Source organism: Nomascus leucogenys, chromosome 12 (assembly GCF_006542625.1).
Source record: "Nomascus leucogenys isolate Asia chromosome 12, Asia_NLE_v1, whole genome shotgun sequence".
Classification (NCBI taxonomy): domain Eukaryota; kingdom Metazoa; phylum Chordata; class Mammalia; order Primates; family Hylobatidae; genus Nomascus; species Nomascus leucogenys.
Window position 1 is genome coordinate 46069438 of NC_044392.1, and position 258406 is coordinate 46327843.

Here is a 258406-nt window from a genome sequence, read left to right on the forward strand (position 1 = left end):
CAGAGGCAGAAATACTATTTGACTCAGCAATCCCATTACTGGGTATATACCCAAAGGAATATAAATCATTCTGTTATAAAGATACATGCACGTGTATATTCATTGCAGCACTATTCACAATAACAATGACATAGAATCAACCTACATGCCCATCAATGATAGACTGGATAAAGAAAATATACACCATGGAGGTACATATACACCATGGAATACTATGTATATATACGCCATGGAATACTATATACACAATGGTACATATACACCATGGAATACTATGCAGCCTTAAAAAGGAATGAGATCATGTCCTTTGCAGGGACATGGATAGAGTTGGAAGTCATTATCCACAGCAAACTAACACAGGGACAGAAAACCAAACACCACATGTTCTCACTTATAAATGGGAGCGGAACGATGAGAACACATGGACACATGGTGGGAACCACACCACTGGGGCCTTTCAGAGGGATGGGGTATGGGAGAGAGAGCATCAGGAAGAATAGCTGATGGATGCTGGGCTTAGTACCTGGGTGATGGGATGATCTGTGCAGCAAACCACCACGGCACACGTTTACTTTTGTAACAAACCTGCGCATCCTGCACATGTACCCCAAACTTAAAAGTTGAAAAAAAATGTCTTCTGATAATAGGCATACCAGATTCATTGTACTATTCTTTCTACTTGTGTGTGTGTGTGTGTGTGTGTGTGTATATAGCTATTCTCCTGCCTCAGCTTCCCAAAGTGAGCCACCGAACTTGGCCCTCCTTTTGTATATATTTGAAAATTCCATAATAAAAGTTAAATCAATTTTATGGTAAGTTCTTACATTCTGTTCTATCAGAGTAACAGCGTGACTGTAACCACACTTGGAGATAACATCAGAAGTCTAAATTTGAGGCCTTATGTGTCAATAAAGCCTGAGCCAAATGGCCCTCATGGTCTGTGAGGAGCCCTTCTCTGAGAAATCCTCTTTTTTTTTTCTTGAGAAGGAGTCCCCCTCTGTCGCCCAGGCTGCAGTGCAGTGGTGCAATCTCGGCTCGCCGCAACCTCCACCTCCTGAGTTCAAGCAATTCTCCTGCCTCAACCTCCTGAGTAGCTGGAATTACAGGCATGCACCACCACACCTGGCTAATTTTTGTATTTTTAGTAGAGATGGGGTTTTACCATGTTGGCCAGGCTGATCTTGAACTCCTGACCTCAGGTGATCCACGTGCCTTGGCCTCCCAAAGTGCTGGGATTACAGGCGTGAGCCACCGCGCCCAGCTGAGAACTCTTATATCAGGTAAGTTGGGAGACAAGAGCCGGCAAAGGTTACCCTATCCATTTTAGGAAGAGGCTGTACTGTCAGGAGGAACTGGAGGGCAGGATTCCTGTCCATAGAGGCCCAGATCCTACAGAAATAAACCCTTCCACATTCCCCTTTTCTGGGTTAAGAGTTACCATGGGGGCCAGGTGTGGTGGCTCATACCTGTAATCCCAGTACTCTGGGCGGCCGAGGCGGGTGGATCACCTGAGGTCAGGAGTTTGAAACAAGCCTGGCCAACATGGTGAAACCCCATCTCTACCTAAAATACAAAAATTAGCTGGGTGTGTTGGTACATGCCTGTAATCCCAGCTATTCGGGAGGTTGAGGGAGGCGAATGGCTTGAACCCAGGAAGTGGAGGTTGCAGCGAGCCGAGATTGTGCCACTGCACTCCAGCCTGGGCTACAGAGGAAGACTCCGTCTCAAAAAAAAAAGAGTTACCATGCGGCCTCAGGATTTTTCAAGGAAATTACTGAAACCGAGGTATGTGTATATCTGTGTGTGAGGGTACTAGGAGTGACACCCCAGGGAGACCCCTCCTTTCTGTTTTCAGCCTCTGTCCCCAGGGGGAAAGAGCCCACTTCTTGAAATCAGACAGACTTAATTTCTAGTTTTGGCCCTGACACTTACCAGGTGAGGGTCCTTGGGCAAAGTGAGTGATCCCTCTGCACAATAAGTTCCTTAACTGTAAAATGGGGATAATAATACCTACCTCAGTGTGTGGTAATGTGGATTTTAATTAAATAACAGTGCAGAAGAGCCTAGCATTGCACTTGACATACTAGGCATTTGACAAATGTTATTTCTTCCCTTTGTGATGACAACAACCACCTTTAATTGAACATTTACCACTTGCCAGTCACTGTACTCGTGCTTTACAGATATCCTCAATTTTAACCCTTCCACCAACCTCATAAGAGCAATATTCTTACTTCGTGTGATGGTTAATTTTATGTGTCAAGTTGGCTGTCACAGTGCAGTGATAGAATGTAGTCATTCTTTTGGGTGTTTCAGTGACAGTGTTTTGGGATGAGATTAGTATTTAAGGCTGAGTGAGGTGGCTCATGCCTATAATTCCAGCACTTTGGGAGGTGTGGGCGGGTGGATCACCTGAGGTCGGGAGTTTGAGACCAGCCTGGCCAACATGGTGAAACCTCGTCTCTACTAAAAATACAAAAAATTAGCCGGCATGCAGGGCGATGGTATATTAATCCAGCTTTGGGAGGTCGGACGGGGATCCGAGGTCAGGAGATCGAGACCATCCTGGCTAACACGGTGAAACCCCGTCTCTAAAAAAAAAAATTAGCCGGGCGTGGTGGTACACGCCTGTAGTTCCAGCTACTCTGGAGGCTGAGGCAGGAGAATGGCATGAACCTGGGAGGTGGAGCTTGCAATGAACCGAGATCGCGCCACTGCACTCCAGCCTGGGTGACAGAGCAAGACTCCATGTCAAAAAAAAAAAAAAAATTAGCCAGGCATGGTGTCGCAGGCCTGTAATCCTAGCTATTTGGGAGGCTGAGGCAGGAGAATTGCTTGAACCAGGGAGGCAGAGGCAGCGAGCTGACATTGTGCCACTGCACTCCAGCCTGGGCATCAGAGCAAGACTCTGTCTCAAAAAAAAAAGAGAGAGCAAGAGATTAGTATTTAAATATTTAAATTGGTAGGGTTTAGGTAAAGCAGATTGCCCTCCATCCATGATGTGGTTGGGTCTCATCCAGTCAGTTGAAGGTTCAAACAGAACAAACGACTGACCTTCCCTGAGCAAGAGGGAGTTTAGAAGCACATAGCACTGAGACTTGAACTGCACCTTGACTCTTCTCTGGGTCTTCAGTTGGCCCACAACCCTGCAAATCTTGGATTTACCAGCCTCCATAATGGTGTGAAACAATTCCTTTTTTTTGGCAGAGATGGGGTCTCACTCTCACTTAGGTTTGAATGCAGTGGCACTGTTATAGGTCATGCAGCCTCATACTTCTGAGCTCAAGTGATCCTCTCATCTCAGCCTCCTGACTAGCTGAGACTACAGGCAAGCACCACCAGGCCCAGCTAATTTTTTCTTTTTTCTTTTTTTATAGAGACGGAGTCTTGCTATGTTGCCCAGGCTGGTCTCAAACTCCTGGGCTCGAGTGATCCTCCCACCTCGGCCTCCCAAAGTGCTGAGATTACAGGAGTGAGCCACCGTGCCTCTCCCTCTCTTTCTCTTGCCATATACGTATACATGGAAAGAGAGAGAGTTCCTGAGGGGCAGCACCAGGATCACACACACACACACACACACCCTATTGGTTCTGATCATCTGGAGAACCCTTGACTAATACACCCTGTTTCAGTAAAATGAAATGGGGTTAAATGGAAGAAAGGCTAATCTGCTCAAGATTATACACAACTGATAAATGAAGGTGGAATTGGAGTTCACATTCAGATCCATCTGTGCCCACCATGTTGCTTAATGAGCACGACTACAGTGCATGGTTACAACACACCATTTGGCTCCTGCCACCTCTCTGACGTCGCCTCCTTGCTCTCTTCCCCACACTCACTCCATCCTGCCCCCAGACCCTGCATGTCCCCTGTGCCAGGCATGTTTCCACCTCGCGGCCTTTGCACTTGCTATTCCTGTGCCTGAAACACTTTCTCAGCAGGTATCTACACTTATGTCTTCTGTATGTCATTCAGGTCTCTGTGCAAATGTCTCCTCAGACAGGCCTTTCTGATCATGCTATATGACACAGTACAGCCTGTCACCCTCTAGCCCCTTACCTTGCTATACTTTTCTTCATAGTACATTTCACTACTTGGTGAATATGTTTTATTTTTATTTTTAGTAGAGATGAGGTCTATGTTGCCCAGGCTAACCTTGAACTCCGGCCTCAAGTGATCCTCCTGCCTTGGGCTCCCAAAGTGCTGGGATTACAGGTATGAGCCACTGGGCAGGTTTAGTTGGTATATTAAATATTTATTTTTGTCTTGTCTGTCTCCCATCACTAGAGCATAAGGTTCATTGAAGGCAGAGAATTTGTCTATTTTGTCCACTAGAATGCCATTTGGCATACAGTAGGTGTTCAACAAATGTTTATTAAAAGAAGAACCAAGGGCCAGGCGCCTTGGCTCACGCCTGTAATCCCAGCACTTTGGAAGGCTGAGGCGGGCAGATCACCTGAGGTTAGGAGATTGAGACCAGCCTGACCAACACTGAGAAACCCCATCTCTACTAAAAATACAAAATTAGCCGGGTGTGATGGCGCTTGCCTGTAATCCCAGCTACTTGGAGGGCTGAGGCAGGAGAATCACTTGAACCTGGGAGGTGGAGGTTGTGGTGAGCCGAGATCGCGCCATTGCACTCCAGCCTGGGCAACAAGAGCGAAACTCCATCTCAAAAAAAAAAAGAAGAAGAAGAACCAAGAACCCCACTGGCAACACACCACTCTTGTACTTTGAGCTCTTTGTTGAAACTCAACTTCTACCCTGCATCAACTCCAAATTGTTGAATCCTCAGAATGATCCAGATGTTTTTCTCAGCTGCTCAGACCTGTTCCTGAGTCCGTCCACCTTCAGGCTATCATATTTTCCCATCTTCGTCTCTTGTAGCTTACCTTCTCTAGGAAACCCTGACTCGCCCAGCCCCTTCTCCACTACTCCCCTTTTGAAAGTTTGTCTGTGTTTTTGTTAATTGCATGTGCTTTTGTCCTGTTGCCCTATGGAACTGTGGGTGCCCTGAGGGCAGGGATGAAGTCAACACAACCTGACTACCTGAAACCTTCCCCAAGGACCTAGTAATTACCTTGACACCTGTGGACATCCAGAAATCCCTACTGCCTGACAGGCATACAAGGGGGAGCTGCTCACCCCTCTAAGGGGTGGGGCCACTACTCGAGGGACCAACTAGGTTCACGCCATTCTCCTTCCTCAGCCTACCAAGTAGATGGGACTACAGGCGCCTACCACCACGCCCCGCTAATTTTTTATATTTTTAGTAGAGACAGGGTTTCACCATGTTAGCCAGGATGGTCTCAATCTCCTGACCTCGTGATCCGCCCGCTTCAGCCTCCCAAAGTGCTGGGATTACAGGTGTGAGCCACCATGCCTGGCCAGGGTGATGTAAGTGTTTTGAGCATGTTTGAGTTAGGCTAGTCCAAGCTATATGTTTGGTGGTTTAGGCGCACTAAACTCACTTCAACTTACAATATTTCCAACTTACGATGACTTATGGAGGTGTAGCCCCATCAGAAGTCAGTTGAGAAGCATTTGTATAATAAAGTGTCAACATGTTGGAAGACTGGCATCACTCAATGAGTCGATATGAATATCTTCAAATATTATAAAATTATGCGAGTAAAGGATCAATGCAAAGTGCAAGAGAAACCAATGAATTGTAATGTAACAGAGTATGAAAAGTCCATTGATACAGTTTTATTTATTTATTTATTTATTTATTTATTTATTTATACTTATTTAAAATTGTGGCCAGGCACGGTGGCTCATGCCTGTAATCCCAGCACTTTGGGAGGCTGAGGTGGGCAGATCATTTGAGGTCAGGAGTTCAAAACCAGCCTGACCAACATGGTGAAACCCCATCTCTACTAAAAATACAAAAATTAGCTAGACATGGTGGTGGGCACCTGTAATCCCAGCTACTTGGGAGGCTGAGGCAGGAGAACTGCTTGAGCCTGGGAGGCGGAATTTGCAGTGAGCCGAGATGGTGCCACTGCACTCCATCCAGCCTGGGCGACAGAGTGAGACTGTCTCAAAAAAAAATTGTTTTATTTTTAATTTCTGTGGGTACATAGTGGGTGTATATATTTATGAGGTACGTGAGATATTTTGGTGTAGGCATGCAATGCGTAATAATCACATCATGGAAAATTAGGTATCCCTTCCCTCAAACATTTATCCTTTGTGTTACAAACAGTCCAATTATCGTCTTTTAGTTATTTTAAAATGTACAATTAAATTATTATTAACTATAATCCCCCTGTTGTGCTATTAACTACAAGGTCTTACTCATTCTAGCTATTTTTTGTACCCATTAACCATCCCTACACCCCCCTACTATCCTTCCCGCCCTCTGATAACCATCCTTCTATTCTCCATCTCCATGAGTTCAATTGTTTTTATTTTTATTTATTTATTTATTTTTTATTTTATTTTTTTTTATTTTTTTGAGACGGAGTCTCGCTTTGTCGCCCAGGCTGGAGTGCAGTGGCGCAATCTCGGCTCACTGCAAGCTCCGCCTCCCGGGTTCACGCCATTCTCCTGCCTCAGCCTCTCCGAGTAGCTGGGACTACAGGCGCCCGCCACCACGCCCGGCTAATTTTTTTTTTTTTGTATTTTTAGTAGAGACGGGGTTTCACCGTGGTCTCGATCTCCTGACCTCGTGATCCGCCCACCTCGGCCTCCCAAAGTGCTGGGATTACAAGCGTGAGCCACCGCGCCCAGCCTTATTTTTGTTTTTTTACTTATTTTTATTTTATTTTATTTATTTTTTTTTTCTGAGACGGAGTCTCACTGTGTTGCCCTGGCTGGAGTGCAGTGGCGCAATCTCGGCTCACTGCAACCTCCGCCTCCCAGGTTCAAGCGATTCTCCTGCCTCAGCCTCCCGAGTAGTTGGGACTACAGGCGCGTGCCACCATGCCCAGCTAATTTTTTGTATTTTTAGTAGAGATGGGGTTTCACCGTGTTAGCCAGGATGGTCTTGATCTCTTGACCTCGTGATCTGCCCACCTCGGCCTCCCAAAGTGCTGGGATTACAAGCGTGAGCCATCATGCCCAGCCTATTTTTAATTTTTTATTTATTTTTTGAGACAGAGTTTTGCTCTTGTCGTCCAGGCTGGAGTGCAATGGTGTGATCTTGGGCCACTGCAACCTCCGGCTCCTGGGTTAAGTGATTCTCCTGCCTCAGCCTCCTGAGTAGCTGGGATTACAGGCGCCAGCCACCATGCCCAGCTAACGTTTATATTTTTAGTAGAGTTGGGGTTTCACCATGTTGGCCAGGCTGCTCTTGAACTCCTGACCTCAGGTGATCCACCCACCTCAGTCTCCCAAAGTGCTGGGATTACGGGCATGAGCCACTGCCCCCAGTCTATTTTGATTTTTAGAACCCACAAATAAGTGAGAACATGTGATGTTTGTCTTTCTGTGCCTGGCTTATTTCACTTAACATAATAACCTCCAGTTCCATCCATGTTGTTGCAAATGACAGAATTTAATTCCTTTTTATGGCTGAATAGTACTCCATTTTGTTTATGTGCCACATGTTCCTTATCCATTCATCTGCTGATGGACACTCATGTTGCTTCCAAATCTTGACTATTGTGAACAGTGCTGCAACAAACATGGGAGTGCAGATATTTCTTTGATATACTGATTTCCTTTCTCTTTTGGTATACACCCAGCAGTGGGATTGCTGGATCACATGGTAGCTCTATATTTAGATTTTTCGAGGCATCTGTAAACTCTGCTTGCACTAATTTACATTCCCACCAACAGTGTAGGAGGGTTCCCTTTTCTCCACATCCTTGCCAGCATTTATTATTACTTGTCTTTTGGATATAAGCCATTTTAACTGGGGCAAGATGATATCCCATTGTAGTTTTGATGTGCAGTTCTCTGATGATCAATGACGTTGAGCACCTTTCCATATGTCTGTTTGCCATTTGTATGTTTTCTTTTGAGAAATGTCTATTCAAATCTTATGCCCATTTTAAAATCAGATTATTAGATTTTTTTTTCCTAAAGAGTTGTTTAAGCTCCTTATATATTCTGGTTATTAATCCTTTATCAGATTGCAAATATTTTCTTCCATTCTGTGGGTTGTCTCTTCACTTTGTTGTTATTTCCTTTGTTATGCTGTTTAACTTGATGTGATCTCATTTGTCCATTTTTGCTTTAGTTGCCTGTCCTTATGGTATATTACTCAAGAAATTTTTGCCCAGACCAATGTCCTGGAGTTTCCTCAATGTTTTCTTGTAGCAGTTTCATAGTTTGAGGTCTTAGATTTAAGTCTTTAATCCATTTTGATTAGATTTTTGTATATGGCGAGAGACAGGGGTCAAGTTTCATCCATTTTTTTTCCTGTGCAATCTGCCTCCCTTGTTTCATTCTTCTGCAGATGAATATCTAGTTATCCCAGCACCATTTATTAAAGAGAATGTTTTTTTCCCCAATGTATGTTCTTGGCACCTTTGTAAAAAATGAGTTCACTGTAGGTGTGTGAGTTTGTTTCTGGGTTCTCCATTCTGCCATCGGTCTATGTGTTTGTTTTTATGCCAGTTCCATGCTGTTTTGCATACTATAGCTCTGTAGTATAATTTGAAGTCAGGTAATGTGATTCCTCCAGTTTTGTTCTCTTTGCTCAAGATAGCTTTGGCTATCCTGGGTCTTTTGTGATTCCACACAACTTTTAGGATTGTTTTGTCTATTTTCATGAAGAATGTCATTGGTAGTTTGATAGGGATTTCATCAAATCTGTAGATTGCTTTGGGTAGTATAGACATTTTAACAATATTGATTCTTCCAATCCACGAACATGGAATATTTCTATATTTTTGTGTCTTCTTCAATTTCTTTCATCAGTGTTTTGTTTTTCTTCTTTCTTATTTATTTATTTATTTTTGAGATGGAGTCTCACACTGTTGCCCAGGCTGGAGTACAGTGGTGTGATCTCCTCTCACTGCAACCTCTGCCTCCTAGGTTCAAGTGATTCTCCTGCCTCAGCCTCCCGAGTAGCTGGGACTACAGGTGCACACCACCACACCTGGCTCATTTTTGCATTTTTAGTAGAGACAGGATCTCAGCATGTTTGCCTGGCTGGTCTTAAACTCCTGGCCTCAGGTGATCCACCTGCCTCGGCCTCCCAAAGTGCTGGGATTATAGGCATGAGTCACCGTGCCCAGCCTTTCTTTCTTATTTATTTTTGTAGAGATGGGATCTCACTATGTTGCCCAGGCTAGTCTCAAACTCCTAAGCTCAAGCAATCCTCCCACTTTGGCCTCCCAGAGTGCTGGCATTACAGGTATGAGCCACAGCTCCCAGCCTCATCAGTGTTTTATAGTTTTCATTGTAGAGATCTTTCACTTGTTTGGCTAAGTTAATTCTGAGGTATTTAACTTTACTCATGGCTGTTGTAAATGGGATTACTTTCTTGATTTCTCTTTCAGATTGTTAACTGTTGGCATAGAGAAATGCTACTGATTTTTGTATGTTGACTTTGCATCCTGCAACTTTACTGAATTTGTTTATCAGTTCTAATGCTTTTTTCATGAAGTCTAGGTTTTTCCAAATATAAGATCATATCACCTGCAAACAAGGATAATTTGACTTCTTCCTTTCCAGTTTGGGTGCTCTTTTATTATTTTTTTTTTTTTGAGGCAGAGTTTCTCTCTTGTTACCCAGGCTGGACTGCAATGGCGTGATCTCAGCTCACTGCAACCTCCGCCTCCCGGATTCAAGCAATTCTCCTGCCTCAGCCTCCCAAGTGGCTGGGATTACAGGCATGTGCCACCACGCCCGGCTAGTTTTTTATTTTTAGTAGAGACGGGGTTTCTCCATGTTTGGTCAGGCTGGTCTCGAACTCCTGACCTCAGGTGATCCGCCAGCCTCGGCCTCCCAAAGTGCTGGGATTATAGGCATGAGCCACCATGCCCGGTCCTCTTTATTTTTTTCTCTTGTCTGATTGCTCTAGCTAAAACTTTTAGTACTATACTGAATAACAATGGTCAAAGTGGGCATCCTTGTCATGTTCTAGATCTAAGAGGAAAGGCTTTCAGTTTCTTTGCAGTCAGTATTTTACTAGCTATGGGTCTGTCATATATGGCATTTAATATGGTGATGTATGTTCCTTCTATATTCATTTTTTGAGGGTTTTTATCATGAAGTGATGTTGAACTTTATCAAACGTTTTCTTAGCATCAATTGAAATGATTACATGGTTTTTGTCCTTCATTCTGTTGAAAAGATGCATCACATTGATTGATTTGCATAAGTTGAATCATCCTTGCATCCCCAGGATAAATCTCACCTGGTCATGATGAATGATCTTTTTAATGAATTAGTGAATTTTGTTTGCTAGTATTTTGCTAAGAATTTTTGTGTCAATATTTATGAGAGATATTGGTCTGTAGTTTTCTTTTCTTCATCTGTCTTTGTCTGGTTTTGGTATCAGTAATACCGGCCTTGTATAATGAATTTGAAGTATTCCGTCCTCCTCTATATTTTGGAGCAGTTTGAGTAGGACTGGTATTAGTTATTCTTTAAAAATTTTTTCTTTTTTTTTTTTTTTTTGAGACGGAGTCTCACTCTGTCGCCTAGGCTGGAGTGCAGTGGCGCGATCTTGGCTCACTGCGAGCTCCGCCTCCCGGGTTCACGCCATTCTCCTGTCTCAGCCTCCGGAGTAGCTGGGACTACAGGCGCCCGCCACTGCGCCCAGCTAATTTTTTGTATTTTTAGTAGAGACGGGGTTTCACCGTGTTAGCCAGGATGGTCTTGATCTCCTGACCTCGTGATCCACCCTCCTCGGCCTCCCAAAGTGCTAGGATTACAGGCGTGAGCCACTGCGCCCGGCCTAAAATTTTTTTTCTTTTTTGAGACAGAGTCTTAGGCCGGGCATGGTGGCTCATGCCTGTAATCCCAGCACTTTGGAAGGAATCCCAGCCTGGGCAACAGAGTGAGACTCTCTTGTTTTTTTTTTTTTTTTTTTTTTTTTTTTTTGGAGATGGAGTTTTGCTCTTGTTGCCCCCAGGCTGGAGTGCAATGGCCCAATCTCTGCTCACTTGCAACCTCTGCCTCCTGGGTTCAAGCAATTCTCCCACCTCAGCCTCCCGAGTAGCTGGGATTACAGGCATGCACCACCATGCCTGGCTAATTTTGTATTTTTAGTAGAAACGGGGTTTCTCCTTGTTGGTCAGGCTGGTCTCGAACTCCCAACCTCAGGTGATCTGCCCGCCTCGGCCTCCCAAAGTGCTGGGATTACAGGCGTGAGCCATCGTGCTGGGCCTAATTTTTGTACTTTTAGTAGAGATGGGGTTTCAGCATGTTGGCCAGGCTGGTCTCGAACTCCTGACCTCACTGATCCACCTGCCTTGGCCTCCCAAAGTGCTGGGATTACAGGCATGACCCATCACACCTGGCCTCTTTTTTTTTTTTTTTTTTTTTGAGACAGACTCTCACTCTGTCGCTCAGGGTGAAGTGCAGTGGCACGATCTCTACTCACTGCAACCTCCGCCTCTCGGGTTCAAGCGATTCTCCTGCCTCAGCCTCCTGAGTGGCTGTGATTACAGGCGTGCACCACCACGCCCGGCTAATTTTTGTAATTTTAGTAGAGACGGAGTTTTGCCATGGTGGCCAGGCTGCTCTGGAACTCCTGACCTCGAGTGATCTACCACCTTGGCTTGCCAGAGTGTTGGCATTACAGGCGTGAGCCCCTGCACCTGGATTTTTTTTTTTTTAAATAGAGACAGGGTCTCTCTATGTTGTCTAGGTTGGTCTCCAACTCCTAGGCTGTGGCGATCCTCCCACATTGGTCTCCTAAAGTGCTGCGATTATAGGCATAAGCCACCGTGCCCAGCCTACTGGGAGACTGTATTATTACAGCTCTGATCTCATGACTTGTTATTGCTCTATGTGGGTTTTGGGTTTCTTCATGGTTCAATCCCGGTAGGTGAGATGTATCTAGGAATTTATCCATTTCTTCTGGACTTTGCAATTTATTGGCATATAGTTGCTCATAGTAGCCACTAGTGAGCCCTTGAATTTCTGCGGTATTAGATGCACTGTCTCCTTTTTAATCTCTGATTTTATTTATTTGGGTCTTTTCTTTTTCTTTTCTTAGGCTGGCTAAACGTTTGTCAATTTTGTTTATCTTTTTAAAAAAACAACTTTTTGTTTGTTGATCTTTTTTATTTCATTTATTTATTTATTTATTGAGATGGAGTCTCACTCTGTTGCCCAGGCTGGAGTGCAGTGACGCGATCTTGGCTCACTGCAAGCTCTGCCTCCCAGGTTCAAGTGATTTTCCTGACTCAACCTCCCGAGTAGCTGGGATTACAGGCACCCGCCACCACTCCTGGCTAATTTTTTGTATTTTTTGTAGACATGGGGCTTCGCCATCTTGGCCAGACTGGTCTTGAACTCCTGACTTCATGTGATCTGCCTGCCTGGACCTCCCAAAGTGCTGGGATTACAGGTGTGAGCCACTGCGCCTGGCCTGATCTTTTTTATTTTATATTTTTATTTTTATTATATATTTTTGAGATGGAATCTTGCTCTATTGCCTAGGATGGAGTGCAGTGGCATGATCTTGGATCACTGCAAACCCTGCCTCCCAGGTTCAAGTGATTCTCTTGCCTCAGGCTCCGGAGTAGCTGGGATTACAGGCGCATGCCACTACGACCAGCTATTTTTTGTATTTTTAGTAGAGATGGGGTTTTCTTCATTTCAAATTCATTTATTCATTTCTTTCTTTCTTTCCTTTTTTTTTTGGGTGGGGGACAGAGGGGACAGAGTCTTACTCTGTTGCCTGGGCTGGAGTGAAGTTGTGTGATCTCAGCTCACTGCAATCTCTGCCTCCCGGGTTCAAGCAATTCTCCTGCCTCAGCCTGAGTAGCTGGGACTACAGGTGCATGCTGCCACACCCAGCTAATTTTTTGTATTTTAGTAGAGACGGGGCTTCACTGTGTTGCCCAGGCTGGTCCCGAACTCCTGAGCTCAGGCAATCTGCCCTGCTTGGCCTCCCAAAGTGCTAGGATTACAGGTGTGAGCAAATGCACCCGGCCCAAATTCGTTTATTTCTGATCTGAACCTTATTATTTATTGTCTTCTCCTAATTTTGGGTTCAGTTTGCTCTGCCTCAAGTTCTTTAACACGCATCATTAGGTTATTTGGTTGTTTTTCTTCTTCCTTTTTTTTGAGAGGAGGGTCCTGCTCTGTTGCCCAGGCTGGAGTGCAGTGTCGAGAATCATGGCCAACAGCAGCCTCGACCTCCCAGGCTCAAGTCATCCTCCCACCTCAGACTCCCAAGTAGCTGGGACTATAGGCACGCACCACCCCATCTGGCTAATTTTTGCATTTTTGTAGAGGCAAAGTTTTGCCATGTCGCCCAGGCTGTTTTTCCTCTTTTTTTGATGTAGGCATTTATAGCTATAAATTTTCCTCTTAGTACTGCTTTCACTGTATTCCATAGGTGTTAGTACGTTGTGTTTCCATTATCATTTGTTTCAAGAAATTTTTCAACTTCCTTCTTAATTTCTTCATTGACCCCCTGGTCATTCAGGAGCATATTGTTTAATTTCCACGTATTTGAATAGTTTCCAAAATTCCTTTTGTTATTGATTTCTAGTTTTATTCCACTGTGGTCAGAGATGTTTGATTTTATTTCAATTTTTTTGAATTGAATGTTTTAAGACTTGTTTTGGGAGTAACATATGGTCTATCCTTGAGAATGATCCCTATGCTGAGGAGAAGAATGTGTGTTCTGTAGCCATTGGATGAAATGTTCTATAAATATCTATTAGGTCAATTTGTTCTGTAGTGCAGATTAAATCCTGTATTTCTTTGTTGATTTTCTATCTGGGAGTTCTGTCCAATGCTGAAAGTTGGGTGTTGAAGTCTCCAGCTGTTTATTCTTTTTTTTCCCCCAAGCCTAACTGTATCCAGTTTTATTAAAGATACTTTGCATAAAAAATCATGGTATTTCAGGCAGGACATGGGCAGATAACCATTAACAGTATACAACAACTTTCAAACTCCCTTCTTCAATGGACTACCAAAAATCAGAAAGCCACTATAAAACCCAATGAAGTCTTCATCTGATGCTCTGAACAGGGAAAGTTTAGAGTCAGAGTTAACATTTCACATTAAGCATGTTGTTTAACAACTTTTCACAAGCCAACCCTGACCTTCAGGAAGTGAAATTAAAATGGCAGAATTTATCTGAAGATCCACAATCTAGAAACAGAACCACTACTTTTTTGTTTTTTTGAGACGCAGTCTAGCTCTGTCGTGCCCAGGCTGGAGTACGGTGGTGTGATCTCGGCTCACTGCAACATTTGCCTCCCAGGTTCAAGTGATTCTCCTGCCTCAGCCTCCCAAGTAGCTGGGATTACAGGCATCCGCCACCACACCCGGCTAATTTTCTGTATTTTTAGTAGAGAAGGGGGTTTCACCATATTAGCCAGGCTAACCCTCGACCTCAGGTGATCCCCCCTGCCTCGGCCTCCCAGAGTGCTGGGATTACAGGCGTGAGCCACCACACCCTGCACCACTGCTCTTTTGACAGGTGCCATCTCAGTGACATCACTGGAAAGTCCAGATTGCCTGACACACTAGTAACCAATGATTGGAGGTCAGGTTCCAACAGATGTCTGGGCTTAAGGGAGTTAAGTCTATGCTGAAAGATGGAAAGGGAGAAGAGGATATAAAAACAAATTTGTTTTTTCCTTTCACAAGGCTTTTGTGCCAAGGTGGCCATGTGTGTCAAAGTCAGGGAATCCCTTCTCCTGGGAGACAAGAGGAAGTCTCTCAGAACTAGAAGGAAAAGACGATTTCCCCATATCAATCCAGCTTCAGAGACATTCTATTAGTGACATTTGCTCCTTCTCCCAAAAACAACAATGAAGTATTCTGTGTGCTAACAATATAGCTTAAAAAAAAAAATCTGGGCCGGGCGCGGTGGCTCACGCCTGTAATCCCAGCACTTTGGGAGGCCGAGGCGGGAGGATCATGAGGTCAGGAGATTGAGATCATCCTGGCTAACATGGTGAAACCCCGTCTCTACTAAAAATACAAAAATTTAGCCGGGCATGCTGGCGGGCGCCTGTAGTCCCAGCTACTCGGGAGACTGAAGCAGGAGAATAGCGTGAACCTGGGAGGCAGAGATTACAGTGAGCTGAGATCACGCCACTGCACTACAGCCTAGGAGACAGAGCGAGACTCCGTCTCGAAAAAAATAAAAAATAAATTTAAAAAATCTGCATTTTTATAAAACTTGATACAAAATAGTATTTCAAACTGTGCACTCACCAGAAGTACACAGTTATCAAAAATGCACACACTTCCCCTGGCATCTCCAGCACCTTCAGCTTTCTGTTCCTGGTCTGTTTCGGCATCTCCATTTTCTGCAGGGTTATTCCCCCCCTTGCCAGCATCAGCTTCTCCCTTTTTCTCTTTGGGTACCTTCTCCCCCTTCTTTGCAGGGGCGTTTTTAGGCTTGGGCTCTGGCTTTGGAGGAGCAGGTTTAGCAGACAACCTCACGGATCTCCTCTGTGGTTCATCCTTCACCTTGGCTTTATCTCCTTTAGGATCCCCTTCAGCCTTTCCCTTGGACATGGTGGTGGCAACAGAGACGGGACGTAGGCGCTGGGCACGCGGGTCGGTCTGGGGGTCATTCTTGTCTCTTCTTCTTCTATTCTTTAGCTCTAATAATATTTACTTTATATATATGGATGCTCCACTGTTGGCTGCATATATATTTGTAACTGTCATAACCTCTTGCTGAATTGACCCCTTTATCATTACATAATGAGCTTCTTTGTCTCTTCTTACAGTTTTTATCTTGAAATTTATTTTGTCTAATATAAGTATAGCTACTCCTGCTCTGTTTTGGTTTCCACTGGCATGGAATATCTTTTCCCTTTATTTTCAGTCCTATGTGTATCTTTACAGGTGAAGTGCCCAACACAAATACTTTTATTTTATTTTTTTGAGACGGAGTCTTGCTCTGTCACCCAGGCTGGAATGCAGTGGTGCAATCTCGGCTGACTGCAACCTCCATCTCCTGGGTTCAAGCGATTCTCCTGCCTCAGTCTCTCAAGTAGCTGGGATTACAGGTGCCTGCCACTGTGCCCAGCTAATTTTTGTATTTTTAGTAGAGACAGGGTTTCACCATGTTGGCCAGGCTGGTCTCGAACTCCTGAACTCAAGTGATCTGCCCGCCTTGGCCTCCCAAAGTGCTGGGGTTACAGGCATGAGCCACCTTGCCCAGCCCACAAATACTTTTAAGGGGTTTTTAATCACTTGACCCTGGCCAGCTTTTCCAACCTCATCCCTGCCACTGCCCCCATGAAACATTCTTTGTCTCAGACACAGCCACAAAAGATTGCCCACCACGAACTTTCAGGCCTCTCATTCAAGCTGTTCCCTTGGCCTTACACGCCCCCTCCCCTCACCTAAACAACTCTTACTCATCTTTCCAGTATCAACTCAGGCTTCTGGGTCTCTATGAAGCCTTCCCTCCAGACAGTCCCTTCCTTCTCTGTGTTCTGTTTAACTTTGCATATCCTTTTATCTTCAGTACAGAGGCTCTTAGATTTGGAATTTGTCTCTCAAATTGCTTGACTGGGCTCAAGCAATCCTCCTGCCTCAGGCTCTGGAGTAGCTAGAACTATAGGCGTGCTCTACCATGCCAGCTAAAATTTATATATACATGTGTATATATATATATAATATATGTATATATATAATATATGTATATATGTATATATATAATATATGTATATATGTATATATGCGTATATATATAATATATGTATATATGTATATATGTATATATAATATATGTATATATATAATATATGTATATATGTGTATATAATATATGTGTATATATATGTGTATATATGTATATATAATATATGTGTATATATTATATATGTGTATATATGTATATGCATGTATATATACATATATTTAAATATGTATACATTTAATTTATATATATATTTAAATTTGTGTACTTAAAAAAGTATTTAAAACTGTGTACTTCTGGTGAGTGTACAGTTTGAAATACTATTTTGTATCGTTTTATAAAAATGCATATATTTTATAAAAATGTATATATTTAATTTATACATATTTAAATTTGTGCATTTTTGATAACTGTGTACTTCTGGTGAGTGTACAGTTTGAAATACTATTTTGTATCAAGTTTTATAAAAATGCATATATTTTATAAAAATGTATATATTTAATTTATACATATTTAAATATGTATATATTTAATTTATATATACATATTTAAATAAAAAATATATATTTTTAAATTTTTTTTGAGACAGAGTCTTGCTCTGTCGCCCAGGCTGGAGTGCAGTAGCACGATCTTGGCTCACTGCAACCTCTGCCTCCGGGGTTCAAGCAATTCTCCTGCCTCAGCCTCCCCAGTTGCTGGGATTACAGGCGTGCACCACCACACCCAGCTAAATTTTGCATTTTTGGTAGAGATGGGCTTTCACCACGTTGGCCAGGCTGGTCTCGAACTCCTGACCTGGTGATTCGCCCGCCTCAGCCCCCCAAAGTGCTGGGATTATAGGTGTAAGCCACCGTGCCCATCCATTTTTAATATATTTTTTTATAGAGACAAGGTCTCACTATGTTGCCCAGTCTGGTCTCAAACTCCTGGCCTCACACGATTCTCCTCCCAAAATGCTGGGATTACAGGTATGAGCCACCATTCCCAGCAAAAGCTCCAATTAAAAAAAAATTATTATTTTTTTTTAACCATGACACAGCCTCAGGAGGTCCTGATGACATGTTCCCCAAAAGCCCCAATTTTTAACTCCCAAGCTGCTCTGCCTCTCATATCCTATTGTAATCACATGTACTTCATCCTGAGGTGGTAGTGGAAGGGTAATGATCTGCAGAAAGATTGAATAGAAAGGAGTTGGACTGTAAGAATATTATGTCTTTTGTCCAGTGCTATCCAAGGCCAAACATCCTGTGTCTGGCAGACTGGGGTCTCTGGAGTAGTTGTATTTCCTGGGACCAGGAAAGCTAGCTCAGTTTTTCTGGAGACCATCTAATGCCAAACTGTCCTTCTCTCTCTCGCTCGCTCCTCATACATTTATAGAAACCTTCCCACACTGTGATTGATCTTGGGAATACAATGGTCCTAGGGGCAGGACAGGCAGAGAAACAAAACCCCTACGGCTCAACATGGTTATTGCCATCTATAAAAGAAAGTCAGTGAGAGCACGGAGGAGGGAGATGGGGGCCAACCCTGCAGGACAGAATCAAGGCGCAGGAAGGCTGCCTGGGAGACATGATACTTGAGCTGAGCATTAGAGAAACATGCACCACATTTGCTTGCAGCATATTTAGAGTTTCACTTTTTACGTTAAAATTGTTTTGGGCTGGGCACGGTGGCTCACACCTGTAATCCTAGCACTTTGGGAGGCCAAGGTGGGCCATCACAAGGTCAGGAGATCGAGACCATCCTGGCCAACATGATGAAACCCCATCTCTACTAAAAATACATAAATTAGCTGGGCATGGTGGCATGTACCTGTATTCCCAGCTACTCAGGAGGCTGAGGCAGGAGAATCACTTGAACCAGGGAGTCAGAGGTTGCAGTGAGCTGAGATCACGCCACTGCACTCCAGCCTGGCGACAGAGTGAGACTCCATCTCAAAAAAAAAAAAAAAAAAGAAAAAGAAAAAGAAAAAGAAAAAATTGTTTTAATGCTCTGGGTCTTTGTTTTGGTATAAGATGTGAGGTTCAAATCTACCTTAATTTTTTTTCAAATGGTAAGCTAGTTGCAAATGCTTTTCAAACAATCCATCTTTCCTCACTCACTCGAGATGGTGCCTCTATTATATGCTACATTGGTATATATGCCTGATCTATTTTCTCTTTTTATTATGTTCCATCAATCTAGGGAAGGAGGCGCTAGACTGCAGTGGTAAAGTATGCAGGCTCTGGAGGAAGATTGGCTGGGTTGTGCCTCAGTGTCCTCATTTGTGAAACGGAGATAGTAGTACCTATTTCTTTTCCCTTTTTCTTTTTTCTTTTTTTTTTTTGAGATGGAGTCTCACTCTGTTGCCCAGGCTGGAGTCCAGTGGCATGATCTCAGCTCACTGCAACCTCCACCTCCCGGGTTCAAGCAATTCTCCTGCCTCAGCCTCCTGAGTAGCTGGGATTATAGGAGTCTGCCACCACGCCTGGCTAATTTTGTATTTTCGGTGGAGATCTGGTTTTACCACGTCGGCCAGGCTGGTCTCCAACTCCTGACCTCAAGTGATCCACACACCTTGGCCTCCCAAAGTGCTGGGATTACAGGCGTGAGCCACCGCGCCCGGCCAGTAGTACTTATTTCGCATGGTTGCAGTGAAGATTGACTGAGATAATGCACATAAAGCACTCATCACAGTGCCTGACACATAGGAATCATAGTGACATAGAGCTGACACATAGTGAATGTCAGCTGTTGTGATGAACCCTACCTGCCCATTCCTGTAGCAGCAACACAGTAGAATGAAAGTGCTAAGAATATAGTTTTCAGTCCAATGGAACAGCTTTGCTGTTTACTATCTGCACAACCTTGAGCTAGTTACTTACCTTTTGCCCTCTCTGTGTTGTGGTTTCCTCATTCATACATGGGAATAGAAAAGTACCTACTTCGGCCGGGCGCGGTGGCTCAAGCCTGTAATCCCAGCACTTTGGGAGGCCGAGGCGGGCGGATCACGAGGTCAGGAGATCGAGACCACGGTGAAACCCCGTCTCTACTAAAAATACAAAAAAAAACTAGCCGGGCTGGTGGCGGGCGCCTGTAGTCCCAGCTACTCAGGAGGCTGAGGCAGGAGAATGGCGTGAACCCGGGAGGCGGAGCTTGCAGTGAGCCGAGACTGCGCCACTGCACTCCAGCCTGGGCGACAGAGCGAGACTCCAACTCAAAAAAAAAAAAAAAAAAAAAAAGACTCCGTCTCAAAAAAAAAAAAAAAAAAAAAAAAAAAGTACCTACTTCGTTCGACTGGGCGCGGTGGCTAACGCCTGTAATCCCAGCACTTTGGGAGGCCGAGGCGGGCGAATCGCCTGAGGTCAGGAGTTTGAGACCAGCCTGGCCAGCGTGGTGAAACCCCGTCTCTACTAAAAATACAAAAATTAGCTGGGCATGGTGGCAGGCACCTATAATCCCAGCTACTCGGGAAGCTGAGGCAGGAGAATCGCTTGAACCCGGGAGGCAGAGGTTGCAGCGAGCCGAGACTGTTCCACTGCACTCCAGCCTGGGCGACAGAGCGAGGCTCCGTCTCAAAAAAAAAAAAAAAACCCAAACAAAAAAACTCTATAATTTATTATCTATCCTTATATGTGGTGGTGTAAGCCCCTAAAATGTTCTGGGGAGTTTCAGGGCCAAGTCTACTGTGCGTGAATAAAATGGACTTTCTGGATCTGCATCTGCAATGCTCGTGTCCAGCCCCTGTAGTATGCCAATATTTGAAAGTCATTGTGACCAGTGAGTCCTTGATTGAGAAACCAGAAAGATTTGGTGTGGAAATGGAAATGTGGCTAGGGCTTTGAAGGTCGTATAGCAGGTTTTAAAAAATGTATTTTTTTTTGAGACAGTCTCATTCTGTCACCCAGGCTGGAGTGCAGTGGCGCAGTCTCGGCCCACTACAACCTCTGCCTCCTGGGTTCATGCCATTCTCCTGCCTCAGCCTCCTGAGTAGCTGGGACTACAGGCACCCGCCACCACGCCCGGCTAATTTTTTTTTTGTATTTTTAGTAGAGACGGGGTTTCACCATGTTAGCCAGGATGGTCTCAATCTCCTGACCTCGTGATCCACCCGCCTCCGCCTCCCAAAGTGCTGGGATTACAGGCGTGAGCCACCGTGCCCAGCCTAAAAACTGTTTTTGGCCAGGGGCGGTGGCTCATGCCTGTAATCCCAGCACTTTGGGAGGCCAAGGGGGCGAATCACCTGAGGTCTGGAGTTTGAGACCAGCCTGGCCAACATGGTGAAACCCCATCTCTACTAAAAATACAAAAATTAGCCAGGCATGGTGGCGGATGCCTGTAATCCCAGCTACTTGGGAGGCTGAGGCAGGAGAATTGCTTGAATCCGGGAGGTGGAGGTTGCAGTGAGCCGAGACCGTGTCATTTCACTCCAACCTGGGCGACAAGAGCAAAACTCCGGCTCAAAAAAAAAAAAAAAATTTGGGCTAAGCACGGTGGCTCACGCCTGTAATCCCAGCACTTTGGGAGGCCGAGGCAGGAGGATCACAAGCTCAGGAGTTCGAGACCAGCCTGACCAACATAGTGAAACCCTGTCTTTAATAAAAATACAAAGATTTGCTGGGTGTGGTGGTGCGTGCCTGTAGTCCCAGCTACTCGGGACGTTGAGGCAGGCTAATCGCTTGAACCTGGGAGGCAGAGGTTGCAGTGAGCCGAGATCACGCCACTGTATTCCAGCCTGGCCCACAGAACGGGACTCTGTCTAAAAAAAAAAAAGGTTTTTAGTTGTTTAAATTTTTATTTTAACAAAGGAAGTTGTATAGTTTTAAAAGCCAACTAGTTCAACAAATATTTTTCGGAGTGGCCAGGCATTTTCAAGTGAAAACCGGGAAACCTGCTAAACAAATTCTGAAAGCTGTAACTTCGGTGGGCGCAGTGGCTTACGACTGCAATAGCAGCACTGTGGGGGCTGAGGTGAATTGCTTGAGCCCAGGATTTTGAGACCAGCCTGGGCAACATAGGGAGACCCCATCTAGACACACACATACACACACACACACAGACACACATATATACACACTAGCTGGGCGTGGTGGTGGTGGCCCACTTCTGTAGTCCCTGCTACTTCGGAGTCTGAGGTGGGAGGATAGCTTGAGTCCAGGAGGTCGAGGCTGCAGTAAGCCATGTTTGCACCGCTGCTCTCTACCCTGGGCAACAGAGCAAGACCTTGTCTCAAAAAAAGAAAAAGAATAGAAAAAAAAAGAGCTGTAACTCTACAAGGCTTTTAATGAAAAATAACCATTCCCTGCTCTTCTTCTTTAACCCTTACATATACAACCTACATATACAACCATGCTCCAGTTTCTAGGCTACTTCTTCTGGTACTTACCTGTACATTTCTTCAAGCAACCCTCCTGCCTAGGCCACCCAACGTTCTGGGATCACAGCTCCACTGTGCCCAGCTCCAATTTTTAGTTAAATCAATACTTAGTGTTTATATTGTTACGGCTGTGAAAATTTTCTTCACAGCTGAGCCATTTGTGTTTGTGCTAAGACTGTGAATCTGTAAAAACTGCTTTTGTTAATTAACATCAAGGACATAAGGCTGAGAAACTTCATTTTCCAAAATCATAGTCACAAACTTCGCTATTTGAAATCAGTCAGTGCGAATGGAACATCCTACTCTTGCCAGAAGTTCTGAGCCACGTGGATTACTTTGGCCTCCCAAAGTGTTGGGATTACAGGCATGAGCCACTGTGCCCAGCCTAGATAGTGGGTTTTTGGACATTATATTCTACATTTATCTTGACTTTGTAATTTCCAAGTGGTCCCTCAGCTTGGATTTCTTCTTGATCCCTTCACTTAAAGTTATGCTTACCTCGAACCTATCAAAACACTGCTTCATTTAAATTTTAGCTATCCTATAGTATCAGCTACTTGGGAGGCTGAGGCAGGAGGATCACTTGAGCCCAGGAGTTTGAGCTCAGTGTGGGCAACATAGTGAGACTTCAACTCTAAATAAATAAGTAAATAAATTTTAAAATATAAATTTTAAAGTCAAGCCTTTCCCATATCCTGTTGTATTAATTCATTTTCACATTACTGATAAAGACATACCTGAAACTGCAAACAAAAAGAGGTTTAATTGGACTTACAGTTCCACATGGCTGGGGAGGCCTCAGAATCATGGCGGGAGACAAAGGCACTTCTTACATGGCGGTGGCAAGAGAAAAATGAGGAAGAAGCAAAAGCAGAAACCCCTGATAAACTCATCAGATCTCGTGAGACTTATTCACTATCATGAAAATAGCACGGGCAAGTCTGGCCCCCATGATTCAATTACCTCCCCTTGGTTCCCTCCCGCGTGGGAATTCTGGGAGATACATATCAACTTGAAATTTGGGTGGGGACACAGCCAAACCATATCATCTGAATGACCATATTTATTCCTTTTTAATGAGTTGTCCCACAGTTCCTCTAGTGTGTGATCTTTCTGTTGCAGCAAGTTAATAAACCTGTCAAACTACAGATGTGGTCTTTATAAGACAGGCTTATCAATTGTCTTTCCTTTCTTATATAACTCTTTGTTTCCTCTGAAGTTGATAATTGCCTAACCTTTTCTCTTACTTGGTTCTCTCTCTCTCTTTCTCTCTCTATGTAATAAATTCATCCCCAAAACTGTTCTAAAGAATTATACTCTTTCTTTCAATGCCTTCACCACTTCAGGTAATTCTTCTGGTCTTTCTTTTCTGTTTTTTTGAAACACAGCCTCCTGGAGCCCTTCTTCCTCTGGCTCCAAGTTATATTGGTTGTTATCCTTGTAAAAATATGACTACCTCTGTTCTAACAACAATCTCAGGCCTTCATGGTTAGTTGTCAATGCAACCGCTTCACTGACTCCTGCTTTCCCCCTCCACCTGAAAAGGGGTCGAGTCTCTTGACATCTCTGTATCTCCAAAGTCTATCATGGTAATCAAGAAATGTTCTGGCCGGGCGAGGTGGCTCATGCCTGTAATCCCAGCACTTTGGAAGGCTGAGGTGGGCCAATCACTTGAGGTCAGGAGTTTGAGACCAGCCTGGCCAACACAGTGAAATCCCCGTTCTCTACTAAAAATAAAAAAATTAGCCCGGCGTTGGTGGCGCGCGCCTGTAATCCCAGCTGCTTGGAGACAGAGGTTGCAGTGAGCTGAGATCGAGCCACTGTACTCCAGCATGGGCGACAGAGCGAGACTTCGTCTCAAAATAAAAAAGAAAAAAGTTCTGTCCCGCCTAGGCACTATAGAGAGACCCTGTCAAGAACGGAAAGAAAGAAAGAAAAGAAAGAAATGTTCGAATGAATGAACTAGTGAATGAAGGAATGGATTTCAGCGCTGGAGAACTGAGTTTAAGGGGAACGGTATTATATTCCCATCTTGTTGCAACATTTAAGGATGTCCTCAAGCCCCACGCCAGCCTGGAGGGTAGCCCAAGGTGGGAAAGCAGCGCCGAGGCCTCTCCAGACCCGGCCTGCTCCCGGTTTGCGGAGCACAGCCCGCTGGACCCCGCCTAGATTGAGGCGGTGGCCAGGAGTACGCCAGGCGCCGCCAATGTGAACTACAACTCCCAGAAGGCCGCGCGGAAGCGGAATGTGAGCCAGGGAGGACATCCGGACGCCAACATCCGGGCCGCGCGGGGAAGGGGAGACCTGGGGCAGAGGTAAGTGTAGGTTGAAGGCTGAATGGAGAGGGCGAGAGATGGGGAGTGGGTCTCAAATATAGAGGGGGTAGCAAGGTGGAAGGGGCCCTTCCACCTTTTGTGGGCACTCAAGTTCGGACCTCTGGGATCGGCGATTCCCCTCTGGCTAGGGCTGGTTTAAATGCTCTCCATGGGCGGGCTTCGGTTGAGTTTGGTCCGCTTTTCCTTTCTGCTCCTCAGGGGAGCATTCCTTTCTTTTCTCGCAGTGACCATGACGAAATTAGCGCAGTGGCTTTGGGGACTAGCGATCCTGGGCTCCACTTGGGCGGCCCTGACCACGGGAGCCTTGGGCCTGGAGCTGCCCTTGTCCTGCCAGGAAGTCCTGTGGCCACTGCCCGCCTACTTGCTGGTGTCCGCCGGCTGCTATGCCCTGGGCACTGTGGGCTATCGTGTGGCCACTTTTCATGACTGCGAGGACGCCGCACGCGAGCTGCAGAGCCAGATACAGGAGGCCCGAGCCGACTTAGCCCGCAGGGGGCTGCGCTTCTGACAGCCTAACCCCATTCCTGTCCGAACAGCCCTTCCTCCCATTCCCCATTAAAGAGCCAGTTTATTTTCTAACTTCGTTTAGTTTTGAGTATGGAAAATGGGTATTGGGGATTCTATGTACTAAAGGTCGAGAAGTGAATGTGAAAGAACCACCTTCCTGAGGCCATCTCAGCCTTTATCTTTGCATCTTGCTGGTGTTCCCATTTTTGCTCCCAAGGAGGCAAAGATCCCTTCTCAAGATTTCTCAGGATGGAAATGACATTTCACTTTCCTGGTCCTTTCAACCCTGTAGGAAGTACTTCTTCCTTTTTTTTTTTTTCTGAGACGGAGCCTTGCTCTGTCGTCCGGGCTGGAGTGCAGTGGCGTGATCTAGGCTCACTGCAAGCTCCGCCTCCCAGGTTCACGGCATTCTCCTGCCTCAGCCTCCCGAGTAGCTGGGACTACAGGCACCTGCCACCACGCCTGGCTATTTTTTTATATTTTTAGTAGAGTCGGGGTTTCACCGTGTTGGCCAGGATGGTCTGATCTCCTGACCTCCTAATCCGCCCGCCTCGGCCTCCCAAAGTGCTGGAATTACAGGCGTGAGTCACCGCGCCCGGTGTACTACTAATTTTTTTTTTTTTTTTTTTTGAGACAGGGTCTCACTCTGTTGCCCAGGCTGGAGTGCAGTGGTGCAATCATGGCTCACTGCAGCCTCACCCTCCCAGGCTCAAACAGTCCTCCCACCTCAGCCTCCAGAGTAGCTGGGACTATAGGCATATGCCACCACACCACCAGGCTGTTTAATTTTTTGTAGTGACAGGGTCTCGCTGTGTTGCTCAGGCTGTTCTCAAACTCCTGGGCTCAAGTGATACTCCTGCCTGGGCCTCCCAAAGTGCTGTGATTACAGACATAAGCCACCTTACCCGGCCAGAAGTACTTTCTTGAAGCCTAACTTCCATTCTTCATAACATCCAAGTTTTGTTATTTTTAAGGCTTTCCTGGGTCTTTCCAACCTTTTGGTTCTTTGAGATACCTTTTCTGAGCCTACCCTACCAACCTCAGAATAACTGTGGATCTATCCTTCACCAAACCAGGCAGGTTTAGAATCATGAGTAGAGAATGAACCATCGTGGGCAGGGGTGGGGAACACTTTATTTTAAGGCATATTCATATCGGCATATAAGGCATATTCATATCACAATGGCACGATCTCAGCTCACTGCAACCTCCACCTCCTGGGTTCAAGCAATTCTCCTGCCTCAGCCTCCCAAGTAGCTGGGATTACAGGCATGTGCCACCATGCCTGGCTAATTTTGTATTTTTAGTAGAGATGGGGTTTCACCATGTTGGTCAGGTTGGTTTTGAACTCCTGACCTCAGGTGATCCGCCCACCTTGGCCTCCCAAAGTGCTGGGATTACAGGCGTGAGCCACCACGCCCGGCCTTTTAAGGCATAAAGATAGCACCCCAACCTCCAAAATTAAAAATCTCTGAAAAATAAAAAGTGATTTCATCTCCTAGGCCCCAACCAATCATCTAAGTAAAGCTCTTTCTTTGGTCCCTTTATCCTCAAAGTCATCTCCTGTTCCCACAACCCACTGCACCTGGGAAGCTGGACGGCAGGCCCAGCTGAAAACAAGGAGGTCTCTTTGGTTCAGGTTGGCACTAAGGTGCCTAGTGGTCAGGTGAGCAGCCTCAGGTTTGCAGGAGCCAATAGTTCCTGTCTTGCTCCTGGGGGTACTTCCAGAAAAGCCAGAAACGGATAAAGCTGGTGACGATTCCTGGAAAGTTGGACACCTGAAATCACAAGAACTGCTATGAGGAGAGGAGCCAGTTTTCCACCTTGCAGCCCTGTCACCCCATCCCTGTTGTGCTTACCATGATATAGGGATCTCTGAGTCGAAACCCATAGAGGCACCAGGAGGCAGAGGTGAGAAGGGTAGCAATGGTGAGTGGGTAGGAGAGACATTGGGTTGATTTAGTTTGAATGACCTTAGCCTGTGGGAAAGAATGAAAGACTCTCTTGGCCCAAGCACATCGTAAAGCTTCACTTGCCTAAGGATTTCCTCAAGAAAAAGGTCAGACACCCTCCCTGATCTGTCACCCAACCTTTCCTGCCTCCCACTCGCCCACTTCTACTGCCTTGTCTTCTTCCAGGGTTTGGATCTCCCCTTCCTCGGGACTGTAAGCCATAGTATTTGGCTGTGAGAGCCTGACTCTTATCTCTCCTACCTCCTTGGACACCCCCACTCACCAAGTCAGCCAGTGGTGAGAGGTACATGCTGATGGTGAAGACACTGCAGAAGAGGCCCAACTGCTGAAGCCGGGCCTCAAGGTTGGGTACCAGGAGCCAAAAGTAGCTATAACCCAGGAGAAGGACCCCTAGCAGGGTTGCAGTCTGTAGGAGCACAACACGCTGCAGGGGAGAGAGTAGCCTTACTTCCAGATGTGCACTCTGACTTCCCTGCTAGAGTTAATTCATCCTGCCTTCTTCCATGCTCCAATGGGGGAGCCAGACTGTCTAGGCCTCCAGCACTGCACTGTCACAGCTTCTTTCCCACCACCAACTTGATAGGAAAGTCTTATCCACCCACAACACTGGAGACTTCTGGGGGAGATAAAGATGTGTTTTTTTCTGTATGCTTGGCACACACAGTAGGAGCTTCATAAATGCTTGTGTGATTGAGCAGGGAAGCAGAGCTAATCATCTCATTCTCACCCACGGACCCTGGCTCGAAAGAAGTATCAGAGACAAAAGCCCTTTCCCCTTAGCTTATTGGCTGAAGCCCAGGGCGGGCAGCATAGGCATCTCAGGCTAGGCAGAGCTACCAGCCTTGCCTAAATGGGGGCAATGTGTTAATCTCAGAAAGCTGGCTTCATAGAGGAAGGGGACCTGCAAGGCTGGAGAGGCCTTCCTGGAAAGGGTGGCAGTGCCAGCTGTTATAGTCTTCTAGGAAATAGTGTTTGCCCTGCCAGCAAGGCAGGGCGTGCAGCAGATAGGTGGGTCCAAGGGAGGGCCTCTACCTTCCGAGGGCAGTAATGCAGATATGCCAAGATATACAGGGTCTGAAGCGCAGCACCCACTGTGTTGACGACGATGAGGATCCTGTCTCCCTTCAAAGCCCCATAACTCAGCCAGCCCAGGTTGCTGCAGGATGGAGGGGATGGACATGGCTCAAAGGGTTCAGTGTGAGAGAAGGACCCAAAGGTCTTTCACTCTTTTTTTTTTTTTTTTTGAGACGTAGTCTCGCTCTGTCGCCCAGGCTGGAGTGCGTGGCGCGATCTCGGCTCACTGCAAGCTCCGCCTCCCGGGTTCACGCCCTTCTCCTGCCTCAGCCTCCCGAGTAGCTGGGACTACAGGCGCCCGGCACCACGCCCGGCTAATTTTTTGTATTTTACTCAGTAGAGACGGGGTTTCACCGTGTTAGCCAGTATGGTCTGGATCGCCTGACCTCGTGATCCGCCCGTCTCGGCCTCCCAAAGTGCAGGGATTACAGGCGTGAGCCACCGCGCCCGGCCAAGCCTCTTTCACTCTTGCTCCTCCTGCCCCGCCCCCACCTCCCTCTGATAGCCTTTCCCACTACCGCAGCCGTCGCCCCCTCACTTGACTTCCGTGGTGAGAAAGGGCAGGAACTGGACGTTGTCCACACTCCGGGTCATTCGCATGTGCCTGAGGTCCGAGCTGTAATGGGGCCCCGAAGGGAGGGGTGAGGGGTGGGAAGGGAGAAGCAGAGTGCTTGAGGGGGATGCCCAATGCCTGTCATCCTTTCCGGACCAGCGCAGACCCTGCCCCCCCTCCCCCCCGCCAGCTACCCTGCCTTCTCCCTCAGGCCTAGTGACCAGCCTCGCCCTTGTACCCCGGTCCCCTCGACCCGATCCCACTTTGATCCTGGTTCCGGACGAGCCAGGTGCTGTGACCACGTCTCTGCCCGCTCTCTCTCCTTTCCTGACTGCCTAGTCCTCCCCAACCCAGCCCCGCCGCACTCTCACAGGCCGGCGGAGAACATGCCAAGGGTGAAGACCACGCATGCTCCGTAAATGAGCGAGTCCAGAAAGCCGCCCGCTTCCATCACGACTAGAGTCGGATCCCGCGCCCAGCGCCGGCCGCAAGCCTGCGGTTGCCGGGACCTACTGCAGCCCGGACCTGCGGCGCTGGAGCCCCGCTCCGCGCACTCGGCTCCGCCCCCGCGCGCTCGGCCCGTCCCTCCGGAAACTGCGCCGAAGCCCCACCCTCCCTCCGACGCCGAACCGGAACTCGCGCCCCTCTCCTCCGAGCGCCTGCCCAGTGCCCTAGTCCAGACCTCCGCCGTGTCCCGGTCAGTCCCCTTCCTAGGGCTCCGCGGGTGTGTCCCCGATACCTGCCGCTCCTCACACTCTGCCTACGCCTTGGATCATCTAGACCCCCCCCAGTCTCAACGTTCGTGTTCCCACAGGCCCGTGCGCCTTCGGCGGTGGACCTCCAAACAAAAGCTTGCTAGTTTAACCAGACTTCAGCACGCTTTCCATCCAGAGCTCCACATCAGAACCTCAGTTGCGCAGGCTTTGGGAAGTTTTTTTCTGGAGTTTGCTGCCGAAGCCTTTTCTCAAAATAACACATTGCCAGGAATCACCAAGCCTTCCTCTTTTGCCCTCCCTCTCGGGTCAACTTTACATGACGTGGCCAATCCACTGACGCCTCTATCACTGACCCCCCCAGTCCAACCCACTTGTTGCTGGGAACTTTCCCTCCCAGCTTCCCACACGTCTCTGCTAGTGTGGCTGTGGGGCGGGGCCGCATGCCTCAGCTGGCGTTCCCAGCTTCCCTGACTCACCCAAACAGCATGAGTACCTGAATGGTAGTATGCCAAAGCCCTGTGGTGACGGGGTGGGAGTGGGGTAGAGGTTGGATAGGAAGAACTTCCAGAGTGGAGTGCAGCTCAGAACCCGAGAGACTGCTGTCAGGAGCACTCCGGTCCTGGACAACCCTCAGAGGAGGAAACACCCCACCCTTTTGGCCTGGTGAGGGGCACGCATTCTTTGGAGAGAAAGAAATTCAAACCCAGTTGCTACTGTTGTAGCACAGAGAGCCTCGCACTTAGCAGGGACTCAATAGTCATACGTTTTAATATGGAGTGGCAGAAAAGCATGTCCGAAAAAACACATTGCTTTATTTTGAGACAAAGAACGTTGTATAAAAAAACTCCAGTTGTAGAAATCAGGACAGACACACAGCAACTTATATACAGATACTGTACACGTGGGCCCTGCCCTTTAGGCTACACTCTAGGCAGAATGTACACATGGGCACTGCCCTTACAGCTACACTTTAAGAACAGGTTGGCACAGCCCCCCTGCTGGCACAGCTCTGGGGAGTGCTGCCCCAGGATGGGAGAGAATGCAGTACCTGGCTACAAACTTCTCTGTGGCAGCTCCACAGATGAGGTCTTGGTGGGAGATGCTGGGTCAGCCCAAGCATGCTGCCTCTCCTGTACCTGGCTCCCAAGCAAGAAACTGTTTCTTGCTTTTCCTTCAGTCAGTTCATCTGGGCATCCTGGCTATCTCCTGGAGGGGGCGTCTTTGACAAGCTTTGCCCATCCACGTGGCCCCTTCCAGCTCAGCTCCCACTGTGCCTTAAGGGACCATGTCTGCACAGCTTGTTTCTTTGGCTTAAAGGTAGGAATGGTGGGAAAGGACTGTCTCCACTTCTTTCTCCATCCCTCCGAGGTGAAGGTGGGGATGGCACTGCTGGGCTGGTTGGCCTCCTTCCAGTTGAAACCCTTAATACTGACCCGTTTTGAGGCTGCTAGGTGACAGCTTATGCCTGTGGTGGGAGTGGTTCCCAGGGCTGGGGGCTCTGAAAGTGGCCCCAAGACAGGTTTGGAGTGCCTGTCCCTCTCTTCAGTGTGTCCCTCTTTAAGGCCAGGTGTGGCATACACCTTCACGGGGTTTGCAGCAGCAGAAGTGGCAGGAGCAGCACAGTCCAGGCAAGTGGGAAGAGGCGTGGGGCAGCACTGTGACCAATGCTATGTAGAACCCGCACCTCTGGGTCATCTGCAAGGTGAGAGGGCAAAGGCCACCAATGTGAGTGGCTCCACTATTTGCACTGGCCCTCAGCCCAACAGGATTCCCTCAGCCTCTGCCTGGTAAAGGAGCCACCTCCTGTACCCAACCTCTTCAAGCAGACCCCTTCCTGTGCCCCAGGCCCAGTTTGCCCCAGCTACCCACCTGCTGCAAGTCTCTTCTCCTGTGGATTGTCATGGGCCTGAGGACTGTGAGCTGAAAGACAAGAGTGGTAGTAGATGAGGTACTATATCAAAGAGGCAGAGGGCTGTAAGTGTGAGTGGGCTGGGCTGCAAGACTTCTATACCATCCTAGATCACTAGACCGCACCCAGTGTAGAGATGGAGGAAGGAGGCCCACAGGGCTCTGACACTCACTGATTTTGCCACTGACAGTCACCTTCAACCTCAAGCAGCGGTCTTCATGCTGGTGGATGGGTTTGGCTGCAAGATAAGCCCACAGGGGGTTAAATAAGAAACCTTTGCTGGAAGAAAATGTAAGCCCAAATGCCCCTCACCCTGCTTTCTCAGCTCCCTACTCAATTTCATTCTTCTCTTCCCTCTAACCTTGATTCCTACTCTCCTTAGTTTTTGCTAACTTCCTGCCCAGTGTTCAGCCCAGCCTCTCATTCTTTGGAAATAACCCTCAGCTTTGGCAGTGGTGACAAAAAGAACATAGACACTGCCCCTCCCCACATTTCATCCTTCATTCCTCCAAGTCTGAATATGTTCCTCTTGCCTGGGCCACTTAATACCACTCCTGGGCCGGGCGCGATGGCTCACACATGTAATCCCAGCACTTTGGGAGGCCGAGGTGGGCGGATCACGAGGTCAGGAGTTTGAGACCAGCCTGGCCAATATGGTGAAACCCCGTCTCTACTAAAAATACAAAAATTAGCCGGGCATGGTGGCACATGCCTGTAGTCCCAGCTACTCAGGAGGCTGAGGCAGAAGAATCAATTGAATCCAGGAGGTGGACGTTGCAGCAAGTCAAGATCGTGACTCTGCACTCCAGTCTGGGCGACAAAGCGAGACTCTGTCTCAGAAACAAAACAAAACAAAACAAAAAACTACTCCTGCCTAGCCCCCACTCACAGAGTCCTAGATCCATCTTATACAAAGCTGATCTCATAACTTTCTTTTTGAAATGGAGTCTCACTCTGTCACCCAGGCTGGAGTACAATGGTGGGATCTCGGCTCACTGTAACCTCACACCTCCTGGGTTCAAGCGATCCTCCCGCCTCAGCCTATTGAGTAGCCGGGACTACAGAGGTGCGCCACCACACCCGGCTAATTTTCATATTTTTTTAGTAGAGTTGGGGTTTCACCATGTTGGCCAGGCTGGTCTTGAACTCCTGACCCTAGGTGATCTGCCCACCTCGGCCTCCCAAAGTGCTGGATGATCTCATAACTTTTAAAATCCATCAGGCTGTGCACGGTGGTTCACGCCTATAATCCCAGCACTTTGGGAGGCTGAGGCGGGCAGATCACTTGAAGTCAGGAGTTCAAGACCAGTCTGACCAACATGGTGAAACCCTATCTCTACTAAAAATACAAAATTAGCTGGGCGTGGTGGCAGGTGCCTGTAATCCCAGCACTTTGGGAGGCTGAGGCGGGCAGATCACTTGAGGTCAGGAGTTCGAGACCAGTCTGACCAACACGGTGAAACCCCGTCTCTACTAAAAATACAAAATTAGCTGGGCGTGGTGGCAGGTGCCTGTAATCCCAGCACTTTGGGAGGCTGAGGCGGGCAGATCACTTGAGGTCAGGAGTTCGAGACCAGTCTGACCAACACGGTGAAACCCCGTCTCTACTAAAAATACAAAATTAGCTGGGCATGGTGGCAGGTGCCTGTAATCCCAGCTACCTGGGAGGCTGAGGCAGGAGAATTGCTTGAATCCGGGAGGCAGAGGTTGCAGTGAGCAGAGATCACACCACTGCACTCCAGCCTGGGCGACAAGAGTGAAACTCCATCTCAACAATAAAAAAAAAAAACAAAAAACCCATCAGTGGTGAGAGCCCTCAGGATGAAGTCCAAACTCCTTATCAGCTTTTAGTTCCCCCCATGGTCTGTTCTGTCCACCTCTCCAGGCTCACATCTCCTCACTTCCTGTGTCCCTCCCACTCCAGCCAGGCTGAGCCATAGGAAGTTCCCTGAAGATGTCATGCTCCCTTTGTACGTGTGCCTTCATGCCTGGCCAGCTCCTCTGCTTGTCCTAAGCTCTGGGACCATCTTCCCCACTGAGCCTTCTCTGAGCCCCATAGCCTGGCAGGTGCCCAGGTCATTTTCCCAAGGCCCCTGTGTTCATGTCTACCGTAGTACACTGTTCTAAGGGTCTGTTAACCTATGTGTGTTTCTTCCCAGCTTCCTTGAGGACAGGGGCTCTGTAGTGTTTTATTTATCTCTGTGCTCATAGTACTAAGCAGAGTGCCGAGCACATAGTAGAAGCTCACTCACATTGGGATGTAGATGAATGAAAATAGAATTCAAGATCGGAAGGGGCCCTCTGCTGCTGGACTCTGCACCAAGCATGTACCCAAGCATGTACGTGGTGGCAAAAAAAAAACAAAACAAAAACACAGACACTGTCCCCTCACAGGCACTCACAGATGTAGTAGTAGCTGTGTCCTTCTTTGAACTCCTTGCCCAGGGTGAAAGGTGTAAAGCGCTGGAACTTCTCAGACAGCTTCTCAGGGCCATGCTTGGCACTGGGCCGGTTGCACTGCCAGCGGACTTGGTCCTTGGACTGGGGCTGGCACAGCTGGTACTCCTCACGCTCTACCAGGTACAGTATGTACTGCTCCATGGCAGCGTCTGCCACAGAGTGATCCTCATAGTGCGGACAGATGATGTCCACGTAGTCATTCAGCTGCACATGTATGGTGTAATCCTCATTCCGGAACCTGGGGACACACACAGGGGAAAGAAGCAGGTGGTCATTCAGAAGCCAGGCCAGATCCTTGGGCCTCTGAATGTTTACATGACCTCTCACATTTCACACTGGACCCCAAGAGATTTTTCCGAAGCTTCAACTCCCAATATGTACTGATCTTGATGTCTTACATTTCTCTCTGCCATCTCTAAACATTCCCCCGCACCATCACTGTCTCCTGTTGGTCCTTCAAATAGCATCCACTCAGTATCTTTGAGGTACCAAAGCATTTTCCATAACCCCCCTGATATTTACCTGATACTTAGATGGGTTTCTACCTATTTCTGAAGCTCACTTATCATTCTCTTCTACCCATAAATATTTCCCCAAATCTGTTCTACCAGTTGCTCCTTTTAAATGCTGTTAGGCCTCAATCTGAGACCCCATCGGTCCATTCTGTAATCAGAATCCAGGAAACCCTTTCTCTTTACCATGCTAGCCCGGAGCCCCCAACACATCTGTGTCTTCACTTTCCTTACTCCTCTCACATTTCCCCGGACCCATTGAGTAGATCTCACATTTCCCAGCTTCACTTTTCCTCAAAAATGAAGCTAGTATACCCAGGCCCACAGAGAGTGTCCCTAGTTAAATCACTCTCATCAATTCATTCAGCCCCCTCAAATCTTCCCTTTCTAGCTACTCAAACTTATACACTGGTCTCCTTTTCCCCTTCTCAGAGCACCCCAAAACATCCCTATCCTTTTATCTCCAAAAGCCACACTTCTACCTCCCCCTAGATGAAATGCTGTAGCTCTGAGCTTGAGACGACCTCTGGCCTCTCCCCTCTCCCCTCTCCCCTCTCTCACCTCTCTCCTCCTCTCCCCTCCTCCCAAGGTGGAGCCAGCTCCCCTCCCCTAGTTCATTCCCCCTGGCCCCACCGTCTCCAGCCTGACTGCCCACCAGCCCCTCCCCACCAGCTCCAGACACCTGGCTCCAGCCTGGGTGGGGTCCCAGTAGGGGGAAAAGTGCTTCCCCCAACCCTGCAAGCTGGTCAGTTTCTCTAATTCCCCCAGGCACTGCCAGCTAGAGACTCAGCAGAATTAGCGCCAACTTGCTTCGAACTGAAAGCCCTGGCCACGGCTGGGAGGGCGAGGAAGGAGTCAGGCGGAGAGGACTCTGAGGTGGGCACCCACTGCCCAATCAGCATGACCCCTAAGAGGCCAGGCTTTGCAGCAGCGTGCCAGCGCCCAAACTGGGCTTACCAGGCCCCTCCCCCACCCTGGGGAAAAGAGAGAGAGGAGCAGAGAGAGGCTTTTAAAATTCCTCTCTGGAGAGATAAACATAGAAGCCATTTCAGAACAGGTATTTCAGCTCTGGGCCTGGCGTCTTTCCCTCATTCCCGTGACGGGCACTGACTCATTCCTCATCCACCTCTGCTACCCGCCCCAGCACTCATGAGAACCTGTGAAAACTTACCTTGTCAAATGTGGACAGCCCCCAGGACCCCAGGAGGGCACAGCGCCCACTCACCCCCAACACTGTCCTCCAAACAAAGGGAGCCGGCAGGTCAGAATGAGGGGCCTGCCCTCCAGCATGAGGCCTGCCCTCCAGCTGGCGCCCTTCTCAGCATGCTGCCCCCGCCTGAGGCCTGGAGATCCCAGGGCTGCTGCCCACTGGCCTGAGTCACCCATGCCAGCCTCACCTACCCCGTTCATTGTAGCCTCATATTTGCCCCCACGCTGGGCTCAGCTTGGCTGCCTACGGACTCTACTCTGGACTGGCGTCTCTTTAGTCCTGGGTATGATAGGGTGTTTGTGTGTGTGTGTGTGTGGCCACAGGGTCACCCATCAGCCCCCTCTCCTGGGGGTACAGTCTGCTGTACTTAGCCTTCATTTGACTCTTGCTCCCCATCTGGGAAAGGGGGGCAGTGGCGTCAGGGAAGGCGGGGAGGTGGGTAAGGAAGAGGCTCCTTCCTGAAAGAGAGGAAACCTGGGAGCTTGGGAACGGAAAAGGCCAGGGTCCCCCCCTCCCTACTCATGGCTTCCTGTCCCCTCCTCCTCCTTCAGTCAACACCTGGCATGGGCATAAACAGGGACTTTGCTCTCTCCCATACTAGGGCGAGATGCATCGGGTCAAGGAGGCAAAGCACAGGGAGCGGGTGGCGGAGGGCTGGCTGAGCCTCCCCAGCGTCCATGGGCAGGAGGTCATTGCCCTCTGGGGTTGGCAGCTGGCTGTTCTCTCCCCCACCCCAACAAGCCACAGACAACAGACTGCCTCACCAGACGATGCCACAGGGTCAGAGGAAGCTGGCACAACATATTTCTCAAGGGGAGTGGGGGGCAAGCTCGCTAGGGCCGAGAGTGGCTAAGCCGGTGAGATGGCTTTCATGATACCAAGCTGCCCAGTTCTCTCCCTGCTCCTCCCTACCACTCTCTCCTGTATTCCTGCAAATATTGTTCCCATAACTTCAGAAAACTCAAGGGCAAGAACAAAGGAGCCGACAGAGTCTTCCTCCCAGTACCATTTGCCTCACAGCCCTAAACCTGCCCAGGAGAAATTAACTCCTTCCTGCCCAGAGCCTCTGTAACCCCTTTAACCCCTTCTGTTTCTTCTGAAGCTTTCTCATGATCTCCCTCTCCCAGCTCTTCGCTTTTACTACTTGAGAGCCCCATAAACAGGTGATTCCCTCAGCCTACCCATGCACAGCATGTGCCTCACTCATGCCACCCCAAAAGACCCCTAGTGAGGGACTTTCCAGGTTTGCTTTAAATACAGGGTGAATGCATAATGAATGCCTACAGCCCAGCTCTCTCCTGAAAGGTCCTTCCAGGGTTACCTTGAGCATTCTGTGCACTCTTGATGTCACACCAAGTACCTGTCAGTGTGGTCAGATACCCAAAGGACACACAAGGAGCGGCGAGGCTTTCACAGTGGGGGGGCCTAGAACAAGGGCCCTGGCTGCCAGGGGCGAAGTCTATGCTTGAGGCAGGAACTGCCCAGCATGGGTCCCTCACTTTAGAGTAATAGGGGTGCCAGAGAGAAGGAAGGGAAGGGCAGATATAAGCCCATGCAAGTAGACACGAGCAGGTTCCTGCCCCGGGGTGGGGTGCTCCCAGATATGAGGGAGAAGTGAGGGGAGGAAAATCTACAGCCGCCCTTCTACCTCGGTCATCTACGCTAGGCTCAGTTCAGGGGTTGGCCGGGACAGTTATCCCGGTGGGGTAGTGCCAGCCAGGAGCCCAGGCTGCCAGCGGGAGTCTCGAGGCTTACTTGGGATTTGAACTGTTCCAGAAGACGGTGTGGCGATCAGCAGCGGCCAGACTGCAGCACAGACCCAAGAGAGGGGCCCAGAAGAACTCCATAGCGCGGGGCCTGGCCACGCCGAGCGGGGACGCGGGTCTCCTATGGGTCTGGGTTCCCACTGGCTTTCTCCGCGGCGCAGTCAGCGCTGGGCTCACAGATCTGGCCCCTTCGCCTAGCGACTCCGCCTTTTGGGCCGGCGCCGCCCGACACCCCGCCCCGCCCTCGCCCCGCCCGGCGCGCGGCTGCCCCGGGGCTTGAGGGCTGGGGATGTGGAGGAGGGGCGGGCAGGGGAGGCGAGGAGGCTGGGGGTGCAGGAAAGAGCGAAGCGCGCTCCTCTGCCCCCGCAGATCTGCTCAGAGATGTGTGTTCGCTCACTTGTGGGTCTGCGTGGAGCTTTGTGAGCCTGTCCCAGTGGTGGACTTGCGTCCCTGGGCGCAGTCGCGTGCGGGAGAAGGGAAGAACTCGCAAGTGCGAGTCTGCGAAGGCGGGGGTGCGGGACCCGGCTTTGCTGCTAGGCGCGCGGACCTTGCAGGGTGCGAGGTTGCTGACATGCCCCGCACCTTTCCGAGCCTCGCATGCCCAGGCTCGGGCGCCCGCGTTCCCACACTCTCCTCCTCCCCCATCCCCTTCCCGGACTCTGCGCTCGACTGCCCCTCCCCCCACACACGCGGCTGTTTGTTTTTGTTGGGTTTGTCAATGTTGTCTTTGTTCTGGAGATTGTGTCATCGCCTAGATGCCCGGAATAAAGTGCAACGCTGTGTGTGATCGAGGGTGTGCGGCCGGGGCTAAGGGCGCCTCTGTCCATCACATCGGTGCCTGCGCGCAGGAGCGACACGCGGGACCCTGGGCTCGAGAGGGGTCCGTTCTTATTTTAGATAAGTCAAAGGGCACTAATAACCTGAGTATATGTAACAACACACGCGTACACCGTGCGAACGGGCTCTTGAATATGGACTGTGAGAATCTGGGCATGAAGGGTGACAAACTGTAACCACACATGAAATACGTGTGATGGCGCGCTAGCATGAAAGCATTTGTGAGTAGTATCACAGCCGCGTGTGTGGAAGCGTGTGAAACTCTTTGACAGACGTGTGCTAATGTTTGTGAACAGCGTGTGAAGAGGAGGGGAGACGCGTACCTGCGTGCAGCGGGGGTGGGGTGGAACGGAGGGGTGTTTGTGCGCAGTCCTCAGGCTGCACAGCTGGAGCTGGCCCAGTCTGAGCTGGGGCTCCCAGTCAGTCGGGTCCCAGTACCCGGCTCGGCCCCCTCCCCCGCGCTGTGTAAACAAACCCGCTGGAATTTGCCTCTCGGGGCTCTTCTCCCCGCCTGGATCTGCTGCGGTCTGGAGAGGGCTTTGGCGGGCGGGTGTCAGCTCCTGGGGTGGAGAGGGCGGGCAGGTGTTTGATTAGGCTCACGAGTGAGCCTGGAGTGGGAGAGCCAAATGCTGTGTGTCTGCGTGCGTTTGGTGGTTTACGTGTGTTGTTGTGTGGCTGTGTGCGCCCCGGGTTGGTGTTATGAGTGTGTGTGCGCATCCTTAGCCGGCCCTTCCCTGCGGCTGCGCATCGCGGTAAGCCACGGACCCGGGGCCCCTGGCCAGGTCCGGCCCAGCTTCCCCGGTTCCCAAGCCGTTTCATCCTCCTATTTTACGGCCAGGCCTGGCTACAGCCCCTGTAATTACGCGGGGCCCGGACGCCGCAGCAAGTCTGGCGCTGACCCCGCCGGGGAGGAGCCTGGAGCTAGGGAGGGCCCAGCCGGCTCCCCACTGCACCACCACGTGCGCTGAGGCCGCTGGAGGCCCTATTCGCTGCGTTTACAATAAATACAGAGCACCAACGGCCTGTAACCCCGCGGCCGGGTCAGGGCCGGGTTTTGCGCACTGCCAGCGCCACCCCCCTCTCCCTCGGGCACCTGCCCCAGGCGACGTGCCCAGCCAAGCGTTTGTCCGAGGTGCGGCCCGCTCCTCTCGCCCAGGACGAAGTCCACCCGCCGACTGCTCCCAGGGCGGCACCTCACGCGCCTTTTGCTCACCTAGGAGGACACCTGGGTGTCGACCTCCCACGTGGCCCCGGCGAGAGTACTGCCTCCCAGTTCGGGCATTCCATAGAGTCAAAGCTCCACGAGGACATGGGTTTTTGTTTTGTTCATTATCTTACTGCCAGCACCTGGCACAGCATCTAGCACATATAGTAGATGGTCAGCAAATATCTGTGGAGTGAGTGAAATCACTCACTGTTCAGTGAAGGAACTTAACTTCTGCTAGACATAACTGCTCTGAAAAGGATCCAGCAGAGGGTTTGGAGAGGGGAGGGATGCTGGTAGCTCTTTAGAGCGGGTGGCCCTGGTTGCCTCCTGGAGGAGACAGCTTTGGGCCGGATTCCCTGGTTTCTCTGACCACTGGGACTGGGCGGGGACGTGTGAAGTCCCACGCTGCAGCTGCTCGGGCCAGGCAGGTTCGGGCTCGCTAGGCCCAGTCTGGCGGGGCCGCGTCAGCTCTTGCCTGTGTCTAGGTCTGAAGCAAGCTGGGTGCAGAAGCGTGCAGCGAAATTCTGCGCACCGACAGGACCTGGAGCTCTCTTTCCCTGCTTTGGTGCTGTCCCCAGTATTCTCATCTCACTTCTGGCATTGATCCCATCACTCCGCTATCCACTCCCCTATCCATATGGGGGTCGATCATCCACCCTACTAGAGCAGCCCTGGACACTGAGTGTTGTGATGAGCTGGGTGTTGTGATGGGCACCGAGAGTGTAAGGATGGGTCTAAGATAAAATCACTACCTTGGGGAGCCCCCAGGCCGGTAGGGGATATTGACAAGCCACCAGGACAGCAAACTTGCTGAGTGCTCAAGCCCAGACTGCAGCCCTACCACTCACAGTCACACTACCCTGTCCCCTCCCGGAGCCCCTGCAATGCCTGCTGTGCTGAGAGGAGAGTTGCAGGCACTGTGCCATTCAGACAGAGATAATAGTAGGGACTTCTGTTCCTGGAGACTCGATCTGCTGACCAACTCTGGGGCCCCCTCCGAGTCCCTTCCTCATGCCAGCCCCCAGCCTGCCCGGGTGGGTCTGCTCTCCATTCTTGCTTCTTGCTGCCTCTCACCGCAAAGTTGTGTGCTTGTGTTGGCTCCCAGTACGTCACCCACAGGCAAACATCTGCGCTTAGTGATGAGAGCTGCCTGAGGTGTCTGTCTGTCTGTCTGCCTGTCTGCCTGTCTGCACGTCTAGGAAATTCCTCCATGAGTCCTTTCTGGAAATTCCTGGGAGGGCAGGAATTTCCTCAGAGGAAATTCCTCTGAGGCCTTGGGGTAGGCCCTGGCTGCCTGGAGGCAGCATTTCCAGTTGGGAACAGGTGCAGGTACTGGATTGCGACTCCTTTGCTGGGTGCCCTGTGGTTTGGGGTGGGGAAGGCCAGAGCTGCAGGGCCCTGGGGCAAGTGAAACCTGGCTCAGCCCCAGAGGGCATCTCTGGGCAATGGGGTGAGGCAGCAGGGGGAGGAGCAGAACCTGGGCTGAGAGCAATCTCTTGTCGTACTCCCTCAAGGTCATTTTGAAACATAAAGTATACCCTTCCCCACTTTATTAGTAATGTGCACACATTTTTCAGAAGTTGGAAAATAGGCCGGGCACGGTGGCTCACACCTGTAATTCCAGCAATTTGGGAGGCTGAGGTGGGTGGATCACTTGAGGTCAGGAGTTTGAGACCAGCCTGGCCAACATGGTGAAACCCCATCTCTCCTAAAAACACAAAAATTAGCTGGGCGTAGTGGTGGGTGCCTGTAATCCCAGCTACTTGGGAGGCTGAGGCAGGAGAATCACTTGAATCTGGGAGATGGAAGTTGCAATGAGCTGAGATCGCACCACTGCACTCTAGTATGGGCAACAGAGTGAGAATCCATCTCAAAAAAAAAAAAAAAAAAAAAAAAAAGTTGGAAAATAGAGAACAGGAGGATAAGGGGAGGGGAGGACCACCGGCTGCTGTTAACATTGGCCTCCCTGCCCTGCCAGCTTTTTGCTGGGGAAGAGATTTTGCTTGCTTTTAGACAGTGTGATAAGTATGACTCATTTCAATTGTGTGCTTCTTTTTTCCCTTTACAACAGAAGACATTTTCCATGTTATAAACTCTTTGTAAACAATATTTTAAAGGGAGTGTAATGCTTCATTACGTATTTCAGAGTTTGCCATTGCAATGAAAGCAGGACAGAAATAAATATATCCATGCACATTCAAACATCCCTCAGTTGCTGAGCAGTTGGGTGGATTGGCTCTTAGAATTTAAGACTATTGGCCAGGCATGGTGGCTCACGCCTCTAATCCCAGCCATTTGGGAGGCTGAGGCAGACAGATCACGAGGTCAGGAGTTCAAGACCAGCTTGACCAACATGGTGAAACCCCGTCTCTACTAAAAATACAAAAATTAGCCAGGCGTGGTGGCATGCACCTGTAATCCCAGCTACCCAGGAGGCTGAGGCAGGAGAATCACTTGAACCCGGGAGGCAGATGCAGTGACCCGAGATCGTGCCACTGCACTGCACTCCAGCCTGGGTGACAGAGCAAGACTCTCAAAAAAAGAAAAATAAAAAGAACTTAAGACTATTGGGAGGCCGAGCTGGGAGGATCGTGTGAGGCCAGGAGTTAGAAATTAGCCTGGGTGACATTTTGAGAACCTGTCTCTATGCAAAATAATAATAATAAGAAGAAGAAGTTAGCTGAGGTACATAGTGCATGCTACTCTGGAGGCTGAGGCAGGAGGATCACTTGAGTCCGGGAGTTGAGGTTACAGTGAGCTATGACTATGCCTCTACACTGCAGCCTGGGTGACAGAGCTAGACAGTCTCTAAAAAAGAACTTAGAAATAACCTTGCAATTACTGGGTGCAGTGGCTCACGCCTGTAATCCCAGCACTTTGGGAGGCTGAGGCGGGTGGATCACCTGAGGTCAGGAGTTTGAGATCAGCCTGGGCAACAAGGTGAAACCCCGTCTCTACTAAAAATACAAAATTAGCCGGGCATGGTGGCACATGCCTGTAATCCCAGCTACTCAGGAGGCTGAGGCATGAGAATTGCTTGAACCTGGGAAGCAGAGGATACGGTGAGCCGAGATAATGCCATTGCATTCCAGCCTGAGCAACAAGAGCAAATTGTCTCATGAAAAAAAAAAAAAAAAAAAAAAAGAACCCTGCAATTGACTTTAGCAACAAACACTTACGGAGCACCTACTGTGGACCGGCTTATATTTGGGCATACAGATGTATGAAAAAGCTTTTGATATTGCCAAACCAAAGCCAGGTCTTTTGACACTAGTCCAGTTATCTTCTTGAGAATCGAGGTGACTATAACTAAAAGATCTGTTTCTACTTAATCATCTATGGGCTACAGAGTAATTTCAAAATCCTTTAGCGTGGCATTTAAGGCCTTTGGCAACATGGCCCCCACACCACCTCTGTCTCATCTCCTACCACTCCCCTGGACATATTCTATAAAATTTCCTCCCCACATCCCACTTAGAAGGGGGCCAGACTCTGTGGGAGAAGGTGGAATTCTCCCCAGAAGTCCACAGCAGGGAAGAGGAAGTTGGATAGGATGGGAGAGTGGGAGGGAGAGGCAGAAGCTCAGAAGGATGGGACTCAGGTTCCTGAACAGAAAGCAGCAGAAGGTGGTTTATTTTTATTTATTTATTAATTTTTTTGAGACAGAGTCTCACTCTGTCGCCCGGCTGAGTGCAGTGGTGCAATCTAGGCTCACTGCAACCTCTGCCTCCTGGGTTCAAGTGATTCTTGTGCCCCAGCCTCCTGAGTAGCTGGGATTACAGGTGCACGCCACCATGCCCAGCTAGTTTTTGTATTTTTAGTAGAGAAAGGGTTTTGCCATGTTGGCCAGGCTGGTCTCCAACTCCTGACCTCAGGTGATCCACCCGCCTCGGCCTCCCAAAGTGCTGGGATTACAGGCATGAGCCATTGTGCCCGGCCAGAAGGTGCTTTATATTGAGGCCTTTTCCACCAGAAATTTACTAATCATTTAAGCCAAACACTATACTGGGAGGCACTAGGGACTCTGAAATACATCCTTGTCCTAAAGAATGTATAATTCTGGGGCTGGATGCGGTGGCTCATGCCTGTAATCCCAGCACTTTGGGAGGCTGAGGTGGATCATGAGGTCAGGAGTTCAAGACCAGCCTGGCCAACATGGTGAAACCCCCATCTCTACTAAAAATACAAAAATTAGCTGGGCATGGTGGTGCGTGCCTGTTGTCCCAGCTACTCAGGAGGCTGAGGCAGAGAATTGCTTGAACCTGGGAGGAGGAGGTTGCAGTGAGCCAAGATCGCGCCACTGCACTCCAGCCTGGGTGACAGAGCGAGACGCCATCTCAAAAACAAAAAAAAAGAAGGTATAATTCTGGCAAATGTGTAATTAGAATACATGATAAGAAGTATAATAGAGGTATAAGTAGTATAACAAGCTGTGGACTCACAGAGGAAGGAATGTTTATCTGGTGTGGGGAGTGCTTCATAGAAGAGGGTCTATTTGAAATGGGCTTTGGAGAATAAGTAGGCATTCCCATTCAGGGAGGAGGGAACAAACAACACAGGTAGAGAGGTGAGAGCTTGTGCAGTGAATACTCTGGCTCAGCTCTCTGTCCTCTGCTCCCCTGACTGTTGCCACTGGAGGAGATGGGGGGAGCAGAGGAGTGGCAGAGGAGGTGGGGAGCAGAGGACAGAGATAGGTGAGAGCTGAGCCATGAGCATGAGCCTGGGAGAAGTCCGGGGTGGCTAGGTGGGCAGGAATGCTCCTTATTGATAGGAAATGCAGGGGAGGAACAGGCCTAGGAAGGATGAATGGAGAGTTCAGTCTGGGACATTATATAAGTTTCTAGCTGCAAATAACAGAATACCAGCTACTCAAAGTTTAAGTAAAGGGCTTACTTTCCCCCCATAACAAGCAGTTTGGAAGTGAGACAGGAACTCAACAGTGTCACCGAAGGTCCAGTGCTTCCCCACGCCCTGCTGACCTCAGGACCATGGTCACAAGATGGCTGCTTCAGCCAGAGAGCTCCATTCAAGCTACAGGAGCCCCAAGAAGAAGGAGTGGGAGCAAAGCAGTCCTATCCTCTCATGGTGCTCTCCCTTTTTTTTTTTTTTTGAGAGAGTCTTGCCCTGTCGCCAAGGCTGGAGTGCAGTGGCACGATCTCGGCTCACTGCAACCTCCAGCTCCTGGGTTCAAGCGATTCTCCTGCCTCAGCCTCCCGAGTAGCTGGGATTACAGGTGCACGCTACCAAGCCCAGGTAATTCTTTTGTATTTTTAGTAGATACTGGGTTTCACCATGTTGGTCAGGCTGGTCTCGAACTCCTGATCTCGTGATCCGCCCACCTTGGCCTCCCAAAGTGCTGGGATTACAGGCGTGAGCCACCGCGCCCGGAACCCCTCTCTCTTTTTAAAGCCTGGTCAAATGCAGCTGTGAGAAGGGAGAAAAGAGTAGAGCAAGGAGTTCAATCTGTAACTGACTGTGAACGAATGAGATAACTCACTACCTTCTGACCAGCCCAAGGCTCTCTTTTTATCTGGGAAGAAAATCTTTTCTAGCAACTCCCCAGACAAGGAACAGAACCAGTTCGTGTGTCCACATGTCCGTTGCTACACCCATATCTACAAAGGAGAAGGGAGTGCTCTGACCGGGGCTGGGGCAGGGACCTATCCATCCCTGAATCTGTTCTGCTTCCCAAAGACACTGGAGTTCTATCAGCCTAGAAGCAGGGATTACATGGCTTTTGGGTAAGCAGTGAATAGTGTCTGCTGCAGACATGTTGCATTTGAGAAACCAGTGGAAATTCTAGAATGAGGAGTCCCGGGGCAGTTGGAGGTGAGGGTCTGGAGCTCAGGAAGGTGAGAAACTCAGAACAATTGTTGCTTGTGAACTCTGAGGCTCATGGGAAGGGTTTCTCCTAGACTGCAATGCTTCAGGCAGGGGAGAAGAGCAAAGAAGACATATAGGGCCAGGAATCCCTTCCTTGTGATTTTGGCTGGGGAGAAATTCGTCCTTTCCAGCTCCTCCACTTTGGCATCCAGGGTGGGAAAGCTGGATGAGGGACTGGCAGGAGGACATTCACTCTTGGTACAGCCAATAAACCTCTTTTCCACTCCTGGCTAAAATCTTTCACTGTAACACAGTATATAAGACCAGGAGTTAGATACTTTTATTTCAGAAGCATTACTTTTATATAATTTTTTTCTCTTTTTCTTTTTTTTGAGACAGAGTCTCAGTCTATTGCTCAGGCTCGAGTGCAGTGGCATGATCTCGGCTCACTGCAAGCTCTGCCTCCTGTGTTCACACCATTCTCCTGCCTCGGCCTCCTGAGTAGCTGGGACTACAGGTGCCCACCACCATGCCCAGTTAATTTTTTTTGTATTTTTAGTAGAGTCGGGGTTTCACCATGTTAGCCAGGATGGTCTCGACCTCCTGACCTCGTGATCCACCCCCCATCGGCCTCCTAAAGTGCTGATATTACAGGCGTGAGCCACTACTCCTGGCCTCTCTTTTTCTGTTTTCTTTTTTTTTTTTTTTTTCTGAGACAAGGTCTTTCTCCATCACTCAGGCTGGAGTGCAGTAGCCAGATCTTGGGTTCAAGATCTGGGCTCAAGCAATCCTCCCATCTCAGCCTCCAGAATAGCAGGGATTACAGGCATGCACCACCACGCCCTGCTAATTTTTGGATTTTTAGTAGAGACGTGGTCTTACCATGTTGGCCAGGCTGGTCTCGAACTCCTGTCTTAAGTGATCTGCCCACCTTGGCCTCCTAGTGTTGGGATTACAGGCATGAACCACTGTGCTCTGCCTTTTTTTTTTTTTCCTAATTCCAGAAGGAATACATGATTAGTGCAGAAAATGTAGAGAAACACAAATGCAGAGAAAAAAAAAATCACCCATAGAAGTTAAGGCTCAGGAACATGCACATTTCTTTATTCTTTTCCCATGGCTCTGTAAGTTTTATGGTCAATATCTTTGAGAAGTTATAGTTTAATGCCCATGTTACAACCAACTTGGAATCCCTTACATTTGTGTAACATTTTATTACAGTCCAGTGTTTTCAGTTGTACGTTTTATCACATACTATTTCCTCTTTATAGACTCCTACACATTGCGAGGTGGGCAAAGGCAGGAATTATGTCCCCACTGACCAGGTGAAAAAACTAAGGCTCCAAAAGGTGATGGTATTCAGGACTCAGATGGGGGGCCAGGCGCAGTGGCTCACGCCTGCAATCCCAGCACGTTGGGAGGCTGACGTGGGCAAACTTGAGTTCAGGAATTCGAGACCAGCCTGGGTAATGTGGTGAAACCCCATCTCTCTCTCTCTTTTTTTTTTTTTCTTGGAGACTGAGTCTCACTCTCACTCTCAGTGTGCATTTCCCCTCGCATGGTTCCTGCACAGGCCGACGGGGGCAAGCCCAGGAAGTAGAGGCTACAGTGAACCGAGATGGCATCACTGCGCTCCAGCCTGGGCAACAGAGGGAGACCCTCTCTCAAAACTGAAAAAAAAAAAAAAAAAAAAAAAAAAAAAGGCCGGGTGAGGTGGCTCACTCCTGTAATCCTAGCACTTTAGGAGGCCGGGTGGGCAGATCACCTGAGGTCAGGAGTTTGAGACCAACCTGGCTAACATAGTGAAACCCCAGCTCTACTAAAAATACAAAAATTAGTTGGGCGTGGTGGCACGTGTCTGTGGTCCCAGCTACTCGGGAGGCTGAGGCAGGAGAATATGGCTTGAACCCAGGAGGTGGAGGTTGCAGTGAGCCAAGATTGCGCCACTGCACTCCAGCCTGGGCGACAGAGCAAGACTCAGTCTCAAAAAAAAAAAAAAAAAAAGAACAAGGTGGGTACATTTGATGGGGCTTCGGTCTACACCATGCTATTCCTCCTACGCCCCACTTGCCTGGCTCTCCTGGGGATAAAGGAAAGCCTTGGCACCAAGTGCTGTATCTGTATATGCTGGGAGCAAATGGGGGGAGTCAGTAGAGAAGGTAAAGGAAAGAGCTAGAAAGGCGGCTGGGTGTGGGACAGTCTCAGAGGGAACCGGAGGCAGTTTGTGGGACAGGCTCTGAGATGCAGCCCCCAGGGCTTAAGATCACCCTGGCCTGTCCCTGCAGGCAGGTGGGAGATGTCCAGATAATGGACAGCTCATTTGTTTGTTTGTATAACAGGTGCTTTGCCTAAGTGCTGCAAGCCACGTCCCATAAAGGCAGCTGGTGAACAGGAACACAGTGAAGAGAGGGGTGGGGTCTGGGGCCCAGCTGTGGAAACTTGGGAAAGTTACTTAACCTCTCTGAGCCTCACCTTTTCTTCACCATAAAATGGGGTCAAGACTACTTTCTCTATGCAATTATTATTAATTTATTTATTTTGAGATGGAGTTTCACTCTTGGTGCCCAGGCTGGAGTGCAATGGTGCGATCTCAGCTCACCGCAACCTCCGCCTCCTGGGTTCAAGTGATTCTCCTGCCTCAGCCTCCCGAGTAGCTGGGATTACAGGCGCCTGCCACCACGCCCCACTATTTTTTTTTTTTTTTTTTTTTGAGACGGAGTCTCGCTCTGTCACCCAGGCTGGAGTGCAGTGGTGTGATCTCGGCTCGCTGCAAGCTCCGCCTCCTGGGTTCATGCCATTCTCCTGCCTCAGCCTCCCAAGCAGCTGGGACTACAGGCGCCCACCACAATGCCCAGCTAATTTTTTCTTTTGTATTTTTAGTAGAGATGGGGTTTCACTGTGTTAGCCAGGATGGTCTCGATCTCCTGACCTCGTGATCTGCCCTGCTCAGCCTCCCAAAGTGCTGGGATTACAGGCGTGAGCCACCGCGCCCGGCCTCCATGCAATTATTGCAGGGATCGAATGAAATAATAGATGTGCGGGCCTGGTGCTAAGCCTAGGGAGTGGGTTGTGCATAAGCACGGAGTGCATTTCCCCTCACATGGTTCCCCTACAGGCAGATGGGGGCAAATGTGCTGATAGTGAGGGTAAGGATATAGGGAAGTGGGGAGGAGTCTCAGGATCACCAATGGGATGGGTATGTGGTAAATGCCCTAGGATGAGGTGGCTAAGAGTGCTGAGGTTCCGTGAGGGCAGAGTGATGAGTGGGGGAAGTGACTTTTGAGGGTTCTCGGGTGGGGTTGGTGGGCAAGGGCATTCCATGCCCAAAGGAATCCTATGGGCCAACACTGCCCTGCCCCTGCATGGGCGAGGGGAAGGTGACAGGGAAGATCTGTGCCCCAGAGCTCCTTCTTCCCTCCTTCCTGGTCCTTTTTTCCTCTCTTGGCTCCACTGGAGTCTCCCCCACCCTCCCCTGCTCTCCTTCTTCCTCTTGGCTCTGGCATCATCAAGTCCACCAACCTTGGCCGGGCACTGTTTGGTCTGGGGGACCCTGAGCTTCGCCTTAAACAGGAGTAGGACTTGATTAAGTAATGGTGGGGGGAGGGTACAAAAAGCACTGAAGAGACAGAGTTTGGGCAGGGGGAATAGGGAGGAGGCCAGCAACCACCCAGAGAGGTGGGGCAGGAGAAAACAGATAGCTGGAATGCCAGGTGGAATGCAGTAAATTCCTTGGGGGAGGCATACTGCACTGTGGGACTCAAAAAAGAGCTCCTCTCCTGGCACAAATCCCCATGTCTGGGGAGGTGTTGGACATCCTAGGGGAGGTCCTTTGGAATCTGGGCTTATCAGGAAATTGGTTTTAAATGGGCTGAGGGCATACCAGATTGGGCTGGAGAAGAGCCCTTGGGCAAACCCAGGTTGGCTTCAGAAGCAAGCTGAGGGGGTTGTATTTAATTGGGAAGTTGCCCTGGGAATAGTCACAGCATCAGCTCATGTTTATAGAATATGTTCTTTATTCCAGGCTCATTTGAAGCACTGTGTGTACATTAATGCACTTAATCGTCACAGTCACCATAAGAGGTAGGTAGAATTATTATCTTTATTTTATTTTATTTTATTTTATTTGAGTTAGGATCTCACTTTGTCGCACAGGCTGGAGTGCAGTGGCACCATCATAGCTCACTACAGCCTCGTCCTCCTGGTTCAAGTGAGCCTTTCCTTCAGCCTCTTGAGTAGCTTTGACTGCAGGTGCACGCCACCACTGCCCAGCTAATTTTTGTATTTTTAGTAGAGACGGGTTTTCTTCATGTTGGCCAGGCTGGTCTCGAACTCCTGACCTTAAGTGATCCACCTGTCTCGGCCTCCCAGCGTGCTGGGATTACAAGTGTGAGCCACCATGCCTGGCCTATAGAGCTGTTCTCTTTCTTCTGGGATGACTGAGGTGATGAGATGGCAGCTGAAGACTATATTTTGCCTCCCTGACAAATATACTTGGCCTCCCTGCAGGCATTGCATTTGCAAGCCAGTTCTTCATCCTCACGCATGGCAATTAGGGCCTTAAATCCCAATCCTATGTTCTCTCTCCACTTCTCTATCTCAAAGCACTATTCCCAGGCTCTAATTTACAACTTCTCTATCCATTTTTCACCATGTTGGCCAGGCTGGCCTCAAACCCCTGACCTTAAGTGATCTGCCCACCTCAGCCTCCCAAAGTGCTGGGATTACAGGTGTGAGCACTTTAAATTTAACTTGCTGAAATAGAGATCCTTGTCATTTCTTCAAAACACAGGTCTGCTCCTGATTTCCTTGGCTTGTTTATGGTTTGAGTGGATTACCCCATCTCCCAGGTGCAGTAGCGGGCAGTATCCTGAGACTGGCCAGTCCCAGCATAGCAGCCCCAGGCTACAGGGATTGGTTTGGGGAAGGGAATGTAGTCTAAGACAGGATAAAGGGGAGTCTGCAGAAAAATTGAGGGGAATGGAAGCTGAGCAAGCAAACAAGCAGATTTAACTAGAAGAGCTTGGTAGCTTGAGGTTGCAGAAAGGAGGGAAGGATGTTTTTGAGGGATGGGGAAACCCAGGCCCAGTTGTTGATAAAGAGGAAAGAAGTCATGAGAGCCTATGCCCAGATTACCTGCCGCTTCCCCAAGCCTCACCTAGGTGAAAAGCTTAGTACTCAGGAGGCTGAGGTGGGAGGATCCACTAGAGCCCAGGGGTCTGAGGCTGCAGTGCACTCCAGCCTGGGCAACAGAGTGAGGGACCTGTCTTTATTTATTTATTTATTTATTTATTTATTTATTTATTTTTGAGACAGAGTTTCGCTTTTGTTGCTCAGGCTGGAGTGCTGTGGCGGGATCTCGGCTCACTGCAACCTCTACCTCCCGGGTTCAAGTGATTCTCCTACCTCAGCCTCCCAAGTAGGTGGGTTTACAGGCGTCTGCCACCACGCCCATATAATTTTTGTATTTTTAGTAGAGACAGGGTTTCACCATGTTGGCCATGCTGGTCTCGAACACCTGATTTCAAGTGATCCACCCGCCTCAGCCGCCCAAAATGCTAGGATTACAGATGTGAGCCACCGCACCTGGCCCCAAGAGCCTGTCTTTAAAAAGAAAAAAAAAAAGTTTGGGCTTTGGAGAGAGATTGCAAAGATTTGAATCCCAGCTCCATCACTTATTTGGATATGACCCTGGGCCAATCACATCTGTGCCTGTTTCCTCATTTATGAAATGAGGATGATAATAATAGTGCCCACCCTTCGGATCATGATGAGAATGAAATGAGATAATGTATGTAAAGTACTTAGAACAGCTGGCCTGTTTGGCATATAGAAAGACCTCAGGATTAATATTAATATTGTTATTTTTGTTTTCTTTTTTGAAACAGAGTCTTGCTCTGTTGCCCAGGCTGGAGTGCAATACTGCAATCTTGGCTCACTGCAACCTCCACTTCCTGGGTTCAAGTGTTTCTCCTGCCTCAGTCTCATGAGTAGCTGGGATTACAGGCTTGCGCCACCAAGCTCGGCTAATTTTTGTATTTTTAGTAGAGACGGGGTTTCACCATGTTGGTCAGGTCGGTCTTGAACTCCTGACCTTGTGATCCGCCCACCTCAGCCTCCCAAAGTGCTGAAATTACAGGTGTGAGCCACCACGCCCGGCCAGGGTTAGTATTACGATAGCAATTATTAGGATTTTTATTGTAGAAGGTTCACAGTGACAGTAACAAGTTCTAAGCCAACTGGCTCCTGCTTCTGCTTGCTGACATAGGACCTCCAGCGCCTTGCAAAGTCCCTCTGAAATATCACTGATCATCCCCCTAGGGCATTTCACATGGGCTCAGAAACGTGTTTGGGCTGGCTGAGTGCTGCAGCTGTTCTGGAGGGCTCAGTGTTTTCCTGCTGGTGGGGGTTGGGGTACTGGAAATCTCTCCTCTCCCATGTCACCTCTGTTGGGGGTTCCTAAGAAAGGCCTCTTGTGCTTTCATGTGTTACAGATTGGCATGTCTGGTCTTCGATTTTTTTTTTTCTTTTTAAGACGGACTCTCACTGTCACCCAGGCTGGAGTGCAGTGGTGAAATCTTGGCTTGCTGCAACATCGGCCTCCCGGGTTCAAGTGATTCTCTTGCCTCAGCCTCCTGAGTATACGGGATTACAGGCGCACGCCACCATGCCTGGCTAATTTTTGTGTTTTTTGTTGTTGTTGGTTTTGTTTGCTTGTTTTTTTGTTGTTGTTGTTTGTTTTTTGAGATGGAGTCTTGCTGTGTTGCCAGGATGGAGTGCAGTGGCGTGATCTCGGCTCACTGCAACCTCCACCTCTCAGTGTCAAGCGATTCTCCTGCCTCAGCCTCCGGATTAGCTGGGACTATAGCCATGCGCCACCACGCCCGGCTAATTTTTTGTATTTTATTATTTTATTTATTTATTTATTTATTTTTGAGATGGAGTCTCGCTCTGTCGCCCAGGCTAGAGTGCAGTGGTTGGACCTCGGCTCACTGCAAGCTCTGCCTCCTGAGTTCAAGCAGTTCTCCTGCCTCAGCCTCCTGAGTAGCTGGGACAACAGGCGCACACCACCACACCTGGCAAATTTTTTGTATTTTTAGTAGAGACAGGGTTTCGCCATGTTAGCCAGGATGGTCTCGATCTCCTGACCTCGTGATCCGCCTGCCTCAGCCTCCCAAAGTGTTGGGATTACAGGTGTGAGCCACTGTACCCGGCCAATTTTTTGTATTTTAGTAGCGACAGGGTTTCACCATCTTGGCCAGGCTGGTCTCGAACTCCTGACCTCAGGTGATCCACCCACCTCGGCCTCCCAAAGTGCTGGAATTACAGGCATGAGCCACTTCACCTGGCCCAATTTTTTTTTAATCATCTGATTTTTAGATTCGTCTTTAATTTTCATTCACAGTCACCTCTATCCATGTGGCCCTGACAGGCTTCCCTGGGGCTGGACTGAGGATGGATCTGCACACTTGCCGCCATGCTTTGCTGCAGCGGGATTTCTTTTTTTTTCTTTTTTCTTTTTTTTTTGAGACAGTGTCTCCCTCTGTTGCCCAGGCTTGAGTGCAGTGGTGCCATCTCGGCTCACTGCCAGCTCTGCCTCCCAGATTTAGGCCATTCTCCTGCCTCAGCCTCCTGAGTAGCTGGGATTACAGGCGCCCGCCACCACGCCCGGCTAATTTTTTGTATTTTTAGTAGAGACGGGGTTTCACCGTGTTAGCCAGGATGGTCTCGATCCCCTGACCTCGTGATCCACCTGCCTTGGCCTCCCAAAGTGCTGGGATTACAGGCGTGAGCCACCGCGCCCGGCCTGCAGCGGGATTTCTAGTCCTCTCTGAGGATGAGGGCTTTGCCACAGAGCCATCTGGGAGCTTCCTCAGCTCCTCCCGCAGGCAACCACGCTCCTGTGAGGTGTTCCTCCTGGCTGTGGCGATTTCCGACTCCAGTGTGCACACAGCCATCACACTCCCCATAGATGGCCTGCCATGGCCCCTCCTGGGACAGCAGCCCAGGCGAGTCCTTCTGCAGAAAGCTTGGGCCAAGCAAGGGACCACCTGCCCAGGGTGAGGGCAGTCAAGGATAAGGGGGCAGGAGCTGAGGACACAGCCGTCAATTTACCACACCAGGTGGGGCTGGGCCCCTTGCACAGGTTAGGGGCGAGTCCTGTCTCCAATTCTGGGCTGTACTTAGTCACTAAATGTGCAGAGCCAGGCCCCCCAGGCCCCCCAGGCCCCCCAGGCCCCACGGCCATCATCAAATCCATTCATCTGGCTCCTCCCCACACCCTTCCACAGGTGAAGAACACACTCAAGATCTTCCTTCCCTCCACCTCATCCCCATTTTTCTCCTGACAAACCTTTAAAAAAAGAAAAAAAAAAAAAAAAGGCCAGGCGCAGTGGCTCACGCCTGTAATCCCAACACTTTGGGCGGTTGAGGCGAGCGGGTCACTTGAACTCAGGACTTTGAGACTAGCCTGGCCAACATGGTGAAACCCCGTCTCTACTAAAAATACAAAAAATTAGCTGGGTGTGGTGGCATGCGCCTGTAATCCCAGTTACTGGGAAGCTGAGGCACGAGAATCGCTTGAACCCCAGAGGCAGAGGTTGCAGTGAGCTGCGATTGCACCACCGAACTCCAGCCTGGGTGACAGAGAGAAAAAAAAAAAAAAAAGAAGAGAAAAATACAACAAACAAACATCAACAGTGGAAGTTAACTGGAGACCCCGTTTGTGAACCAGTGAGAGGGACAATGGATGAGGAGGCTGGTGTGGTGTCCTGAGGGCATCCTGTCGATAAGGCACCAGGCCAGGGGCTGGGGCCCTGAGGTTTCACTCCTCCCAGGTCTAGAGGGGTCCATCCTAACCCTGCTGCCAGGAGAGGGGCCTTTCCTCTGCCCCACAGTGCCTGGGTCTAGGAACTGTCTGATTCACTGCCAGGAAACCCTCTCCTTGAGATGTTTCTTCATAGGTCATCCCAGAGCCTGCTAAATGCTTTTGTCCTAGGCTGGCTGTTTGGCTGGTGGTCTGTGGAATGAGGAACGTGTCTCGTCTCCACTGGCTACTGGGAGAGCATATAAAATAAACATGATTAAAAAAGCCAGTGCCCACAGAAGACACAGATGAAATATAAAAAAATAAGAAAAATAAAATAAAAATAAACAACCCCCCAGAAACCCCAGGTCCCCAAGCTGGGTGGGATGTGGAGTAAGCCAGTTTGCGGTTACATTTATATAAGGGGCTTGGTTCCTCCCTCAGGCAAGTCAAGCAAGTTGTAAAATTTGAGGGCACATTTTAAAATTGTTTAAAATCCTCCAAATGTGTTTCCTGTCTGGCACGGTGGATGGGGCGTTGGTAATACATGTGCATGTGTGGCCTGGAGGACGTGTTAACGACCAGGTTTAGAGGCAGAGATGCAGAAGAGCAGGCAAGAACCAGGAGCAAGAAAAGGGGTCTGTTGTTGTCATGGTGTGTGTTCCCAGTGTTGGAATGTGTGGAAGGGGCCTCTGGTCCTGTGAGGGTGGTTTAGTCTGGGAAATTAGCATCTTTTTAAAAGCCACTCTATTATAAATCATTAGTTAAAGGCCTTCAGGGCTAATAATACAGGTATATGGTTTTTACTTCTGAAGCAAGCAGGTGTGATAATATTTGACAACACATCATAATTAGAATAGAGCGACATGCAGTTTGATAAATTAGATGGTGATGATTAGACCCCCACACATCGTGGCCTCTACCTTTGCCTAAGCTTTTCCCTCTGCCTGGGACGCCTTTACCAGCTGTCAAATCCTACTCATCCTTCCCAGCCTGGCTCCGTACCATCTCCCCACAGAGCGAATTAATCACTCTCTCTTCTGGGCCCCTGTGACATTTTGTCTTTTACAATGTTTACTTTGTTCTTTCTCTTCTGAAATTTAGCCGAATATGTGTCCCTTCCCCATCACAAGTCCTTTGAGGACCAGAACTGTGTCTTGGCTGTTGTGTTCCCTGCAGTTCTGTGCCCAGTGTGGGATCTTGGTTAATGTTTATTGAATTAAACTTCTTCTTCTTTTTTTAAGGGAATTACTTTGCAGAAAATTTAAAAACCCGTATTGACATGGACCCAACTTGGTAAAAGCCATTACACTTAAGGCTTTTTTTTTTTTTTTTTTTTGAGACAGAGTCTTGCTCTGTCACCCAGGCTGGAGTGCAGTGGCACGATCTCGGCTCACTGCAACCTCTGCCTCCTGGGTTCAAGCAATTCTCCTGCCTCAGCCTCCTGAGTGGCTGGGACAACAGGCGCGCACCACCACACCCAGCTAATTTTTTATTTTTAGTAGAGACGAGGTTTCACAACGTTGGCCAGGCTGGTCTCGAGCTCCTGACCTCAGGTGATCCACCCGCCTCGGGCTCCCAAAGTGCTGGGATTACAGATGTGAGCCACCGTGCCTGGCCTACACTTAAACATTTTAAAATATTTCATGCTCTGAACTTTGCATCATTTGGAGTATAGATGTAGGCTGGTGCAGTGGCTCCAGCCTGTAATCTCAGCACTTTGGGAGAATCGTTTGAGCCCAGAGGTTTAAAACCAGCCTGGGCAACATAGTGATACCACCATCTCTACGGAAAATTTAAAAAATAGCCGGGTGTGGTGGTGCGGGCCTGTAGTCCCAGCTGCTTGGGAGGCTGAGGTAGGGGGATCACTTGAGCCCAGGAGGTTGAGGCTGCAGTGAGCCAAGGTCATGTCACGGCACTCCAGCCTCAGTTACAGAGTGAGACCCTGTCTAAAAACAGACAGACAAACAAACACCAAAATAGAGTACAGAATTAATTGTGTTGAATTTAGAGCTGATGGAATTCAAAATAGAATTTGAAGAAAATGTGGGTTTATTTTGCTGTTATGATACATAATGTCTACCTTGCAAGGAAATCTTTTGTTTGGCGATAGTATTTATGAGGGGTAAGAAAACCTGTGGCAAATTTGTCTTTATTATGAAATTTGCCGGCACTTGATTGATGAAGGATGGTGCCACTCCAGCCACTGGGCACTATTCTCTGCAGTGGCTTCTGGACTGGGTATCATGGAACACAAGACTGAGCATGGAAAGAACACAATTTGTATGAGTAATTCAAAGGCACCCAAAATGCTGCTTCGTTAAGTGGGAATGTTAAAGGGGGTGGCAATCTGTAAATCTAGCTGTTGTGTTCAGCTTTTGAAAATGAGAAAGAAAGAAAAAAAAAAGAAAAGAAAAGAAAAGAGAGAGGCCGGGTGCGGTGGCTCATGCCTGTAATCCCAGCACTTTGGGAGGCCGAGGCAGGTTGATCACCTAAGGTCAGGAGTTCGAGACCAGCCTGACCAACAGGGTGAAACCCTGTCTCTACTAAAAATACAAAATTAGTTGGATGTGGTGGTGGGTGCCTGTAATCCCAGCTACTTGGGAGGCTGAGTCAAGAGAATTGCTTGAATCTGGGAGGTAGAGGTTGCAGTGAGCCGAGGTTGCACCATTGCATTCCAGCCTGGGTGACAGAGCAAGACTCCATCAGAAAAAAAAAAGAAAGAGAGAGAAGGGAGGAAGGGAGGGAGGGAGGGAGGAAGGAAGGAAGGAAGGAAGGAAGGAAGGAAGGAAGGAAGGAAGGAAAGAAGGAAGGGGAGAGAAAGAAAGAGACCTTGTAGAACCTTAGTGTTAAATAGTGAGGCTGTATTGGAACAACACTGAGGCAGGTGCCTGCTGGGCTCTAACATGAAGGTGGGCATTCATGCCCTTTTGCTTTGCTTCCCTGTTGCCCCCAGGATGTGGTACATGGGAAGAAACAGGTGCTTAGGGACCAGGCAGACCTAGGGTTTAAATACTAACTAGCAATGGTCTTGAGTCTCAGTTCCCTCGTCTGTAAAGTGAGAATAATAATAAATACCTCACAGGGATTTGTGACACTTGTAAACTGCCCAGCACAGCACCTGGCAGATGTAAGTGCACAGGCATGTTAGCTCTCTCACTCAGCCTGGCAGACTCCCCTCCAACCTCTCCCCGCAGCCCATCTACGCCACCCTTTCTTTAGATTTAGGCTGGCTTCGCAAATGAAAATATGGGATACCCAGTTAAATTTGAATTGCGGATAAACAAAGAATAGTTTTTTAGTATTAAGTATGTCCAATACAATATTTGGGAGATGTGCTAAGAAAAAATTCATTGTTTACCTGAAATTCAAATTCACCTGGGGGTTCTGTAGTTTACCTGGCAACACTATGCTAAGTTCCACGTCCTCCAGGAAGGACAGCTTGGTGATGGCTCCACCCTCTGAACTCCTGTAGCCTTTCGTGACTTTACACTTTGCTGACACCCAGGAAGCAACACATTTTTACTTATTAGTAATAACAACTACAACTACTTGTCCAGCATCTACAATATACCAGACACGTGGGAGCTTTATACAACCTGTCACATTAACCCTCCAAGGCTGGAAGGAGTGTCACCTTGGGAGCACTGGAGGGTCATTGTCGCCCAGCTGGCACACAGTGGCATTGTGCTTCAGGCTCAAGTCTTCAGGACTGGACTCCAAAGCCCACACTGCAGCTCCTGATGGGCAGTGAGTGAGATGCCCCCAAAGGCCTCTGCCAGTGCCCAGCACACAGTGGCATCTGCTTGGGTTTATGGCTGTAGAGAGTCATGTTCCACAGCAGCAACACCAGCATCATAATTTATTTGGGGAATCTCAGGATTGTGATTTGTCCTAAACCACATTATGGCAAAGACATGGGTTTTCAGACAAGAACAGGAATGTTTCTAAACTTCCAGAAATTTCTAGAGGGCTGGCTGTTTGCTTTCGTGTGTGGATAACTCCAGTATTGCTGCCTGAAGTATTGTGACACCAGCCCCTGAGCAAAGTCCTCCTTGATATGGCTTGTGACATGGTGTGATGTGTGATGTGGCATGCACGTGATGTTTGACACAGGGCAGGGGCTGGTCAGGACTGAAGACATCCATATTCCTATAAGATTTTTCGGTTCAAGTTTGGGAATCAGCTGCGTGCAGCTGTAGTCCTCTTTGGAGGGGATGTTCAGCATAATTAGCAGCCCTTTCTGATACCTGATCCCCGTGGATGTGCTTCACCCGGACACAGAGGACCTGGGCATGAAGATCTCTCACTCCTGGGGTCGGGGGCAGGATAGGTTTATGGCCACCAAATGGAAATGCAGCTCCTTCTGTTGTTCAGACCTCACTTGTCATATTAATGTTACTTCCTTGCTTGGCTTCAAAGTTAGACAAATGCAGGATGGTCAAGCCCATTCAGTTCCCAGGAGAGAAAGAAGTGGCTGTGACAAGCAGGCCTGGGTGCAGCTAGGGATGCACCTGGGGTGGGAGTGGCCTTCCTCCCCATTAGGCTGGCTGTCTCTTCCTCTCAGCCTTCTTTTGTCTCTTTTTATTCCTATTCTAATTTCTTTTTATTTTTACTTTAAAAAATTGCTTTTAGAGGCAAGGTCTCATTCTGTTGCCCAGGCTGGAGTGCAATGGCGTGATCTTGGCTCACTGCAACCTCCGCCTCCCAGGTTCAAGCAATTCTCCTTCACCCTCCCGAGTAGCTAGGATTACCGGTGCACGCCACCATGCCCGGCTAATTTTTGTTTTGTTTTGTTTTGTTTCGCTTTTTGACACAAAGTTTCGCTCTTGTTGCTCAGGCTGGAGTGCAATGGTGCAATCTCAGCTCACTGCAACCTCTGCTTTCCAGGTTCATACAATTCTCCTTCCTCAGCTTCCCAAGTAGCTGGGATTACAGGTGCATGCCACCACGCCCAGCTAACTTTTTTGTATTTTTAGTAGAGACAGGGTTTCACCATGTTGGCCAGGGTGGTCTTGAACTCCTGACCTCAGGTGATCCGCCCACCTTGGCCTCCTAAAGTGCTGGGATTACAGGTGTGAGCCGCCAGCGGTGCCCGGCCCTATCCTATCCTGTCTATCTATCTGTCTGTCTGCCTATCTATCTATCTATCTATCTAATCTTTTCTATTTTGTTTCTCCCCAGCTGCCTATAAGCTTCATAAGGCAGGGACTTTGTTCCATACTGTAGAGGACATATCCAGAAAAAGGTTCTGAGCACAAAGTAGGATCTTAAAAAACAGGAAGGGCATTGCTGATTCTCAGGAACACCAAACAGAGTGGCTTTGAGGAGCAGATACATAAAAATGGCAGCCTGTGTGCTGCTCCCTTTCCCCTAACTGTTTCCTGAGAGCCAGGTTTACACTTCCAGGAATAAGATTAGAGTACTCCTCTGGAAAAATTCCGGAGAATGGTCCCAGGCCAAAGATCGACATTTAGAACAAATGAGAAGCCACTAGATGTCCTTTTATTCTTGCCTTCCACACTTACTCCCTTCTGCACCTACTATTGAACACCTGCTATGCGCTAGAAAACATTCTAGGTGCTGGGGCTCTATCTGTAAACAAAACTGCTGTAGATCCTTGCCTTGAGGAGCTTATGTTCCGAAGAGTGTGCCTTCGAAAGCCAGGTGTACACAGTCACCCAACAGCACTTTGTCCTGCTTCATGCAGAAATGTGAATGGAGAGCCAACAAGGGGAAAAAGAGACCAAAGCACAGAGAAAAAGAAATCAAAGGGAAATAGGAATCATTCAGGGAGTAGAAGAAAACCTTTAAAATGGCAATTAGTATTTTTAGAGAGGTAAGAGATTATTCATAAAATGAGAACCAGGTTATATTAAAAAATAAAATAAGGCCAGGCTCAGTGGCTCATGCCTATAATCCCAGCACTTTGAGAGGCAGAGATGGGTGGATTACTTGAGGCCAGGAGTTCAAGACCAGCCTGGCCAACACAGTGTACTGCCTTCTCTACTAAAAATACAAAAATTAGCTGGGCATGGTGGTGCACTCCTGTAATCCCAGCTGCTCAGGAGGCTGAGGGAGGAGAATTAACTTGAGCCTGGGAGGCAGAGGTTGCAGTGAGCCAAGATAGTGCCACTGCACTCCAGCCTGGGCCACAGAGTGAGACCCTGTCTCAAAAAAACTAAACTACTCAGAAATTAAATATAGGTAAGTAAAAACAATTAACCAAAGTAATGGCAAGTCTGAGGAAATCTCTGAGAAAGCAGAATAATTAGACAAAGAGTTGGGGAACAAAGGAGAAAAATAGAAAAATTAGAGAATCAGCCCAGGAGACTGAACATTCAACTATAAAAGAGAGGAGACGGGAGGAAGTTATCCAAGAAATAATACAAAACACTTTCCTCCTCCATTTCCTCCTTTCATTTCCTCCTTTCCTCCCTCCCCCCCCCCTTTCTCTCTCTGTCTCTCCTCTCTCTCTCGCTCTCTTTCTTTTCTTGATAAGGAGTTTTGCTCTGTTGCCCAGGCGGGAGTGCAGTGGCATGATCTCAGCTCACTGCAACCTCTGCCTCCTGCGTTCAAGCAATTCTCCTGCCTCAGCCTCCCAAGTAGTTGGGACTACAGGCGCCTGCCACCACGCCTGGCTAATTTTTGTATTTTTAGTAGAGATGAGGTTTTGCCATATTGGCCAGGCTGGTCTCGAACTCCTGACCTCAGGTGATCCACCTGCCTTGGCCTCCCAAAGTGCAGGGATTACAGGCGTGAGCCACTGCGCCCGGCCAAGAAACTTTCTAAGAACTGAAAATTTAGAATGAGTGATAAAGATTTGTATTCATACACAGGATCGGGAATCTATTTTGACTTGGATTTCTCAATAGCAGTGCTAGAAATTGGGATAGCTGAATCAGTGACCTTGAACTTCTGAGGGAAAATGTTTTCCAACTTAGAATTCTACCTCCAGCTAATCTAACAATCAAGAATGGGGTTAGTGCCGGGCGCAGTGGCTTATGCCTGTAATCCTAGCACTTTGGGAGGCCGAGGTGAGTGGATCGCCTTAAGACAGGAGTTCCGAGAACAGCCTGGCCAACATGGCGAAAACCCACCTCTACTAAAAATACAAAAATTAGCCGAGCGTGGTGGTGCACGCCTGTAGTCCCAGCTACTCAAGAGGCTGAGGAAGGAGAATTGCTTGAATATGGGAGGTGGAGGTTGCAGTGAACCGAGATCGCACCACTGCATTCCAGCCTGGGCCACAGAGCGAGAGACTCCATCTCAAGAAAAAAACAAAAAGCCGGGCGCAGTGGCTCACGCCTGTAATCCCAACATTTTGGCAGGCCGAGGCGGGTGGATCACAAGGTCAGGAGATTGAGACCATCCTGGCTAACATGGTGAAACCCCGTCTCTACTAAAAATACAAAAAATTAGCCAGGCATGGTGGCGGGCGCCTGTAGTCCCAGCTACTTGGGAGGCTGAGGAAGGAGAATGACGTGAACCTGGGAGGCAGAGCTTGCAGTGAGCCGAGACCGTGCCACTGCACTCCAGCCTGGGCGACAGAGCAAGACTCCATCTCAAAAACAAAACAAAACAAAACAAAAACAAAAAATACATACACCCCGGAGATCTTTCTTGGAGAACTTCCTTACTCCTTTGTCTAGTGGCTTAGTTCCATTGCGTGGATGTACAGTACATTTTATTTAGCCAGTCCTCCATACGACACTTGGGTTTTTTCCAATACTTTACTATTGTCAGTGAATGCCACAATGAGTAACTATATACATACTTCGTTTCAAATGTGCACAGACATAGCTGCCGGACAAATTCCCAGAAAGAGGATTGCTAGGTTAAAGGGTAAATGCATTTGTCATTTTGCTTGGTATCTCCAAATCCCCTTCCATGTGAGTGATACAGCTTTGCCCTCCCACTGGCAATGTATGAAAATGCCTGTTCCCTAAAGCCATGTCAACAGACTGTGTTGAGGCCGGGCGCGGTGGCTCAAGCCTGTAATCCCAGCACTTTGGGAGGCCGAGGCGGGCGGATCACGAGGTCAGTAGATCGAGACGATTCTGGCTAACACGGTGAAACCCCGTCTCTACTAAAAATACAAAAAATTAGCCGGGCGAGGTGGCGGGCGCCTGTAGTCCCAGCTGCTCGAGAGGCTGAGGCAGGAGAATGGCGTGAACCCCGGGGGGCGGAGCCTGCAGTGAGCCGAAATCGCGCCACTGCACTCCAGCCTGGGTGAAAGAGCGAGACTCCGTCTCAAAAAAAAAAAAAAAAAAAAAAAAGACTGTGTTGTAAACCTTTGGATTTTTGCCAAGCTGATAAATGAGAAGTGCTGTCTGGGTGTGGTTTTAATTTTCATTTCTCTTATGTGTGAGATTGAACATCCTTTTAAACATTTAAAAGCCACTTGCATTTCCTTTCAGTAAACTGTTCATGTTCTTTGGTCATTTCTCCTTTTTTTTTTTTTGAAACAGAGTCTCACTCTGTTACGCAGGCTGGAGTGTGCAGTGGCACAATCTCGGCTCACTGCAACCTCTGCCTCCCAGGTTCAAGCAATTCTCCTGCCTCGGCCTCCCAAACAGCTGGGACTACAGGCGTGCCCCACCATGCCTGGCTAACTTTTTTGTATTTTTAGTAGAGACGGGGTTTCATCATATTGGCCAGGCTAGGCTGGTTTCAAATTCCTGACCTTGTGATCTGCCAGTCTCGGCCTCCCAAATTGGTAGGATTACAGGCGTGAGCCACCACTCCTGGCCTCTTTGGCCATTTCTGTATTGGGTTATTGGTCTTTCCAGTTAGTTATTAATTCCAAGGAAAAGAAAAAGTTTTTAAAGAACTAGAATGAATCATAGTATATTATGTGAGTCAGTTGTGAATAATTGTTACAGTTTAATAATGATCTAAATGCTAAATATTGATTTAACCAAAAATTTTGAATTTGACTCTATTTGGAGGGCAGAGGTGAAGTGTGTGTGTCTGTGCATTGAGAGGCAGGACACAGAGAACTGAATCCTCACGTTTCATGAGAGGAAGTCGATAGAGCAGGTCTAACATTGAATAAAGAAAAAGAAAAAAAGAGAAAAACAGCAGTGCAAGCATCTTATTTAGAAATATAAAGGTAAGGCCGGGCGCAGTGGCTCATGCCTGTAATCTCAGCACTTTGGGAGGCCGAGGGGGGCAGATCACGAGGTCAGGAGATCGAGACCACCCTGGCTAACACGGTGAAACCCCATCTCTACTAAAAAATACAAAAAAATTAGCCGGGCGTGGCCAGGCGCGGTGGCTCACGCCTGTAATCCCAGCACTTTAGGAGGCCGAGGCGGGCGGATCATGAGATCAGGAGATCGAGACCATGGTGAAACCCCGTCTCTACTAAAAATACAAAAAATTAGCCCACGCGGTGGTGGGCGCCTGTAGTCCCAGCTACTCGGGAGGCTGAGGCAGGAGAATGGCGTGAACCCGGGAGGCGGAGCTTGCAGTGAGCCGAGATCGCACCACTGCATTCCAGCCTGGGTGACAGAGTGAGACTCCGTCTCAAAAAAAAAAAAAGAAATATAAAGGTAAACTGGGTGTGGCGGTGCACACCTGCAGTCTCAACTACTTGGGAGGCTGGGGGAGAATTGTTTGAGCCCAGGAATTTAAGGGTACAGTGAGCTATGATTGTGCCACTGCATTCCAGCCTGGGCAATAGAGTGAGGCCCTGTCTCTAAAAATAAAACAAAATAAAAATAAATATGGGCCGGCGTGGTGGCTCACGCCTATAATCCCAGCACTTTGGGAGGCCAAAGTGGGCAAATCACCTGAGGTCAAGAGTTTGAGATAAGCCTGGCCAACATGGAGAAACCATATCTCTACTAAAAATACAAAATTAGCCAGGCATAGTGGCACACAACTGTCGTCTCAGCTACTCACTGGGACTACAAAAAATGAAGGTAAATATCAGAAGAAACTAGAAGATTGGAGAGTGGTTGCCTATGTGATGTGAGATTGGGAGCTGGAGAAGGGTGTGGCAGGATGTGCCATTTTTCTTTCTTTCTTTTTTTTTTTTTAGATGGTGTCTTGCTCTGTCGCCCAGGCTGGAGTGCAGTGGCACCATCTCTGCTCATTGCTGCAACCTCCGCCTCCTGGGTTCAAGCGATTCTCCTGCCTCAGCCTCCTGAGTAGCTGGGATTACAAGCACGTGTCACCATGCCCAGCTAATTTTTGTATTTTTAGCAGAGGCAGGGTTTCACCATGTTAGCCAGGCTGGTCTCAAACTCCTGACTTCAAGTGATCCACAAGCCTCAGCTTCCCAAAGTGCTGGGATTACAGGTGTGAGCTGCCACGCCTGGCCTCTGTCATTTTTCATCAAAGCTGTTTGGTCCATTTGACTTTTTTTTTTTTTTTGGAGATAGAGTTTCGCTCTTGTTGCCCAGGCTGAAGTGCAATGGCATGATCTCGGCTCACCACAACCTTTGCCTCCTGGGTTCAAGCGATTCTCCTGCCTCAGACTCCCGAGTAGCTGGGATTACAGCTATGCACCACCATGCCCAGCTAATTTTTTTTTTTTTTTTTTTTGAGACGGAGTTTGACTTTGTTGCCCAGGCTGGAGTGCAGTGGTGCGATCTCGGCTCACTGCGAACTCCGCCTCCCAAGTTCACGCCATTCTCCTGCCTCAGCCTCCCGAGTAGCTGGGACTACAGGCGCCCGCCACCATGCCCGGATAATTTTTTGTATTTTTCAGTAGAGGTGGGGTTTTACCGTGTTAGCCAGGATGGTCTCGATCTCCTGACCTCGTGATCCGCCCGCCTCAGCCTCCCAAAGTGCTGGGATTATAGGCGTGAGCCACCGCGCCTGGCCTAATTTTGTATTTTTAGTAGAGACAGGGTTTTTCCATGTTGGTTAGGCTGGTCTTGAACTCCCAACCTCAGGTGATCTGCCTCCCTCAGCCTCCCAAAGTGCTGAGATTACAGGCGTGAGCCACTGCACCTGGCCCCATTTGACTTTTTTTTAGAGACAGAGTTGGGCTCTGTCACTCAGGCTGGAGTGCAGTGACACAATCACAGCTCACTGCAACCTCAACCTCCTGGGCTCGAGCAATCCTCCCACTCAGCCTCCTGAGTAGCTGGGACTACAGGCGTGTGCCACCACACCCAGCTAATTAAAAAGTTGTTTTTGTAGAGACAGGGTCTTGCTATGTTGCCTAGACTGGTCTGAAACTCTTGGCCTCAAGCAACCCTCCTGCCTCAGCCTTCCAAAGTGCTGGGGTTACAGGTGTAAGGCACTGCACTTGACCCTATTTGACTTTTTAAACTATGTCATGATGTAATGTGTTACTCTGATAAAATAAAATTAATCATATACAATTAAAAGGGATGATGTAGTCTGGGTGTGGTGGTTCATGCCTCTAATCCCAGGACTTTGGGAGGCTGAGGCCAGAGGATGGCTTGAGCTCAGGAGTTTGAGAATAGCCTGGGCAACATGGAGAAACCTGATCTCTATAAAAAATATGAGTTAGCTGGACATGGGGGCATATGCCTGTGGTCACAGCTACTCGGGAGGCTGAGGTGGGTGGATTGCTTGAGCCTGGGAGTTCGAGGATACAGTGAGCCATGATCATGCCATGGCCCTCCAGTCTGGGGAACAGAGCAAGACCCTGTCTTAAAAAAAAAAAAAAAAAAAAAAAGGTGGTGTATACATTACAATATAAAGCCCATCCCCTGCCCTGTGATATACAGGAGTGTTAATGCTAGTTTTGGGGTTTTTGTTTTTATCGTTTTGAGACAAAGTCTTTCTCTATCATCCAGTCTGGAGTACAGTGGCACAATCTCTGCTTACTGCAACCTCCACCTCCTGGGTTCAAGTGATTCTCCTGCCTCAGTCTCCCAAGTAGCTGGGATTACAGGCATGCGCCACCACACCTGGCTAGTTTTTGCATTTTTAGTAGAAACCGGGTTTCGCCATGTTGGCCAGGCTGGTCTCAAACTCCCGGCCTCAGGTGATCCACCCGCCTTGGCCTCCCAAAATGCTGAGATTACAGGCGTGAGCCACTGTGTCCAGCCACAACAAGGTCTTATTTATTTATTTATTTATTTATTTATTTATTTATTTTGGGAGACGGAGTCTTGCTCTGTTGCCAGGCTGGAGTGCAGTGGCACAATCTTGGTTCACTGCATCCTCTGCCTCCTGGGTTCAAGCAATTCTCCTGCCTCAGCCTCTCGAGTAGCTGGGAGTAGATGGCTGCATTTTATAGGGCAGAGTACTGGAAAGGAAAGAGCTGCACAACGATCTGCAGGGTCTCCCTCAAGTCTTCAGCTGCGTGTTGCGTAGTATATGCATACGAGGAAAGGACAGGATTAGGCAAAGAACCACAGGAAAGACACAGGAAGGCCAGGTGTGGTGGCTCATGTCTGTAATCCCAGCACTTTGAGAGGCTGAGGTGGGCGGATCACCTGAGGTTAGGAGTTCAAGACCAGCCTGGCCAACATGGTGAAACCCTGTCTGTACTAAAAATACAAAAATTAGCCAGGCGAGGTAGTGCGAGCCTGTAATCCCAGCTACTCAGGAGGCAGGAGAATTGCTTGAACCCAGGAGGCGGAGGTTGCAGTGAGCGGAGATCGTGTCACTGCACTCTAGCCCGGGCAGGGAGAGCAAAACTCCATCTCAAAAAAAAAAAAAAGCAAAAAATCTGAAGTGCTCACGCAGTGCCAGGAATACGTTGTGTTCCCACAGACCAGAGTGGAAAGACCTCCTCACAGTTATCACTTTGTGCCAGTTATTAATGTATTGCCTCTCAGCTCTAAATTGATTTTTCATTGCCCGCTCTGTGAAAATGTAGCTGGGCCCTTTAATTACTTTTCTTTTGCCAGCCCAGCATGATGTTAAGCTTTGTCAATGCAAAGTGCTAGAGAGACACCGTGGGAGGAAGGAGCTTTTCTTCCTGACTCTGGTGTGCTCCATGAGTCCATAGCACATGCAGCTTCTCAGATGCAGAGAGGGGAGATGGGAAACAAGGACCATCTTCTCATTTGATTTTTTTTTTTTTTTTTTGAGACTGAGTCTTGCTCTATTGCCCAGGCTGGAGTGCAGTGGCAAAATCTCAGCTCACTGCAACCTCTTCCTCCCAGGCAGCTGTGATTCCAGGCATGTGCCACCGTGCCCGGCTAATTTTTGTATTTTTTTAATTTTTTTTTAACTGTTTGTTTATTTTTTGAGACGGAGTCTCACTCTATCACCCAGGCTGGAGTGCAGTGGTGCGATCTTGGCTCACTGCAAACTCCACCTCCCGGGTTCATGCCATTCTCCTGCCTCAGCCTCCCGAGTAGCTGGGACTACAGGCGCCCGCCACCGTGCCTGGCTAATTTTTTGTATTTTTAGTAGAGACAGGGTTTCACCGTGTTAGCCAGTATGGTCTCGATCTCCTGACCTCGTGATCCACCCGCCTCAGCCTCCCAAAGTGCTGGAATTACAGGCGTGAGCTACTGCGCCCGGCCAATTTTTGTATTTTTAGTAGAGATGGGATTTCACCATGTTGGCCAGGCTGGTCTCAAACTCCTGACCTCAAGTGATCCACCCACCTCAGCCTCCCAAAGTTCTGGGATTACAGGCATGAGCCACCGCGCCCGGCCCCACCTGCTTTAAACAACTAAAACACCTGACAGACTATATGAAATAGTGATTCCAGACATAGGACAACAGGCAGAATGGGGAGGGCTGTTCTTGGGTGTTCCACCTTAGCCCCAGGAATAGTGGTCGCTTCTTGTATCTGCTATTCCTGAATTTTTTTTTTTTTTTTTTTTTTTTTTTTTTTTTTTTGAGACAGAGTCTTGCTCTGTCACCCAGGCTGGAGTGCAATGGCAAGATCTCGGCTCAATGCAACCTCTGCCCTCCCCGGTTCAAGCAATTCTCCTGCCTCAGCCTCCTGAGTAGCTGGGATTACAGGCACCTGCCATCATGCCCAGCTAATTTTTGTATTTTTATAGATACAGGGTTTCACTATGTTGCCCAGGCTGGTCTTGAACTCCTGAACTCAGGTGATCCACCCGCCTCAGCCTCCTAAAGTGCTGAGATTACAGGTATGAGCCACTGCACCTGGCCCCCTATTCCTGTATTCATTCAGAGTTCTGTTTATTTCTTACTAGCCAATCTCTTCTAACCTCAATTCCTTGTTAAGTTAATACCTTTTCACATTAGGCTGCGTATGGTGGGTCACACCTGTGATTCCAGCACTTTGGGAAGCTGAGCTGGGAGGATTGCTGAAGTCCAGGAGTTCCAGACCAGCCTGGGCAACATAGGGCGACCCTCTGTCTCTACAAAAGAAATGTAAAAATTAGCCAGGTGTGGTAGTACATGCCTGTGATCCCAGCTACTCAAGAAGCTAAGGCTGGAGAACCACTTCAGCCCAGGAGGTGGAAGCTATGGTGAGCCATGATTGCACCACTGGATACCAGCATGGGTAACAAAGCGAGACCTTGTCTCAAAAAAAAAAAATTTTTTTTTTTTTACATTAAACTTTCCCTGTTCAAATTGCTACGTGGTTTCTGCCTCTTGACTAGATACTGATTGATACATGGGACATCAAGTAGAGTCATCAGATGATACTATCTCAGTGGTGAGAGCAAATTAGCCTTAGACCAAAGGCTATTCTCCTCTTGCCAAATGGTACCTAAATGCAAACCTTAAAAGGATCAATCTGTTTCCAAGTAACTTAACTAAGTCCCTGAACGAGGCTCAAATATATTCAAAGGAATACAAAAAAATCCAGCACCAAACAACATAAAATATAAAATGTCTGGCATCCAATCAATAATTACCAGGCATGCAACAAAGACACAGGCACATAATGACACAAAGCTGACCCAGAAATGTCACAGAATTAGTAGACAAGGACTTTAGCTCCAATAGCTATTATTAAATGCCATCCATATATTCAAGCAGATATGGAAAAATATAAACACGATGTAGAGAGGTGTGAAAGATATAAAATAAGACCTCAATTGAACTTCTAAAGATGAAATGTATAATATCTGAGATGAAAAGTATACTGGATGGAAATAAAAGCAGATTAGACCCTGTAGAAAAAAGGTTTTTGAAGACTTAGCAATAGAAACTATCCAAGATGAAACACAGAGAGGAAAAAAAGACTTAAAAACAAAAAACAAAACAAAAAAAACCCTCCAAAACCAAAATCCAGGAAATTAGTGAGCTGTAGAATAACAAGTAGCCTGTATACCTGTTTGGAGACCAGAAAAGTGGGTCTAACAGATTCACAGGAGAGATGACAGACAAAATATCTGAAGGAACAATAATTTTCAAATTTGATGGAAACTATAAATCCCCATGTCGAAGAAGCTCAATAAACCCTAAGCAGAAGAAATATGAAGACAACTACACAAAGGGTACATCATAATCTGCCACAATCACTGCTGAACACCAGTGATAAAGACACAAATCTTAAGAGCTGCCAGAGGAAAAAAACACATTGTGTAAAAAGGAAAAATAGAAGTGATTTCTCGTCAGAAACAATGCAACCCTGAAGACAGTAGAGTAATGTCTTTAAAGTATGACAAGATAAAAACTGTCAACCTAGAATTCAGTGGAGATATCTTTCAAATAGGAAGATGGAATAAAGATGCATTCAGACATTGAAAAGCTGAAAGAATTCATCACCAGTAGACCTGCACTAGAAGAACGGCTTTAAAAAGTCCTTCAAGCAGAAGAAAAATGATACCAGATGGAAATCTCTGTCTACACAAAGGAATGAAGAGAGCTGGAAATGGTAAATATGTGGGTAGATAGGAAAGATATTTTTCTGATTTTAAAATTCTCTTTAAAAGATACTTGAGGGTTTAGAGCAAATCTAATAATGTATTGTGGGGCTTATAGCATGTGTAGAAATAAATCCATGGTGACAATAGCACAAAGGCGGAGAGGTGGGGAATGGGAGGAAGGTGTTTGCGCTGAGTGGTGTGATATTACTTGATGGAGATAGACTATAAGTTAAAGAAGCATTGTGTAATTCTAAAAGAACCACACACAAAAAAATGTAAGTGTAGTATCATGAACCAATAAAGGAGATAAAATGAAGGTCACAGGGGACGTGCTGGCCACTCCCTTGGCACACAGAACAATTGGGTGGGGTTCCCCAGCCCAGTAGGGTCCCATAGAGCCTCTGTAGGTGTTTGGGATAGAATGAGTACTGTAAGAAAGAAACTTCCTCTCCTGCCACCTTCTGGCAGTAAATCCAGCCCATTTTTAACTCGGGCCTCTGCTTAAGTGCTTTTGGCTAAAAGAGAATTGCTGCTTCTAAGAATCTCAGGCAGCCACAGTGTCCCCGGCTTCTCTGCTCGCTCCAGCCCTAGAAAGCTCAGGGACTGCTCAGATGTCCCGACTTCCCAACCACTTGTCCCAGGAGAGGAATCTCCCTCAACTCTGGGTGCTCACTGTGGGCACCCACAGACAGGCAGCCCTTCAGCAGGGTGCAGGTGTGAGAGGATCTCTAGGGGATGTCATCTCATGGATACTGCGGGGATGGTGCCACGGAGTGGTGCAAGGGCAGCTTGGAGCGAACAGACCGCAGAGTCTTGCTCCAGGAGGGTGCACATGTGCACAAAGGCGCCCTGTGTGAAAAGGGCGTACTCTGTTGTGAGTGTGAATGTTTTTGTGACTGCTTATGCTGTGAAACATAAACACAGCAGCCTCCGTCCTTTTGATCATGCTGCCCCCTCTGCTGGCCTGTCTCCCCTCGTAGTCCCTCCCAGCCAACACCCACACCCTAGCTGGCAAACTGCCAATCATCCCTCAAGCCTCTCATCTCTCCCAAAGTCTTCCCTGACAACCCTGGCCAGAAGCCCAGCCAAATGGCCGCCAGACTCTGGGTTGTATACGCAGGGGTTAGCATGATGCCTGCTGTGTGCTTAGCCTGCAGGGAGGGAGGAAGGCTCTTAAGGCCTCTTTTGGGGGCCATTTTAGGAGGGCACTGAGAATATTCGCTTTTTCCACTGTCAGACCAGGTCCTGCCAGGCCCTGAAGGGCACCCAAGTGACAAGCCTGGGGTCACAGAGGGATGCGAGGGTCACCCTCCATGCCCAGTGTGCTTAATGGTGCAGAGAGGCCAGGCCTGGGGTCTGTGCCCAGAGTGGGCAGTGCTGGTGTCCAGGTAGTCAGATATGGGCATGGCCCCGCGTGGAGTTGGGCAGCCTCTGTTGATTTCTCCTCAGGGCTCTCCCTGGAGGCTCAAGGTCTGGCATCTGTGTGTGTGTACATGTACGTGTGTGTGCAGGCATGTCTGTGGTGTGGGAAGAGGGCTTTCTCCTGTCTCAAGCTTAGCTCTTACTCTTCGCAGCCCCCTCTGCTCCCCGCCACCATTGTCTTCTCCTTCACCAGCAGAAGGCAGGAGTGGGTAGGAGGTTCCCAAGGTCCCTGGGAAGAACGTGGTGGGCACTGCGTGTGATGTTGGGTGTGGGCACGTATCTGTGGGTGCACATATGGGTGTGATTGAGAAGCCCCTGCCTCTCCTTGTGTTTGTGTATGTGTCTGGGTATATTCTTGGGGTCCTAGAGGTTGTTTTTGTGTCTCCTGTGGCTGTTGAAATGACCTGTAGGTTTCCAGAGGGTGTGAATGTGGCTCTGATCTACCCCCTCCCACCTCCTTCCTCCTCTGATTTTCTCGACTCTAGGGTGTGCCTAGTTGGCTTGGCTGGGATTGTCATTGGGTCCGTGTTAGAGAATTGTATAATCTGTTGAATGCCAGCCCTCAAGTGTGTCCCCTATGTGACCCTGGATGCAAGCGCGGCTCAGGGTACCTGGGAGCCCCTTGCCCTGTGTGGGGTCAGGTGCCTGCGTGAGTGTGTTATAGACAGTGGGGCGTTAGTGTGTGCCTAATACCCATGAATGGCTTGAGTGCGATGGCCGCAAAACGGGTCGAATGTGCACACGTGGATGTGTGTGCAAGTGATGGATGAGTGTGTGTGCGTGTTCCCTCCTGTGGGTGCCTGGGCTGGTCCCTCAGCCCCGTGGGGTGCCTCTCCCACTTCAGCTGTGTGAACAAAGCCCCTGCTTTCCTCCCTGCTTTGCCCCCCAGCCCCCTCTCCCTCAGCACTGAGTTTGATTGACTGTGTGCGGTTGCAAGGTTATGAGATTAGATGATTGGTGTGCATTGAAGTGTATGCCATTGAATGTGAAACTCTAGTATCCCTTGGCCAATGCCAGCCTCTCAGGGACAGGCTGTTAGACCCCCAGTCAGTTGAACCTAGCTCTCCCAGGTTCCTAGGCTGGCCCATCCATCCTTTTATAGCCAGGCTTGGCGACAGCCCTGTAATTACCTGGGGCCAGATGCTGTGGTGAAGGCCAAGAGTTTGGTGCTGACACTCTGGGGAGGGGTCATATATGCCCCTCCCCCAGGCCACACCAGAGGAGACTGGAGGAGGCCAGACCTCTTTGGAGTCAGATCACAGGCCAGATCACTGGGTTCAGCCTGAAGCTGCTCTGCTGCTCTGGGCCCAATGTGTCTCTGGCTGACCCAGCCCCAGCACATCTGGGCTATCCCATCCGCGTCACACTTCCCCAGACTGTCGTCCACAGGCTGCAGACACCGAGCCTGTGTTCCCATCACCTCCCACCTGGGCCCCTCTTGCCAGTCCATGCCCCCAACCCAGCTCATGCCCCTCGTTCCCCCCTCCATATCCTCCCACCCCCCTCATCCTAGTCCTTGTCTCCTGGTCCCAGCTTGTGTCCTTCATTCCAATCCTTGGCCCCCCAGCCCCATCACCACCACCTCCAGTCCATGCCTCTGTCCCCCCCACGTACCTCCAGCCCAGTCTGTATCCCTGGTTTGCCAGCTGGACGGAACATGGAGGTTGAGAGAGAATGGCGAGATTTGCGTGCCGAGTAGGTCTGGGCTGGACGGCTGTGGACCCAGCCCAAGTCCACTCCCAACCCCGTGGCATCCACAACTAGAGGAGGAAAAGAACAGAATGGGGATAAGAGAAATGGACGGAGAGTGGGCTGGGTCTTAGCCAACCCTGCCCCAGGCCTGAGAACAGAGGGTCCTATGGCGCAGTTGCTTGAGTCCCCTCAAGGACCAACACCCGCTCCACCGACTACAAACCCTTCCCGAGCTCCCCTCACAGCTCCGGCGAGTCCCAGCCCAGGTGCTGCGCCACCTGGTGGATATCGGCAGACTTGCAGGCCCCGAGTGGCAAACCCACGTGGCAGCGAGGCTTAGACCCCAGCCGGGACTGTAAACAGCTCCTTCCCTCCTACACACAGCGCTGCTGGAGTGACCTCTCACCCAGAAGGGAGGGGCGGGGCAGCTCTGAACTTTACTCTCCAAGCCAAAATCTCTGTTCAGTTCTTTGATGTTGCTGTTGTTTTTCACCCTGGGGAGGACGGGAAGAGGAGGGATGTGTGCGATCTCTACCTGTGTTGGGGACATTAACCTGTGACAGCCTCTGGGAATGCCAGCGTGTCAGGTGGGAGCCCTCTTTGTGACCGCGCTGGAGGGGGCCAACATGAGACAAAACAAGGGTGAAGAAGACCCTGCCCAGGATGAGGCTGCTCTGCCCTCAGGCCATACCACTGTGCCTGGTGACATCTTACCCTGCCTTGGCCAGGACGCCCTGGGCTCCGCAGACCTTGGTGTCACAAAGTAGGGCCCTGTACCAGACAGGCTCAGGGTCACTGGTGTCTGGCCATCTAAGTGCAGACCTCTCTCCCCAGTCTCCCTTACATGCTCTGGGATTGAAAGCCTCGCTGGAGGGGAAAATCCTCAGCAGGGCTCCGCAGCTTTTAAAACTGATTTCATTTATTTATTATTTATTTGGTTATTTATTTTCTTCTTTTTCTTTTTTTTTTTTTGAGACGGAGTCTTGCTCTGTCGCCCAGGCTGGAGTGCAGTGGCAGGATCTCAGCTCACTACAAGCTCCGCCTCCCGGGTTCACGCCATTCTCCTGCCTCAGCCTCCCAAGTAGCTGGGACTACAGGCGCCCGCCACCACACCCGGCTAATTTTTTTTGTACTTTTAGTAGAGACAGGGTTTCACCGTGTTAGCCAGGATTGTCTCGATCTCCTGACCTTGTGATCCACCTGCCTCGGCCTCCCAAAGTGCTGGGATTACAGGCGTGAGCCACCGCTTCTGGCCTAGTTATTTATTTTTGAGAGACAGAGTCTCGTTCTGTCGCCCAGGCTGGAGTGCAGTGGCTCGATCTCGACCCACTGGAAACTCCACCTCCCAGGTTCAAGCGATTCTCCTGCCTCAGCCTCCTGAGTAGTTGGGATTACAGACATGCACCACATGCCTGGCTAATTTTCACATTTTTAGTAGAGACTGGGTTTCGCTGTGTTGTCCAGGATGGTCTGGAACTCCTGACCTCAAATGATCTGCCTGCCTTGGCCTCCCAAGTGCTGGGATTGCAAGTGTGAGCCATAGTGCCTGGCCAATTTGCTTATTTATTTATTTTAAAGACAGGGTCAGCCGGGCACGGTGGTTTATGCCTGTAATCCCAGCACTTTAGGAGGCTGAGGTGGGCAGATCACCTGAGGTTGGGAGTTCGAGACCAGCTTGACCAATATGGAGAAACCCCATCTCTACTAAAAATACAAAATTAGCCAGGTGTGGTGGCTCATGCCTGTAATCCCAGCTACTCGGGAGGCTGAGGCAGGAGAATCACTTGAACCCAGGAGGTGAAGGTTGCGGTGAGATGCGATCACACCATTGCACTCCAGTCTGGGCAACAAGAGCAAAACTCCACCTCAAAAAAAAAAAAGTCAGGGTCTTGCTCTTGCTCTGTCGCCCAGGCTGGAGTGCAGTGGTGTGATCATCGCACATTGCAGCCTTGACCTCCTGGGCTCAAGAAATTCTCCCATCTCAGCCTCCTGAGTAGCTAGAATTACAGGTGCATGCCACCACGCCTAAGTTTTTTTTTTTTTTTTTTTTTTTTTTTTTTGTAGAAACAGGGTCTCACTGTGTTGCCCTGGCTGGTCTTGAACTCCTGGGCTCAAGCGATCCTCTCACCTCAGTCTTCCCAGTAGCTGGGACTAAAGGGTTGTCACCACACCTGGATATTTTTTTATTTTTTGTAGAGATGGAGTCTTCCTATGTTGCCCAGGCTGGTCTCGAGCTCCTGGGCTCAAGTGATCCTCCTACCTCAGCCTCCCAAAGTGCTGAGATTAGAGGCTTGAGCCACTGTACCTGGCCATTTGTTTTGTTTTTGTTTTTCAAAAGATGGGGTTGGCTGGGCACAGTGGCTCATGCCTGTAATGCCAGCACTTCGGGAGGCTGAGGTGGGCAGATCACCTGAGGTTGGAAGTTCAAGAAGAGCCTGGCCAACATGGCGAAACCCCATCTCTACTGAAAATACAAAAATTAGCCAGGCGTGGTGGCATGCACCTGTAATCCCAGCTACTCAGGAGGCTGAGGCAGGAGAATCACTTGAAGCTGGGAGGCGGAGGTTCCAGTGAGCCGAGATGGCGCCACTGCACCCCAGCCTGGGCGACCGAGTGAGACTCTGTCTCGAAAAAAATAAAAATAAAAATAAAAGATGGGATCTTGCTATATTACCTGGGCTGGCATTAAACTCCTGAGGTCAAGCGGTCCTCCCACCTCAGCCTCCTGTTAGACCCACTTTGAATGCCAGCCCTATCATTAGCCAGGCTGTGTGGCCCTAGTCTTAGATCCTCATCTGTGTTATTGGAATAGTGAGGCTTACAAAGGCGCAGCACTCGGCACATAGGAGGTGCTCAGTGAATGGAAGTTGGCTTATTCTAGTTACTGCCCAAAGCGCCTGGCCCTTTCGGTCTTATCATTCCTGAATTTTTGAATCCGCAAGGCCCTCCCCCATCCCATCTGGCCAGTCCCTATCCTGCCTGGCCCAGGGGTTGAAGCAAGCCTGCAGCCTAGGCCCACTGCTATGGGTCCTTGAGATTCTCCCCAACAGGACCCGACCCCAGCTCTGTGTATCTCCTCCTCCCTGAAGCCTCTTCCCTCTGTCCCTAGGCAAGTGTGTGCTTTTTCTTGGCATTCCCACAGCTCCCAGGCATTTACCCACGAAAGAGCTGGTTATGTTGTCAGTTATGTATGTGTGTGTTACCAATTTCTGCTCATACATCAACACATACTAAAGTATGAGCTTATTTTGGGGTAGAGGCTATATCTTGTGTCTCCAATACCCAGGATAGAGCCTGGCACTCGGCAGGTGCTCGATAAATGTGGATTGAATGCATGGACAATTGGATGGATAGGCCCACCTTTTCTGTCTTATCAGTCCATAGAGAGTCTCAGACTGGTCTAGTGGCTGCCCCCAGTTCTTTCCCCACCTGCTCTCCCACCCCACACTCTTCCCTGTTCCGCTATTGGGAAACCCACCCACTCTCCAGAGTCTAGCTGAGATTCCATTTTCCATGTTTTATGGGTAGAGAGGAGGAGAAAACACAGTCCCTACCACCAAGGGCTCACTCTCACAAAGCAGCTGGCAAGACCCGCAGGGGCACACAGGATCTGGCCTGCCCACACAGTGCCAAGTAGAGAGCCTGGGTGGGATGGAGTCCCATGGGTGCACAGCTTGGCAATAAGGTGTCCCCTCCCTGGGCCAGGCACTTGGCTCAGCAAGTGAAGTTGCAGGTACATTTCAGCCCCTATCCGCACTCCCTTATGCTGTGCCGGCCTGTAAACCCTGACCTTCCCTGGGGCCCCTGGGAAGTGGCCATTCTCCTGTCTTTTGCCCTTCTGTCCCCTCTGCCCTCCCGAACGATGCAGGGTGGTGTAGTTATGAGCAGCCCCAGCCCCAGCAAACTCCCAGCACCTTGGGCATAATGTTTGAAATGAGTAAAATTACAAAGGGTTATAAAGGAAGCTAATTATATTGAAAGAGTTATCAAAACATTTACGTTTCTTGATATAGTAATATATATGCTTTCTTATTAACACATTAAAAATGAGGAAGGTCTAACAACTATGATCATTTCAAAGTACTGATGAGTGTAAATGGTATTTTGAGATATCTTCAACAACTATAATGCAGCCTGAAAACATCTGTGATTTCTGGTTACAAAGTCACAGGTACTATTAATACTATTATAGCTTGCTGCCCAAGCACACAAGAGAATGTTAAATTTTAGTTATAGGCAAGTGAAAATAAAGAGTTTTTTTCTGTCTAGGTTCTCAAATCCCCTGAAATCCATAGACTCCAGTCAAGAACCTCAATTACAGAATGGAAGGGGAAGAAAAGGTGGAAACCATAATTGACGGAGCCTTTAACTCCCTGCGTCATTTAATCCCTACACCAACCCTGAGAGAGAGATACCACAACCAGTTTTTCTGGTGGGATACCTGAGAATCAGAGAGGTTAAGTGATTTGACCAAAGTCAACCAGGCCCTGCCTGGAGGCCCCTCTTGCTCTTTCCAAGCAGCGCTGCCTTTGTAATGAAGATGAGCCCCAGAACAAGGTTTGAACACCCTGTTGACTCTTTGGCCCCAGAATTCCCTCCCCTACTCAGGCCCTGTGCCCTGTGAGGTTTAACCAGTGTAACAGAAGGGTGATGGCCCCTTGAAATCACACACACTCAGTTATTTTTATCTCCAGTTTATTTTTTTTAGACTAAGAGCAGAGTATGAAAGTCACAGCCAAAGCACTTGAAAAAGGCCCAGGAGAATGGGTGGGACCACATAGGGTGAGCAGGGCAAGGTCCTGGGAGATGGTTCCCGGCTCAGGGCTGGAAGGGAGGGGGCGCTGTTGTTTTACGGTCTCCAAAAGTGTCTGTGCGTTGCATAGGTCTTGTCTTCACAGAAGACAAAAGAGGGGCCAGGGGGTCCCCCAGGTGTGGGTGGCCTAGCCTGGTGGGGAAGGGGTCTGAAGCTGGAAGGGGAAGTCAAGAAAGGTCAGGGGGTTAAAGAGGGAAGGGACTCTGTCTGTACATTATATATAGAGATATAGAGTCTGTACATGCCTGCCTGGCACCCCAATGCCCACCCCTTGCCATCCTTGTCCACTGCCCGCCCCCCCCAGGGGTGTCTACTTGTAAACTTGGTTTCAATCCAAACCACAATCCTGGAAGTGCGAGTGGGGGAGGAGGACGTGCTTATTGCTGTAAACAGGGGAAGGAGGCAGCAGGCAGTGCTGCCCCTTGCCCATCTAGTCCCCTCCCCATGTTCTGCCCCTGGAGGAGAGCAATGGGAGTGCCTCCCACGCTTCGATCTGCTCTCTCTGGGGGCATATGTCTCTCTGGGGGGACAAAGGGAGAGGGCACCAGGAGTCAGGGAAAGGTACCAGGGGCCAGGGAGTCCTGAGCACTGCCCTTTTTGGCCCCCAAGTTTGGTACCAAACATTACCAGAGCCAAAGGCCACTCGGGACCCATGGCTGTCCCCGTCCTTGGTCCACTACAGTGCCCTACCTGGGGGGAAGGGGTAGAGGGGGCGGACATAGATGTATGGTGCAGGCCCCACTTCTAGCCATGGGAGGAGGGGTCTAGGCCCACTAGGCTTCCCTTGGAGAGGTCAAAGGCTCCCTGCTCCTTCCAAGCCCCGCCCCATCTCTCCCCGCCAGGGGAGGGGGCAGAGCTAGGAGGCCAAGAACGTCATGAGGAAGAAGGCGATGCCCACGGCCAGGGGCAGGTGTTCCCGTTTGGGGCTGGTCCCGCTGATGCTCTTCTCAAGCTTGGGCACCTGAGGGTTCTCTCCCTCAAAGTCTTCTGTGGACAGAGGAACAGACAGACTGGTGAGGGCTGGGTTGCGCGCCAGGACAGGGGCACGCGGCAGCGGCAGCAGCAGTGGAGCCAGGGACGTGACCACCCACGGGGTAGGAAGTATCAGGGCCCCGGGGGACGGCATGCAAGGTGAGCGGGCACCGGGGCGGGGGCTGCGGTTCCAGCAGTGGCCACCAGAGGGCGCTGCGCAGACTCACCCAGCACGTTGATCTTCACATTGGGGCCCATGGTGAACTGGGGGAGAGTGGGGACCGGCTTCTCCCCGGAGTGCGATGCTGCGGGGTGGGGTGCGGGTGGGGAGAGAGGAGGGGAGAGTCAGGGCCAGGATTCCCTCCCCTTGCTACGGCTGGGGAGCAAGACCCCCTCACCTGTGCCCTCCGCCCCCACCCCCAGGAAGCCAGGGGAGCCCCAAAGCAGGGAGCTGAGGATGGGGGCGCGGCTCAGAGCCGATTCTACTCACTGGAGGCGCAGCAGACGAACACTTTCATCCTCAGACACTTCCAGTGCAGGTTGTGAGTGGGCGTGGCTGGGAAGGAGACCGGGCCTGAGTCACTTTGGCCCAATGTGTGCCCTGTGCCCTCCCTCGACGGCTCTATTTCTCACCCCTCCAAACTGTCCCCGTCGGGCGGTCTCCTTCAGGAGCTCCCCTACCCTTGGGACACGGGTCACTGTAGCTTTGCCGTCGGCCCTAAACGCCCCTTTGGTCCCACCCCTCAAGAAACTGGGATCCCTTATGTTCCAACCCCGGAATGTCCCACACAGAAACAGCGATTCTCCGCAGCCCAAACTTGGGACTGTCACCAAACTCCTCTCTTGGCCCCACGACCTCGTCTGAGCTGAACCCCTGAGGCGCCCCGTGCCCACGCCTCCTCCCTGGTCTCTCAGCCGCGAGACCTGGCGCCCGCCGCGCCGGCCCCGCCCCGGAGCCTCGGGGCTCCACCCACCGGCTGTCACTCAGACTCTCGCGTTTAGACCCGCCCGCCCGGCCGCCGTCACTCACAGATGTAGTAGTACTCGTGGCCGGCGTGGAACTCGTAGCCCAGCGAGAAAGCGCTGTAGCGCTGGAACTTCTCCGAGAACTTGATGGGGCTGTGCGGGGCGTGCGGCCGGTTGCACTCCCAGCGCTTGAAGCCCTGGCTGGCGTTGCAGGTGCGGTAGCCGTTGCGGCTCACCATGTACAGCACGTACTGCTCTGCCCCGCCTCCGGGCCCCGGCCCCGCCCCGGGGCCCACCCCCGAGCTGTTGTAGTGCGGGCAGTAAATATCCAGATAGTCGTTCACGTTCACCTGCACGGTGTAGCCCTCTCGCCGCAGGCTGTGGGGAAGAGGAAGCGGCTCAGAGCGAAGAAACCCCAGAGCAAAGCCGCTTTCCATCTGACCGCTCCGCAGCCCCTCCCCAGGGTCCGCGTAGCCTCCCGACTTTTCCTCCGAGCTTCCTCGCTGCTCAGCCCTGTCTCTGCCCCCGGGGCCCTAGTGCCGCCGCTCCACTAAGTCTCCTTCCGTGCCCTCCTTCTTGGTCTGTCCTTCTCCTGTTGGCCACCAGAGGGTAGCAAAGGCGCAGGGAAGCCCGGCCTGCCTCCAAAGAAAAGGAGGCGAGGGAGAGGGGCGGAGGGAAGAAGGGAACGTACGCTGTGGTTGCCACAGAAACGGCGCAGGCCCCAGCGACTCCCAGACCCAGGCCCGGATTTCCTCCGTCCATCCCGCATAATTCAGCAGCCGGGAGGAGGGATGGGAGGGATGGAAGCCAAGGGTGAACGTGGGAGGGATCCCCTCCGAGGGACACACACCCTCCATCGCTTCTCCCACCATGCTTCCCTGCGGCTGCCAGTCCACCCCGGGGGCCTGTCCAGCAGGACCTGCCCTTACAGACGCATGTATGGCGGTTTCATGCATATACATGCATAAGTTCTATGGCACACACACAAATATGTCCACCGCCCACTCATAGGCAGCAGACACACAGAAAAGCTGGGCTGTATGTGTGCTGGCCCGCATGCCAGTATTGGTTGACCCCACCAATCTGGGGTCTCTCCCTGCCCTCCCCATACTACAATATCACTGGCTTCTGTACCTTGAGTCCCGTGACAGAGACCCCACCCTGAGGCCAAGGACAGTTAGGCTCCCAGGAACTTAAAACACATGAGGGCGCTAAGGGACTCAGTACCAAGACTCCACGTGGCATCATGCCAACCAGCCCAAACTTCTGTTTCATTGTGCACCTCCTTCCTCAACCTGGCACAATGGCCCCCCTTAATGATGCTGGGCAGAGCAGTGGGCACAGGGCCTAGACAAGATGGCTGCGCCTCTTATTTCCCTGATCCCTGTTTGGGACAGAGAAGCAGATGCTGGGTCCCTTGTAATCCCCACCTGCCTTGCTAGTCACCATCAAAGTGTTGGTCTTAACACCCTCGATGGCAGTACTGAGCGGTGTGGGGATGGAGAAACCTCTGAATGGAGAAAGAAACTCGGAGAGGGGGCAGGGGTTTTCCCTAATTTCTTTACGGTAAGAACGCACATATCTTGGCAGTGCAAGGAGAGTGGTGGACACAGAAAGGCATGGGGTCCTTGGCAAAACGTCAAACCACGGGGTCCCTAGTCCCTGGGAGCTCCCTGAGGGGAGAGACTGGCTCCCTATGTCACCAGGCACCACCCAGTTCCCCAAACAGTAATTAGATCCATTAAAGAAGTGAGCATGGAGGCTTCTGCACACGGTGGGGCCTTGGGGGTCCCTCCCCCCTGACCCCACTTCCTTGGCTTTGCCTGTGCTGTCCCCTCCACCAGCAACCCATTCCAAGCCTGGCAGTGAGGCAGGCAGAGAGCTGATGTTTGGGTACCCCAGTAAGAATTGGCACAGCCTCCTTTGGTCATCAGGAATGCCACCAGCCCCACTCTGTTCCCATGGGAGTAATGGGTCACTCAGGCCCCTCCCTTGCCCTGGCAGTCAGGTGGGCAGGAGTCTCGGCCTGGGGCACTGGGAGCAGGAAAACGGGTTAGACCAGGCCTGGCTCCAAACTGCCATTCTAGGCTTGCCTGTCCGTCACCAACCCCATAGTCTGTTCCTCCCCTCAGGCCTTGGGGAGGGGGCCGCCAGTGGTGAGGGTGCCAGGTCTGGAGCAGCTGCACAGCCACACTGGGATCTCTGTCTTTGAGCCTCACCCATGTTTCCAGTCCCACTCTGAAGCAGCCCCTCCCTGCTGTGCCGCCCAGTTCCCCCTACAACACACCCCATTCCAGCACGGAGGAAGCCAACACCCAAGGTATTCCTACAGGTAATTCCATTTCCTCAACAGGGCAGGACTAGCCTTATAAAAAAGGTTGCAGGGCGACCACAGGTGAAGAGAAGCCATCTGTTATGTACTCCTGCGCTGGGTGGCAGGAACAGCCCCTGAAATGCCCCCACCCCCAAGGCTGGGCATGTGAGAGAAAGACCTACCGGTGGGGTGGCTGGGCCCAGTTGGTACACAGAGGGCACGGGGACAAACGGGGTGAGAGGCAGGAATTCCCAGCCACAACTCTTTGGAGACCCAACGTGTCTGCTTGGCTTGGGCACCTTAATTGAATCTGTCATCCTCCCTCCCTCTCCCTAGCAGTGCGGAGAGAGAGGTGCCGCTGGGCCCCTGCGAAGCTCCGCAGCTAACCCCGCCTCCAGGGCCGCACCTCCTGCGGAAGGGTGGGGGTGGGCTGGGACCTGGGGACCGGGTTGTGCCCTGCCCCTTCTTACTGTTCTCTCTTCTTGCTCCACTTCATCCCCTATAGCCTCTCGCCTCTCTTGCAGAAAGGCGAATGCCGACACACCCCATTTGGAGGGGGTGTCCCTTCGCCCCGTTATTTCGGTCTCTCCCGACTCTCACCGCCTCTGAGGCGCATCCCGACACCTCTCTCTCGCTTTCAGTGCCCTGCCGGCCCGCGCCTGGCTCCACTTAACCCGGAGTGTCCGCGGAGGGGGCAGGCGGGCGGAGCGGGTAAGGAGCAAACTTCTCCCCCAGCCCGGGGCAATTAGGGCAGGTAAACAGGGTGTCCAACAAGACCAGGGAGTAGGGAAAGGATCCCACGGGGCCCTGAACTTGTCAAATCCTCGCCATCCTCCACCCCCAGCCCCGGTCTTAGACGCCGGGCTGCAGAGTTAAAGGGGTGGAGGAAGAACGTAGACCCGGGTTCCTCTTCCCTCTAGCGCGCGCTCCCGAGGCTGCGCGCCGCCCGCTCCAGCAGGCGAGGCCGCACCACGTGTGCGCAGCGTGGGGTCCGCGCGCCCGGGCTTTGAGGGTGGTGGCGGTGGTGGCGGGAACGCTCGGGGGGCGGCGGTTGCACGCTGACAACCCTGCGCCCCTCAGGCGCCCTGGGCCTCGGCGCCCCGCCCGTCCCAGTCTGGCCAGCCCGGGTCTAAAGGCTTCCCTGGGCCGCGTCGGGTGGGGGAGAATCAGCGCGCCCGACACCTCCGCCCCTCCTCCCTGCGACAGCGGCGGCGGCGGCGAAGGTTTATTGATCTGCAGCGGCGGAGAGGAGCGAGAGACCGGCCGAAAGCGCGACACAGAGACGGAGTGAGGGGGAGACACACACCGAGAAGGGGAGGTTAGCAGAGGCCGGATTCACTGAGAGGGGAAAGGAAGGGAGACACCGTGCGAGAGAGAAGCCAGAAACCCAGAGAGGCAGGGAAGAGAACGAGAACCGAGAGTCTTGGAGAACAGGAGAGACAGGCAGGCCAGAGAGGCCCACAGACGGCGGAGACAGAGACGCAAAGGAGAGAAGTAGGGACAGGGAAGGGTGCAAGGCTGAGTGAGACTCAGAGACTGGGAGAAAACACAGAGAAAGACCATCAGGGACGTAGTAGAGCCTCAATAAATATTTGTTGAATGAATGCATGAATGAAAGAGAGATCAGCAACAGAAGCATTTCAGAGATAGGTCGAGAGACAGCTATATAGAAAGATGTTCTCGAAGCTCCTTGAGACAGGGGCAAATACCAACATCCTTGCTCAGTTCTGCAAAGAAATGAAACACAGGCCAGGGGGCATATATTTGGCCATCGGCCGTCCCAACCCCCCTCACCAAGTTCGATTCCCGGCTTAGGGGACTCCTCGACCTCATACTCTAATGCATCCCTCCAATACAATCCCCCCACCCCTAGTTTCTGGGCCAGATTGGGAACAGGTCTCTCCTATTCCACGGGACTAAATGGAAGTACTGAGTGGGGGGCAGAGAGCTAGGTCGCGGCCGGTGTGCAGGGCACAGTCCCCAGGTCTGTCAAAGGAGGCCGACGCACGTGTCCCACCAGCACCCTCCCACGTGACCCCCCAGGAGGCGGGGTCGCAAGACCCTCCCCACGTGACCCCAAGGGGCAGAGACCCTCCGCACGTGACGGGAGGTGGGAGCCTGGAGCCCACCTCACGTGACTAGGGGGAGGGGGCACGGGAGCCTGTGGCTCGGTCGGCCCCGCCCCCAGCTCCCCGGCCCTCTCCACTCTCGGCTCCGGAGCACGTCGCTCTCACGATTTATGGGGCCGCGGCTGCCGCAGTGAGGGAGCCGGGGAGCCCGGGCGCAGCGGCAACAAAGGCCCGGGAAGCGAGGCGGGGGCGGCGGCAGCCTCCTGGCCCAGTGTGCGCCCCCTCCTACCTCTGCCGGCCCAGGCCCGCACGGAGTAGACAGGACAGAAAGGAGGCTCCCGGAACCCGGGCTCCCCCACCCGCTCCCTGAGCTTTCACCTGCGCCCAGGTGTATGCGGGGGAGGGGAACCTGATCAACACCTCCCCCCACCAAACCTATTCCCGCATCCTCCCCGGCTCTGGCTTCCGCTAAGAACGCTGAGGTGCTCCAAGGGTGGCGGGGAAGCCGGGGCCCCTCACCTGCGAGCTCTCCGTTCCCCGCCAGACTCTAGCGGGGTGGGGGGCGGACGTGTGAGTCTGGGGGAGGGGGCTGAGCTAGATAGAGCTGGAAAGTCAGCCCCCAGCGCCCCCCGGAGTTCTTGGAGTCCCGCTCCGGGGGGGGAGGGGCCAGGTCCCCACCCCCAAGGTTTCCAAGGGAAGCGAGAGGGGGGCGTCGTTGGCTCATCCCCACCCCCAGTCTGACACTCCGGGCGCGAGGAAGGAGAGAGGGGGCGGCGCGGAGCCCCAAACAACAAAGAGCGGAGCGGCGAGCGGCAGCCCCTCCTCCGAGAGGTTGGGGGTCGCGGCCGCCCGACCCTCCCGGTCCCCTCCCCTGGGGTCTGGCCATTTGCTCCCTGGTCAGTCGGTCCCTGGGGTGGGGAGCCAGAGGCAGTGCTGCCGCCACCGCCCGGGCAGGTGTGACAGTGACCCCCGCGTCCCCAGGGATCTCCCCCTACCAACACACAGACACACACTAAGGTGGCCAGGGTGATACACACGGCGGCTTGGCGGGGAGGAGAAGACAAGGGCAGCAAGGACTGAGCAGAATGAGGACCCGGCCCCGCAGCCAGCACCCGGCCACCGCGCCACACACCCCGGGAAACCACACGGCCGCCCTGACACCCGCCTAGACCGCGGCGGCGCCAACAGCCACCCCAGCCCAGACGCAGCCGGCCGCGCGGACAGCGACCGCAGACCCTTCCCCGACCCTCCGCCCGCTCCCACCCCCAGACGATCGCCGACGCAGACACACAAATCACACACTCAGACACACACGCACACTGACAGCCGCTCACGCCCGCTCACACTTGGAGCCATTCGCCGTCCCCAGCCCGGGCGTGTGTGTGCGTGTGTGACACACCGACATCTCTCTGCCTCCTTCCCTCTCGCCGGTACCCCACGTTCCCATCCTAACCAAGCAGCATTCCTAGGGCCCCCCAACTCGGCGACCCAGCCCTACCTCACCCCAGCCGGGCTTATCCACGCAACCAAGACAACCCATTCGCCTTCCTTCTAGGGAGGGGCTCGGTCGGACTCCCTGCCTCAGCTCTGGACCCCACTTTTAAAAGCAGGAGTCCTAGACAGAACCCCTGGAAGCCCTCATGGCCAAAAACAGGTCATCCCTGGGCCGCAAAATGCAGCGGCCTATCCCCAGCACACCGCTACCCCCAAATCCCAGCCCAGCTGGTGGGACTATGGGACAGGGGCATGCTATTCCAGCGGCGGGTGCGGAGAGAAGCCAAGATGGGGTGGGGGGCCCCTCCAGCAGCCTCCTCCGCACGGCCCGAGCGCTCCTTACTACAGCCCCCAACAGCCTCTTCAGACACCCCCGAGTTTCCTAGACGCCCACAGAGTGCGTCCCCCTCTCCGTCCCCTCCCAGACCCCGGCTCTGGTCTCCCAGGACTCCCACCCCGGGATCCCCCAGGACTTCTCGGGCCCACCGGCTCCCCCTCTCACTGACACGCGACGCGCGGACTCCCAGGGTCCCCGACTCACTGCTGGTTGGAGCTGTTCCAGTACACCGCATGCCTGTTTCCCAGCGCCCCTCCGGGCCCTTGGGCCAGCAGCGGCAGCAGCGGCACGGGCACGAGCAGCAGCAGCAGCAGCAGCGGAGCCGCCGCCATCCCCGGAGCCGCCGCCGCCGCCGCCCCCCGACTGAGCCCCGCGCTCCCGGCTTCTCAGCTTCCCAGCTCCCTGCTGCCGCCGCCGCCGGCCCCCAGCCTTAGGCCACGCCCCCAGCCCTTCCCTCCGCCCTCCTGGGCGCGCCCCCGAAGCCCCGCCCCTGTCGCGCCCCCGACAGGCCCCGTCCCGCTCCGGCGGGGAGCGCGCGACGCGTGGGAGGTGGGGGCCGTGCTGCCCCCTCGGGAAAGACCAGCGCGTGCCTCGCCTCTCCCTCTTGGGTTCAGTTTGCTACAACTGGTCCTGGGCCTTTTGCTTCCCAGGCTGAATTTCCCAGAAGGATTTGGGAACCCAAGATAAGGATCTTGATCTCAGGGAAGTCCATTCATCTCTGGGAATGAGGGGAAGGAGCAGACTTGAGAAGAAGCTGGGGATCCAGGACCTCTTAGTAAGTAGGGCTGGACCCCTTCCCTTCTGAACACTGTGGCCCTCTGCTGCGTCCATGCCCCCTTTACCCGTGTGCGTGAGGACTCAGGTGGGCACAGAAGGGTGGTGGAGAAGTCCTCAGCTGGCACCAAGGCTCTGACAGCTGGTGACCTGAAGCCCCCAGCTGAGCATGAGGCTTGTTTTTCTTGGAGGCAGAGTAAAAGAGCTGAACCCCCCAGAATGTCAATACTGGGTGCTGTAAGAGCCTTCAGTGGTCCAGAACCCAAGGTGCAGGAGGGGGTCAAGGAGAGAGTCAGCTGGGGGTAAAGCAGGGTTCCCTGGACACCTACAAAGGATTCCTCACTGGCACTTAGGCAGGGCCCCTCCCGGGGCAGCCAGGGGTGTCCCCAGGCATTCCCACTCCTACTCTCAGAGACGCTGATCCTGAGTCAGAGGGCAGAGCATCTTGTGTTCCAGCTCTCACCACAGTCATTGTCCTCACAGTGACACCCAAGCACACACATCACACACACACATTCAGGAAAAAAGGCACAGTCACCCAAAGGCAGAGAACATAGAGACACAGGCGCCTGACACAGACGTACGAACACACAGGTACACCTTCCAGACACACATAGGAAAGGGCACTATCAGACTGCTAGAGATCAGGCACAGAGACACCCAAGCACACACCTATATCCATCCACACACAACACACACACAAACCCACATGCATCGTGACACACACAGTTCCTTGCTCTCCTCTTCTCTTTTTCTAGGAAGTAGAAGTTCAGGAAAAGCGTTCAGAAACCAGACCTAGGGCTATCCGTCCCTTGTCTCTTCTCTTTTGGAGAGGCCCAGACCAGGCGGAACCAGGCCTGACTGGGTTCTCAGAACGCAAGCCAACCACTTGTGTCCAGGGAGACAGGCATGCCGCTACTTTGCTTCTATGCTTCAGGAGAGGGAACATGCAGGCACCTCCCTATCTGCTTATCTGTGGCAGGACAGGGTCTTGACCACAAGTCAGCCTCAGGTGCTAGGCTGGGGGCAGGGGCGGTGCTATCCAGAATAGGCTCAGTGTCTGACTGCTGCCAGGTGAGAGTAGGCTCTGTCTTCTCTGGGCTCCTCTCCACCCCAGGAGATCTCTTCTTCCTTCTCAGAAGCCAGCAAATAAATTAGGCCCCTTGGGATGGGAGTGGGGGACTTTGCAAACAGCTCTCCCTCCCCACAGGCTCCTCATCCCCAGAGAGATTTGTTTCACCCAAATGATGCTAACCTGCTTACTCCAGGTGCCACAAATCCCAGCCCCCTCCACTCAAATCATATTCCCTGTTCCACAAGCTCAGCTTCTCTTTGTAGGGGCCCACAGTTGGCAGAGACGCTGCCCATATTGATAGTGAACAGGAACTTGCTGGTTTGGTCTAGGACTTTAAATTCCATTTTAGAAAAGATATATCCCTGTTTATCGAATCTAGGTTCTGCTTAAGAATTTGGGCCTTTTTCTATAGGTCCGGGGTACTCTTTAGAATCTGGCACCCCCACACCCACCCTCCAATAATAACTGAGTCCTTCTCTTAGAATCTGGAGCCCTCTCTACAGGATTTAAGCAGCTCTCTCTATGGAGTCGAAGCCTCTGGTTTTGAAGTTGAGATACTCTCTATAGGGCCTAGCTAGGCCTGTGTCTGTGGGATCTAGTGCTTTGTCTACCTGGGCCTCTATCCATAGGGCTGCTAGCCGATTTGGGCCTTTGTGTGAATTAGAAAAAGGACCCTTCTTTGCAGGCTCAGTCCCTAGGGTGCATCTCTTGGCAAGTGGTGCCTTTGTGCAAAAACAAAGGTGCTGCCTCCTTCAGTGAGAGGTGGCTCTAGTGGCTCCCTGTCTCAGTGAGGGAGCTTGGGCTGATATCCCCTTCCCCTTGGGTGGCTCCTTTGTGCCATGCACAAACTATATGACCATATATGGCAATTCTGTCTACAGGATATGTGCTTCTAGCTATAATGCCTATGTCTGTCTATAGGCCTCTATTTATAAGGTCTGGGCTTCTCTAGGGACTGAGTCCCTGTGTATCAGATCTGAGCCACTGTCCACATGCCCAGGGCCTAATCTAAAGGCCTGGGCTTCTCTCTGTGGCATGTGAGTCATGGAAGGACCCAGGCCTTATTGATGGGGTCTAGACATTTGCGTATAACTGTAACTCATATTGTTCCTGACTGTGATCCACCACAGTAGGATTATATTTTGCACTGCAGTTCAATAACACACACACACACATACTCTCTCATACACACACACTCATACACACACACACATTTAACTGAAATAAGTTTCATGAAACAATACTTACCCTTACTACAGAGGATGCACAATGATATTTTCCTCTGTTCTAGTTTTAAAATTAAAAACAATACAATAAAAAGCTGGTTGAAGCCCATAAAATTGACTTCTTGACTTTACCATCCCCACTATAGATCACAACCTATAGTGTGAAAAACTGGTGTCTAAGGCCTGGGCCCTGAACTGCTTCTCTGTTGGATGAGGGCCTCTGTGGAGGTTGGAGCTCCCTCCATGGGGCTGGTCCTGTCTTCAGGGCTTCAGGCCTCCTCCTCCTTACCTGCAGGCCCTGACACTTGGGCTTGCTAGCACACTGCTGGCTGCCACGATCTCTCCCGGGACATTGAGCTCAGCTCCTGGGAGGACTCTGACATGGTGCCTCACTCTCCTCCATCCCTCAGGGGCCAAGGAAGCAGGGAGCTGAGCAGGTGTGGGATAGAGGGAGCTCTCAGGCTGTGTGGCCCAAGGCAGCTTCTGGGACAGTAGGTCTCAGCAATCACAGAGCTGAGCTGTGTTCAATAAATCATGGAGGCTAGGGCCTGGGGAAGGGGGAGGTCAGGAGGGAAGCGGGGCCATGGATAAATAATTCATTAAACAAATAAACAAGGAGCCTGTGAGAGGGAAGATCAGGCACATGTGTGAGCAAGAGAGGCAGCTGCCAGCTCCAGGCATGAAATATTCACAGGTTCTGCACCTTGCACAGGGCCCGTGTGTGTGGCCCCAGCCCAGGAAGGCTGTTGGTGCAGTCCTAACCAGGAAACCTGGGTCCCAGCAAGTGTGTGTGTCGGCATGGCTGTGAGGATGCTCTAACATCCATGAGTTGACATGGAACCACATACAAGCCTGACAGCAGGGAGCATAGGCACTGGTATGTGGTCCAGTTCACAGGAAATTAGGATGCAGGGCTTGGTGGGTGGCACTGGGGTGTAATCACCTCTGATTCTGGTCATGTCCTGATCCCTCTAATGAGTCCAGCAAGCCAAGAAGCCTGGAGCGGGGAGGCAGCTCTGGGGTGTTACACTAGAGGTATGTGAGTCCTCTGAATGTATTTCAAGAAAAGCTGAGAGGGAGCAGTATTGGCTTAGCAGTGACCAGCCTGGACTTGGATTTGAATTCCAGTTCTGCCACTTGCTAACTATGCTAGTCACTTAACTTCTCTGAGACTGCTTCCTTATCTGTAAAATGGGGATAATAATGCCCCACCTCAGGGAGCTGGTCGTTATGAGGATTAAGATCCGTAATGCCTGGGAAGCACTTAACACAGTGTTTAGGATCCCAGAGGCACTGGATTAATGGAGGGTTTCTTATAATTAAGAGGTTATCTACTGAGGTCTGCCCACCTAGACCAGCCCAGACTCTTTTCCATTTGTCCTCCCTCATTTCCAAGCTTTCCTATTAGCTATCATAGTGAGAGATGTGACCTAGGGCTCAGAAAGTATGCAAGGGGTAGGAAAAGATTAGATGGAATGAGAAGAGGAGGTTACAGTCAAAAAAAGGAAGTCTCTATTCTTGCCAGTGTGGAAGAAGGGGTCCTTGACCTTCTCCTCAGACCCCAGAGACTCTCCTTAAGCCTTAAAAGTCTTCCTAAATCCAGACTTTCACCAAAGTTTAGCTCTCTAGAAAGTGACTGCAATGGCCGGGTGGCTCACGCCTGTAATCCCAGCACTTTGGGAGGCTGAGGCGGGCGGATCACGAGGTCAGGAGATCGAGCCCATCTTGGCTAACACAGTGAAACCCCATCTCTACTAAAAATACAAAAAATTAGCCAGGCACGGTGGCGGGCGCCGGTAGTTCCAGCTACTCCGGAGGCTGAGGCAGGAGAATGGTGTGAACCCGGGAGGCAGAGCTTGCAGTGAGCCGAGATCATGCCACTGCACTCCAGCCTGAGCAACACAGCAAGACTCTGTCTCAAAAAAAAATTAAATAAATAAAAGAAAGTGGCTGCAATGCCCATGCAGTGGCTCACACTTGTAATCAATCCTAGCACTTTGGGAGGCTGAGGCAGGAGGATGACTTGAGTCCAAATCTTTGAGGCTGCCATGAGCAATGATCCCACCATTGCCCTTCAGCCTGAGCAACAGAGTGAAACCCTGTCTCTTAAAAAAGAAAGAAAGGAAGGAAGAAAGTGGCTGCAAGGAGGCAGAGAGATTGGAGCAGAGGTCTCTGAGTAGCATCACAACCACCACCCCCAACAAGTCTTCCCTGCCAGAGCTCTGGCCCCCACCCTCTGCCTAGTGGTTGAAGGCTTCCTTGACAAAAATGGTTGTGTCTGGGCAAAAACCAGAAGAGTGGCACCCCAGAGTGGGTGGGGAGAATCCAGGATGGAGAGAGCCTCGGAGGGCCAGGGTGGAGTATCTGGCGGCCGCCCAGTAGGCCCCAGCATTCCCCAGCCCTCTGTGTCCCCTGGAAAGGATCCGCTCCCTGTGGGAGAGCCAGCAAACAGGTCTGAGCTGGCCTGCTCCTCCACAGACAGAAGAAGAACAGGTTGGGGGAGGGGGCCTGAGATCTTGGTGGGGAGTGGTAGCGGTAACCCCCATGTCTCCTCTGAGGAGTTAGGGACAGAGGGGACTACAGCCTAGGCACACCCTACAAAGCCCAGGGCCCAACCCTTTGCCTTCCTTGGTCAGCCTGCTGCCACTTGGGGAACCAGGGGTCTGGGCCCCCAAGTGTGAAGATGGTACCTGCCCACCCTTTCCCAAGGAGCCAACATCAGTCTCCACTTCCCCTCCCCTGGGCTGGGCAGGTTCAGGCCAATCTGCTCAAGAGCTTCACAGCAAACATTGATCTGTAATAAAACCACAATGTGTTTCAGGAGAAGGGATTCCAGACTCAACACACATACACACTCACACAGATACATACGGATGCAAAACATGCCGCTCTGGGAGGGCAGACACCAGCAGTCCTGAAAACACATCCAAACATAGACCCACACTGTGTCAAACCCACAGACATTATTAGTTCTACACATCCCCTCTCTGCCATATACTTTGTCCTTCAAAATCAAAGCATTCTCTGATGACCCGTTTTCCCTGTGTTCCCATAACACTTCGTATACAGCTCTATATTAGCATTTTCACTTTGCATTATAATTACTCATTGGCCAGTCTGTCTCCTTGGGTAATCTGAAGATCCCTTAAGGGAAGCAATCTTGTCTTACGAAAGTGTGTATCCCCAGCATCTAGTATGCAAAAAAAATAAATTTTATTTATTTAGTCTTTAGTACTACTAGTATTTACTTAGTAGGAGTAGGTGAGGTGCTTAATAATTGTTGAATCAAGGAACAAAAGAATAAATGCCTTCTGACAGTGGGACACCCATTTCTAGAATCCTTCAGAAGCCCACAGCGGAAAACCGTGCATGCTACTCAGGCTTCTGACCCTGGCTTCTTTTCTCTTGGTCCCCTCACCACCACTCAGCTCTCCAGAAGCCCTCCTTTCCTTCCCTTCCCTCAGTATGAGACCACGAATTTGAGTTCAACCTGAGGGTTGGCAGGCAAGGTAAGGGTTAATGACACCTCATTAGTGTTTAATTGGAGGAAGGAAGCTGCCTTGGCACCAGACAGGTGGGCGGGCCTGCCCCTTGCTGGAACCAGGCATCCCTAGTTCCAGCACCCCGCCAGGCATGTGGGTGATTTGGCCCTGGAGACCCTCCACCCAGCCGGGGCACCTCCCCCTACCACTGGCTTTGCCAATTTAGTCTCCAAGCAGTATAGACCAGTACTCCCCATCTGTCACCAAACATCCAGAGGGAGAACAAACTCCTTATCCTTTCTTCTGTAGCTGGCTTTGCCCCATCCGTCCCCAACAGACATTGGAGAATGGGAGGAGAGGTGGGGTATGAAGGTGGAGAACTGAGGGACAGATTACAGAGCCGCTCAGGGATAGATTCCAGAAACAGGTGACAGGGCTGGGGATGTGGAGATGTCTGCCCAATTTGACCTTAAATGAAGAGAATGCAAATGAGATGCAGACGATATGCAGATGAACACAGGATCTCAGTACTGACATTCCTGGTGGCAGCAGCTCTGCACCCCAATGCTGTCGCCAATAACCAACCTCCTCCTAATCTTTCTGCGTTAAGTGGTGCTGACCATTACTTTGAGAACGAAAAAGGATCTCAAGAGAGATAAGAGCTTGCTTGGGCTAGGGCTGCAGGACCTGGGAAGCTGAGCTCCACCCAAGCTTCCTCACCCCATCCCAAGCACCCACCCAAGCTGCCACAGCAGCTCAGGCAAACATTACTCTCCAGGTTGCACTCGGACGCACCGTCGGTTGCTATGGGGACCCCTTCCTCACTTCCAGACCTGAACCAATGGGCATCACCGCTGATGACCTCATGCCCCAGGCCCCGGGATTCTATTGGCTATTTGGAAGCCAGAGTGCACCCTTTTCAACTGCGTCACCGCTGGGGATCCCCCGACGACCCCAGCCAGCGTCTGGCCTACTGAAAGAAAGGCGCGCTGGAAGCTCACAATGTGCTGAATGAATGAAAAATAAAGGAAAGAAGGAACTAATAAAAGGGAAGAAGAAAAAGGGGGGAGGTGACAGAAAAAGAACAAAACGTCATGGTTGAATCTGGAGAAGAAAAGGGAGATTTGAAACCCCAGAAAGTGTGGAGCAGGATTGCCGGTCGCAGAGACTCTCAGGCTCTCAAACAGGGAGACAGGGTGAGGTAAAGATGAGTGGAGTTTTCGCATCTATTCGGGAGAGACTAGGGCAGGCCCAGAAAATTGAGGGCCCCACCCTGAGCCGCCTAGCGCTACTGAGTTTAGGGGAGATCGGTGACGCCCCAAAACTTGCAGGCCTGCCCAGCCTCCTGGAACCGCGCCCTGGAACACGCCTCGACTTCTCGTGGGTAAGGCCCGGTGCCCGGAAGACCTCCCAGCGCCTGCAGCCCGTCTCGGCCCCATGAGTGGACTCGGCCCTAGCTTTCCATGGGGACGCGCCCCGGGACTGAATCAGCCGCCCGCGCATGCTATGAGGAAAGTGTGTGTAGGGTATGTAGGGTAGGCCGGCTTGGCCTGAGCGCCTGTGGCTGGGCGGGCCTAAGTTTACGACTCCCCCCGCCCCCCCCCCCAACCCGACCTCCCCAGCCCGGCTCCCGTGGTCGCTGAGGCATCCGCCCTTGCACCTGCAAGGGGCTGGGCGGCCGGCAGGGGCGTGTGTCTGTGTCAAGTGGGAGCGCCCGACAGTTAAGGCGTGCGTCTGAGTGCGGGGAAAGCTGACTGGGCCCCGCGTCTCTTTCGCACATGCGTTCTTATCAGCGGCGCATCCGCGCGCCAGACCCAGCCGCGGGAGCGAGCGCGCCCGCCTGGTTCCGCGAAAAGGGGGGTGGCCTGGGGCCGCTGGGAGCCGGGTGAGACCCCCACAGTTCTCAATCCAGGGAAAGGGCTGCTAACCAGTCGCTCCCAGTCTACTCCGCCTATGGCTTCACTTGAGAGGGGCGGAGGTAGCAGTAAGCCGGTTTCCATGGCAACGTATAGACACCCTCCTGGATGACGGTAAAGATGGAACTTGAACACTTGAACCCAGGACCTGAAGACCTAGCCCATAGCTTCTCCTTCAGCCGACTACACCCTCTCCTTCGCGCCCCAGACCTTCGCCCCCGCTAAAGATCAAGGTTTGGGGTGAAGGCCCTGATACACGCACCTACCTACAAGAGGCATTTTCTGAAAGGTGGCCTCGAATGGGGGAAGGGACTGACTGGAGTGTCTGCTCTGCCCGCGGTGCTGCCCTCCACCCAAGGCCTCAGCCAGAGCAATGGAATCAACATGAACGATGGCAGCCGAAATGGGTGCATGCTGGTGGGGGAGAGGGCCCCCGCCCCCTCTGAGAGAGACCGGGATCTGACCTAGGTGTGCAAAGGGGTGGGGGAGGGGTTCGCAAACCCTAGCACCTCTGTGTTGGTCTCTGGACCCCAAGCGCCCTCCCTCCTGCCCTCCCCCCACGCCCCCCCCCGTCTGCCCCACACCCCCCTAACCATGTTCACACGCTGCCTCTCGCTGCCGCAGCCGGGCCGAGCTAATCAGCACAACATCCACCTATCGATCGCTGGCTCCGTGCCAGGCGGGCCGGCCCCGTGCCAGTGGAGGCTGCGGGGCACCGGGGCGGGTAAAGTACAGCTGCAGGGGAAGGGGCGCCCCTTACCCAGGCACCACCCAGGATACCATTCAGAAAGAGGGCCCCACTTGGCCTTGTGGGGATCATAGCCTCGCCTACCAGAGGTGGAAGAGACAGTGTGGGCTGAGAGCAGAGGGGGCCCTCCCTCCTCAGCCCCACCTCCTCCTCCTTATAAAAGCTAAGAACAAAGAGGCCGCTGGGGAAGGAGGCTTTGATCTGACCCCACCTTCCCAGTTCTAGGCCAGGCACCGCCCAGAGTGCCCTTGGGGAGGGGGAGGGATGACCAGCTCTCAGGGACCCAGGCATTCTGAAACCCAGATGCTATTTATACTACCCTTTGCTTTTGCTGGGCGCCCTGCTTGGTGCTACCAGGACTTGGGCAGGGCCCCAAGCGGATGGGCTGTCAGGAGCATCTGCCCCTCCTCAGCACAGGAAGCCGGCTGGGGAGGTGAGAGAGGGGGCCAAGCTCCGCAGCTGCTGCTGGCACCCACCCCACATTGCCCAGAGGGGTGCCCACTGAGGCCTGGCATGGATGGCCTGAGCGCAGCTGGCATGGAGGTCAGGCCAAGCTAAGCTGAGAGCACAGGCCACAGGGAGTCCTGCTATCAGGGAAGGGGCCTGAGGGCAGTAGATTGGGGAGGGCAACAAAAAGATGAGTGGTTTATTGAAGGTTTGGTCTAGATACTTATAAAAATACAAACTTGCATGAAATTCAACCTCATGAAGAGTCCGTCTTCATAGAAGACAAGTGAGTGACCCCCTGGGGAGGGCAAGGTGCTGCCCCAGGGAAAAGGCCCACAGGGCAGATGGCAGGGCTTCTTCTTTGCCCTGGTCCAGCAATCCACCTGTCCCCAGGTCTTCAGCCTGGGCCCCCAGCTGGCTTGCAGATTTGATCATACCAAATCCCAGTCCTCCTGGGGGATGGGCTGAGACCCTCAGAGCAGCCTGCAAAGCGCCTGTGTTTGTCTTGCCTCTGCTTCAGAGTGTCCAGGGTTGTCTACTGCTCTTCTTTAGCCTGTAATGAGGGGACAGGCTCCTGCAAGAGGCACCTCAGACCCTCTGATCTCCCCCATCAATGCTGCATCTTGTCGGTCTGAATTGGTACCCCCAGTGCAGGCAGCAGGGATCCCTCCTCCTCCAGGGGATCTTGGGAGGACTCTGGCTCCTTGGGATGAGAGGGAAGGTCTGCTTGGCTCACAGAATTCGCTGAAGACGAAGAATCAGGAGCAGCAGTAATAGCAAGAGACAGAGGGGGCTGGGAGTGTCCCCCCCTCGCCACCCTGATGTACCACTCTCTCCAGGGCTCCCAACAGGATGGGCTGACTCAGACTCTGTGAGGGGGAGGGGGTAGCACTGATCAGTCCACCCACTTTACCAGCCTCCTTCCTCCCCTTCCCATTAGCAGTTCCCTCCTTTCCCATCCTCCAGGGTCTCCCAAACCAGCCACTCCCTTCCCATGATCTACGACCTCATCCTTTCTAAGCCCTAACTTCCAAGCCTCCCCAAAATTGCCAATAGAGACAACCAACTCAGCTAAGACCTTGAAGGGCCTTGCCCCTGGACACCCCATTCTCTTGGCCCAGCTTAAAAAAGTGTACAGTATGTCGGGTGTCATGGCTCACGCCTGTAATCCCAGCACTTTGGAAGGCTGAGGCGAGTGGATCACTTGAGGCCAGGAGTTTGAGACCAGCCTGGCCAACATGGTGAAACCCTGTCTCTACTAAAAAAAAAAAAAAAAAAATCAGCTGGGTGGCACATGCCTGTAGTCCTAGCTACTCGGAAGACTGAGGCAGGAGAATTGCTTGCACCCGGGAGGGTGAGGTTTAAGTAAGCTGAGATCGCACCACTGTACTCCAGCCCTGGGCGACAGAGCGAGAGCGAGACTCTGTCTCAAAAAAAAAAAAAAGTTCGCAGTGAGGCCACACAAGACATGGTGGCTCACGCCTGTAATCCCAGTGCTTTGGGAGGCAGGAGGATCTCTTGAGGTCAGGAGTTCAAGACCAGCCTGGGCAACACAGTGAGATCCCATCTCTACAAAAAATAAAAAATAATTTAGCCAGTTGTGAGTTGTGGTGGCACACGCCTGTAATCCCAGCTACTTGGGAAGCTGAGGCAGGAGAATCACTTGAACCCAGGAGTTTCAGGCTGCAGTGAGGTATGATCGTGCCACTGCATTCCAGCCTGGGCAACACAGCAAGACCCTGTCTCTTAAAAAAGAAGTGGGGGAGCCGGGGGCGGTGGCTCACGCCTGTAATCTCAGCACTTTGGGAGGCCGAGGTGAGTGGATCACGAGGTCAGGAGATTGAGACCGTCCTGGCTAACACGGTGAAACCCTGTCTCTACTAAAAACACAAAAAATTAGCCGGGCGTGGCGGCGGGTGCCTGTAGTCCCAGCTACTCGGGAGGCTGAGGCAGGAGAATGGCGTGAACCAAAGAGGCGGAGCTTGCAGTGAGCCAAGATCACACCACTGTACTCCAGCCTGGGCAACAGAGCGAGACTCCGTCTAAAAACAAAACAAAACAAAACAGAAGTGGGGAGAGGATGGTGCAGTAGAAGCTCCCTCAAGGCTAAATGGGGAGAAGAGACCACAGCTTGAAGCTTCACCAGGACCCCTGGAGTCTGATGCTCCTAGATTCTTCTCATTCCTTCCCTCCTTCCCAAGGCCCCACATTAGCCAGTAGGGTCCATGTCCCCAACCCACTTACTCCTCTCCTTGCAGCAGACAGACACCTGGAGCCTCAAGCACTGGCCAGAACTCTCTGGAGTGGGCACCGCTGGGTAGTGGGAAAGTGGGAAGAAGTTAGCACACGGAGTCACCCCTTTGTATGCCTCAGACTGTTTTAGACCCTCCCAGCTTTTCTTCTCTCCAGGTCCCTGGAAAGCATTTCCTTACTTTGGGGCCACAACCATGTATCAGGCCCCATCCAGTCCTCTCACCTCCCTGGCCCCCTTTCCTAGCTCCTCCTCCTTTCTCCTTTCTAGACATTTCCCTCCTCAGTCCTGAGTTCAGCCCATACCCCAACCCGATGTACATTAGAGACCCAGCCCCCTCTCCTCCCAGGCCTCTCCTTCCCCTTCTCTACCCTTCTGGTACACAAGAGGTGTCCAGTGTGCCCTTGGCCACTCACAGATGTAGTAGTAAGTCTCTCCAGGTAAGAACTCAAAGCCGAGGGAGAAGGGTGTGAAGCGCTGAATCTTCTCTGAGAATTGGACATGGCCAAAGGGCAGGGAGCACACCCAGCGCTTGTAGGCCCGGGGGCCCTCTGCCTGGCAGGACTCATAGCCTGGCCAGTCCACCATGTATAAAGCAAACATCTCGGGGCCCTCAGGGGGCCCTGGGCCTTCGTAGTGGGGGCAGACAATGTCTAGGTAATCGTTGAGGCCCAGCTTCACCACGGCGTCTCCTCGAAGCAACCTGCAGGCATAACGCAGGGTGGGCTGAGGAGCAGAGGGCACCACACCGTGGCCATGGAGGCCAGAGACACCCCTTCTTAGAGGCCCCTGCCAGCCTCTCCTCCACCCATGCGCGACGGAGCAGCTCAGGAAGGCCCGAGGTTCCCAGACTGACAACTCTTGAGAGACAAAGAGAGTGCAAGAAATGGATGAGATGATCGATTCACAGGTTCCGAGAGGCTAAGACCTGCAGTGCCCATAACCACACAGCTTACATGTGAGAAGGAGGGTCACCACGCCCTGTCTTACAGGCTGGAGCTGCCACACACCTCTCTAGCCCCAGTGCCCAACACTCAACATGGTACAGCACCAGGCTTGATCAATGTCAGGTGGATGGATGCTGTGAAGAAGCTGGGCAGAGAGGCAGGAGGTACAGTTGCACACAGTGCAGTTGCAGACACAGAGATGGAGACACGGGTTGGGAAAAGTCTCCTCAAACACAGATATAAAGTGAGGAACACTGTCCTTTAGACTGACTTCAACCCAAGGGTGAAAAGAATGTCATGGTAAAAAAAGAAAGGGAGGCCAGGTGTGGTGGCTCACATCTGAATCCCAGCACTTTGGGAGGCCGAGGTGGGAGGATCGCTTGAGGCCAGGAGTTCAAGACCAGCCTGGGCAACATGGTGAGACTGTCTCTACCATAAATAAATAAATAAATAAATAGGCCGGGCGCAGCGGCTCACGCTTGTAATCCCAGCACTTTGGGAGGCTGAGGTGGGCGGATCATGAGGTCAGGAGATCAAGACCACCCTGGCTAACACGGTGAAACCCTGTCTCTACTAAAAATATAAAAAGAAAATTAGCCGGGCATGGTGGCGGGCACCTGTAGTCCCAGCTACTCGGGAGGTTGAGGCAGGAGAATGGTGTGAACCCGGGAGGCGGAGCTTGCAGTGAGCCGAGATTGCGCCACTGCACTCCAGCCTGGGAGACAGAGCGACACTCCATCTCAAAAAAAAAAAAATAAAATAAATAAATAAAGGCCATGAGTGATGGTGCACTCCTGTAGTCCCAGCTACTTGAGAGGCTGAGGCGGGAGGATCCTTAGAGTCCATGAGTTCCTGTAGTGAGCTATTATGCCACCGCACTACAGCCTGGGTGACAGAGCAAGACCCTGTCTCTAAATTCTAAAAATTAAAAAAAAAAAAGAAAAAAAGAATGAGGGAGTGGGTGCTAGGTGCCTCCCTTTTTTGACCAGGAGGAGCAAGTGCCAGGCATGGGGGGAGTCCACATACTACCCAGTCTTCTCAGGACTCCCTTCCCCATCTCTTGGGAGCTGCCTGGGGAAGCCAGCACAGGTGGGAAGGGCTGGAAGGGGCTGCTCCCCACAGTACTGAATGCTGCATGAACCACCCCCCATACCACAAACACAGCCAAGTGTAACTTAGGAAAAGCCTCCAATGGGTGGTCCAAGGACCACTTGTATCAGTTCTGATTAGAAGTGAAGATTCCTGGGCTCAGCCAGCCCAGACTTACTAGAACGCAAGCTGAGCTAGGACAGGGCCTTGGTAAGATTTGTTCTACCGCATCCCCCGTGCCTGGAAAAGTGCCCAGCACAAGACAGTGTTCAATAAATATTTGTGGATTGAATGAATGAGCCAGAAACCTTAAGATTGGGGGGTGAGAAACCTGAATTTTTAACAGGTCCTCCAAGTGATTCAGAAGCTTTGGTCTGTGACAGAGATGGAGAATTCAGAGTCCAAGGACAACAAAAGCTCTTATCACTTGTTATTGGTATTGTAATGACCTGTCTTTACGCAGGCTCTCCTGCCTGCGCCTGTTCCCCAGAGAATCTGTGGAATCCCAGGGGGCAGGGTCTTGATCTTCTCATCTACATAGTTAATCCCCTGCAACCTAGCACAGGGCGGGGCACACACAGTATGTGTTTAATAAATAAATGTCAGTGAGTGAAGAAATGAATAGAGTCACAGATTGTCTCAAGTAGAAAATCAGAAAGAAAAACAGATGGGAAATAGGAGAGGCAGGAAGACTTGGGGAGGGGGATGGAAACAGTAAAATATACTGAGGTTCAAAGGCAGACAGCTCAGGAGAGAGAAAGAAATAATAGTTTATATCTGTACAGCCTGAGCCTCTTTCACATACATGACCTCACTTACTCCGCCAGACTTCCCAGGGTACTAGGTATTATTAGCCCATTATACAGGTGAGATAAATGAGGTTAGGAAGGTCACGGGACTTGCCCAGAGGTGATTCGGCTAGAAGGGCAGGGCTGACACTGGAAAGAAACAGAAGGACCAATAAAGACAGAGATGAAAGCAGAGATAGCAAATGAGATCAGGAGACAGAGTGAGAGCCAGGGGTGAGACCCAGCGGGCAGGAGAGTAACCCACGCTCTTTCACAAGAGTAAAGCCCCCTCCCTCGCTCTCAAGTTCGTCAGCCACAGCTCCAGCCTGCGGGAGGCTGGGGATCGCCAGGAGAGCAGCGAGGGGGGCGGAGCCCGGAGTGCGGGCAAAGGCCCCCCCCCAGCTCCATGCTCCAAGACCCCCTAGACAACCCTTGGGGCTGGGGTCTTCTGCCTACCCCCCAACACATGCAGGCTGTGGGGAGACCCAGGGCGCGCCTCGCCCCTCGCCCCTCCCCCCTCCCCCGCCGGCTCAAACAAAGGAGCCCCGGCGCGCGGCCAGGCTCAGGCGGCGCCGCGCAAAAAGCGGGTGGCGGGCGCGCGCAAAGCCCGGGAGCGCGCAGACTTAGCTAGGCGCTCGCCCGGTTCGGCCCGGCTACCTGGGGTTACTGGAGTTCCAGTAGACTACGTGGCGGAGGCTGGAGCCCCCGCGCAGAGGGGAGCCCAGGAACGCGGCCCAGAGGACAGTCCGCAGCAGGGGCAGCAGCCGCATCGCCCCCGAGGTCCGGTTTGGTCTGGCCTGGCAGGTCCCGGCCCGCTTCACAGTCGAGGCGAGAAAGGTACAAAGTGAAGAGGGAGGTTGCGGAAAGGGGGGTGGGGTGCGGATACTCGCTGACCCCGCCCCTGGATAACTTTCCACCAATGGGAGCGCGTCTCCTCCTCTCCACCCAGCGCCAACTCCAGTTAACCCTCTGTGCACCGCAGCGCGCGCCAGGTTCGCCAAAGCGTCCACTGAGGCCACACCGCACTGCGAGGGGGCGGCGAGGAAGGACGTATTCCAACAGCAGTATTTTTAGGGAGGTCATCCCTTTCGTGTCTGCTTTAGTGCAGGGTAGATTGCCTTATTAGAAGTTTGGAAGATTTTAAATAAGGGTACATAACCTTTGCCCAGATAGGGGAAAGTGAGGCACGGGCGAGGATGCATGAAGCCTGTCCAACCACCTTCATGCACTGCCCCGTTTTCTTTGCACATCTAGGGACAGTGCAAGCGGAAGGGACAACGCAGCTTCTGGGACCACCTTCCCTAAAGAGCCTTAGGTGGCGCGCTAGATGCTCACTTTAGGATTGGCGTCTGTCCCTTGCCGCTCCACACCTTCGTTCTGGGCTGGGGGCCCACGCGGCCCCAGTCCCTAAGACGAAGTAATGAGGTGGTTGCGGCCTGTACAAAGCACCTTTGTTCCCGATCCCTCAGGTGGCGGCGGCGCAGGGGGAGGAGGCAGGTGCGCGGCCTTGGGATCGTGGGAGCAGCCGCCGCCCCGCTCCGCCCTGGCTCCTGGACTCTGAGAACACCAGCCAGATCCACTTTTCCCAGCCAGTGGTCAGAGTGGGGGCGGCAGGTCCAACAGCTTGAAAGATTGCGCCGAAAGCCACCCCAGTCTGGGCAGAGGGAAGCCGCGAGCATCCTGGGTACACACGCCGACCCTTTCTGGTACTCCCGCCCCACAGAGCCCGCCCTCGTCTGAGGCGGCAGCGTCTCCTGGCGGCCAGACCTGGAACCGCAGCAGGAGCGACCCGGCTTCTAGAAGCAAACTCTGCGGAACGCTCCGAAGATGTCACGTTTATTGCAGCTGAGCAGAGACAGGCTGTGGCAGAGACAGGCTGTGCAGACCTTCCTCAACCCCGTCCAACCCCAGCCTCTCCCCAAGCCCCGGCTGCAACTACGCCGGCAGGTCCGCAGAGTGCTGCTTGACAGCGCGTGGCGGTGCCCGGAGCCTTAAGACACCGCGTCCAGTCTCTGGCGCCTCAGTCATGGTAGGGGACTCCAGAGGGCACACCCGCCTCTTGAAGCCCTAAGTCCGGCTTGGAGGCAGCGGAACCTCCAGAGAGGTCAGAGGTAGAGCGAGGACACTGTCGGAGGCGGTGGCGCTGGTCTGGATTGCAGGAAGCCGAGAAAAAAGGGTCAGAGGCCCCCTTCCCCCAGTTCACTCGCCCCGCCCACCCATCCCCAGGGCTCCTCCTACCTGGACGGTACCACTAGGGGTGGGATTCCAGCTCCTGGGCCGGGCAGGTCACCCGATGGGCACTGGCCCTGGGGGTCGGCAGGCAGTGGCTTCCTTGGGGGTGGGGGCTTGGCTGGCCCCTGAGACTGAGGGAGAGAAGGCAGGAGGCCGGCTTAGGTGGGGGGGTGTCATGTTGCCCACCCCCAACGCACTGGTGCTGGGGAACACCAGCTTGGGGGCAGCACCAGCGGTCACCCTTGTCTGCAAACAAACCTGTCACCATTAAAGGCACCACCGGGATATGTGCCCTCATGCACTGAGGGGGCATCTCGCCACGGCCACCACCGTCATGGCTACCAGCACCACAGCCCTAGGTGGGGGGAGAGGCCGTGCCCTTCTCTCCCCCCACCGTTACCTTCGGGCTTCTCACCACCGGGTCAGCAGGCAGAGGGCGGGTAGGGGGATTGGGTCGGTCAGCCAGCTCAGCCTGAACAGAGAGATGGGCAGTGGCTGTGAGAGCATAACCAGGGGCTGTGGACATGCATAGATTCCCCAGAGGGGTTCAAGTCAACATGCAAAGTCAGCCAGGGAGCAGGAGAGAATGAGGGCATGCGCAGAGGGCTTGGAGGCATGCCAGCTGATGTCTCAGGGGAGGAAGGTGTAGGTCAACCGCGGAGTCCCTGGCCGACTGCAGTCCCGCCACTGACCACCAGATGGTGGCAGAAACCAAGGCAGGAGGCTCACCCTTTGCTGCTTCTGGGGCTCAGAGTGTCTGAAGGCTGAGGGGCACCCCGATCACCTAATGAAGAGCACCACTGACAGGGAGCAGGGATGAGAACTGCAGTTGGGTACCAAGCCTCCCACCTGCCTTGGCTCAGGGCGGGCCCTGGCCCAGATTTACCTGGAGTCTCTTGGACACAGGGTCAGGCGGCAGCGGCCTGGAAGGGGGAGCCGGGAAGCTGAGAGCACTAGCCTGCTGAGAGGGCAGGAAGGGCAGATATGCACAGAGGGGGAAGAGGAAGCAGAGAGACAGAGTGGGCAGAGAAGGGTCAGTGCCCAGGGAGGGCCGGCAGGGGCCCAGGGCAGTGGGTGCTGTGCATGCAGTTATGCAGGTGCATGCAGGTGGGGAGTGGGGAGGAGGTGTGCACACACTCCCGTCATCCAAGCAGAGGGCTTAGGGCGGGGATGCTCACCAGCCCTTCTAACATGGTGACCTGGGCCCACGAAGGCCATTCTGAGCACCACTGCCCTTGTGCCCTCCTGGGGTCACTGCTGGGGGCACGGATAGACCCACCTCTCAAAGCCACCTCTTGGCCAGCGGACGGAGCCCAGCAGCTCCTGCTCCAGCTGGCTGCCCTCCCCACTCTTCTGGACTCAGCTTCTCTGCCTGTAGCCAGGGGAGGGGAGGGCAGGGCTGGCCCTGACTCTGACTGACTCTTGGGCAGGGCTAGCCTTTCTCTGAGTCTGGAGCCTTTAATGTGCACCCCCCAGGGCCCAAGCTGGATGCCCGGTCAAGGTGGAGTCCCCTTCCTCTGGCATCCGGGACTCACCTTAGTGCCTCGCGCCAGCAGGGCCCTCTGCGGAGGTCCTGGCCGTTCAGGGAGACCAGATTGGGCTGCCCTATGCATGAGGGAAGGCAAGAAGGGAGAGGGCCCAGTCTCAGACCCTGTTTTCTACCTTATGCCATCCTTGAGTGGGGTTAACCCTTTGCAGGCACTTATGTGTGGTTTAGGTAAAATTGTGGTAGGGTCAGGGTCGGGGGCAGTATTTATTAGCTTGAGGGAAGACCCCACTTATCCAGCACAGGGGCTCCTGGGGAGAAATGGCCCTAGCACTCCAGCCACCCCACAGGGGCACGGCTGTGAGGATTAAAAGCTGTGGGCGCATATAGGGAAGGGAGGTGTGGGGTATGGCAGTCAGCAACTTTAAGGTCCAAGGGGCCTGGGGCTCAGAACCAGGTGGCAGGGGCTGCAGAGGTGAGGCAGCCTTCAGCACTGTCCCCAGTTAAAGGAAGTGGTAGCAGGGAGGTGATGCTCATACCTGTACTGGCAGGTGGGTCCCTTGAGTTGGCAGAGTCGCTGGTGCAGGCGGGCACGGTACCAGTAACTGGCACCAAGCATCACCAGGACCAATAACACCAGGAGGCTGAGGAGCAGCCCTGTGGTCAGGGAGCTGATTGCTGTGGGTGGATGTCAGGTTTAAGGGAGGACAGGGCTAAGAACTCTAGATCCATGAAGACGCAGGGGGCAGGGAGTGAAGTCAAGTGATCAGGGAGAGTGAAAGGGTCAAGGGGCACAGACTCAGGGAACCAGCAGCAAAGGGGGGGTCAGAAAGAGAGGGCTGAGGGGGAAAGATAAAGCATGAGACGCTTTGCCCTCCCAGCTGCCCCTGTCCCCCACCCCCATGCTACCTTTGAGCTGAGTGGTGCAGTCAGGGGGTGCCCAGCCCTCCTCACAGTAGCAGTGCCTGTTGCTGTCACAGACCTAGGAGGTACAAGGTGAGCAATGAGGAGCTCTGCACTCTGGAAGTATTTCCTTGTCTCTAGCTTTTCAAGATCTCAGATTTCTACAACTGGGGGTTGTGCTGGGTATGTGTGTAGAGAGAGCCTGGAGGGAGGGTCTTTATCCATACCAGAGCAAATTAGATCAAATTAACACTTACTGAGCACCTTCTATATGCTGGGCACTGTGGTACATGCTTTCTTTCTTTGTGTTTGTTTTGTTTTGTTTTATTTTATTTTATTTTAGACAGCAAGTAAGGTGGAGTCACTCTGTGGCCCAGGCTGGCGTGCAGTGGTGCAATTATGGCTCACTGCAGCCCCGAACTCCTGGGCTCAAGCAATCCTCCTGCCTCAGCCTCCCAAGTAGCTGGGAGCATAGGTGTGCACCAGCAGGCCTGAATAATTTTTAAATTTTTCCTTGATAGAGATGGGGTCTCACTATGTTGACCAGGCTGGTTTTGAACTCCTGGCCTCAAGTGATCCTCCTGCCATGGCCTCCCAAAGTACTGTGATTTGGCTGGGTGCAGTGGTTCACCCCTATAATCCCAGCACTTTGGGAGGCCGAGGCGGGCGGATCACTTGAGGTCAGAAGTTCGAGACTAGCCTGGCCAACATGGTGAAACCCATCTCTACTGAAAATACAAAAATTAGCTGGGCGTGGTGGTGGCTGCCTGTAATCCCAGCTAGTAGGGAGGCTGAGACATGAGAAACGTTTGAGCCTGGGAGGCAGAGGTTGCAGTGAGCCAAGATCACGCCAGTACACTCCAGCCTAGGCAACAGAGCGAGACTCTGTCTCAAAACAAAACAAACAAACAAACAAAAAAACTGTGATTATAGGCATAAGCCACCGTGCCCAGCCTGTGGTAGATGCTTTCATACTCATCTCATGTACCCTGGATGGGGATATTATTATTATAGCCATTTGATAGGTGGGGAAACTGAGCTCAGCACAGTTAGTAACCTGCCCGAGGTCACACAACTAGGAGGTAGTAGAGCAAGGATTAGAACCCAGATATGTCTATTTCCAAAGCCCAGCATCCTTTTCCTCTCTAGAGGCTCTCTGCTCCCCTTCCACTTCCCCCATCCCAGCTCACCCCATGTCCATGGCATTTGCTTCGACATTCCTGTGCCCCCAGGAGATCCACACGCTGGCATCGATGGTCTATGCACACCTGACCCAGGGAGAGAAGAGCCTAGATCAGATTCCCACAAAGCTTTAATGGGACTGGGAGGCCAATAAGGTTGAGGCCACACCCTGCGTTTACAGATGGGGAAACCAAAGCATAGTGAGTTGATAGGACTTTGCTCCATCTGAAGTAAGAAACTGACTTCCCTTGGAGTCCCTGCCTTTGACATTGGTGAATGGTGAAGTCTGGGCTTTGTTCACTGTGGTCCAAATGTCCCTTCTCGCACCTGGTCTTGCCCACCCAGGCTGCTCACCAGGCCAGGGCCACAGGCTGTGCCAGGCAGAGTCAGGAGGGGCTGGGCCACATCACTGCCCAGGTCCAGGTGCACCCAGCTGCAGTTCAGCTCAGTCCCATTCACATCTATAGTCTCCCAGAGTAGATCCTGGATGGAGCCCAGCAGAGGCTGGGTCCTACCTGTCTGGCACTGGAGCTGCCCGCAAATGGCATCTCTGGGGGGAAGGGGAAGGGCACACAGAGTTAGTAGGAGCAGGGCCAAGGCTCTCAGAAACCCAAAGGAGGAGCCAGGTTTCCTCACTTACCTAGGGGTGCAGGACACATAGCTGCCACTGGGGTTGCGCCCACAGCTCCCAAAAGCATTTCCCCGAGTATTAGCTGTCTGGAGGCAAAGTGGCGCAGCGGGCTGGGCTCCAGGTCCCCAAAGCGACTGGCACTGCTGGGCATAGGAGGCACAACGCCCATGCATGCACACAGCTTGCCCGCCAGCACAGGGCTCGCCATCCCCTAGGCTGACATCAGGGGGACACTGGGAGCTGTCTCCTGGGCAGAATTCAGGCAAGTCACAATCCCCTCTGGTAGGACGACACTGCCAGCCAGACGGGCGCAGCTGTGGAGGGTGGATGAGCATCAGTGTTGGCACCGAGCAAATCCAGCCGGGGGTCAGAATGACCCTTTCCACCTTGGCTTCAGCAGGTGAGCTCTGGGTGGCCAGTCTAGTCTCTACCCACCTGGCAATTTTGACAACAGGGTCCGTCAGATGCACACTGTGCACCTGGCCTCAGCTGGCAGGTCGAGGAATCACAGCAGGGATCGACACAGTCCTGTGGGCAGGAGCACGGGGGCTGGGCATCAGAGCAGGTGGGGCCTGTGAGCCTCCCTCCAATCCCTCCTCCTCCCACAGGCCAAGACCAGAAGCTACACAGCAAGTGAGGGCTATAGCCCAACAACCCATGTGCTGTCCCCATAGACAGGGCAAGTAGGAGAGAGGTGAGAAGTCCCTTCAGAACCCAAGAGGAGCTCAGGAGGCTGGGAGAGGGCTAATGAGCCAGGGCGAGGGCACAGAAGTGAGTGGGGCAAGGCTTTGGGAAAGGGGCTCACATCCGGGAAGCCACAGTCACACTGCTCGCCCGGCTCCACAAACATATTTCCGCAGAAAGCAGCCATAGGGGGTCGGCTAGGCAGCCGTTCAAAGAGGCAGCTGCCCATTCCATCCAGGAGGGCTTTCTCCAGGGCCCGTCGGCTGCAGTTGCTGAAGTTCAGGCCTGGTAGGAAGCTGGGGAGGGTGGCAAGGAAGGTTGGGGTTGGGGGTCTCTCCCTGCCCCCTGCCCCACACCCTCTCTCCATCCTGCAGCTACTTACTCTGTGGAGGCCTCCATGATGCAGGTCTTGGCTGGGGCTGGACCTGGACAGGGGCAGCTATTCCCAGGCAAATCATGGTCCAGGCCCAGGCTGTGGCCCAACTCATGGGCTATGGAGGAGGCGACTCCCAGGATGCTGGTGGAGTGGTCCTGTCATTGGGGAGGGGTACTGCAGGTCCAGTCCCAGCCTGCCTCCACCACAATGCCCAGACCACCCTCTCTGCTCCTGTTCCCTCCACGTCTGACCTCACGGGCACTCAGCAGGCACTGCTTCCCTCCTGAATTGCTTCTAAAGTAGAAGAATCCAGGCCTGGATGGCAGAAACCTGGGTTCTAGCTCAGCTCTGTCCCCCTCCCTCACTGGAGGGAGATCACCTCTGTTCTTTGGGCCTCAGCTGCCTCCTACCCTCCTCTAAGAAATAGGAAGACTGCACAGGGGGTGACTGTGTACACTGTGACTAGCTGGTCACAAGCGAGGGCTCCCTGATAGCAAAGGCCACATCACACACCTCCACCCTCTATACCTGTAGCTTTGGGGTTGGGCAACTTTATAGGGGGGTTTCAGTGAATAAATGCCACCACACTTGAGAGGAACTGAATTGGGAATGAGGAGGAGACCTGGAAATAACTCACCATGTTCACACCTCCTGAGAAGTCAGGAGAACAGATGGAGTTCTGAATGGCCATGCCCACCGTAGGCCCAGAGAATGAAGTACCACTGTGGGACAGAGAGGCCAAAGTTCAGGGCCAGAAGCCACGGTGGTCAGAGCTTCAGGGGCTGAGGTAGGGTGCTGAAGGGGTGTGAATTTGGCCAGGACAGGACTGGCCTCTCTGGCTGAGTCTGGGGCCCTTACGTCACCAGCTGGGCACTGTCGTGGGGCAATCGAGGCAGCAAATGTGCCCTGCGCCAGTGGAGGAAGTTTTCGAGGGTGACAGCTGGGTTTGGGCTGATCTCCACCAGGTCACGCTGGGTCCAGGCCTCCAGGCCCACTAGTGCCACTCGTACATTCAGGGGCCGGAAGAACTGAAAGACAGCTGGGGCTCAGAAGAGGGGTTGTCATGGTCAGGGGCCTGGGGTGGGGGCTGCCCTGTCCAGCACTCACTGTGTCCAGCAAAAGGGCCACTTCCAGTGTGCGGTTCAGCAGGTGCTGGAAGTCCCGGTATTTCTGGACCTGTAGGCCAAGAGAGGTGACATGAAAGGTGGCAGGGCAGTGCAGGGGGAGGAGGATGTGCAGGGGCCAGCAGGCTCACCTCCGAGTGATCAGCCACAATCACCAACTCCACAGTCTTGGTCTCTGTTACCACATCCCGCCTCCACTATGGACAAGAAGAATTATCAGGCAAACCTGCCGCTCGCAGCCAGCAGCTGTGCAGGGCTGACCAAGAGGCAGCCACTCCTACTCTGTGGGTCAAACAGGAGGGTGAAGAGCCCATTTTACAGATGAGCCACTGAGGGCCAGAGGGCCCAGGAACTTGCCAAGGAGGACCAGGAAGTAGATAATGAAGGTTGGAGTAGACCCCTGCTTTTCTGGCTGCAAACTCAGTGGTTTTTTAAAAATTTTTAAAAAACAGTAATTTAGCCGGGCGCGGTGGCTCACGCCTGTAATCCCAGCACTTTGGGAGGCCGAGGCAGGCGGATCACGAGGTCAGGAGATTCAGACCATCCTGGATAACACGGTGAAACCCTGTCTGTACTAAAAAATACAAAAAATTAGCCGGGCGTAGTGGCGGGCGCCTGTAGTCCCAGCTACTTGGTAGGCTGAAGCAAGAGAATGGCGTGAACCTGGGAGGCGGAGCTTGCAGTGAGCCGAGATCGCGCCACTGCACTCCAGCCTGGGAGAGAGAGCGAGACTCTGTCTCAAATAATAATAATAATAATAATTTTTAAAAATCCCAGTAACAACTCTTGTCACTTATCATAGGTCTGGCATAGTTTTAAGCACTTTACATCTACATCGACTCATTTAATCTTCCCAGCAACTCTATGCGGCAAGTAGTTTTATTATCTTCATTTACAAATTAGGAAATTGGATTTATATTGCTTTATCATTGGTAACTATGTATTATCTATAACCAAGTGAGAGCTCTCTGCAAATGGGATCATAAGACAGATGAAGAGTTTGAGCCAAATACAACTAATAAATGGATAGGCCATTTATCAGTTGTAGGGCCTCGGGCAAACCATCTGATCTGTCTCAGCTAGATTTTATTTTATTTTATTTTATTTTTTGAGACGAAGTCTCACTCTGTCACCCAGGCTGGTGTGTAGTGGCTCGATCTCGGCCCACTGAAATCTCTGCCTCCTGGGCTCAAGCGATTCTTCCACTTCGGCCTCCTGAGTGGCTGGAACTACAGGTGCACGTCACCATGCCCGGATACTTTTTGTAAGGTTTCGTCATTTTAAAATAGAGCTATTGATAGCACCTACCTCCTAGGTATGGGAGGAGTACACGAGCTAATGTTCACAAAGTGCCCAGCATGTGGCAAGTGCTCCATTCGCAGGAGCTGTTGTTACTGTGAACACATAGCTCTGAGTGTCTGGGGATCAGCCCTCAAGACAACCAAAGCCCACCCCCCTGCCATTCATCCTCACCCGGCGAATGTGGCGCTGTCCCAGGGGGTGCTCTGGTGGAGTCTGAGTGTGTACAAATTCCCGCCAGCTCAGGGCACAGGTGTGGCCTGGCAGGTGGAGATCTTGGATTCGTGAAATAATGGGAGGACCCTGAAGGTCCCCAGGCCCCTGCTCCAGGGTATAGCTTCTCTCTGCAGTTAGGACCACCAAGCCTCTAAGAAAAAAGAAAGGAAGTCAGAGAACATTTCAGCTCCATGCCTGGGTCTCCTTACTTTCTCTACTGTCATCAAATCCGCCCAGTATACCTGAGCCCAGAGCAGGTGCAGACGGACACCCAGGAGCCTGCATATCCCTGCACTCTTCCCTGGTAGCAGCAGTTCTCCTGCAGCACAGGAACAACATTAGTGCTGTCTCAGAGAGCAGACCAGGACTGGAATCGAGGAGTTAGCTTGACGGTAAAAATATGCAGTGTCCTCTCACCTTCCAGTCACCCTGTCCCTCTTTCCCCTAAGCCAAAAACGGCACAAGAGGGCCTGACTCACCAGAGTGTGTCCCTCACTGACCACCCGAGTGCCATCGGGCTGGTACCACACCAGGGTTGGGCGGCCTGAGACCAACTCCCTGTGGAGTGAAGAAAAAGAAGGCAGTGCTAAAGCCACTTCCCAGGTCGTGCATTGACAAGCAGAGGCTTGAAGGTGGTGGTGGGGCTGGGGACCAGGAAACCCCCGCAGCCAACTTTTCCACTCCTGACCCTGGGGCAGCAAAGTATACTGGTTGGGCCACTGACTCTGTTAGTTTATTTGAATTCCAATCTGGTTTTCACCACATACTAGCTGTGTGACCTGGGGCAAGTTATTTAATCTCTCTGTGCCTTGACTTCCTCGTGTATAAAATGAGGACAGTAATACATGATAGTATATCCCTTATAGGGTTGTTATGAGGATTAAATGAGCACAAGCACTTAGTACCTGGCACATGATAAATGCTATACAAGTTGTTGGCCATGTGGTCACTGTTATTGCCACCATCACTATTACCTATTCTGTAGCAGCTCCAGGATATGACTGTCACCGTCCAGCTCCAACTTGATCCTCAGGGGCTCAGGCAGACTGGTCTGTGGGCACCAGAGGGCAGGTCACCTCCCTAGACCTGCCCACAACTCCCAGCCTCTCTAACCAGAAAACCTCAGGCCCACAGAAGAGCACCAGCGATTAGATCACTGGTGGGGGGATCCCAGGGGAGGGGCCAGGAAACCCTGCCTGGCCTGGAGCATTGTTCTGGGGGGTTGTGTGCGGAGGTCAAGGAAGGTATCTGAGCCACCCCTTCTCGGCTTCCTGCCCAGAGAGGAAGCACCGTGTAGGACCCAGCACAAGCCCCAGCCCTTCCTCTGACTCAGCTTTAGAATGGGGTGGGGGGGGGTGGTGGTTTGGTAAGGTCCTGACTCTTTCCAAATCCCCCCACTGAGAAAACCGACAACATGAGATGAAGAAAGCAAGTTTGGCTTCACAATTTCCCTAATGGAGATGGATGGGTTGGGTGGGGCTGAGGCAGACAGATGTGTGTGCAGAGCGAGAGGGAGATAAGTGAAGCCAGGTGCTGGGGTGTGGTGGGAGAGGCAGCTGGGCCTGGGATAGACCCACTACAGCGAGCTCTACCCACCAGTTCCTCAGCCAAGCTTTGGCCTTGAGACACTTGACTATGCCGGGGCGTGTGTGGATTCGTTTATTTATTAGAGGGGAGTAGGAGCTCACCTGAAGCACCTTTTTGAGGCTAATTGGGAGATCGTCCTGAAGGACCTGGGGCTCCAAGGGCTCCCTCAGGGCCTTCTCTGACTCTGCCTGCTGCTCCTCGGTGCCACCTGTAGGTCCCAGGACACCCCAAGACAGTACTGAGGGAATCGACAGCAGGGCTGGGGGTGGCAGGTGCCCTCAGATCCACCAGCTCCCAGCCCATCAAGGCCCTTAGGTACCTGAGGGGCTTCCACATTGCATGCTGAGACTTAAAGGAGAATACTGGAAGGAGGGGGTGTCTCTCTAATTTATGGCTTTCCACCCACCAACCCATTCACAAGTCCCCAAGAAAGACTTTTGGCTTGCTCAGCCTGTGGCCCTCCTTGTCCCCTTCCGGCCAATCCCAGGTTCTCACAGGGACCCTCCCCTGTTCCCACTCCCCCCTAATCACTCTCCCCCCCCTTCAGGAACGCCCCCTCTCGAGACTGAGCTAAGCCTTGTGGCCGGGTGCCTGCTCACCCTCCCCTTCGCTCACATTGGAGATGCCAGGAACGCCCATTTCTGGGTGAGCAGTGCAAACACCCCCACCTCCCTAAACACCCTCATGCCCAGTCAGGCACACCCGCTGCCTACAGCCTCTGCTTCCTCCTCGAGCACCCCCCAACACACAATGGCCCTCTCTCCTCCGGACACTCCACCCGCGCCTGCCCTCTCGGTCCCGGCCCAAGACAGCAGCGGGAAGTGAAAGTTCCAAGGAGGAGTTGGTGTCCCAGCCTCTTTCCTGGCCAATTCTCCCTTCTCCTGGCTCATCTAGGGCCCCTCCCGCTCGGCCAGGCACTGGTGGCAACAGCACCAGGGTGAGGAGTGCCTGGCGGCCCCAGGCCTGGAATAGAGGCTAGAGAGAATCCTCTTCACTAAGCCCTACAAGCCATGCCCGCTCAGCGCCCTGGCACCGGGTGGAACGGTTAGCTAGGCCCCAGAGCAGCGAAGATGCCAGTCCTGGGGAGCAGCGACCCTCTCATCACGATCTTGAAGTGGCGCTGGACAGGCCCCTCGGTACCTGGTACCTGAGCCTGAAAGTGTCCGCAGGGACCGCGCAGAGGATGACCAGGCAGGAGGCAGGGGGCGCCGGCATCCCCCCTCCTTCTCTCTTCACCCTATCGCCAAGTCACCGGGCCCTAGGCCCAGGACAGCGGACCAGGGCGGGCCGCGCTCTGGCTGGGCTCTCTCAGGGTCTCCGTCCGGCCCCATTACCCTAATGCCTTCCGACTTTCCTGCACCTCCCTCCCAGTGCGCCCCCCGACCCACTCCAGGCCGAGGACTCACCTATATTTGGGAGCGGCCAGGAAGGCAGAGGGCTGCCCGCGCCCAGGAGCCCCAGGGCCCAGAGCAGCGCCAGCCGCATGGCAGCGGCACCCCGGGCCGGGCGAGGGCAGCAAGTGCGGAACAGCGCGCGGAGGAGCGGCCGGCGGCCAGGTCGCCTCGGAGAACCCAGCAGCACCTCGCAGCCACCAGGCCCCGCCCCGGCCCGCCCCCTCCCACCCGGCCCCAAGCCAAGCTCCGCCCCCGGCAAGGCCCGCCCCGCAGAGCACCCGGTGCCTCGGGAGCGGGGACCCCGCCCACTACGCCCGCGCTGCTCAGCGCTACCGCTTTCCCGCAACTGTGCAGGGTGGGAGCCGGGTCCCGGTCCGACCGGCTTGGGCGGCGCGCCTTCACCCGGCCCCAGGTCCGGACCCCTCCCTAGTAGCTTCGCGGCCTCCCTGCCTCCTGTGCCTCCGAGCTCGGCTCGGAGAGGTCGGGAAGGCAGGCTTTCCCGACTGCAGGCGAGGCAGCACGCGGCTCACCCCAGTCCCCGACCCACGTGAAGCGTACAGGGCATTTTATTAACTGAGAAGGACGGGGCGGAATAGCGAGCAGGACGCCTCTTCACCCCGCGTAGGCAGTGTCGTCGTTGCTGTCACTAAAGGCGGAGGAAGAGAGCTCCTCGCGGGGCGTGCAGACCGGGCACCGCTGCCGCATGTCGTCCCAGCACGACCAGCAGTACACGGCCTCGCAGTCCAGCGTCCGGCACACGTAGGACTCAGGCGTCTCTGGTGCCTGGCACACCACGCAGCGCCGGCGCAGCCAGCGGCGCAGGAGCGGGCAGCCGCGGTGCAGGATATCCGCCAGCGGGTGGCGCTGTTGGGAGATGGGCATTAGCGCCAGCCGGGGAGCGAGGCGGGAAAGAAGGGGAACTGGACAGCGTTTCGTGTCTGAAGTCGCCAGGCCTAACAATGCCCGCGGGTTGGAGGAGGCTGGGTTAGACAAAGGAAACCCCTGGAGGGCGAGGGTGCCTCCCTCCCCAACTCTGAGATGGAGAATGGGAGGATGCACCCTCCAGGCTCTCTCCAAGCGGGTATCAGCCACAACTCTCATTTGCACTTTCATGTAAATCATATTTGGTTCTCACAGTGAGGCTGAGAAGTGAGCAGGCCAGATCGACTATCACTGTTGCTATCCCCACTTTACAGATGAGAAAGGTGAAGTGACTCTCAAAGTCACACAGATAGTAAACAATCCAACTTGGCTGGACCCCAGGGGCCCTGATTCCAAACCACAAACCTAGTTCACTATGATCCCTGCCATCCCTCACGACATGTCTCTACACAGTTGTCAGGGATTTTTCACAGGCCACCTTACCCAGGAAGCAGCCACTCTTTGCCCAAGAAACTCCAGAGGCTCTGCTGCCTGCCAGACGGGCAGAACTCCTGGGCTTGGCCTTCACAGGCTTCCACCACCTGGTCCCTTTCTAGCCTCTTTCCCACTTTAGCCCTCCCTGAGAGCTGTCTCTTCTGAGCCAGTTTCTCCTGAGACTAGCCCTGGCACTTGGTATTTCCTGTGGACTCTGAGTCTTTGCACATTCTGCTTGGAATGACTGTCCGGCACATTTCCATCTGTGCGTTCACATTCAGTTTGCTTCACAACCCTGTCAAGGAATCCCAGCATGTTCTTTTTTGTTTTTCGTTTTTTCACAACACATTCATTTGGCCCCTATTGTGTGTCATGGGGGCTGGGGGTATCCAGGCACTAGGGAAAAAGCTAAGCAAACACAGTCTCACTTTTATGAAATTTGTTAGGACTGATTAAATAAGAATGGCTGCCACTCATTGTTTATAATGTCAGGTCCTGTACTAAGATACTGTACATAAATTATTTCAATTCTAAATTAGCTGGGCGTGGTAGTACATGCCTGTAATCCCAGCTACTTGGGAAGCTGAGGCACGAGAATCGCTTGAACTGGGGAGGTGGAGGTTGCAGTGAGCCAAGATCACGCCACTGCACTCCAGCCTGGGTGACAGAGTGAGACTTAGTCTCAAAAAAAAAAAAAAAAAAAAAATCAATTCAATTATCCTATAAGGCAGATAGTGTTATTATCATCTCTTTTTTTCAGGTGAGAAAACTGATGCTTAGAGATGTGATCACTGCCCAGGGTCACAACAATGATAACATGCATGCATATGGAACTTGCTGCATGCCAGCACCATGTGAGTACTACTCATTTAATCCTTACAACAACCAGATGGAGTAGTTAACCCCATTTTATGGAAGGCAAAAGCCAGGCACAGCAGTTAAGTCATGTGCTCAAGGTCACACCGTTATCATAGTAATGAGGGAAGGAGCCGGGATTCATACTTAGGCCCTCTGGCACCGGAGTCCCACACCTGACCACCACTCTAGGCTGATCTCCAGTGAGCAGGACTTACAGATCTCTCCAGTCTTGCCATTCTTCAGAGGGAGAAACCGAGGCTCAGTGAAGACCTTGGCCAAGGTGACACAACTTAATGAGGGAGTATGGACTGGAGTCTGCTTCTTCAGATTCCATGTGTCTTACCGTGTGCCCCTGCATGAGGCCTTCCTGACTCCCAGCCCACCTGCCTCCTCCTGTCCCCTGAACTGCACCGAGCTTCTGGTCTGCAGCCCTCTGGTAGAACCTTTGGTTTTGCCTTGGGCCTCCTGTTTCTGTGCGGCCCTCTTGCTTTTCTGTGAGCAGACTGTATTAAATCTCATTCTCCTTTTCTGCCTGCTTCCTAATGGTCCACTGAGTATCTTAGGCTGAGCTGAATCCTGGGATTCAGAAACGGGCACAGCCCTGACCTTAGGAGCTAGATGGCTGGGGCCCTCAGCATCTGTTGCATCAGACCTCACCGGGCTTGGCCGGGCTGGGTGGCTCATGCCTGTAATCCTAGCACTTTGGAAGGCTGAGGTGGGCGGATCACCTGAGGTCAGGAGTTTGAGACCAGCCTAGCCAACATGGTGAAACCCTGTCTCTACTAAAAATACAAAAAAATAGCTGCGCGTGGTGGCGCGTGCCTGTAATCCTGGCTACTTGTGGAGTGGGGGGCTGAGACAGGAGAATCGCTTGAACCTGGGAGGCAGAGGTTGCAGTGAGCCGAGATCGTGCCACTGCACTCCAGCCTGGGCGACACAGTGAGATTCCATCTCAAAAAATAAAAAGAACTCACCAGGCTCGAGTAGGCCTGCGACCACTGGTGGGTGCTGGGTGCTGGGTGGACTGAAGGGAGCTGCCCCTTGCCCCGCTGTACTTAGACCCAGCCAGGAGCTGGCAGTAGCACTCACGCCTGGACTTACCGGAGCCTTCTGCTGTCGCGCCCGCCTCAGGATAGCGGCCCTCCTGAGTTTGGTGAAGGCTGCTCTTTTCTTCAATAGGTCATTGTAGAGGAACAGGATCCGCTTCTTCTCTCGCTGGGGGCAGGGAGGGGGTCAGTGATAGAGAAAGGCATCCCCCAAAGATGGAGTTGGTAGGGAGCTGGGTGTGGTGTGTGTGTGTGTGTGCTGGTGTGTAGGGGTGGAGAGGTCTGGGGAGGGGCAAACCTTGGGGAAGTAGAAGGCTGCGATGACCCTCCGGAGTCGGTAGCCAAAAGCCTGTAACAGGCAGAGACACACTAACAGGCCAATTGGTAGCGCAGCTCTCCAGTAGGCCCTGGCATCCAGGCCTACAGGCTGGGGCAGGCAGGCTAGGGGAGGGGCAGGCCAGGGGTCTGGTCAGGACCAGCCAAGGGGCAGGGCAGCCCTGGGTTGGACTTCCCATCCCAGTGGAAGGTGCAGTCCTCTGATTCCCCTGCTCTCCTCCTGCCTGCCCCTCACTGCAGAACTGCCCTGTCAGTACTGTAGCCGCTGGGCCCAGTGTGGCACAGATCTTGCAGATTTCTATCTTCGCTGAATGTCCTGTTGGACAGTGCTGCTCTGGAGGGCTGGGGCCCTCTAGCCCCAAGACCCTGGCCTCCAGACTCCTCTGACCCAAGCTTGTCATGCTCCCCTTCTTCAAACCTGCCCAGATGTGTTCCCTGCTCCGATTTCCCCAGCTCAAGTGCTCCAATCCCCGTCTCTCCACACCCAAGGCCCAGGCCCCCAACTCTTTACCTTGGAGTCTTTTGACCCTTGCCCCACCGCCCTCGATTCCTCTGATCCAAACTTTCAGCATCACTCACGCATGTTGTTTGATTCCATCACTGTCTCTGAGGAGGTGTTCAGGGCCCCAATGGTTTTTCGAAGAAGCCGGGCTAGCATGGAGTCTCCCCCGACCTTCACCTCCAGTTTATGACTACCTGTGGCCAGGAGGGCAGGTAGGGAAGTCAGGGCAGGTGGGGAAATCAGGAATGTGTTAAGGGGGTGGATGTCAGGGAGGGGTCAAGACACAGAAATGCTTCTCAGCTGCCTGGGTCTTTCTGTCCCTTCCTGAATCCTAACCCCTTGCTGCTCCCAGTTGTAAGTGTAAAGGGGTAAAGAGCCCCCGTCACCTGCTGTGAGAGCTGTCAGGTTGCAGGGCTGACATTTGACCTTGAGGAGGACAGGGAGGGGCTGAATCACAGAAAGGGGAAAAGAAGAGGCAGAAGGTGGCTGGCACGGTGGCCTACACCTGTAATCCCAGCACTTTGGGTGGCCGAGGCAGGTGGATCACTTGAGGTCAGGAGTTCGAGACCAGCCTTACCAACATGGTGAAACTCCGTCTCTACTAAAAATAGAAAAATTAGCTGGCCGTGGTGGCTCACACCTGTAATCTCAGCTACTCAAGAGGCTGAGGCAGGAGAATTGCTTGAATCTGGGAGGTGGAGGTTGCAGTGAGCTGAGATTGCGCCAATGCACTCCTCCAGCCTGGGTGACAGAGTGAGACTCTTTGTCTAAAAAAAAAAAAAAGGCAGAAGGACGAGGCACAGTTGGAAGAACTAGGGTGGGGCGCCTGTGCAGGCATTGGAGTTCTCCAGAGGGTGTCTCTTGGGCCTGGAATGTGTCTGGGGGGATGGGCTCACTGCGGAAGGAGTACTGTAGGAAGGAGTGGTGGCGGATGGTGTCAAAGATGGAGTAGAGAGCCCAGTCCAAGCCGCACAGCACCACCAGCAGCAGCAGAATGGGCAGTGTCTCCAGGAGCTCCCTCACCTGGCCAAGGAGCAGGAGGGGCAGAGCTGGACAGTGCCACCTGCCTGGGCACGGAGCACTCTGTGGTGCCTTTTACCCTCTACCCTCACCTTCAGGCCTGTCTTTGCACCCAGGAGTCCGCTCCCCATGCCGTCCTCACCACATTGCTCATTTCTGAGGCCTGGATGGTGGGCTTGCAAGGGAAGATGACGGTTTTCTCCTCAGCTTTGCGGAGTGGCAGCAGAGTCCGTTTGCCCTGGAAAACAAATGTCCACACAGTTAGGAAGCCCAAGGGCCCTCTGCCCTTTCCCCTCTGCCTTCCTGGAGCATGAACCCACACAGGTCACACAGCAGCAAGGCATCCCCAGGCAGTGCTGCGCCCACTCACCAGCTTCTTCCTGCGGTCATCAATCTGGCAGAAGTAGGTGCTGATGTAGATGTTGTCAAAACGAATGTCATGGTTATAGCTGTCCATGTAGGAGAAAGACCTGTGGGTGGATGGGCAGGGATGTCTCCATCTCCTCCAGGTTCTCCTCAGCTATCCCCAAACACGGGTTTCCTTGAGGCACAGTCATTCAACCAACCAGCCAGCATTCATTGAGCACCATCTATGTCCTAGGCACTGCTAGGCGATGGTGATAACAAGGAGAAGACTCTGTCCCTGCCTTCCAATTGTGTAGAGGGAGACATCTCCCTACACGATGGGTGAGACATAGCAGAAGTGCGTAGGGGATGAGGTGGGGGCTCAGAGGAGGGCATGGCCGGCCTGTCTGGGAGGGAGTTGCATGTGTGCATCTGAGGTAGGGACAGGCATGCATCTTGCAGGATGAATATCGAGCGGAGTCACAGAGAGGGGGAAACTCCTTGAGGTTTCGGGAATCACCTAATCCACTGTGACTCACAAGTTCCTGCCTCTTGGCTTTGCCTGCAGCATATCTCCTGGAGGTGTGCTGGGGCAAAACTCATCCCAGACCACCATCTCCGTCCTCCCCAATACACCCTGGCCCTCTCTGGCTACCCTTAAGCACAGTGCACGTGTGCATGGGTGTATGCCTACATATATAGCTATCCCCCATGTATTTCTCAAAGCCCTACATAATGCTTCAGTTTGCTAAGGAAAAAATGTTAATTATTGCAAATGTGTTTAAAACTGTAAAAGTACATTAAACAAACTCTGTAAAGTGTGAAACATTAGTTTCAGTACTATTGCTTCTGGGGCCCTGTAAAAATCCACATCTTTGCCTTTAAAACTACTGTAAGTGCAAAGACATACTGTGAGTGCCCTCTTGTGGAGAGGCTCACAGAGGTGGTGCCTGGGCTTCCTGAGCCAGGGCCTGCCCTCCCGCCAGCTGTCCTTTCAGTGCATGACCTCACCCAGCTTGAAAGCCTGGAAGTAGCTTTTGACTCTGTGCCTCCTTCCTTCCCTCCACAAGCTGGCTCTGAGCCTCTCTGCACCTTTCCCCTTCCCCCTCCATCTCAAGCCATCTTCCTGCCATGCTCTACCCGGGCCAGGCTCCCTAACCTCCGACCCAACCTGGCCTCCCTCCCTCCAGACTTCCTGAGGCCATCTTGCCACCACCGCCAGTTCCAGGTCTTCCTGCAGGGCTTTCCAGACTGTTCTGGTCATGCCCACTTCAGTCCTCCAGGCCAGCCTCTGCCCTCTGCACCCCACAGATGCCAGAAGCCTTACCCAAGGGACACCCTTCTTTCCTTGACCACCGGTCCCCATCTGTAGCCATTTGGAGCCCAGTTATGACCCTTCCAAGGGGCACTTTCTCAGCTCCCATATACGTCTCAAAAGCCAATCCACAGAATGGCCCTTGAACCATCTCTGTCTTGTGCGTGTCTCATGATCCCAACTAGATCATTAGCTTTTATTTATTTATTTTTTTTTTTTGAGACAAACTCTCACTCTGACACCAGGCTGGAATGCAGAATGCAGTGGCACAATCACAGCTCACTGCAGCCTCGACCTCCCAGTGATTCTCCTGCCTCAGCCTCCCAAGTAGCTGGGACTACAGGCATGTACCCCACACCTGGCTAATTTTGTTCATTTTTTGTAGAGATGAGGTCTCACTGTGTTACCCAGGCTGGTCTCAAACACCTCAACTCAAGCCATCCTCCCACCTTGGCTTCCCAAAATGTTGGGATTACAGGAGTGAGCTGCCATGCCTAGCGATCATGAGCTTATTGAGGGCAGGAATAGAGCTGCTTCATCTTTGTCTTCCCATCGGGCCCTAGATACACGCATACCCACTCACTTGCAGTCACTCTAGGCCCCCCACATAGGGGCAGACAGAGCAACAGCCCTGTGGCAGCCCTCACCCAAGCCCTGCCCATCTCAGGTGTTTGGGAGTCGGGATGGGAAATAGAGGGTCCAGAGACCAGCAGGGGAGCTGGAGCAGAGCAAGGCCCGGGGCAGCCCAGCTGGACACTGGGCTGGGTGGGGTTAAGGACTTTGTTCTAAATGGAGGGAAAGTCACTGCCAACGCAGCAGGCAGGAGAAAATGAAAGCAAAATGGAAAGATAAAAATGGCACAAAGTCAGAGCCAAGGGGAATATGAAGGGCAAGAAAAAATCAAAAGTCAAAGCTAAATGTAAAAAAAAAAAAATCAGTATTGGGATAAAGGCTGGAAGGAGGTGGATGAATGAAGACGGTTGGCCTTTTAAGGCAGTGGGAACATGGGTAATGTTCTTCTGACAAAATGTCCACATTTCCTTTAACTTTGTGTAAACAAAGACAAAAGTAAATAATATTCAGATTCAGAGGTGGGGATAGGCGCTAGGGTTCCATCCTTACAGCCTCCTTCAGGGCCAGGGCTCCAGTCTGGGGCAGAGGAGGGGCTGCTGGGGTGGGGGCCATGGCTCACGCGTGCAGGACCAGCAGGAAAGTGCAGGAGAGCAGCACGTGCAGCAGCCCCAGGGCCCACTCCAGCCGGGCCTCCTGGTGGTGCACGTAGTCCCGCACCTCGGTGCTCACGCGCTCCCAGCTCGTGTTGAGCCCCAGCACCCCAGCCTGCTTCTCTTCCTGGTGGAGGGCACATGAGCAAACTCAGCCTGCGGCCACCTCGCCAGACCCAGGTCCCGCCTCTTCACGACGTCTGTCCCCCAGTACCCCACTTGTGGCCCCGGGGCCCTCCCAGGACCTCCAGGAGTTGTCACTTCCTTCTGCTCACCACCCTCCTGGACACAGTCTTGCTCCCCTGCACCTACATCAGCTGACATCATCTCATATCTGGCTGATAGCTCCTGCCCCAGGCCAAGTCTGCACAAACCACAGGCTTGGCACTGTCCCCTCCTCACCACCTTTCCCTTCCCCTGCCCATCTCAGGTGTTCAGGGGTGGAGATGGGAAACAAAGGGCCCCCTCAACACCAGCGACATTCCCCTCCTTGTCCCCCTCCCTCACCCCTGGTCCCCTCTTTCCTGTGCCCTCTCACTTGTCCTTCCTCTAGCCCTATTCCCTCATGCCCTCCTCCCACTCCCTATCTACCCCCCACCAACCCTCGCCCTTGCCTTCTACCTTGAAGTCAATATTGGCTGAAAATTCCCCATCCAGGCCATGAATAGACTGGTTGAGGGAGTCGTAGGTCTGCCCAAAGTTGCCTTCCACTGGGATGCGATTGCGGCACCAAACCTCCATCACTGGTGGACAGTGGGCGGGGTCAGGGGCCTCCCCGGGCCTGTCCTCCAGGTGCAGGCCTGGCCTGCCTGTCCTCCTGTGTTCCTCCTCATCCTGCTTTTTTATCTCTCTGCCCATGGCTTGCTACCACACCAACACTGAGTCTTCCCCTCTCCGCTCTCTTTGGATCCTGCCCTCCAGGAACCAGACCTGAGTTCCCCCATTTTTGTCCATCTATCCTCAACTATAACAAACATCAGTAAGGAGAGCCAGCGTTTACAGAGCAGCTCCTCTGTGTGCCAGCTCTGCCACTGCCTTCACATACGTTAGCCCCATAAATCCTTAAAAGCCCTTAATGTGGCTGGGTGCGATGGCTCACACCTGTAATCCCAGCACTTTGGGAGGCTGAGGTGGGTGGATCACCTGAGGTTAAGAGTTCAAGACCAGCTTGGTCAATGTGGTGAAACCCCGTGTCTACTAAATATACAAAAATTAGCTGAGCATGGTGGCGGCCACCTGTAATCCCAGCTACTCGGGAGGCTGAGGCAGGAGAATCGCTTGAACTCGGGAGGCAGAGGTTGCAGTGAGCCGAGATCACGCCACTGCACTCCAGTCTGGGTGACAAGAGTGAAACACCCCATCTCAAAAAAAAAAAAATTAATGCAAGAACTACTGTTATTCTGCCCATGCCCATCTTTCAGATGAAGAGCCACAGCTCAGAGCTTTGCTGTAACTCACCCTGGGTCACAGGGCTATTCAGCAGATGGACTGGGCTCTAAGGATGCTGTGGCCTCAGGGCCAAAACCCTCCTCATCTGTTGCTTTCCTGCCTGTTGCCTACCAGTGGGTCCCAAGGACTCAGCTTCCTACTCCTGATGCTCCCCACCCCTTTGCAACTGTGCAGACCCTTGGCAATGCCACAGAAGAACTTGAACTTCATAGGCAGGCAGAGCAGGTGGGTGAGGAGTGGGACCCAGATGTGCTTCATGCACTGTTCATGCTTGTGGTCAAACCAACGACGGCAGCTGAGTATGGCCTGGTTCACCACATCTGTAGGAAGGAGCAAGGGTGTCTGAGGTTCCCACATCTTAATCCACAATGCTGGCCCCACATCCTACCCCACCCTCCACTCCCCAGGGATACCCCTCACAGGAGCAACGCAGCTTGGTCTTCAGCTCATACATCTTCTGTGTCGACAGGTGGAGTCTGGAGGCTGGGGCTTGGCGGGCCTCCCTGCCCTGGGCTGTCTCCCCTGAGTCCACGGCATCCTCAGGGGTGTAGCCCATCTCACTATTCACCTGGGCATCCAGGTCCTCAAAAGTGGCGGAGATGTTCCGAGTCTCTGCTCTCAGCAATTCTTTGCTACTCTGGGATTGGAGGTGGAGGGAGGAAAGGGTGAGGGCTGGGGCTTTAGAGCTTCTGCTGCCTGAGGGTCTGTCTTCCCCCAGTAGCCAAGCTTTGGGCTCTCACCCCTGGCCGGCAGGGAGCCTAGGCCCTGAGACACAGCCTCTCACCTCAAATTCCCGGCTGTCCATTGCCCTTGGGAACCTCCCCCACCAGCTGCCTTGTCTGATACCACATGTCCTGGCTCTGCGTACCTCCCAGACTCTCAGCTCTTCCTCAGTCCTCCCATCCCAGACCCTTCCTGGTCAGTGGTTCCCCCGGTCCCTAGACCTTACCCTTCACCACTAGTCTCTGCGATCATTATGCCATCTGAATGCCCCCAACTTCCAAACCCCTCAGCCCCCATCTCCCCAACTCTCCAATTCTCCCAAACCCCCAGTCTCCAGCCCTCCAATACCCAATTCTTGAATCTTCTTGTCTTCGAAACTTCTGAGCTACTCACGGCAAAAGCTCCCAAATTTCTTAGATATTCTAGTTCAGCTGTCCAGAGTACTGACCACTCAGGTATTAGGAAATGTGTATAGAGCATATCCCAGTGACTCAAGGGCTCTCCTGGCATTTAATGTCCCAGGACCAGGGCACATTCTGCAATGTCTGGGAATAGTTCTGCAAAAAATGCTAGTAGTATCCCCACTGGGAAACTGTAAATCCAGGGTGACAACTCCCAGCTCAAGTTAACTCGGCCCCAGGGAGAGGGACCCCCCCAGGCCCTGCCTGTGCAGATTCCTAACCAGCAGGTCCTTGAACACGGCCCGTAAGGGGGCTGTGGAGATGCGCCAAGCTGCACGGGTGTTGTTGATCTGCAGCTCCACGGTGCAGCCCAGCGATGCAATCACGTCGTTGAGATTGTGCCGCAGATTGGCTACTGGCCCTGGAGAAAGAGGCCCTGGTGGGTCACCTCCCTGTATAACCAGCACTTTCTCAAACCCGCTCAGCTCCTCTCTGCACATAGTGCCCATCGCCTACAACTATACAGTGGTGGGGCCGAGAAGCCTATGAAAGGTCATCTTGTTCAACCCTTGATTTTTTTCACTGTTTTTTTTTTTTTTTTTTTTTTTTTTTTTGAGAGCCTCCCTCTGTTGCCCAGGCTGGAGTGCAGTGGCTCGATCTCTGCTCATTGCAACCTCCGCCTCCCGGGCTCAAGCGATTCTCCTGCCTCAGCCTCCTGAGCAGCTGGGATTACAGGCACGCGCCACCATGTCTAGCTAATTTTTTTGGTATTTTTAGTAGAGATGGGGTTTCAGCATGTTGGTCAGGCTGGTCTTGAACTCCTGACCTCGTGATCTGCCCGCCTCGGCCTCCCACAGTGCTGGGATTACAGGTGAGCCACCATGCCTGGCCTTTTTTTTTTTTTTGAGACGGAGTCTTGCTCTGTCACCCAGGCTGGAGCGCAATGGCACAATCTCGGCTCACTGCAGGCTCCACCTCCCAGGTTCAAGCGATTATCCTGTCTCAGCCTCCCGAATAGCTGGGACTATAGGTGTGCACCACCACACCTGGCTAATTTTTGCATTTTTAGTAGAGATGGGGTTTCACCATGGCTGGTCTTGAACTCCTGACCTCAGGTGATCCACCCACCTCAGCCTCCCAAAGTGCTGGGATTACGGGCATGAACCACCGTGGCTGGCCAATGTTTTCACTCTTATAAACTGAGGAGGCCCAGATATGGGGAGGAGCTCCCTCAGGGACACACAGCGAGTTAGGGCAGCTGGGATGACACCCCTGTCTTTTCTCCTTCACCTGGCCTGGCTCCCACTGGATGGCCCACCCAGGGTCACTGCTTCAGTGTAACTCACTGGCCCCCACATACTCACCCACATAGATGGCAGCCAAAGCGTATCCCAGGACAAAGAGCCTGCCTTCCTTGCCCAGCATCTTGGGTACTAGTAGGAGGCTGGCACAGCGGATGTGAGGGGAGGTCCCCCAGCCCATGGCCCCCAAGCCTGTCAGGAGAGCCCAAGAGGTGGTGAGGCGAAGTGAGGAAGCTGCCTCCCTTCCTCATGTTTACCAGAGCACCCACTTGCAACACCCCATTCTGGAACCACCACCATCCTGCCCTTATCCCCATTTACACTGACTCTGATAGACCTGCTAGGCCACTCATTCATTCATTCATTCAGCAGCCACTCACAGAGTTGAGCTATGTGCCAGTCTCTGGAAGGGCATAGAGGGATGGCTAGAACTTAAAAAGCCACAAATGATTGACTTTTGTGTGTTTGTGTTAGGGAAGGAAGCCAAGGTTTTCCGGGCTACAGTGACACTGACCCTAGGTGCTGAGGGAGCAGAGAGAGCAAGAGAAAAACTCTGGAAACAGGCGCTCATGCTCAGAGTGGTCAGAAGAGAGATCAGAGCCCACCTCAGTATTCCCAGTACTCAGACACCTACAGCACTCGCAGTCCCTGCCTCTAATTTCAGCCCTTAGTCACGTACCACCTGGTATGTTTTAGCAGTTTCACATGTGTCTCCCTGTGGTCTCTGCAAGGAGACAGTGAACTTCTGGAAGCTCATAATCCAGAGAAAGAGACAGATGAGTAAACAAATGACTACAACACGATGTGCTAAGTGCACAAGGGAGGTGCTTATAGAGCGCTGTGGGAGCTGAGGAGGGAGTACGTATTTCTTTAGGGAGGGGTGGGGCTGAGAAGGCTGGACAAAGAGACGATGTGTCAGCTGGGCCTGGAAGGTGAGTAAGTGTTGTTAGGAGGTGCAGATGGCATTCCAGGCCAAAGGAACAATATAAGCTGGTCGGGGGAGCTAGAAGATTCGTGTGTTGATGGAATGTTCACCGAATGATCGCCAAAGCAAATCCCAAATGCTTACACTTCCTCCATCTCCACTGTCGTGGTAGAGTCCCCATCATCTCTTACTGGGACTATAACCTGATGAGTCTCCTTATGTCCTCTCTTACTATCTTACACTTCAGTTTTTACAAGGCAGCCAGAGTGATCTTGCAAAAGCATAAATCGGATCATGTCCCTTGCCTGCTTCAAACCATTCGGCGGCTTTCTACCACATTTGGTATAAAATCTGAACTCCCTAACATGGTCTATCTAGCTTGTGATCTGGCTCCTGCCTGCCTCCTGATCTCATGCTATGCAGCCCTTCACTCACCATGTCTACCCACACAGACCTCGTTGCTGCTCCTTGGACAAGCCAAGCTCATTCCTCCTCTCTGGTCTTTGCCCTAGCTGTTCCCCCTGCCAGGAACACTCCTCTCCCTGTTCTTCACATGGCTGGCTCCACCTAGTCATACAGGTTTGTGGCAAACCCTGTCAGGTGCCACCCCACAGTTTTTTTTCTGCCTTCTTCCTTGCTAACACAACTTGGGTTTTTTGCAAGGGTAATAGCTTGGCCCTGCCCCAGCCCCTGAGGGATAAATCTGGATCTGCCTAAACCAATCATGGTAGAACAGGACATTGAAAGGGACTAGTTCTGTGGTCTTGGCCTTCTGGCCAAAGACTCGAGCTGAGGCCAATAGTTGACAAATAGTGGCCCTATGTTCTAATGAGAGCCCCATGGAGCTACGGGTATCTTCTTTGGGCTCACCAAAACAGCAAAACTTGAGCAAAAATCACTCTTCTATCCCACCCCATCTATATAAAAAGAACAGCAATATGGGCCAGGCATGGTGGCCCACGCCTATAATACCAGCACTTTGGGAGGCCAAGGTGGGTGGATCACTTGAGGTCAGGAGTTCGAGACCAGCCTGGCCACCATGGCTGTCTCAACTAAAAATATAAAATTTAGCCAGGCATAGTGGCAGGTGCCTGTAGTCCCAGCTACTCAGGAGGTTGAGGCAGGAGAATTGCTTGAACCTGGGAGGCGGAGGTTGCAGTGAGCTGAGATTGTGCCACTGCACTCCAGCCTGGGGGACAGAGCAAGACTCTGTCTTAAAAAAAAAAAAAAAGACCGACAATGTGGATTTCCTGGAAGGGGAGAAAAGTGGTTGGAATGGGCAGGCAGAGAGGGAGAGTCTGTGGAGAGGATGGGTGTCACATGTCAAGTGAGAGACTCCAGGAGTCCAGGAGGCTTCAGGGACTGGCGCTGCAGGAAGGGGAACCTGCCTGGTCTCTGTAGACTAGACTCCTGGTGAGTGCAGAGCCTCATGAGGCCACTCCAGGGCTGCCACCGGAGCACAGAGTGGAGGGAGAGCTCCTGGGAGAGCTCAGCCTCTGTAATGCCTCTGTAGACCTCCCCTGGACAATGGGGGCACACAAGCATGGAGACTGGTATCTGCTTCTCATCAGGGCAGGAGAGAGGCAGCCATAAGGTGCCCTGCTTTTGACGGGGCGTGGTGGCTCACACCGGTAATCCCAGCTCTTAAGGAGGCAGAGGCGGGAGGATAGCTTGAGCCCAGGGGTTTGAGACCTGCCTGGGCAATATAGTGAGACCCCATTCTCCACAAAAAGGAAAGTGCCCTGCTTTCTCTGCCTGGCAGGGCACGGATGTGTGCACTCCCAGCCTGCTGGAGGGAGGGATCCAAAAAGCAAGAGGCTGTGGGTGCCCCTGAAGGGGGGCTTCCCTCGAGGTCAGCCAAAAAGAACTGGCCTCTGCAGGAAACTGGGCATTGCCGAGGTCAACACACAGCCTCCTAGGAGACAATAATCAGGCCTACTGGGACAGCCAGGGTGTGAGTGCCTGCTACACGCAGGCATCCACAGTGGAATTATAACAGCATTAGTGACTTAGGACTTTTGTTCCTTTTCCTCTAATTCTTCTAATCTCCCTTCTGACATCAGAAGAACCAGAAAGGGAAGGAAGTAGAGGAAAAAAGGGAAAGAGCAGGCCATGCCCCTTCTCCATTGCAGGACCCCATGCTAGGGAGCAGGCCTGAGCTGGGGGCCCAAGGGATGGGGAGGGCAAGATAAGGAGGGAAGATGCTTGAGAATGAATGAGGTTAAAAGTTTGATGTAGAGTGGACTGGACCTCTTTAACCCCTAAAAATAAGTCTTAATTGTTGAAGTAGGACTAAGTCTTCTAAAGAAATATAACCAGAAATCTAACGGGCTGTGTGAAAGATTATCAATGGAAAAAAAACATGTTTGAATACAGTGGGTCAGAGAAAAAGTAGTCTCCTGTTGGTATCCAGCAGGATTAATTCAATAAACGGGTGATGAAATGCTAATTCTGTTTCCCTTGCCTGGGACAGGTTCAGGAAAGGGCATGTGTTGCACGCAGTTCTGACCAAAGAGATGTGAGGAAGTCTACTGCAGGGATTATAGGCAAGTTTCCCTTGTTCCTAAAAAGGGACATGAGGAAAGGATGTTTCTTCCTTTTTTTTTTTTTTTGAGACAGAGTCTCACTCTGTCACCTAGGTCATTTTCCTTTTTCCCTAGCCTCAAATCACACAGCCCAAGACAGTGAAGTTGGGCCTGGGATTGAACTTCTATTCTTTTCTTTTTTTTTTTCAAGACGGCCCTTCGCTCTTGTCTCCCAGGCTGGAGTGCAGTGGCACGATCTCCACTCACTGCAATCTCTGCCTCCTGGGTTCAAGCAATCCTCCTGCCTCAGCCTCCCAAGAAGCTGGGACTACAGGTGTGCACCACCACATCCGGCTAATTTTTGTATTTTTAGTGGAGACAGGGTTTCACCATGTTGGCCAGGCTGGTCTCAAACTCCTGACCTCAAGTGATCCACCCGCCTCAGCCTCCCGAAGTGCTGGGATTACAGGCATGAGCCATCGTGCCTGGCCTGTTTCTTCCTCTTTTTTTTTTTTCTGACCTTTGACATTGTTGTATGAAGATGTGATGCCAGAGTTGCTGCAGCTATCTTGTGACCTGAAGAGAGTGGTCAATAGACTGAAGATGGCAGAGAAAAGACAGAAGGAACCTGAGTCCTTCTCGAAGCTACTGAGCTGTTAAATTATCTAAACTGGGCTGGGCACGGTGGCTCACACCTGTAATCCCAGCACTTTGGGAGGCTGAGGCAGGTAGATCTTTTGAGGTCAGAAGTTTGAGACCTGCCTGGCCAAAATACAGAAACCCCGTCTCTACTAAAAATACAAAAATTAGCCAGGCATGGTGACGGGTGCCTGTAATCCCAGCTACTCAGGAGGCTGAGCAGGAGAATGGCTTGAACCTGGGAGGTGGAGGTTGCAGTGAGCTGAGATTGAGCCACTGCACTCCAGCCTGGGCGACAGAGCAAGACTCCGTCTCAGAATGGAAACAAAAACATACAAACAAAACCAAAGCAAAATGGCTGGATGCTTGTCATCCTTGTTTACTGCTAAATCCTCAGCAGATTCCCAGTAAGTGCTGAATGAATGAATGAATGAATTGAATTTCTTAGGAGGATCAGAAAACAAGGTCAGACAGGTCAGGAGAGATGAGAGTTATGAAGGGTTATGGGGTTGGACTATATCATGTGGGTGATGGGGAGTCCCTCGGAATGGAGAGACTCCCTCAGGGCAAGGACGGTGTCTTCCTTCTTAAATTGGTGGCCTCTTCCCTCTGGACCTCCCCCTAAAGCCCAGGAGGAGGCTGAAGCCACAGGGGATGTTTGGGTACAGAAGAAACAAGTCCCGACTCCTTCCTGGGCATGCAGGATGGCGCTGTGTTCCACAGGCCGCTTGAGTGTTCCTGGCTTTTGCCCAGCACTAACCCACCAAGCTGTACAAAAACATTATCTTCTGTTCTTCATAGATGTTCATGGGGTTCACCAGGAGCTGAAAGAGACCTAAGGGCACAAGGTCAAGCCAAAGGCCAAAAGATGGGTCCTAGCCCTGGTCCAGCCTCTGCCCACCCCAGACTTTCTGCTTCCACACTCACCTATGGCCAGGAGCCCCCCAGCGCCTGCCCCCAGCAGGAAAGCAGTGACAGGAAACTCGCCTGGCTGGCGCCACAGGAACCGGCTACAGGAGACTGGCAGCCCCCAGCTCAGGAGCCTCTGCACCGCTAAGAGGGGGACAGGGTAGCTCAATAGCCCACACTTCTGCCTGGGATGGGGCTCATTAGGATTCAGGGCTTGCAGGTGGATAGAGGCTGGGGGAACCTGGCATGTGAAACAGTGGGAAATTAGGGGACCCTGGAGGAGGATGAGGGAGCCTGAAGAAGTGGTACGGGTGTAAGGGATAGAAAAGGCAAGGGTTGGGCTGGGGGGCAGGAGGCGCTATACCAGAGAGGTGGTGGAGGCTGGGACACCGAGTTGGGGGGATAATGTGCGGGAGTTCCAGGAGGAGAGATGGGACGAGAGTGGAGGTCAAGGGATGCTGGGTCTCTGCTGAGTAACTCACTGGTATGAGGCTGTTTTCTTCTTTGCCCTCTTGCCCCATTCTGATGATGTTTAATGTCCATGAGTCTGTTTTGGGGAAGCACTACTCATCCCAGGTCTCCTGAAGGACCTCCTTGGACACAAGGTTCTGGTGAGAGAAGAGAGGTGCTGCCTGTCTCTTCCGCCTCACAGGAAGCCTAGGCCTGAGCTCTGGGCCTTTTAATCCTTCTGCTCCGAGAAGTGGGGAAGGAGATTAGAGACCTACCTATCGCCTCTCCAGTCCTCGGAACTGGGTCAAGGATTCCAAGACACATGCAGTGAAAGCCCTTTGGAACCTTAGAATACGGTGAGAAATTCCAGGAGCACAGAAGTCAGCGGGCATCTCCTGGAGACAGGCAGACATTTGGTCTCAGCAGCCATGCCCAAAGTCGTGAAGGATGTTGTGCACCCCTTGGGGGGAGAGGAGCCTAGCATGGCGAGAGCTGTAGTTCGCAGCGTGGGAGGCTTTACCCTGGGCTTGTCTTTAGCCACAGCCTACGGGCTTCTGGAGCTACTGGTGGAAGGCCACAGCCCCTGGGGCTGCCTGGTGGGCACCCTCACTTTGGCCACCTTCCTTAGCCTGGGCATGGGATTCTCTCGCCAGGTCCGAGCCACTGTCCTCCTGCTGCTGCCCCAGGCCTTCTCCAGTGAGCTTGGCACCCAGGGCTAGGGGGCAGGTCCTGGGGCTGGTGCTGGGGCAGGAGAGATGCTGGAGGAGAGGCAGAGGTTAAGGGAAATATTCTGAAGGCTTATGTAAGGGACTTGCTGCCATGTTTGGGGCTGGGGTCTTGGTTCTAACAGAGCTGTCGCCCCCAGGGCAGGGCCGGACACTACTGTTGGTGGCTACTTTTGGATTGGTGCTTCAAGGGCCTTGTGCCAACACTCTACGCAACTTCACCCGGGCCAGCGAGGCTGTAGCCTGTGGGGCAGAGCTGGCCCTGAACCAGACCGCTGAAGTGCTACAGAGGGCCAAGCAACCTCTTGTCAGTAAGTCCCCCACCTCTACCACTGTCTCCCACGGGCCCCCCTCGCCCCCCTCATCCTGCATGTTCTACAGTACTTTGGCCTCCTTCTCTGCTGGTGCTAATCGCAGAGTATCTGGGCCTGGAAGGGACTCTGGGCACAGCTAAACCCTCTCTCCTTGCTCTCTGGCCTCCTCCACTCCCAGATTAACTATCTCCCAGGCCCCAGAATCCAGGCTCCCTGCCTCTGGAATGGTGGCCTCCTCTCCACTCCCTGCTTAAGGGGCAATGGTGAGAACCAGCCCCTAGAGGAGAAGACTCCAAAGTGCCTCTGTCCCTCACCCATCAGGTGCCCTAAACAAGATTAAAGCTATTGCCCAGAAGACCAAAGAGGTGGCTGACCGGGTCCGCAAGTTCTTTCGGTCAATCATGGATGGTGTGAAACACATAGGTAAGCACATTAGCATGTCTACCCCTGGGGACTCAAAATGCACCCAGTCTTGGCCAGGTGCGGTGGCTCATGCCTGTAATCCCAGCACTTTGCGAGGCCGAGCTGGGAGGATCGCTTGCTTGAGCCCAGGAGTTTGAGACCAGCCTTGGCAACATGGCGAGACCCGGTCTCCATAAAAAATAAAAAAACAAAAAATAAATAAAACGAGCCAGATGTAATGGCGCATGTCTGTAGTCCCAGCTACTGGGGAGGCTATGGTGGAAGGATCTCTTGAACCCAGGAGTTTGAGGCTGCAGTGAGCTATGATCGTGCCACTGTACTCCAATCCAGCCTGGGTGACAGAGTGAGACTCCATCTCTAAAGAAAAAAAAAGGGGGGGGGCCCAGGTGCGGTGGCTCACACCTGTAATCCCAGCACTTTTGGAGGCCGAGGTGGTGGATAAGGAGGTCAGGAGATCAAGACCATCCTGGCTAACATGGTGAAACCCCGTCTATACTAAAAATACAAAAGGTTAGCTGGGCGTGGTGGCACGCACCTGTAGTCCCAGCTACTCAGGAGGCTGAGGCAGGAGAATCGCTTGAACCCAGGAGGCGGAGATTGCAATGACCTGAGATCACTCCACTGCACTCTATCCTGGGCAACAAGAGCGAAACTCCATCTCAAAACAAAACAAAACAAAACAAAACAAACAAAAAAACCAAAAAAATTCAGTCTCCTCACCTGTATCCCTGTCCAGGGCTTTTCGGGCCCCTTCTGGGTGCTGGCTAGTGTTCACTGGACACAGCACAGCCAGGTCCCTGACCATAGGCCTCTCCAGCCCTGGGTACTGTGGTATTGTTCCCCAAACCCCTGAGAAGAGGCTGTAGGATTCCAGCCCTGGGTTCCAACCCTGCAGCTGTCCCCAGCCAGGGCTCTCCGGAATGTATGGCAGTGGCTCCTGCACATTGGCGATGTGTGCAACTCGGAACTGGGCAACCCTTACCTGAAGTGTGCAAGGGTTTTTGATGATGCCAAGGACAGCTGCATGATGGTCATACCACGAGCCTACCACCTGTGTTACGTGCTCATGCCCTTCAAACTGGCGCTCTGTGGACTTGCTAGCCGTGAGAAAACCAGGGCCCGCCAGCGGGGAGGAGCCGATGTGGGGTGGGGCGGGGTGGGAATGTGGGGGTCAGTTGGGAGGGCAGGCCCAGGAGGACCATTAGGGGCAACAGAGAGGAACCAATAAGCTTGGTGGGACCAGTATTGGGGATGGGGGTGGGCAGTAGGGAGGGACTGGTGCTGGGAGAGAGGGGCGTGACAGGGAGGTGCTACAAGGTTTTGAGCAAATGTGGAGGCCAATAGGAAAACTGAAAAGAGGCCCTGTGAGAAGAGGTCTCCAGAGGTGGGGGGCAGGCCTGGCTGTGCCCCTCCTTCCGACACTCAGCCGACTCCGCCCGTCAGTGGTCCAGGTGTTCTGCGTCATCCCTAAATACATTCAACCCTTCTTGCGCCAGACCATCAGCACCCGTGAGTGACCCCCTCCTGCCACACATGGTGCTCCCTAGTGGTCTCCCTCCCTCATCCCGGTGTGGCCATGTCCAGCCCCCAGTGCTCCCAGCCCATAAAGGAGAATGTAAGAGAAAGAAAGGGACTCAAGTGATCACCCAGGCGCATATCCATGCTGTACAGATCAGGAAACTGGGGTCCAGCGAAGGGCCAGTGCCTCACCACAGCCTGCTCTGAGAGCAGGAGCTGGGAACAGAACCAGGGCCTCCTGTCCACATTCAGGTCCACACAGGTCATCAAGATCATTTCTTAGGGGCATCTGTTGCATGCCCTGTGTCATGCTGGGTGCTGAGCATGTGGGGCGATGGCACAGATATGTGGAGGCTTTGTTCCCTCCTCAGTCCACCTTGACCCAAGCACTGGGGGGTTCCCAGCTGGTCTGTGAGCTGTGCCCCCTGGGCTGTTCCAGGCCCCTCCCCAGGGGCAGCTCCACCCTCTCCTAACTCTCCTTGCCCACGTCTCCCCTGAACCTGCTGGCCCCAGCTGTGATTCAGTTGCTCAACCGGGTGCGTCAGGAGTTTGAGTTCAACATGACAGCCACCCACCACTTCTCTGTGGATCTCAATGCCTCTCGGAGCCTGTCCCAGGTAGCCATGGACCTCCACGAGGCTGTCAGCATGAAGCTGCACCATGTCCGAGAGGCCCTGGCTCTGATGGGCTTCACCACGCCTCTGCTGCTTGTGCTTCTCTACCTCCAGTGAGGGGCTGCCGGGCAGCGCGGGGGGGTGCAGGGCCAGGGCTGCAGGGAGCAGCTCATTTCTCCCCGCCCCAGCATCCAGGGAGGTTGAAGTTGTGGGGTTGAAGCGCGGATGCCCTGTGGGGTCTGGCCCGGGGTCCTAAGGGGCCTCACATGTGCTCCACCTCCCCTTCCCAGAGCCCTATTTTACCGGTATTGCTACCTGAACTGGGACCATTATGACAATATCTACATCACCAGCCGATTCCTGCGCATGGAGGCTGTGCGCTCCACGGCAGGGCTGCCCACAGTGCTACCGCTCAGTGCTCACGAGGCCAGGCGCTACATCCTACCGGGTGAGGGCCCTGAGGACAGGGAAAGCCCAAGTCAGGGAGGCCAGGGCTTCCCCCCACCCCGCTGCCCTGCCCCTAAGCCCCTGCACAGGCAGGGCTCAGGATGGGTTTGGGGCAGAGGCCAGAGGGAGGAGACACAACCTAGAGCTTAAGGAACTTTCAGGCTGAGGGAAGACACTGCCTGGTCCTTGGGGAACCTGCAGTCTGAAAGGGGAACATAGACACCCTTGGAGAAAGGAGCCAGAGACAGGAGGGGCAGATGGTGCTTCTGGGAGCACCCTGCACATCAGGACAGCAGGGGATGGATACAGAGCGAGGGAAGTCAAGTTGGGAGGGCTTCCCCGGGGTGGGCAGGAAGTGCTAATATGGAGGGGGAGGACTGCCTGGGAGATGGGGAGGCAGGTAAGGGGATGAGGGATGCCCTAGGAGGGAGGGCTCCTGAGACTGGAATAGGCCACAGGGCCAGGTGGAGATGCTAGGCAGGCCCCTCCCTTCTAGCCACGGAGCCCCTTCCGCTGAAGAGTGTTTTCCATGCTTGCCAGAGTCCTCACAGCTTCTTTTCTTTTCCGTATTCCCGATGAGCAGACAGGCCCACGCCTGATCAGGGGCAGGAGGCCTCTCCAAGAACTAGGGTCTGGTGGACGGGAGAACTGGGGAGCATCCTCCTGACCATCCCACTCCTGCTCAGGCTCCATCTTCTTGTCCCAATGGGAGAAGTTTGTTTACATCCTGGAGACCTTCAACCTTATCCGACACCTCCTCCTCGTGCTGTTCCTAGTCTTCCTAGACTATGCTGTCTTCTGGGTGCTTGACCTGGCCCGGCACCAGCTGCAGGGGGAGATTGTGGCCCGCAGTGAGTGCCTACATGACAGCCTCCTCCCACTCACCCACTGCAGCCCCTTCGGCCTGCTCCTGATCTCCCCGCCTGCTCCCAAGCCTTCTCCTCTTCCCATCCTCAGTCCTGGTGACTGCCTGAATGTCCCCATGTCACTGTTACTCAGCAGCCCCCAAGTGTGCCACTCTTTCAACTCTATGCTCTGCCTAGTAACACCTGTGTCTAGGTCAAGATTATAACATACAGAGTAGTTAAAAATGCAAGCTCTAGAGTCAGACTGGCCGGAGTTCAAATCCCAGCTCTGTCCTTTATTAGGCGGTGACCTTCAGCAAGTTGCTTAACCTCTTCAGCTTCGGTTTCCTCTTTTTTTTTTTTTTTTTTTTTTTTTTTTTGAGACAGAGTCTTGTTCTGTCACCAGGCTGGAGTGCAGTGGCGCCATCTCGGCTCACTGCCTCCGCCTCCCAGGTTTAAGTGATTCTCCTGCCTCAGCCTCCTGAGTAGCTGGGACTACAGGCGCATGCCACCATGCCCAGCTTATTTTTGTATTTTTAGTAGAGACGGGGTTTCATCATGTTGGCCAGGATAATGTTGATCTCTTGACCTCATGATCCGCCCGCCTTGGCCTCCCAAGGTGCTGGGATTACAGGTATGAGCCACCATGCTTGGCCTTTTTTTTTTTTTTTTGAGATGGAGTCTTACTCTGTCACCCAGGCTGGAGTGCAGTGATGCAATCTTGGCTCACTACAACCTCTGCCTCCCGGGTTCAAGCAATTCTCCTGTCTCAGCCTCCCAAGTAGCCGGGACTACAGGCACATGCCACCATGTCCAGTTGTATTTTTAGTTGAGACGGGGTTTAACCATATTGCTCAGGCTGGTCTCGAACTCCTGACCTCAGGTGATCCACCCACCTCAGCCTCCCAAAGTGTTGGGATTACAGGCGTGAGCCACTGTCCTGGCCCAGTTTCCTCATCTGAATAGTGGAATAATAACGGTAGCAACCTCTCTGGGTCACTGTAAGGTGTAAATTAGATTACGTGTGTTGGGGCCAGGCGGGTGGCTCATGCCTGTAATGCTAGCACTTTAGGAGGATGAGGTGGGTACATCACCTGAAGTCAGGAGTTTGAGACCAGCCTGACCAACATAGTGAAACACCATCTCAACTAAAAATACAAAAAATTAGCCGGGCGTGGTGGCAGGTGCATATAATCCCAGCTACTCGGGAGGCTGAGGCAGGAGAATCGCTTGAACCTGGGAGGCAGAGGTTGCAGTGAGCCGAGATCCTGCCACTGCACTCCAGCCTGGGCAACAAGAGTGAAACTCTGTCTAAAATAATAATAATAAAATAAAATAAAATTATGTGTGTCGAGTGCCTGGTAAGCCATTAATTGAGAATGTGAGCCAGGTGCGGTGGCTCACGCCTATAATCCTAGCACTTTGGGAGGCTAAGGCAGACGGATTGCCTAAGGTCAGGAGTTCAAGACCAGCATGGCCAACAAGGTGAAACCTTGTCTCTACTAAAAATACAAAAAAATGAGCCAGGCGTGGTGGTGGACACCTATAATCCCAGCTACTAGGAAGGCTGAGGCTCAAGAATCACTTGAACCCAGGAGGCAGAGGCTGCAGTGAGCCGAGATCACACCACTGCACTCCATCCAGCCTGGGTGACAGAGTGATACCCTGTCTCAAAAAAAAAAAAAAAAAAATAGGTAAAAAACTCCTAAAAAACCAAAACCAAAACCCCAAAACAAACAATAAAGCACTTGGTTAAGTGTCTGCTACACAGTCAGTGCTCAGCCAATAAATGTTTCTGGGGGCCTTACTCGGTGGCTCACACCTGTAATCCTAGCACTTTGGGAGGCTAAGGCAGGTGGATTGCTTGAGCTCAGGAGTTCGAGACCAGCCTGGCCAGCATGGTGAAACCCTATCTCTTTACGAAAAAAAAAAAAAAAAAAAAAATAGCCGGGTGTGGTGGCATGTGCCTATAGTCCCAGCTACTTGGGAGGCTGAGGCAGGAGAATTGCTCGAACCTGGGAGGTTGAGGCTGCAGTGAGCCAAGATCGCACCACTGCACTCCAGCCTGGGTGACAAAGTGAAACTCTGTCTCAAAAAATAAATTAAAAAAAATAAATAAATGCTTCTGGGTGGTCATGGAGGCCAGGGGGGTGGACTCACTGACCATTAAGGTCATCTTAGATGTGGTGGCTTGGATAGGAAGACCAGACACCAGTACCACCCAGCTGGACCATGGGGCCAGTCCTAGGAGCCAGAACTGAGGTCAGGCCCCAGGGCACCATGAGGGTGCCTGAGGCATCAGAGGCCCCCAGCTGAGGGTCTGAGTCATCCTATGACCTGCGCTGCTCCACTTTCCTCATTCCAGAAGGTGTGGGCTTTTCTGCATAGCAACGTCCATGAGTGTCACTCACACAGTGTCTTTGTGCCAGGTCCTGTGTTGGTGTCTATAACTGTGGAAGGGACTGGCTATGCTGGGAATATTTATCGTGACCTGGTGTCAGCATTTGATGTCCTGCAGCAAGGCAACATCAGTGTTTTGTCCCGGCGTTGTCTCCTTCATCCCTCGGAGCCTGACAACACTGGCTACATAGTCATTGGTATTAACCATACCCTGAGGTCCCTGGGGGCGTGGATACCATGTGGGAAATGAGGGGTGCAGACTGCTGAGGGTGTGGGGGGCACCAGGGGTGGGCTGGCACTTGTGCCTGCTGGTGAGGCTGACTGTGGCTGCTGTGCTCCCAGGTGTCATGTATGGCCTATGCTTCTTCATCACCCTGTTTGGCAGCTATGTCAGCCGGCTGCGGCGAGTCATCTGTGCCTCCTACTACCCATCCCGGGAGCAGGTGAGGGGTCCAGGGCTGGGAGCTAGTCCCTGGCCCCTCGCCAGGGGGCTTAGCTAGTGGCTGGCTGTTTTGGCTTTGGGAGCTGACATCCTTCAGCAGCCCCAGCCCTCTCTCCTCTGGTTGAACTCCAAAGCAAATGACCCGGACTGCAAGCCTCTGGACCCAAGCGGGGGCTGGGAGAAATGCTGCCTCTGGGGTGGGGCTTCCTGAGACAGTATTTACATCCAAAGTTTTGTTAAAATCACAGGGGTTTTGGGGGGGTGGGGGATGAGGGATGGGGGAGAGTTGGAGAGTGGAGCAGGCAGCATGGCTCACACCTGTAATCCCAGCACTTTGGAAGGCTGAGGCAGGTGGACTGCTTGAGGCAAGGAGTTATAGACTGTTTCGGCAACAAAGTGAGCCTCTGTCTCTATTAAAAAAAAAAGAAAGAAAAAAAAAAAGAAAACAAAACAAAATGCTAGGCTTGGTGGTGTGTGCCTGTAGTCCCAGCTACTAGGGAGGATCGCTTGAGCCGAGGAATTCAAGGCTGTAGTGAGCTATGATTGCACCACTGCACTCCAGCCTGGCAAAGGAGTGAGACCCTGTCTCAAAAAAACAAAACAAAACAAAACAAACAAAAAAACATGGTGGTGGGGTGGGGGCAGTGTTGGCATGTTGAGGTGTAATTAAAAACTCACCATCGGGGCTGGGTTTGGTGGCTCACGCCTGTAATCCCAGCACTTTAGGAGGCCGAGGCAGGCAGATCACGAGGTCAAGAGATTGAGCCCATCCTGGCCAACATGGTGAAACTCCATCTCTACTAAAAATACAAAAATTAGCTGGGCGTGGTGGTGCGTGCCTGTAGTCCCAGCTACTCGGGAGGCTGAGGCAAGAGAATCTCTTGAACCGGAAGGTGGAGGTTGCAGTGAGCGGAGATTGCACAACTGCACTCCAGCCTGGCGATAGAGCCAGACTCCATCTCAAAAAAACAAAACAAAACAAAACAAACAAAAAACCCTCACCATCGGTTTACTCATTTACTAATCATTTACTGAGCATGTACTGTATTCCCCTATCTCTTTGCTGGTCTCCAAGGATGCCAAGATGAACCGGACACAGTCTGGAGCTCACAGACTCGAGACAGGGCAGACAAGCTTTCTTTCTTTTCTTTTCTTTTCTTTCTTTTTTCTTTTCTTTTTTTTCTTTCCTGTTGTTCTTTTTCTTTTTTTGAGACAGAGTTTTGCTCTTGTTGCCCAGGCTAGAGTGCAATGGCGCGATCTCAGCTCACCGCAACCTCCGCCTCCCGGGTTCAAACGATTCTCCTGCCTCAGCCTCCTGAGTATCTGGGATTTCATGCATGCGCCACCACCCCAGTTAATTTTGTATATTTAGTAGAGCTGGCGTTTCTCCATGTTGGTCATGCTGGTCTTGAACTCCCGACCTCAGGTGATCCGCCCGCCTCAGCCTCCCAAAGTGCTGGGATTACAGGCGTGAGCCACCGCGCCCGGCCAGACAAGTTTTAACGAGACATTGTAATTTAAAAAGCACTTTTATTTAGGAATGAATAAAAGTGTTATGGAAACCCAGAGGAGAGAGTGGTAACGCCACCTGGGCAAGTCCAGAAGACTTCCCAGAGGAAGGGGCATTTGAGCCAAACCTAGAGGGATTCATAGGAGTTGGATAGAAGGAAAAGGTAGGGAGTGGAGATGGGTGCAGAGGGCATTCCAGGCAGACAAAACAGGGTCAAGTGGGACCCCATCCCTGATCTCCCTGCACCAGGAGAGGATCTCCTACCTGTACAACATACTTCTGAGCCGCCGAACCAATCTGTTGGCTGCCCTGCACCGATCAGTGAGGCGGCGGGCGGCTGACCAGGGCCACAGAAGTGCCTTCCTAGTGCTGGCCAGTCGGTGAGGCCACTGTCTTTTCTATAGGGGTGGGGCAAGAGGGGATAGAAAAAAGAGCCAGGAGTCAGAATGGATTTCTGTCCTCTCTAAGTGTCAAGAGATTTGGTTGAATAGAATGCCCATTGCAGGCCGGGCGCGGTGGCTCACGCCTGTAATCCCAGCACTTTGGGAGGCCAAGGCGGGCGGATCACGAGGTCAGGAGATCGAGACCATCCTGGCTAACACAGTGAAACCCCGTCTCTACTAAAAATACAAAAAATTAGCCGGGCGAGGTGGCGGGCGCCTGTAGTCCCAGCTACTCGGGAGGCTGAGGCAGGAGAATGGCGTGAACCCCAGGGGGCGGAGCCTGCAGTGAGCGGAGATCGTGCCACTGCACTCCAGCCTGGGCGACAGCGAAACTCTGTCTCAAAGAAAAAAAAAAAAGAATGCCCATTGCATGCCCTTAATGCTGTGAGAGGTGGGAATTCTTAGGGGTGAGGAGTGAAGGAAGGAAGGAAGGCAGGGCCATGGAGAGGTTGCTGCTGAAATCAGAGGGATGGAGGATGTACTGCAGGAAGTTAGGAAGTCCTCCCTGCCATTTGGAGGTTGGTGCTGGAGTGGGGAGGCTTAAGCTGGCTAGGCTGGCCTGCTTAGTGACCGTTTTCTCAGGTGCCCCTGCCTGGGTCCATTTGTCAGCCACTTTTGGCTGCATCAGGCCTACTGCCTGGCCTGTGGGCAGCCCCAGGATGAGGGAGACATGGAGAACATTGTGTCCTGCAGTACCCCGGGCTGCCAAGGTGAGACCCCCTGGGGCGTGTGCCTCTCCCTGCTCAGACTTACCCCACTTGCATATGACAATCCACTGTGGTCCTTCCTTGATGGACTTCTCCTGTACCTCATCTTTTGTGCCCCTCCCTTCGTTACTATGCACGTTCTCATTTACACAGAGCCCTCAGGTAGCTCATTTTCTCCATGCTTGCCTTTATTCTCCCGGGTATTTATGAATAGGATTTATATGCAAATGGCATTGCAGCAGTTCCCTAGTGTGCACCCCTTGACAAGGATGGTTCCTCCAGGGCTGTGATAGGGGAGGCAGGGCCTGGCAACCAGGAAGCACAGAGGGTGGGTGGGTGAGCTTGGGTTCACCTCCATTCCCCATGCCTCCACCAGGTCTCTATTGCCTCACTTGCTTCCGCCTCCTGGACAATACCTGCTCCGTGTGTGCATCTCCCCTCTCCTACCAGGGGGATCTGGACCTGGAGCTGTGAGTCTTTCAGTGACATGGGGTGGCTGGAGTCTGTAGGGGCAGTGGAAGTAGCCACCCTTCTCCCAGGATGTCTGCAGGCCACTGAGATGAGAGTCTTTTCCAGGGACTCCAGTGATGAGGACGGCCCTCAGCTATGGCTGGCTGCAGCTCAAAGGAAGGACCCTGAGCAGGCATGGTTACTGCAGCAACAGCTCCAAGAAGTGCTCGGCAGGAGCCTCTCGATGGAGTCCACTTCCGAGTCCAGGTGAGCAGGAAGCAGGAGTTGGCACCTGGGAATTGTGAGGCCTAAGCATGTTCTGTTCCATTTACAAAGGCCTTCCTGGGTGTCTGGACCTTTGCCAGGGCTTGAGACAGACACGAGGGGAGGGGAAGTAACTGAGGTTTGCCAAGCAGCTGCTCTGTGTCAGCACCGTGGCCCTGGAGGAGCTCACCATGCCCTTGGGGAGAGTGACATCAAATAGATAACAGGGTGGACAGTACCCTGACAAAGGAGTGAAGTACACTCTGGACAGCACAGAGGACACAACAGCCAATTTGGGAAAAGGGGCATATTAATGAAGGCTTCATACAAGAGGTGATAAATGAGCTGGAGTTTTGTTCTGTTTTGTTTTGTTTGAGACAGGGTCTCACTCTGTCACCCAGGCTGGAATGCAGTGGCGCAATCCCAGTTCACTGCAACCTCGACCTCCTGGGCTCGAGTGATCCTCCCACCTCAGTCTCCTGGGTAGCTGGGATGTCAGGAACACCACCACGCCTGTTTATTATTATTATTTTATTATTATTATTATTTTGTAGAGATGGGGGTCTCACTATGTTGCCCAGGCTGGTCTCAAACTCCTGAGCTCAAACCTTCCTCTCGCCTTGGCCTTCCAAAGTGCTGGGATTATGGGATTATAGGTGTGAGCCATAGTGCCTGGCCATGGGCTGGATTTTGGGGGCAACTTAGTGGTTTGTTAGCCTGAGAAGTAGAGGAAACTATTCCAAGGGGAGGCCTGTGTGGGTTTGGAGAATGTGAGGCATTCAGAAGGGTAGAGCCCAAGGGATGGGTGTGGCTGGGTAGAGACCTCAGAGAATGCTGGGAGATGAGGTTGGAAGTCAAGGTGGGAAGAAATGGGCAAGAACCTTGTCATTTGAAAAGCTTAGGTTGGAAAGTAATATGCTCATATTTGTCTTTTAAGACCATAAGCGGGCCGGGCATGGTGGCTCATGCCTGTAATCCTAGAACTTTGGGAGGCCGAGGTAGGTGGATCACCTGAGGTCAGGAGTTCAAGACCAGCCTGGCCAACATGGCAAAACCCCATCTCTACCAAAAATACAAAAATTAGCCGGGTTTGGTGGTGCATGCCTGTAGTCCCAGCTACTCGGGAGGCTGAGGCAGGAGAATTGCTTGAACCCTGGAGGCAGAGATTGCAGTGAGCCAAGATCACACCACTGCACTCCAGCCCAGCCTGGATGATAGAGCGAGACTCGGTCTCCAAAAAAAAAAAAAAAAAAAAAAAGGCCATAAGCAAAGAAGGCAGAGTGGAGGTTGGGCAGGAGCAGGGAGGTCAGAGAGGAGCTTGTCTTAGTCTAGGAGAAGTTCGTGATGGCCTCAGGACTGAGGTGCTGAGCATGACTGGGATTTCTATGCTTGGGCCTGGGCAGGTGTTAGGGCAGGAAGATAAACAGGTTCTGGGGAAAGACGACTGGCCCAGTTTGAGATCCTTGAGGTGTCTGTAGGGCATCCAGCTGGAGATGCCCAGGGGGGGCAGTTAGAAAAGGGCAGGGCTCCGGGCTGGAGGCATATTTTTGGGGGTTGTTAAGTTAGAGACTGTAAGAGAGAGGATGAGCTAGATCATCCTGGCAGAGGGCATGGCAGGAGAGTGGGAGGGGACAGGGAGGGGAGAGGCTCAAGAAAGCAGGAGAGCCAAACATATGAAATCAAGTAGGGGGGTGGGCACAGTGGCTAACACTTGTAATTTCAGCAATTTGGGAGGCCGAGGTGGGCTGATCACTTGAGTCCAGGAGTTCGAGACTAGCCTGGGCAACATGGCAAAACCCCGTTTCTACTAAAAATACAAAAACTTGCCAGGGCATGGTGGCTCACGCCTGTAATTCCAGCACTTTGGGAGGCTGAGGTGGGAGGATCACTTAAGGTCAGGAGTTCGAAACCAGCCTGGCTAACATAGTGAAACCCCGTCTTTACTAAAAATACAAAAATTAGCCAGGAGTGGTGGCATGCATCTGTTAGTCCCAGCTACTCAGGAGGCTGAGGCAGGAGAATTGATTGAACCTGGGAGGCAGAGGTTGCAGGGAGCTAAGATTGTGCCATTGCATTTTAGCCTGGGCGACAGAGGGAGGATTGGTCTCAATAAATAAAAAGATAATAGTACAAAAATTAGTTGGGCATGGTGGCATGCATCTTTAGTCCCAGCTACTCAGGAGGCTAAGGTGGGAGGGATCACTTGAGCCAGGGAGGCTGAGACTGCAGTGAGCCAAGATTGCAGCACTGCACTCCAGCCTGGGCAATAGTACGAGACCCAGTCTCAAAAAATTAGAAGATTAAAAAAAAAAAAAAGAAATCAAGTAGGATCATGTGAAGACAGGTGACAGGCAGTTAAGAAATCACTGGAGTGGCTTGTGAGAATATTTTTCATGGCATCGGGAAGACCAAAACTGGATCTGTCATGATGGGTTGAGGGGTGTCAGGTAAAGAAGACTCAGAAAGGCCGGGCGTGGTGGCTCACGCCTGTAATCCTAGCACTTTGGGAGGCTGAGGCGGGCGGATCACTTGAGGTCAGGAGTTTGAGACCGGCCTGGCCAACATGGTAAAACCTTGTCTCTACTAAAAGTACAAAAAATTAGGCATGGTGGCAGGTGCCTATAATCCCAGCTACTTGGGAGGCTGAGGCAGGAGAATCACTTGAACCCAGGGGGCGGAAGTTGCAGTGAGCCGAGATCGTGCCATTGCACTCCAGCCTGGGCAACAGAGCGAGACTCCATCTCAAAATAAATAAATAAATAAATAACTGACTCAGAAATATGGTATGTGGCTCCTACATCACTGTTGCCAGGAGTTTGATAATGCTTTTAATCTAATGAGTGCTGTAGTTTGAAAAAAAATGTAAGCTTGATGGTGAAGAGAAAGAGAGTTAGCTTCATAGAACAAGAAAGTAGCTTGAAGCGGATTCAGCACTAAAAGCGTTTTCTAGATCTAAGGACAGGAAGATTTGAGCATTTAGGCAGTGTAAAAGAGTGTTGGGGAGAGAGGTTTGGGCTCCAGGGCCAGGTGGACCAGGTGGCCTGCCTGAGAAAGGAGCAGGCTGGCAAAGGCAGAGGGGGAGCGTATAGGTTCCCCTGAGCAGCTGAGCCCACTCCAGCCTGGTGGCCTCGCTTGTCTTTGGGGAGTAGGAGGCAATAGCACCTGCTGAGAGAGCAGAGCAGGCGGCTGGGAGTGGAATAAAGGTTTCAAGGAGTGGGTGGTAGAGGTTGAAAGACCTGCTGTGGCAAGTGTGCAAAGAAGCCGACTAGGGAGGTTAAGGGATTTCCAGGTAGCGTCAAAGGCCCAGATGATGCTGGAAGCCGTAACTTGTAATGATTGCTCCAGTGCGCTTCGTTATGTGATTTTCTCTGGCAAATGTGGTAGCCCTGAATAGGATTCATGGGTGGAGGGCTTTTTCTGGGCAGGTCAGGAGGACAAGATGGAGTGAGAATTGAGGTGTCTTTGGTAAGAGTGTCTGAGATGACTGGGGAAGAGGAAGGGCTAAGGTCCCTGGGGGCAGCCCAGGGTCTCTGTCTTGATGACGTGTTAGAGCAGGGGCAGTGGCCAGGAGGGAGAGCTGGCTGAACAGGAGGGGCTCAGAGAGGGGGCCATGGCCAGGGAAGAACTCTGGAGTGAATCCAGTGAAAGGCCAAGGCTGAGGAAGACGTCTGAGTGGGAACAAAGATGACAGTCAATAGGACCAAGGAGGTTAGGGATTGAGAGGCCAGAGAATTGGATGAGTCCTCTAACGAGGAGGTTGCAGGACCATACAAACAGCAGGAGTCCAGAGCCGGCATCTTAAACAGATGTGGCAGGTGTCTGGCAGGCCTGAGGAGACAGCCACAGCGCTGGTGGTACAGCTGTCATGGCAGCCAGGGGCTTTGCAAAAAAACACTACAGGCCAGCTGGGTTTGAGAAGGTTAAGCTGCCTCCTCTTGGGAGGACTGCAAAGAAAACTGTCCAGTGGGCACATTCCAGTATGAATGGGGCGGTGGAGGTCATGGTGAGTCAAGAAGTTGAAGGGGAAGCAAAGCTTTCTTTTCAGAGGTTCTAGAGGGCCCAGTGAAAGGATAAGCTGGGTCAGCAGAGGGGACAGCTTGAGCCTTGAGCAGGTGTGACCACTGAGGTCACTAGTGATTCTGCCCTTCCTAGCCATGTGGCCTCAGGCAAGTCACTGCCCCCGCTCAGCATCAGCTTAAAATCAGAAAATATCTACAGCCATGGGCTGGTACGCCTCATGGGCCTGAGAGAGCAGGAGTTGCTCAGAAGGAACAGGAGCCGGATCTGAACAGATGGGGCAGGGCAGGGGGCAGGGATGCACCTGTGAAGACAGAAGGTGGGTGATCTGGCCACCCCCTTCCTCTCCTCACTAGTGACCTGGATGAGGAGAAGGGGCCTCAGCAGAGGAAGCACGGGCAGCATCCCTTACCTGAAGCCCATCAGCCTGTCAGCATTCTCACCAGCCCTGAGCCCCACAGACCACCTGAGACATCCCCCGCCCCCAAAGCAGCCCCCACTCCAGCTTCAGAACCCTCAGTCCCTCTCTCACCTCCCTCTCTTCCTGATCCTTCCCACCCACCCCCCAAATAAACCAAAAGTGGACACAAGTGTGAATCTTAAATTATTATTATTTCTTCCTGTCGCTTACACCCAAGGTGGGGGAGTTGGGATGGGGGGAACGGAATAGGAGGGGGGGAGTGCCTCTCCCCCTAAGGCACTGACTGGGAAAGCCGAAAGTAGGGAGAAGGGAGGCCACATTGTCCCCACTCTCTGGGGCTGGGCCCCAGGTCTCCCCAGCCCTGGGCTCCCCCCATCACCTGAAATGCTAAGATGAGGCCCAGGACAACCTGATCTCCCCGCCACCCCAATATATTACATCATCACTTTTTAAATAGATACAGGGACTGGTCCCGCTACCCCCTCCCTGTGACCCCTCCCCACTGTTAGGGGTACCTGGGCAGCTGTGCAAATGGGCATAGGGGTGCATGGAAGGGAGGAAGAGCACCGGGCCCCTGAACCTGCCCCTTTTAAGGAGGGGGAGGAGCCGTCAGGCCAGGAAGGGGAAATAGTGCAAGGCAGAGCCCAGGCTGCAAAAGGGGTCCAGCACCCAGCGAGGAAGGGGGGGTGTCCCCCACCCCCAGCAGAATTGGGTAATTAAAAATCTGAAACTAGATTTCAACAAGACCAACAGAAGAGGCTATGTACAGAATGGGGGTGGATTCAATCCTAAGAGAAGAGTGAGGGGATTATTCTCCCCTGCCTGACAGGAAGCCCGGCTGGCAAGGATCTGGGAAGGGGATCACTTTCCCACAGGTCCGCAGCCCCTTTTCCTGCGGCCAAGTGAGAAGTTCTGTGCCCACTGCCTTGGCAAGGGGGCGCCGCTCACCAGCTGGGGTGGATGAGGAGCGTGAAGACAGCTCGCTCCAGTGGCCGTGGGGGGCGCTCGCCCACTCAGAGCATGGCCGCCAGATGGCGCCGGCTCGCCCGCTCTCCACAAGGCTCTTCCAACCCCTTACCCTGTCCCACACCCTTCGCTGCGCCAGCCCGGGGGCAGCGTGAGTCAGGGGCGGCAGCGGTGGCGGCGGCTCCGGCTCGCACCTGGGCGGGGAGGAGATGGGGAGGAGGAGAAGAGGGTAGGACGCCGCCCGGCCCGCCCTGCCCTCTGGCCCCGGGGAGGGAGCGGCGGGAACAAGACATTCCCTGCCCAGGGCCGCGGGGAGGGAGGGACAGGGAGGGGAGTGGAACGGAGCGGCTCCCCTAGCTGGGCGGGGCAGCCTCCACTGCCCCCAGGGGCGGGCGAGCCAATCAGGCCACCCCGCCCCCTTCTCCACGACCCCATGACTCAGCGCCGGGAGCAGGGCGGAGGGGGACTGGGATGGCTCCTTCCTTACAGGCCCAGTCCCCCAGTCTTTCAAGCTTCCACCTGGCTTTCCCCCACCTACCCTTCCTTTGCCGGCCCCCTTTGCATAATTCACTGCCAGGAAAAAGGAACAGAAACCAGGAAGGAGGGGTCTCGGAAGGGAGGGGCAGTCCTTCACCCCCTTACACAGCCAAAACCCCCAAGGGGCATAGGGGCGGGGCAAGGCTTTGGTCCCAAGCCCCCACCCCCTAGAAACCCGCATAGCCGAAGTGGGACCCACAAATCAGAAATACATTATTGCTTCTACTCCCCAGGAGCAGCTGGGGACAGGGACCCCACTTTTACAATACAGCTGTAAATATATACACAATATATGTATCACTCCATGGGGCATCACCCCAATTTGGGGAGTCTCTGCCCCAATACCTTCTTAGCTTGGAATTGGAATGAGGGCTCTGGGAGGAAGGGCTGGTGCTGATGCCAGCAAGGCTCCGTGCCCTAGACCCCTGCTGTGTCTGTCCTGCATGCTCCCACTGCTTGGCATGGGTGTCCCCGGCCTTGTGCTGCTTCAGTCTGGCCCTCGTCCCTCTTTAAGAGGACTCCATGGCACCTTCAGCCTGGGGTGTGGTGGGTGCCCCTTCCTCCTCATCGTCATCAGGGGGCCCCGGGGTAGAGACTGGGGGCCCAGTGGGGGCTGACTGCTCCCAGAATCGAGCTAGAGAGAGGCGGAAGGTGTCCAGGTGGCCATTGGAGAGGTCGAGGCCAGCGGGGGATGCAGCAGCGGTAGAGGGTGGCGGGTAGTGGGGTGGTGCATCGTCCTTGCGGCGCCGTCGGGTGCGCACCTCCAGGCAGTTCTGGCCTTTGAGGTGGCGCTGTAGGTGGTCCTCCTTGGCGAAAGCCTTGTGGCACAGGTGGCACTCATAGGGCCGGTCCCCCGTGTGCAGGTGCATGTGGTTCTTGAGGTCGTAGCTGTGCAGGAAGCGGGCTGGGCAGTGCGGGCACGAGTAGGGGCGCTCTCCCGTGTGCTTCCGCATGTGGATCTTCAGCTTGTCGTTCCTGGCACAGGCAGGGGTGAGGGGCAGGGAGGTATTCAGGATGGGATCCCTGGCTCCTCCTGGCCATACCACCCTGGCCTTGTCCCATCCTTGTCCCTCACCATTTGTTACCCCTCTATTGCCCCAGGAGATACCCTGCTGGCTCGCCTCTAGCTTAACTAGGCCTTGTCATTATCCACTCCTCTGCTTCCAGCACTGCCCTCCCGGGCACCGAATCTTTCATGCTCCAGACCCACCCCCTGCTGGCTTGTTTTCTTCTGCTTTCCTCACTCCAGTAACCCACCCATGCCCCAGTCCCTCCAGGACCACCTACCTCCACCTCGGGTCTCCTAACTTCTTCCCCATCTCCTCCCACCCTGTCCGCTACCCATGGCCCCTGCCGGGCCCTTCCCCACTTGCTGCTCACCGGGTGAATCGAACACCGCAGACCTCGCAGGCAAAGGGCTTCTCGCCTGTGTGGGTCCTCATGTGGCGAGGCAGTTTGCCTGCCCCATGGATGATCTTGTGGCAGACAGGGCACTCCTGAGGCATCTGAGAGCGGCGTTTGCGCACCAGCTTGTCTTGGCTGTCCAGGCCTGGTGCCAGGTTGTCCTGGTGCAGGGAGCTTAGGTAGGCCATCAGGTCAGGATCGATGGCATCCTCATCTGAGCCCAGCTCCTCTGGGGACAGCGGGGGCCCGCCACCCTGTGCCAGCCCATAGGCTGGGGGATATACCAGCTCCTCTTCTTCTTCCTCACCCTCATAGGGTTCGTAGCTCTGGGGCCCCTCAGGAGGGGAGGCAGTTCCTGTGGGAGGGCTGTAGCTGTCCCCCAGCCCACTGCCCCCACTGCTGCCCACTCTGCCTGCCACCTCCTCCTCATCATAGGTCAAGGGATGGGTGGGCACTGTGGGCACCTCAGGGACTAGGTGGTTTGCTCTGGCCCCCTTGGTTTGCAGGAAAGCTTTCCGGGGCTTGCGGCTGCGGCGGGCAACAGGCCGAGGTGGCGGTGGCGGAGGTGGTGGGAGGGGCACCTGTGGAGGACTGTCTTCACCATTGGGAACTCCAGAGGCCGTGGCTGTGGCAAAGGCCTCCAGATACTGGCGGGCTCGCTCACAGTCATCCTCGTCTGGGCTGGGAGCTTCTAGCCCACTGCCCTGCAGAATCTCCATGCAAGCAGCGATGACACACGGGATCTCCAGCAGGCGGGCAGCCTGGAGCACAGCTGGCATGTTGGCGCTGCTGGTGGTCAGTGTGGCTGTATAGGCAAATTCAAGGAGGGCGCCTAGTGCCTCTGGCCCTACAAAGTCCAGCTCACACACGCCAGCCCCTGCTCCCCCAGCGGCCGTCCCGCTGCCCCCAGCCCCCATGACAGCTCCGCCACCGCCCTCAGTGAAAAGCTTCTTGAAGTAGTGGCTACAGGCAGCTAGCACAGCCCTGTGGGTGCGGTATTCAAGGCCCTGCGTCCGGATGGTGAGGTCACATAGGTGGCCCAGCTGGCGCTGCTCATTGAGGCAGCTCAGGAGCTCACTGCTGTGGTCCGGGAATGGAATCCCAATCAGGTCATCCTCGGGGCTCCCCATCTTCTCCTGCAGAGTCAAGTAGAGGGGAGATTAAGAGCGCTCAGCCCATAAGGGTCTGGGGAAAGAGGACCAACTTTAGTCAATACTTATTGAGGGATGACTGCATGCCAGTCACCCTTCTGAGTACTTTACACTCATTTCATCTTCCAGAACGCTCTGAAGTATGATCATCATTTGTTTCACAGACAAGGAAACTGAGGTTCAGACAGGTGAAGTGATTTTCCAAGTTAAGTGCAGAACAGTGTTCAAACTCAGGCAGTGGGCCCGGTCCTTGTTCCTAACCACTATTCTATTCTACTCTGCCTCTGTGGCAGCAGGAGCCCTGCCTTTCTGGCCCTTCCATAGAGGTCCATCTATGTCACCTGCCCCATTCCCCATCTCTTTGGAAGGAGCAGTGGACTGGGAGATAGGTTGCCTGGGTCCTGGTTCAGGCTTCATAAAGAATTGGCCGAAGGACCAGGGGTGGTACTGGCAGCTGGCCTCAGTCATTTGAAAAGTGAGGTAACACTCTTTGTAATGGAACCTCCTCATAACCTGGGGAGAGGCCAATGAGAGAGTTCGGACTCACACTGGACCAAGATCTGCTGGAGGCCAGGCACAGACAGGTGCTTTAACTCAAGTTATCGCTCTCCAAAGCGGTTAGGACACTGTAAAACATATGCAAACAAGAGAAGGCAGCTTCCAAGCATCATCCTCTTCTTCCTCGTGCCCCTCCCCTGGCTACCAAAAGTTCATCTCCCCTTCTAGATCCCCCGCTTCTCCAGGCCAAACGGGAAACACAGCTCCCAGCATCCCTCCCCCCACATCCTCCCCTCCCCCATGGGGCCAAGGAGCAGCCACCCTTTGCTGGGGTGTCACTGGCTGGCGCGGGTGCTTCCTGCCCCGCACAGATAAGCATCACCCCCGCCCCCTCCCCTACTGCCAATGGGCCAAGTTCCAGTCCCACCCCCCACCTCCTCCTCAGCTACTGCCACCCCTCCCTCCCTATTCCAGGAGAGCCCTGTCTCCAGAGGGCCTTGGTCCTGCTCTCTATCCTTTACCCTCCAAGGCCCAGCCGCAGGAGGTGGATGCAGAGCAGCCAGGAGGTGGGTGCAGAGCACCAAGGCTGGCAGAGGTGTGGGCAGGGGTTGGGGCCTGGAAGTGGGTGAGACCTGCTTTAAATCCTGGCTCTGCTACTGTCTTGCTGAATGACCTTGGGAAAGTCATTTCTCTCTGTGCTTCCATTTCCTCAGCTGTGCAAGGAGGGGGTGGAAGTAGTGGCCCCAATGGCTCAGCCCTTCAGCCCTGACATTTTGTGGGTCTGGAGCAACTGGAGACAGTGCTGGGGCCCGGAAAGAGCTGGGCTCTGGAGTCAGCCAGGCTTGAGTTTGAATCCTGTCTCTGCCACCAGTTAGCTCCATGACCTTAAACAAGTGACTTAATCTCTGAGTCGCCTTCCTCATCTGTAACATAGGATAATTCCACCTGACTCCTAGGGTTGTGATGAGGGTTAAATGAGACCAAATATGGCACAATGCCTGATATGCAGTGGGGATTCGATAAATGTTCTGGCCTTGGCCTAGCCTGGGGTCAGATTCCACTATACAGATGGCCTGTTAAGAAAACTACTTGGGGACAGGTCTGCCTTCCTCCCTCAAATCACCGTGAGGGAACCAGGCTACTACTAGCTACATGACTTTGGACAAGTCACTTCCTTTCCTGAGGAGGCCTGTTCCTCATATGTAATATTAAAGACTAGCCCAGATGATCCCTAGGGCAAGTCCCACTGACATTTTGTCAGTGTCCCCTCTGCCACTCCAGCAGTTGTTCAGATGTGGCCATTGATGGGGAAAGGTTTTTTTTTTTGGGTGGGGGGGTGAATGGGGGAGTCAAGCCACACATTTCCTCTTCAGGACACAAGAACTGCATTCTCTGTGTCTGCCTCCCTGCCTGCCCTCTTCATTGCAAGGCCAGGGCTCCTGCACAGAAACCTTGGGTGAGCAGCACCCGCATGTCCTTCTTTGCTTGTAAGCCACATCTAGGCACCCTTAGATAGCTCACCTGTTCCCACCTTAAGTCCGCAAACCACTTCTCTCCCTAGGAAACAAGCCATCTGGGAGCTTTCCCTGCTCCCTTTAATCCTCCTGCTTGTACTTAACAAATGGTACAAGTGGCAAATGGCCCCCAGACTTGGGAACAAACAAAAACCAGGTGGGCAGCAGCAGCAGGAGGAGCAGCAGCAACAGTGGCTGCAGCCACTTAAGCAGCAGTAGGCACCCTCCTGGGCCCAAGTGGATCCTGTCCCTCCTAAGGGGGATGGGTGGGGCTGTCCTCGCTGTCCATTGGCTGGGAGCTGGGCACTGGCAGGCACGTGGCTCACCCCATCCCTCTCCCTCCTTCCCTGCCCACCCCACCCATTCCCGCTGCTAAGCCCGCCTCCTTTCTCCCACCCCAGGGCCAGTCTCCGTGGCAACTTGGTGTGGTGGGGGCGCTGATTGGCTGACCTCACTGTCAGGTCACAGGCTCAGGCTCGTTCACCACGCAACTCACACAGGGATTGGGCAAGGGTGGGTGTTTAACTCCTTAGGCCCAAATCCAATGCCCATGGCCAAGAGGTAGCAATGAAAGAGGGGGAGAGGCAGAGGACATGTGTGGGAAGGAGAGGGTGTTCATAAGATTCTCTAGCTTCTGGGAAACTCCCTTAACCCTTACCCAGGGCTCTAGCACCCATGCCAATATAGATGCCACCTGGAGCTATGGTGGTGCCAACCAGGCCAAGGGGCCCTCCTAGACCCATCATCTGGGAGGGATGGGTGGGGCAAAGGCCTCCCCCTTCTTTCTGTCAGGGTAGGGCACTGGTGCCAGGGTACCCACCCCACCTTGGGCACCTTTCCCACCTCTGCATCCCAGAGGGCCCAGTCCCCTGACGCCCCATGAAGGCGGCCCATCCCCACCCAGTCTGGCATGCCCCCTCTTGCTAAGACCTTGTGGGCATGGGCGTGTGTGGTGGTTGGGGGTGCAGCTGTGCCAGGGAACCGGGCAAGGTCTGTTTGGTCTGTTTGCCTGGTAGGGGGAAGAACTGGGGGCCCCACCCCATCACTCCCCTCTTTCCCGCCACCCCCCCAGGCTCCCCTCACTGTCAGGCCTGCTAGACCGGCCAGGCCGGTGGGCAGCTCTCTTGAAACTGGGCCCTGAGTCAAGCCTGCCCTATCTTTGGTTGGGGGAAGACTTCAGGGTGAGAAAGTTGGGAGGGGGTAAAGGTGGGAGTGCCTATCACCTACCCTTCAGTGCTCAAGGGCACCTGGCAGGGTATGTCCAGCACCAAGAAACCAAAAGGTGGAGGCCACTGGCCTGGTCTTGGAAAGAAAAGGGAGATGGGAACTCTTTCCAGGTTCTGACCTCAGGCAGGGTCCAGTGCAGGGCTGGGGGCCACTAGGGCCAATACTGCTGGCTTGAGCCAGCCGAAGGGCAGGGATAGCAGGCCCTGAACAGGGCAGCTGAGTAAAGCTGGCCCCCCTTTCCCCCACCCTGGGGATTAGGGGAGTGAGGCTTAGTGTGGGGGGCAGCAGGCGGAACCAGGATTAGCAGCGGAGAAAATAGATATGGGCCTGAGACACAGGCACACAGAGCCCCCCCTCCCCAGGTTCCAAGGCCCCTACCTCTAGGCTCTGCCAGGGAGCCTGAGAGGGGCCTGGCCAGGCTTCTCCAGGAGCAGCAGCTTGGGGTGAGGGAGGATGAGGACCAGGCTGTAACATCTTCCTGCCAGGGATGATGGAGAGACCTGAGGCTCTTCCCAACGCTCCTGGTGCCCTGGTTGGCCACCCCTCCCCCTTACTTCTGTCTCCTTTCTCCCTCCACCCCCAACCCCAACTCCAGCCTCAGGTTCTCTTCCTGTTTTTTGGAGCTAAGTTTGCACGAAGCCATGGCTTTGGCCTGCGTCTGGACCAGGGGGGTGGGGAAATTGGACAGCCAGTCCAAAGTCCTAAGGGACCCAGGAATCCTTGTTCCCCAGCTTCCCCCACCACTTCCCAGGGCCTCTGGGGCCCAGGAGCTGCAGCCATCTGGATTGCCCAGTTGGGGAGGGAAGGTAAAGGGGCTGAGCCTCTTCTCACATGAGGACTAGAAGGGCTTCAAAGAAGAGGTTCTCTGCCCAGGGATGCTCTGACATTTATGGAGCCCTTCTCTCCCCACCCCAGCCCCTCCAAGCTTGTGCATGCCTTCCCCATCCCCCATATGACGCTTCCCCCTCCTAACCTCACCACCCCCAGCACTCACACTTCCTGGGGGCCGAGGCGGGGAAGAGAGACCGCAAGCCACGAAGGGGGAAGGAGGCGAGGGGAGTTGGCTGCTTCCCGGTGCTGTGGGGGTTAAGTCTCTGCCCAGCTCCAAATCCCCCAGTCCTGGTTCTGGGGCTCCTGAAATGAGGGAGACCTTAATGCTTCCCTACATTTTCTTTCCACGACACCAGCCCTTGCCCATAGCCCCTTAGTCCCCATCAAGGGAAATATGAGGGAGATAAAATATGGCGGAGGAAGGAATGGGGGCAATTCTCTCAGCCTTCGCGCTGCCACCTTTGAGTATTCCCTGCCGTCATCCAGCCCTCACTCTTGCCCCTCTCTTGGCCTCCTCGTTCTGTCCCCTCATTGCCTCCTCCGACCCTTGTCTTCCCTCCGTAAGTCCACCCTTTGCTTTCCTTCCTTCAGCCCTCCCCGAACTCCGAACCCTCTCCACCACATCAGTGTCCCTAGGCCTCCTCCCAGGAACTGTCCCTGCCTCTCCTTTCTCTTCCCCTTGGTTCTCTCTTGCTCAAACTTCTCCACTTTCTCCATTGGCCCCCTACTCCAAGCATCCCTTCCCTTCTCCCCAGGCATGTGAGGGTGGAGAGCGGCAGAGGAATTAAATCAGGGACCAGGGCTGCCTTCTAATGCCTGGTCTTGCCAAAAGATGGTTGAGTTCATCCATTTTTGGATGAAGCAGGGGACCACAATTTGGGAGCCAGTTGGGGAGAATGAGTGGTGGAGGGGGGGTTTGCATCGACAGCGGATGTGGGGTGGGGGTGGGGGGACAACCGGTGCCTCTCCGCCCGTCAGAGTTTCCAGCCCTGGAGCTGCTGGACTTTCCCCGGAGGGTGCCCACCCTGGACCAGGCAATTGTCCACTTGGACAGACTCTGGCCATCAGGGTTCTCAGCAGGGTCTGCCTGGACAGTGCCAGCTCCCCTTAGGGCCTGAGGAGACTGCACAAGGTGCCAGGGTCTGCCCTGTGCCCACCCCCTCCCCCCCAGCCTAGTGTCTCCGGCTGGGTAACCGAGCTGGCTGGTAACCCCACACCCGCCAAGCCGCCGGCAGAAACCTGAGCCCCCCAGCCCCAGAGGACACCCCAGCCCGATCTCCGGAGCCCGGCTCTCTGCCAGCCTGTCCAGCCTCCTGGCCTGGCCCAGCAATCACTCAGTTCCTATAGGCCCCTCTTCTGCCTCTCCTGATCTGCTCGGGTCCCCTTAAACACTGAAGCCTCCCCACATTCCTGCTTCTCAAGCCCTCAGTTCCCTAAACTCTCTTGTGAAGTCTGGGCACCCTCTTCCTGGCCTGTTTTTCAGTCCTCTGACCCTTGGCTAATTCTAGGCCTCCAAGCCCCCCTGGGGCCTGATCTCCCAAGCCAGAGCAGGGCCTACTCACCTGAACGCTGAGGGGCCTGGCGGCAACTCCTCCTGGCCCCTGGGGGCAGCAGGTTGGGACAGGTGGGGGAGGGCCAGGCTTGGGGGGAGGTAGGGTGGCTGTTCCCCGCTCCAGCTCCCTCCTTCAAAGGGGCCGCCCACGACCTGGCCCAGCCCCTCCCCCCTACAGCCTTAACCCTCTGGGTGCTGTCCCCCCTCCCCCCAGCTTGGAGGGAGGGGTTACCAGAGGGCTGGCGGCGTGGGAGAGGGCCCAGAGTCTCTGCCTGTGGTGCCAGAAGCCCCAGCAGAACCCACCTACTCCTGTCCTTACTCAGTCCTAAAAGAGGAAAAAGGTGAGGGGTAAGAAAGGTAGGAGCTGGGACAGTCCAGGAGGACAGAGATGAGGAGGAGCAATGGGAGAGGCTACTGGAGGTGGGACCAGGAGAAGGAAGAAGGGAGGGGAGGGGACAGAGGCAGCAGTGGCCAGAAGAGGGAGGAGGGGAACCCTGGACAGTCAGTGCCAGGGGTGACAGGTGCCTGGGTCCTAGCCCTTCAGAGTATGTGGGATGGGGACCACAAGGAAGCCCTCCAGACCCCAGCAGGCTCCTCAGTCCCCCTGGGAGCTGGCCGAATTCTCCCTACCCTGTACTGGGCTGGGGCCCTCAGGGGCTGGGCAAGGCGGCACCCCGCCCTCCCCATAGCCTCACCCCAAACCCACTCACATACCACAGTTCCTTGCCCGGGTGCCAACCCCTGCCAACCAGGCCAGGGGGCAGCACTCATGCCAGCCCCCAATAGCCAGGGGGATCGGGGGAACAGAGCTGGCCTGAGGGGGATAGACAGATTGGGGGAGCTGTGGGCACCGAAAGAGGAAGGAGCCGGGAGGGGGCATCTGCTGGGAAGCGCCTAGCCCCACCCCTTGCGCAAGCTGCTGCCACCCTGGCCGGTTGGGTGGGACCCGCCTGGGCCTGAGGGGCAACTCAGGAGAGCTCTGAGCCCAGACATGGATGGGCCACCAAGTTTCACTTAAACAACTCCTGGGGTCCCTTATTCCTGGAATGAGGGGTCCCCTAGTGTCCCCCAGACACTAGGCCATCCCAAGTCCTGCTAGGCTTGGGGGTGCCATAGAAATGCCCCCTAAAGTATCCCCTCCCCTTTCCCCCAACAGCTGCTGGCTCAATGCCGCTGGCCTGCTGCCCCTCACCAGCTCCCGGCCCGGTTGGCACCTACCCACCAGGATGCTGGCAGTCCTGCCCTCCTCTCCCTCCTACCCCCCTGCTCCCAGCGCCCCATGCCAACTGTGGGCCTGAGGTGGGGGAGGGTCACCCTGTGCCTTGGTGCCAGCCAGACGGGCCCAGGCCCCTAGGCCCTACAGATAAGGCCTAAGACCCTGTTCTCAAGCCACCTCCTCAAGAGGTAGCACACTGGTCAGGGCCTACACAGAGAGAGCCTAGGAGGCAATGGGCAGCCCTGTGAGCAGTTAATGAAGGCTCCACACCCCAGGGTGGGGGCCAGTGTCTCTCCCTACCACCAGGTGCCAACCTCCCGGCATTTCCCCTGCCCAAGCATTTGCTTGGGCACCAAAGTCCCTGCAATTCCTGAGAGCCCTAGTGCCTGCAGCCTGCGAGGGAGTGGGGTGGGGCTGCTCTCTGCCCTTTGATCCCCATAAAGGGAGGGAACCAGCCTAGAGGGCAGGGGGCAGGGAGGGAGTTCATGGGGCCCCTCTGTTTCACCCCTGCCAGGGGCAGCAGGGCAGGGTGTGGGCATCTTTTGGGTGGGGCCCTAAGGTGAGGACGGGTAGCATGTCTCAGCAAGACAGATGGATGTCAATCATAGGTACACAGCATCCCATGGCAATGCGATAGCAAGAATAAAGTGGGGGGATACAGAGGGTACCCACATTCCAACCCATCCCAGTTCTGGCTTTCACCCTCATCCAGAAACACTTCCAGACTCAGCCGAATTGAGAGCTCAAGGACTACAACTCCCAGTGTGCACCACAATTGCTTTGTATGTACCTTGGGAGTTGTAGTCCCCCTTGAGAAGCTCTGGGTTCTCCTCTTCCCCAGAGCCTTGCTGATGGGTGGGAAGGGCAGATGACTTGGTCGTGAATCTCCAACAGGGCTAGGTTTAACAAGAGGTAAAAGGCTAGGATGTCCGTGGTGGAGGAAAGAGGACCCCTGCTCCCAGGCAAAGGGGGAGGAAAGGAGGAAGGAAGGAGGAGAGGATGTCTGTTGAAAGGGGCATATGGGTGGGGAGGAGTTGGGGGGACGGTGGAAACAGGAAGGAAACTGAAGCCAGAGACATGAGGTCGAAAGTAAGGGCCTGGGGGAGCCCCACTCTGAGGCCTGTCAGGGACTGGGATGGCATTTCCCCATGTCATTCTGTTGGCCTGGGAGGAAGAAGAGGAATCAGTGATGTCAAAAGATAGCAAATTGATATATTTATGGGGGATCACTGTTTCATTTGCCTGCCATCAGCCCTCTTTTGCCTGGGGCACCTTCGACCCCTGAATCTGGCACAGGTATTTGCTGACTGGGAAGCTCTGAAGGCTGACCTGGTTCTGGGGAGGATAGCAGGCAAAGGAAGGGGTTTGGGGAGATCAGGGCTAGGCCTGATGGTGAATATGGTAGAGGTATATGTGGGGTTAGGCCCAGGTGTGGTCAGGGCAAGTGCTGGCAAATGAGAATGCTATCCTCCAGAGCAGAACCATGGCATCTGGAGGCCTCAGGGAAGAGAGGGCTAAGATGTCCATCCCAAACTGTGGGGCAGGATGAAGACGGCAGCCCTCTCTGGTCTCCCTGGGGAATTTGTTAAAGGTAGCTTTGTCCCTGTGCCAGTGAATATTAAAGATGGCAACTCAGGGGGCCAGGTGGTAGCTGGGTGCCTTTCCCTAGTAGAGGTAGAGGTCAGAAGTGGGCAGAGGACCTGCTTTGAAGCCACTTTTCCTGGGCTCCCCAAGGCTCTGGGACAGATGCTGGCAGGCCCCAGCCAAGACTCTTGCCAAGACCTAGGCCTGGCTGGGTGTGGGGGTCTTTCTTGTCCCCACCCCACCAAACACTTGATGGTGGATGACAGCAGCTCTATCCCCTTCCTCCCAGTCCCCCGGGCCTGCCCTGGCGCCTGGCCGCTTCTGTGTTGGCAAGAGTGGGGGGGAGGGGGCAGCGAGGCAACTTCAAACTGTCCGGGCAAAACGTCAAGTTTACTCACGAGTTTACTCAGCACAAGGAGGGGGAAGAGGCCAGGGCAGGCACACCCCATGCCAGGGTCCTATCCATCTGCCTGTCCCCACCTTCCTCCCCCACTGTTCTCTCCCGCCCTAGGCCAAAACAGGCATAGGCCCTAAGGCCTGGTGTCAGGGCAGTCTTAACTCTCAGGAAGGTCAGGGAGCCAAGCGGGGCAGAGGCAGGAAGCCCCGCAGTAGGCCCAGAGGCTTCTGTCAGAGGGCAGTGACCTGCCTGGAGCCCATTCTCTACTCATCTTGGGGCCTTGGTCTTGGGCCAGAAGAATTGGGTCTCTCAGCCATTAAGAAGGGGGCAGTACCAGGCCAAACCTCCTCCATCTGAGCAGTCCCCTGGGCAGTGACTTCTGACCCCAAATGCCCAGTCCTAGGCTGTCCCTCAGTCTGATGCCATCCAGGCAGCCATAGGATGAGGGGCTGGTTCTCTCAGTCTTGGCTTGGAATGGGGGGCTGGTACCCTATCTGACCTACTTCCCTTTCCTCCCCACCTGCTTTCATTTGCTTCTCTCCCCCAGCCTTCACTGTCCCCACCCCAGAGCGCTCCGCCCCCCATGCCTGCTGGGCCCCCTCCCCCACCCTTCCCCAGGGTGCCAAGTGCAGGCACACAAAGGGCCTGATGGTGCATTGTTAGCCCAGCCCCCGCTGCCCGCCGCACCCTCCCTGGGCAGGCACTAGGCCAAGGAGGAGCTGGGGGCCCTGGGTGCCAGGGGGCACCATGGGGAAGAGGAAGAGGACAGCACCTGTCTTCCAGACACTGGGGTCTACATCAGCCAGAGCTGAGTAGTGATGAGAGTCCCATTAGAGCAAGCCTGTCTCCTTGACACCTGAGCCTAGTGGGCACTGCCTTCTTTCTTCCCCAGAGCCCCATTCTGGTGGTATTAACCCCTTTTTGACCCCGTGCCAAGGCTGGGGGTGTGTGGTACCCAAGGGAGGGGACAGTGTCTGGGGGTGCCAGCAGGTTGTGTTGTGCCCACAGCAACCATGTAACAGAGGCACGCTGGGGGAGCTGGGGTCCCGGGGGCCAGGGACAGAGGCACTGACAGAGATTTCTCCTTGTTTCATCAGCTGCTCCAGGGGGAGACCCCTGCCCTTCTCCCCAGTTACCACTAAGGAGGAACACTAACTATCACCCAGACATAGTCACAAATATGTCCCTCTTTAGCGCAGCACAACACTCCTTATGTCCACTCTCTCCTCCCCAACCTGATGTCTACTCCATGCCAGCTCTCCCAGCAGTGCCAGGCGGGTACAGGGGTGACCAAACCAGTTGGTGTGTGTAGGGCAGCAGGAGGCAACCCCAGAATCCTCCAGGCCTCATCCCCACACTCACACATACTCCCTTAGGGAACAGACAGTTCCCATCCTGGTTTAACCCCTCACAGCCCAATCTGGTTCCCCCGCCCCTGATAAGCGGTCTCCCTCCTCCAGGAATAAGTTGGGGGAAGGGGGAATAGCTGCGCTGACTCATACCCATTCTCGGCTGCAGCTAGGGGTCTCCAAGGCATTCGGGCGGGGGTCAATTCAAGAACACCCTCCACCTGGCCCGGAAGCCAGGACAGCCTGCCGGTCTCCCCCTCTCCCCAGCACCCACTTCCGGTGTCCCAAACTAGGTCAGCAGCGCTCGTTTCCTGTGGGTCAGCTAGCACCGGCGCCTCTGCCCCTCCCCTGCTCCGGACCCAGGCTCCCCGCCCCCCTGCCCCCCAGGGCGCCCCGAGGTCTCACCACGTCTCAGCCGCCCTTTGATACGTGGGGGTTGTGCGGGGCGGGGGGCAGGGGACCCGCCCTCTCTCTAAACACCAGCAGGGCCGGGGCGCTTGGGCAGGCACGTGTCCGGGCACAACCCGCTGCCCACGCCGCCCCCCCACTCCCGCCCCCACCTCGCTCTGGCCGGGACACGTCGCTCTCTTACTTGGGATGGGGTGGGAGGAGGGAGAGAAAGCTGGAAATTGAAAGCAGCGACCCCCACCCCTTTGAATGGCAGCCTTCTGCCAGGCTCACTCTGTAGGTTCTACAACAACACAGTAGCGACCCCCACTCTGGGCTGGGGCAGGTGCGCCAGCGCCGGTGGGGGGACGGGTAGTAGGTAGGAGAATTCTTCCTAGTCACCCGCCCTCGCTCTCGGGTTCTGGGGGCATGAGCTGGCGTGGAAAAGGTAGCGGCGGGACTGGAGCCTGAAGGAAGGGAGTGGGATTGAGGGGCAGGGAAGAGAGCGGTCGTTCTATGTCGGTTCAGAGGTTGTTGCTGAGCCCCACTACCGCTGGAGAGAGCGCGGCTCTGGAAGCGCAAGAAACCGAATAGTCCAGCCGGTAACTTTCCCCCAAGCCGCGGCTCCTCCTGCGCCCCCCCAACCCCCATGCAACTGGCCTGGGGCCAACCCACCGCGCCAGGGGGCGCGGGGTGGGGGGGGGGGTGCGCGTTGTCCTAGTTAGAGTCCGTCAGCGTTTCCATTCCCTCAACTCGGTCCGGTCTGGGGTCTCCCCCTAAAGTCACGAAGGAGACTGGGGGAACGCTCAGCGTCGCCTCACCCCCTCTCCATCCCGAAGCCGCCTGTCTGTCTGATCCCAGTAGAAGTGCAGAGAAACTTTCTGGGGACCCTCCGCCTAGGGTTGGGGGGCATCCGCAGTTCCTTCTCTGTCTTTCCTCCCAGTTAAAACCAATTCCAGAGACCGGGGGTGTTGGGAAAGCACAGGGAAGGGGAGTGGTGGGAATGTGATCTGTATGCGTGTGTATGTGGGGGTCCCACTTACAGGACGGACGAAGGACACTGCAGTAGTCTCGAGCCTAGTGAACCCCAAGCCAGGAGACAAAAATGGGGTACACTCACCTCTCAGCCGTCGGGTCCGCTGGCTGGAGCTGCTGAGGCTCAGGGTGTGGGAAGAAGCGCGTCCCCCACCAGGCCCGGGGGCTTGGGGCCCTGCTGCGGTCCTGGTCAGAAGGCCGCGGTCAGTTGTTCGCCGCTCGCTGCTGGGGGGCTCCTCCTCCGCCGCCCTCGGCCTCCTCCTGCCGCCCGCCCCCCCTCGGCCGCCAAGAGCCGTACATTCACCTGGCTCCCACCCGCCCCCCCCAGGGCCCGCCTCACCTGTCCTGCTGTCTCACCTGTCCTCCAGCTTGCTTTCCCCCCATCCCTCCCCTCCCTCCCCCCGCCCCTACCACCCCCCAAACTCCCCCCCCAACACTTAGCAACACCCTCTGTCACTTCCTGGTTTTTCACCCGCCCCCCAGGCCCCCTCCCTCCGCCCAATAAGGACATAAACTTCAACCCCTTCGTCCAGCCAGTGCCTGCGGAACGCAGATGGGTCCCTCCCTCCTTTCTTGCCCCCTTCTCCAAACTCTTACTTAGCTCTCCTAGCCTTTCCCACCCTCCTCCTTTCTCTCCTTCTTTCCTTCTCTCTGTCTCCCTTCACCTGCCGCGGTCCCTTTCTCCCCCCCCTTCTCCTGCCCCTATCTCTCCCAGTCCACCTTAACTCAAACTCCGCCCCCAGCCCCCATCCAGCCCTTTGCTGCTGCTCTGCCCGCCCCCTGCACGCCACCGCCCTGTCCGCTCATTGGCCTGAATACCCGCTCATCTCCAGTAGGTCTCGCCTTGCGTTCGTCCAGGGAGGGGGCGGAGCCGAGGGGCTGGCCTGGAACCTGGAGAGGAGGGGGGAGGGGGCAGTGTCCGCAGCAGCCAGGGAACCGAGCACCCCCTACAGGGGCTCCCTCTTCTTCAAGAGGGGCTTCTGTAGGGTCAGGACGTCAGGAGGGAAGGGTATGAGAGGTTAGGGATAGGCTGGGTGGGGGCGAATTGGGGACTTAGGGTCTTGAGGGAGGGGGTCCCGTGAGGGTCTATAATCAGGTCAGGGACCTAGAAGGGAGCGGGAGGGGGAGCCACCAGGCCTTCAGCTCCGGCCCCTACGCCCCACCCCCTCTCGGAGGGAGCCGAGGAGTTGAGCCTGCGGGCGCCCTGCGTCCCTCCCCACGCGTGACGGTGCCCCGCGGGGAGGGAAGGGCGCCCCAGGCAAGCAGCCTCTGTGCTGTCGCCAGTGCCCGCTGCGGCCTTGGCATTGTCGGAGGGGAGGGGCCCAGTCTGCGAAGGGGGAGGGGGCGCGCTGACGCTTTTGCTCCCCACCTCCATCCCGCGGGTTCCCCAAGTGGAGAAACTGAGTCTCCACCGAGGAGGGATATCTTGACATGGATTCGCTGAGAGATCCAGGTGGCGAGGGATGCCTGGATGTTTTGGGATGTGTGGTATGTGTAGGTTATGGGGAGGACCGGGATAAATACTTAGGAGCCCCCCAACTGAGAAAGGTAGCGGGTGAAGTATGTTTCCGACTGAGCCTGCGGAGCTGCGTACCCCAAAGGGCCCCTCCCACTAGTGTCAAATGGAATCAAATCCGGCTACCTAGGGCCAGGTTTGGCTCCCCTGCGACAAGCCAGGCCGAACCGGGTCGGACTCGCTTTCCTCTCCCAACCCCCCTCCGCAGGGGGCCTCCCTCCCTTTCCAGCAGGTGGCTTCTCGGGACACCAGCTCAACCTGTTGGACCACAGTGGGCGGCGCCAGGGGGGCCCTGGCCCTCACCCGGGCTGACCCGGGATCCCCGCGCACGAGGGGCGGAGTCCAGGTCCCTCCCTCCCTCTTTCTCCTTCTCTCCCTCTCTCCCTCTCCGCGCCGGGCCGTGACTCAGCCTCGGGGCCGCTGCCCTGCGCCCCAGCCAGGGGCGGAAAGTGTGAGGCGCCCCTGAGGGCTCAGGCCAAACCAAACAGCCCCCCACCCCAGACATTATCTCACTGGAGAATTAGGGGGGCTACAGGAAGGAGGAGGTAGCGGCAGGCATGGGGCGCTCTGGCTCGAGTAATCCGCTCCGGGTTTTCCCATCGTCCCTGACCCCCTTGGGTCCCGAGGCTGATCACTGCTCCGGGTTTTCTTCTCAGCCCCGCCGGACAGATTCTGGTCCGGAGGGGCCCGGTGCCGGTGGGGTCCAGGCCGGGGTTTTCCCCTTCCTACTCCAGCCGTCCGGGTCGTGCAGGCCTGGCGAAGGGCTGTGCTAGGGGCTAGGCGGCAGTGCCACAAGTGAAATGGAAAGGGGGCTGCTTTGGAGAGGAAGGGGATAGCCAAGGAAAGGGGGCAGGGGACAGGGGGCAGGGGACAGGGGGCAAGGGGCAAGGGGCACGGGGCGGGGGGTAGGAACGTGGCCTGGGGAGGGCAGAGCCAGGGCTTCCAGAGGCAATAGAAGGGCGGGCTCTCTGGCACCAGCCTTTGGGTACAGAAACTCGAAAGGTGCCCAGTGCCTCAGGCTCGCCTCACCCAACTTCCCCCATGTCTGAGGGTCGCGTTCTGCGTCTGGCTGAACATGACTGATCTTTCTGCGGCTAGATTGCCATTCCCCACCTCATTCCCAGTGGTCCTGGAACCCGCAGTTAGTTCCTCAGTGACGCCTACCCTCCCATGTCTCTCTTTCTCCTGGTGCAAATAGCTCTCCTCCTTACTCAGAAATCGGAGGGGGGAACCCCTACTTGAAATTCCCTCTTACCCCAACCCCTAACCACGCCAAACGACTGGAACAGCGGCGGCCGAGAAACGCTGACTGGGGACCCCGCCCCCTCCCATGAAACCCCTGCTGGGCCCCAGGGGCCGGCCGCCCCCGCCCCGCCACCAGGCCCAGACTGGAACTGGGAGCTGGAGGGCAAGTGAGGGGCCTGCAGGGGCCGCCTGGGGACAGGTGAGCGTCCCAGATACGCATGTTAAGACTTAAATTTTTAAGTGACCAGCTAGACCTTAAATTTGGGGAGAGTAGCACGAGTTGGACAAATACCCAGAGAAGGAAGTGTTTACCCTAAGAGAGGGATGAAAGCCCCGAGTGGGAGGACTGAATACCTGGGGCTGGGGACAGCGACTCGGAATGACGGCCAGGTGCCCAGACTGGCTGGGCCACGTGCTCCAAAGGGTGCAAGCATAGAAGTTAGATGCTTGCAGAACCTGGGGGAAAGAGGCCTTCAGATGTTAAAAAAGGCGAGGCTTTGCCTGGGCGGGGTCCTGCGTGAGTGGGTCTGGGGGCCAGTTTCGGAATGTGGGGGGCTGAGCTGCAAGAGGAGCGTCAGCCTGCGCCAGGCGCCCACCTCTTCGCCGCTGCTCCCCCCCATCCTCCGCTGCCGCCGCTTCCCTCGAAAAACCCGCCGCCCAGGAAACCGCTGGGGGCGCTCAGACCGCAGACCCCCCACCCCCCAGCGCTCCCACCGCGACCGCCCAACCCACCTGAAGGGCCGTGGCCGCCAGGGGTACCCCCCTCCCGCCGACTCCCCCCAACACCTGCGGGTGGCACTATTTATAACTTCGCGCCTATTCCGAGCCTCTGGGTTGGAGCCGGCTGCCGCGGAACCCTAATCGCCGCCGGTATCTCTGCGTCCCTCAAAGCCGGGGGAGACAAATTTAGCTTCAGAAAGCTCAGGGGAATATTTTCCAAAACTCCACGTCCCAAACAAGGTGAAACAACCTCTCTATACTAAGCGTCCCTCCGACCAGCCACCAGGAGGCGCACGTCCCGGCCTGTTCGAACCCAGACAGCTAGGAGGTACGGTCGCTTCTTTGAAGCTGGGGTAGGCGAAGGGCGGAGGGCAAATGATGCAAAGGAACTGAGGCCGAAGAATGGCTGGAGGAACGGATAAGCTCCAAGGCTGGCGAACACTCTAGAGTCTGAGTAACTGAGAAAGTGGGTGGGGGGAATCACATGCAAGAGAGATGTAAATAGGATGCAAATAAGAGACTATGCCCATGCTGGGCGCGGTGGCTCTCGCTTGTAATCTCAACACTTTGGGAGTTAGAGGCGGGTGGAACACCTGAGGTCAGGAGTTCGAGACCAGCCTGACCAACATGGTGAAACCCTGTCTCTAGTAAAAATACAAAAATTAGCCAGTCGTGGTGGCACACGCCTGTAGTCCCAGCTACTCGGGAGGCTGAAGCAGAATTGCCTGAACCTGAGAGGCAGAGGTTGTGGTGAGCCGAGATCGTGCCATTGCACTCCAGCCTGGGCAACAAGAGCGAAACTCCGTCTTAAAAAAAAAAAAAAAAAAAAAGCCTATGCCCTTGGGGGTCGGTCTGCGCTCTGGCGCTGTCAGTGAAATGATTGCCACACACCCCTTTTTGCCTGCCTCTTGGTGTTGTTGGGAAAATGTGGGACATCCCCACCCATCCACCCCTCCCCACCGCCAGATTATTGCCATGATAACCAGTTTATTGCCTGCCGCTCCTCAGACCCTTGGGCCGTGACCCCTCTCCTCCAAGTGTTTCTTGCATGCCAACGAGGGTCCTGTATCCGATGTAATCCGCCGGGAATCCTGGATATCAGGCTTTTGCTCTCGCTGTTGTACTTGAGGGTCACATCCAGCTGGTCCCTCCTTCTCCATTCCTACTCCGCCCATTCCCCCACCCCCTGTGACCATTAGAGGGCACCGGGGCACCGAGGGGTAGGTGAGGTTTTAATGGCAAAGGCCGCAATTACTTTTGCACCAACCTAATATCTTGGTACCCTGTCTCCTTCACCTCCCTCCCACCTTACTCCACTTGAGTTCCTGAGGGAGTAATTTGGACACTCAAAACCTGAGTTGCCCTAGTTGGGGAGAGATACCTGTGGGGGAACAGCCACAGAGTGGGGAGCCATGGGCCAGGAAAGTTCTCTTGGCCTGTGTGGATTAGGTGAAAGGGCTGCAGCTGAAACCTCCAAATGGGCTGAGAACAGGGAGCTTAGGGCTGAGGTGGGAAGTGGCATGGAGCGGGTGTGGAGGGGGGTGGTGGTACCCTCCATGCTTTTGTTGGCATGGCCCTGCCTCTAGGCCACTTTGGCCACCATCTCCATGCAAACACCAGCTCAGAAGAGGAAGGCAGGCTCATTAGGAGAAGCTGTGAGTTGGTGATCTGAAAATGTGGGTTCGCTAAATGACTACTTCAGTGTGCTGTGTATGTTCTTGGGCGAATCATTTCACCTCTTTGGGCCTATTTCCTCCATGTTAACATGGGATAATTGCTGAAGTGGACTTTTGTAAGGCTCAAAGCACTCTGTATTGTGAAAAGGGCTCTCTGAATGGTATCTGAGGTTTCTTTTATTCCCCTCATCCCTCTCTTCAGTCTTTACACCGTCAAAGCCCTCTTTCCCACTCTGACATTCTCCTTGGGCCACTGGCAGTCTCTACCCGTCACTCCCCCTGCTGCTCTCTATTACCCATCTCACCACAGGCCACAGCCCTGGATTCCGCCTTCCTCTACCCACCACTTCCCCAGTGGTCTCTGCCAGACTTCCCCTCCCCTGGCAAAGGCCCTTGGGCTCAGACCTCAGACTCCAGGATCCACCTCCAGGCACTGCTCCGCTTGGTGGGAGTGAGGCCTAAGAAAGGAAAAGAAGGCAGTAGGCCAGGGCCTGAATCAGGGAAGGAAGGGCTGGAGCTGGCCAAGTAGGGTGCAGGCTTTGAGGGGGAAGAAGGAGCCCCCGATTCATGGGAAGGTAAATTCTGACTACCCCCATCACCAGGACCAGGTAAGAGCCTCTCAACGGACCAGCCAAGAGCACTAAGCTGCATTTTGTGGATGCCTAAAGAGATGCACTGAGGCTGGGCGCGGTGGCTCACGCCTGTAATCCCAGCACTTCGGGAGGCTGAGGCGGGTGGATCACGAGGTCAGGAGATCAAGACCATCCTAGCTAACATGGTGAAACCCCGTCTTTACTAAAAATACAAAAAAGTAGCCGGGAGTGGTGGCGGGCGCCTGTATCCCAGCTACTCGGGAGGCTGAGGCAGGAGAATGGCATGAACCCGGGAGGCAGAGCTTGCAGTGAGCCGAGATCACGCCACTGCACTCCAGCCTGGGCGACAGAGCGAGACTCCGTCTCAAAAAAAAAAAAAAAAAAAAAAAAAAAAATCGAAATTAGGAGGACATGGTGGTACGCTCCTGTAATCCCAGCTACTCAGGAGGCTGAGGTAGGAAAATCGCTTCAACCCGGCAGACGGAGGTTGCAGTGAGCTGAGATTGTACCATTGCACTCCAGCCTGGGTGACAGAGTGAGAATCTGTCTCAAAAAAAAAAAAAAAAAAAAAAAAAAAAAAAGACGCATTGACCTGCCAGGGATAAGAAATAAGCTCAAGTTGGAGTACTGTAGAGACTAGGCTGCTGTAAAGAATGGACAGGCTCTCCATGTACTGATGTGGGATCCTGAATCCTGTCCAAAGTTTATCAAAGGAAAGGAAGCAAAGTGCAGAACAGTGTGGAGAGTATGTTAACTAGGAAGAGTAATATATCCGGAATCCAGCCACCCCTCACTACTGCTATTGCTATAAACCTGGTCCGAGACCACCAACATGTCTGGCCTATATGGTGCCATTACCTCCTAACAGGTCACTCGTATTCTACCTTTGCTCCCCTGAAATCTATTCTCAACACAGCAGCCAGCTTGAGCCTTTTAAATAAAAAAACTCATTTTACACTCAACATCCTGCAATAGTTCCTCATTTCACTCAGCATAAAAGCTCAAATTCTTAGGCCCTCTATGACCTGCCCCCATTCCCACCTCCAGCTCGATTTCCACTTTTTTTTCTATAGTGCCTATCATCTAATAACATATACTTAAAAAATGTTTATAGTTTGTCCTGTCCACCCCCTAAAATGTAAGCTTCACAAGTACAAGGATCTGTTTTGTTCACTGCTGTATCCAAAGACCCACAGTGACATATAGTATACACTCAATAACTCAGTATTTGTTGAATGAATAAAGATGCAGTTTATGCATAGACTGGAGTGTTCTCCAAGAAACTGGTAACCATGATTGCCTCCAGGGGGAGCGCTAAAGGATTGGGGGTAGACGTAGAGACTTTTAACTATTGGAGTTCTTCTTTTTTTTTTTTTTTTTTTTTTTTTTTTTAATAAGATGAAGTCTCGCTCTGTCACCCAGGCTAGAGTGCAATGGTGCAATCTCGGCTCACTGCAACCTCCACCTCCTGGGTTCAAGCCATTCTCCTGCCTCAGCCTCCCAGGTAGCTGGGACTACAGGCATGTGCCACCACGTCCAGCTAATTTTTTTGTATTTTTAGTAGAGATAGGGTTTCACCATGCTGGCCAGGCTGGTCTCGAACTCCTGACTCAGGCGATTCGCCCACCTCGGCCTTGTCCCAAAGTGCTGGGATTACAGACGTGAGCCACCGCGCCCGGCTTTTTTTTTTTTTTTTTGAGACAGAGTTTCACCCTTGTCCCCCAGGCTAGAGCGCAATGGTGTGATCTCGGCTCACTGCAACCTCTGCCTCCCGGGTTCAAGTGATTCTCCTGCCTCAGCCTCCCAAGTAGCTGGGATTACAGGCACTCACCACCTTGCCCAGCTAATTATTTTTAGTAGAGATGCAGTTTCACCATGTTGGCCAGGCTGGTCTAGAACTCCTGACCTCAGGTGATCTGCCCACCTCTGCCTCCCAAAGTGCTGGGATTACAGGTGTGAGCCACCATACCCTGGCCTGGCCTAAAGTTCTTTACTCTGGGCATGTATCACCTTTACAAAAAGAACCTAGAAAAAAAAAAAAAGAGTTAACTAAGAAGAACGCTGAGGAAGAGCTGGTCCCAGGCAGGGAGGAAGAGGGCACTATCTATAATCTCCAGGCCAGTGCCCCAAGTGACAAAGGGCTGGGGGATGATAACTGGCCCCCAGGAGGGGCCAGAGAATGCTGGATGGGAATCCCAGGGAAATATTGAACAGTCCTAAACAGGCTGGCTCTGAGGTTTGGGGGGCTGTGGGTGGGCACATCAGTAAGCATAAGCACCCCCTGAGCAAGACGATACACATGATTGGTGTATATCTACCACCGGGAGTAACTCATGGAAAATACTAGCTACCAAGAGGAAGTAAAGAGCCGATTCTGCTCAATCTAGCTGTTTATGTCCTGATAGGGCTGTGCCATGATAAGCCTGAGGGACCTGTGTGGCCACACAGGTGTCTTTCTCTTTTAACTTTGTACGTGAGCTGGGAGCTCTTGTAGCTCATGGGGTTCTACTTCCTTGATGAGCTGGGGACTAGCCTCAGCTCAGTGCTTTCCCCAAGATCCTCAGAGGCAGGAAGATGCCTGGACCAGGTCTTCTATTTGGGAAAGGGCTGGGTCCTCTGGGTTTCCACACACCCTTGGCCTCACAGATGAAGACCCTACTCAAGCTGGGTCCTTACCCACAGATTGAGAGGAACCTGGACTGTCTTCCACCCTCCCCACTCAGGAACCAGTGAGTCAGAAAACCTGGTTTTCAATCTCGGTTCTATTCAGGACAAGCTCCTTCCCTCCCTGGTCTGCACCCTGGCTCCCACACTGTTCTAGTGTTGACTTTGATTCCCCTTTAGACATTTAGAATCTTGGGCCTCAGGGCCTATGGATTATATTTATAATTCAGTGATTCTCAAACAGATATCTTAAGGGGCAGTCTGTTCTTGGTACTATGAGGGTATGGTAAGATCAACCATCTGAGCTGGTGGGCTCACTGTGCCAAGCTTGGAGGAGTGCCAGGTCTTGCCACAATCTTACTGGGGTCCTAGCCAGAGCAGTCCAAGCTCCTGCCCACCAGAGGTCCACCAGAGGCAGGGGTTGGGAATGAAGGAGGCTCAGAGATGAGGCAGGTCTGCAAGATGACACAGCTCAAAGCGGGATCCACACTTCACTCTTTACTCATTGTTTATGGCCCATCCTTGGTCAAGCACAGCTGGCCCCAGGAGTCTTGATGGCAATTGGGCTGGGGGCTAAAGAAGAGAATGAGAAGCTAAGGCAAGCTCTGCCACAGAAGCTGCAGCTATGCCTCCTGTTTACTCTACCCAGCCCACCTGAGCGATGCCAGCCATGGTGCTGGTGGGGAGAGGAGGCAGTTCCCTGCCACCATTAATCCAGCAGTTCCTTGATACACCAGCAGCAGAGGAGGATGTAGGCGACTTCCTTCAGGGTCCGCTGGAAGCCCTCCCACCCTGTGCCCATCTTAATGACAGGCAACCGCAGCCCAGTGTCTCGAGGGGCCCCTCCGAGGAAGAAGGGTAGAGTTTGGGCTAGGGGCTGTGTCCGGGGCTGCATGTGGGCAGCAGTTCTGAGGAAGGGTGTGGGAGCTGCCTCTAGTGCCTTTTATCAACACTGTCCCCACCCCCCTCAGCCTCATGACTACAGAGACAAAGGATCCAGGGTCTAGCAAAGAGAAGGTTCTAGGCCTGGGAACAGGCTGAGTCAGCCCCTCTAGACAGGGATGGGAGGGTGGGGTTAGTGGGAGGGAGGGCCTGGCCACTCCATCTTTCATATTCCACAGCTAGGCCAAGGCAGCTTCCCCTTTTCCAGCCCGGGTGGTGCCCTGCCTGATTGCCCTTTTCCCAGTGGTTGGAACAACTGCTTTCGCCCTCTGGTGGGCTCCTGCTGAGGCTGACATTGGGAACCATCAGTGAGAGCTCCTTTCCAGCCTGTTCTGCCCTGCCCCTGGGCCCCTTAGAGTGAGCACAGCCAGTCAGAGCTGGCAGCATTTGACCCACTTCTGCTTCTCCCATCCTCTGGAGCAGGAAGACACAGCTAGAGCAACAGGCACAGTGAGAGGCATGGTTTATTGCCAGGTTATACCCCAGGACAGCATCCTTCCCTCCCTCCTAGGGTGGGGGGTCATGTGCGGGAGTTCCGCTCCTCTTCTTCGTTCTCCAGTAGATAGGCTGGACGGTATGTGGGGTGTCCTCCTGGGCTCAGGCACTTCAGGGCCGGGTTCCGCACGGTATTCTCCCGACTCCCCAGTGATGTGTATCTGGAGCAGGGAGGGTGGAGGGCAAGCATGTGGTAGGCTGGGCGATCCTATTGGCCCTCCCTATCCCAGCACCCTAAAAACTCCCTTACCCATTCCCTTCCCCTAATACCCTTACCCTCGGTCATACAGGATACAGTATGGGACAAACAGCTGACGCAGAAAATCCCAGATGTCTCTGTAGGTCCAGTCCTGGGAGGTCAGAGTAATAGAATAGTCACAAATGCTCACCTCTCCCACTTCTACCCCTGCTGTCCTGGGAAGGCGCCCATCCATGGCTCTTCTGCTCCCTTGGCCTCCGAGGGAGGGCTTGCTATCTGATTCTCTGGTATAGCTTGCTCTACGTATGCAAAGAGAAAGAGAAGGACTTCATCTTCTCCACTCTCTGCTTTCCATTCCTGAACCACCCTCTACTGCAAGGGTGGAGCTTGAGGAGGACAGGGAGAGACCATGTCTATTTTTTTTTGAGACGGAGTCTGGCTCTGTTGCCCAGGCTGGAGTGCAGTGGTGTGGTCTTGGCTCACTGCAACCTCCACCTTCCAGATTTAAACAATTCTCCTGCCTCGGCCTCCTGAGTAGCTGGGAATACAGGCATGCACCACCATAGCCAGCTAATTTTTGTATTTTTTTAGTAGAGATGGGGTTTCACCATGTTGGTCAGGCTGGTCTCGAACTCCTGACCTCGTGATACGCCCGCCTCGGCCTCCCAAAGTGCTGGGATTACAGGCGCGTGCCACCGTGCCCGGCCCTATTTTTTTTTAGACAGGGCCTTTTCTGTTGCCCAGGCTGGAGTGCACTGGCATGATCATGGCTCACTACAGCCTCGACTTCCCTGGCTCAAGTGATCTTCCCGCCTCAGCCCGAGTAGCTGGGACTATAGGCATTGATCAGCCCACCTCAGCCTCCCAAAGTGCTGGGATTACAGGTGTGAGCCACTTTGCCTGGCCAGAGCTTTCTGTGATGATGGAAATGTTCTGTAGCTCTACTGTCTAATATGGTGGTCATTTGAAATGTGGCTAGTACAACTGAATAACTGTTTTTTTTTTTTTTTTTTGAACGGAGTCTCACTCTGTTGCCCAGGCTGGTGTATAGTGGTGCCATCTTGGCTCACTGCAACCTCTGTCTCCTGGGTTCAAGTGACTCTCCTACCTCAGCCTCCTGAGTAGCTGGGATTACAGGTGCCTGCCACCACGCCCCGCTAATTTTTGTATTTTTAGTAGAGACTGGGTTTCATCATTTTGGTCAGACTGGTCTCAATCTCCTGACCTCAGGCGATCCACCTGCCTCGGCCCCCCAAAGTGCAGGGACTACAGGTGTAAGCCACTACACCCGGCCTGTGTATGTGTGTATGTGTGTGTGTGTGTGTGTGTGTGTGTGTGTGTGTGTGTATATTTTTTTTTTTTTTTTTTTTTTTGAGACAGGGTCTTGCTCTGTCGCCCAGGCTGGAGTGCAGTGGTGCCATCTCAGCTCACTGCAACCTCCGCCTCCTGGGTTTAAGCGATTCTCCTGCCTCAGCCTCCCGAGTAGCTAGGACTACAGGCCACCACGCCTGGCTAATTTTTTGTATTTTTAGTAGAGACAGGGTTTTGCCATGTTGGCCAGGCTGGTCTCGAACTCCTGGCCTCAAGTGATCTGCCTGCCATGGCCTCCCAAAGTGCTGGGATTATAGGCGTAAGCCACTGCACCCAGCCAGAACTGAATTTTTAATTGTACTTAATTTTATAAATTGAGGTATCCAGGCCGGGTGTGGTGGCTCACGCTTGTAATCCCAGCACTTTGGGAGGCCGAGGCGGGTGGATCACGAGGTCAGGAGATCGAGACCACGGTGAAACCCCGTCTTTACTAAAAATACAAAAAATTAGCCGGGCGTGGTGGCGGGCGCCTGTAGTCCCAGCTACTCGGAGAGGCTGAGGCAGGAGAATGGCGTAAACCCGGGAGGCGGTGCTTGCAGTGAGCTGAGATTGCGCCACTGCACTCCAGCCTGGGCGACAGAGCGAGACTCCGTCTCAAAAAAAAAAAAATAAATAAATAAATTGAGGTATCCACATGCCGTCAAATTCATCCTTTTAAAGTATATAATTCAGTGGTTTTTAGTCATATGTATTTCATTCTAATTAATTAAAATTTAAGTATAAATAAATGATTAATGGCTATATTGGACAGCACAGGTCTAAGTCACTGTTCTGTCCACAGTAGGAAGCACAATGCCTGCTATTGAATTTGGGCTCAATAAATATTGGTCAAAAGGATGAATGAACAGACAGCACTGCCTCCCTTGGATGATGAGGCCCCTTCATCCAGGTTCCAGGCTCTAGCCTCTCCACTACTGCAGGTGAGCTAGGGTGCAGTGACTGCTGGGGCACGTGAGACTGAAGGTGATAAACCCTCTTCCCCATTACCAGCAGTGGGTTGATGCGCATGAATGCAGGCCAGCCTGGGTCAGTGGGGCTGAAAGGACAGAGGCTACAGGAGTAGGGGTCAGTCCGGCGGGTGCCCATAAGGACAGCCTCCAGCTGGGGGTGCCGTGCCTGCAGTTCACCCAGGGCCTGCTTCATGCTGCCCTCAGCTTCCAACATCTGCAGATTATACCTTAGGAAGAAACAGAAGTAGGGTCGGGAGTGGGCTCTGTCAAGCTTCTCTTGGAGCCCAAACCTCCAGGCCCCTAGTACCTCTTGATAGTGTCCTGTAGAAATTGTTCCAGCTCAGGGAAAGGGGAGATGCTGCGGATATACAGGATCTGGAGGGGGTCTGGAACATCAGGTAATTTCCTGCAGAGGGGTAAGAATCCACAGGCTTGCGAGCATGGACAAGGAAATGGCTCCCCTGAAACAGCTCACTGTTCTCTTTGGCCCCTAGGACAGACTCTCACCCCTTCTCCCTTTTTCTTGTCCTTTCCATCCATTAGACCCACTTCCTCTGGGAAGCCCACTCTGACCTTTCACCTCTCAAATCTAAGCACGCATCCCTGGTTCAGGTATGTAAATCTCTCATCTCCCCAGCAGGACTGTGACCTCCCTGTGGTCAGGGATAGTGGCCTGCACATCCATACACAAGGCCAGGCACATATCACATACTCAGTATGGTGGGAGAATGGAACTGAGAGGTCACCATGACTATCTCCCTCTTGAATTCCACCTATACACCCCCTTTCTCCTTGCTTTCTGGGATGTGGAACTGGAGAAACAGATCGGGGTCTTGTCTCCCAGGGGGCAGGCTCACCTCTGCACAGCTGCATGGAAGAGGTGCAGGAGGGCAGTGCAGTCTTTGCCCCCGTTGAAGCCCACACAGAGCTGGGTGAGGCTGTACTGAGCCAGGGCGGTCTCAATGGTCTGTAGGGCACCTGCCACCTTTTTCCCCAAAGAAGACCCTGCCAAGCAGGCAGGGAAGAGGGCATCAGATGGACACATATGGCTATCAAAGGGGAGTGAAGGCACGCTGCCCTTGCTTAAACCCTTCAGTATCTTCCCAGTGTTCCGAGGATAAAGTCCAAACTCCTTCATGCTGCCCACTAGGCCCTGCAGTCTGCCCCTGACCTGCCGTCTACCACCCAGCCACACCTCACGGTAGCCTCAGTGTCATTCCTCCGTAGTGGGGGGTGTGGGCTTCCTTCCATTCCCCTAAACCCCATGCTGCTTCCTTGCAGGCCCTCATTCATACTGTTGGCTCTTGCCCACCTACTGGTCTGACCAAATCCTCCTTATCACTCAGTTTATGTCATTTGGCCTTCTCTGACCCCAGATCAAGGCTGATCTCCCTGCTGTGGGAGATCACTCCCTTCATCACCCCATGCAGGATCACCTGTTTAATGTCCATCTTTCTTGTTAAAACACTGGTCCATAAGAGCAGGGCATATATTATCCTATTGAGCCATATCCCCAACACCTAGCACAGTGCTGATGAAAGTAGGTACTCAATCAACATTTATTGGAAGAATAATGAATTAACAGAAGCTATCTTCTGCCCTCTCTGGGATTTGCAGGAAGCACCCAACAGCCCCTGCATTACTGAGATCTGGGGTGCCACCAATGGGTTTGGGCATATTGCCCCTCCTCCATAATGTCCCTACCTGATTCAGCGAGTTTGTATACAACCTCACTGGCCTGCTCCACGGCGTTGGGCATGTAGGGGACCAGCGATCCCTGGGGCAAACGGGCAGTCAGGTAGGCCAGGCATTCCTCCAGGGGTCCTTCTTCCTCTGAGTCTAGAGTCAGCTTCACCTGATAGTAGTTGCTGCCCCAGTCAGGGTAGGAACCCAGGCCAAGCCTACGTCCAAAGTGGGCCTGGACCTCAGCCAGAATTGGGGCGATGGAGGCTTCATCAGCAGCCACATATAGCTCCTTTGAGTGGAACTGAACAGCTGGGTTTTGGAACAGTCCCTTCATCCCCTCCAGCACCCGCCGCAGCAGCTCTGGAATGCCTGGGAAGAGGTAGACGTTTCGGACGGAGACCAGAGGGAATCTGAAGGGATGACCAGTGCGAGGATCTGTGCCGTAATGCAGGCGGGCAGAGGAGGGCACCAATGACAGCTTCTCCCAGCCTTCCCCTCCTAGGGCTTTGGTGGCTGCTTCCAACTCAGGGTGTGGCTTCAGCTCATCCCCAAAGGCCTGTGCCACTGCCTCAAAGGTCACATCATCATGAGTGGGGCCGATGCCCCCTGCTGTGAGGACATGGGTGAAGCGGTTGGAGAAAGAGGTAACTTCAGCTGCAATGGTGGCTACCTCATCAGGTACAACTGAGACTCGGCAAACCTGGACCCCTAGGGAGCGCAGTGTCCGGCACAGAAAGAAGGTGTTGGTGTCCTGAGTGTGTCCCTGGGGGTTGAAGGGGAGGATGGGGCCATCAGTACTGTAGGGATGAAGGGGAGGGGTTGAAGATGATGGCTGCATCCACCTGATGATGCAGTGCTCTGCTTCTTGAAGGACACCACCTCAGGCTGCTGAGGGGCCTGGACTGGACACAAGAGTGGGAAAATCCATTTGTTTGTTTTTAAAGCTGGGTCTCTGTCACCCAGGCTGCAGTATAGTGGCTCAATCACAGCTCACTGCAGCCTCAACCTCCTGGGTTCAAGGGCCACCTCAGCCTTCCAAGTAGCTGGGACTACAGGTGCGTGCCACCACACTCAGCTCATTTAAAATTTTTTTTATAGAAATGGGGTCTCGCCACGTTGCCCAGGCTGGTGTTGAATTCCTGGTCTCAAGTGATCCTCCTGCCTCAGCCTCCCAAAGTGCTGGAATTATAGGTGTGAGCCACCACACCTGGCCTGCTTTCTTCTTTCTGTCCCCACTGCCACCAAGCAGGTCCTTAGCACCTTTCACCTGGACAATGGCGACAGCTTCCTGGCCAGGCTCCCAGCCTCCAGTCACAGTGCTCTGCTCTGTCTCCTGAGTAACCTTTTTAATGCGTCACTGTGATTGCATCACTCTTGGACTCAAAAGCCATTTGTTGTTTCCAACTGTATACAGAAGAAAGTTCAAATTCCTTTGCAGAGTATTTGGGGCTGTCTGTGGCGTATACCCTATCTTCTTTTCCAGCCCCATCTCCCTCTAATTGTCTACAAAGGCTTTAGTGGTTAAGGGTCTGTGTTCTGATGGCCGGGCATGGTGGTTCATGCCTGTAATTCCAGCCCTTTGGGAGGCGGTGGGGGGTGGCTCGCTTGAGCTCAGAAGTTCGAGACCAACCGGCACAATATGGTAAAACCCCATCTCTACAAAAAAATACAAAAATTAGCAGGGCGTGGTGGCGCATGCCTATAGTCCCAGCTTCTTGGGAGGCTGAAGTGGGTGGACTGCTTGAGCCCAGGAGGCAGAGACTGCAGTGAGCCGAGATCATGCCACTGTACTCCAGCCTGGGTGACAGGGACCCTGTCACCAAAAGAAAAAAAAAAAGGTCTGTTTTGGAGTAAGGGAGCATCAGGCATTAGGCTGGAATCCCATCTCTACAACTTCCTAGGTATGTAACCCTGGGCAGGTTTCTCAACCTCTCTGACCCTCAGTTTCATCATTAATTGGGATTTTTTTGCCGACCAGGTGTGGTGGCTCACGCCTGTAATCCCAGCATTTTTGGAGGCTGAGGTGGGAGGATTGCTTGAGCCTAGGAGTTCGAGACCAGCCTGGGCAACATGGTGAAACCCTGTCTCTACAAAAAAATTAAAAAATTAGCTCTAGCCTAGGCCACAGTGAGACTTTGTCTCAAAAAAAAAAAAAAAAAAAAAAAAAAAGGCTGGGCAAGGTGGCTAATGCCTGTAATCCCATCACTTTGGGAGGCTGAGGTGGCAGAATTGCTTGAGGCTGGCTTGTTTAACATAGCGAGAACCCTGTTTATAAAACAAATGCACACAGAAAAATAAAATTTTAAAGAAGAAAAAAAGTGCCAATTTCGTGGGATTGTTGTGTGGGGTTGTTGTGAAGATTAGTAAAATCACAGATATGTGATGTATAGCACACTGCCAGACTCTAGTAGGCACTTAAAATATAGGGGTCACCAGCCTGGCCAAAATGGTGAAACTCTGTCTCTACTAAAAATACAAAAAATTAGCTGGGCGTGGTAGGCGCCTGTAGTCCCAGCTACTCGGGAGACTGAGGCAGAATGGCATGAACCCGGGAGGCGGAGCTTGCAGTGAGCCGAGATCGCGCCACTGCACTCCAGCCTGGGCGACAGAGCGAGACTCCATCTCAAAACAAACAAACAAACAAACAAAACCCACAAAAATTAGCCAGGCGTGGTGGCAGGTGCCTGTAATCTCAGCTACTGGGGAGACTGAGGTGAGAGAATTGCCTGAACCTAGGAGGCAGAGGTAGCTGTGAGCTGAGATTGCGCCATTTGCGCTCCAGCCTGAGCAACAGGAGCCAAACTCCATCTCACAAAAAAAAAAAAAAAAAAAAAAAATAGGGGTCAGGGCCGGGTGAGGTGGCTCACGCCTGTAATCCCAACATTTTGGGAGGCTGAGGTGGGTGGATCACTTGAGCTCAGGAGTTTGAGACCAGCCTGGCCAACCAGGCGAAATCCCATCTGTCCCTACTAAAAATACAAAAATTACCCAGGTGTGGTGGCACATGCCTGTAGTCCCAGCCACTTGGGAGGCTGAGACAGGAGAATTGCTTGAACCTGGGAGGTGGAGGTTGCAGTGAGCCAAAATTGATCACGCCACTGCACTCCAACCTGGGCAACAGAACAAGACTCTGTCCAAAAAAAAAAAAAAAAAAAGGGGTCTATTAAGGCTGAGTGCAGTGGCTCATGCCTGTAATCCCAACTACTTGGGTGGCTGAGGCATGAGAACTGCTTGAACGCGAGAGGTGGAGGTGCAGGCAGCTGAGATCCCACCAATGCACTCCAGCCTGGGCAACAGAGTGAGACCATCTAAAAAAAAAAAAAAAAAAAAGACAAATTTACAAAGAATATTAAAAAAGATTATTATTAAAACTTGACATTTGGCTAAGCTCGGTGGTTCATGCCTATAATCCCAGCACTTTGGGAGGACGAGGTGTGGGAGGATCGCTTGAGCCTAGGAGTTTGAGACCAGCCTGGGCAACATAGTGAGACCCTGTTTCTGCAAAATAAATAAATAAATAAATAAATAAACCAGGTGTGGCGGCTAACACCTGTAGTCACAGCAACTACAGAAGCTGAGGCAGGAGGACTGCTTGAGCCTGGAAGATGGAGGCTTCAGTGAGCTGTGACTGTGCCACTGCACTCCAGCCTAGGTGACAGCACAAAATCCTGTCTCAAAAACAAAAAAACCCCTGTCATCTGTTATGTCCTCTAGTAAGACTTTCCTGATCATTCAGAGGGGATTCATCCCTTCTAGTACCTTCCTTCTAGCTCACTTATCCACTACGTACCTTGAGTCATTTCCAAAAAAGCTGGGTAAAACTCTTTTTTTTTTTTTTTTTTTTTTTTTGAGACAGAGTTTCGCTCATGTTGCCCAGGCTGGAGTGCAATGGCACGATCTCAGCTCACTGCAACCTCCGCCTCCCAGGTTCAAGCAATTCTCCTGTCTCAGCCTCCCGAGTAGCTGGGATTACAGGCATGCACCACCACGCCCGGCTAATTTTGTATTTTTAGTAGAGATGGGGTTTCTCCATGTTGAGGCTGGTCTCGAACTCCTGACCTCAGGTGATCCACCGGCCTCGGCCTCCCAAAGTGCTGGGATTACATGCGTGAGCCACCGCGCCCGGCCAAAACTCTTAAATATACAATACATATACCTGTACCTCCTCTACTCAAGGGGCTTCCTGTCATTGTTGTGTAGCCCCTCTGCCCCCTACCCTACTGCTTGGTAAATTGCAATGACCTTTTTATTTTTCTTTTTTTCAATCAGCTCTCTCAGGTTGAAAAATTGTAGGGACTTTGCTAGAAGTTTTTCAGTAGAGTAATTGAAAGAATGAGGGTTAATTTTCCTCCAATATGCTGGATTCACTCCAGGATCCTACTGCGGCAAGGAGGCTCCCACCCTGTTTCACCTCCCTCCATGGAGGGATGTGCAGCAGGCCCTTAAGGACAGGAGAACGCCGCGCCCTCCCCCCTTTTCTGTCCCAGACACACCTTAAGGATCTCATCTCCGACAATGATGATGCCAGCCGTCACGCTGCGCCCCGGGGAAAGTTCAGAGGCCCTAGATATCATGGTCCTGCCTTCTCTGCCCCTCGGCAAGGCCCTCCAGTAGCCACCCAGACCCCCAAATAGGGGTCGCAAGCACGGGGGGCCCGCCAGGTCTACAGGGCACTGGGGGCCATAGCCTGGGAACAGGGGGTCCTGGGTCGAGGGAACCTGGAGAAGCCAGAAAGGACAATGGGGGAGAGCAGGCCTGCGCGTTCCTCCTTAGAGGACGACCCTAGTCTTCTCTAACCAGATCCTTGACAAGCGACTCCTTTGTTCCTGTCTCTGTGATAAACGTGTTCCCAAATCCCAACCCATGTCCTTTTAAATGTCTTCTAAGCTTAGCTCTAGTCTTAAAAACTTCTTCTCCCTTGAGAACCTACCACTTTAAGTGTCTTCCGTTTGCTGAGCTGGTCTCAAGTGTCTGCTCTATCTTGGGCATCTGTACCCCTTTAAATGTCTACCTTATCCTGGGCCTTGGCCCTTTGCAATGCATTCGCTCTCTACCCTGGACCAAAATCCCGTCTCTTTCTACTTCAGGCTTCTGCACCCTTTCTAGCCCAGAATCCCTTCTTCCCACCAAGCTTCAGATTACTGAGCTCTCTTAGACTCTCACCTGCCTGTTCTGCCCCTTCACCGGGTCTTTCCCTTGTTCCTTTCCTCATGTCCCGGGGCAGCTTCCGTACTTAAAGTCCCGCCTTACACCTAGCTGACATTGAATGGTGATTTTGGCTGTCGCTTAGACTCTTCCAGGGTCCCATTGGTACATTCAACTGTCGCTCTCAGGCTTTAGCCAGTGGGTGGGAGCAGGGCCGGATTGTTATAGGCGACAACCACGTGGTCACTTCTCGCCCGGAAATACGGGGGCCGGACCTCAGCCCACGGTCGGGGGCGGGACCTCGGGAGTTTAGGGCGGGAAAAGAGCAGTGGTTAAAGGTGCTGTAAGGCCCTCGGGGAGTTTCTGATGCTGGATTCAAGTAATTGTTATGCATATGTTGCTTTGTTTTGTCTTGTTTAATGGGTCAGTTAGCCATGGTTTAAGCTGTTTTCATTCACCGTGACTCTAACACTAGGCGAAGGGCTTTTACTGGAGTGAGAAAGGATCTTATTTTATAGTAGAAGGAAGTTGGAGGGACACCGAGAAAGATTATCACCATTGTCTGTCGGGTATGAAGACCTTGGAGTAAGTGAGCTTTTGATATGTGGAACCTTAATTTATCTCTAGTATAATAGACAAAACGAATTACTTAAACCTCTTTGACAAGAAAGAGTCCAAAAACCCTCTTTTCCTCCGCCTTGCTCCAGATGGTGCTTAGTTCAAATGACACCTTTCCCAGTTATTTGGTCTTGTAGGTGCAAATGAGGCAGCGAATAGGGAGTGCCTTCCATGTTTACTCTGGATCCTCACATCATCGGAGCTTACCCCCATTTCAGTTGCCTTTGTTCTAAAAGTACATCTTAAACTTTTTTCCAATAATAATCTGGGGATCTTTTCATATGCAGATTAATTCAGTAGGTTTGGGTGGGGCCTGAGATCTGCATTTGGCTAGTTCCCATGTGATGGTGATCCCACTGCTCTATGGACTACATTTTGAATGGTAAGGGCCTGAATTCATTCTTTTTGTTTTTTTTGAGACGGAGTCTCCCTCTGTCACCCAGGCTGGAGTGCAGTGGCGCGATCTCGGCTCACTGCAAGCTCCGCCTCCCGGGTTCATGCCATTCTCCTGCCTCAGCCTCCCGAGTAGCTGGGACTATGGGCGCCCGCCACCACGCCCGGCTACTTTTTTGTGTATATATATATATATATATATATATATATATAAAATTTATTTATTTAGTAGAGACGGGGTTTCACTGTGTTAGCCAGGATGGTCTCGATCTCCTGACCTCGTGATCTGCCCGCCTCGGCCTCCCAAAGTGCTGTGATTACAGGTGTGAGCCACCGCGCCTGGCCGAATTCATTCTTTGTAGCACTGCTAAACCACACCTTGCCAAATTTTACTCTTCAAAACCCTTGGTCGGGCGCAGCACTTTGGGAGTCTGAGGAGGGAGGATTGCTCGAGCTCTCTCAATTAAAAAAAAAAAAAAAAAAAAAAAAAAGGCCGGGCGCGGTGGCTCACGCCTGTAATCCCAGCACTTTGGGAGGCCGAGGCGGGCGGATCACCTGAGGTCAGGAGCTGGAGACCAGCCTGACCAACATGGAGAAACCCCGACTCTACTAAAAACACAAAAAATTAGCTGGGCGTGGTGGCGGGCGCCTGTAGTCCCAGCTACTCGGGAGGCTGAGGCAGGAGAATGGTGTGAACCTGGGAGGCGCAGCTTGCAGTGAGCCGAGATTGTGTACTGCACTCCAGCCTGGGCGACAGAGCGAGACTCTATCAAAAAGAAAAAAAAAAAAAACCCTGTAAGATACATATCATGCTCGTTTTACAGATGAAGAACAGGCTCAGAAAGGCGAAGGGATGCCACACAACCACAAAACACAGTGAATGGTAGATTCAGGTGATCAGGCGTCTAGACCATTCTTTTAAGTAATAAGCCCTTTTTTTTTTTTGAACCAGGGTCTCTCTGTTGCCCAGGCTCGAGTGCGGTGGCACAAGCACCGTTCACTGCAGCCTCGACCTCCTGGGCTCAAGTGATCCTCCCATTTCAGACTCCAGAGTAGCTGGGACCACAGGGGCGCCCCACCATGCCTGGCTAATTTTTGTATTTTTAGTAGAGATGGGGTTTGGTCATGTTGCGCAGGCTGGTCTTAAACTCCTGGGCTCAAGTGATTCCCTGCCTTGGCCTCCCAAAGTATTGGGATTACAGGTGTGAGCCCCCGTACTTGGCCCTCATTTCTTTCAATTATAAAAAGTCAGCTCTTTGGAAAAAAAAAAAGGGCAAAACAAGAATTCCACTTGCCTAGTAAACCACGTTCCAATATCTTTATTAGTAATACAGGTGATATTTGATCCCCTCCCAAAACAGAATACCAAGTCTGGTCCAGTATTTTCCCAGTGGATTCTCAAGCTTAAGTGTACATCAGAATCAGTTGGAGAGCTCGTTAAAACATTGCTGTGCCGAATCCTGAGTTTAGGATTCAGTAGGTCTAGGTTGGAGCCCAATAATTTGCATTTCTAATGAGTTTTCCCGATGTTGATGCCTGCTATTTTAGGAATAAGTGGATGGAAGACAGGAAAAATGGGAGAGATTAATATCCTTCCTTAGTACTAGTATTTTTTTTTTTTTGACACGGAGTCTCGCTCTGTTGCCCAGGCTGGAGTGCAGTGGCGCAATCTTGGCTCACTGCAGGCTCCACCTCCCGGGTTCACGCCATTCTCCTGCCTCAGCCTCCCGAGTAGCTGGGACTACAGGCGCCCACCACCTCGCCCAGCTAATTTTTTTGTATTTTTAGTAGAGACGGGGTTTCACTGTGTTAGCCAGGATGGTCTCCACCTCCTGACCTCATGATCCGCCAGCCTCGGCCTCCCAAAGTGCTGTGATTACAGGCGTGAGCCACCATGCCCGGCCACTTAGTACTACTGTTTTGTTAGACTAGAGGGGAAGTTATTGTTCTGTGGAATGTTTTTTTTTTAATTGAGACACAGCCTCTGTCGCCCAGGCTGAGTGCAGTGGCGTGATCTTGGCTCACTTTCACCTCTGCCTCTTGGGTTCCAGCGATCATCTGACCTCAGCCTCCTGAGGAGCAGGGATTACAGGCACATACCACGCCCGGCTAATGTATTTTTTTTTTGAGACAGAGTTTCACTCTTGTTGCCCAGGCTGAAGTGCAATGGCGTGATCTCAGCTCACTGCAACCTCTGCCTCCCAGGTTCAAGCGATTCTCTTGCATCAGCCTCCGGAGTAGCTGGGATTACAGGCATGTGCCACCACGCCCGGCTAATTTTGTATTTTTAGTAGAGATGGGGTTTCACCATGTTGGCCAGGCTGGTTTCAAACTTCTGACCTCAGGTGATCCATCCACCTCAGCCTCCCAAAATGTTGGGATTACAGGCATGAGCCACTGCACCCAGCCAAATTTTTGTATTTTTAGTAGAGACGGGAGTTGCACCACGTTGGCCAGGCTGGTCTCGAACTCCTAACCTCAAGTGATCTGCCCTCCTTAGCCTCCCAAAGTGCTGGGATTACAGGCGTAAGCCACCACGCCCGGCCTGGAATGTTTTCTTAAACAGCTACATTTTGCACCTGTTTTCTCAAAGCTTAGTTCTTTACCTACCTGCATAAGATGCCTGAAATCTTTACCCCCAGTCCACACTCCAGACCAATTAAGAGTCCTTAAGAATGACTCAGGCAGGCATCAGTGCTTGTAAACCTCCCCAGGTGATTCCAATGCCCAACCAAGGTTAAGAACAGCTGAAAACCTTCCCCAACCAAGGGGCACAGTGAATAGGTCATAGGTGTGCCTATGATTCCTATTAGGAATTGGGACACACAAGCAGCCCCTGACTGATAGCGTCCTTTTATCCGTGTGTGCCATTCAAATATAGGGACTATGTTAAAGGCAGCACCCCGACTGTAGGAAGCAGTTCATTTGTTTGGATGAGATGAAGTTGTCCCTATATAACCTCTACCTCAGGCTACTGGTTAGAGTGAAATATATTTCAGTAGATGCTTGACAGCAAGTCTGCTTAAAGTAGATTAAAAACCAGTTATCTCAATGTTAAACCTCATTATCAGCAAAGAGCTGAGCTTCATTATCAAACTGAATGGCATATAATTAGAACCATGATATTGATGATGCTCACCCTGAGTGAGGGGGAAAAAACCCTTACAATTACAGCATTAGATTATAAAAACTTCCTCTTTAATCAAGGCTTTTAACATGAAGAGATTTCTTGAATAAAATGGAAAGTTTCCAGTACAATGAAACATAAATCCACAAGTCACCATACATACAACACCCGGGAGGAAAAAACAAAAACAGGAAGTTTACATGATCCCTGTAACGGCCATGGTCTCAAACTCAGATGCTTCCTTTATCTGCCAAGTGTGTTCCGGATACAGGGCACATCATGGCTTCTGGGGTCACACTCAGCTGAGGCTGTGGGTCCACAGAGCACTCATCTGGCTGGGCTATGGTGGTGGTGGCTCTACTCAAGAAGCAAAGCAGTTACCAGCACATTCAAACAGTGTATTGAACATCTTTTAAATATCAAAGTGAGAAACAAGAAGGCAACATAATAATGTTATCAGAAAGATGTTAGGAAGTAAGGGCAGCTGTGTAAAGCTTGAGGCTGAAAAGTAGCTTGCCAGCTTCATTTCTTTGGCTTCTTGGGTAGTGGGCGCCGGAACAGCAAGATGTGAGGTTCTGAAAGAGTGAGGGAAATCTAAGAGACAAGCTCACACCATTCAATGTACAACCTATAGTGTATTCCACTACCACCTCCCCAGCTATCACCCACTCAGATCTTTATAACTAAATACTTAAGCATATGGCCTTAGAAGCAGACTCAGGAGCCTGGACTGTCTGCCAAGTACAGAATTGTTAATATCAGTTCTTTTGCTATGTTTATACAGCCCCAGGGTGTCCTTTATTAGTTTTGCCTGGCAGCTGGGTGTCTGGTGTCTTATCAATAAATATACTTTCCTTTGCTTATTTAGAATACATCCAAGAATGTTTTCTGATGGAGAATGAGGCAGGGGCTATGACCAGGCTATATGTGGCCTTAAAAAGAATACCCTCTGATTGAATGAAAGATTACAGGAGGTTTTTCAATGACAGGTTGTCTCTGAACTTCCCAGATATTTTAGTCTTATTTTTGGTCACTAGTTTTTTTTTTGTTTTTTTTTTTAAATCCCCCACGACTGGAGGGGGAAGGAACCAGTAAACCATTTCCTATCTCCCTAGTTGGGTTATACAATCTTATTCCTTCATTCTCTCAGTGTAGCAGTTCTATATGGTTGTTTTTAGCCAGTGCACTGACCTGGTTCATGGATCATATAATGGACCCATCCCTGACTCTGCTGAACACCAAGATTCCTCCATTCAGATTCAGACATCAAATGGGTTTTAGGGACCAGCTTGGCTATGTCCTTGGGCAGCATGACATGTCTGTAACAGAAACGGGGAAGTGGGAAATTTATGTTAGTACCAGATACAGTCTCTTAGACAAATGCCTGTTTACAAGGCCAAGAAAGGAAATAAAAACTGGTTTTTTATGTCAGAGTTTATATAATTTTATTGTGGTGTAGCAGCAGCTAGAAATACAGGCTATGTTATATAAATTCCGAGAGTATATTAAAAATATAAATTAGTGAATAATTCCAGTGAATGAGCACTTAAGTTCCAGGCACGTTTTCTCTGCCTTCATGGACCTTATAGTCTTCTAGTTGATTACCTACAACATAATGGGAGCCCCACGGAGCACACAGTGTTAATAATTAGAAGGAAGGAAGAGAAGTTATTTTGTGGAGAGGAAAGGCCTTTTATGAAGTACTGTGTGGACAAGTTATCACAAAGGATGAAATGAAATATCTTGTCCTTTAAAATCTAAGCCAGGCATGGTGGCACAAACCTATAGTCCCAGCTACTTGGGAGGCTGAGGCAGGAGGGTCATTTGAACCCAGGAGTTTGAAAAAGATACAGTATGAAGTTTGAACTCTGATTAAAATACAGAAGAAACAGGCCAGGGGCAGTGGCTCATGCCTGTAATCCCAGCATGTTGGGAGGCTGAGGAGGTGGATCACTTGAAGTCAGGAGTTGGAGACCAGCCTGACCAACAACGTGAAACCCCGTCTCTACTAAAAATACAAAAATTAGCCAAGTGTGGTGGCATGCACCTGTAATCCCAGCTATTTGGGAGGCTGAGGCAGGAGAGAATCCCTTGAATCCAGGAGGCAGAGGTTGCAGTGAGCTGAGATCTGGGCGATAGAGATTCCGTCTCAAAAAAAGGGGGGAAAAAAAAAAGAAAAAAGAAAGGGCTGCAATGCACAATGATTGTGCCTGTGAATAGCCACTGCACTCCAGTCTGGGCAACAAAGCAAGACCTTGTCTCTTAAAAAAAAATTAAATCTATCCTGAATCTTATCTTCCTAACTCTGGAGGGGATGTACCTTGAGACTTTCTGGGTAAATTCCGTGCTTTTCTAACCAAGGATAAGTCTCCCTTCATAGCAAAAAAATTATTACCCTGATGTGAATCAAACTAATCCACATAGTCTTCGTCATGCTCAATGAAAATGTACCAAGTTCTCCCTCTGTGCTAGTAACGGTGGTTCCCCACCATTCTCCTAAAAGAAAAAATTCTAGTCCAAATATAATGAAAATAGCTCACATTCTAACACCACCCTGGCACGAAATTTGGCTTCAATACATAGACCAAAAAACTCCTCTTAAACCAAAATGCCACTGCCAAGAGTTTCATCTTCCAGGGGATGAAATGGTGATTCCTTCCCAGCTCTACAAATCTCTTACAAGCACATACAGTTTTAAGTTAGTTTAGTTCAGATGTAGAGGAAAACAGCTGAGGAAAATAAAGTTAATTATATCAAAAGGAGGGTCTGGAGTCGTCTTGGCATAAAGATAATTATATATTTGTCAATGCAATCGAGTTCTCTGGAAGACCCAAAGCCCTGAACTAGGATGGGTGAAGAGACACAAGCAAGTTTTCATTTTCTGTTCTCCAACTGAGGAGACAAGATACAAACCAGGAAGTGGTCTTAATTATTACAATTAATACAGATTAGCATAATGCCAACATTTGTGGAATCCTGTGTCTTCCCTTATTCCCAATCTAGATATGCACTTAAAATTTATGAAACCCGAATGCCACATCCAGTGCCAGGATTCCATCATCAGCACCCATGGCAGATGGCTATCCAGTGTCTTCTAAACAATTTCAGTCAAGAGGTGCTTTCTCCCACATACCTTTTTCTCAGAGTCTCATCTCAGGCTCTGCCCTCTAGGAAGCTTTCCCCAACTTTCCCTCTTCCTTTTTTCCTCTCAGTATTTTAAATTTCATGTTCAAGTGTACATGTGCAGGTTTGTTATATAGGTAAAATCCCGACTCCGGGGTTTGGTGTACAGATTATTTCATCACCCAGGTACTAAGCATAGTACCCGATAGTTTTTTTTTTTCCCCTGAACCTCTCCCTCCTCCCACCCTCCTCCCTCAAGCAGGCCCCAATGTCTGTTGTTCCCCTCTTTCTGTCCCTGTGTTCTCATCTCCGACATACAAATGAAAATACGCGTAGTTTACTACTGGTTTCGTTTTCAATGGTGGTGAAAGAGACATCACGCTGAATTGGCCCTTAAGACACTCCCCCGCCCCCACACCAAGCCCAGGGAAGAAGACCCACCGAAAGTAAGAGGTCAGCCTCCAAGGCGGTGGCGGCGGGGGTTCTCGAAGGGTGGGGTGGGGGAGCGTCCTGGAGTTAGCAAAAGTAGGGGACTGACTTTCTAGCCCCACCTCAACCCCCGCGCACAGCTAGGAAGCCGCAGCCTTCGGGTCGCCAGTTCTCTCTCCTTAGCAAGTCTTGTGTGCTCCCATCACACCCTGTAATGGCTCCTAGCATAGAGTGTATCACCTTTCTGGTGTCTGTCGGTACCACCCACAGATTTTTAAGTTTGTGAACAGCAGAGATCATGTGTTATCCCTGCACTTTAGCAGAACACCTGAAACCTGTTAAGTATTCCGTAACTGTTTCCTTTGATATTTAAAGGGCATCTATTAGACCCATATTAAGTATTTTCTCAATGCTCCTAGCCAGTTTTATTCCATTGCAGTCCCAAGCGATCCCCGTCCTTAAACAAGCCAGACAACCACGCCCCTTGTCTTTTTCATGAGTTATTAAGCAATATTCAACTCTCTCAGCGCTACTCTCGCATTAGGGACGCGAGGAAACTTCCAGCTCCGCTTTTGCTACGTTCTCCCACTGGATTCGACAAGATTACTGTGAAACAAACAGTCTCTATAAGGCAAGTTAAGTTTGCCCGATAAAGTTCAGAGAATGATCCAGAAACCCTCATGGGTGAGGGTGGTCAGTACTCTAACCACGCCCACCCCTCCCTCCTCTCAACTGAGAGCCCACGCCAAATTCGCAACCACTTTATTGTTTTACGAGCACCTCCCATCTCCGCACATGCGCCTTACGCCTTCACCAATATCACACCCTTGCCCGTTCACTTCTCGTACGCATGCGCCAATTCTGTCGTCTCAGTTCCTGTTACTAATTCCTTGTCCCCTCAGCGGCCAAAGCTCACGACCTCGCTATTGCTCCCGCGCCAGCACTAACCGATACTCAAACTCCTCGTCGTCGTATTTGTCCGAATAGTAAATTTGTTTGTGCGACATGATCGCTCGATTTGCTAGCCTTCAGCCCCGCGCCGCCAACCTCCAAGCAACTCCCAACAGCACGCGCTCCCACCCACTTTGGCCTCGCTTTCAAACACGCCGCCCGCACTTCCTATTGGTCCGTTTGGCTCGAGGCGGGACAGCTCTACTTTCAAGCCTCCGATTGGCTTAGATTTACTTCTCTTCTGGTCCTTATTGGAGGGCAGTTCCTACGCTTCTCAAGAACGAGCGTGGGTTAAAAGTAGGCGTCTTATTGGCCACCACTGCCTTTGTGCGCGATCTCGCGCTGCCATTGGCTAACTCGGGAAAGTGGGACGCGTGAAGGAGGGACCCCGAGGTAGAGGGTCAGGGGTTAGTGAGGCCGGAAGTGAGTGTAATAAAGTTTCTCCAGGGAGGCAGGGCCCGGGGAGAACGTTGGAGCGGTAACCTAAGCTGGCAGTGGCGTGATCCGGAACCAAATCGGCCCGCGGTGCGGTGCGGAGACTCCATGAGGCCCTGGTGAGTCTTTACTTTTTTCTCCTTAGGTGACTCACTCTTTCACCCCGGAACCCCTCTCCCGGGACCCCACTTCCGGTCTTCATTTATAAGTCCCGCCCCTGAGACCCCTCTCCCGGAAGTCCCACCTCCCAACTTCAGGGGGCTTCCCCGAACCCCGACTTGATTTTTTTTTTTTTTTTTGTCTCCGACCCCACCCTGTCGCCCAGTTTCCCTGGAAGTCCCACCCCCCGACACGTTCCAAGCCCTACTAGGAGAAACCCTTCGTTACTCCTTCCATCCTCCGAAACTCCGCCTCCTAGCAACGATTCTCCGCTAACTCATGTCAAAAGGCCTATCTCCCAAAAGGGCAAAACCCTGCTCCTCAAAGAACGATTCGAATTTGTTGAAGCTCCGCCCCTCCGAAGCCACGCCCCTTCCGTAATCCACGTCTGACTGTCCAGAAAGCCTCCCCGCCCAGAAGTCTGAAGTTCGCGTCCTAGGGGACCACGCCCCCTTAGGAGCTTTATCTTTGTGGGACCTGGGTCATCAGCTGAAAAGCCTTGTTGTCAATCCCTGAAACTCCACCTGCTTATATTTTCCTGTCCTTTCTCTTTTTTTTGGGCCTTGGGATCAGCTTTCCGAGCACTCTCGTGCTCCCCCAGGTGGGAAGTCAAAGTTCCCATCTCTGGCTGTAAGGAGTGAGATTAAAGGCGGCCGTTTTCCTTTCTTTCTTTTTTTTTGAGACGGAGTTTCGCTCTTATTGTTCAGGCTGGAGTGCAATGGTGCGATCTCGGCTCACTGCAACCTCCGCCTCCTGCGTTCAAGTGATTCTCCTGCCTCAGCCTCCTGAGTAGCTGGGATTACAGGCGCCCACCACCACGCCCGGCTAATTTTTAGTAGAGACGGGGGTTTCACCATGTTGGCTAGGCTAGCCTCGAACTCCTGACCTCAGGTGCTCCACCCATATCAGCCTCCTTAAGTGTTAGGATTACAGGCGTGAGCCACCGCGCCCGGCCCCGTTTTCCTCTTTCTTAACCTCCTTCAAGGGTAGAACTATTTGAAAGGGCTGAACTTGGGGTTTGGCACGAGAGGGAGAGAGAGACTTGCTCTCAGACTCCCAGCCTCACTTCCTGGCCTTCCCTTCCCAGGACCAACCCCATCCCAGAAGTAGCTCTAGGCCTTCCTAGACATAAGTAGATAGGACCATGGATTTGTTGGTGTGTGGCATGTGGGTGTGACAGGAGCAAAAGTTTTCTACTACCAGAAAAACGGTGGTTTGGAGTGGGGGTAGATAATAGTGCTCTTTTTGTTGTTTTCTTTTTTTTTTTAAGGGACAGTTCAGTCGCTACTTCTCTGTCTCTTCCCCTCCCCCTAACCAGAGTTCTTGTCTGGGCATTCCTCCTGGCCCCGTTTGCCCAGCCTTCCCTGCTGGAAACATTCCTGAGGCTTTTGCCATTTCCTGCCACTTCCCGGCCCTCTCCCCTCCTCCCAGTTGGGCTGCGAAGCCACACACAGCTTTTCCCCTACACCCAATCACCTGGACTTCCAGTAGGCAATCTCCTTTCTCCCTATGTAAATTTCAAGAGCCATACTTCTTTCTTTTCTTCCAAACGCCCACACCCGTTTGTCCTTCCCTGGCTCTGGATACTGCAGGCTCCCACAGAACATCATCTCCACAGATGAGGACATCCTAGTGTGTGTTTGTGTGTTTTGGGGGTGTGAGGCTATGGTGGAATACTTTCCTCATTCTCTCTATGCCTGAGAGCTGGCTGGAAATGAAGTGATAAAATTCCTTCTCAGGATTGGCTGACAGAGTGACAAAGCTCTTCTGGAATGAGCACTAAGGGAGATGTAAGAGTTAAGCACAGTATCTAACACACTTCAAGTGTTAATGTTGTTAATCAGGATAATTATCTATCTATATTTCAATCCTCTGAAGTAAATCTAAGGGTAATTCCAAGGTGAGCTGTGGGGATTTTTTTTTTTTTGAGATGGAGTTTTGCTCTTGTCACCTAGGCTGGAGTGCAATGGCTCGATCTCGGCTCACTGCAACCTCCGCCTCCTGGGTTCGAGTGATTCTCCTGCCTCAGCCTCCTGAGCTGGGATTACAGGTGCCTGCCACCACGCCCAGCTAATTTTTGTATTTTTAGTAGAGATGGGGTTTCACCATGTTGACCAGGCTGGTCTTGAACTCCTGACTTCAAGTGATCCACCTGCCTCAGCCTCCCAAAGTGCTGGGATTACAGATGTGAGCCACCGCGCCCAGCGGGAATACGTATCTTTAACTTGTTTTTTTTTTTTTTTTTGGTCGCTTTCCAGCTTTGCCTATTGCATTCTCCGGAAGAGCAGTGGCAGGAAGCCGTGGGTGGCAGGAATGGGTTTGGGACTGTTCCCTGTGTCCAGCTTCAACCCATCTTCTCCTGACACCCCTTTCTCCTGTACTTATTTTTTCTCCTGTCCTTATTGACGCAGATGTGTCTTCTGATCTCTCTGTCCCTTCCTGGCCTGTAGTTTCTACTTCTCTTGGAGAACTGTTTCTTCTACCTCCTCCAGCCAGGCTCCTCCCCTGGTGTGAGGGATGCTGTGCTCTTTGGTGGGGCTTAGGGCCCTGTAAGAGGAGGGATATGAATTGGGGTGGTTTGGAGTGGGAGTGGGGACCTGATTGCCTCATTCTCACCCTTGACAGTGTGCTGTGTTAACAAGGCCTGTGGAAAGGGGAGACAGGACAGTGCTTGGCTATGAGCCATCGGTCGTGGTGTGGTAGATGCCGTATGTAGAGAACAAGCCATGACCACCATGTCCTCTTGTTCCCTTCTTGCCTGGTAGCTTCCTGATGTACCATCCAGGTTGGACGTTATTCCCCTTTTTTCACCAGCTTTGCTCTTCTCTTGGCCCTGCTCTGCATCCATTGGGACCACTTCCTTCCCATCCCCACTTCGCTAGCTCCAGTCCACAGCTGTCCTAGCAGAGGATGCTAATGGCCCAGGCTTACTGTATGGGGTAGCGGTTGGGGGTGGCCTGGGCTGGGGCCAGCCGGCTCTCGGGCATAGAGGGTGGGAGAATTCGAGTGTCCAACCAGGACAGGAAGGGAAATGCTGAGCTCTGAGATCTCCTCCCTTTTCCACCCCCAGCTGCCTCTGTTTCCTCCCTCATTCCCCTGTACTCTTGCCTGGCTTCCTGCCCCCTTTGGCCTGCGTATGTCCGGTTTTGAGCGACTCAGACCTCCTATCTCCTTCCTTTCCATCCCACTCCTCCATCCTTCCCTCCCACCCCCGCTTTACTTCTCCCCAGATTACTAGTTGTTTGTATAGGGCAGGGGAGAGGGGCTTGGATAGCTCTACCCCCTGCTCCACTTCGAGGTTGGGGCGGGGTGGGGGCTCAGCCCCTCTGAGCCTGTGAGTCAGCACTGTCCTCGCGATTGGTCTCTCCCCTTAGCTCCCCGCCCCTGGGGAGGAGCCAGCAGCTCTGGGTCCAGCCTGTTCTCTTCTCAGCCAGAGAAGAGGCTCCACGTTGGGCGGGGATGGGGCCTGAAACTGTCTGCGTCTGAGCTGGGGAGCGGAAGCCACTTGTCCCTCTCCCTCCCCAGGACTTCTGTGACTCCTGGGCCACAGAGGTCCAATCAGGCTAAGGGCCTGGGGATACCCCCTGCCTGGCCCCCTTGCCCAAACTGGCAGGGGGGCCAGGCTGGGCAGCAGCCCCTTTTTCACCTCAGCTATGGATCTCTTGCCCCCCAAGCCCAAGTACAATCCACTCCGGAATGAGTCTCTGTCATCGCTGGAGGAAGGGGCTTCTGGGTCCACGCCCCCGGAGGAGCTGCCTTCCCCATCAGCTTCATCCCTGGGGCCCATCCTGCCTTCTCTGCCTGGGGACGATAGTCCCACTACCCTGTGCTCCTTCTTCCCCCGGATGAGCAACCTGAGGCTGGCCAACCCAGCTGGGGGGCGCCCAGGGTCTAAGGGGGAGCCAGGAAGGGCAGCCGATGATGGGGAGGGGATCGTAGGGGCAGCCATACCAGACTCAGGCCCCCTACCCCTCCTCCAGGACATGAACAAGCTGAGTGGAGGCGGCGGGCGCAGGACTCGGGTGGAAGGGGGCCAGCTGGGGGGCGAGGAGTGGACCCGCCACGGGAGCTTTGTCAATAAGCCCACGCGGGGCTGGCTGCATCCCAACGACAAAGTCATGGGACCTGGGGTTTCCTACTTGGTTCGGGTGAGTGAACATCCTCCTTTCCATTCCCCCCCAGACCCCCTCCAGTTCTAATGCTCACTCCAGCTTGGCTGGAATCTTTTTTCCTGCTGTTCCCCAACAACCCCGTTTCAGTGTCCTATTTCCTAAACCTTTCTCATCCCTTCCCCGATTCTGTAGCCCCTTCCCTTCTAGCTCTGCCTGGGCCCCCTTCCTTCTTTTGACTCCCCCACCCCCACCCTGCCATGCTTAGCACAATGCCCAGCATGGCAGAAGCTCTTAAGTGTTGGAATGAGTGACTTCTTGATCCTTTCCTCCATTCTCCTCCCGCTTTCTGGAGTTGTCCCTCCATCCCAGCCAATGCCTGTCGGTCCCCTCCAAACTCTCTCCCCAGTGCATGAGGTCCTTCTAGCCTGCCTTTTCTTTTTCTCCTCATTCCCTGTTGTCTTTCACTTTGGTTGTGGGATGTAGCCATGGGAAGTGGGCAGAACTTCTTCCTCTTTACTTCCCTTAGGGACCATATGGGCAAAGTCCTAGGGCCCTTTGTGAAGGGGCTGGGGTGGGGGAGCCGCTGACCTGCTGTCCTCTTCTCCCTCCCCTTAGTACATGGGCTGTGTGGAGGTCCTTCAGTCAATGCGTGCCCTGGACTTCAACACCCGGACTCAGGTCACCAGGTTAGTGGGGAGGGAGTGGATTGTGGGAGTCCTGGGATTAGTGAGGCCATGGGAAACAGAGGAGGTGAGTGGGTCACTTGGGTGCTGCTGCTGGGGGCTGATCTTTGGGTAGTAAAGGGGATTGAGAGAAAGCTGGGGTAGTGATTCCGCCTCTTACTGAAAGGAGGCCCCTCTGGCCCGGATCCTCCTTACCTATCCAGCCTTGGGAGTTGTGGGGAAGGTGGCAGAAGCAGCTGGCAGGTGGAGCTGGAGTAGAAAATGGGGGTAGATGGAAGGTTGCTGCTGCCTTTGGGAAGGGAATGGGACATTTGGTAGCTGGAAGGGGGTGGGGCTATACCCATTGAGGCCCTAACCCAATCAGCCAGGAAGTGGCCTCTCAGTGTCATCAAATATTAAAGGCCCTTAATTCAATCCACCATGACAAAGAGCCTGGAGTGCCCTGGGAGTCTGGCCTGGCTTTTCCCTCCCCCAGCCCTGTGGCAGCCCCAGTTGAGTGGGAGGCAGGCAGGCAGGCGCTGGGTCTGAGTACCCCTCTTTCCCCAGGGAGGCCATCAGTCTGGTGTGTGAGGCTGTGCCGGGTGCTAAGGGGGCGACAAGGAGGAGAAAGGTACTTGGGGTCCTTGGGGATAGGGATGCTGCTGGGAAATGTGGAGGGGCAGTGGGGAGGCAAGTGTGGGGCATGTGGGGAGAGGGCCAGGAGGCAAAAGTGTCGTTTGCCTGTGCTGGGAACCCTCACCTTCTGAGACCCTGGGCCCTACCTTAGCCCTGTAGCCGCCCGCTCAGCTCTATCCTGGGGAGGAGTAATCTGAAATTTGCTGGAATGCCAATCACTCTCACCGTCTCCACCAGCAGCCTCAACCTCATGGCCGCAGACTGCAAACAGGTTGGTGGAGGTGGGCAGGTGGACCAGAAACACTGATGGGGGTGCTAAGGGGAGATCTAGTTAGGAGGCCAAAAACTAGGAAGAGAGCTTGAGAGCAGGAGACCAGTAGAGAAGGAGGAAATGAGGATATGGGATAAGGAACCCAGAGAATGAGACTGGGGCACCAGGGTTCTGGGCGCTGAGGCTGCCTGACACATGGCATTCCCTTCCTTCTTCATCCCCTGCCCTAATTCTCAGATCATCGCCAACCACCACATGCAATCTATCTCATTTGCATCCGGCGGGGATCCGGTGAGTTGGGGAACAGAGCAAAGGTGGTGGGAGAAGAGCAAGGGGCTAGGGATTGGGAAGACATTGATTAGAGAAGTGGGGGTGCTAGGATTGTGGGGATATCTGAAAAGGACTGGGTTTTAGGGGTTAGGAGTAAAGTAGAACTGTAAAATTTTTTGACATTCCTCCCCAGGACACAGCCGAGTATGTCGCCTACGTTGCCAAAGACCCTGTGAATCAGAGAGGTGAGGCATGGTGGGGAGCACTGGGTGGGTCTGGCTGTTTGAGGAGGTGAGCAGGACCTGGGGTCATCTGTACCCACTCTAAGTAGATCTAAGTGGGGGTTCCTGTGGAGGAAGATGAGGGCCCCTGTCTGTGCCTCCTCCCAGTGGGCTCAGCTCACTGACAGCCTCTGTCGTGCCCTCAGCCTGCCACATTCTGGAGTGTCCCGAAGGGCTTGCCCAGGATGTCATCAGCACCATTGGCCAGGCCTTCGAGTTGCGCTTCAAACAATACCTCAGGAACCCACCCAAACTGGTCACCCCTCATGACAGGTGAGCAGGTGGGGAGAGTGTGGAGCAGCTTTTGGATTAGGATTAGGAAAGGAGGGCTGCTCTTCCTACACTTTAGCTGAGGTTCAGGGAGGGAATAACCTGTGTGCCTCTGCTTCCCACTTCCTGCTATTCTTCTGTTTCCTGTGGCTCAGGAGGAAAGACTTTTGAGGCCCTGCTTGCCGCAGGGCCAGCTTTTCTTGTTTGCTCATGGTGGAGCTGTAGTCCGGGGCCTCCAAGTTACATCTCTCTCTGGCTAGGTGGGATTTTCTACTCCCATCCCTCTTTCTTGCTCATTTCTCTGCTTGGCATTCTGTGTTTTCCTGCCATCAAGAATTTGGGTTTGGGAGGGTATCTCTTTACCCTGAGATTACAACCTTTCCCACCTCAGGCCTTGAGGGATAAGCAGTGGAGCCAGTAGGGGTTGAATATTTAGGAGAGGTTAAAATATTCTGGAGCTGGAATGCCTCTCCCGGCCCCCCACCCCCCTACATGGTGCTTCCCTTCCTTGTTGGGAGATAGCACAGAGATCAAGAGCAAGAGCATTACTTATTTGAGGCAGAGTCTTGCTCTGTAGCCCAGGCTGGAGTTCAGTGGTGCAATCACAGCTCGCTGTAGCCTCCATATCCTGGGCTTGAGTAATCCTCCCACTTTAGCCTCCTGAGTAGCTGGGACTACAGGTGCATGCCACCACACCTGGCTGAGTAGTAGTATTTTTATTCTGGTAGAGATAAGGTCTCGCTATGTTGCCCTGGCTGGTCTTGAACTCCTAGACTCAAACAACCCTCCCTCTTTGGCCTCTGAAAGTGTTGGGATTATAGGCATGAGCCATTGCACCTGGCCAAGGGGATGAGCTTTAAAGTCAAACCTGAATTTAAATCTGAGCTCGGCCGCCTTTTAGTTGTGAGACCTTGGGCAAATCTTTTCACTTCTGACCCTCATTTTCCTTATCTGTAAAACTGGGTAAGGAAACAATACCTACCTTACAGGGTTGCCAGGAGAATGAAATGATTATGTATATAAAACACTCAGCCTCAGGCTTAATCCATAGTAAATACCCAATAGATGGCTGCTGTTCTATTCCATCCTCCCCTCCTCCTGCCCACCACACATTTACAGCCACAGCTTCACTGTCCTGTCCCTCAGGATGGCTGGCTTTGATGGCTCAGCATGGGATGAAGAGGAGGAAGAGCCACCTGACCATCAGTACTATAATGACTTCCCGGGGAAGGAACCCCCCTTGGGGGGGGTGGTAGACATGAGGCTTCGGGAAGGAGCCACTCCAGGGGCTGCTCGACCCACCGTACCCACTGCCCAGACCCCTAGCCACTTGGGAGCTACACTGGTAAGTTGCTTGGATGGAGGCGGGCTGGGCCTAGGGTGGGAGTGGTTGGTTAGGGCTTCTGGTCTCACCTTATTTTTATCCCTGCAGCCTGTAGGACAGCCTGTTGGGGGAGATCCAGAAGTCCGCAAACAGATGCCACCTCCACCACCCTGTCCAGGTATGAAGGGAGCCGAGATGGGCAGAGCTGGGGAGTGTTGGAGGCAGGGCTGGGATCACTGTGGAGCCTCCCTTTCCTCAGCAGGCAGAGAGCTCTTTGATGATCCCTCCTATGTCAACGTCCAGAACCTAGACAAGGCCCGGCAAGCAGTGGGTGGTGCTGGGCCCCCCAATCCTGCTGTCAATGGCAGTGCACCCCGGGACCTGTTTGACATGAGTGAGTGCTCGTCTTTCTCCTCTCTGCATCCCCACCTTTCTACTTGGTTCTGGCCCTTCTCCTGCCTATCTGGTCTCTCCTTCCTGACTTCCCTTCCCTGAAGTCTGGGTCTTGGGTGTGTGTTGTGCCGCTAACTTCCCCTCACCCTCCCTCTATACTTCCAGAGCCCTTTGAAGATGCTCTTCGGGTGCCTCCACCTCCCCAGTCGGTGTCCATGGCTGAGCAGCTCCGAGGAGAGCCCTGGTTCCATGGGAAGCTGAGCCGGCGGGAGGCTGAGGCACTGCTGCAGCTCAACGGGGACTTCCTGGTGCGGGAGAGCACGACCACACCTGGCCAGTATGTGCTCACTGGCTTGCAGAGTGGGCAGCCCAAGCATTTGCTACTCGTGGACCCTGAGGGTGTGGTGAGTGTGGCAGAGGTGTGGGTGAGGGGTGGCAGAAAGGAAGGTACAGTACCCTACAGTGTATCCGTGTTCCTTCCCTCATTGCTTTGTAGACATTCCCACTGGGCAGCTCTCTGTGGGCCTCTCTTGCTCTTTAAAGTGTCTGGCATCTTCCTCCAGAGGCTCATCCCTTAGCCTGAACTGTGTTCTTTATAGTCCTGGCACAGGGCCAGGCGTGGTGACTCTCACCTGTAATCCCAGGACTTTGGGAGGCCGAGACGGGTGAATCACCTGAGGTCAGGAGTTCGAGACCAGCCTGAAAAATATGGTGAAACCCCGTCTGTACTAAAAATAGAAAAATTAGCTGGGTGTGGTGGCAGGCACCTGTAGTCCCAGCTACTCAGGAGGCTGAGGCAGGAGAATTGCTTGAATTTGGGATGCAGAGGTTGCAATGAGCTGAGATCACACCACTGCACTCCAGCCTGGGTGACAGAGTGAGACTCTGTCTAAAAAAACAAAACAAAACAAATACAGTCCTGGCCCGTCCTCAAATCCCCAAGCCTTAAGCTTATCAGAGCTAGAAGGCAGTCATCTCATCTGTGCCCCTTTTGACAAATAAGGAAACCACTCTGAAGAGGTTGTGATGCCCAACGTCAGATGGTTAGAGGCTAGACACTGCAAGTTTCCTTTTGTAAGAAGATCCAAGGGCTTCTCCAGCTCCCCAGCCTCAGGACTCAGACCACTGTGCTTTCTCTTATCTGTACTGCCTCAGTGTTCTTCAAAACTTTCCTTGTTTAGCCAGGTGTGGTGGTTCATGCCTGTAATCCCAACATTTTTCAAAGCTGAGGTGGGAGAATTGCTTGAGGCCAGGAGTTCGAGACCAGCCTGGGCAACATAGTGAGACCTTCCTGGGCAACATAGCGAGATCTTGTCTCTAGAAAAACAAAAAAACAAAAAATTAGTCAGGAATGGTGACACATGCCTATAGTCCTACCTACCCAGGAGGCTGAGGCCTGAGGATCGCTTGAGCCCAGGAGTTTGAGGTTACAGTGAGCCATGATTGTGCCACTGTACTCTAGCCTGGGTGACAGAGACCCTGTCTAGAAACAAAAAAACTTTTGTCTGTTTTCTACAGCAATCTCAGCTTCCTTTCCTCTTTTTCTTTTTTTTTTTGAGATAGGGTTTTTCTTTGTCACCCAAGCTGCGGTGTGGTGGCACACCTGGCTAATTTTTGTATTTTTTTTTTTTTTTTGGTAGAGATGGGGTTTCGCCATGTTGCCCAAACTGTTCTTGAACTCCTGGGCTCAAGTGATCCGCCTCCCTCGGCCTCCCAGAGTGCTGGGATTACAGGCACGAGCCACCATGCCCAGCCTCCACATCTTTTTTTGCACTGTGTATACTCTTCTGAGACATGCCAACTTCCTCCAGGTCAAGAAAGGGGTATATAGCTCTCAGCTTCACTCTTTCAGGGCTGATGTCGCCTTTGCCTTTTCTCACTTCACTGACCTATTCCTACAACTGTCTCTAGAGAATCCTCAATGATCAGGACTGACAGGCCACACTCTCCCCCATCATTTTTTTCTCCTTCTTCAAGCCTCTTGTCTGTTTCACCCTCTTCCACCTTGGAGGCTGAGGTCTTATTTGACTCTTCACCTGAATTGACCTTCTTCCTTCCCACCCTCCCAGGTTCGGACTAAGGATCACCGCTTTGAGAGTGTCAGTCACCTTATCAGCTACCACATGGACAATCACTTGCCCATCATCTCTGCGGGCAGCGAACTGTGTCTACAGCAACCTGTGGAGCGGAAACTGTGATCTGCCCTAGCGCTCTCTTCCAGAAGATGCCCTCCAGTCCTTTCCACCCTATTCCCTAACTCTCGGGACCTCGTTTGGGAGTGTTCTGTGGGCTTGGCCTTGTGTCAGAGCTGGGAGTAGCGTGGACTCTGGGTTTCATATCCAGCTGAGTGAGAGGGTTTGAAGAAGCCTGGGTGAGAATCCTGCCTCTCCCCAAACATTAATCACCAAAGTATTAATGTACAGAGTGGCCCCTCACCTGGGCCTTTCCTGTGCCAACCTGATGCCCCTTCCCCAAGAAGGTGAGTGCTTGTCATGGAAAATGTCCTGTGGTGACAGGCCCAGTGGAAGAGTCACCCTTCTGGGCAAGGGGGAACAAATCACACCTCTGGGCTTCAGGGTATCCCAGACCCCTCTCAACCCCCCTTCCATGTTTAAACTTTGTGCCTTTGACCATCTCTTAGGTCTGATGATATTTTATGCAAAGAGTTCTTGGACCCCTGAATTCAATGACAGGGATGCCAACACCTTCTTGGCTTCTGGGACCTGTGTTCTTGCTGAGCACCCTTTCCGGTTTGGGTTAACAGAGGCAGGAGTGGCAGCTGTCCCCTCTCCCTGGGGATATGCAACCCTTAGAGATTGCCCCAGAGCCCCCCTCCCGGCCAGGGGGGAGATGGACCCCTCCCTTGCTCAGTGCCTCCTGGCCGGGGCCCCTCACCCCAAGGGGTCTGTATATACATTTCATAAAGGCCCACCCTCCCATTTTGCATGCCTATGTACTCTACAGCCAAAGCGTAGCCCTTCCTCCTGGAGCCTCTGCCCTGCCTCCCTTTCTGGGAGGGTGGGGTGGGGGTGACTGAATTTGGGCCTCTTGTACAGTTAACTCTCCCAGATGGATTTTGTGGAGGTGGGAAAAGGGGCATTGAGACTCTAAAGCAGTAGACAATCCCCAAATACCATCTGTAGAGTTGGAACTGCATTCTTTTAAAGTTTTATATGCATATATTTTAGGGCTGTAGACTTACTTTCCTATTTTGTTTTCCATGGCTTATTCTTGAGCACAAAATGATAATCAATTATTACATTTATACATCACCTTTTTGACTTTTCCAAGCCCTTTTACAGCTCTTGGCATTTTCCTCGCCTAGGCCTGTGAGGTAACTGGGATCGCACCTTTTATACCAGAGACCTGAGTCAGATGAAATTTATTTCCATCTAGGACTAGAAAAACGTGGGTCTCTTACCGCGAGACTGAGAGGCAGAAGTCAGCCTGAATGCCTGTCAGTTTCATGGAGGGGAAACGCAAAACCTGCAGTTCCTGAGTACCTTTTACAGGCCCGACCCAGCCTAGGCCCGGGGTGGCCACACCACAGCAAGCCGGCCCCCCTCTTTTGGCCTTGTGGATAAGGGAGAGTTGACCGTTTTCATCCTGGCCTCCTTTTGCTGTTGTTTGGATGTTTCCACGGGTCTCACTTATACCAAAGGGAAAACTCTTCATTAAAATCCGTATTTCTTCTACCTCTGCCTCTTAACCCTTCTGGGAAGCCTATTGTGTACACCGCGGGCCCTCAGCGGCAGAGGGGGGAGGTGGGAGGTCGCGGCCGCCGAGGGAAGCTGGGGGTCTGCAGAGTTTGGGGGCGGCAGAGTGGGGCGTTTCGCGCCACCGTCCCCATGGGGATGTCGTGTCCGCATAGGGGGCTGGCTCCGGGTGGGTCTAGGCGGAAGCCGGGCCTCCCCGGCGCCCCAACGCCGGCCCCCGGCTACCTGGGCCTCCCGGGTGCGCCCTCGGCTCGCGCGCGCCCCTCCGCGGCGGCTTCACCGCTCGGGATGGTACGGTCCGGCAGCCGGGCCGCGCGCCGCCGCCCCTAGGTGAGCTGGTGTGGGCCGCCGCTAGCGGAGACGACCCTTTCCACTCGCGTGGTGCCGTGGTAAGCCTCGCCCCTCGCCTGTTTTCAGGCGTGGCGTTTCGTCCGGTCCTTGCTCCCCCTCCCCGCCGCGCTCAGTGGTGGTGGCCGCGCCGAGTTCCGGTTCCGGTTGCTGCCGCCGCTGGCGGGCGGCGAGTCTGGAGAGAGCGCGCAGTTCGCGCCGCGGCTCGGCGCTTCCCTGTCGTCGCAATTTGTGGTTGCTGCAGCTCGGGGGCCTGTGCTGCCCCTGACTCCCCTTCTGGGCGATGGTGCAGCCCGAGGGCGCCTCCATCCCCCGCCGCTGCCGCTAACCCCGGTCCCCCACTCCATGGCCGCCTCGGCGCCGCCCCCACCGGACAAGCTGGAGGGAGGTGGCGGCCCCGCACCGCCCCCTGCGCCGCCCAGCACCGGGAGGAAGCAGGGCAAGGCCGGTGAGCGCGCTGCGAGGGGCGGGGGCTGAAGAGGCCCAGGACTTGGGAACCTCAGAGGGGAGGGATGGTGGGCGGGGGGTGTTTCACAGGCTAAAGGTTTGAAGGGAGGCTCAGGTGAAAAGGATGGGTGGGTGTAATCCTCCAGGGGTTGGGGGCAGGTGTCACACATTGAGGACTCTAGGGTTTGGTGCCACATGGAATTCAGTAGTCACTTGGAGCTTGAGGATATCGAAAGATGGGATATCTCTCATTTAAAGGAAGACATAGCTGAGAGTATGATCATCTTCACAATCTATTTTTCATATTGCACCCTTTGTTAGCATTTGTCGAATAAATAAGCAAGTATGTATTGACGTTAAAGGAGTTCCTCAGAGCATGGCTGAGAGAAAAGAGGTTGGGGAAACCTCAGGGAAACTTGTCTGCGTCTTCCTTTTGCCGCTCTTCCAGGTCTGCAAATGAAGAGTCCAGAAAAGAAGCGAAGGAAGTCAAGTACTCAGGTGAATGGTGGTTGGTGGTGGGGGTGGTTCCCAGCAGCCCCTTGGCGGCACACTGTCTACTCTGCCATTCCAGTATCTGTATCTTGTATCAGCTGCAGGGAGGAGAGAGAAAACTGTCTTTCTTGCTTTGTGTTTAGGGGAAAGTATGCTCTCCTAAGAGATGATTCGACCAAAGTTCTTACCACGCAGGGTTCCCATCTCCATGTTTCCTGTCCTGGTTTCCTCATGATGGTAACCTAACACCTACCACTTACTGAGCCTTTTTTTTAGTGCCAGGGATTGTGGTAACATGCTTTAACAGTTTGGGGAGATAGGCATTATCCCTATTTTACAGATGAGAAATCTGGGGGTTAAAAGTGTTAAATACGTGCTCCACAGTCTTGAGGTTGTTTTTCAGGGTCAGAGCTGAGATTCCATCCTAGTTCTGCCTGTTTTTAAAACATAGTTACTGCACTATGCTGGTTCCACTCTCCACCCTCTTTTTCTTGTCTTTTTTTTTTTTTTTTTTTTTTTTTTTTGTAGTAACAGAAACTTGCTGTGTTACTATTCAGACTCATGGGCTCAAGGGATTCTCCTGCCTCGGCTTCCCAAAGTGTTAGCATTACAGGTGTGAGCCACTGTGCCCGGCCTGTGGTCCATATATTTTTTTTTTGAGACGGAGTCTTGCTCTGTTGCCCAGGCTGGAGTGCAGTGGCGCGATCTCTGCTCACTGCAAGCTCCACCTCCTGGGTTCACGCCATTCTCCTGCCTCAGCCTCCCGAGTAGCTGGGACTACAGGCGCCCACCACCACGCCCGGCTAATTTTTTTGTATTTTTAGTAGAGACGGGGTTTCACCGTGTTAGCCAGGATGGTCTCGATCTCCTGACCTCGTGATCTGCCCGCCTCGGCCTCCCAAAATGCTGGGATTATAGGCGTGAGCCACCGCACCCGGCCTGTGGTCCATATTGATTTTAGACCTGAGCTGCCCAGTATCAGCCTCCAAAATGTGTATTGTGTTGGTAGTGCTCTCTTGGTTTAGCTCTGTGTTTCCCTCCATGACCCTCTTTCCCTCAACTGTTTCTCACTAGGGCCCTGCATACTCACATCTGACGGAGTTTGCACCACCCCCAACTCCCATGGTGGATCACCTGGTTGCATCCAACCCTTTTGAAGATGACTTCGGAGCCCCCAAAGTGGGGGGTGCAGCCCCTCCATTCCTTGGCAGTCCTGTGCCCTTTGGAGGCTTCCGCGTGCAGGGGGGCATGGCGGGCCAGGTACCCCCAGGCTACAGCACTGGAGGTGGAGGGGGGCCCCAGCCACTTCGTCGACAGCCACCCCACTTCCCTCCCAATCCTATGGGCCCTGCTTTCAACATGCCCCCCCAGGGTCCTGGCTACCCACCTCCAGGCAACATGAACTTTCCCAGCCAACCCTTCAACCAGCCTCTGGGTCAAAACTTTAGTCCTCCCAGCGGGCAGATGATGCCGGGCCCAGTGGGGGGATTTGGTCCCATGATCTCACCCACCATGGGACAGCCTCCCAGAGCAGAGCTGGGCCCACCTTCTCTGTCCCAACGATTTGCTCAGCCAGGGGCTCCTTTTGGCCCTTCTCCTCTCCAGAGACCTGGTCAGGGGCTCCCCAGCCTGCCGCCTAACACAAGTCCCTTTCCCGGTCCGGACCCTGGCTTTCCCGGCCCTGGTGGTGAGGATGGGGGGAAGCCCTTGAATCCACCTGCTCCTACTGCTTTTCCCCAGGAGCCCCACTCAGGCTCCCCGGCTGCTGCTGTTAATGGGAACCAGCCCAGTTTCCCCCCGAACAGCAGTGGGCGGGGTGGGGGCACTCCAGATGCCAACAGCTTGGCACCCCCTGGCAAGGCAGGTGGGGGCTCTGGGCCCCAGCCTCCCCCAGGCTTGGTGTACCCATGTGGTGCCTGTCGGAGTGAGGTGAACGATGACCAGGATGCCATTCTGTGTGAGGCCTCCTGCCAGAAATGGTTCCACCGTGAGTGCACAGGCATGACTGAGAGCGCCTATGGGCTGCTGACCACTGAAGCTTCTGCTGTCTGGGCCTGCGATCTCTGCCTCAAGACCAAGGAGATCCAGTCTGTCTACATCCGTGAGGGCATGGGGCAGCTGGTGGCTGCTAACGATGGGTGACGCTGGTGAAGTGGCCCAGGGAAGTGCACATGTCTCTCCCTGCTCTTCCAGGGTGATTTTTTTGATGTCGGGCTCTTGGTCCTTGTTTCCACTGGCTTTCCATCCCCATGGGGCAGAAACAGTGGCTCCTGGGAGCAGAAAAGGAATTGAGGTGGGCAGGCAGAAGATCCTGGATTGCTCACTTTTTTGGGAAACTTACATGTTGAGATCTACAGAGATCCAGGAAACCAAAGCCCTGCTGAGCAGAGCCATTTTGTGGCTATTTCTGGAGGCCCAGGAGTGTGGCTGCAAGAGAAAAGGGGCTGGAGGAAGATCCGGAGGGCAGGGGTGTTCCCTCTGCTGATGATGGATGCCCCTAACACCTGTGCCTAACACCCCTACCGAACCCCACAGCTCCAGCCTTAGTTTTTGGAGTCAAGTGTTAAAGATTTCTGGCCAGAGGAATTGGGGTCTTGCCATCCCTGCAATAGCCCTTTTATGGGCTCTGGGAGACAGCTTTAGGGAATAAATGGGGATTTTCCCCTTTTTCTACCCACTCCTTTGCTTCCTCCAAGACTTACCCAACTCCTTCCCCCTCAGAGAACCAAATAGCCTGAGGAAGCAGGAGAGTTCCTGGTTATGGCAGTTTCTTGGTGATTTGGGGCTTCAAGACAGTAGGTGAGAGATGCTGTCAGGACATATCTTCCTCATACCAAAGTCTCTGATCCTTTCTCAGCCTCTCTCGTGCTTTTCTCCTAATGACCATATTTTTGCCAAAAATTGGGATATGTTATCTGGCAGACCAGAATATTTGAAGTTTGGGCTGTCCTGAAAGTCTGGACTTTGGTGGTACCCTCTTCCCCCAGCCCATCTGTTGCACATTATACTCTGTGTGTTCTTCAACTTTCGGCGCCCTTATTCCCCTGCCTTCCTGGCTTGATTGAAGGAAAGCTTGAAAAGGCGCAGAGCCCTATACCTCATTTCCTCCCTGATAAAAGGATCCAAGTGAGGCCCTGTCACAGCCTGTGGGTAGGGGATGCGGCGGGATCCTCATTGCCATGGTACTCAAAGGTAGAAGAGCCTGGAGTTTGTTGCTTCTCTTTGCTATTCTTTCATATCTTCTTGGGCCTGGTGATTAATTAGCAATTCTCATTCCTCTCAGCCAAAGGCCTGCACTGGGCTTTATTTGTCTTTTTTTAGTTTTTAAGCACTGCCTGCCAGAGATGGGCCTGGGGCCTGATGAGGACCTTAGCGCTGCTCGTTTCCTTTTTTGTTCATGCACACGTTCCTCCGTGGGGTGGGGAAGGCAGGCATGGGGTGTGGCCCTCCTCGGAGAAGTTAGGGGTCCCCCAGCTCGAGGTATAGTGGCAAAGACCTAGTGGTCCCCTGCCCCCACTTCGGTCAGTTCCTGGCATGAGGAGAGAAGACCCTGCTCTGGTGGAGCTGACAACCTTTGAGGCTGGGAGGAGGGCAGCCTCTGGGCATCATTCCCAGTGTCCCCCACACTAAAACGGCATAGATGGCAACCCCCACCCCCACCCTCTGCTCAACTCCTGTGTTTGTGGTTCTGTTTGCCCCATTTATCTGTTGCTATTTTTATGTTGTCTTCCCTCGCGCCGCATTTTGTAAAATGGCCCCTGGGGGAGTGTCTTTGCTGGATCTGCTCCCTCTCGCCCTCTCACTCCACTACTTTTTGGAAGAAAGTGATGGCAGAATGCGGTGATGGTGGGGGGGTCTTTTGTACTGTTGGATTAATAAAATGACTTTAAAATCCCAGACAAGGACTCCTTGCTGTTTCTGTGTGAGAAGGCTGAAAATGAGCCACTGTCACTGCTGGGTAGGGTGCTTAGGAGTTGAGGATATGTATACTCCCCAGGGTCCCTGGGAGTGGGAATGGCAGATTTGGCCCCTGAGCTGACCCTGGTATAAGCTGCTGAGCCAAGGGAGGCCTGTGTTTCCCTGCCCATCCCCCTGTGTCTCCACTGTGAGAAACTGAGTTTCCTTTCTGAGCATATTCCTGGGCCAGGCCTGGAGCCAGGCGGATTTGGCACCAAAGCCTCTGGAAGACAAGTGCTTGAGCTCTTCTGGGTTTAGCACCCCACCCACCTCCCAGTTGTTTGGGTTAGGGAGCAAGTGTCGCTCTAAGGGTGAGGGGAGGGGCTGCTTCTGTTCTAGCAAATTTCATTTTGGGATGTTTTTCAGATCGTTCCCGTCCCCCAACTGTTTTTTAAAGTAGCAATGGCATCTTTTAAGCAGTCTGTTTTGGAGCACATTGGGGAGAATGGCAGGAGGGCTATTTCCACACCCTGGATTTGCGACCTGTCCCTCTCCCTTCCCCCATCTCACAGCTGTCTCTGTCTATCCTGGGGCCAACCTGGCCCCTTCGTCATCTCAGAAGACGGCACCCTCTGCCTTTCTCTCAGTCTGGCGGGGGGGTTCCCCCTAGAAACTGTTTAGACACTGGGAAACAAGGGCAGGAAACTCAGGATTCAGTTAGCTGGGACCCCGGTCGCCCACCAGGGGGTAAGCCCAGGTTTAGGGCCGTGTCGCTAGACCTCCCTTCCCCTCCCCTGGCTCTGAATTCCTGCTCTTATTGGCCAAAAGTTTCCGCCCCCTTGGGGAAGTTGACTTTTCATTGGTCAGTTTCTGGTCACATGATTCTCTTCTCGGGCTACAAACAAAGGGAAGCCAGCAACAAGTTAAGCTGAAGACGGAAGCAAGAGCTGATTCAGGTAATGCCTTAGCTGGGAAGGGGTCCACAGATTCCCTTTGAAGAGGGTGGGATAAGGAAAAGGGAAGGCGGAACTAATCTAGAAGGAATGAGCTGCTTTTCATTTCTGGGCTGGGGGAGGAAGGCCAGGTGCCGACACTAACAAAACAGGAACTTGCTCTGGGTACCCCAGGCAAGTGGCCCTAGATCCTTTGCTTTAGCGGTTTGGAGGAGCAACTGTTAGAGGAGTTTAAATTAACTAGAGGCGAAACTTCCTGGCTTTATACCGAGTGGGAGAGCTCCCCCTTTAGCTGTTTTTTAGAAATAGCAGAAGTCTCTGTCATAATCCTTACAGGAGGTGTTTGTTGAATCCTGCCTGAATGAAAAGAAGGGGGTGGAGGGAGGGAGTGGAGGTGGGTTTTCTTCCAGAAGGTCGATGAAAAGAAAAAGATCTGGAAACACAGCAGGGAAGGGTGGAGATTAGACAGCAGAAGGAACTTCCTAATAAGGCAGTGAGATGCTGGCTTGGGAGAAGAGGTATTTTTTTGAACCCTGGGTTAACCTAACCAAGAAAGAGGTATCAGGGTTTGGGACCCAGAGTATAGGAGTTTCAGAGTGTCTCCTATTTGGGTCTCATAAGTATTTATTTTGTTGACCCAAATACCTTTGTTGGTTTCCATGGAGACAGTGGGTCTGACATCACTGTGGTTGCCATGGTGCCGGGTTCTAGAGGACCTGAGCAGGCTGTACACACAGCTAGGGATAAACAGGGACTTCAGCCCAAGCTGCTGCCACTTCCTTCCTGCCACCACCTGTTAACAGTCAGCAACTGGGGATGGGGAGATAATAACAACGGCGGGGGTGGAGCCACAAGCGGAAGGCTGAACAGCCATGGCTCTATGGATGCTTACAGATGCATGCCAGGGTGTCCTGTTGGATTTGGTACAGGGAGGTCATTGCAGCCATTCTCCTGTCTCCGTGTGGAATGAGTGCATGTGTCTGGGAGGATGGGCACTGGGAAAGACCTATCCAGGACTTGGATCTTGACTGGCAGGAGCCACAGGAGGTTACTTAGGGCACCACGCAGGACATGAAAACAGCTCAAACAGAAGGGGATAATGTGGTTGGTTTCAAAGGTAGAACTGCCATACTCTCCCAGCCTCACTTCCCTTTTCCTGAGTTTCCTTATAAAGTGCTCGGGAAGCAGTCATTTATCCTCTTCTGAAGGATCACAATCCAGTACTCTTGAGAGGTCAGCTCATCTATCCTTCCACCTTTATGCCTGGTCCCAACAGGAGCTGCCTGAGGGAATTGTCTTAGCCTTGGATGAAGGGGCAGATCCCTCTCTGCTTACCCTGCTTTGCGTCAGTCAGATTTTGGAAACTGGAGTGATTCCCTCCCCTATCCCTCTCAAGTCAGAGCAGATTAACCGGGTGCAGGACCATAGCCCTGATTTTTGTCTATTTTTTGCAAGCTATAAAGTGATGTATATATACATGATAGTTGCCATAAATCCGTTTTCTCAGTCACCTTCAAGTTCCCTAAGACCAAACTCTGGCGATTACTAAGAAGGTAAACAGAATTTAGGATGGAGACTGAGAGTGATGAGGAGACTTATAAAAGGTGCATCCAGATGGATCTAAGCTATGCCAGTGGTTCTCAACCCTGGCTGTGCATGAGAATCATTTGAGTGGTTTTCAAAAAGACCGACGCCCGGGCCTACCCCCCAACTCAATTGAATCAAAATCTTAGGTGATTCCAATGTGCAGCTAAGATTGAGAACCACTGAACTAGACTGTACCAAGAACTTATGCTGGGCAAGTGGTGGGACACTTAGGGCTGAAGGAGGCCATTGAGTCTTCCCTTCCAGTTCCTGGGGGAGAAGGTAGTGATTGTGTAGGTACCTGGTGTTGTGAAGGGAGGGCTGTGTTGTTTCCCTGCTCTTCTTATTAACAAGTCTTCTTATTGGCAAGTCGAGTCTGTCAACCTTGCTGGGCTTCATCTTCCCTGACTAAAATGTCAGGGGGCTAGACTGGAATTCCCCAGAGCCTTTCCAGCCTATGCTACTTTGACCTTTCAAGGTCAGTTCAGTTTTCCAAGGCCCTTTTGCTCCCTGTAAGAGGCTGGCTTCTCTGTGGCTGTTGGCAGATTCTGATTTGCAAGGCAAATACTGCTTAGAAGAGCTGGGGTGTCAGGGAGAGAAGGACTGGAACCAGGCTTGGTTCTGGAGGCTGCTGCCCAGCACTTGAACCTTGGAACCCAGCCAAGGCTGCTTTCTGCATCCTGCCCCTCCTGAAGCTAGCTCCCATCCTTAAGAGAGCTTTCTTCTGCAGGTGGCAGCCACAGCAGCCTCAGGGACCTCAGCGACCATGGCCTCCTGCCCAGACTCTGATAATAGCTGGGTGCTTGCTGGCTCTGAGGTAGGAAGAGCAGGCCTGGGAACCATGGGGCCGGGGTTGGGGGGTGTTTCTGCAGTGCTGGGCTTCTTTCTTGGTGGGTCCTTTTCCTTAGTCCTGATGGTCACCTACATCGCTTCCTGCCGGCTGTTAGAGGAACTCCAGTAGCAGGAAGTAGATTGGGCCCCAGGGATCAGGTGTTGGCACTTGGACCATGCCATGAAGGAAGGGACCAGTTGGGTAAGCTGAGACAAGTAGGGAGGGATTTCGAATGGAGAGACCAATGTGAACAAAGGTCCCGAGGCGATAGTGGGGAACGCCATGCTGGGGGAGACTGTGGGACACCCATGGGTGATATGGAGACATAGGTTGGAGCCAGTGTTGGAGTGAGGTTGGGGGCAGAGCCTGGGAACCCCTGGAAGAGACCTGAAGGGCCTGGCTGAGGCCTTCAGGCCTCATCCTGATGGGAAATCAGTGTGGGGCTTTGGGTTAGAGGGATCAGGACAATCATTGTCTCAGGCAGAGGGTGAAGCCACTGTGCAGGCTGGGTGGGAACAGGGAGAGAGTGTTTTGAAGACCCCTTACAGCAGTGCAGGTAGCAGCTGGCGGGGCAGAAGCCCACTGAGGAGGGAGAAGGGGGTTGGCAGGATGGGGAACTGAGTGGCTAGAGAAGGGATGGCAAAAATTTGTCAAAGGCATCTCTGAGAGTTCCAAGACCTAGCGACTTTGTATATTAGAGCCACCAGGAGGGGAGGAGGGGAGAAGCTCAGTTTCAACATGTTGAGTTTGAGGTGCCCTTGAGGAACCCAGCTGGGAGTAAGGAGTTGACCTTGGGGATGACGCTGGAGCAAGATAATGGACTGGGGCTCACTGGCAGAGGGAAGGCAGGTATGAGCAGACGGGCACCAGGCTCTCAGAGCCCTGGCCTCCTGTTGAGGTGTCTTTGTTGACAGCTGGGGGGCCTTGGGCATGCCATTTCACCTCTCTGTCCTCTCCTGTAAAACGGGCATCATGATCTTTGCCTTGTAGGGGGTACCATGAGAATAAAAATGTTTTGAAAATAGCAAAGACACAACTAAGGTGAAGCATTATTCCCAGAGGGATAGTCGGAGCCATGGGGCGGGTGGCAGGCCAGGGCCCTGAGGAAGGGGAATAGGCAGAGGGAGGAGGCCGAGGCTGTGTGGCCAGGGCTGGATGTCCAAGCTGAGAGCACCCTGGAGACAGGCTGTCTGTGGTTGGGGTGGGTTGGGCTTCTGTGAGCAGCTGCTGGGAGATGGGTGTTGGGGGAGTGTCAGGGGCCAGTGGGAAAGGCCAGAAAGGCTTGCGAGATGTAAGTAGTTGTCCAGTTGAGAGGGCAGCTGCAGGGACACCCCAGGAGGCATAACTGTGACCCGTGGGCACGTAGGGGACTTTGTTCTCTTGCCTTCCTCCCACCCTTAATATTATAATATCTGGGTTGTTCATCTGTGGGGAAGGAAGTGCTGCTGATCTTGATGGGAGGGAAACATAGGCTCTAGCTCACCTCCTGGAGGCGGGGCACCAGGTTTGTACTGCAACTAGTGCCTTGGTCTGGTGGTGCTTCTCTGTGTAGCGGAAACCTGGCCCCTGAAAGTTCCTCCTCGCAATGAGTGAGGCTGGGGAATGGCCGAGCACTTGGTGCTGCCCCGAGCCCCTTTTCAGGCCAGCTCATGACTGAATGTGTGTGTTTCTGGGATGTGGGCTGGGGTCCCATTCTTGGGTGCAGCCCTTCTCCTTGCACTTCTCCTCCCAGAGCCTGCCAGTGGAGACACTGGGCCCGGCATCCAGGATGGACCCAGAATCTGAGAGAGCCCTGCAGGCCCCTCACAGCCCCTCCAAGGCAGATGGGGAAGAATTAGCTGGGACCATGGATGGAGAAGGTACTGGGCCCTGCTTAGGACATAGCTTACCGGACAAAGCTATTCTCCATATTTTGGGGTTTCTCAGTTTCCTCAGAGAAAGGGAGGCTGGTTCGTTTTAGTTCCTCCATTAATCTCAGTTGACAAACTCCTTTTCTTATTCCATCCTGGCTTTTTCCTGCCCCTTCCAACCTGGTAGGGGCCTGTGGGATGGACAGAGGGCTGCATAGGAAATTCAGCTGGGGCAGTGGGTTTTTCTGGGCCTTTTCTCCTACCACAGGGACACTCTTCCAAACTGAAAGCCCTCAGTCTGGCAGCATTCTAACAGAGGAGACTGAGGTCAAGGTGAGGAGATTCCCTGTGGGAAGGAAGGGAGGTGGGGAGGGCTAGCAGCTGCTCACTGCTGCATCTGCATTAGGGCACCCTGGAAGGTGATGTTTGTGGTGTGGAGCCTCCTGGCCCAGGAAACACAGTAGTCCAGGGAGACCTGCAGGAGACCACCGTGGTGACAGGCCTGGGACCAGACACACAGGACCTGGAAGGCCAGAGCCCTCCACAGAGCCTGCCTTCAACCCCCAAAACAGGTGAGAGTCCTCCTTGCCTCTCCTGTCACTCTGCTTCTAGAAGGCATGGGAGAGGGATCAGCCATCACTACTGAGCACACGCTGTGGTCCAGGCCCTGGGGCTGAGCAGCTTGGTGCTCTCCTTTCTCACCACTACCCCTGGGACGTTGAGGCCCAGAAAGGTTGAATGACTTGACCAAGGTCACACTGCTGGTAAGGGGCAGGGCCCACATCTGGTTGACTCTTTCCTCTCTGCCATGGGGACCTCCTCTTTTCTTGCTTCCAGAATTCAACCCTTATTTCTGGAGTCCCTTCCTTGTGCTGGCCCTGGGCCTGGGCAGAGGGAAGATGGTTGGTTACCGCCTATGTAAGCGGCAGATCAGACTGAGCCAAGGTGCATATCAGACCTAAGAGAGGTACAGAACTGTAATTAAGGTACTCCCAAAGGAGGGAGAGGCCATTCAGTCAGGGGACTGGTTGAGGGCAAGGGAGAGGCTAGGACAGTGAGAGGTGACATTTGAGTGGAGCCCTGAGCACCGAGTAGGCTTTTGGTACATAGGGCAGGGGAAAGAGAATATTTTAGGCCAAGGCTGCAGCATCAGCAAAGGAGTGGGGACCACCTGTCATGTGCGAAGGAGCTCTGTTCCAGGCTTTTGGCAGAGGAGGGTAGGAATTGGTCCCTGTTGAGTGACAGGATGGAGGGCCTGGGGCCCATTTAGGAGGCAACTGCAGTGGTCAGGCAAAGGTGATGCAGACCTGGGCTGGGCATGGTGGCTTGTGCCTATAACCCCAGCACTTTGGGAGGCTGAGGTAGGAGGATTGCTTGAGCCCAGGAATTCAAGACTGCAGTGAGCCATGGTCATCCCACTTCACTCCAGCCTGGGCAACAGAGCGAGACCCTGTCTCCAAAGAAAATAAAAATAGGCAGCTGGGTGCAGTGGCTCACGCCTGTATTCCCAGCACTTTGAGAGGCCAAGGTGGGTGGATCACCTGAGGTCAGAAGTTTGAGACCAGCCTGGGCAACATGGTGAAACCCCATCTCTATTAAAAATACAAAAATTAGTTGGGTGTGGTGGTGCACACCTGTAGTCCCAGCTACTTCCCAGCTACCTGGGAAGCTGAGGCAGGAGAATCGCTTGAACCCGGGAGGCGGAGGTTGCAGTGAGCCAAGATTGTGCCACTGCACTCCAGCCTGGGTGACAGAGGTAGACTCTGCCTCAAAAAATAAAATAAAAATAAATAAAATAAAATAAATAAAAATAAAAATAGGCTGGTTGTGGTGGCTTATACCTGTAATCTTCACAATTTGGGAGGCCGAGGCGGGTGGATCACTTAAGCTCAGGAGTTTGAGACCAGCCTGGGAAACATGGCAAAACCCCGTCTTTACAAAAAAATACAAAAAAAAAAAAAAAAAAATTAGCCGGGCGTAATGATGCATGCGTATAGTCTCAGCTACTCGGGAGGCTGAGGTGGGAGGATCGCTTGAGCCTGGGAGGTGGAGGTTATAGTGAGTTGTGATTGCACCACTGCATTTCAGCCTGGGCGACACAGCCAGACCCTGTGTCAAAAAATAAAAATAAAAAAATATTAAAAAAAAAAAGAAAGAAGATGCAGACCTGAACTAAGGCAGGTACAGTGTGGGTTGTGAACAGGGGTGGACTGTCAAGATGTTTAAGTGTAGAACTGTGAAATTGGATGTGAGGTGGAGAGGGAGGGCTTAGGTTAGCTAGATGGTGGCAGCAGTGCCTTCCCCCGAATTGGGGAAACATCAGAAAAGAACCAGTTTGCAGGGCAGTGTGTTGAATGTTTGGTCCCAGAGGGAGTGGCCAGTAGGCAGTCAGACATACAGGCTTGGAGCTCTGGGAGGCCAAGTGAGGAGTTACACACTAAGGACTCATTGCTGAAGGGGGGTGTCAGTGGTGTGGGTCACAGAATTGTGACTATGTGTACAGTGAGAAGAGCAGAGAACTTGAAATGGTGCCAGGGAGACCACTGACTTTAGGATCAGGGAAGAGCCAGGGAGGGAGAATGGGAAGGAGTGGCCAGAGAGTTTGGAGGGGACCCAGGAGGGTGGTAATAGCTGCAGAAGTTTGATGCACGGTGCACACTGAGGAAGGAGGATGCTTTCAGGATGAAAATGGCTTTTATAGCTTGTAGATTGACAGCACTGGTCTCCTGCCTCCAGACTGGGCAGGGACAGTCATCAATGCCCAGGCAGAAGTGGGCAAGTGGGCAAGGTCTTCAGGTGCCCCTCTCTGGGGTCAGGGCTGAGGACCTCCCTCCCTGTGCCTTCCTCTGCTTCCCCTTTCTCCCTGTGTCTCCCTATCTCTCCAGTCACCTCACTGCCCTGTCCCTGTCCTTTCCCCTAGCTTGGATCAGGGAGGAGGGCCGCTGCTCTAGCAGTGAGGATGACACCGATGTGGACATGGAGGGTCTGCGGAGACGGCGGGGCCGGGAGGCCGGCCCACCTCAGCCCGTGGCGCCCCTGCCTGTGGAGAACCAGGCTGGGGGTGAGGGTGCAGGCGGGGAGCTGGGCATCTCCCTCAACATGTGCCTCCTTGGGGCCCTGGTTCTGCTTGGCCTGGGGGTCCTCCTCTTCTCGGGTGAGTGGTACCTCTGAGGCTGGGGCCTTGGGCTTCCACGCCTGCCTGCCCTCCTGCCATGTTCTCACCTTACCTCACCTCACCCCTCCCTGAGGGCTTCATCAGACTTCTCTGTCTCTGTCCTTAGGTGGCCTCTCAGAGTCTGAGACTGGTGAGTAGGGAGGAGCCTGTCTTGTGCTGGGGGGTTGTGTGTGTTGTCTGGTTCTCTGGGTTAGGAGTAGGGGTGCGGGGGGTTCACATTTATTTCTCAGTGGCCTTGTCAGCTGTTCAGGGTGCCCCTTGGCCCTTTACCTCACCAGACCTCTCAGCCACAGGGTGGGTCCTGAGCAGGAGTGGTGGCTGTGTGAATGGGAGGGTGTGGGGAGAATGGGCTCTGTGTGCCTCAGGACCAGTTTCAGGGTTTCCCTTTCCCACAGGGCCCATGGAGGAAGTAGAGCGGCAGGTCCTCCCAGACCCCGAGCTGCTGGATGCTGTGGGGGACAGGCAGGTATGTGTGAATGTCTCCAGAGGCAGGTGGGGCCTGGCTGGGGAGAACCTGGGCTGTGGGGTAGCATGGCATAACAGACTCTTCTGCCCTTAGGATGGGCTAAGGGAACAGCTGCAGGCCTCAGTGCCTCCTGACAGTGTCCCCAGCCTGCAAAACATGGGTCTTCTGCTGGACAAGCTGGCCAAGGAGAACCAGGACATCCGGCTGCTGCAGGCCCAGCTGCAGGTGGGCATAGGCAGGAGGGGCTGGGCTAGGGTAACCCACCTAGGCCAGGCGTCTGTGCTAGCATCCTCCCCCAAAAGGAATGTTTCCTATTTACCCACACATCCTGACCCTCCCCTCTCCCACTATGGTCAGGGCATCTTCCCAGTTCTTGGTTCACATCCTTTGTGCTAAGGTTTGGGCCAGGGCTGGCATACCTGTTCCACATGGTACATGAAACATACATGGTATCACCTGTGATTGATTGGTATAGTCTGCCTGGAGCACTGTGTGGAAAAGGATTTAAAGAACATGCCAAGTGCCATGATCAATTAACACTGTTCCAGGTACGGGAGGTGGAAACAAGACTGAGAGCCACACATTGGCTATCCTTAGGTGAATCTAGGAAGTGTGTGCTTATATAAAGATGTAGATGCCGAGACCCAGGATGGAATTTGGGGATCCCTGTGTCTCATTCATGATGGAGATGGGGTGGAGGATGAAAACCAAATCCTCTAGGTGTTCCAGGCCATAAAACGGGCTCAGGCCACCTGCCCACTATAATGGAATGGAATTGGGGTAGAAGGCATTGGGGCTATCCTCACAAGAACTCTTTGTGACTTCCTTCATCCCAAACCATATTCTAGGCCCAAAAGGAAGAGCTTCAGAGCCTGATGCACCAGCCCAAAGGGCTAGAGGAGGAGAATGCCCAGCTCCGGGGGGCTCTGCAGCAGGGCGAAGCCTTCCAGCAGGCTCTGGAGTCAGAGCTGCAGCAGCTGCGGGCCCGGCTCCAGGGGCTGGAGGCCGACTGTGTCCGGGGCACAGATGGGGTGTGCCTCAGTGGGGTTAGAGGCCCACAGGGTGACAAGGCCATCAGGGAGCAAGGCCTCAGGGAGCAGGAGCCAGAACTCAGCTTCCTGAAGCAGAAGAAACAGCTGGAGGCTGAGGCACAGGCATTAAGGCAAGAGTTAGAGAGGCAGCGACGGCTACTGGGGTCTGTACAGCAGGATCTGGAGAGGAGCTTGCAGGATGCCGGCCGCGGGGACCCAGCTCATGCTGGCTTGGCTGAGCTGGGCCACAGATTGGCCCAGAAACTGCAGGGCCTGGAGAACTGGGGCCAGGACCCTGGGGTCTCTGCCAATGCCTCAGAGGCCTGGCACCAGAAGCCCCACTTCCAGAATTCTAGGGAGTGGAGTGGAAAGGAAAAGTGGTGGAATGGGCAGAGGGACCGGAAGGCTGAGCACTGGAAGCATAAGAAGGAAGAATCTGGCCGGGAACGGAAGAAGAATTGGGGAGGTCAGGAGGACAGGGAGCCGGCAGGAAGGTGGAAGGAGGGCAGGCCAAGGGTGGAGGAGTCGGGGAGCAAGAAGGAGGGCAAGCGACAGGGCCTGAAGGAACCCCCAAGGAAAAGTGGTAGCTTCCACTCCTCTGGAGAAAAGCAGAAGCAACCTCGGTGGAAGGAAGGGGCTAAGGACAGCCATGACCCCCTGCCATCCTGGGCAGAGCTGTTGAGGCCCAAGTACCGGGCACCCCATGGCTGCTCAGGTGTGGACGAGTGTGCCCGGCAGGAGGGCCTGACTTTCTTTGGCACAGAGCTAGCCCCAGTGCGGCAACAGGAGCTGGCCTCTCTGCTAAGAACATACCTGGCACGGCTGCCCTGGGCTGGGCAGCTGACCAAGGAGCTACCCCTCTCACCTGCTTTCTTTGGTGAGGATGGCATCTTCCGTCATGACCGCCTCCGCTTCCGGGATTTTGTGGATGCCCTGGAGGACAGCTTGGAGGAGGTGGCTGTGCAACAGACAGGTGATGATGATGAAGTAGATGACTTTGAGGACTTCATCTTCAGCCACTTCTTTGGAGACAAAGCACTGAAGAAGAGGTGGGCAGCTGTAGGGGAGTTGGGTTGGGTGAGACAGAGGCAGTTGGGAGGATGTGAAGAGCAAGGGTCATTAGTTTGAGGATGTATCCCTACTTTTGGTCCCCAGCTGGCTTCCCTTAGAGAAGGCATCTAGGTCCGCTTCCTTTCTTCCCTTGAGGGTAGGAAGCCGCCTATGCCTACCCCAGAGTGGTCCTGAGCAGTCCCCTTTTGGGCGGGGGGATTCTTTCTCCTGAGTTGCCCTGCCCTACCTCTACCTCCATGGCCCAGGGGATGAGGGAGATCTCCATCTTCCTGCCTCCCCGACTGGAGCCTTTATCCTGGGAGACCAGGTTTTTCCCCCATATGCTTGGCGGTGGGTGCCTGCTCAAGTCAGCTTCATTGGGAGGAGCAGGGTCCTCTCTCCTTGGGGAACCCACTTTCATTGCATGGTATTGTCCCCTAAAGGCCTCTTTCTCCCCACAGGTCAGGGAAGAAGGACAAGCACTCGCAGAGCCCAAGAGCTGTGGGGCCCAGGGAGGGGCACAGCCATAGCCGCCACCACCACCACCACCACCACCGGGGCTGACGCCCTGCCCCACAGGGAATGGCCTTGGCCTTGCCCAGCCCAAGATGCCAGCATTATCTAACTCCTGGAGGGTGGACTCTGTCCTGGCTTGTTTGGTGTCCTCGGATATCTTTCACACAGTAGAGCAAAATCACCAGCCCTGCACTGATGTCACTTTATCTAGAAAAAGGCCTCAGCTGGACCTGCGTTGCCATCTATGCAAATGCATGCAAATACTCCAGGCCCTGGGATGTGGGCTTGTGGGGTGGGGTGTGGGGAAGGCAATCTGATTCTAAAGCTAAAGAGCTTTCATCCTCTTGCATGTATGTCCCCAGAGTAGGCCCCTTGACCCACATGCTGACCGGCGCCTTGGGATTTGACTAGAGTTGCTGGCTCGAGGCCCAGCACGAGGACTTTCCCTGGGGTTTTGTTAGGTTTGGAAGCAGCTGTCCCTAGGGGGTGAAGTCCCCCTTTTTTTTTTACCCCTGCTTCTCCCACGGCCTCAGCTCCCCATGTGAACTGTAGACTCAGATCCCAATAAAGCGCTGTTGCAGCTAGGATGCTGGGTGGTTTCTAAGCACAGGGGACACCCCACACCCCCTGCCTGAATGGATGGGTCCATCCCAGGCACTGGTACTTGCCCCCTTGTTCTGTATCCCCCTTTGCCCTTGCCTTGCCCTTCCAACAAACCCTAGGCCCTTGAGAAGCTGATACTTCTCCTTTTGCTCACAGCTGCCTCTGCCCCACCCCTGGGAGATGTAGCAAATTGAGTGTGGGTTTTGGAGTCCGAGCCTCGGGCTCAAATCCAGGCTAAGTGATCTTGAGCAAGTTAATCTTTGGGAACTTTGGGTTTCTTATCCTCAAAAAAGGCGATGGAAGGGCTGGGGAAGTGATTAAATAAAGCAATGCAAGAAAAATGCCTCTCCTGTTTTGGGCACTCAAAAGTTATTGCCTTCTTTAGGGAAGGGTGTGGAGGAGGGAAAAGAACTCAGGCCCAGAAGGAAGAGCTTCTGGGGCTGGGGAGGTGAGGGAGCCACTAGGTGGCACCCTGGCTCCACGTTTGCTCCAGACCTCGCCTCTCCCACTACTCACTGTCCCCAAAATCTCAGACCCTACCCCACTGACTCCAGGGCCTGCTCCACTGGCCAGCTCTCCCAGGATGACCAGACTCCCCTTGGCTATTCTCTAGGAAGTCCTTCCTGAGATCTAACCTTAGTCCCTTCGGCAATACACTGGGCTTCTTGATGACCCTGGAAATACCCAGGAAGTACAGGAGACAGAATAATGTGGTGTGACTGCTCAGGCAGGTGGGGGGGACTACAGGTTCTAGAAGGGGCTGTAACTGATTTCTGTATTATTTAGCAAGCGAATATGTAACTCAGTTTAAGGGCTTAAAGGTATTAGCTCATTAAATTCATGTGTGGGTGGGGCAGGAGTTAGGGCAGGCTGGGGATGGAACAAGGATCACTAGTTCAGCAAACATTTATAAAGTCTATTGTGTACCAGAAACAGAGAGGCACTGGGAATACAGAGGCACCTTAAGAAGCCTAAAGTTGGGTCAGGTGCTGTGGCACACGCCTATAATCCCAGCACTTTGGGAGGCCGAGGCGGACGGATTGCCTGAGCTCAAGAGTTTGACACCAGCCTGGGCAACACGGTGAAACCCCGTCTCTACTAAAATACAAAAAATTAGCCAGGTGTGGTGGTGGGCGCCTGTAGTCTCAGCTACTCGGGAGGCTGAGGCAGGAGCATCACTTGAACCTGGGAGGCGGAGGTTGCAGTGAGCTGGGATCATGCCACTGCACTCCAGCCTGGGCGACAGAGCAAGACTCTGGCTCAAAACAAAACAAAATAACAACAACAACAACAACAACAACAACAAAACAAAAAGAGAAGCCTATAGTCCAGTGGAACCTTTCTACAGCAGGAGGAACTGCAGTTAGATCTAAGGAAGAACTTCCTTTCAGGCAGAAGGTCAGTGATATGGGCTGGGGAGGCTTTAGGATTTGGTACCCAGGCCTGTGAACCACTGCTCCTTGAAGAAGCCTAGTTTTACCCTGTTCACATTGTTCACCTTCTGTAGGTGCTCAAAATTCTTGCTGCCTAAACAGCTGACTGGTAAAGTTGGGTTGCTGAGAGAGAGATTCAGGCTAGAAGGTAGGTAGGATTCAGTGTCCTGGGTCAGGTGGCTGGGCCTGGGAAAGGGGATACAAACTGGCCTACCTGGGTTCCCAGAGGGTGGTGACTCTCACTCTGGCCCCTTGGGGTTTCATTTTTAGGGCTCATTTCCTTCGTTTGCATAATGAACGCTCAGGGAGGCTGCCAGGTTCCCCTAAGCCCCCTCCTCTTCCTTACCCACTCAGGAAGTAGATATGCTGAGCTGGAGGTTTCTGAAGCTGCTGAATCAGGAAGAAAAAGAGAGCCACGAACCCAAGGGGTATGTTGGGGAGGGCCGGGATGCCAGTGACATTGGCTGCTCTGATCGCCCTCTCTCTGGGATGCCCCTGGGAGGTGATCCTCGTACTCATCACAGGCCACGAGGCCCCTCTCTCTAACACAGCCATGCAGCACTGGTAGTGGGGAGGAGCCCAGGGTCCAGGTCTTTGGATGATCTCCTGACCATAGGCCCAGTGTGTAGAGATGAGTCCAGGGAGGCTAGAGCCAAGGGACAGCATTCCCTCCTTCCCACAGGGCTTGGGGATAGCTCTGGCCTGGGCAGGGCTTCGGGGAGCCTGTGGGTAGACTCACTGGATTCCACCACGTGTCTGTTTGGCCTCCCAGGGTTTGGGCTGGGCTCTTCCAGTTTCAGCACTTGGCATTTTTAGCACTTGGCTTTCTGCCTTTTCCTCTGGGAGCTCCCCCAGCTTGCCCAAGTAGGGCCTGCTTCCCTGAGAGCTCAGCTCAGGGGTCCTTGGGAGGCATCACTAGAGTTGGGGGTGGCCTTCTTGGGCCTTCTACCCTCAAATGGAAAAATTCTATTTCCTTTGGCCAGTCCCAAAAACTCATTTCCTGGTAGTCCCCAGTCTGCATTCCCCCCTCCCGTCCTTATCTCTCATTCTTCAGCCTCACCTGCTTCCCAGGCTCCTTCAGCCGCCCTTTCCCCAGTGCCCTCAGCCCAGCCTCTGCCACCCATGCCCTGTCTGGCTCTGTGCCTCCTCCAGGAATCTCCCCCGTCTCCTGCTGCCTCCCCAGGTCCCCTAGGCCCCAGCCTTTCCCCATTGCCTGGCATTCACACCCAGCCTGGGGTGACAGGTGGTGGAGACAGATGGGGTGGGTGGGTCATAGGTGGTAGTGGGTCGCATCACTTCCCAGCCTGACCACCCCTATTGGCTTCTGGAAGGTCAGAGGCACATGCTCCTTTTGAGAGTGGCTCCCAGCCTCATCCGGCTGGGCCCAAGGACACACTCTGGACTGGCTGGCTGTTGCCATGGGAACCTCTCAGAGTTAGCCTGACACAGGAATGTCTCCTCATCCTGCCTTGTTCTGGTCCACGGATGTTCCTGGCCCCTTCACATGCTCACAGCAGGGGTCTGGTAGGGACACTGCAGGTTGCAGGGTAGGGGTGTGGAGGGTTGTTGCCTAAATCAGACAACAGGTTCTTCCCCTCCCCAACTCAGCTGCCTGAGCCACAGAAGCCCCTTGTTAAGCACTTATCTGAGTTCGCTGTCCCACCTCTCCCAGGCCTCCCTTAAGGTGGCCACCCATGTCTTTGGTAACCTTTGGCACCCAGGATAGGTGACTGCCCGCTCCCAAATGGAGAACAACAGTGAACCCCTTCCCTGTTCACCTGTTCTTCTGGCTGGGCCTGTTCCTGGCTCACCTGTTCCTGGGCCAGGTGGGGGCCCAGCCCAGATCTTTTCTAACCAGAGCTTTGGCCTGAGCGAGATTTGAGGTCGGAAAACCCAGAGTGGCGGTCTCCACCGCTGCCCACCTGTAGGCCTTGGGCAAGAGGGCTCTCCTTGCTTAGGGCTCAGCTTTCTCATCATTGAAGTGGAGACCACAGATCTGCTCTCAGAGGCTGTCCCTAGGGTGAAATGAGTCAATGTAAGATACATGAAAAGGCTTTGAAAGCTAAAGGGCACTGGTAACAGAGCAGTTATTTTTATTGTACTTAACCTCTAAGGGGGAAACTGGGAGCCACTGGGAGCTACTGATATGGGAGGAAAGGGTGTTGGCTCCCCAATGTGGCAGGAGCTGGCGGGAAAAGATGCTAACTAGCATTCAGGTCTCAATACTGTGCTAGATGCTGTGGGGCCCCCAATCCTTGCCCCGAGGCTAATTGGATTAGCTGCACACAAAGCAGAATTTTAATAGTACTCTCTTAATGGTGCCAGGAGCAGTCTGCCAACTGGGTGAAGAGGAAGAAGGGGGTGGCCTTTGAGTTGGATCTTGAACGATAATAGGATTTCAGAGATGGGAGAATGGGGGTAGGGATTTCAGGCTAGGCAAAGGTGAGGCCTGAGGTGGGGGTGTTATAGCCTATAGCTAGATGGTTCACAGAGGGGGCAAATTCTGCCACAGGCAGCCTGCAGGCCTGAGGGGAAGGCTACTGTAGGAAATGGGAGGGGTGCCACTAATCCTCACCATTCCCCCCACCCTCCACTTCCTCTCCAGAGCAGGGCCCCTTTGCAGGAGTTCTCACCAGCATGGGGCACTTACCTTCGCTCAGCCCCAGAGGAGGCATTCAGCAGAGGGGAGGGTCATCCACTGAGGTCATCACTGAGACCCTGTTCAAAATCAGAGGGACAGGTCATCTGGCTAGAGCAGGATAGGCAGACACCTGAAGCCACATGCTGTGGAGAGGAAAGTGCTAGATAGCTCCCTTTGGAAGGTCCATCGCCCATGGGTCAAACAGGCTGGCCATCAATGCTTGCTCATCTGGAATGACAGGACTAGTCCAGAAATAGTGGCATGAGGCCAGCAAAGGAACAGGCTGGCTGGGCATTGTGGCTCATGCCTGTAATTCCAGCACTTTGGGAGGCTGAGATGGGAGGTTGGCTTGAGGCCAGGAGTTCGAGACCAGCCTGGGAAACATAGCAAGACCTTGTCTCTACTAAAAATTAAAAAAAAAAAAATGTTTAACTGAGGATGGTGGCACATGCCAGCTACTCAGCAGGCTGAGGTGAAAGGATTGCTTGAGCCCAGGACATCAAGGCTGCAGTGAGCTTATGATCCACCACTGCACTTCCAGCCTGGGCACAGAGTGAGACCCCGTCTCAAAAAAAGAAAAGAAAAGAAACAAGCCGTGGCTGTCATCTTGGTGGATCATTAACTTTTCTTTTCTTTTCTTTTTTTTTTTTTTGAGATGGAGTCTCGCTCTGTCGCTCAGGCTGGGGTGCAGTGGCGTGATCTCTGATCTCCGCGCACTGCAAGCTCCACCTCCTGGGTTCACGCCATTCTCCTGCCTCAGCCTCCAGAGTGTAGCTGGGACTACAGGCGCCCGCCACCACGCTCGGCTATTTTTTTTTTTTTTTGTATTTTTAGTAGAAATGGGGTTTCACTGTGTCAGCCAGGATGGTCTCGATCTCCTGACCTTGTGATCCGCCCGCCTCGGCCTCCCAAAGTGCTGGGATTACAGGTGTGAGCCACCGCGCCCAGCCACATTTAACTTTTTTTCCCTGGGTTGTGGAAGGCAGGCAGAGCATGTTATATAATATAACCAGTTCCACCAGCTAGTGGACTTGGGAGGGAAGTACTACTTCGGGGAGTATTTGAGCAAGTGACCTTGGAGGGTTGGGTGGATGAGCATGTGAGTTTGCAGGTTGAGCAGCTTCTGGTGATAACAAAGCCCAGGGTGTGTCCATAGGAGCTGGCCTCTGAGGAGGAGAGGAGGAAAAGGGCTTTGAACAGCCAGGGCCAAGGGGTTGAGCAGCGGGGTGTTGGATGGGCTGGCCATGACTGTGATGTCACCGAGGATGATGACAGCAACTGTGTAGAAAAGGAGACTGGGAGCCGGTGGCTGAGTCTCAGAAAATGAGAATGAGGCTGGGTACAGTGGCTTACACCTGTAATCCCAGCACTTTTGGAGGCTGAGGCCAGAGGACTGCTTGAGCCCAGGAATTCCAGACTAGCCTGGCCAACATAGCAAGACCCCGTCTACATAAAGAAACAACAACAAAAAAATGAAAATGAACCACCAGGATTGCTGGCTGCCAGTACTGAGGAAAGCAGGAGGGTAGCACAGGCAGGTGGCATGAGCCTTAGAGGAACCATAGTTTTCCAAGAGGCAGGATGAGTAACGGTGTGGAAATTAAAATGGGGAGGGAGGCCACAGACTCAAAGTGGATGCTGAGGGATGAGGGCTGGGAGACTAAAGCCTCCACTTGAGACACCAGTAAGGGACAGTGGAGTTCAGTTGAGGCATGCTAGGTAGCCTAGTATGGGGGAAGTTTATTTTATTTTATTTTTTGAGACGGAGTCTTTCTCTGTTGTCCAGGCTGGAGTGCAGTAGTACAGTCTTGGCTCACTGCAACCTCTGCCTCCCAGGGTCAAGTGATTCTCATGCCTCAGCCTCCTGAGTAGCTGGATTGCAGGCGCCCGCCACCACGTCCAGCTATCCAGCTAATTTTTGTATTTTTAGTAGAGATGGGGTTTCACCATGCTGGCCAGGCTGGTCTCGAACTCCTGCCCTCAGGTGATCTGCCTCGGCCTCCCAAAGTGCAGGGATTACAGGCGTGAGCCACCGTGCCTGGCCTGGGGGAAGTTTTCTGATCGCTCACTAGGTATTCAGGGAGCTGGATCTCAGAGTCGGAGAGGGAGGTAAGGGGCGTGCATTGGGTCAGGTGAGGAAAGAGACTCCGGGAGTAAGTTCTGACTCCTTCCATGTGACTCAGGTAAAGCAAGAGATTTGCACTTTCCGTGGAGGCCCAAGTACATGTTTATTGAAGATGAGCTGGAAAATCTGATTCTGTGTTGAATGACAAAGTGCTAAGAATAAATAATAACCCCTTACATCTGGATGATACTTGAGAACTTACAAAGTATTTTATTGTACCTTGTCATATATTTTCTTGTTATATATTTTCTTCATTCCTTTCTTATTATAACCCTGGGAAGTGGGCGTTATCAGTGGTAAACTCAGAGTGACTTGCTAAGTGTCCAAGCTGGGACTGAAAATCCACTCTGTGCTGCCTTCTAGGGCGTTGATGAGTGCAGTGTTTTCTGGGTTGCTGAAAACAAAAAAACAAAAAACCCCCACCTCCTTAAGTCTATTCTTTTTGCATCTGACCACTCTCCTGTGCCTCTTTTCAACATTCAGGAAATTAATGGTTTCTCCTTAAGTCTCCACACTACACTTTTTCTCTAGTGGAGGCAGTAATGAGTTGCAGGCTCTGTTCTGACATGCTCAGAAAAATGCAGGACGGCAAGTCATAGCCAAAAACAACTCCACGTACTCAGCTGGGGCTACCCGTCAGCTACTGCGGGAAGAGGCAGAACCGGGGATTCAGGGAAAGGACAGATTATTCTTATCCTGCCTCTCAAACTCCTGGCTGGGAGCCAGACTTCGGATGAAACCAGGCAATCTCATCTAGGGATTCAACGCTCCCTTACTATTGATGTCACCCACGCCGTTTCAAGTGCTCTTGCTTCCGAAAACCTTTGGGCAGGAGGCTGCGGCTAGAAAAGCAATCAAAGGTTTCTCGCCGGGCTTAAAGGGCCACATCTTAGTGACGTCTCGGGTTATAAAATCTGCTTGACGATAAAACATCTTGTGCGCGATTCCGCTCCTCCCCCGACATGACGTGCCCAGACACGCCGCTCGCGTCAGGGCTGCCTTACATCCCCAGGAAGACCCATTCCCACTCTGGGGCGCGCGCAGATTTGCTGTGGTACATGCACTATAACGCACAGGCAAAAAGGCAGTTTCCAAAACGTCTCCAACGTGATCGCGCTCCAGAGATTTTTTTTCCTAAAGTTTTAGGGCTGCGCGGAAGGGAACATGGGGTTCACCTCAGGAAATTTCAGACGCCACCCCCCTCGGAGGAAGGTAGTCGCGTCCGGTTCCTCCCCGGGTGTCAGTTCAGCAGGCCGGGCTGTGAGCGAAGGTTCTGGGCGGGGCTGGACTGTTCTAAGTGAGTTCGGGTGGGGGAGCTTCACGAGGGGAGGCTTCCCGGTGAAGGAACCGCCTTTCTCTCCGCGTGTCTCACCCTTTTCTCCCCGTATCTGTTTGGACATGAGTTGAGCGCACGGTCGCAGGCGGTCAGCCCTGTTCGCAGCTATGGCGAGGAGGGGAGGGATTGCCCCTTGTTGCCGCTCCGCTTAGTGGCTGCGTCCATTCCGGGCGGCGTCCCGATTTTAGGGGTAGGGAGAAGTGTCAGCTTCAGGCATCGCGAGGCGTGGCGGCCCCATGGCCCCGCTGGGAGGCTCCCCGCGGCTTGTGCTGCTGTTCAGCGGCAAGAGGAAATCCGGGAAGGACTTCGTGACCGAGGCGCTGCAGAGCAGGTGTCCGCGAGGCGGGAAAGGTGGAAGGGGGAGCTCTACGCATCACGTGACACGAGGAGTGCTTTTGGGTGTCACGGAGTAAGCTTTGGAGTAGGGGTCGTCCGTTTGCAAGGCAGGAGGAGCACTGGGCTGGGGAAGGTGGAATGCCACCATTACATAAAACAGCAATCTACACAGGCGAGCCTCAAAGAACCAGGTGACCACCTCTCCAAAGACCTTCAGCTGCAGGTCTCTCTGAGAAGCATTAATAATGGTTCCTACCAAGGCACTTTCTATATACCAGGAGTTGGATACCAGCCTGGGTAACATGGCGAGACCCCGCCTCTACGAAAAATCCAAAAAGTAGCTGGGCGTGGTGACGCGTGCCTGTGGTCCCAGCTATTCAGGAGCCTGAGGCAGAAGAATCGCTTGAGCCCGGGAGGCGGAGGTTGCAGTGAGGCGAGATCGGTGGCTGCACTCCAGCCTGGGCAACAGAGCGAGACCCTGTCTTAAAAAAACAAAACAAAACAAAAAACCCTCTTCGCCTTTTTGTTAGGTACTGTGTGCCATTATTAGCATCTCCATTTCACAGGTGAAGGAACTGAGGCTCTTAAAAAGTTAAACAGGCCGGGTGTGGTGGTCATGTCTGTTACCCCAGCACTTTGGGAGACAGAGGTACAAGGATCGCTTGAGAGCCCAGTAGTTGGAGACCAGCCTGGGCGACACAGTAGGACCCTAGTCTCTACAAAAACATGGAAAAGTTAGCCTAGTGCGATGGCGAGCACCTCTAGTCCCAGCTACTCAGGAGGCTGAGGTGGGAGGATCGCTTGAGCCTGGGGGCTGCAGTGAGTTGTAATCATGCTACTGTCCTCCTGTCCGTGCAGCAGAGCCTGAGACCCTGTCTCGAAGTAAAATAAAATAACGTACGAAGTTAACAACAAAAAACTCTTGCTGGTCACAAAGTAAGTGGAAAATCCAGGATTCAAATTCAGCTTTGTGGTTCATGATGGGCATCTCAGCAATTAATATAAAATTGAAACAAAAAGAAAAAAAACCCAAACAAATTCAGCTTTATCTTGCGCCAAGGACTGGTTTCTTTCTGTTTTATCTGGCTGCCTCCCCAAATAATAATACCTTTTGCACAGTGTTTTCTGTCAAAGCAAGATCTTCTGTGCAGGAGCATTTTGCTGAGACCTGGGCTAGGAGAGCAGAGGATGGGGAGAGAGTGGAGTGGGGCTCCTCTCCTCTTGAAGGCCAGTGTGGTGGGGGTACCAGGAAGCTGCTTTTGGGTACCACAGGGGTTCTATGAAGGTGTGGGAGAGCCCAGAGCAGAGGTCACCACCTGAATTTTTCATCACTAAGTATCTCACCACCTTTTCCTAAGTTGCATTTCTCCTCACCTCCAAACCCTGATGTCAAATAGTGGTCCGAAGCACAGGCTCTGGAATTAGACTGCTGGGATGCAAGCCCTGGCTCACTGTTGATTAGTGTGTGATCTTGTACACATCTCTCATTCACTCTGTGCCTCAGTTTTTTTTTTTTTTTTTGAGACGGAGTCTTGCTCTGTCACCCAGGCTAGAGCGCACCCAGGTTGCGGCTCACCGCAACCTCTGTCTCCTGGGTTCAAGCGATTCTCCTGTCTCAGCCTCCCGAGTAGCTGGGATTACAGGTGTGTGCCACCATGCCCAGCTAACTTTTGTATTTTTAGTAGAGACAGGTTTCACCATGTTGGCCAGGCTGGTCTGGAACTCCTGACCTCAGGTGATCTGCCCGCCTCAGCTTCCCAGAGTACTGGGATTACAGACGTGAACCACCACCGCACCTGGCCTGCGTCTCAGTTTTGTCATCTGTAAAATGGGGATGATAATAGGGTGGTTGTGGGGATTAAATGAGATAATATGTGTGAAGGGCTTAGAATAATTATTGGCACCTAGCAGAGGTGCAGGAACTAAATGTTGGCTATATTTATTTTACCAATCTTGGCTTCACTACTTGCAGTGTTGCTTTGGGGGAGTCAATCCTCCTTTCACAACCTCAGCTTCCTCATCTGAAACATGAAAATAAGAACACATACAGCCAGGGCAACATAGTGAGACCCCCTCTCTACAAAAGATAAAAAAAATTAACTGGGTGTTGTGGTGCGTGCCAGTAATCCCAGATACTCAGGAGGCTGAGGTGGGAGGATTGCCTGAGCCCAGGAGTTCAAGATTGTAGTGAGCTGTGATCATACCCACTGCACTCTAGCCTGGGTGACAGCAAGACCCTGACTCTTAAAAAACCAAACCAAACCGAAACAAAGAACACTTATCGCTGGGCGCAGTGGCTCACGCCTGTAATCATAACACTTTGGGAGGCCGAGAAGGGTGGATCACTTGAGCTCAGGAGTTCAAGACCAGCCTGACCAACATGGTAAAACCCTTCTCTACTAAAAATACAAAAATTAGCTGGATGTGGTACCCAATAAATGGTTGGTTAAGCCAGGAGGCAGAGGTTGTGGTGAGACGAGATGGCGCCACTGCACTCCAGCCTGGACGACGGAGTGAGACTCTGTCTCAAAAAAGAGAAAAAAGGAAGGGCCGTGTGCAGTGGCTCACGTCTGTAATCCCAGCACATTGCGAGGCTGAGGCGGGCGGATCACGAGATCAGGAGTTTGAGACCAGCCTGGCCAACATGGCAAAACCCCGTCTCTACTAAAAATACAAAAATTAGCTGGGTGTAGTGGCGGGCGCCTGTAATCCCAGCTATTTGGGAGGCCGAGGCAGGAGAATCGCTCAAACCTGGGAGGCGGAGATTGCAGTGAGCCGAGATCGTGCCATTGCACTCCAGCCTGGGTGACAGAGCAAGACTCCATCTCAAAAAAAAAAAAAAAGGTTGGTTAAGTAAATTAAATAATGAATGAGTTATTTTTATTTTTATTTTTGAGGTGGATTTTCGCTCTTGTTGCCCAGGCTGGAGTGCAATGGGGCGATCTCGGTTCACTGCAACTTCCACCTCCTGGGTTCAAGTGACTCTCCTGCCTCAGCCTCCCAAGTAGCTGGGATTACAGGCCTGCGCCCTCATGTCCGGCTAATTTTGTACTTTTAGTAGAGACAGGGTTTCACCATGTTGGTCAGGCTGGTCTCAAACTCCCAACCTCAGCTGATCTGCCTGCCTCAGCCTTCCAAAGTCCTGGGATTACAGGCGTGAGCCACTGCACCTGGCTTTTGTTTCAGTTTTTTAAATTTGCTTTTCTTATTTTATTTTTTTGAGACAGAGTCTCACTCTGTCTCCCAGGTTGGCATACAGTGGTACAATCATGGCTCACTGTAGCCTGGAACTCCTGGGCTCAGGAATGCTCCCACCTCAGCCTCTGGAGTAGCTGGGAGTACAGGCACATGCTGCCATGCTCAGCTAATTTTTAAATTTTTTTGTGGAGATGGTATCTCTGGGTCTTATTGTGCTGCCCAGGCTGGTCTTGAACTTCTGGCCTCAAGCACTTCTCCTGCCTTGGCCTCCCAAAGTGTTGGGATTACAGGTGTGAGCCACCATGCCCAACCAGTGAATGAATAAATGATATATGTTATGGTGACCAAGTCAGTGGAGACAGATACCTCTGGCTGTGAGAGAATTAGTTTAGGGTCTGGGCAATAACCTAATCCAGCCAGAATACTGCTGCGCCTGTTCACACTGTAATTAGCACTTTATAGGTTTTAACTGTTAGTTTCAGGGCTCTTTTATATTCATTAGAGTTTCGTAATAATCCTGTGTGGGAGACAGAACAGAAAGTGTTATCACCATTTTCCGATGAGGAAATAGGATCAGGGACATTGAGACCTACCAAAGTTACATAATACCAGTAGTAGAAATGGGACTTCAACACAGGCCTCTTGACTCCCTTTCTGGGACCTGGAAGCTCCTGGAAATTCTAGGCTAACTGGATTCTGATCTCCTTGTCCTGCAGACTCGGAGCTGATGTCTGTGCTGTCCTCCGGCTCTCTGGTCCACTCAAGGAGCAGTATGCTCAGGTAGGTGGTGCTCTGTGGCATCCGGTGTGTCGGGCGGGGCCAGCTCTAGGACTTTGGAGCTGTGGCTGCTGCCTGAGTCACTGGCATGATCCCCGTCACCACTGCTGGCAGGGTGGTGGCCAGCTCTTGGTTTTCTGTGAGTGGACCTTTCGGGGGCATTTTCAGCTTATATTTCTTTCCTAATAGCCTCCCTTCCTTCAGAGTGAGTTCAGGAAGGTGTGCCCAGGAAAGGCTGTCGACACTCGAGTTGGCAGCTCTGATGCTGTGTGATTAGTAAGGACCTGCCTGTGCCTCCTCACACAACCCTCTCACTCAGCTGGCCTGACACAGCCCCTGGAACTTTGCTCCTAGAAATTTAGTACAGGTCGAGCACGGTGGCACACGCCTGTAGTCCCAGCACTTTGGGAGGCCGAGGCAGGTGGATTGCTTGAGTCCAGGAGTTAGAAACCAGCCTGACCAACATGGTGAAACCCCATCTCTGTTTCTTTAAGAAATTTTTTTTTTAAAGTCAACAACAACACACAAAAAAGAAATTTAGTCCCAAAAGTTGTCAAAATATATCATTAAGTGAAAAAAAAAAGCCAATACCAAGATGTAGAACAGTGTGTAGAGAATGGTACATTTGTCTAAAACTGAAGAGGCACTTTGTGACCAAGAATTGTAGAAGACTTCTAAATATATCTGCTCATATATTTGGCTATTTAACAAATATTGACAGGGTGCCTGTCTCAGGTTCAGCACTGTTTCAGGTGCCTGGGATGTGTTCCTGCACTGAGTGGGAAAGACACATTAGAAACTGTACCATTGGTTGCCCCCAGGGAGGGGACAGGGTGAGAGAGAGATTTTTCAGTGTAAATTAATGTGTATCTTTGAATTTTGAACCACATGGATTAAAAAAAATAGGATCGTTAAAATAGAATAAAAAAAAATAAGTCAATAGGAACTCTCAGAATCTTAGACTTCAGAAAGGGAACTTGGAAGGCAAGATCAGCCTCCCACATGGTGAAGAGCCCTCTTGTCGCCCACATTTTGCCCTTGGCCTCTAGGTGCACCCTTCTGGGACGTGTGCTTTGGCCCCTCAATTGGCCTGAGTGTGGTTTCTGGAACCACATAAAATGAATTGTCCCCCCTTCTATATGCCATCTCTGCCTCCATGGGAAGCATTGGGTCATCTCTCACCAGCTGAACAGACCAGTTCATAGGGTGGCAGCATGAGGAATTGTAAGAATAACTAAATTAAGTGGTTTATTTTTTTTTTCTTTTCGAGACAAGGTCTTGCTCTGTAGTGCAGGCTGGAGTGCAGTGGCACATAATGGCTCACTGCAGCCTTGACCTTCTGGGCTCAAGTGATCCTCCCACTTCAGCTTCCCAAGTAGCTAGGAATACAGGTGCATGCCACTATGCCTGGCTAAGTTTAAAATTTTTTTTGTAGAGATGGGAGTCTCATTATGTTGCCCAGGCTGGTCTCCAATTCCTGGGCTCAAATGATCCTCCCACTATGGCCTCCCAAAGTGCTAGGATTTGGGCACAAGCTACTTTGCCTGGCCTGGTTTTCAAAAATTTTAAGCAGGATTCTTTCCCAAATGAAACTGGATACAGAATTTCTTTGTATACAGGAGATAGACTGGGAGAGACTCTGCGGGGTGGTGGGGTGGTGGGATGGGAGGAAGGAAGGGGTGAAGGGGAAGGCACTGAGCCTTCCCTAGTGGGGCCTAGGCACTTCCAAAGGCCTCGCAGGAGCACTTTCAAAACTGATCTTCCAAAGTTCCCAGATAGGTCTTGCTTCTGTCCTACTGAGTCAGACTGGTGGTGGGGTTGGGTGGGGGATGGGAAGAAGAAGGAGCAGGAGTTTGCATTTTTATTTATTTATTTATTTTATTTATTTATTTGAGACGGAGTCTCGCTCTGTCGCCCAGGCTAGAGTGCAGTGGCGCGATCTTGCCCCTCTGCAACCTCCACCTCCCGGGGTTCAAGCAGTTCTACTGCCTTAGCCTCCCGAGTAGCTGGGATTACAGCCATGTGCGACCACGCCTGGGTAATTTTTTTGTATTTTTAGTAGAGACATGGTTTCACCATATTGGTCAGGCTGGTCTTGAACTCCTGACCTTGTGATCTGCCCACCTCGGCCTCCCAAAGTGCTGGGATTACAGGTGTGAGCCACCGCGCCTGGCCAGTTTGCATTTTTAAAAGCTCCATGGAACACTCTGATAGGCCAGACTGCCCTTGCTCTGTGGAAGTCCAGCACCGCTCTATCCCCCACTCCCATTAAAAAATAAAACCAAAATGAAATGTTCATGCATTGATTTCCTAAGTCACAAGGGGAAATAGAACCAACAAGTAGACCACAATGCTCCTGGAGGGAAACTGGTTCAGGAGCAGGAGGTGGCTGCTGACCTCCTCTTGCAGCAAGGGGAGCAGGTGGGTGATCGAGAAATTGAGAGCCTGAAGGGAGAAGGTCTTGCTGCAGTGAGTTCGTAGAGGAGCCAGAACCTGAACGAGGTGATGCTTTTCAGACCCCTCCTATCCTGGATCCCTTTGGATGGACCCCTCTGCTTGGAAAGGGGAGAAAGGAGTTCCCCAGGGTGGTCGGAGTAGCCTCTCCTGCCTTGGGGGTCCTCTGGGTGTGGGAGGCCTTGCAAGTGCCCAGAGCCAGATGGAGTGATGCTGTTTCAGCAAAGGCGCCAGGAATTTGGGGATGGGAAGGGGTAAGGGGGAGAGAAAGGAGACACAATCCCCGTGGGATTTGGGATGGGGGCAAACAATGCTAGTGGGAGGACATGGAGTGCAGGATTTTTTCTTCCCCCTCAGATTTCCCACTTTAGTTGAAGGCTAAGCCTTTGCCCAGGGGATGCAAACTAATTTCACGATTAGTTTAAGCCAGAAATAATTGGGAAGGTAAAACTCGCAAAAGAGAAACCATGCCACACATTTCAAAGACCAGTTGCAACAATTTCTGGATTATCCCCAGGCCTTTCTTCCATCCACCAGTGATCGGGATTTCTTAGTTGCTGAGGCTCTTTCCCTTGCAGACCTTTGTTCTGGCTGAAACCTCATTAATCCTTGCATCAGCCTTGGGGGAGGCAGGTGAGGGTGCGGGATGGCTCTTCCGCTGTTTTAGGAGAGACCACTGAGGTTGAAAGGCTGGTGACATAGACATAATGTCCTTTGGGCAGGAGCATGGCTTGAACTTCCAGAGACTCCTGGACACCAGCACCTACAAGGAGGCCTTTCGGAAGGACATGATCCGCTGGGGAGAGGAGAAGCGCCAGGCTGACCCAGGCTTCTTTTGCAGGAAGATTGTGGAGGGCATCTCCCAGCCCATCTGGGTAAGAGGGCTCCACGGCAGCATGAAGAACACCTGTTTCTGTTTCCCTAGCTCTTCGCTGTGTCTATCTCTCTCTGTCTCCACTGCCACCATCCTGGCCCAAGCCCCCACCATTTCTGGCCTGGACAGTTGCAGTAGCCTCCACACTGGTCTCTAGCTGTGGCTCTTGCCCTCTGTGGTCTATTCATTACATAGCAGCCAGACTGACCTTTTATTATTTATTTATTTATTTATTTATGAGATGGAGTCTCACTCTTGTCGCCTGGGCTGGAGTGCAGTGGCGCAATCTTGGCTCACTGCAACCTCCGCCTCCCGGGTTTAAGGGATTCTTCTGCCTCAGCCTCCCAAGCAGCTGGGACTGCAGGTGTCCACCACCACGCCTGGCTAATTTTTGTATTTTTAGTAGAGATGGGTTTTCACCATGTTGGCCAGGCTGGTCTCGAACTCCTGACCTCAGGTGATCCACCCACCTCAGCCTCCAAAAATAGTGGGATTACAGGTGTGAGCCACTGCGTGCGGCCCAGACTGACCTTTTAAAAACATGAACCAAGTGACGTCACTCTTCTGTTTAGAATACTTTGGTGGCTTCCCATTGTTCTCATGAACAAAATGAAAATCCTTCACATGAACTTCTGGGCCTTGCGTGATCCAGTTTCTGCTACTTTTTTAGCCTCCTTACTCCTTGAGCTGCAGCGACACTGGCCTTCTTGGTCCTCAAGTCAGTCAAACTCCTTCTGGAATCAGGGCCTTTGCACATGCCCTTGCACCTGTCTGGACTGCCCTTTCTTTCTCTTTCCCTGGTTAGCTTCAGCTCAGTTGACATGACACCTCCATAGGGAATCCTTCCCTAATATTTAGGTCTTAACTGGTGCTCCCTGGCAGGTGCTCCTATAGCACCCTACCCCTTTTTTTCCTCATTCATTCTGGCAGTGAATATTGAGTATCTACTTCTGCCAGGCGTGGTTGCATGTTGTGGGGATATATTGGTGCAAAAACGCAATGAAGTCTCTTCCTTCAGGGAGCTTACATTACAGCTGAGGGTGGTGGGGAGATAGACACAGAATAAATACAGAATATATCAGGCAGAGGTAAATACTAAGGAGTAAAATAAAGTAGGCCTAGGATATGAGGAGAGATAGGGGAGTAAAATAAAGTAGGCCTAGGATATGAGGAGAGACAGGGAAGCGTTGCTATTTTATTAAGGGTGCCTGGGAAGGCCACACTGATATGATGATGTTTGAGCAAGACCTGAAGGAAATAAGGGATAACTGAATGGATAGTTGGGGAAGTAGCTTTCCAGAGAGAGGAGGAGGAAGTGTAGAGGCTTGAGTGGTGAGTGTGCCTGGTGTGTCTGAGGACAAGCCAGGTGGCCAGAGTGGGTGAGGGTGAGTGGTGGGAGGTCAGGTTAGACTTCCCAGGGAGGACCTTTGGGAGAGCTGGGATTTTATTCTGAGTGAGATGGGGGAGTCACTACAGGGTTCTAAGCAGAGGAGAGACATGATCTGATTTAAGATTGAGAAGGCTGGCCATAGGTGCTGTGGGGAAGATGGGAGCAGAAGCACAGGGGCCGGGTGGAGGACTTTCCTGTTTTTTTTTTTTGAGACAGAGTCTCACTCTGTCACCCAGGCTGGAGTGCGGTGGTGCGATCTCGGCTCACTGTACCCTCTGCCTCGTGGGTTTAAGCGATTCTTGTGCATCAGCCTCCCGAGTAGCTGGGATTACAGGCATATGCCATCATGCCCAACTAATTTTTTTGTATTTTTAGTCGAGATGGTGTTTTACCATTTGGCAAAATTCGAACTCCTGACCTCAAGTGAACCACCCACCTCGGCCTCCCAAAGTGCTGGAGCCACCACGCCTGGCCAGGACCTTTCTCTAACAGACAAAATGACTGTGGTTGGGGCGCAGAGGGGAGGGAGCAAAGGTAGAGTGGAGAGAAGGGGTCGATTTTGCATGTATTTTGAAGAGAAAACCAACAGGATTTGCCCATGGGTTGGCTGTGGGGTGTGAGAGACTATACCAAGGATTTTGTTCTGAGCAGGTGGACAAATATAGAATTATCATTTTCTAAGACAGGGAAGGTGGGGAGGAACAGGACTGGAGAGGAAATCAGGAGTTGTTTCAGCTGTGTTGAGGCTGAGACACTTGTTGACATACACTGTAATCACACGGTTATTTGATCACTGAATACTTGTTCAGTGTCTCCCACTAGACTGTAAGCTCTGAGAGGGCAGGCACAGGTCTGTTTTGCTTACCACTCTAGCCTTAGCACCTAGCACAGTGTCCAGCATACAGTAGGTACTTACTATAATACTTGCTTAATTGGATCAATGAACTTGTCAGCAGCACTGCCTGACATGGAGTCAGCACTCAGTGGCGTATGTTCAATGAATGAACGAATCCGTGAATAGTGAGTCTAGCTGCTGACGTGCTCACGATGATGGGGGGTAAAGCCACACCCCACACTGCCCTGGGTTCTGTAGTCCTCCCACCTCCCCTCACTTCTATCCTGTCCTGTTGGTCACCTGTCTGTCCCTCCCCTGCAGCTGGTGAGTGACACACGGAGAGTGTCTGACATCCAGTGGTTTCGGGAGGCCTATGGGGCCGTGACGCAGACGGTCCGCGTTGTAGCATTGGAGCAGAGCCGACAGCAGCGGGGCTGGGTGTTCACGCCAGGTGAGCCACTCCATGTGTAGGGCACAGGAGGACACAGGCTACCCACCCTGTGGTTTGTCTCCTGGGTAGGCCTGGGGGAAGTGAGTGAGGGATGATAAAGGAGAATCTGAGGCCTCCTGATTAGGGAGTAGCATGGTGGACGGAATCCTGGGGGTCAAGGTTCCCTTGGCTTAACCTAGGCTATCTTCTCATGGCCAGTGGGCTGCTTTGGTGGTCTGGCTGGGACCCACCCCCAGGGTTCTTCACCTTTGCTTTCCAGCCCAGTAGGGGCTGACAGTGGTCAGGGGCAAACCTGACAAAGCTCACTTCTGTTTAAACAGTAGTGGAGTTAGAAGTTAGTAGTGGAGAGGAAATTCTGCTGGGAGCTTCAGTGGTGCAAGCCCAGGACCTGCTCTGTGGACTTCAGAAGCACAGCTCAGGCTTCCTTCCTGCCCTAGATCACTGTGACTTGGAGCAGTTTAGATCCAATGGGTATGACCACTACTAATGCTGCTCATTTCTGGGGCACTCACATGGTCCAGGCCTGTGCTGAGCATTTTATATGCACTATCTCACTTTACTATCAAAACAGATTCAGCAGGTAGATGCTGTTATTAGTTTACCCATGGTTGGATGAGGCCCTGGCCCGAAAGGTTAAGTCTCTTTCCTAGGGTCACAAAGAGTGAGAGGAGGAGCTGGCCTCCTGACCCTCTGCTTCTGACTCCAGCACATGCTGCCTCCTGAGGGGATTGAATCAGACAGATTTAGGGGATAGAAAAGGATGCAACCAGCTTGACAGAAAATGAAAACACAGTGCCCTTTTGGGTTGGGTGTGGTTTTGGATGACCTGATTCACCCTCTGTAGGCGGTAGCAAGTGAAGAATTAAGTCAGGAGGGATCAGTTGGGGGGCCCAGGTGGCTATGGGCTGCTGAACCTGCCATCACAGTGTTTCAGGGGTAGGGAGGTGCCTTCTGGGTGGGTAGCCCTTGGCTCTGGGGTAGCAGAGGAGAGGCCAGGAGGGCCCACTCCAGTTGGGGCTAGCAGGCCTTGATGCCTGGTGTCTGTCTGGAGGGCTGGGGCCTGACTTCACCATGCTTCCTTCACAGGGGTGGACGACGCTGAGTCAGAATGTGGCCTGGACAACTTCGGGGACTTTGACTGGGTCATCGAGAACCATGGAGTTGAACAGCGCCTGGAGGAGCAGTTGGAGAACCTGATAGAATTTATCCGCTCCAGACTTTAGTCACTAGGTTCTAGGAGTGAGCTGGGGCCTGCTGAGGTGGGGGTGGGGCTGACTCTGCAAGATGGGGGGTCCCCTGATCCTGGCCGAGGTGAGGAACAGACAGAGGGGGGTCTAGATTCTGAGGGGGTTGGTGGATATTGGGCAAGGCAGGAAACCTCTGGAGACCTCATTTTCGCCATGCTCTTCAGGAGGAGACTCCAAGGGCAAAGGAGGGTGTCTTGGCTGTGCTTGAAGGAGAAACCCTGCCATATCCCCAGTGCCAGTCCCCTCAGCCTGTGGCGGCCTTACATCCTGACTGGATGTTCTCAGCCCCTTGTTCTGGGCAAGAACCCAGGGCTCCCCAGTGTCGATACTAATAAACCTCTTTGGAGCACACTCTCAGAGCTGCTTACTCATTTCCTTGATGCCAAGCTGGCTTGGGTGGGGTTTAGAAGGCCTTAGGGTGTCATGGTGGCTGGAGGGTCCCTGTTCCACCTCCCACCTGGCTAGAATGTATCCTGCAGAGGTTGACCTATGCTGCACCCCACAGGCAACCGGCCTGTTTATGTTGGAGGTGGGATTGGGTTGAGGCCCTTACCCTCTGGGTTAGCGCCATGAAAGGCTGTGATCCATAGAAAGTGCCACCAGCAAGTGCCCCCTCCCCCCGCTTTTTTTTTCTTTGAGACCGTCTTATTCTGTCACCCAGGCTGGCATGCAGTGGCGTGATCATAGCTCATTGCAGCCTTGACCTCCTGGGCTCAAGCAATCCTGCCTCAGCCTGCCAAGTAGCTGGGTCTACAGGCACACACCACTATATGGCTAATTTTTTTCATTTTTAGTAGAGACAAGGTTTCGCTATGTTGCCCAGGCTGGTCTTGAACTCCTGAACTTAAGCAATGCTCCCACCTTGGCCTCCTAAAGTGTTGGGATTACAAATGTGAGCCACCATGCCCGGCCCTGCCCTTGTAATTTATATAGCCTTTTATAATTTCCAAATTTCTTCTAGATTCTTCACAGCTACCCCCTGAAATGGGCGAGGATAGGATTTTCATCTGCATTTAGCAGATGCCAAGAACTCAAAGAAGTGAAACAACTTCTCCAGGGTTAGAGGGCTTAGTAAGTGTCAGTGCTGTGTGGAACCCAGGCCACTTGACTCCTGACCAGGCCCCTTCTGCACATTCCTATGGTTGTGGTACAAAGTCCCAAGTCTCCTTGCTGTCCCCAGGCCAAGCCTAAGCCCTCCAACTCTGGCCCTGGCTTTGTAATCCTCCCACAAATTCTGTTCTCACAGATAAGGGGACAGCCAAAGAAATTACACTTTCAGTGTGACCCAAACTGAATTTTGTGCATTTCTGCCCAGATCTCTGCTCTGCTGCCATCATCCTTGCTGGGTGCCAGGCACTGGGGATATAAAGATGAACAGGTCACAGGACTGTTCCTTAAGGAGCTCTTGATCTCAGTGAGAAATAGACACCCTCCAGGTGCCCAGGAACCTGAAGGCAGTGCCAAAGACAACTCCAGTTCTCTGGGAAGGAGGGTGGGCTTCCATGACACCCAGGCCTGCCGTGCCCGGGTGAGCACTGACCCCTTGTCCCAGGGGCACTGCCATTGCTGCTTGGAAATCCCTCTCTGGAGCTGGGAGCACATGATTGTGAACAATCCCAGTCATGGAAATGTCCAAAAGTCACTGGAGCCAACTCTGATGAATGTGGGAGGCAAAGTTTTTGGGTTACAAACCTTAACGAGTATAAAGAAGTCAATTAGGGGCCGGGGTGGGGTGGCTCATGCCTGTAATCCCAGCACTTTGGGAGGCAGAGGAGGGTGGATCATTTGAGGTCAGGAGTTCAAGACCAACCTGGCCAACATGGCAAAACCCCGTCTCTACCAAAAATACAAAAATTAGCTGGGCATGGTGGCAGGTGCCTGTAATCCCAGCTACTCAGGAGGCTGAGGCAGGAGAATTGCTTGAACCCGGGAGGCAGAGATCTTGCCACTGCACTCCAGCCTGGGCGACAGAGCGAGACTATCTCTGAGAAAAAAAGAAGGGCAGAAAGGACACAAACCAGGGAGAACATAGAGTCCATGGGGCCAGCTAAGAGGCTTCTGCAAGATTCCAAGCAAGAAGTAGCAAAGGCTGAAGGAGAGAGGGTCACTGGAAAGCAGATGTGTTGGTGGTGGCATTCAACCTTGTTTCTGACCCAACCCACCTGATACCGGGCATATTCCCATCAGTGAAACTGGCTCACTGCTTGAAGGGGAGCAGAGGTTCCGGGCACAGGAGCCCGGTCAGAACCTCTGGGTTGGAGGTGAGGAAACACCTACTGCATGACATCATTACCTGCTTGATTCCAGCATGTCTTCTGTAGTCCTGTCTCACCATGCATTCAATCACATCCACTTCCTGAGCACCTGCTGTGGCTCTAGGAGCCAGGGACACAGCTACAAGAGAGAAATGGGCCCTGCCATCACAGAATTTACCTTTCAGAAATAATCCTAGACAGGGTAGGTTCTACAGAACTTGGGGACCGATTAGCCACAGCAGCTGGGGAGACGGAGGAGTTCAAACTTGTGCCAGAAACCCTGGGTTTTGTCGCCTTCCCTGAGGGGGGTGTCTTCAGCATGTGGGAATGTGGTGGTACCTTCTCAGTTTGGAAGCCAGTGAATCCCTGCCTTCGTAGGCGATGAGGGTCAACGCTCCAGATGGATGTGAACCTATCAAGTGTGGTACTAGAGTAAGGGTTGATGCAGACAGGGGGGTAGGGACTGGTGGGTCTCCTGTGCCCTCCGGGAGGGGTACTGCCCTGCTTTCTTGGCTCTGGGTATTTAGAGGAGTCACAGGATTATGACTTGGGAAGCCAGTGGGTCTGTCTACCTGGTGACAGGTTGGTAGTGATGCCTCTTAAAATAGGAAGCCCAGTGTCTGCCAGATTCTCAGTTAATAATCTTTTTTTTTTTTTTTTTTTTTTTTTGAGATGGAGTCTCACTCTGTCACCCAGGCTGGAGTGCAGTGGCACAATCTCAGCTCACTGCAACCTCCACCTCCCAGGTTCAAGCGATTCTCCTGCTTCAGCCTCCCGAGTAGCTGGGATTACAGGCTCCCGCCACCACGTCCAGCTAATTTTTGTATTTTTGGTAGAGACGAGGTTTCACCATGTTGGCCAGGCTGGTCTCGAACTTCTGACCTCAGGTGATCCACCCATCTTGGCCTCCCAAAGTGCTGGGATTACAGGTGTGAGCCACTGCACCCAGCCTCATAATTTTTTTTTTTTTTAAGCAAGGTCTTGCTCTGTCACCTGGGCTGGAGTACAGTGGTGCAATCACAGCTCACTGCAGTCTCAACCTCGTGAGCCCAGGTGATCTTCCTGCCTCAGCTTCTTGAGTAGCTGGGACCACAGGTGTGTACCACCATGCCCAGCTAATTAAAAAATTTTTTTTTGTAGAGATGGGGTCTCGCCGTGTTGCCCAGGCTGGTTTTGAAGTCTTGGGCCCAAGTGATCCTCCTGCCTTGGCCTCTCAAAGTGCTAGGATTACAGGCATGAACCACTGCGCCCAGCCCATAATTTTTTTTAACTGATATTTCCCTAAATATAAAAACCAAGAATAACCCTGACTTTTGACACCATATGTTATGATGAGAGCCTTAGCTGCTTTTTATTTGAAGGCATTCTCCCCACCTTACTGCTACAGGTTGACTATCCCGAGTCCAAAAATCTGAAACCTGAGGTGCTCTGAAGTCCAAAACTTTTTGAGTGCTGATATGACACCCAAAGGAAATGATGAGTGGAGCATTTTGTATTTTGTGTTTTCGGATCTGGGATGCTTAACTGGTAAGTATAATGCAAATATTTTAAAATAAAAATCAGAAATTCAAAACACTTCTGGTCCCCAGCATTTTGGACAAGGGATACTCAGCCTATAGTCTTTGCTAACTTTGTCTGTGATTATAATCTCAGAGTATTAAGCTACTTATTTATTTTTTTCTTTAAGACAGGGTCTCCCTCTGTCACCCAGGCTGGAATGCAGTGGCATGATTATAGCTCACTGCAGCTTCAAACTCCTGGACTCAAGTGATCCTCCTGCCTCAGCCTCTGGAGTAGCTAGGACTAAGGTACGCACCACCATGCTTGGCTAATTTTAATTTTTTTTTATAGAGATGGGGTCTCACTATGTTGCCAGGGCTGGTCTTGAACTTCTAGCTTCAAACGAAGCTTCCACTTTGGCCTCCCAAAGTGCTGGGATTACAGGCATGGGCCACCACGCCTGGCCAAGTTATTTTTAATATTACGTGTCTGTTATTTTACTACTACTTCTTTTTTTATTTATTACCCACCCATGAATGTATGTATATGTTATTTTAATCATGATTTGTTACACTAACAGCCTCTTTAAAAATTTATTATTATATTTCTAAACAACTTTATTGAGCTATAATTAAAATATAGTAACTACATATATTTAAAATGTACAATTTAGGTGGGGCACGGTGGCTCACACTTGTAATCCCAGCACTTTGGGAGGCTGAGACGGGTGGATCACTTGAGGTCAGGAGTTCGAGACCAGCCTGGCTAACACGGTGAAACCCCATCTCTACTAAAATACAAAAATTAGCTGGGCATGGTGGTACGTGCCTGTAATCCCAGATACCTGCGTGGCTGAGGCAGGAGAATCACTTGAGTCAGGAGGTGGAGGTTGCAGTGAGCCAAGATGGCGCCACTGCACTCTAGCCTGGGCAACAGAGTGAGACTCTGTCTCAAAAAAAAAAAAAGTACAGTTTACTGAATTTTGACATATGTATACATCTGTGAAACCACAACACAATCACTATGGATTGTATTCATCACTCTCAAACATTTTCTCATGTCCCCTTGTAATTCCTCCTCTCGCCTCTCCCTGATTCCCCACCCTCACCCCCAAGCAACCACTGGTCTGCTTTCTGTCTCTATGGATGTTTATATTTTCAAGGATTTTATATAAAGAATAATAAAATTTGGCCAGATGCAGTGGCTCACGCCTGTAATCCCAGCACTTTGGAAGCCCAAGGGGGGCAGACCACCTGAGGTCGGGAGTTCAAGACTAGCCTGGCTAACATGGTGAAACCCTATCTCTACTAAAAATTAGCCAGGTGTGGCGAATGCCTGTAGTCCCAGCTACGTGGGAGGCTGAGGCAGGAGAATCGCTTGAATCAGGGAGGCGGAGGTTGCAGTGGGCTGAGATCGTGCCGCTGCACTCCAGCCTGGGTGACAGAGCCAGACTCCATCTCAAAAAAAAAAAAGATTAATAAAGTTTTATACAAAGAACAGTATACATTCTTTATTCTCTGGTTTCTTTTCATTGAGCATAATTATTTTGAGGTTCATCCACATTATTGATGGTATCAGTAGTTCATTCCTTTTTCTTATTGGTATGTGGTATGAATATACCACAGTTGTTTACCAGTTCACCTGTTGATGAATATTTAGGTTGTTCCTAGTGTTTGGATATGACAAAGCAACTATACACATTGATGTACAACATGTATAAGTCTTTGTGTGGACATGTGCTTTCATTTCTTTCAGGTAAATATCTTTTCAACTTTTTTTTTTTTTTTTTTAAGACAGAGTTTCGCTCTTGTTGCCGGGGCTGGAGTGCAATGGCACAATCTTGGCTCACCACAACCTCTGCCTCCCGGGTTCACATGATTCTCCTGCCTCAGCCTCCTGAGTAGCTTGGATTACAGGCATGCACCACCAAGCCTGGCTAATTTTGTATTTTTAGTAGAGACAGGATTTCTCCATGTTGGTCAGGCTGGTCTCAAACTCCCAACCTCAGGTGATCCACCCGCCTCGGCCTCCCAAAATGCTGGGATTACAGGCGTGAGCCATCACACCTGGCCGACTTTTGTTTTTGAGGCAGAGTCTTGCTCTGTCGCCCAGGCTGGAATGCAGTGACAGGACCTCAGCTCACTGCAACCTCCACCTCCTGGGCTCAAGCGATTCTTCTGCCTCAGCCTCCTGAGTAGCTGGGACTACAGGTGCCTGCCACCATGCCCAGCTACTTTTTGTGTTTTTTTGTAGAGACTGGGTTTTGCCATGTTGCCCAGGGTGATCTCGAACTCCTGGGCTCAAGCAATCTGCCTGCCTTAGCCTCCTAAAGTGCTGGGACTACAGGCATGAGCCACTGGGCATGGCTTAACTTTATTTTTGGAGACTGTGTCTCACTCTGTTGCTCGGGTTGGAGTGCAGTGGCATGATCACGGCTCACTGCAGCCTCGACCCCCCTGGGCTCAAGTGATCCTCCCATCTCAGCCTCCCAAGTAGCTGGTACTACAGGCATAAACCACTATGCCTGGCTAAATTTTTTTTGTATTTTGTAGACAGGGTATCTCTACGTTGCTCAGGCTGGTCTCAGACTTCTGGGTTCAAGCATTCCTGAGCCCAGGAGTTTGGCAGGCTGAGGCCTGCCTCATCCTCCCAAAGTGCTGGGATTATAGGCATGAGCCACTATGCCCAGCCACCTTTTTAACCTTTTTTTCTTTTTGAGACAGAGTTTTGGTCTTGTTGCCGAGGCAGGAGTGTGATGGTGTGATCTTGGGTCACTGCAATCTCTGCCTCCCAGGTGCAAACGATTCTCCTGCCTCAGCCTCCCGAGTAGCTGGGATTATAGGCATGCACCACCATGCCAGGCTAATTTTTGTATTTTTAATAGAGATGGGGTTTCGCCATGTTGTCAAGCTGATCTCGAACTCCTGGCCTCAGGTGATCTGCCCACCTCAGCCTCCCAAAGTGCTGGGATTACAGACGTGAGCCACCATGCCCGGCCTTAACTTTTTTTTTTTTTGAGACGGAGTTTTGCTCTTGTTGCCCAGGCTGGAGTCAATGGTGCAACCTCAGCTCACTGCAACATCTGCCTCCTGGGTTCAAGTGATTCTCCTGCCTCAGCCTTCTAAGTAGCTGGGATTACAGGCACCTGCTACCATGCCTGGCTAATTTTTTGTATTTAGTAGAGACAGGGTTTCACCATGTTGGTCAAGCTGGTCTCAAACTCCTGACCTCAGGTGATCCATCTGCCTTGGCCTCCCAAAGTGTTGGGATTACAGGCATGAGCCACTGCACCCAGCCTACCTTTTTAACTTCTTCTCCCTTTTTTTTTTTTTTTTTTGAGTCAGTGTTTCACGCTTGTTGCCCAGGCAGAAGTGCAATGGCACGATCTCAGCTCACTGCAACATCGCCAGGTTCAAGCGATTCTCCTGCCTCAGCCTCCCAAGTAGCTGGGATTACAGGCACGTGCCACTATGCCCGGCTAATTTTTGTATTTTTAGTAGAGACAGGGTTTCATCATGTTGGCCAGGCTGGTCTCGTACTCCTGACCTCAGGTGATCCACCCGCCTCAGCCTCCCAAAGTGCTGGGATTACAGGCGTGAGCCACTGCGCCTGGCCCTCATTGGTATTTTATTTGCATTTTCCTAATGACTAATTTGGTACAAATCCTGTATTCACATTTGATAAAATCTGTCAGCAAGCTTGAGATAGGATGGTGATATAGTTTGGATATTTGTCCTCGCCCAAATCGCATGTTGAAATGTAATCCCAGTGTTGGAGCTGGGGCCTAGTGGGAGGTGTTTGGATCATGGGGGCAGATCCCTTTTGAATGGCTTGGGCCATCAACTTAGTCATAAGTGAGCTCTTGTTCTGAGTTCACACGAGATGTTTGTTTAAAAGTGTGTGGCAGAGGCCAGGGTAGGAAGATCACTTGAGCCCAGGAGTTCAAGACCGGCCTAGCCTGGGCAATGTAGTGAGACCTTGTCTGAATTCATTTAAAAAAAAAAAAAAAGTGTATGGCACCTTCTTCACACTCTCCCTCTCTCTTGCTCCTACTCTTGCCATGTGACATGCCTGTTCCTCCTTTGCCTTCTGCCATGATTGTAAGCTTCCTGAGGCCTCCCCAGAAACTGAGCAGATGCCAGCACCATGCTTCCTGTAAAGCCTGCAGAACAGTGAGCCAATTAAACCTCTTTTCTTTATAAATTACCCAGTCTCAAGTATTTATAGCAATGCAAAAATGGCTTAATGTAGATGGAATATACTCAGCCTCATAAAGAATATCTGTAAAAGCCCTGCTGCTAACAACACACTTAATGGTGAAATACTAAATGTTTTCCCCCAAGACTGGGAATAAGGCAATGATGTCTGTTCTCATCATCTATTCGACATTCTACTGGAGGTTCTAGCCAGTGCAATAAGAGAAAAAAAAAAAGCCATCTAAATTGGGAAGGAAGAAATAAAACTCCTTTTATTCATAGATGACATGATCATCTATGTAGAAAATTGCATGGATTCTCCAAAAAAGCTACTAGAACTTATAAGTGAGTTCAATAAAGTTGCAAGGTCAATATACAAAAGTCAATATTTCTATTTCTTAGCAATGAGCAATCAAATTGAGATAAATAATGCCAATTACAATACCATCAAAATATGAAATAGGGATAAATCTGATAAAAAACATAACATCTGTACATTGAAAATGACAAAACATTGCTAAGAGAAAAGACTAAATAAGCAAAGAGATTATACTACATTCATATATTGGAAGACTCAATATTGTTTATTTTTTTGAGTTGGAGTCTCACTCTGTTGCTTGGGCTGGAGTGCAGTGGTGTGATCTCGGCTCACTGCAACCTCTGCCTCCCAGGTTCAGCCAATTCTTGTGCCTCAGCCTCCCACGTAGCTGGGATTACAGGCACATGCCACCACACCCGGCTAATTTTTGTATTTTTAGTAGAGATGGGGTTTCACCATGTTGGCCAGGCTGGTCTCAAACTCCTGACCTCAAGTGATCAGCCCACCTCAGCCTTCCAAACTGCTGAGATTACAGGCATGAGCCACCGCACCTGGCTCAATATTGTTAACATATTTATTTTTTAAATTCAGGTATAATCACATACAGTGAAATGTACTGGCCTTAAGAGTACAGTACAATGAGTTTTGACAAATACGCACACCTATATAACACAAACCCTTATCATGATAGAACACATTTTCATTATTTCAGAAGGTTTCCTTTTAACTCTTCCTACTCAATCCCTGCTCTCCCAGAAACAATTGTTTTGAATTCTTTCACCATAGATTAGTTTTGACTGTTCTAGAATTTCAAACAAATGACTAACATCCAACTTTAAACCAAATTTACAACAATAATTTATAATTTAGACTTCACTGGTTTATTGCTCATTTTCAATCCTTTTATAGTACCTCAACTTCCCCATTTTTGAATTTTGTATTTTGATTCCTCTCCAGATAGTTGATGTGTCTCAAAAATTTTTTGAAAATGGTATGTAGATGATTTTTTTTTTTTTGAGGCAGAGTCTCGCTCTGTCGCCCAGGCTGTAGTGCAGCAACATGATGTTGGCTCACTGCAACCTCTGCCTCCCGGGTTCAAGTGATTCTCCTGCCTCAGCCTCCTGAGTAGCTGGGATTACAGGCATGTGCCACCACACCCAGCTAATTTTTGTATTTTAGTAGAGATGGTGTTTCACCATGTTGGCCAGGCTGGTCTCGAACTTCTGACCTCAAGTGATTGGCCTGCCTCGGCCTCCTAAAGTGCTGGGATTAGAGGCGTGAGCCACTGCGCCCGGCCATGATCTATTTTCTGAACCTATATGTATGAGAGAATGACATTCTCTTGCCTCTATATTTGGACAATGACTTGGTTGGCATAAGTTTTGTGACCTGGTTCCACTGTCTGGAGAGTATGAGGTCACCTTGACTTTTGTTCCTTTGAAGGTAACCTTTTTTTTTTGCCTGGATGCTTTTGGATATTTTCTTTCTTCTTTTTGTCTTCATTTTCGAAATTCAAATCCTGGCATTCTCCAAGGCAGAGACATGGATGTGTCTTAACAGGAAAAAGTTGGCATCTTATTGTTCCTGGTAAAGCATTATTGAATAATGAGATGGGAACTGAAATGGTCTTGTACATCCAAATGTCTGCTGCAACCTAAAGTAGTCACCTTGGGCATTTGGGCTGAGACACTTCAGGGCTGTTGCCTTTATCAAGTGGCTTTGGGAGCTCCTCTTTGCTTTGAGGACCTGCCCTCAACTCTGCCAAATTCTCATCCCCAAAAGTGCATTTGGGTTTTGGAAACAACCAAAGGGAATTTGGTACTAAACTCTGGTGAAGGAGACATCTTATGGCCAGGAAAAATAGTCCTGTAATGTAATAATTCTAAAACTTACCAAAGTTAATTCTCAGAGAGGAATTTTTAAAAGTTGCCTTAGCAATCAAGCCTCTGTATCCTTGCATGTGTCATTCATGCTGCCTAAAGTGCCCTTCCTAGTTGCTTGGGCTTGGACCCCCACAACTTGAGCAGAGCAAGGGGCACTCCACTTCCATTCCCAGAATGCTCCACAGTGTACACTTTCTCACTCCTCCACCACGCTGTGAGCAAGTAAGGAAAGGTTTTTTTTTCTTTTGAGCCTTTGGTACATTGCACATAGTAGAGGTATATTAGTCGGTTTTGCATTGCTATAAAGGAGTACCTGAGACTGAGTAATTTATAAAGAAAAGAGTTCTGCAGGCTATACAAGCATGGCACCAGCATCTGTTCTCCTTCTGGTGAGGCCTCAGGAAGCCTCCGCTCATGGCTGAAGGCAAAGGGGGAGCAGGCGTGTCACATGGTGAGAGAGGGAACAAGAGAGACAGCAGGAGGTGCCAGCCTCCTTGAAACAACCAGCTCTCCTGTGAACTAACAGAGAGAGAACTCACTCATTACCACTGGGATGGCACCAAGCCATTCATGAGGGTTCTGGCTCCATGACCCAAACACCTCCCATCAGGCTGTACCACCAACATTGGGGATCGCATTTCAACATGAGATTTGGAGGGGATAAACATCCAAACCATATCTGTAGGTCTCAATACATGTTTGTGACAATGAAGAAAGTTCATGTGTTAGAAAACAATATGACCTCCTAAGCTTATTGTCATGAAGCAGTTAACAGTCATTTGGATGTAGAAAGTTATGGCGAATGTGTTTGAAGCAAGAACAAATTGCCTCCCATTGCATTACTCTTACTCATTATACACAGTCGCGTGCTGGCAAATGTTTAACAATCAGCTCCCTGGAAGGGGAAAAACAGCCCTGATTTGTAGTGTTTGACCATTTCTGTAGTGTAAATATTCCCACTGTGGCTGATTTCAATCTACCAGTGGGATGTCAACTGGCTTGCAAAATCCCTGAACATGCAAAATGTTGGCTCTTGCAAGCCAGTAGAAGGTGGCTGAAGCTGGCTCCAATGCACCATTGTACACATTCTACACCTCTTTTGTTTTTCCATCATCACCCAGTTCATTTGCGTGCCCTTTATACAGCACATGTCTATGACTATATTTTATCCCTTGCATCAATCTGATACTATTTTTATCTTCATTTTACAGGTAGTAAAATAAGGCCCAGAGACAAAGGGACTTGTCCAAGGTGGCAAAGCTGTCCCGTCTATTCCTGGGTTCAGTTTCTCACTGTAGCTCCCTGCCTGGAGCCCGACATTGCAAGGGACTAGAGACATGTCTTCTTTGCCCAGTTTTCTTTTCTCTGATGTTGAGGGAAGGACCCAAGCACCCCGTGCTTGCCACTAGCTCTCACGCCCAGGACATCCCCGCTGGCAGCTGAGCTGTGCTGAATGCTGGCATTTGTCTTGTTCACTTGCTACCCGATAAACAGGTGACAGGGAGTTTAACAACTTTCATTAGACGGGGATCAGCTCTCACTCTCATGGCCTAATTCAGGATCTGGACAGTGTCTTGTTGTCTGACAGCCAAGTGAAGTGATGAGTCCCCCTTTACAGTTTAGGATTTTAATTATTTTCTTCCAGGTGAGTCCCAGGAACATCCAGCCAAAGGCAAGTTCTTTGGGAGCCCAAGCTCATGGCGGTGACAGCTCCCCCAGGAGATGAGAGGTGAACCTGCTGCCTACTTCCTGCTATGTTATTGTGTCTTTAACAGTTTCCAGTTTCTGGGCTTGTTGAAGGCCTATGTTAGGGACTGTGTGAGACTTTCTGAGAGATCACCACCTAGATATGTGATGTCACACAAAGTGAGTATTGTAATGGACCTCAGTGATCTAGCTCGAAACCTCTTGCTCACAGACAAGGAAACTGAGGCTCAGAGAAGGGAAGTGGTTTGCTCAAGGTCAAGCGGCAATGACTGGCAATGCCAAAAGTTGGCCCCAAGGCTTCTGACTCCTCACTCCATGCCCTTCCCTCACCCTAAGTGTCTCTGAGAGAGCATGAACCTGTGCCCTTTATCGGAGGAGGGCAGAGACGGCTCAGCCTGAGCCCGAGGGAGCTCAGCCCAGTTCCCTGCTTCCTGGGTTTGTCCAGCCTTCTCTGAAGAGGCCAGGCCACCTGCCTATTCCACCTGGCATGTCCTGCTTGGGTGAATCAAGCTGTACCAGGATGAGGAAGCCACAGAGTCACTTCCCAGAAGGGAATAATGCTGTGTGCTAGAGGACGATGGGGTGGGAGAGATGGGAACAGACTTGGACTTGCTGTTCCTAGGGTGCTGAGGCTGAGATTCCTGAGGTGGGGGAGGCCCTGCCCTTCACCATGGCTGCTTTCCATCTGGAGATTGACTGTGTCTGCTAAATGGGACATGCCCAGCAATGTCCTTCTGCTGTGACACCTTTGGTGAATTTCCAGGCACATTAGAACTGAGCCAGTGGTAGCTTTGGCTCCTCAGCTCTTCTGCTGCAGTGGCTGGCTGTCCTCAGGACAGCTGGCTTGGATTGGGCATTGTTCTAGCAGATCTGGGATGTTCCAGGAACCGCACTATAAATCCTGTTGAGTATTGGCTGAGTATGCCAGGAAGGGCAGGGGGCCAAGGACTTGGATCCATTTGGCAAAGTTACTCTCAGCACCTCTTGAAGAAAGCATTAGAGAGAGAGGGGCTCAGAACCTTGCTTGGGGAGGGTGAGTGGGGAAGCAGTGGGTCAAGGGAAGATAACATGGTGGCATGTTTCACGGTTTACCACGTGTTTTCCCATATATTATTTCATCTAATCCTTGCAATAGCCCTATTATCGTTTCCATTTTAAAACTGAAGAAATGGGGACACAGAAAGATGAAATGACTTTGCCCAGCACACTTTGGCATCAGATTTCAATCCCACCTGTCACTATCCACCTGTGGGATCTTGAGCAAGTTAGGTTACCTTTCTGAGCCTTGATTCCTGCCTGTACAAAGGGGATAATGCTGCTCACATGAAGGTTTGTTTAGGCGGCACAGCACTTGCCTGGAGCAAGAGGCCAGGGACTGACTTTTTCCTTTTCCCCTGACCTCAAATCACACAGCCCAAGACGGTGGAGTTGGGCCTGGGATTGAACTTCTATTCCATTTTTAGTGTCTTCTCCCCCTTACTCTTTGGTATATGTGAGATAAAGCTGGCAGTTTTGGAAAAGGAATTCTTATTAAGAAATAAAGGGGAAACATGGAAATAGACATGAAGGTGTGAAGGGCAAAATGCTGACGCCATGTCTGTGTAATGTGGAGCTCAGGCTGGTGTGCCCGGGGTTCTCCCATCTCCACCCCTGCTCTTTTGTCTCCTCTCAGCATGTCTGGCTGGCCCAGACTTGCAATATGTCCACAGGCTGGTCCTCCAGGGTTCCAGGGGCCCTCCCAGAAGCTTTTCTCACCTGCTCTGGGTGTGGGCCCTATGAATGGGATCAACGATGAATGGTCGAGCCTACCTTGAACTGGGAGTGTGGCCAACCAAAATCAGCCCTGCACAGGCTCAGTGTGTCCTTTGGTGGCCCTGGGGCCCCAAGTGAGTGGCTCCTCAGCACACCTCAGGACTCGAACCCCTTCCCACCATGGCCACAGGTAGTTTTTTGTTTGACAACAGAGGTGAATCTGGAAGGTCCACACTCAGGATGTATAGGCCATGTAAGCATGAGTGAGGTGCAACTTAAGCCTTGGTCATACCTGGTTTCCTTCTGTCAATCATTCTTCATGGGCTCCATTTTCATGACATCTGGTGGGATTGAACTTGACCAGCTCAAAAATTGGTATTGTCAATTATGGTCAACTTCCATTAAGCCAAACCTAGTATGGAGCTCAGAGCCCATTCATTCATTCATTTAACCAAGGAGTATCTATCACTGATTATACATGAATCAGGACATATAAGGTTGAACAAAACCCAGCCCTTGCCTTTGGGGAGCTCACAGATCAGTAGGGGTAACAGACAAGAAAATACAACCGTGTGATAACATGGATGATAATGCCTTCAGGAGGAGAGAGGGTGAAGTGATGTGACAGTGACTTGCAGAGTCTATGAAATTAGATGAGCTGACTCCTGCAAGCCAAGCAGGCCATCGTCACCCTTCCCTTTGTAGTTGCTGCCATTGGGACCCACCCAGGTGTGACAGGAGATGAAAGGAGCTTGGGGCACACAGCAGTGCCACCTCATGTATGCCCTCATTCTTCCACCCTCTTTCTCGGGGTAGTTTGACTCACCTGAGCCTGGGTTTCCTCCACTTACATCTCAGGGAGGGGTTTGACCTTGCCTAGTGCTGGCCGGATGGATGGTCAGCTCCATATCTTGATGCTGTGACTTCCTGGGACCCACCTTTACTTCCAGGAGTCCATGTTTCTGCTGGTCACTGATTTAGCCACTGCAGTCACCCCTGCCCCAACTCCTGGCAAGGGTTATGGATTTTATTCAGTACACAATGTACACAATTTTGGTCTTTGGATATAGTGACCTATGGCTGTCTGCCCATAATTAGGTCCTTATTTCATGTTATTTGGTACTTTTTGCTGAATAACCTGGGCAGGCCCTTTTACTATGGCTTTGGTCTCACCCCTTGGATGACCATTTTGGTGCTGTGCTCTCCATTCTGAACTTTTTTTTGAGAGGGAGTCTGGGTCTTGCTATGTTGCCCAGGCTGGTCTCAAACTCCTGGCCTCAGGAGTCCTCCCACCTCAGCCTCTGAGTAGCATTCTGAACATTTTGCTCCCAGTTCCTAGGGCTTGCCAGGCTCCTGCTCACCTTTGCTTACCTTTGTGCCTTTGTGTGTACTGTTTCTCTCCTGGAACGCTCTTGCCCCTTCTGCTCTCCTGGCCAACTCTTCCTCTTGCTTTGGTTCCGTGTCACTTCATTCTCTGGCTTTGCTACTCCTTCCCCAAGGTGAGGTGTCCTTGCTCTGGAATTCTACAGCATGCTCTGTCTAGCCTCACCATCTCCTGGGAAAGTCTATGTAACTGTCCTCCCTGCAACCCTCTGAGCTCTCTGGTCCCTCTTACTGATGCAACTCCTAGCATTTCTCATGTGGCCAGTGGGCAGTAAATGTTGAAAAAGTGAATAAGAGAGTGAATCCACCACTGATAAGGAGGCCATAATTAGGACCATGAAAGAGCCTGGGCTCTGGGGCACATGGATCCATTAGCTCAGGTCCCAGACACAGAGCGGTGGTGTGGCCACATTGATGTTGTCTCTTTTCCAGGCATCAGGAAGCTGAGCAGGTGATGAAAGCCAGAGCGGCTGAGCCCTAGCCTATGTCCCTGCCTTATCTCCTCAACCCCGTTCTCCTCCTCTCATCCCTTCCTCCTGCCTCGGTGGTGGGTCTTTCCATGTTTAGCTGCTCACTAGTGCCTACCCCCATCTATGGCCCTGCCACATTAACTAGCCCCCCTCTCTCATGTTTTCCAGTTTCTCCATCCTCCCCTGTCCTGAAACAGCTTTCCTTCTGCTGACCCCTCCAGTATCGTCTGAGTTATTTTGTCCCCTTTACTCCTGAACACTGTGCAATTTGACCTCTGCTCCTGTCTCTACTGAAACTGTTTCTTGAAGGTCACCCACCACTGACAGTGTCTTTAGTTCTCCCTCATGACCAGTCTGCATCAGCCGACCCACTCACCCACTCCACTCCCTCTCTCTTGAATTCACTTTTTTGGTTCTCCTGGCTTTCTTCTCCTGCCTTTTCTATTTCTGACTCCTCCTCTTGTTGGGGTGATCAGACCCAACACCAGGTCGTAGGGGTGACAAAGTCCAGCAAAGTCAAAGGATTGAGAAGAAGACAGTTCGAGAGAGAAAGGTGGGACCAGGGAGATTGTGGAGGCTGCAAAGGCCCTGAGCTCTGGGACTCCATGGTATTTATTGGTAATCCAACAAAGAAACAGGTGGTGAAAATGTGGAGGTCAAAAGGGCAGGCACATGATCTACAGCTGTGATGGTTTAGCATTTATAAGGAACATTTTCTGCTACTTGAGATAATGGGGAGCAGGTCCTTCTAACTCAAGATACAATTGATCCTGGGAGAGCAAGGAGCCACCAAGTCTAGACACATTCCAGAGCCATGAGCCCTGGATTCTATCCAAGCCACGAGGGATTTTATGCCCTGGGCTTAGATTATGGTATGTCAGGGTAGCCTTCCACCCTTTAGCACAGAGCTTCGTGTTCCAAAGGCCACAAGGGGTTTTAGACCCTGGACCCCGGACATGTCCCAAGACTCTTTTATGTTGTGTCAGACATGCAAACCCTGCCTCAGCTTCTCCCAACACTCAGCTTTTCCCAACATCCTCTCTTCTTGTCCTAGAGATACAGGTGCTCCTCAGGCCCTGCCTTCTGATCTCTCTTTTGCCTCCTCCCTTGGTGAGATCACCTTGATACGGATGACTCTGGAGTTTTCCTGTCTTTACATGGGCGTCCTATGTGCTGTATTTGGAGTGGCTTCATGTTGGCTCTCGAAGCGTGCTTCTTCCCTAACGGGAAGGGATTCCATCACTCAGACTGGAACAGGGTGCCTGGCCGAGACCCAACCTTCAGATTTTTGAAAACTTGGTAAACTGAAAAGGGAAAAACTGCTATGGAAAAGTTGCAAGGAATTTTTATATTTAGAGGTGGTGAGATCAATTCCCTTTAGGATCAGGGAGTCTCTTCGTTTCAGAAAAATTGCCCAAAGGAGCCCTTTCATTACACACATATGAAGTAAGCACTTACCCAGTGCTTGGGCAGAACGCAGTCCCAGGATACCTGAGTGCACTAGCTTTGATCCACCATTCTGTTTGGCAACATCATCTCTTGTGCATAACTGAGCTGGAGCTCTGCCTCTGAGCCATTCTCACTTTTTTTTTGGGGGACAGAGTTTGCCCAGGCTGGAGTGCAGTGGCACGATCTTGGCTCACTGCAATCTCCACCTCCTGGGTTCGAGCGATTCTTCTGCCTCAGCCTCCTGAGTACCATGCGCCACCACGCCTGGCTAATTTTTTTTGTGTTTTTTAGAGATGGGGTTTCCCCATGTTGGCCAGGCTGGTCTCAAACTCCTGTCCTTAAGTGATCCATCCACTTTGGCCTCCCAAAGTGCTGAGATTATAAGTGTGAGCCACCATGCCCGGCCCATCCTCACTTTTGGGGAGTTGGGGGAAGGAAAACTATTTATTGAATCTGTAGGAATTTAGAGGATGCTGAGCTGCAGACTGCTGTTTGTCTTGTGGGATTGAGTGTTCTTGTAGGCCAGTGGTTTGTGGGGTGTCCAGAGCTGAGGTGACAAGAACTGCTGGTAGGACCCATGGATGTGATGTGCTCATACTTCGTCTTGGAGGACAGACTAAAGCCAGAGCTGTCTGGACCCAGTGCAGTCGTGCCTGAATGGTATGGGCTGCAGGTGGCCTGTTTGTGCTCATGTTATCTGTCTCCCACTGGACTGTAGGCAGCATGAGGGCAAGCACTATGCTTCTCCAGTGTCTAGCTCACACAGCACCTGGCCAATCCCTGCCGATTGAATGAAAGATGAATGAATATTGCGGGCTGCTGTACTTGGGGCCATAGAGCAAGAGCACCCTCTCTTGGTAGGGCTGGGGTTTCTCAGGAAGGATCCATAATCCTGGGAAAAGAATGCTCTTCAATGGGGAAGGTGGGTTCTCCCTGGCTACTGGGGAACCTCTTTATTTCCTCTGTGGGCTGGCTGGGAGCTCATCGTGGTGGTGGGCCTGGCGCCCTGAGAGTAGCGCCATCTCTAGTAGCTGGACCTGTTTCCCTCGGCCTTGTGCTTTCCTTCCATGATCCTTAGTAAGAGTCTGAGGTGTGGCCTGTGGACCTGCCCCTCACATTTGTGGGGCTGGAGCAAGAGGCCTACATACTAGATGTCTAAACATTCAAAAATTATAAATAAACCAGGCTCACACCTGTACTCTTACCCACTAGGAAGGCTGAGGTGGGAGGGTCGCTTGAGCCCAGGTGTTTGAGTTCAGCCTGAACAACATAGTGAGACCTTATCTCAAAAAAAGAGTTATAAATAAAACTAACAAACTGTTAAATAACTAAAATGTGGCTGGGCGCAGTGGCTCACGCCTGTAATCCCGGCACTTTGGGAGGCCAAGGCAGGTGGATTGCCTGAGATCAGGAGTTCGAGACCAGCCCGGCCAACATGGTAAAAACCCATCTTTACTGAAAATACAAAAATTAGCTGGGCGTGGTGGCTCATGCCTGTAATCCCAGCTACTCGGGAGGCTGAAGCAGGAGAATCACTTGAACTGGGGAGGTAGAGGTTTGCAGTGAACCAAGATTGCAACACTGCAGTCCAGTCTGGGCAACAAAGTGACACTCTGTCTCAAAAAAACAAAACAAAAAAAAACAAAAAAATATATATATACTCATATATTCACATATATATTCATATATATGTATATATATTCTAACCTCCTACTTTGACAAATATACCTTTATAATGACAAAGCCGAAAAATATGTAACTCAAAGTTGCCAACATATCAAAATTGATTTATTGTTGTATAGGTCTAAATGTTCTGTTAATGTGCCAGAGATGATTGCATGAGTAAGTAATGAAGGTAAATGTCACTTATAAATTATTCTATTTTTCCATAACATTTATTTTTCTTGCCTTTATTTTAGAAAATCACAAATTATATTAATTTGATGAAGATCTTCACCTAATTTGTGTGCTGTTGACAGTAATGATCCCGATAAAAGTATAAAAGTCATTTTTTCTAAAAAGTATAGAATCTGAATATTTTTCATTAAAATATACATTGAAATAAATGTAAAACATTAAGAAATTAAGGCTGGGCGAAGTGGCTCACCCCTGTAATCCCAGCACTTTGGGAGGCTGAGGCGGGTGGATCACCTGAAGTCAGGAGCTCGACAAGCCTGGCCAACAGGGCAAAACCCCGTCTCTACTGAAAATACAAAAATTAGCCGGGCGTGACGGCGCATGCCTGTAGTCCCAGTACTTGGGAGGCTGAGGCATGAGAATCGCTTGAACCCGGGAGGTGGAGGTTGCAGTGAGCCGAGATTGCGCCACTGCACTCCAGCCTGGGCTACACAGCGAGACTCCATCTCAAAAAAAAAAAAGAATGAATAAGATCTAGTATTTGCTAGCACGACAGGGCAAATATAGTCAAAAAAAAAAAATTATACATTTAAAAATAACAAAACCTAGGCAACATGGCAAAACCCTGTTTCTACAAAAAACACACAAAAATTAGCAGGGTGTGGCGGTGCGTGTCTGTAGTCCTAGCTACTCAGGGGGCTGAGAGGTGGGAGGATTGCTTGAGCCTGGGAGGTTGAGGCTGCAGTGAGCCAAGATTGCTCCACTGCACTGCAGCCTGGGTGACCCTGTCTCAAAAAAAAAAAAAAAAAAAAAAAAAGGAGCAACAAAAAAGCCTAAAACAATATAATTGGATTGTTTGTAACACAAAGGATAAACGCTTGAGGTGATGGATACCCCATTTACCCTGATGTGATTATTGTGTACAGCA

General features: G+C 52.3%; 17 protein-coding genes and 1 long non-coding RNA gene across 66 annotated transcripts; 7 read left to right on the forward strand and 11 right to left on the reverse strand.

Moving 5' to 3' along the window:
* The first annotated feature begins 24331 nt into the window (after window positions 1-24331).
* DPM3 (dolichyl-phosphate mannosyltransferase subunit 3, regulatory) lies at window positions 24332-25030 on the forward strand. Of its 2 annotated transcripts, none has more exons than XM_004089869.3 (2): window positions 24332-24430; window positions 24650-25030. In XM_004089869.3, the coding sequence occupies exon 2, from the start codon at window positions 24681-24683 to the stop codon at window positions 24957-24959; it is 279 nt and encodes a 92-aa protein (XP_004089917.1). In that variant the 5' UTR covers window positions 24332-24430; window positions 24650-24680; the 3' UTR covers window positions 24960-25030. The 2 variants fall into 2 exon arrangements, with proteins under 2 accessions (XP_004089917.1, XP_003259431.1); XM_003259383.4 differs by having other exon boundaries at window positions 24339-24430; window positions 24676-25030.
* A 1037-nt stretch (window positions 25031-26067) lies between these two features.
* Window positions 26068-29161, reverse strand: SLC50A1 (solute carrier family 50 member 1). 4 transcript variants are annotated; one of them, XM_003259380.2, is made up of 6 exons: window positions 28930-29161; window positions 28544-28621; window positions 27964-28087; window positions 27194-27355; window positions 26818-26937; window positions 26068-26736 (listed from the first exon to the last, which is right to left on the reverse strand). In XM_003259380.2, exons 1-6 carry the CDS (start codon window positions 29007-29009, stop codon window positions 26635-26637), a joined length of 666 nt encoding a protein of 221 aa, XP_003259428.2. In that variant the 5' UTR covers window positions 29010-29161; the 3' UTR covers window positions 26068-26634. The 4 variants fall into 4 exon arrangements, with proteins under 4 accessions (XP_003259428.2, XP_012366598.2, XP_030680206.1 ...); XM_012511144.2 differs by having other exon boundaries at window positions 28524-28621; XM_030824346.1 differs by having other exon boundaries at window positions 29084-29128.
* Window positions 29162-30066: 905 nt separating this feature from the next.
* Window positions 30067-37730, reverse strand: EFNA1 (ephrin A1). The gene is made up of 5 exons (XM_030824347.1): window positions 37121-37730; window positions 33586-33881; window positions 31356-31421; window positions 31144-31194; window positions 30067-30969 (listed from the first exon to the last, which is right to left on the reverse strand). Exons 1-5 carry the CDS (start codon window positions 37210-37212, stop codon window positions 30857-30859), a joined length of 618 nt encoding a protein of 205 aa, XP_030680207.1. The 5' UTR covers window positions 37213-37730; the 3' UTR covers window positions 30067-30856.
* Window positions 37731-77339: 39609 nt separating this feature from the next.
* Window positions 77340-86076, reverse strand: EFNA3 (ephrin A3). 2 transcript variants are annotated; one of them, XM_030824365.1, is made up of 5 exons: window positions 85831-86076; window positions 79477-79790; window positions 78937-79002; window positions 78674-78751; window positions 77340-78461 (listed from the first exon to the last, which is right to left on the reverse strand). In XM_030824365.1, the coding sequence occupies exons 1-5, from the start codon at window positions 85956-85958 to the stop codon at window positions 78331-78333; spliced, it is 717 nt and encodes a 238-aa protein (XP_030680225.1). In that variant the 5' UTR covers window positions 85959-86076; the 3' UTR covers window positions 77340-78330. The 2 variants fall into 2 exon arrangements, with proteins under 2 accessions (XP_030680225.1, XP_030680226.1); XM_030824366.1 differs by lacking the exon at window positions 78674-78751.
* A 9388-nt stretch (window positions 86077-95464) lies between these two features.
* On the reverse strand, window positions 95465-101596 carry EFNA4 (ephrin A4). Of its 4 annotated transcripts, XM_030824367.1 has the most exons (5): window positions 101027-101596; window positions 97962-98248; window positions 97539-97607; window positions 96122-96163; window positions 95465-95997 (listed from the first exon to the last, which is right to left on the reverse strand). In XM_030824367.1, exons 1-5 carry the CDS (start codon window positions 101137-101139, stop codon window positions 95843-95845), a joined length of 666 nt encoding a protein of 221 aa, XP_030680227.1. In that variant the 5' UTR covers window positions 101140-101596; the 3' UTR covers window positions 95465-95842. The 4 variants fall into 4 exon arrangements, with proteins under 4 accessions (XP_030680227.1, XP_003259425.1, XP_003259424.1 ...); XM_003259377.2 differs by lacking the exon at window positions 96122-96163; XM_003259376.2 differs by having other exon boundaries at window positions 95465-96163.
* On the forward strand, window positions 100972-119772 carry LOC115837622. The gene is made up of 4 exons (XR_004032650.1): window positions 100972-101206; window positions 115600-115693; window positions 118809-119004; window positions 119111-119772. It is a non-coding gene; the product is annotated as an uncharacterized LOC115837622 (long non-coding RNA).
* Window positions 102184-113686, reverse strand: ADAM15 (ADAM metallopeptidase domain 15). Of its 16 annotated transcripts, none has more exons than XR_004032648.1 (24): window positions 113496-113686; window positions 112191-112297; window positions 111477-111553; window positions 110982-111060; window positions 110745-110821; window positions 110461-110653; window positions 109119-109184; window positions 108971-109039; window positions 108722-108891; window positions 108501-108585; window positions 107870-108018; window positions 107609-107783; window positions 107239-107331; window positions 106813-107117; window positions 106527-106722; window positions 106181-106258; window positions 104997-105069; window positions 104627-104765; window positions 104137-104206; window positions 103488-103562; window positions 103331-103401; window positions 103002-103073; window positions 102608-102732; window positions 102185-102517 (listed from the first exon to the last, which is right to left on the reverse strand). XR_004032648.1 is itself a non-coding variant. In XM_030824349.1 (23 exons), the coding sequence occupies exons 1-23, from the start codon at window positions 113572-113574 to the stop codon at window positions 102475-102477; spliced, it is 2592 nt and encodes an 863-aa protein (XP_030680209.1). In that variant the 5' UTR covers window positions 113575-113686; the 3' UTR covers window positions 102184-102474. The 16 variants fall into 16 exon arrangements, 12 of the variants coding, with proteins under 12 accessions (XP_030680209.1, XP_030680213.1, XP_030680210.1 ...); XR_004032647.1 differs by having other exon boundaries at window positions 102860-103073; XM_030824349.1 differs by lacking the exon at window positions 103331-103401 and having other exon boundaries at window positions 102184-102517; window positions 103488-103559.
* On the reverse strand, window positions 114034-131130 carry DCST1 (DC-STAMP domain containing 1). 3 transcript variants are annotated; one of them, XM_030824362.1, is made up of 17 exons: window positions 131082-131130; window positions 130839-130964; window positions 130375-130500; window positions 130208-130282; window positions 125422-125550; window positions 124339-124478; window positions 123354-123570; window positions 123110-123253; window positions 122106-122227; window positions 121454-121611; window positions 118972-119071; window positions 118744-118839; window positions 118478-118604; window positions 117659-117775; window positions 117042-117184; window positions 116799-116912; window positions 114034-114347 (listed from the first exon to the last, which is right to left on the reverse strand). In XM_030824362.1, exons 2-17 carry the CDS (start codon window positions 130897-130899, stop codon window positions 114096-114098), a joined length of 2121 nt encoding a protein of 706 aa, XP_030680222.1. In that variant the 5' UTR covers window positions 130900-130964; window positions 131082-131130; the 3' UTR covers window positions 114034-114095. The 3 variants fall into 3 exon arrangements, with proteins under 3 accessions (XP_030680222.1, XP_030680223.1, XP_030680224.1); XM_030824363.1 differs by lacking the exon at window positions 130208-130282; XM_030824364.1 differs by lacking the exons at window positions 114034-114347; window positions 131082-131130 and adding an exon at window positions 115693-115967 and having other exon boundaries at window positions 130839-130966.
* Window positions 131131-131160: 30 nt separating this feature from the next.
* Window positions 131161-146522, forward strand: DCST2 (DC-STAMP domain containing 2). The gene is made up of 15 exons (XM_003259375.1): window positions 131161-131502; window positions 131672-131842; window positions 132167-132268; window positions 133174-133371; window positions 133712-133777; window positions 134300-134513; window positions 134691-134848; window positions 135534-135698; window positions 138122-138289; window positions 138435-138535; window positions 140294-140424; window positions 141070-141197; window positions 141571-141664; window positions 141771-141911; window positions 146282-146522. Exons 1-15 carry the CDS (start codon window positions 131235-131237, stop codon window positions 146496-146498), a joined length of 2322 nt encoding a protein of 773 aa, XP_003259423.1. The 5' UTR covers window positions 131161-131234; the 3' UTR covers window positions 146499-146522.
* ZBTB7B (zinc finger and BTB domain containing 7B) lies at window positions 146517-162395 on the reverse strand. Of its 7 annotated transcripts, XM_030824369.1 has the most exons (7): window positions 162335-162374; window positions 162080-162180; window positions 154638-154777; window positions 154022-154121; window positions 150952-151030; window positions 149230-150389; window positions 146519-148824 (listed from the first exon to the last, which is right to left on the reverse strand). In XM_030824369.1, the coding sequence occupies exons 6-7, from the start codon at window positions 150381-150383 to the stop codon at window positions 148359-148361; spliced, it is 1620 nt and encodes a 539-aa protein (XP_030680229.1). In that variant the 5' UTR covers window positions 150384-150389; window positions 150952-151030; window positions 154022-154121; window positions 154638-154777; window positions 162080-162180; window positions 162335-162374; the 3' UTR covers window positions 146519-148358. The 7 variants fall into 7 exon arrangements, with proteins under 7 accessions (XP_030680230.1, XP_030680231.1, XP_030680229.1 ...); XM_030824372.1 differs by having other exon boundaries at window positions 149230-151030; window positions 162352-162395; XM_030824370.1 differs by lacking the exons at window positions 154022-154121; window positions 154638-154777 and having other exon boundaries at window positions 146517-148824; window positions 162335-162391.
* Window positions 162396-170614: 8219 nt separating this feature from the next.
* Window positions 170615-171317, reverse strand: LENEP (lens epithelial protein). The gene has a single exon (XM_030824377.1). It carries the CDS (start codon window positions 171301-171303, stop codon window positions 171118-171120), a length of 186 nt encoding a protein of 61 aa, XP_030680237.1. The 5' UTR covers window positions 171304-171317; the 3' UTR covers window positions 170615-171117.
* A 479-nt stretch (window positions 171318-171796) lies between these two features.
* FLAD1 (flavin adenine dinucleotide synthetase 1) lies at window positions 171797-181318 on the reverse strand. 5 transcript variants are annotated; one of them, XR_004032652.1, is made up of 8 exons: window positions 181215-181318; window positions 180545-180769; window positions 176070-176814; window positions 175223-175370; window positions 174673-174771; window positions 174403-174592; window positions 172235-172343; window positions 171797-172006 (listed from the first exon to the last, which is right to left on the reverse strand). XR_004032652.1 is itself a non-coding variant. In XM_003259370.3 (8 exons), the coding sequence occupies exons 2-8, from the start codon at window positions 180623-180625 to the stop codon at window positions 171871-171873; spliced, it is 1473 nt and encodes a 490-aa protein (XP_003259418.1). In that variant the 5' UTR covers window positions 180626-180769; window positions 181215-181318; the 3' UTR covers window positions 171797-171870. The 5 variants fall into 5 exon arrangements, 3 of the variants coding, with proteins under 3 accessions (XP_003259418.1, XP_030680239.1, XP_030680238.1); XR_004032651.1 differs by having other exon boundaries at window positions 172122-172343; XM_003259370.3 differs by lacking the exon at window positions 172235-172343 and adding an exon at window positions 172122-172195.
* A 4065-nt stretch (window positions 181319-185383) lies between these two features.
* Window positions 185384-189997, reverse strand: CKS1B (CDC28 protein kinase regulatory subunit 1B). Its single transcript, XM_003259372.3, has 3 exons — window positions 189835-189997; window positions 186526-186653; window positions 185384-185909 (listed from the first exon to the last, which is right to left on the reverse strand). The coding sequence occupies exons 1-3, from the start codon at window positions 189891-189893 to the stop codon at window positions 185857-185859; spliced, it is 240 nt and encodes a 79-aa protein (XP_003259420.1). The 5' UTR covers window positions 189894-189997; the 3' UTR covers window positions 185384-185856.
* Window positions 189998-190155: 158 nt separating this feature from the next.
* On the forward strand, window positions 190156-202345 carry SHC1 (SHC adaptor protein 1). 10 transcript variants are annotated; one of them, XM_030824388.1, is made up of 13 exons: window positions 190156-190391; window positions 194412-194579; window positions 195159-195229; window positions 195773-195836; window positions 195993-196112; window positions 196350-196403; window positions 196576-196627; window positions 196810-196936; window positions 198080-198278; window positions 198366-198435; window positions 198517-198651; window positions 198816-199054; window positions 200720-202345. In XM_030824388.1, exons 2-13 carry the CDS (start codon window positions 194415-194417, stop codon window positions 200846-200848), a joined length of 1425 nt encoding a protein of 474 aa, XP_030680248.1. In that variant the 5' UTR covers window positions 190156-190391; window positions 194412-194414; the 3' UTR covers window positions 200849-202345. The 10 variants fall into 10 exon arrangements, with proteins under 10 accessions (XP_030680248.1, XP_030680249.1, XP_030680250.1 ...); XM_030824389.1 differs by having other exon boundaries at window positions 198520-198651; XM_030824390.1 differs by lacking the exon at window positions 196350-196403 and having other exon boundaries at window positions 198053-198278.
* Window positions 201865-203066, reverse strand: LOC115837624 (translation initiation factor IF-2). The gene is given in 4 exon segments (XM_030824393.1): window positions 201865-202409; window positions 202411-202589; window positions 202592-202771; window positions 202774-203066. Coding segments are annotated over 4 exon segments (645 nt in total). The 5' UTR covers window positions 203024-203066; the 3' UTR covers window positions 201865-202373.
* PYGO2 (pygopus family PHD finger 2) lies at window positions 202844-207552 on the forward strand. The gene is made up of 3 exons (XM_030824391.1): window positions 202844-203162; window positions 203610-203659; window positions 204728-207552. Exons 1-3 carry the CDS (start codon window positions 203060-203062, stop codon window positions 205793-205795), a joined length of 1221 nt encoding a protein of 406 aa, XP_030680251.1. The 5' UTR covers window positions 202844-203059; the 3' UTR covers window positions 205796-207552.
* An 859-nt stretch (window positions 207553-208411) lies between these two features.
* PBXIP1 (PBX homeobox interacting protein 1) lies at window positions 208412-219954 on the forward strand. 2 transcript variants are annotated; one of them, XM_030824394.1, is made up of 11 exons: window positions 208412-208506; window positions 210818-210904; window positions 212652-212778; window positions 213038-213102; window positions 213176-213341; window positions 215690-215923; window positions 216051-216074; window positions 216340-216410; window positions 216504-216635; window positions 217259-218490; window positions 218953-219954. In XM_030824394.1, the coding sequence occupies exons 2-11, from the start codon at window positions 210854-210856 to the stop codon at window positions 219053-219055; spliced, it is 2205 nt and encodes a 734-aa protein (XP_030680254.1). In that variant the 5' UTR covers window positions 208412-208506; window positions 210818-210853; the 3' UTR covers window positions 219056-219954. The 2 variants fall into 2 exon arrangements, with proteins under 2 accessions (XP_030680254.1, XP_030680255.1); XM_030824395.1 differs by lacking the exon at window positions 210818-210904 and having other exon boundaries at window positions 208431-208506.
* Window positions 219955-226882: 6928 nt separating this feature from the next.
* On the forward strand, window positions 226883-239059 carry PMVK (phosphomevalonate kinase). 4 transcript variants are annotated; one of them, XM_003259369.3, is made up of 5 exons: window positions 226883-227476; window positions 231396-231459; window positions 234633-234785; window positions 237331-237460; window positions 238547-239059. In XM_003259369.3, the coding sequence occupies exons 1-5, from the start codon at window positions 227382-227384 to the stop codon at window positions 238681-238683; spliced, it is 579 nt and encodes a 192-aa protein (XP_003259417.2). In that variant the 5' UTR covers window positions 226883-227381; the 3' UTR covers window positions 238684-239059. The 4 variants fall into 4 exon arrangements, with proteins under 4 accessions (XP_003259417.2, XP_030680256.1, XP_030680258.1 ...); XM_030824396.1 differs by having other exon boundaries at window positions 227348-227672; window positions 238547-239058; XM_030824398.1 differs by lacking the exon at window positions 226883-227476 and adding an exon at window positions 227537-227554 and having other exon boundaries at window positions 238547-239058.
* The last annotated feature ends 19347 nt before the right edge of the window (window positions 239060-258406 follow it).

Coding starts and splice junctions, on each gene's coding strand:
- DPM3 (XM_004089869.3), top strand. CDS start 24,681: ATGACGAAATTAGCGCAGTGGCTTTGGGGACTAGCGATCCTGGGCTCC.
- SLC50A1 (XM_003259380.2), bottom strand. CDS start 29,009: ATGGAAGCGGGCGGCTTTCTGGACTCGCTCATTTACGGAGCATGCGTG. Junction 28,088..28,543: donor TTTCTCACCACGGAAGTCAA/GTGAGGGGGCGA, acceptor TCCATCCTGCAG/CAACCTGGGCTGGCTGAGTT. Junction 26,737..26,817: donor TCAGAGATCCCTATATCATG/GTAAGCACAACA, acceptor TTGTGATTTCAG/GTGTCCAACTTTCCAGGAAT.
- DCST2 (XM_003259375.1), top strand. CDS start 131,235: ATGCCCAAAGTCGTGAAGGATGTTGTGCACCCCTTGGGGGGAGAGGAG. Junction 138,536..140,293: donor ACTACCCATCCCGGGAGCAG/GTGAGGGGTCCA, acceptor TCCCTGCACCAG/GAGAGGATCTCCTACCTGTA. Junction 141,665..141,770: donor GGGGATCTGGACCTGGAGCT/GTGAGTCTTTCA, acceptor AGTCTTTTCCAG/GGACTCCAGTGATGAGGACG.
- ZBTB7B (XM_030824376.1), bottom strand. CDS start 154,117: ATGTTACAGCCTGGTCCTCATCCTCCCTCACCCCAAGCTGCTGCTCCT. Junction 150,390..154,021: donor CTCCCTGGCAGAGCCTAGAG/GTAGGGGCCTTG, acceptor TTGACTCTGCAG/GAGAAGATGGGGAGCCCCGA. Junction 148,825..149,229: donor TGCGGTGTTCGATTCACCCG/GTGAGCAGCAAG, acceptor TGCCTGTGCCAG/GAACGACAAGCTGAAGATCC.
- CKS1B (XM_003259372.3), bottom strand. CDS start 189,893: ATGTCGCACAAACAAATTTACTATTCGGACAAATACGACGACGAGGAG. Junction 186,654..189,834: donor GACGAGGAGTTTGAGTATCG/GTTAGTGCTGGC, acceptor TTTCTGTTACAG/ACATGTCATGCTGCCCAAGG. Junction 185,910..186,525: donor TTATATGATCCATGAACCAG/GTCAGTGCACTG, acceptor TCACTCTTTCAG/AACCTCACATCTTGCTGTTC.
- PBXIP1 (XM_030824394.1), top strand. CDS start 210,854: ATGGCCTCCTGCCCAGACTCTGATAATAGCTGGGTGCTTGCTGGCTCT. Junction 216,411..216,503: donor ATGCTGTGGGGGACAGGCAG/GTATGTGTGAAT, acceptor TTCTGCCCTTAG/GATGGGCTAAGGGAACAGCT. Junction 216,636..217,258: donor TGCTGCAGGCCCAGCTGCAG/GTGGGCATAGGC, acceptor ACCATATTCTAG/GCCCAAAAGGAAGAGCTTCA.
- EFNA3 (XM_030824365.1), bottom strand. CDS start 85,958: ATGGCGGCGGCTCCGCTGCTGCTGCTGCTGCTGCTCGTGCCCGTGCCG. Junction 79,791..85,830: donor TGGAACAGCTCCAACCAGCA/GTGAGTCGGGGA, acceptor TCTTCCCCACAG/CCTGCGGCGAGAGGGCTACA. Junction 78,462..78,673: donor TGTGAAGATCAACGTGCTGG/GTGAGTCTGCGC, acceptor CTCTGTCCACAG/AAGACTTTGAGGGAGAGAAC.
- DCST1 (XM_030824362.1), bottom strand. CDS start 130,899: ATGGACATTAAACATCATCAGAATGGGGCAAGAGGGCAAAGAAGAAAA. Junction 118,605..118,743: donor CCTCAGAAATGAGCAATGTG/GTGAGGACGGCA, acceptor CTCCTTGGCCAG/GTGAGGGAGCTCCTGGAGAC. Junction 114,348..116,798: donor CGCGACAGCAGAAGGCTCCG/GTAAGTCCAGGC, acceptor ATCTCCCAACAG/CGCCACCCGCTGGCGGATAT.
- EFNA4 (XM_030824367.1), bottom strand. CDS start 101,139: ATGCGGCTGCTGCCCCTGCTGCGGACTGTCCTCTGGGCCGCGTTCCTG. Junction 98,249..101,026: donor TGGAACTCCAGTAACCCCAG/GTAGCCGGGCCG, acceptor TTATGCCTGCAG/GTTGCTTCGAGGAGACGCCG. Junction 96,164..97,538: donor TGTCTGCTGCAAGGAGAGGA/GTAAGTGGGTTG, acceptor TCCCCCTCACAG/AGTCTGAGTCAGCCCATCCT.
- PMVK (XM_003259369.3), top strand. CDS start 227,382: ATGGCCCCGCTGGGAGGCTCCCCGCGGCTTGTGCTGCTGTTCAGCGGC. Junction 227,477..231,395: donor ACCGAGGCGCTGCAGAGCAG/GTGTCCGCGAGG, acceptor CTTGTCCTGCAG/ACTCGGAGCTGATGTCTGTG. Junction 237,461..238,546: donor GGGCTGGGTGTTCACGCCAG/GTGAGCCACTCC, acceptor CTTCCTTCACAG/GGGTGGACGACGCTGAGTCA.
- FLAD1 (XM_003259370.3), bottom strand. CDS start 180,625: ATGATATCTAGGGCCTCTGAACTTTCCCCGGGGCGCAGCGTGACGGCT. Junction 176,815..180,544: donor TCGGAGATGAGATCCTTAAG/GTGTGTCTGGGA, acceptor TTCAACCCCCAG/GGACACACTCAGGACACCAA. Junction 174,593..174,672: donor CTACAGGACACTATCAAGAG/GTACTAGGGGCC, acceptor TTTCTTCCTAAG/GTATAATCTGCAGATGTTGG.
- LENEP (XM_030824377.1), bottom strand. CDS start 171,303: ATGCAGCCCCGGACACAGCCCCTAGCCCAAACTCTACCCTTCTTCCTC.
- PYGO2 (XM_030824391.1), top strand. CDS start 203,060: ATGGCCGCCTCGGCGCCGCCCCCACCGGACAAGCTGGAGGGAGGTGGC. Junction 203,163..203,609: donor GAGGAAGCAGGGCAAGGCCG/GTGAGCGCGCTG, acceptor CCGCTCTTCCAG/GTCTGCAAATGAAGAGTCCA. Junction 203,660..204,727: donor GAAGGAAGTCAAGTACTCAG/GTGAATGGTGGT, acceptor GTTTCTCACTAG/GGCCCTGCATACTCACATCT.
- ADAM15 (XM_030824348.1), bottom strand. CDS start 113,574: ATGCGGCTGGCGCTGCTCTGGGCCCTGGGGCTCCTGGGCGCGGGCAGC. Junction 107,332..107,608: donor GTGACTGTGGCTTCCCGGAT/GTGAGCCCCTTT, acceptor TCCTGCCCACAG/GACTGTGTCGATCCCTGCTG. Junction 105,070..106,180: donor GCAAATGCCATGGACATGGG/GTGAGCTGGGAT, acceptor TGTACCTCCTAG/GTCTGTGACAGCAACAGGCA.
- SHC1 (XM_030824380.1), top strand. CDS start 194,085: ATGGATCTCTTGCCCCCCAAGCCCAAGTACAATCCACTCCGGAATGAG. Junction 196,628..196,809: donor AGACCCTGTGAATCAGAGAG/GTGAGGCATGGT, acceptor TCGTGCCCTCAG/CCTGCCACATTCTGGAGTGT. Junction 196,937..198,079: donor CTGGTCACCCCTCATGACAG/GTGAGCAGGTGG, acceptor CCTGTCCCTCAG/GATGGCTGGCTTTGATGGCT.
- EFNA1 (XM_030824347.1), bottom strand. CDS start 37,212: ATGGAGTTCTTCTGGGCCCCTCTCTTGGGTCTGTGCTGCAGTCTGGCC. Junction 33,882..37,120: donor TGGAACAGTTCAAATCCCAA/GTAAGCCTCGAG, acceptor GTGTGTCCCCAG/GTTCCGGAATGAGGATTACA. Junction 31,195..31,355: donor GACTGTCAGTGGCAAAATCA/GTGAGTGTCAGA, acceptor CTTGTCTTTCAG/CTCACAGTCCTCAGGCCCAT.